The sequence below is a fragment of the Salmo salar genome, chromosome 20 (assembly GCF_965601325.2).
Source record: "Salmo salar chromosome 20, fSalSal1, whole genome shotgun sequence".
Taxonomy (NCBI): domain Eukaryota; kingdom Metazoa; phylum Chordata; class Actinopteri; order Salmoniformes; family Salmonidae; genus Salmo; species Salmo salar.
Window position 1 is genome coordinate 54,928,261 of NC_138310.1, and position 207,030 is coordinate 55,135,290.

At 44.2% G+C, this 207,030-nt stretch overlaps 9 protein-coding genes across 19 annotated transcripts; 3 read left to right on the forward strand and 6 right to left on the reverse strand.

The window, feature by feature from the left end:
- Positions 1-8,833: 8,833 nt before the first annotated feature.
- sirt2 (sirtuin 2 (silent mating type information regulation 2, homolog) 2 (S. cerevisiae)) lies at positions 8,834-13,493 on the forward strand. Of its 3 annotated transcripts, none has more exons than XM_045702938.2 (16): positions 8,834-9,014; positions 9,200-9,246; positions 9,578-9,629; positions 9,715-9,822; positions 10,140-10,181; positions 10,358-10,464; positions 10,591-10,647; positions 10,748-10,816; positions 10,914-11,043; positions 11,218-11,277; positions 11,431-11,486; positions 11,658-11,734; positions 11,902-11,953; positions 12,057-12,124; positions 12,233-12,299; positions 12,490-13,493. In XM_045702938.2, the coding sequence occupies exons 1-16, from the start codon at positions 8,999-9,001 to the stop codon at positions 12,676-12,678; spliced, it is 1,197 nt and encodes a 398-aa protein (XP_045558894.2). In that variant the 5' UTR covers positions 8,834-8,998; the 3' UTR covers positions 12,679-13,493.
- Positions 13,494-14,000: 507 nt separating this feature from the next.
- LOC106580845 (Ras and Rab interactor-like) lies at positions 14,001-26,736 on the forward strand. Of its 4 annotated transcripts, XM_014162323.2 has the most exons (12): positions 14,001-14,329; positions 14,630-14,682; positions 14,922-15,087; positions 18,172-18,280; positions 18,414-18,486; positions 18,632-18,723; positions 18,996-19,078; positions 22,205-22,436; positions 22,769-23,422; positions 23,621-23,938; positions 24,069-24,200; positions 25,480-26,736. In XM_014162323.2, exons 2-12 carry the CDS (start codon positions 14,636-14,638, stop codon positions 26,112-26,114), a joined length of 2,541 nt encoding a protein of 846 aa, XP_014017798.1. In that variant the 5' UTR covers positions 14,001-14,329; positions 14,630-14,635; the 3' UTR covers positions 26,115-26,736. The 4 variants fall into 4 exon arrangements, with proteins under 4 accessions (XP_014017798.1, XP_045559586.1, XP_082822662.1 ...); XM_045703630.2 differs by lacking the exon at positions 14,922-15,087; XM_082966536.1 differs by lacking the exons at positions 14,630-14,682; positions 14,922-15,087.
- Positions 26,737-29,787: 3,051 nt separating this feature from the next.
- On the reverse strand, positions 29,788-39,533 carry LOC106580846 (homeobox protein meis3). The gene is made up of 13 exons (XM_014162327.3): positions 38,927-39,533; positions 38,428-38,526; positions 34,965-35,104; positions 34,580-34,754; positions 34,365-34,415; positions 34,161-34,211; positions 33,818-33,967; positions 33,465-33,573; positions 33,039-33,184; positions 32,212-32,288; positions 31,807-31,865; positions 31,541-31,627; positions 29,788-31,275 (listed from the first exon to the last, which is right to left on the reverse strand). Exons 2-13 carry the CDS (start codon positions 38,437-38,439, stop codon positions 31,091-31,093), a joined length of 1,242 nt encoding a protein of 413 aa, XP_014017802.1. The 5' UTR covers positions 38,440-38,526; positions 38,927-39,533; the 3' UTR covers positions 29,788-31,090.
- A 17,990-nt stretch (positions 39,534-57,523) lies between these two features.
- On the reverse strand, positions 57,524-67,557 carry tssp (Thymus-specific serine protease). Its single transcript, NM_001146597.1, is given in 6 exon segments — positions 57,524-58,120; positions 63,668-63,689; positions 64,969-65,040; positions 65,261-65,360; positions 66,251-66,426; positions 67,456-67,557. Coding segments are annotated over 6 exon segments (447 nt in total). The 5' UTR covers positions 67,517-67,557; the 3' UTR covers positions 57,524-58,104.
- A 305-nt stretch (positions 67,558-67,862) lies between these two features.
- On the reverse strand, positions 67,863-73,778 carry LOC106580851 (enoyl CoA hydratase 1, peroxisomal). Its single transcript, XM_014162335.3, has 10 exons — positions 73,465-73,778; positions 72,770-72,938; positions 72,024-72,112; positions 71,752-71,876; positions 71,593-71,641; positions 71,368-71,432; positions 69,357-69,427; positions 69,132-69,203; positions 68,899-69,049; positions 67,863-68,645 (listed from the first exon to the last, which is right to left on the reverse strand). Exons 1-10 carry the CDS (start codon positions 73,496-73,498, stop codon positions 68,541-68,543), a joined length of 930 nt encoding a protein of 309 aa, XP_014017810.2. The 5' UTR covers positions 73,499-73,778; the 3' UTR covers positions 67,863-68,540.
- A 172-nt stretch (positions 73,779-73,950) lies between these two features.
- On the reverse strand, positions 73,951-82,386 carry LOC106580849 (heterogeneous nuclear ribonucleoprotein L). 3 transcript variants are annotated; one of them, XM_014162330.3, is made up of 14 exons: positions 82,231-82,386; positions 80,781-80,899; positions 80,149-80,386; positions 79,969-80,054; positions 79,531-79,627; positions 79,353-79,425; positions 76,470-76,505; positions 75,944-76,015; positions 75,382-75,653; positions 75,168-75,289; positions 74,821-75,022; positions 74,663-74,720; positions 74,466-74,573; positions 73,951-74,355 (listed from the first exon to the last, which is right to left on the reverse strand). In XM_014162330.3, exons 1-14 carry the CDS (start codon positions 82,375-82,377, stop codon positions 74,297-74,299), a joined length of 1,689 nt encoding a protein of 562 aa, XP_014017805.3. In that variant the 5' UTR covers positions 82,378-82,386; the 3' UTR covers positions 73,951-74,296. The 3 variants fall into 3 exon arrangements, with proteins under 3 accessions (XP_014017805.3, XP_014017806.3, XP_014017807.3); XM_014162331.3 differs by lacking the exon at positions 76,470-76,505; XM_014162332.3 differs by lacking the exons at positions 75,944-76,015; positions 76,470-76,505.
- LOC106580850 (uncharacterized) lies at positions 81,212-106,671 on the forward strand. Of its 2 annotated transcripts, XR_014381889.1 has the most exons (8): positions 81,212-81,320; positions 101,534-103,772; positions 103,895-104,088; positions 104,280-104,595; positions 104,716-104,960; positions 105,204-105,942; positions 106,031-106,170; positions 106,276-106,671. XR_014381889.1 is itself a non-coding variant. In XM_014162334.3 (6 exons), exons 1-4 carry the CDS (start codon positions 103,653-103,655, stop codon positions 105,381-105,383), a joined length of 810 nt encoding a protein of 269 aa, XP_014017809.2. In that variant the 5' UTR covers positions 102,832-103,652; the 3' UTR covers positions 105,384-105,942; positions 106,031-106,170; positions 106,276-106,671. The 2 variants fall into 2 exon arrangements, 1 of the variants encoding a protein (XP_014017809.2); XM_014162334.3 differs by lacking the exons at positions 81,212-81,320; positions 104,716-104,960 and having other exon boundaries at positions 102,832-103,772.
- On the reverse strand, positions 83,118-88,134 carry LOC106580853 (uncharacterized). Of its 3 annotated transcripts, XR_006760973.1 has the most exons (9): positions 87,921-88,134; positions 87,144-87,375; positions 86,756-86,938; positions 86,220-86,300; positions 86,084-86,125; positions 85,829-85,873; positions 85,643-85,735; positions 84,458-85,129; positions 83,118-83,567 (listed from the first exon to the last, which is right to left on the reverse strand). XR_006760973.1 is itself a non-coding variant. In XM_045703634.1 (8 exons), the coding sequence occupies exons 2-8, from the start codon at positions 87,365-87,367 to the stop codon at positions 83,516-83,518; spliced, it is 717 nt and encodes a 238-aa protein (XP_045559590.1). In that variant the 5' UTR covers positions 87,368-87,375; positions 87,921-88,134; the 3' UTR covers positions 83,118-83,515. The 3 variants fall into 3 exon arrangements, 2 of the variants coding, with proteins under 2 accessions (XP_045559590.1, XP_014017813.1); XM_045703634.1 differs by lacking the exon at positions 84,458-85,129 and having other exon boundaries at positions 86,084-86,122; XM_014162338.2 differs by lacking the exon at positions 84,458-85,129.
- On the reverse strand, positions 99,158-195,530 carry LOC106580848 (sodium/calcium exchanger 2). The gene is given in 13 exon segments (XM_082966537.1): positions 99,158-101,903; positions 107,096-107,374; positions 110,968-111,067; positions 113,574-113,698; positions 117,307-117,339; positions 117,342-117,409; positions 119,267-119,643; positions 123,119-123,574; positions 123,990-124,331; positions 124,549-124,776; positions 125,098-125,235; positions 129,720-130,204; positions 195,326-195,530. Coding segments are annotated over 12 exon segments (2,913 nt in total). The 5' UTR covers positions 130,110-130,204; positions 195,326-195,530; the 3' UTR covers positions 99,158-101,526.
- Positions 195,531-207,030: the final 11,500 nt, after the last annotated feature.

Below are 207,030 nucleotides of genomic sequence, written 5' to 3' on the forward strand. Positions count from 1 at the left end.
TACGGAGTTAGTGTCGCTGCAACTCTAACCTTTCTCTCGTTACAGTTCAAAGTTACTCAGCCACACACACTCAGCTCTCAGAAGAATTCAGATGGTAGATGTTTAAGTAGTGTGTGTGCGTGCGGATCTGCAGTTTCATTCCCTTTCACAAATGAAACCATGAAGTGTTCTTATGGAGACTTCAAATCTAGTGGTTTTACAGTATTTTGCGATTTTCGTCAACACAGCTAGGCCATTTTGAGTGGCAGACAGCTGTGGAGATAATGAAGTAATTTAATTGAATTAAACGGTAGACTGGCTCAGCATCTTGCAGTCATTAGCATGCCTCACTGTGGTAATTACAGCTGTCAGCTCTAATCGCGATAGTAGCGTGGTTTAGCAAGACACCAAGCCGAGGTAATGCCGCCATTATACAGAACCTGGGGACTGAGCACTCCATATGAGATACCGCCACATCTTATTTGTATGGAATTGACACACTTAATTGCACGAGGCAACGGTAGGACTAGGTTTGTGTACGTGTGTGCATGCGTGTCTGTGCGTGTATGTGCGTGTGAGTGAAAACTATGGCCAATTTTCATGTCTTTAACTGAATTTCAATTCACTCTTTGAATTGACTGAATTAAATACGAAATAAACTCCAACTCTGCTATAGACAACAAAACCAACTGGATCAGAGGGGGTTCCAACTGGATCAGAGAGGGTTCCAACTGGATAAGAGGGGGTTCCAACTGGATAAGAGGGGGTTCCAACTGGATAAGAGGGGGTTCCAACTGGATCAGAGGGGGTTCCAACTGGATCAGAGGGGGTTCCAACTGGATCAGAAGGGGTTCCAACTGGATCAGAAGGGGTTCCAACTGGATAAGAGGGGGTTCCAAATGGATCAGAGGGGGTTCCAACTGGATCAGAGGGGTTCCAACTGGATCAGAGGGGGTTCCAACTGGATCAGAGGGGATTCCAACTGGATAAGAGGGGGTTCCAACTGGATAAGAGGGGGTTCCAACTGGATAAGAGGGGGTTCCAACTGGATCAGAGGGGATTCCAACTGGATAAGAGGGGGTTCCAACTGGATAAGAGGGGGTTCCAACTGGATAAGAGGGGGTTCTAACTAGATAAGAGGGGGTTCTAACTGGATCAGAGGGGGTTCCAACTGGATAAGAGGGGGTACCAACTGGATCAGATGGGATTCCAACTGGATAAGAGGGGGTTCCAACTGGGTAAGAGGGGGTTCCAATTGGATAAAAGGGGGTTCTAGCTGGATAAGAGGGGGTTCCAACTGGATAAGAGGGGGTTCCAACTGGATAAGAGGGGGTTCCAACTGGATCAGAGGGGGTTCCAACTGGATAAGAGGGGGTTCCAACTGGATCAGAGGGGGTTCCAACTGAATTAGAGGGAGTTCTAACAGCAGATATGCTGGGAGGGACTTTGGAGATGTAGCCAACCAGATAATTGCTAATTAGTTTGGGCCTTTAAAAGGTGAAGCTAACCTCGGCATCGTCATCACCTGCGGGTTTTACGCTAACTATTATTCAACCAAAATGGCCTAAAATTAGCAGTAAAAGTGGCAATGGACACACATTGAAAATACGGTCTAAACCAATGAAAGAAAAAAACATTAACAGTCGGCACAGGATCAAAATCTGAAGAGCTTCTCCTGGTATCCTTGCCAACACATGTTGCAGTGACTATCCACACACATCAACATCATGTGCTATTTACGCATCAACAGCATCAATAACATCCAACACACTGAGAAACAACCAGACGTATTGTTTGTGTGTGTGAGTGTGAGTGTATGTACTGTATCACGTACAGTGTGCATTCTATCCCCCTACGTGGCCAGTCGGTACTCTCTGTCCTCCAATGGAAGGAGGTAACTGCATGCACATGACTGAACTACTATTGTGGCGCGCATGCTGTCAATCTTTCAAGCTGTGATTTAGATTTACAGCCTCCCTGTGACCTTATGGGAGGTTTAAAACAACACACCTCACAGGCCGCCATTATGAAGCCATAGACTTCCTTCCCAGGCAGGCAGGGGCACAATCCACCACTCATACCCATTCTTCTCCCCCTGTCCTGGGGCTGGAGAGAGAGGCACAACAGGCCACAGCCTTTTCCAGCCCACTTTACACTAATTGGATCAGTGGATGCTTTTGAGACCTTTGAGTAGGCATTCAGAGAATGCCATTCTCATGTTTCCAATACTGATTTCTGTGACATTTGTTCTACAAACTCAATAAAACACTGTATGACACAATTTCTCGTTGGACATTTGGTGCATAATTTTCTTGGACAATGAAGAAATAACAAGTATGCACTTGAGGTGTGAGTAAATAACACATTAACAACTGTCATCTTTGCAATCCCGCAGTCCAATTTTTAAAAAGGAAAGTATAAAAAACATACAAATGCATACATAGACAAATGCACAGAATAAACACTAAATAAAATACATTGAAGACATGCTCCAGTACTTTGGAGGGGGGTTGTACCCTATGAGGTCAGGACTACTTCTGGTTTTCTGTTCTACCTGATAATGAAATGCACACACCTTGGTGTCCCAGCTCTATATCAATCGCATATTAGGGGAATGGGAAAAAAAGCTGTGAAACTGGTTTCAAGGTCCAGATTTGAATTTGCACCTTCTCTCTATAGTCTGTAGACATGTCCAGACATTCAAAGAGACGAGGCTTCTCCCCGAAGTCTATACTCTCTATACCACCTCTTCCTGGGCCATCTGCTACAGTAGTTCCATTCCAACAACCCACCCATTTATTCATCAATTCACTGATTAGAAATCCATTCACACGTTATCCTCCATGATGGGCTTTAGATCACATGCAACTGACACTGCCTTGTCTCTCAATGAATTTGATGCTTTTCTAACAGTCTTCTGGGTAACACTTTACTTTATGGGGGGGGGGGGGTACACATTACACATTCATGAAACCAGTCATAACACCTTTATGAGTGTTGCTGTATCATTCATGACAACCTTCACAACTCATTATTCAACAACATTCATAAGGGGTTTTGAATATGAAGGTTGTTGTGGATGATACTACAACATTCATGAAGGGGTCGTGGTTTCATAAAGGTTTTATGAATGCCTTAAGTATCCCCACCATAGTGAACTATTACCGCTATCCCTCCACCTCCCATCTCTCTCCCTCTATAATCAACATTGGGACTGGAGTAAATCACCAGCGAGGCTGATCTTATTTGCTAGTTGCCAGTGACAACAGGGGAGAGCCGTCTGTTGGTCGCTGCCCCAGTGGACCCTGGGAGAAGAGAGGAGGAGAGGCGAAGGGGATGTTACTTTTCCTTTCATGTATTGAGCCGTACCCTCAAATGTCAGATGTTTTTTGCTCCTATGCTGGCAATGTATGTGGAAATGGGGAGGATGGGAGATGGAGAGAAGCCATTGGGAGAATGGGATTGTGGAATAAATGGATTGGAATGAGACAGGGGAGATGTTGCCTCTCTTTTACATTCTTACTTAGGCTATTATATCACTCTCTTTCAGTTACTGTAACTCTCAAATTCTTCATGTTGCCTGTATTCCCCAGTCATACTTTCTAAAATCATTCACTCAACACACCACCTACAGTCCTGCACCACCAAATGATTCACCGACCCACCAACTTCCAGATCCTAAAATGAATCTAGAAGGACTGACCTTCTCTCAGACTGTTAATGACAGCTTACCTTACTGTCATTCTTCAAGTTATTTTGGCTGTGGTCTAGGTAGGAGACATTGAGAGGAAAGGGCAGAGACTAAACAGATTCACACAATGTCTAGTGCTATTGCCAAAGAGAATGATTCAACAACAACAATATCTGTGAGGATGGAGTATCAGGCCTCATTTATTATGGAAAGGCCTAAATCACGACATACCTTGGTGTCAAATTACAGTAGCTTCTTGAATGCAAAGGTTGTACAACGTATAATTTGGTGAAATCACCTGTTGCACTTTTTGTGAGACTTTTTGTGAGACTTTCTTCGCACTTAGCACGTAGCTATGACCCCCAGTTAAATTGTCTTCTCACCTCTGCCTGCTCAAATGTTGTTTTATAGTGTCACAGACAAATTAGGGGTGGACCTCTAAAAAGGTCCTACCTGTCACATTTTTCAAGATGATCAATAAAATAGATGTGATGTCTAATCATATACTTTTGGGGATCGAGTGATATGATTGGTCCTCCACACTAGAGCAGGGTGGGCCGTTGAGAGCTGAAAAGTAACTAGCTAATCAAATCAACAATGATTTTTTTTTGGAGTGCAAAAGTCTACACATACGTGAGGCCCTACAGGAACAGGAACAGGAACTGATCTATGAAGTCAAAATACAAATAATGCAAAATCACACACGGATGAGAGTGGAGGTGCAAACTAAAGCACTCCTCTCACCACTCTTGGGTTTATGGTTACAGCATATCAGCATGCCTAGTAGGTTTCCTCTCCTTTGTATTGTGCATTTGTCTCTCTTCTTTCTCACTGTCCATGTTCTTTGCATCTGTCTGTCAGTTGATGCGGCGAAGCTGTAGTCAGGTGACCCTCTTGGCCGCCACATCGCGTTACGCGAGCTCTATCCCTGTGGCTCTGCCCTCACTACAAGCCAGGCTCCTCCTCTTCCTGAGCTAGCATTTCCATGACATCAAAACTCTCCTCAGCTGGAGCTTCTGGTTCAAGAACCGAGGTCTACGTCAGAAGAATTGGTGTGTGTAACAGGAAAACACACAGATTATTGTAGCTACATGAATTTCTATCAGCACGCCACGGTCTAAGATTAATGTGTATGTTATCTTCCGGTCCCAAATCATTCCCTATCCCTCCCCCTTGCCCATTACACTTCAATGCACGATCTGTAAGGCGTTGGATGAGCAAAATGGTGGACGCTCCAACACTGCTTTTTCTATCCAGACCCTTTAGATCTGCATGCAATGAAGGGTTAGGGCTAAGGCGAATGTGTAGGGAGAGAAGTGGAACTGGCTGTCCCAACTTCATAAACATTGCTCTCAGCCCAACCCCTGTCTCTTTCCCCTCACAGTTTCTATGGTTACACCCAGCAGAACTATTTTACAACGTTGCAGCTGCTTATTACATCCTTAGCCTCAAGGGAGGATTCAGGTAACTGTTATGCCATTTTGGGCTGCCTATAACTGCCTGTGCATGCCCCCTTTTTGACCTGTTGGTGAGTATTAGTGTGCTTTGTGTTTTTTTGTGGTGCATTTGGGTGTTTTTTTGTTGTTCTTCTATTTGCTGATCACTGTGTCGTTCACTTGTTGTTAGTGATGCCTATTCTGTTGACCCTCCAGGTTTGCAGGACAGTCAGAGTGGTTCCGATCAGACAGAAGAGGGAAGTTCAACTGGGATTTCATGAACTGCCGGGACACCGCCACAGAGGAAGTGGATGTCAGCAACTCACTCATTAACTACACAGGCCTGGAAAACCTGGGTACATACCACTTTATTCATGTCTAGGGGAGAATTACCCTTTCTAAATATTCATGGATAACTTTGCATTTTGGTTCATATGTATGTTTATTTATGTACTCTATGCCAGTGGTTTTCAAACTGTTTTCCCACAGGTTTTCTTTTTTTTAACCAATAAATAACAGTTGGAAGTATTAATGGTATTATACAAAATTTTACATTACTTTTCACAATGAAAATTGTTTCTAAAAATTATAATAGGCCTTTAATCTGTTACATTCACTGATAAAATGTACTCTAAATTTGACCGGCAGGATTTTATGTTAAAAAGTTATACGACTCTGTGGATGGTGGTCCTCGAGCTTTCGGCAGTGATTTGGTGATCCCCGGAATGGAAAAGGTTGTATGGTTACTGCTCTGTGCTGTAAAACGTAACTCATTTTTTCTCTTCTATCTCTCTCTCTCGCTCTCGCTCTCGCTCTCTCTCTCTCTCTCGTCTCTCCTCTCTCTCGCTCTCTCTCTCTCTCTCTCTCTCTCTCTCTCTCTCTCTCTCTCTCTCTCTCTCTCTCTCTCTCTCTCTCAGTGAAACAGCTGGGGCTGCTTACTCTCTGTGAGTGGCTGTGCTGTGGTGGATGACTGGTTCCTGTCCCGCCTCCATATCTCCCAGGACACCCTGGAGGAGCTGGACATTTCCAACTGTCCCCGAATCTCTGTGGGGGGCCTGGCTGCACTGCAGAAGCTGAGGTATACTCACCCACACTGTTGGGAATGACCAAGATGGACACTTTTTATCTCTTTGCTTCGTCCTTAAAATGTATTGGAGGAAAAAAATCCAATGTCCCTCTCTTTGGACCTTCTCCTCCCATGTGTTTTGAGAAGAAGGTGAGGACAGAGGACACAAGGAATCGAGGGAAGATTCATTGAGAAAGAGACAGAATCACTCAAATGTCCATGCATCTCCTCATGGCAGTTGCCTAAGATATATTAGCATATGTATATATATAGGGGTCAATGGACTCCTTAACTTCATTAATTGATACACAAGAGGAAGAGAAGGAAGGTTTGTATCAGGGGTCTGCGACAGCTGGATGTGTCTTCCCTCCCCAGGCTCCAGAACCCTGGGCTGGTCGCCATCCTTCTGGAGGAGATGCTTCCTCACTGCCATGTTACTGCTGTTGGGTACGACCACAGCCTGACCTACAGCCCCACACAGACAGACTCCCTGACACGGATAGAGGCCTAGACACAGATAAAGTCAGGACCTCAAAGACTGACTAGAGAAGTGGAGAGGCACAATTAAAGTCAGGCATGGTGACAAATGCAAATACAAGCAGTCTGATCGTATTCACTCTCTTTCTGTCTCTTTAACTAACACTCACACAGACAAACAGGCTGGGAGGGATGCCAATTTAGTTTGTGATGTTGAGCCTCACTGATTAAAAAATCAAAATTTACAGACAAGTGTTTTACTTACTTGTTGAGCATCATTATCCTCCTTAAGCTATCAAAATTACCTGGAATGCTTTTCCAACAGTCTTGAAGGAGTTCCCACATATGCTGAGCACTTGTTGGCTGCTTTTCCTTCACTCTGTGGTCCAACTCATCCCAAACCATCTCAATTGGGTTGAGGTCAGGTGATTGTGGAGGCCAGGTCATCTGATGTAGCACTCCATCACTCCTTGGTAAAATAGCCCTTACACAGCCTGGAGGTGTGTTGGGTCATTGTCCTGTTGAAAAACAAGTGATAGTCCCAAAAAGCACAAACCAGATGGGATGGCGTATCGCTGCAGAATGCTGTGGTAGCCATGCTGATTAAGTGTGCCTTGAATTCTAAATAAATCACTGACAGTGTCACCAGCAAAGCACCATCACACCTGAAAGCTTCACGGTGGGAACCACACATGCAGAGATCATCCGTTCACCTACTCTGCGTCTCACAAAGACACGGCTGTTGGAACCAAAAATCTCAAATTTGGACTCATCAGACCAAAGGACAGATTTCCACCGGTCTAATGTACATTGCTCATGTTTCTTGGTCCAAGCAAGTCTCTTCTTATTGGTGTCCTTTAGTAGTGGTTTCTTTGCAGCAATTTGACCATGAAGGCCTGATTCACGCATTCTCCTCTGAACAGTTGATGTTGAGATGTGTCTGTTACTTGAACTCTGTGAAGCATTTGGGATGCAATTTCTGAGGCTGGTAACTCTAATGAACTTATCCTCTGCAGCAGAGGTAACTCTGGGTCTTCCATTCCTGGGGCGGTGCTCATTAGACACAGTTGTATCATAGCATTGATCGTTTTTGCGACTGCACTTGAAGAAACTTTCAACGTTTTAGAAATGTTCTGTATTGACTGAACTGAATGTCTTAAAGTATTGATGGACTGTTGTTTCTCTTTGCTTATTTGAGCTGTTCTTGGCATAATATGGACTTGGTCTTTTATCAAATAGGGCTATCTTGTGTAAACCAACCCTCCCTTGTCACAACACAACTGATTGGCTCAAACTCATTAAGAAGGAAATAAATTACACAAATTAACTTTTAACAAGGCACACCTTAATTGAAATGCATTCCAGGTGACTGCCTCATGAAGCTAGTTGAGAGAATGCCAAGAGTGTGCAAAGCTGTCATCAAGGTAAAGGGTGGCTACTTTGAAGAGTCTCAAATATAAAATATTTGACTATTTTTTGATTACTACATGATTCTAGATGTGTTATTTAATAGTGTTGATATCTTCACTATTATTCTACAATGTAGAACATAGTAAAAATAAAGAAAACCCCTGGAATGAGTAGGTGTGGTACTGTATATATGATGATGGTATGGATTATTATTATACATTGTATTGGTGGCACAATTAAATATTTATTTGTAAAGTATTACTTCGTGTTGTACATCTGGATCATTACAGACATTTATGAAGCAGACACAGAAAACCAAATGGACAGATGTTATGGTTAGCGTTTTAAAACGTGTGTGAATCTTATTAACTATAAGTGAGGGGTGGCAAATCCCATAATCCTTTGAGACTGAAGAGTGGAGAGGAGACCTTAAAGGTGCGGTTGAATAATAGGAATAACCATTCAAGAGGTAAACGGAGAGATTAACATATTTTGTAGATTAAGGTAATTATGTATTAACTACATAATATACTGTTGCAATCATACTGTAACAATAAATTGCTGTCATGCTTAAACTACTTCTGCTGGTACATATAACCATATTGAGTCATCTCAGTGATATTGTTTTCTTATCTTTGCTAAATTATGACAATGTAACCAACCGATCGTGCTTTACTTGCACCGATACAAAACAGCTCGGCTAATATATAAATCCAACTGCGATCTGCAAAAGTAGGGCAACGCTTGCGCATGTGCTTGTTTCTTGTTGGAATAGTTCTTATGCGGAAGTTAGCGACACGGACTTAATTCGCGACGGACAACAACAATCATATCGCAACTGTACGAATCAACTTGCATATTTAGCAAGTTAAGTTAAACATACGGGAGCAACACACACAATAGCATACACATCTGTGTGGGATTAGTCTAGACGGATAAATGTCTGATGTACCAGGTATACCTTTTTTCGTCTTGGACTGGCCTTTAAGTGCAATTTAAGTGCAGCCAGCCAGCTAGCTAATTTAGCTAGCTACATTGCTAGCTAGCTGCCTAGGTAAAGCTAGCTAACTAAAGCGTTCAGCGTTGTGGTTAGCTACTTGTAAATAGTAACATGACATGAATTTGTTTCGTATTTTCCAGAAGCTTCTAACAGAGAAGAGGTCGAGGACAACACCCCTGAACCAGAGGTAAGACATACTACATCTGTGGTTAGGAATTGTCAGTGTGTGTGCATGCCTTGCCCTATGGATGGATACCTGGCTGGCTAACGTTAGCCAATAACTAGCTAGTAGTTAGTTGTCACGACTAGTTTGTCAGGCACACGGTTAGTAGAGAACCTGTCATGACTTGGCACCAATCGTAGACTGTATTCTGCATCCATTGACACGTTGACACACTGACACTGTATTGGCATGCAATACAATGTACAGCTTCTTATGATGTGCATAAAACCAAGCATGTTCTTGATCAAACTAATGTTTCCATGTTTACACTGAATTTCCTCTTGATTTCTGCTAGGAGCAGTCAGACGATAGCAGTGACGACGGCGAGGCATCAGGGGACACAGAGAGTAGGTGTCAAAAACCTCAAGGTGTTGCTGTCAACACCAAAGTCTCATATTTTCATCAGAATAATTATTTGTTTATTTCCTACAGTGGATTTCCTGCGCAATCTCTTCTCTAAAACCTTGGGCATATCTGGAGAGAAGGTTTTGGATGAGCTGACTCTTGAGGGGGTGGCCAGTTACATACAGAGTGGCAAATGTGAGTATATTATTAATCTCTAACCCAGTGTGTACACATTTCATGTAGGGGTTGATGACTATGTAGCCCAGCAAACAGTGCATCTGACAGCATCTAGGCCTAGTATAAATGTGCCAATAGTCAACACAAGAAAATAGACTGTATTATGAATAACATCATCTGTCTAGCCTGAGGCCATATCATTTGCTTGCTGAACAACATACCAATATTTACGTATGTTACTACAACTACCTGACTATGTGACACTGCTTCATTGGTTAACAAATGGTACAATCCAGGAAGTTAAAGGATTCTCTCTGCTCCTCTATCCTCCACAGGCAGAAACATAATCTGTATGGTGGGTGCAGGGATCTCTACATGTGAGTAACTCCCCCTCTTGCATAACTGTGGGCTGAACATAACATAATTAGTCTAGACCTGTTTTGTTGGACCAATAAGACACTTAGCCTAAATACAAATAGGTTTCCCTCTAAATTGTATGTATAATGTATCCACCACTTTTGTGATGATGACACTGTCCCTCTGTCCCCCTCAGCGGCTGGGATCCCTGACTTCCGCTCCCCAGACACGGGGCTCTATGCTAACCTGCAGAAGTACAACTTGCCATACCCTGAGGCTATCTTCCAGATAGACTACTTTAAGGTCTGAAACTTTCTGTCAGATTCTTTTGGCTTAAGAAAGTAATTAGCTTGCTACACTAACGATCTGCACAGATTATTTTGTTCTTTGCTGCTATCACCACTCAAGATTTACCTCTTTCTATATCAGAAACACCCTGAGCCCTTCTTTGCCCTGGCCAGGGAGCTGTACCCAGGACAATTTAAGGTAGGATCTAGCTTGTTTTCTTAACTTAATTTCCTGAATTGTGCAGTAGGTGCCTGTTTATTTTTAGGTATCTCTAACAGCAGTGTTGTTGTATGTTAAGCCCACAGTATGTCACTACTTCATTAAGTTGCTGAAGGACAAAGGGCTACTCAAACGCTGCTACTCACAGGTTCGGTATTCTTTCATATCCTTTGTTCTGTGTCTGAGTTAGTCACCTACAGCCTGTATTGAAGTGTTATTGGGGTCGTCCATTTCTGCCTGTGCAGAATATTGACACCCTGGAACGTGTAGCAGGACTGGAGGGAGAGGACCTGATTGAAGCCCACGGCACCTTCTACACCTCACACTGTGTCAGCTTTATGTGCCGCAAAGAGTACGACTTGGACTGGATGAAAGGTTAGTGTATGTGGTACGGTAATATCTAACTGGGGGTGGTTTAACAAAACGCTGTTATACCACCTAGGCAGACACTCATTTACATGGATATGCTAATTAAGATGTCATTTAAAAGGAGTGTTGGTGCTATTAAAATAATTGTTGAATTCTAATCTTGTTTACCTCTACCTGCAGAGAAAATCTTCTCGGATGACATCCCCAAATGTGACAAGTGCAGTAGTCTGGTTAAACCAGGTGAGTGACTGCCTTGTCATTTCCTTTCACTTCTTATCCCTCCTTACTTGAATATGCTCTCTCCCTTTTCAGTTCCTTATAGTTCAAAGTTCATACCTGTTTATTACACTTTCTTTGTAAAATACTTGATTTCTCCTTGTTCTCCATTTTCAGATATTGTTTTCTTTGGTGAGAATCTACCGAAGAGGTTCTTCACCTCAATGGCCATGGTGAGTGTGGTCTGGGTGTTGACTTGATAGACTACTTAGAGTTTGTGCCTCTGTCTTTTCCATGAATGTGCAGATTTGTGTGTTGTACACCCATAATGAAGTAATGAACCATAATGAAAGGCACAGTACTGGTTCCTGTTACTGTCATCTCCTGTTTCTTTTGTCCTCCAGGACTTTCCTCGCTGTGATCTGCTGATTATAATGGGGACCTCCCTGCAGGTTCAGCCCTTTGCTGCTCTGGTTGGCAGGTGAGTCTTTCTGTCTGACTCTTCACAGAATCATGATTATAATGTTATCTGATAGACTAATATATTGGTATAGTGTTGCGTTTCAACATGTGTCCTCTTCAACCATGTACTCAAGCATCAACAAGCTCATAAATGGTGTGTGATGGAATATATCTTTGTGTTTGCAGGGTTTCAAACAGCTGCCCCAGACTGCTCATTAACCTGGAGAAAGCAGGCGGTGTAAGTCCTCTGTCCTGTCCCTCTGGATTTGCATTAGACTTTCCTTCCTCTATCCACCTCTGTATTTTAGCGTGTATATCTTTCTGTCTGCATCTCCCTGTAGGCAGATCCTCTATTAGGGATGATAGGCATTGGCGGAGGGATGGACTTTGACTCAGCGAAAGCATACAGGTGAGAAGCTATCACTTTCACTTGAACTACAGTGATAATGATGATGGTGGAGATGGTGTTGGAAGTTTTGCTGATGAATATTAATTGGTTATGATTTGTCTCTCTCAGGGACGTGGCTCATATCAGTACATGTGATGATGGATGCTTGGCACTTGCTGACCTACTGGGCTGGAAGGTAAATATACTGTACATGCTTAGTAAATACCCATATTCTATGGACCCATTCGTGATAAGAGAGAGACAGAGATTGTTGAATTCGATGAAAGTTCTTCAAATCTTAAAGTAGGCTTTTTTTTCTCTCTCTTTTTCGCTCACCATTCTCACACTCCCACTCTCCCTCCCTCCATTATCTCTCTTTCTCCAAGGCGGAGCTGGAAGAGATGGTGAAACGGGAGCATGAGAAGATTAACAGCAAAGCCGAGGAGGAACAGACAGATCGAGCCGGAGCTGCGGGGGCGGGTCGGAGGCGGGTCGGGGGCGGGCAGGGAAGGCGGAGTCAGGGAAGGCGGAGTCAGGGAAGGCGGAGTCAGGGAAGGCGGGCGGGAGGCGGGTAGAATAATGAATGAGAGACCGGCCGGCTCCAACCCATCACTTGGCTTCAGTCTGGAAGCAGAGTTCCATACATTAACCAGGACTGTGCTCAACTGTCTGTTTTGGATTTTCTCCCTTTAGTTTGCACTTTACTAACTTCTCTCTCCTCTCCAACCTCTGTTTGACATAAACCCACCTCCTGACTCGTACTGTGTGTATTGGTCTGTCTTTTGACAGTTCCAACAGATGGAGTTTATAGCAATACACACTAAAATGAGCATACTTTTCCTTCTGAGGGAGAGAACTACAGGCACTGAGGTGTCAGCATGCCAACTAGCTTTGTTGAGTCAAGTAGTTTATGATTTTAGACTGAAATGACAAAGTATAGAGGGCATGACAGGGTAACAAAGATCATGAATAGCTGATTCATCCACTGATGCAGTGACACAACTACTGTAAATAAAATGGGGGAAAAAGTATAATATAGCATTTTATGACTTACTATTTATAATCAATTATAATTATGGATTTGTTTTTCATGACATTGCTTTCTGTGCTTCTTGTTTCTATCAATTGTTTAAATATAATTATTTTTAACAATATGTTTTAATCTATTAAGCGTACCTGTGACATTTAGTTTCTCTACTTCCTGTAGCTGTTGGTGTAGGACGGTTTCTATTTCAGCACAAATGATGCAGCAGGAAGTTACCACAGTGGTGTGAGATGATGTCGCAGTACATCTCTGGTGTTGACCAAATGCAACTCGATACTTTCTAAAAGATTGCGTGTGACACAACAAGTAAAAACACAAAATAAAGTGGCAAAGTCTCCTGCTGAATTTGGTATTTTTCATATACATACAGTACATTTAAGCATTGAGGTCAAACACAGCTGGTGCAACTGATGTTGATTGGTACAATTGATGTTGTCTGTGACAGGGTGCATGGGTTGTTTATTTCTATGTTAGTTAGAAATAAACAATATATTAGTTGAACAGAAAATACTGTTGCACACTTACACTTAGAATCCCATCTTTTATTCACCATCTCACACCATTTCACACCACACTCACACCACTCCCCTGACTCAGCTTTTAAATGGCAGTGTCTGTGAATCCATTTTGTCTGTGTTTTCACTTATATAAAGTGCAACACAGATTTGTCTGTGAGTAAAAGAGAGAGATCAGTATTATTCTGGTCTTGAGAAAAAAGGCCAAGCAGACTCATTTCTTTCTATGTTAAATGTGTTAGCAAGGTTAACCACATGGGGGGGGGGGGGGGGGGGGGGGGGGGGGGGGGGGGGGAGATGGAGGAGGAGAGAATGAGAAAACAAAAATAAGTTGAGAACTTGTGAGCAAGTGAAAGTGCTACATCAAATTTCAAGGTGTGTAGTCAAGTGTGGTAGAGGCAGGTAAAGCATCGACACAATATATACTTCGGACGGAACAGCGAAATACTATGTTGCTAAGGTACGAAGTCTGCATTAGGTAATTTTTTTACCCTGTCATTTTTCACCAGTAAGATAAATTGTTGAGCAACGTCGTTAGAATGTGAAAGGACAATCTGTTGGCACAAAGTTACAACATGAAGAGATCTGTGGACTTTCTGTCAGGCTGAAGGGAAGCCACATAAAGTCACAGCTACTTTGAAAACAGCCATATAGGGCCTATTAACAGTAAGTAACCCTTTTTAATTACAAAATAATGTATTTTGGGTGAATTAACAGTAAGTAACCCTTTTTAATTACAAAATAATGTATTTTGGGTGAACTATCCCTTTAAATGTGTGTTGAAGAAGGATGTAATCACTCTTCTATTCCAGAATAACTTTTTCAAATGTACATTTTTTTCGAATGTTCTTTAAAAAAAAGATTTAATGTTGATATATTGGATTTAATCTTAATCTATTTGCGGTTGGCATACACTAAGCATTTTGTACATTTTGCACAACTATGTTTCTGTGGTATCCTCTTTAGTCTGGGATGATGAGGGGATTGGAAGATCAGGATAAGAAGGATGACTCTCACAGGTGAGGATCTTTTCTCCACCCCATGGATCGTAATTAGGGACCTACTCGTGGTGTAGATCTCAGTTTTATAAAAGCTCTGTGGCGGTTTCCAGGACACTGATTAAACATCGTCCTGGATTAAAAGGCATTTGAAATCTTACTTGCTTTTTAGTCCAGGACTAGCCTGGTAAACCGCCCCTGTATGCTGTAACAGCATATTATGGAGCCTGTAATTACCCCTGTTGTGCCATTATCTCTAGAGGTGTGAGTGGCACAGTGAGGACAGAGAATCAGGTTACTGATGGAGTTTCAAGGAGGTCCCTGACTCTGCTGGACAGGTTGCGACTGTGTCAGGACGCCTGGGCCCCTGGGGGCCCCTGGGATAGAGACGGTGCCCATGCTGCCCTCTGGGGCCGGCCTGCTGGGGTGAGTTCCCCCCACTACCCTCAACCATGAGGTCAGATAGTAGATAGTGGCATGGACCTACACAGTGTGTGTCCGTCCCAAATGGCACCCTATACCATATATAGTGCACTACTTTTGACCAGGGCCCATATGGCTCTGGACAAAAGTAGGGCACTATGTAGGGAATAGGCTGCCATTTGGGACGGACACACACTGTGTAGATCCATGCCACTATCTACTATCTGACCTCATTGTTGACCTCTCTGTATTCAAGCCCTTAGGCCTAGTCTCCAGGTCACCTTGGTACATTCGGTTAGCATGTGGACAGGCTGCGATATTACAGATGAAATGGAAGCAGGCACTTACAGCATGTCGAGTTGCACTTGTAGTTCTCCTTACTTTGCATAAAAGCAAATGAATGCAGAAGTGTTGCATGTGTGAGAGAGTAAGAGAGGAGAGATACAGATGGACTGAAAGAAAGAGGGGCAGACTGAGTAGTGGCGTAGAAGTTGATCGATGCAGAACATATTTTTTGGTTTGCTAAAGAACCCCAGCTATCTTAAGGACCCTTTCTTAACAAGAGCAGCCTCTGAGACAAGTGAGTACGGTGAGACAATGGTGATCCAGTATCTGGATACAGCATCCTATTACACTGTAAAAACGACTGTATGTCAGGGTTTAGGTTGAATTGGTGGGATAAGAAAAGCACTTTAACAACGTTTTGTTCCCCAACACATTATCCATGTGGATAGGTAGTAGCACTGTAAGAAAGAGCAACACTTACATGTTATTCTTGACTTTTTCTAAATGTTGTGTTACAGCCTGAATTTAAAATGGATTAAATTGAGATTGTTTGTCACTGGCCGACACACAATACCCCATAGTGTCATAGTGGAATTATGTTTTTTGACATTTTTACATAAGCGCTGAAATGTCTTGAGTCGATATGTATTCAACCCCTTTGATATGGCAAGCCTAAATAAGTTCAGGAGTAAACATTTTCCTAATAAGTTGCATGAACTCACTGTGTGTGCAATAATAGTGTTTAACATGATTTTTGAATGACTACCTCATCTCTGTACCCCACACACACAATTATATGTAATTTCAAACATAGATTCAACCCCAAAGACCAGTGAGGTGCCCTCGCAAAGAAGGGCACCTATTGGTAGATGGGTAAAAAATAAAAAAGCAGACACGGAATATCCCTTTGAGAATAGTGAAGTTATTAATTACACTTGGATCAATACACCTACCGTAGTCACTACAAAGATACAGGTGTACTTCCTAACTCACTTGCCGTAGAGGAAGGAAATGGCTCAGGGATTTCACCATGAGGCCAATGGTGACTTTAAAACAGTTACAGAGTTTAATGGCTGTGATAGGAGAAAACTGAGGATGGATCAACAACATTGCAGTTACTCCACAATACTAACCTAAATGACAGTGAAAAGTATTCAAAAACATGCATCCTGTTTGCTACAAAGCACTAAAGTAATACTTCAAAACATGTGACAAAGCAATTCACTTTGTCCTGAATAAAAAGTGTTATGTTTGGGGCAAATCCAACACAACATATTACTGAGTAGCACTCTCCATATTTCCAAGCATAGTGATGGCTGCATCATGTTATGGGTATGCTTGTAATTGTTAAAGTCTGAGGAGTTTCAGGATAAAAAAATACATGGAATGGAGCTAAGCACAGGCAAAATACTAAAGGGAAACCTGGTTCAGTCTACTTTCCATCAGACACTGGGAGATGAATTCACCTTTCAGCAGGACAATAACCTAAAACACAAGGCCAAATCTATACTGGAGTTGCTTACAAAGAAGACATGAATTGTTCCTGAGTGGCCGTGTTACAGTTTTGATTGAAGTCTATTAGAAAATCTACGGCAAGGCTTGAAAATTGTTGTCTAGCAATAATCAACAACCAATTTGACAGAGCTTGAAGAATTTTGAAAATAATGAAAATGTTGCACAATTCCAGTGTGGAAAGCGCTTAGAGGCTTACCCAGAAAGACTCACAGTTGTAATTGCTGCCAAAAGTGCTTCTACAAAGTATTGACTCAGGGGTGTGAATACTTATGTAAGTTTAATACTTCAATATTTCATTTTCAATAAATGTGCAAAAATATTTTTTAACATGTTTTCACTTTGTCATTATAGGGTATTGTGTGTAGATGGGTGAGAATATATTTAAGCAATAAGGCACGAGGGGTGTGGTATATGGCCAATATACCACGGCTAAGGGATGTTCTTATGCACGACGCATTGCGGAGTGCCTGGGTACAGCCCTTAGCCGTGGTATATTGGCCATATACCACGACCCCCCGAGGTGCCTTATTGCTATTATAAACTGGTTACCAACATAATTAGAGCTGTAAAAATAAGTGCTTTGTCATACCCGTGGTATACAATCTGATATACCATGGCTGTCAGCCAATCAGCATTCAGGGCTCGAACCACCCAGTTTATGAATATATATAGTCCATGTTGAATTCAGGCTGTAACACAACAGTGTCGAATAAGTCAAGGGTATGAATACTTTGTGAAGGCACTATCTAGTCATTGCAAATGATGAAGTGAACAAAGTTAATTTCTCTTCCGCAGGTTTAGTTGACGATATGCATCGATATTTAGAGAACTTGATATTAAATATAGCTTGCCTTGCATCAAACTGCTGATACCTATAGTTTGTTTTTGACTTGACTCAAAGTGAACATACCAATGTGTCTCTCGCTATCACAGTCAGTCATCTATTCCTGAACACACTGTTCATCAAACCCACTTCCTGCAGTGTGTCTGTAGGCCTATTGCGTGTGTGTGCGCATGCTCACTTATTTCGCAGTGAGTTTTTGGTGCGTACATGTATTTGAATATGTGTGTGTTATTTGTGCTTGCACATTCTCTGCCACTTAGTTAGCGTTGGTGTGAGGTTAGCCTGGCTTGCTCACTTCTCTAGGCCTTGAATGACTGTTCTACAGAAAAATGTGTAAATCCATCTGGTCCTTTTCTGTGAAGCTGCTCTGCACAGTCAATGTTTCCTAACGCCCAGACACAGCGTAACGAGGCTTCTCGTCACCTATCTCTCTCCTTTCACAGAGCTTCCTGGTGTTGAGGGACTCTGCCTCCCAGCCCATCCTGCTGTGTGTGGCCACTGGAGGAGAGAGTGGACATGTCAGAGACAACCCCATACAACGCACTGGTGCAGGTAGGCAAGACAGACACGCATGCATTTTTTATTGGCCAGAACCTCAACATTCATATGCTTCCCTGTTTAAAAAAAAAGTTTATCTCAAATTTGTTGTACGCCTTATAATAAACTCTCTGTTCTTCTCTCTCAGCTTATCAGCTATCTCAGTCATTTTTAGGCTTCTCTGATCTGGCCCAGTTAGTGGTCTTCTACTCTATGAGCAGGTGAGTTACAACACCCTACGGTATATACTGTATACTAACTACAGTATATATCAGTTATGCATCTGATATATTTCATTAATCTCTCTCTCTCTCTCTCTCTGTCTCTCTCTCTCTGTCTCTCTCTCTCTGTCTCTGTCTCTCCCAGGGACGTGTTGCCAGTGTGTCTGTTCATCCCGCCGTGGCTCTACAGTCTAACAGATCAGCCACAGTCCAACAGTCTGTCCCAGCTGGGTCCCAGTAAGTCTGAATTCACCCTCTCCATCTCTCCTCTTCCTCACCCACGCTCTCTTCCACTTATCATCTTCCTTTCACTCCTTCTGCACAACTATCTCCTTGTCGTCCATCCTAGTCGCTTCATATCAAACGTCTTGTCCTCTATGCGCTCCTCTTTTTACTCTCCTTCCCTGTACCTCCTCTTACTCCTCTTGACGACTACCATCTCCTCTTCTCTCCTTCTAATGTTTGATCTATTTTCCTTCCTCTCTTTTTGTGTATCTGTTTGTATACAGAATCCTGGCTGTGTCCCACCTCTGACCTCCAGCCTGATCACATGACTCAGAGGGCTCCTGGTACTGCCATGTGCACCATACAGGTAATCAGTTATATTCATAGCTTCATAACTTGTCTATAAACGTTGGGACCTATTCACTGTCTTGTATTCCGCTTTAACATGACATGTAGTTAGAGATCCACTCTGGCGGATGTGTTGCCATGGTTTGACATGTAGTTAGAGATCCACTCTGGCGGATGTGTTGCCATGGTTTGACATGTAGTTAGAGATCCACTCTGGCGGATGTGTTGCCATGGTTTGACATGTAGTTAGAGATCCACTCTGGCGGATGTGTTGGCATGGTTTGACATGTAGTTAGAGATCCACTCTGGCAGATGTGTTGCCATGGTTTGACATGTAGTTAGAGATCCACTCTGGCGGATGTGTTGGCATGGTTTGACATGTAGTTAGAGATCCACTCTGGCGGATGTGTTGCCATGGTTTGACATGTAGTTAGAGATCCACTCTGGCGGATGTGTTGCCATGGTTTGACATGTAGTTAGAGATCCACTCTGGCGGATGTGTTGGCATGGTTTGACATGTAGTTAGAGATCCACTCTGGCGGATGTGTTGGCATGGTTTGACATGTAGTTAGAGATCCACTCTGGCAGATGTGTTGGCATGGTTTGACATGTAGTTAGAGATCCACTCTGGCGGATGTGTTGCCATGGTTTGACATGTAGTTAGAGATCCACTCTGGCGGATGTGTTGGCATGGTTTGACATGTAGTTAGAGATCCACTCTGGCAGATGTGTTGCCATGGTTTGACATGTAGTTAGAGATCCACTCTGGCGGATGTGTTGGCATGGTTTGACATGTAGTTAGAGATCCACTCTGGCGGATGTGTTGGCATGGTTTGACATGTAGTTAGAGATCCACTCTGGCGGATGTGTTGGCATGGTTTGACATGTAGTTAGAGATCCACTCTGGCGGATGTGTTGCCATGGTTTGACATGTAGTTAGAGATCCACTCTGGCGGATGTGTTGCCATGGTTTGACATGTAGTTAGAGATCCACTCTGGCGGATGTGTTGCCATGGTTTGACATGTAGTTAGAGATCCACTCTGGCGGATGTGTTGGCATGGTTTGACATGTAGTTAGAGATCCACTCTGGCGGATGTGTTGGCATGGTTTGACATGTGGTTCACACAGAAAAGCAGGTGTCTGCTTTGGGTTCTCCTAGTGCTTTGTAATGTTACCCAGTCAATTGTCACATCTCAGCATCACAGATGAGATGCAGTGTACCTCAGTTCAGACTGACGTCACAGGTCCTTTTGCTCTTCACTCAAAGAGTTGTATCTTACATTTGAATACTGTATGTCCTTTTTCAAATCTATATAGGTTTTAAAGGCCCAGGGGAGTCAAAATTACGTTTTTATTGTGTTTTGATGTCATATTGTACAGCTGAAGTAGCTAACACTGTAATTATACCAGTAGCCAGGTTTCCTTCCAATTTGTGAATTTTCTAGAATCTGCATGAAGAAAATATGCACATTTTCCCACCAGTGCTGTGTTTCCACCAAACGGACTTGTTGTGGATAGAAATCAGTGCGTGATGACATAGTGCACACAAAATGTACATTTTCGCTTAAGTTTTCAATTACAGAATAAAAATGTCAAGTTCAATGTGCTTCCATCGCATTTTCAACTCTACTGATAGTTTTGTCACAAAAAGTGCTGCGTTAAATAGCAAATGTGACTACTCTGGTCTTGGCATGTGCGCTCTAGCCAACAGCTCTCAGATACTGTGAGGATAGGCTACTTTACATGATGAGATTATTATGAATAAGAGCAAGAATAATTGTGTTTGTCAAATGGCAGTCAAGTATCGATCATCATGTCACCAGAATAAGACCCTCGATATTTATTGGAAAGGAGCATTAACATCACCGTGCACTTTCATCACTCTGTGAAGTTCATCACAACTTATTTTAATTTTTTTTTGTACCCCCTTTTTCTCCCCAATTTCGTGATATCCAATTGCGATCAAATTACTATCTTGTCTCATCGCTGCAACTTCCCAACGGGCTCGGAAGAGGCGAAGGTCGAGTCATGTGTCCTCCGAAACATGACACGCCTAACCGCTCTTCTTAACCCCCACCCGCTTAATCCGGAAGCCAGCTGCACCAATGTGTCGAGGAAACACAGCTCAACTGATGACCGGAGTCAGCCTGCAGGTGCCAGGCCCGCCACAAGGAGTCGCTAGAAGGCCATGAGCCAAGTAAAGCCCCCCCCCCCCCCCCCCCCCGGCCAAACCAATCCTGGGTCTGTAGCGATGCCTCAAGCACTGTGATAGTGGCTTAGACCACTGCTCGGGAGGCTCATCATATTGTATTTAATCTGTAGCTTAACAAACTGCATGGTTTCCCCAATCATAGTAGGAGGACCACATACCATATCATCGCGTGATTTTACTTCAATATTATGGTTATTATATCAATATTTGCACATAAAGGCGTTTTCACCGCAATTTCTCTAATAATTAATTTTACAGACACAAAAAGATCCCACCATGTCGAACAAACAAATTAGCTGTCTGCATTTTAAAAATTATACCAAAACTTCCTGTTTCCATCAAAGCTGACTTTTTTTTTTTATACGGTATGACTTTACTCACATAAACACTGTGGAAGGAAACGTGGTTAGTGTTATTTCCTGATAGTTGCTGGCTCCCATATACAGGATGCATGGGTGGAGTTTTGCATGGGTGCATGGGTAAAGTTTTGGCTTGCCTGGTGACCACACCAGGCAGAATAAGGTGTAATACACCAATGACAAAGGGAGTACCAAACCTCTCTGTCAATAACCTCTCTCTCATTAGGCCCCTCCTCCGCTTTGGTGCCCTTCCCTATCTACTCAGACCTCTCCCAGACAGGCCTAGCAAATTTCTTGATTGAGAAATATATTTTTGCTAAAAAAAACTTTTTTGTTTCTTTTTGACCATTTTAATGCAAAACTAATATACTAAGGTATTTATTTGTTCCCCAGAAATGATTTGATATTGATGATAAAAACGGCCTTTAATACTGAAACCATAAACCATTGTATTGTATCAAATTCAAATCATTCTCCAATGATAATTTTTAATTTTCAGAAAGATCCTCATGTGGTTCATGCCTTTTAAATACACAGTCAAGCTCCCTCTCAACTGTGTCTTCTGTTCAATAGCTGACAGCAGCCAATGGTGCTCTGTGCATCATCAACCCACTCTATCTCCATGAGCATGGCGATGACTGGCTGACCCATCAACCAACCAGCCCACAGCGAGTTAATCGGCCAGCGAATCATAGGCGTGAGAGACGACTGAGTACAACAAGACCTTGGTCAGGGGCGGGCCTTCTTACTAAGAGAGCTATCTCAATGGAGCAGGAGTCCTACAGCTCCAGTCCTGATAATCCAGGTAAAGGGATTTTGTTGTTAAAGGCCCAGTGTGGTAAAAAATATGATTTACCTATGATTTATATTTATTTCCACACTATGAAGTTGGAATAAAAAATTGTGAAAATGATGTAAGAGCTGAAATGATTTGATATTGAGATTTAAAAAAAACTGCTGCATTGTACCTTGTTTTATTATCCTTGTCCATCATGTCTGTGGGAAAATGTCACCGCATTAATCATCCTTCTCACTGTAGGAGCTAATGAGACATCATAGAGCTCACTAGCCATTATGCCAAAACCAAAGTCAACCAACGACTAACTGATATGTTTGGTCTTGTCCCCTTATCTCCAGGGTCACCTGTAGTCCAGGCTACCCCGTCTCCCCCCACCCCAACAGGAGGGGTGGTTCTGAGGAGGCCCAGTAGGGATGCTTCCATTGAGTCACTCGACAGAACATGGAGCCAGGACCGCACTGCCACCTCTAGGCCCCCCTCAGACCCCAAGCCCCTGTTCAGCCCTGCCCCTCAGTCCCCTCACAGGGTGTCCTGGGTTGAGGACAGGGTATGGCTCTCCAAACCGCCACCCCCCTCCCTCCTCCGCCCCCCCTCCCTGGAGATGGACTCGCTGTCAATCAGCAGCATGGAGGAGGAGCCGGAGTCGGTCAACAGCCCCTCCCACTCCCCCCACCCCTCGCATCGTTTGGCGGACAAGGTGAAACACCGCCTCTCGGCTGTGGGCCTGGCCATTGGTGGGCTGGGGTGTCCACAGAAGAGGCTGACCAAGCGGGTGCAGGAGCTCAGCAAGCGGAAGGGCGGTTTGTTTGCCGAGGCAGTGACGGGATTCGTTGAGATGACCCTGGGGGCTGGGTTTATCCCTGGAATGACAGGTGCGGACCTGCTTCAGGAGGTGCGTACGGCTCTCACTGCCCTGAGAGAGACACTGCTGGACTGTCCTGAGATACACATCCTCATAGACAGTATGGCCGACACACCCGACGGGGAGCTGGGTGAGTCCATCCATTAACAAATTAGTGTTCGAAAACAGAATATCACTACTATTATATTAAAAAACAGTTCAGCTTTCGTTCAGGATGCACTACAAAGCCAAAACGGACAAATACTCTACTACATAATTTTCCAGAATTGGTTTCTAACACCTCAGTCTCTCCTTATCCTCCATTCTCTCTGTCTGCTATCTACATTAGATGCCATACTGGAGCTCTCCCTACACAAGGTGGCCCTAAAGCCTGTGAGCGCCCACCTGTACACCTGCCTCCAGAGCTGTTGGGACCATGACGGTAGCCTGCGGAAGCTGAGGGAGAACCAGCGGCTCCTGGAGGGCCGGGGGGTGGAGGAGCTGGAAGGGACGCCTGGGGCGGGGGTCCCTGACCCTGTCACCCTGGAGAAGATCCAGCAGAGGTGGTCAGCCATGCACCAGTCCTACTCCCCCAGCAGGAAGGTCCATATCCTGCTCAAGGTCTGCAAGACCATCTACCACAGCATGACAGCCAATGCCAACCCAGGTGGGTGGTGCAGGGTAGACCTGCTAAGCCTCAGTATGTGTATGAATAGAGTTGATTAGGGTATTTCTCTCTATTAAGGATAATGTTTGGAGTTCTTTGACCTTTGACTCCCTCCTCCCCTCTGTCTCAGGTGTGGTGTATGGGGCTGATGACTTCCTGCCCTGTCTGACCTGGGTGCTTCTGCGTAGTGATGTGGTCACTCTGCAGCTGGACACTAACTACATGATGGAGCTACTGGACCCCACACTGCTGCAGGGAGAGGGTACGAATTATACAGACATATCATGCAGACCCACAGAAACATGTACAGTACCAGTCAAAAGTTTAGACAAACCTACTCATTCAAGGGTTTTTTATCTTTACTAATTTCTACATTCTACATTTTACTATTTTTCTAATAATAATAGTGAAGACATCAAAACTTTGAAATAACATATATGGAATCATGTAGTAACCGAAAAAGTGTTAAACAAATTAAAATTTATTTTAGATTTTAAATTCTTCAAAGTAGCCACCAGCAAAGCAACATCACACCTCCCCTCACGGTGGAAACCACACATGCGGAAATCATCTGTTCACCTACTCTGCGTCTCACAAAGACACAGCGGTTGGAACCAAAAATCGCAAATTTGGACTCATCAGACCAAAGGACAGATTTCTACTGGTCTAATGTCCATTGCTCGTGTTTCTTGGCCCAAGCAAGTTTCTTCTTCTTGTTGGTGTCCTTTAGTAGTGGTTTCTTTGCAGCAATTCGACCATGAAGGCCTGATTCAAGCAGTCTCCTCTGAACAGTTGATGTTGAGATGTCTCTTTTACTTTAACTCTGTTAAGCATTTATTTGGGCTGCAATATCTGAGGTTGGTAACTCTAATGAACGTATCCTCTGCAGCAGAGGTAACTCTGGGTCTTCCTTTCCTGTGGCAGTCCTTGTGAGAGCCAGTTTCATCAAAGCTCTTGATAGTTTTTGCAACTACACTTGAAGAAACTTTCAAAGTTCTTGAAATTTTCCGCATTGCCTGACCTTTATGTCTTAAAGTAATGATGGACTGTCATTTCTCTTTGCTTATTTGGTCTTTTACCAAATAGGGCTATCTTCTGTATACCACCCCTACCTTGTCACAAGACAACTGATTGGCTCAAACGCATTAAGAAAAGAAATTCCTCAAATTAACTTTTAACAAGCCACACCTGTTAATTGAAATGCATTCCAGGTGACTACCTCATGAAGCTTGTTGAGAGAATGCCAAGACAGTACAAAGCTGTCATCAAGTAAAGGATGGCTACTTTTGAAGAATTTCAAATGTAAAATATATTTTGATTTGTTTAACACTTTTTTGGTTACTACATGATTCCACATGTGTTATTTCATTGTTTTGATGTCTTCACTAGTAAAAATAAAGAAAAACCCTTGAATGAGTAGGTGTGTCCAAACTTTTGACTGGTACTGTATGTGTACATGGACACATACACCTTATAGTAACCCCCTTTCTGTCTCTGTTTCTCTCTTTCTCTATCTTTACCTTTGTCTCTCTATTCTGCAGGAGGTTACTACTTGACGTCCCTGTACGCCTCTCTCTTCTACATCAGCAGCTTCCGCCCTCGTCTCGCCACGCGCCAGCTCAGCACCGAGGCCCAGCAATCGCTGAGCCAATGGCATCGCAGGCGCACCCTGCACTGCAACCAGTCACGACGCAGCATGAATCGGAGGACCCTCCGGAGACCTGGGCACAGTGAGATGGGCAGGGAAAAGTCCAGTTATGCAGAGACGGAAACTGGCACAGGAAGTATAACTGACGCCCCGCCGGCGCCCTCTAGTGTTGTGGCCAAGGCACTGCACATAATCTCAGAGGTGGTGGTAGCGGTGAGGGAGGAAGAGGGCAGCAGAGCGGAGGGCCAAGGATCCCCAGCTGCACAACTCCAGGCCTCGCCTCTGAAGGAGAAACAGATTACAGTAGAAGAGTTGGACGGACATCCAGCAGGTAGTGAGGTGGACTGGGAGGGAGGGGTCAGACCATGGAGGTGTGTTGTAGAGGGTTTAGAGAGTAAGGAAGGGCAGGCTAGTCTCCACAGGGTCCATGAGGAACTCTGTGCCAGGTCAGTGAAGCTAGATGACCAGACAGACACACAGATAAGTCAGCGGAGGTCAGAGTGGACTGGGCTGCCAGTGGGAGACTGATACCAGAATGATGACCCAGAGGAGCCAGTCTGTCTAGAACCCTGGGCTTTGCCGCAAGCACAGCTGGCAATCATATTGTAATGTAAACTGGTTATGCAAAACATTTTATTTTACAATTCCTGGTTTCAGTTGCATTGAAATACACCCAATAAGACATGAAGATAACTAGGCTGAATTTGGGTAATTTGAAATATTATAATGTGCTTTAAATTGTTTGTAGAAGATATTTCCCATGAGTGTTGCAAATTGTGACGTTTGTAATATTTTCATTGTCATTCCTTAGAGAAATTACTCTCAGTGGGGCCAATTAAATGGTCAATTTGGGGCAAATGATGGAGGCCATCAACAGGCTGGCTCCATGGTTAGAACACAGTAGATGTGTTTTACATGTTGACCACTGGGTTGCAGTACCACACCTTTTTTGTCTGGTTCGTCTTGGTTGCAGTCGTCAAACGTGATAACAGTGGAGCTCATAAAAAGCGCATAAGGATGTTGAGAAATGTGTTGAGATGGCTGAAATAACATCTATAACGAAATGACTGTTGATCAGACAGTGATTGTATTATGTTGTGTGTAATATGTACTCTGATTTTAACTTGTCATTATATTATTTTAATCTACATTATTTGACCATGCATTAGAATGCTGTATGTCGGAAAAACTGCAAAGACAGCATTATAGACATCTGCACATTAGAATACTTTGACGCTAAAGAGTGAACAGTGCAGCAGACTGGTCCTTATTTATACAAGCACATGTATTACAGACACATGGTACCACTGCCATAGGCAAAGACACACAAACAAGCGCGAACACACCGACCTACTGTAATATATACATACTCATATGCAAATGAACGCACGCACACGTGCCCTCCCATACATTCATACATATATCAAATTTGCCTAATGAGACATCTGGCATTCTGCCTGCATTTCGATCTTTTAACCAGGTCTAAGAAACATCTGGGCTCTTCATCAGCCCAGTCAAACCTGATGAGAGCGAGACTGATGGAGGAACAGTGGCGAGTCTTAGCATCTACTGCACACACCTCTTACATATATGATCACGTGATATATTATGCATACATGGGACTATATTACACATTCAGTCCAGCCATAAATTAGATATATTGCGGTGGCGAGCGCACAGATGGCAGACGCCTGAGGCATTTAAAGCCAGGATTCGCTAGCTAGCTGCAGCTAAACATAGGAGCCGTCCTGCTGCAGAGTGAGAGAAAGAGAGAGAAAAAGATGGTCACACAAAGATACCCACTCACATACGCAAAGCGCATGCACATCCAAGCACAAGGCAACACCAGGACAATATACAGACACACACATACTGAAAAACATGAATATTCACACTAACTGTATATCACATTCACCTGCTCATCACGCTAAATGTATACCAGTGTCAGTGTGCCTGGTGTTTTACCCTCCCCCTTGATTGACAGACATCTAACGAGCAGCTGCTCTAATGGGCCAGGCAGCCTCTCCTAATAGTGATAAATAGATGAGAGGCATTTGTGAATCAGGACCAAACACTTTTCAATCAATTATTCACAACATTACTCCAATTTATGCATCATCAGGCTGCTACACATCCCGGTTGTTCCCAGGCTGGAAACAGTGTTTGAACTCGGTGGTAAATGACAGTAGGCGCTACAAACTCTGGTTTCCTCTCTCCGGCTGACAGATAAAATGGTTCCTTTTTTTTCATCGCGTCCTGCATAAGTTTTAATGAAGGCTTATGAAAGTGAGTGGAGCGTCATCGTACGTTCCTGACCTGTCTGCTCTGACTATGGTCGTTCCATATGGGACAGCACGTCACCGAGCTGCTCAGTCTGTCACTGTCTCTCTGGCCTCCACTCTTATTTTGTTTTTCCCTTTGTCCTATTCTGCTCTTTCATTCGTTGTCACAAACCGCTTCCCCTTGTTGAGGCATTGTAGTTGGACACTTTTCCTCTAGCTTTCTCTCACTCTCTCTTTCTCCTCCCTGTGCGCTGCTCTCTCCCCCTTGTCTGAACTCTGACAGGTGTGTAATTGAATGATCAATGATCAACCAGAGGCCTTCCTCCTCCACACACAAACACACGTGCGCGCACACACATTCAGCATTTTGCATTCCGCTTAAAAACAAACCACATACACACAGACATCTGAACTTCTATTTTCTTACCAAGAGTTTATTTGTTCGTCTTTTCGTGCACCTTTTCATTCATTCAGAGCTGATGGCTATATCATTCATACATATAGAGTATGCATAGGTTTTTTTTCTCAAAACACAATCCTCAAAGCATTTATGTAACACAAATAATCTGTAACACACGTCTGCCAAAATCATGCTGTGATTCACTATATTTGTAAAATGTTGTCACAAATATTGAAGACATCTGGTTTAGGTTAGGTTTCAGTTATATTGACAAAGCTGTATGCCCCAAAAATGTGTTATAATATTTCCTCCTGCTCTAGCCTTCAAGTTCCTCCAGTTTAAAGTTATTTCATTATTAAGATAGACTTCGTTGTCATAATGACTTCACACTATACATTTCCCTCACTGAGCTCTGTGGCTGTACACACTGTTCTCTCTCCCTTCTCTTTCCCAGTATTGGCACATTTATGCAATGCAATTTCCACTAGCTAATGGATTTTGTGTTTGTGTGAGGCTACGGACTCTAGCTATCAAAAGCAATCATAAAGTGAAAACAGTATGAATAGCATCTCACTGCTGCTGTCTGTCTGTTGGCTCTGAGATCTCCTTCAGACTATCATACAGTCAATTATTTTCTTTATGGGACCATAGTGTTTAAATAATAATACATTTTATTTTAAGTGCTTTTCAAGCTCCAAAGTCACTTTACATAGTCAAGATAATAAGAAAGATGAACACATTCATAAATGAACTCGTGCATATGGTCAGGAAGCTCGGTGTAAACAATAGACCTGCAGTGCAAGAGATTATGAACCAACTGTGTGTCCACGGGTTGGGGACAAAATGTACAGCTGGGACATGACTAGCATGTCTGGAGGGTAGAGTGACAAGATGGACAAGGCGAATGAGTGTGTGGACAGGAAAATAAGTGATGGGACTTAGGGTCAGCCGTAAGGGTCAGAAAGCCAGGCCATTTCCTGTTGACCCTTGTATGAACTCTGACCCCTGCTGTAGGCTGCATCTATCACATGACAGGGGTGAGGTGGGGATTGAATGGATGGCCGGGTGGAGGAGGAGGGTTTAGGCCAGGCCAAATGCATTTGAATTGTGTTTGACATTTAATGAGTAATCACTTTGGCTTGGATTTGAACCTTGTTGCACATGGCCCTGCAGATGGGAGGAGGTATGAAGTCAATGAGGAAGGAATGTGGAAAGACAGAGTGAAAATGAGGAGTAAAAAACAAACAAAGAGCTAAACTAAAGGAGAGGGGGAGAGAGGTCCGGGAGGATGCTAGGCTAGTAGAGAAACAAGAAGATAAGGGGATACAATGCTGCTGCAAACATCAGTTGAACATGAGCCAAATAGCATATAGTGACAACATGTGATTGTACCTGGAAGAAAATAGGAATATTTTCAAGATTACCAAATACCGATTTGTGTATTTCACTACTGTGTATACCTTTCACATCTAACTGCAAATAATTAGAGGGAAAACTCAAAGAATAAGTCATTCACACATTTTTACAAAAGAAAGCTTTTAATACTATAAGTATAATCATAACTGTAACATCATTATCATCAATTATCATCATTAACATTTGGAAATAAATTATTTGATCAGACCCATAAGGGACTGAGGAAGATGCAGCATGTGTAAAGTCCTTTGGCTGTCCTCCTTAAACCCAATGGCAGACAACATGGACCATGAAATGGTTTGACAGGATCGCGCGCGCGTGTGTGTGTGTGTGTGTGTGTGTGTGTGTGTGTGTGTGTGTGTGTGTGTGTGTGTGTGTGTGTGTGTGTGTGTGTGTGTGTGTGTGTGTGTGTGTGTGTGTGTGTGTGTGTGTGTGTGTGTGTGTGTGTGTGTGTGTGTGTGTGTGTGTGTGTGTGTGTTCACTGTTTGGCCTATGATGTGGATCCCACAGTAAACCCTACTATTCATGTCTGACAGGATCTTAAGGAGGTAAGTGATCAACTCATTCCAACGTATTTAAACAAACCAAGGTACTGAGAGAGACAAATTGAGCTCATTCATATTGTATTAAGAGTCATGCAGAGTGACGCCCTGGAAGATCGCTGTTCACAGGACTTTTGTGAGGTCGCGTCTGTCTGACACACATATAAATACAAAAATAGATCTAAAAAAACTCAAATGAAATGAAATAAGGTGGAGAGGGGTCAGAGTGCATCACTGGCGTCCTGTCCAATCACAACACTTCAAGCCTGGGCTGTGTGAGGTCATAAGGCTGGGAGGAGGGGCGTTGAAGGTTATAGAGGTTAAGGTGACACGGGCAGATTGGGAGCTGTGTGTCCGACCTGTGTCCTTCTGTCTTTCCGCTTGGTTGGCCAGTAGGCCAGGTGGGAGAGAGAGGCAAGTTGGCTGATCAGTGGTCCGTGTGGGGTGTTCCTCTATGCTCCTAGAGGGGGCGCTATCCTGGGAGTCAGACAGCTCACTGTCACCATAGAGTATGTAGAGAGGGAAGGAGCTGAGGACGCTCGCCTCTTCCACTCTGAAGTGGGTTTGGCTCACACTCAAGGGCTCAGTATGGTGTGTGTCTGTCTACGTCTGTGAGATGGAATGTTATTGATGTATGTTATTGATGGTATAAGAGGGGCCAGCGGTGGTATGTTAAGGGCAGTGTATGAATGTTGCAGACAGTGGGTTGAGTGGGTTGAGTGACTATGTGGAGGTCAGGGAATGTAAACATTTGGACTGCGCCATGCTGTCGTAGTTAGCGTGTGGCGGGTGTGTGAGCCCCCATCTCCCCCAGGATGGCCCCTCTCTCCTCTCTCCTCTCTCCTTCACACCCTTCCTTCTCAGTTAGTGGGCGTGTATGTCCAGGCCCTGGCCTATGAGGGGATCGGCGGGGTGGGGTGGCGGGTGCAGCAGCATGGCGGGGTGGGGGCCAGGGTAGGGGTGCAGGGACGGGCCGGTGTGGGGGTAGCCAGACTGGGACAGCAGGGCACCGGGGTACTCTGCTGGAAGAGACGGCATCCCCTGAAGACCTGCGGGGGGGGGGAAGAGAGAGAGAGAGAGAGAGAGAGAGAGAGAGAGAGAGAGAGAGAGAGAGAGAGAGAGAGAGGAATTGGTATTAGTCGGTACAACAGTATACCACCGAATGTGTGCACCAAACGATTGGTAAAAACACTAGGGTCATGTACAGTTCACCATAGCGAAACCTTTTAAAACGGAAAAACTGAAAGGAGTCCGTTTTATTCTCTTTGTTGCCTAAATGAACATGGCCCAGTCTTCCTTATCTCTGTCTCTTACCTGCTGCCCTGAGAGCCAGGTGGGCTTGGCCGTCCAGTCCGTAGCCCCCTAGTGCTGCTCCCTCTGGGCTGTAAGGACCGCTTTGACCTGGTCAACCAAACACACACCCACATCATTCACCTAGCCTGAATGTCCATATAGATCAGATATACACATATTCACTCAAAATACACACCTATAGCATTAATACAACCTAGGAATGTATAGCTACATCAGTAACAATACATTAGAGCGGGAATACGGTGGTAATAACATGGTTTTATTACCTGAGCGATTTGACTGGTCAATCATGGGCTGTACTATTCTCCGTCTTGCATTGATAAACCTGGAGAGGAAAGAGGGGATACGAAAAAGCGGGAGAATAGGAGCAGAGAACACAAAGAGAAGGAGGATGGAATAGAAGGAGAGTCGGGAGAGGGTGAGAACACCAGTTACTGGAGAAAAAGACTAACGTGTGGAATATTAACCTTTCACTTTTCAACCACTTAAACCCTTTCATGGTTCACCGTCGAGCCACATTACAACAGAGGGCGTATGGATCTCTGGGTGATAATGGATTGATCTGTATTGATGGGGTCAGTGAAGGTCACGCTAAGGACCGGGCGACGAGGGACACAGTACAGTAGTAACACACCAGCTGATCATTGGTTATTGATCAGGGGGGTACTGACCAGTTGTTGACCTGCAGGATGGTCAGTCCTGTGTCCTGTGCCAGCTGCTTCTTCTGCTCCTCCGAGGGGTATGGGTGCTGCGAAGGGACATTCAGAACAACGGTATTATGGGTTTGCAAAACTGGTTGAGATTCAGCAAGAGCATGTTTAGCCTTTGCTTTTGGCATACATTATCGTTCCATAAAATCATCAAATGTATCATATTGGCTCACACATACAACACACACAAATGACTCCACAACTATCTATGTAGAATGAAAAACCCAAAGCATGTATGAAATAAATCAGCTAGATCTACAACCATTAGATGAATACTAATGGCTGCCATTACATCTAAATTCAAGTCAAATTCTATGAACTGACGTGACCCTTAAATTGCAGCAGCACCTTTCCCCTGCCTCTCTCTCTCTCTCTCTCTCTCTCTCTCTCTCTCTCTCTCTCTCTCTCTCTCTCTCTCTCGCTCTCGCTCTCGCTCTCTCTCTCTCTCTCTCTCTCTCTCTCTCTCCCCTCTAGAACAGTCATAATTAGTGAGAATGACTTTAGAGTTTTTAAGTATAACTGCTAATTATCAGAACTACTACATTTCACCATCAATTGTTCTCTCTCTGTTCAGAACTATTCAACATTTAACGTCTTATTCACACATTATCTCTCTGTCATTAAATTATATTTTCAACTTCATTTTTTTGCATTACCCTGTACGATGTCCCCTTCCTCCTTTCATCCGCTCCCTCTTTCCTCTCCTCTCGGCTCCCCTCCTCTGCTTTTCTCTGCTTCTATCTGTCATTCTTCTCTCAGTATTTTTTCTACTGTCTCTCTTTTCTCACCGATAAATGCTGGAAGAGCCATGCCCTCATGATGTTGGTTGCCAGTTTGGGGAAAATTCCCCTCTTCTTGTTGTTCCTTCTGTCTCGGTCCGTCTCGTCCTCCTCTCCCGTACTGGGGGAGGCCACGCCCCCATCCAAACCATCCCCTGCCAGAGGACAATAGAGATATGGCATTAGCACAGTACGTGTGTGTGTGTGTGTGTGTGTGTGTGTGTGTGTGTGTGTGTGTGTGTGTGTGTGTGTGTGTGTGTGTGTGTGTGTGTGTGTGTGTGTGTGTGTGTGTGTGTGTGTGTGTGTGTGTGTGTCAACATGTCCAATTGATGTCAGGTTTATGTGTGTATGTCGATTATGTTGTCAGCATAAGTGATTGGAAAGATGAGCGTGTGTTTGTGCAGGTGTGTGTATAAGTTAGTGTGTTAGAGGTACCCGTATCGCTGCAGTTGTCTGTGCTGTGTGAAGGCAGGCCACATGACATGCCAGGGGTCCCTAGTGGAGTGGACACACAGTCATCTGGGTCCCGCAACCACGACTGATTCTACAGAGAGCGAGGGAAGGAAAGAGATAGAAACATATTGAGATTAACAGGAAAAGATGTGAGAATGTAGCAAAAGAAATGAATATTTATTCCCTCTTTAGTGACAAGTATTTTGCCCAATAGGGCTTCATCAATGTCCTTTTCAGAGACATATTGAGAGAGATATACTGAGAAATCTGAGACTTTTGAGCTCATTTGTCATGTTCTCCTTGGTCTAGCCAATCGTCATTCAGGTGTCACCTACCTGCTCCGACAGACTGGTGTAGGAGCCAGTGAAATCCTCCACGTCGGACTTGGACCCGCCCTCCCTGTCATCCAAAATCAGGTCTGTGGGCATCTTGCCCTTCAGGCAGGTAATGTAGCGATTGCAGAAGTTATCACACAGGTCATGAACCTGGAGAATAGAACACGAAGAAGAGGGAGAAGAGATGCTGTCAGGAAATAGCATAGTACTGTAATGGTTTAGGTGTATGATGGCTGATGATATGTGGTTTGCCTGCTTTCAGCAGTCACTAGTGTGAATCATAAAGGGTAAGAGGAGACAGAGACAGAGAGAGAATAGATTTTAGATGAGTGAAGAAGCACACCTTTTCCAGCTCCAACAGGTGGAAACGTAGTACCTGGATGGCCTGGATCATCTGAGGAGAACAACAGATTGGTAGCTATGAACACAATGTGTTTGAGTTATTCTTAAATCGATCTCTAAGTTACTGTGTGTGTCCATACATGTAGGCTATAAGCATTTGGTTCTTTTGCTGTTACAGTATATACATTTGTATTTATTTTCATACCAGGTTGTCCAGTTCAGGATTTGTTGAAAAAATGGGCTTCTCTGAGCGAATCTGCAACACACAAGGAACGGCGTCCACGGTAATTTGGATAATGGTTGGAGCTCGGAGTTTAAGATTTTCCCTGTACCCTGTAATTACACCTGCAACCCTGTACATGTGACTATTAAACCTCTCATCTAAAAGTCAATCATGAATCACTGCCGGCTGTAACTCACCTGTTTGGCGAAGGCTGCGATGTCATCGTTGAAGGAGTCTGAGGAGCATACATCACTGTGATTGGTCAGGCCTTGGAGGTGGGGTGGCACTGAGAGGGCTGTGACATCCCGCGGGGAGCAGGTGGCCAGCTCGCACTTCTCAAACACCAGGGCCAGAAGTGGAAACAGGGGATGACTGTGCACACAGAACACACACAGTGTTATTAACACATTATGCACACACACACACACACACACACACCTCACACACATGCATGTACACAATACATACACACACATCCAGGAAAATGCATATAGGCACACTGATAGTAACTATACATGCATACTGTTAGAATGAAATGAAACAAACACACACTCTGCACTGAAATAGTTCTTTTCTGCTCACCCATAGATCTGGTCCCTGTGGTGTTTGAGGGAATCTGGGACAGTGTGGCCATAGTGAGGGGGGGGCAGTGACCTCATGGCCTCTCCATACCCCCCCACAGGCATGCCCTCTGACCCTGAGTAGTGCACCAGGTCTTCATACTGAGGAACAGGGGGGAGAGATAACATATTAAGCGTGTGTGTTGGGGTGTATTTCAATTATCTGTATTGTGTTGTTTTGGTTTTACACCTAGGAGTTGTGGAGAGAAGTGGAGAAAGCTTGTGTGGCTGCGCATGTGTGTGTGTGTGTGTGTGGTGTGTGTGTGTCTGTGTGTGAGTAAGAGCAAGAACGAAAGAGAGAGAGAGAGAGAGAGAGAGAGAGAGAGAGAGAGAGAGAGAGAGAGAGAGAGAGAGAGAAATTAAGAGATGAGGCCCCCTGTGAATATGGAAGCAGATCACTTCGAAGCTGTATCTAATTTTCTCTCCTCCTTCATAAACACTGACTAGAGGCTCCTTGCTGAGCAGTTTTTCAGAGAGAAAAGCTACATCCACCCTGGGACAATTGACATGAGATAAACAAACACACAGAGAGTCATACATAAACATGAGCCTATGCTCTCTATCTCGCTGTCAGTCTCATATCGCTCTCAACATTACAGAGCTGATGTGTGTTCAACTGGAGCTGACTTCAGTCTCCAAGGCTTTTCAGCAAAAGCCAGTGGTTTTCTCCTGGATTAAAGCATGGCCAATCATAGTCCCATATGGCTGCGTGATCACAGCGTGCACCTGCTCTGCGGTTTTGTCGTGCCACCTTTTGTTTTATGAATACTCGCTATTAACACAATCACCACTATCAGATTCCGCGCCGTTGTGTACTCAGGAGCTCTCTGATTACAGGTCGACTGTAGCGGCTGTGCGTCATCTGATCAAAGCACCAAAATCAAGAAGACGAATTATTCAAATGTTCCAAAAAGGCATAAGGCTGAGAGAAGGGCTTCATATGTGAGAAATACTTACAGTGTTAATACGATTATAATTTACTGCAATCCTCATCGTAATCAGGATAGTTCAAAGAGAGAGCTTAGTTCGCTATAAATATATAGGCATAGGCTATATCGTTCATTTTTTTTCAGCAATTAAGTTGAACATATGTTTTACTACATAGGCTATGACATATATTACAAATATTAATGCTAACAATTATCCACCGACCAGTGGATGGATGACATAGCAGCATGCGCTTCCTTCATATTTTGTTATTGCAGTTGTTTTAAGTAATAAAACCGTTAGAATAAACTATACAAATACTTTTTTGAACTTGCAATGTCTAATATATTCAATACATACAAATCACTTTCCACCAGATTGCCTGTTGGCAAAAACAAAGTTTGCAAACATTCGACTATAGGCCTATATTTCCAAATCCATTCCACAGTTTCATTATTCAGACAAATACAATGTATTTCATTCGAGTAGCCTATGTTCAAAATAAAAAGCAACAATGGGAACGTAAATTAAAAATTCGTATGCTATGTTGTCCCAACACCCTGTTTATTCCAATCAAAAGTGATAGAGTTCGTGTCAATAGTTTGCCATTTAGCATACATGTAGGCCTAATACTCGTAAATCGTTAGGTGAAAACAGAATGGTCTGCAGGTTTCCAAACGGATGCCTTTTCTTTCCGTTATTGAAGGTCGCCTAATAGCCATATGCTCAAATGACAGACTAGTGTGACCAATTGTAAACAGTGGGATACACTGTATATTTTACAGTGCATGGGACAACATATATCATTTATCAAATTCACTTCCCATTTCTGCAAATAACCGGAATTAGGCTAATAATGGATAATTGACTGACACACTTTCTTGACCTTGTTTCAGTGAACTGAAGTAGCCTATAGCCTATAAGCTATGTCTGAATTGTAATCAAATTGGACAAAGAAAGTACCTGTTTTGTTGACTTGAATTTGCGTAAAGTACTACATGCATAACAGGATTACACTAATATAACGAACAGCAAATGTAAAATGTAAATAAAAAGCGACTGCGTAATTGTCATGTGTAGGCCTAATTACAGTAAACCGAAAAATCCTATCCGGAAAAGTTACTTGGATTTGCACGACCCGAAGCCGTTGACACTCGGCTATATGACAACATTTCTTAATTCCCTCACTCAACTGCAAGCCGAACGTGTTATTAAAACACAGATAACAAATATCCTAAATTTCATCTGACCTATTATCCTTTTTTTAATTGTAATTACATACAGAAAAGAGCAACAGTTCACTGTATGGGAGTTTGACAAGTTATTCAAAATATATGGTACCCTATGTCTGCAACCTTTGATTTTCAGCAGGTTATTGCTGTGTGGGTGTGTTACGTGTGTGTGTTGTGTGTGATACAATGTCAGGAATAGCCTACTATGGCAATTATCTTTAGGAATGGAAAAGAGTGGCCACTGACTGCATAGTGCACATAGCAACGAGATCTGCGAGCCGTGGACTCACTGTAGCAAAAGAGTTGACCTACTTAGCGACTTGGTCTGCCTCTCCGTCTCTCTTTTTCCTCGACCTACTCACTTCACCTCATACTTTATATGGACATATCATGTCTTTCCACTTTCACAACCACTTTTATTGGTCCTATAATCGACTGTTAATTGCTGCAGGAAACACACATTTTCACTTTTAAATAACCTATATTTCAAATATTTCACTATACATATTGAAATCCAGAAAACGTTGATGGCTATCAAGCGAGACGTTGTACACCCTATATAAAAGCTATATGTTTATAGTCCTAAAGCCCTTGCAAAACAATGAGAATAGTATCATTCTGACACTTGTTCATTTATACGTGACACTATATTGAAATATAAAGAAAAATTAACAGCAAATTTATAAGCAAGATAATATATGTGAAATGTATAGGCCCCTATGTAGCCTATATGAAACGTATAGGCCCCTATGTAGCCTATATGAAATCTATAGGTCCCTATGTAGCCTATATGAAATGTATAGGCCCCTATGTAGCCTAGATGAAATGTATAGGCCCCTATGTAGCCTATATGAAATGTATAGGATATTTCCACATGTCAAACTAGGCTGCTTGACATTATATCGACACGACCCTAATGATTTAGGTCAGGTCAGTGTTAAAGAATATTCAGAGCATGCACAATTATGTCAATAAGGCTATTCCTTCTGATAGCTTGATGTGAACTCCTTGACACATTGCTGCTGCCTTCATTGGCCCTGTATAGCTGGGAGCTTTGGCCTACGCGAGGGAGGACAGGGAGGGAGGCGAGACAGGCAGCGAGGGGCGCTACATCAAAACGTAAGGACAGAGCAAAGAGGCAAAATGCTACATAATAACCAAACTAGCAAGATTATTATCTGGAGAGAAGGATACGCACTACCGTGATACAACAAATGATGAGTGAGTGTAAAGTATGCAGTAGAATAGAGTAAACAGCCATCATACCCTCTTATCCATGCGACACGGAAGCCAATCCTACTCTGGGAAGGATGAGACCAGACCGGCTGTCCAGCGCAGGCGTTCTGCCTCCTGTATACAGATTATCTGATGAAAATAATACGCTCTTTAATATACTAATAGAGGTGAAATTATAACAGTTGTTGAATCAAACATTTAATCTCATCATTATTAAGAAGGGGTCTGGTTATAAAAAACAAGAGCTGACCCAGAGTGTACCATGATTAGGCTATAGCAATAGCCGAGGCTACTATGGGCTACAATAGACTTCATATAATTCCGAAGTGAATCGAATCGTTACTTTTATTGCAATCAAGCAGCTTTATGATCCAAACTTAGAGGTGCACGACCATAAAAGCGATGTGTATTGAACAGCTATCACCAATAAGAACATATAAACCATTAGGCTATGTTACATACAGGCATCAAAGATTACAGAAATACAGTACACTATTTTAGAAAAATATGATTTCATAAAATATCCCACCGAAACCTAGATTTGACGTGTAGGTTATGGTCACTCTCAGGCGGTGCTCGTGGTATCCTGCATAGGCTTCCGTTTCGAGAGCGCGCTGGTGGGTCCGCACGTTATGTCTTTGGGTCCGGCTCGCAGGCGAGATGCTTGGTGAGGAGAAATTGCGTCCTTTTTGGTCGTTCTCGCTGTCCATGGGCTGTCGCGACAGGCTAGAAGATTTCACAGCGACATGGGCGATGTTGCTTTAAACATTGAGAGAGGCTGAGACGGTGAGGGGAGAGATGGTGGTTGGGAGTTGTTTGGGGGGTCAAAACACGACGGGGTCTCTAACCCCCACCTTCTCATCACACACAGTCGCGCATTACAAACGCAGGATCCCCTCGTTTTATTCTAATGGCACGCTCTACACTCACATAGCATGCATTAGCACAGTTTATTCGCTCCCTTTCACCGTTGCTGAGCCATGACAAGTTAATATCTGATAACTCCAAGATTTGAGGTCGAACACAGCATTTTCTTAATATTATCTCGTCGTCTTTATATTCCATACTCTGCAGGATAGTGCGCGCATTTATTAATGGACGCCATTCAATCGTTATTGCTACTGAAAATAATGTCAGTATTGTTTCCAACACTCGCGTCAAGCATCTGCGGTATCCCAACTCTCAGTAACTGCATTTGTTGTTTTGAGTAGCATGTCAAATTAAGTACAATTCACAGAAAATGCTGATGATTCTTTCTGATAGGCTATATTACCATGTTGGTTATTGGCCGCACAATTCTGATACATTTCTGTATAGCCAGGTTCATTTAACAACCCTGGAACAAACCCCCACAGTGCATTTTGGTATCGTAAAAGTAATTATAGAATAGGCTATTAAATGTCCTATAGTTTTTACGCATGATAACATGATTTTATGATGACAAATCAGGTCATAAATAGTTTTCAATAGGATAGGCCTATGGCAATACATTTATTGGCTGATGATGACTATAGTAGTGGGTTTTTGTTTTTGTTGACTTAATGTAATTGATATATCTTCTCCATTACAGTGCCATAATGTCCCCACTTTGCTTGAAACAGCAGGCCATTTTATTGTTTCTGAAGATATGTAAATACCAGGCTAGCCTTCTAAAAATAGTGTTTTCTCGTTTTAACTGGAGGGGAAACTTTCACAGCTCCGTGGACCCCGTCTTGTGTTGTAAATTACTCTAAAGTAATATAATAATTATTTAAAACGGTTCTCTTTCCCCTCTCCCGCGGCGAGGGACCAACAGGCGGCCAAACTTCAATCGGCAGCGCGGTTGCTGGCACATGGGCCGGGGCAAGGCTTCACCGCGGGCGGCTTAGGGCATGACCTAGGGTGCAGCGAGCGCCGTAACATCAACCAACCTGCTGCCTTTTAACACCGCGGGAGGTTAATTCACAATAGCGATGATCATAGCCTTTAGACCCCACAAACATCGAAGCCATAGCATCAATGAAAAATGTGAACGGACAGGAAAAGTAACTAACTACACGGCTTAATAGGATATTTCTAATTGACTGACAGGGATACATCCATTTCAAGTTCTATTCTATTGTTTTATGTTTGTCATCATGGGTTAAAATAATGTATACATTTAATAGGCAACATTTTATAAATATAATCGATGCATGTATGGTGCATGTTTCAATATTGTGTGTAGGGCTTCATGAAGAGATTACTTGTGCATAGTAGCCTACTGCAGCAAATTCGGAGGTAGACTGGGACTTGTGCCCTATGCCCTTATCTTTGTCAGTCCAACATCCAAGCCGTTATTGTGCAAGATCCAAACATATTGATGAGGTTGCTGGTGTTGTAGGGATGCAACACTAGACTATTCCCTTGTGGAAGCACACCCTTGTGCTTCAATGAAGTCCATGTCATCCCATTTCTGACACCAATGCAGTGACTTTAGAGGTAAAGCCTCACGACTTAAAGGGGGAATCTGCAGTTGAAACAACAACAAAGCGGACACCCTATGTATTTTGGGTTCTGTTGGAGTACGACAGTTGAACTCAGGACATGAGGCATTTCTAACATATATTCTTCAAGAATAAATGGGTAGCCTATATATCATTCATTTAAAAGTAAAAAAAATGGATGCAGATTGCCCCTTTATAGCCTCAGCCTAGCATCTCTTTAGCACTGGCAGTTTGAAGTGACTCCCGTCACTAGCCGGCTACCACTCGGTTACTCAACCCTGCACCTTAGAGGTTGCTGCCCTGTGTACCTAGACATGGAATCACTGGCCACTTTAATTATGGAACACTAGTGACTTTAATAATGTTTAAGTACTGCTTTACTCATCTCATATGTATATACTGTATTCTATTCTACTGTATTTTAGTCAATGCCACTCCGACATTGCTCATCCTAATATTTATATATTCTTTAAATTAATTTTTTTTTACTTTTAGATTTGTGTGTATCGTTAGATATTACTGCACTTTTGGAGCTAGGAACACAAGCATTTCGCTACACCCGCAATAACATCTGCTAAGTATGTGTATGTAACCAATATAATTTGATTTGAAATCCATTTTTGTTGTTGTTGCAAATTCTGATTCAAATCTGTTGTTTTTCCTGCAGTCTGAACAGCCAAAAAGCACATGGAATTGGATATTTCAAATCTGATTCCTGGCCATGTGACTTCCTGACCATGAACAGTCAAATCTGATTTATTTGCCCTCAAGTGGTTTTTAGACTTTACAATGGCATATTTTGTTGCTTGCTAGCTACTCTGTTGACAGTTTGACAAGAGCATGTGGCAACTAACTAGCTTGTTAATGGTTTACAAACAAATTCGTTAATGTGCTAGAAAGTTAAACAGCTATCTAGCTAGCTAGTTGACTGCTGTGGCTAGCTAGCTAGTTGACTGCTGTGGCTAGCCAAAAATAACTCACTTTGAAAGTTGGATCGTCTTATCCTTTGAGGCTTTAAAAAAGTGTTCTTACACTGTGATTTTGAACATGCCGAGCAACTGGGAAACATCCATGGCAGGCACTGTTGTCACCTTAGCTTGCTACATAACTTCTAAGTGAGCACCACCACCAATCAGCCCACACCACCCCTCTTCAAAGGGTGTGACACTCTAGACCCAAACTGCTACAGACCTATATCTATCCTACCCTGTCTTTCTAAGGTCTTCGAAAGGCAAGTTAACAAACAGATTACCGACCATTTCGAATCCTACCTTACCTTCTCCGCTATGCAATCTGGTTTCAGAGCTGGTCATGGGTGCACCTCAGCCACGCTCAAGGTCCTAAACGATATCATAACCGCCATCGATAAGAGACATTACTGTGCAGCCGTATTCATCAACCTGGCCAAGGCTTTCGACTCTGTCAATCACCACATTCTTATTGACAGACTCAACAGCCTTGGTTTCTCAAATGATTGCCTCGCCTGGTTTACCAACTACTTCAATGATAGAGTTCAGTGTGTCAAATCGGAGGGCCTGTTGTCTGGACCTCTGGCAGTCTCTATGGGTGTGCCACAGGGTTCAATTCTCGGGCCGACTCTCTTCTCTGTATACATCAATGATGTTGGTCTTGCTGCTGGTGATTCTCTGATCCACCTCTACGCAGACGACACCATTCTGTATACTTCTGGCCCCTCTTTGGACACTGTGTTAACTAACCTCCAGATGAGCTTCAATGCCATACAACTCTCCTTCCATGGCCTCCAACTTCTCCTAAACGCAAGTAAAACTAAATGCATGCTATTCAATCGATCACTGCCCGCACTTGCTCGCCCATCCAGCATCACTACTCTGGACGGCTCTGACTTAGAATACGTGGACAACTACAAATACCTGGGTGTCTGGTTAGACTGTAAACTCTCCTTCCAGACTCACATTAAGCATCTCCAATCCAAAATTAAATCTAGAATCGGCTTCCTATATCGCAACAAAGCATCCTTCACTCATGCTGCCAAACATACCCTCGTAAAACTGACCATCCTACCGATCCTCGACTTCGGTGATGTCATCTATAAAATAGCCTCCAACACTCTACTCAACAAACTGGATGCAGTCTATCACAGTGCCATCCGTTTTGTCACCAAAGCCCCATACACTACCCACCATTGTGACCTGTACGCTCTCGTTGGTTGGCCCTCACTTCATACTCGTCGCCAAACCCACTGGCTACAGGTTATCTACAAGTCTCTGCTAGGTAAAGCCCCGCCTTATCTCAGCTCACTGGTCACCATAGCAGCACCCACTCGTAGCACCCGCTCCAGCAGGTATATCTCACTGGTCACCCCCAAAGCCAATTCCTCCTTTGGTCGTCTTTCCTTCCAGTTCTCTGCTGCCAATGACTGGAACAAACTGCAAAAATCTCTGAAGATGGAGACTCATATCTCCCTCACTCGCTTTAAGCACCAGCTGTCAGAGCAGCTCACAGATCACTGCACCTGTACATAGCACATCTGTAAACAGCCCATCTATCTACCTACCTCATCCCCATACTGTATTTATTTATTTATCTTGCTCCTTTGCACCCCAGTATCTCTACTTGCACATTCATCATCTGCACATCTACCATTCTAGTGTTTAATTGCTATATTGTAATTACTTCGTCACCATGGCCTATTTATTGCCTTAACTTACCTCATTTGCACTCACTGTATAAAGACTTCTTGTTTTCTTTTGTTCTACTGTATGTTTTGTTTATTCCATGTGTAACTCTGTGTTGTTGTATGTGTCGAATTGCTATGCTTTATCTTGGCCAGGTCGCAGTTGTAAATGAGAACTTGTTCTCAACTAGCCTACCTGGTTAAATAAAGGTGAAATAAAATAAAAATAAACCACTGCACACACACCCGTCGTTACTATGACAACTCGTGTAGCCATGTCAGTAAATGACTGCTGTCTGAACCACACACAAATCTGATTTGGTCACTTGTAACTTGCTGTTTGGACAGTCAGTATTACAAAATGGATTTGAAAAACAAAACTGATTTGAGCATTAAGGCCTGCAGTGTGAACAAGGCTTAAGTCCAACCCACCTATGCAAATAGGGGTCGGAATCTTTTGACAAGGATGCTGGTGTACTTAGGACGTCACACTATATATGATATTTTCAGTGTAGGGAGAGGATGTCAGAAGAAGTAGTTCTGAGTAGCCTATATGGCAAGGCTGCTGCAGTTGTTGGTCAGGACCTGTCAGGGTTGGAGCAGCTGCTGCTGTGCATGTGTGTGTGGGGGGGTCAATGTCAAGGTGCTCGTGATTTAAAGCTAGGCCTTACTGCAGACATTGCCCAAGGCTAAAGAGCAGAGAGAGGCTGAGCAGGAAACAACAGCAGGAGATGATGAAAAAGGTGTGTGTGAGTATGGGCTTGGGTGTGTATGTGTACCTGTTTGCATATCCATGTTCATCTGTGTGTCTATTTTTGTGTTTTCTGGATAGAACTAAGTCATTTGAGAATTGTTTCTTAACCAAATATCACAATTTCCTGCTAGACTGATTAAAATTTGCCAATACATTACATTGATTAAATGGTTTTTTATTGACATTGTGCAAACCCTCCGCCCCTACTGGACTTGTACATCACATCAGCCAGCCCATTGGGAGATGTCCTGGTCTACTGTGGTGTATTCACTAGGAACCAAATGGAAGCAAACGGGCCGAAACGGGGAGGGACTAACCTAAATTTGTCCAATAAGAAACGCTTGTTTCTATTGCAAAACCTTTTCCATAACAAAAAGTTTACTGCGATGTGCACTAAGAATACACTCCTGCTGTATCCAGAGGCAGAAACAATCAGCATTTCCTCATTAACACTAGGCCTATCTCTAGCTGGACTCTCTCCCTCTACATCCATGGCAGTACAAAACCTCAGCGGTCCATATTGTCATGATTTCTACTGCGTGGCCTTCACGTAGATAGCACAGGTACCCATGTACAGTGCATTCGGAAAGTATTCAGACCCCTTGACTTTTTCCACATTTTGTTAGGTTACAGCCTTATTCTAAAATGGATTAAATCCCCCGGATTAGAACAAAAGATACACTTCATATAACACTATTTCACGCGTTAAATAAGCTTTTAATTTGATATGTCAAATAACACAATTCTATTATAGAATGTTGTGTGTGCTGAATTTGTACATGCAAGCCAAGTGCCACCACTACTATCTGTAGCACTGTCAAAGCTGTACAAAAAAAGTTAGCAAACAAGCACACACTGGCCATGAACAATGTGTTTACAAAACCGCATTGGTGAAAATAGACCAAATTGTTAGAGTGAGGCACATAGGCTACTAACAGCTTACTACACAACATACACTTAATATTACTTTCGTAGCTACTGTAGACATATCTCTCTCGCATCCTACATAATTTATGAAGCAGCAGAAGACATTTTTGGACTCACGTTGTTGTGATGTGCTTGAACAGGAAAGTGGCGCGGTGGTCCTTCGTGGGCAAATTTTGTCATCAAATGGAAAGATGCCAGATTTACAATTCCAAGTTGAATGACTGTTCAAAATGTATTTTCCCAGTTTGAGCTGTTTATTCTCGACTTCCCAGTTGGAATGCTTGCAGTTAGCCACTGTCACCGATTCCTTACGAACCACTCATTGTTGAATTTGCGATCTCCTGTCACGCCCTGATCTTAGAGAGATGTTTTATTTCCTCTAGTTTGGTTAGGTCAGGGTGTGATGTGGAGAAGGCAATCTAGTTTTTGTATTTCTTTGTGTTTGGCCGAGTATGGTTCCTAATCAGAGGCAGCTGTCTATCGTTGTCTCTGATTGGGAATCATACTTAGGCAGCCCTTTTTCCCTTCTTCAGTTGTGGGATCTTGTTTTTGTACAGCTCAGTGTAAGCCTGCAGAACATGGCGTTCGTTTTCCGTTTTGTTGTTTTGTTTAGTGTTCTGAGTTATAATAAAATGTATCATGAGCACTTACCACGCTGCACCTTGGTCTCCTCTCTACAACGAGCGTCACATCTCCAAATTGTTGTGTAATGTTTATGTTCAATGGCCGATGAGCACCGATACGTTTTATCTATATTTTCTCTTCATTATTATGTGAAAGTAAGATGTTGACATGATCAGTCCAATCAAAGCTACTGTACATACAGTTGAAGTCGGAAGTTTGCATACACTTAGGTCATTAAAACTCATTTTTCAACAACTCCACAAATGTCTTGTTAACAAACTATAGTTTTGGCAAGTCGGTTAGGACATCTACTTTGTACATGACACAAGTAATTATTCCAACAATTGTTTACAGACAGATTATTTCACTTTGTTGTATCACAATTCCAGTGGGTCAGAAGTTTACATACACTAAGTTGACTGTGCCTTTAAACAGCTTGGAAAGTTCCAGAAAATTATGTCATGGCTTTAGAAGATTCTGATAGGCTAATTGACATCATTTGAGTCAATTGGAGGTGTACCTGTGGATGTATATCAAGGCCTACTTTCAAACTCAGTGCCTCTTTGCTTGACATCATGGGAAAATCAAAAGAAATCTGCCAAGACCTCAAAAAAACTATTGTAGACCTCCACAAGTTTGGTTCATCCTTGGGAGCAATTTCCAAATGCCTGAAGGTACCACGTTCATCTGTACAAACAATAGTACGCAAGTATAAACACCATGGGACCACGCAGCCGTCATACCGCTCAGGAAAGAGATGCGTTCTGTCTCCTAGAGTTGAACGTACTTTGGTGCGAAAAGTGAAAATCAATCCCAGAACAACAGCAAAGGACCTTGTGAAGATACTGGAGGAAACAGGTACAAAAGTATCTATAGCCACAGTAAAATGAGTCCTATATCGACATAACCTGAAAGGCCGCTGAGCAAGGAAGAAGCCACTGCTCCAAAACCGCCATAAAAAAGCCAGACTACGGGTTCGCACATGGGGACAAAGATTGTACTTTTAGGAGAAATGTCCTCTGGTCTGATGAAACAAAAATGTATCTGTTTGGCCATAATGACCATCGTTATGTTTGGAGGAAAAAGGGGGAGGCTTGCAAGCTGAAGAACACCATCCCAACCGTGAAGCACGGGGGTGGCAGCATCATGTTGTGGGGGTGCTTTGCTGCAGGAGGGACTGGTGCACTTCACAAAATGGATGGCATCATAAGGCAGGACAAATTGTGGATATATTGAAGCAACATCTCAAGACATCAGTCAGGAAGTTAAAGCTTGGTGGCAAATGGGTCTTCCAAATGGACAATGACCCCAAGCATACCGTTGAAGTCGGAAGTTTACATACACCTTAGCCAAATACATTTAAACTCAGTTTTTCACAATTCCTGACATTTAATCCTAGTAAAAATTCCCTGTCTTAGGTCAGTTAGGATCACCACTTTATTTTAAGAATGTGAAATGTCAGAATAATAGTAGAGAGTATGATTTATTTCTGCTTTTATTTCTTTCATCCCATTCCCATTGGGTCAGAAGTTTACATACACTTAGTATTTGGTAGCATTGCCTTTAAATTGTTTGACATTGGGTCAAACGTTTTGTGTAGCCTTCAACAAGTTTCCCACAATAAGATGGGTGAATTTTGTCCCATTCCTCCTGACAGAGCTGGTGTAAGTGAGTCAGTTTTACCTTGACTTTGTTGTCCTTAAGCCATTTTGCCACAACTTTGGAAGTACAGTTGAAGTCGGAAGTTTACATACACTTAGGTTGGAGTCATTAAAACTCGTTTTTCAACCACTCCACAAATGTCTTGTTAAGAAATTATAGTTTTGGCAAGTCGGTTAGTACATCTACTTTGTGCATGACACAAGTAATTTTTCCAACAATTGTTTACAGACAGATTATTTCATTATGTGGATATATTGAAGATTATGTGGATATATTGAAGCAACATCTCAAGACATCAGTCAGGAAGTTAAAGCTTGGTCGCAAATAGGTCTTCCAAATGGACAATGACCCCAAGCATACTTCAAAAGTTGTGGCAAAATGGCTTAAGGACATCAAAGTCAATGTATTGGAGTGGCCATCACAAAGCCCTGACCTCAATCCTATAGAAAATTTGTGGGCAGAACTGAAAAAGCGTGTGCGAGCAAGGAGGCCTACAAACCTGACTCAGTTACACCAGCTCTGTCAGGAGGAATGGGCCAAAATTTACCCAAAATATTGTGGGAAGCTTGTGGAAGGCTACCCAAAACGTTTGACCCAAGTTAAACAATTTAAAGGCAATGCTACCAAATACTAATTGAGTGTATGTAAACTTCTGACCCACTGGGAATGTGATGAAATAAATAAAAACTGAAATAAATCATTCTCTCTACTATTATTCTGACATTTCACATTCTTAAAATAAAGTGGTGATCCTAACTGACCTAAGACAGGGAATTTTTACTAGGATTAAATGTCAGGAATTGTGAAAAACGGAGTTTAAACGTATTTGTCTAAGGTGTATGTCAACTTCTGACTTCAACTGTATATATTTGTTTTTACATTGTTTGCAAACTGATATGTGACACGTATTAATGCCAAAATAACATGCCAAACAGGCAAGCCCCCCCCCCCCAATTTTTTTATATATATATTTCTTTTTTTTATTACTATAATTTTTTTGCTAAAAATGTGGGTCTCAAAACAGGTGGGATCTAGAAGAAATTATTGTTGAGAGTTGCAATATTGAAATTTGGTTGTGCATCAGCAGTTTTAAGTAAGTTAGTCTAGCCAGCTATCTAAACTTGTAATAATCATGGTTGAATTATCGACGGAGGGGCCCCTATTGCTTTTGTTAGTCACTCTCACTCAGATATCATATTAAAAACTAAAAAGATTTCTCTCCACCCTATGGCAAAATGTGTAGAATTGCAGGACCTAAAACTTCAACATTTTCTGTCAGCTGTCAAGATGGGTGGCACTAAAGTGTTTGCTTAGGGCCCCCAAAACACTAGGGCCAACTGACTGCATGTGTGGGTATGGATGAGGATACGCAGACCTGCGTATGTGGCCCCTCATGATGAGAATCAGATTTTTTGGGGTCCCCCAGGCCCATCAACGTTGCCCATCTCTGACATAGACTGTGTCTCATGTCCAGCATGTTAATGGTAAAACGGTGGGCCGTTGACATAGTTGCTTGTGGAAGAGGATGGAGCCCCTGGGATAAACACTACTGGTTGCCCTTGGTTTGGTAACCTTGGCCAACCAGGCTAGTTGACACGGAATATGGTTACCCACGGTCCAGCGGGAACATCAGAGTGAGGTGACCTGCCAGTCAAGGAGCGGCACTTTCCAAAGGGGAGAAGAGGTGGGAGAGAGAGGGATAAAAGCACGGAGGGGAGGGGCAGAGTGCTTTTTTATGAGCTTGTGCCTCTCCAGTTTCTGGATTGTCTGGCCACATGGACATAAATTCTCTCTCTCTCTCTCTCTCTGTCTCTCTTTCTCTCTCTCTCTCTCTCTCTCTCTTTCTCTTAATTCAATTCAATTTCAATTTAAGGGCATATGTTTACATTGCCAAAAAAGTGAAATAGATAATAAAGAAAAGCAAAATAAACAATAAAAAATGTACAGTAAATATTACACTCACAAAAGTTCCAAAAGAATAAAGACATTTAAAATGTCATATTATGTCTATATACAGTGTTGTAATGATGTGCAAATAGTTAAAGTTCAAAAGGGAAAATTAACATAAATATGGGTTGTATTTACAATGGCGTTTGTTCTTCATTGGTTGACCTTTTCTTGTGGCAACAGGTCACAAATCTTGCTGCTGTGATTGCACACTGGTATTTCAACCAATATATATGGGAGTTTATCAAAATTTGATTTGTATTCAAATTCTTTATGGGTCTGTGTAATCTGAGGGAAATATGTGTCTCTAATATGGTCATACATTTGGCAGCAGGTTAGGAAGTGAAGCTCAGTTTCCACCTCATTTTGTGGGCAGTGTGCACATAGCCTGTTTTCTCTTGGGAGCCAGGTCTACCTTTGGCATCCTTTCTCAATAGCAAGGCTATGCTCACTGAGTCTGTACATAATCAAAGCTTTCCTTAATTTTGGGTCAGTCACAGTGGTCAGGTATTCTGCCACAGTGTACTTTTTGTTTAGGCCAAATAGCATTCTAGTTTGATTGGATTTTTGGAAATTCTTTCCAATGTGTCAAGTAATATATTTTTTGTTTTCTCATGTCCTGGGGCTCTGTGAGGTCTGTTTGTGTTTGTGAACAGAGCCCAAGGACCAGCTTGCTTAGAGGGCTCTTCTCCGGGTTAATTTCTCTGTAGGTGATGGCTTTGTTATGGAAAGTTTGGGAATCGCTTCCTTTTAGGTGGTTGTAGAATTTAACAGCTTTTTTCTGGATTTTGATTATTAGCGGGTATCGGCCTAATTCTGCTCTGCATGCATTATTTGGTGTTTTATGTTGTACACTGAGGATATTTTAGCAGAATTCTGCTTGCAGAGTCTCAATTTGGTGTTTGTCCCATTTTGTGAATTCCTGGTTGGTGAGCGGACCCCAGAACTCACAACCATAAAGGGCAATGGGTTCTATAAATGATTCAAGCATTTTTAGCCAGATCCTAATTGGTATATAAAATGTTATGTTCCTTTTGATGGCATAGAATTCCCTTCTTGCCTTGTCTTGCAGATCGTTCACAGTTTTGTAGAAGTTACCTGTGGCGCTGATGTTTAGGCCGAGGTATGTATAGTTTTTTGTGTGCTCTAGGGAAACGGTGACTAGATGGAATTTGTATTCGTGGTCCTGGCAACTGGACCTTTTTTGGAACACCATTATTTTTGTCTTACTGAGATTTACTGTCAGGGCCCAGGTCTGGTAGAATCTGTGCAGAAGATCTAGGTGCTGCTGTAAGCCCTCCTTGGTTGGTGACAGAAGCACCAGATCATCAGCAAACAGTAGACATTTGACTTCAGATTCTAGTAGGGTGAGGCTGGGTGCTGCAGACTGTTCTAGTGCCCTTATCAATTTGTTGATATATATGTTGAAGAGGGTGGGGCTTAAGCTGCATCCTTGGCTCACCCCCCGGCCCTGTGGAAAGAAATGTGTTTTTTGCCCATTTTAACCGCACAGTTGTTTGTGTACATGGATTTCATAATGTCGAATGTTTTCCCCCCCAACACCACTTTCTATCAATTTGTATAGCAGACCCTCATGCCAAATTGAGTCAAAAGCTTTTTTGAAATCAACGAAGCATGAGAAGACTTTGCCTCTGTTTTGGGTGTGCATGGTGAATACGTGCTCTGTCGTACGGTAATTTGGTAAAAAAAACAATTTGACATTTGCTCAGTACATTGTTTTCGCTGAAGAAATGTTTGAGTCTGCTGTTAATGATAATGCAGAGGATTTTCCCAAGGTTGCTGTTGACATATAGCCCCCCGGTTCTTATTGGGGTCAAATTTGTCTACACTTTTGTGGATTGGGGTGATCAGTCCTTGGTTCCAAATATTGGGGAATATCCCAGAGCTGAGGATGATGTTAGTGGTCTGTATATTTTATCATTTCATTTAGGATACCATCAACCTCACAGGCCTTTTTGTCCTGTAGTTCATTCAATGTAATTGGAGAATCCAGTGGGTTCTGGTAGCCTTTAATATTTGATTCTAAGATTTGTATTGGATCATGTTTATGTTTTTGCTGTTGGATCTTTGTTATAGAGCCAAAAAGATCGGAGAAGTGGTTTATCCATACATCTACCAAGGCACAAGGTGAGACCCAGGTGCAGACACAGGAGGCAGATGGTTGGAGTCTTAGCATGTTTAATAATCCAAAGGGGTAGACAAGAGAATGGTCGTGGACAGGCAAAAAGGTCAAAACCAGATCAGAGTCCAGGAGGTACAGAGTGGCAGACAGACTCGTAGTCAAGGCAGGCAGAATGGTCAGGCAGGCGGGTACAGAGTCCAGAAACAGGCAAGGGTCAAAACCAAGAGGACTAGAAAAAGGAGAATAGCAAAAAGGCGTACAGGAAAAACACACTGGTTGACTTGACTAAACATACAAGACGAACTGGCACAGAGAGACAGGAAACACAGGGATAAATACACTGGGGAATATAAGTGACACCTGGAGGGGGTGGAGACAATCACATGAACAGGTGAAACAGATCAGGGCGTGACATCTACATTTGTTTAGAATTTTCCCAGAAGTGGTTAGATTCTATGGATTCTTCAGTTACATTGAGCTGATTTCTGACGTGCTGTTCCTTATTTTTCCGTAGTGTATTTCTGTATTCTTTTAGTGATTCATCATAGTGAAGGCGTAGGCTCAGGTTTTCTGGGTCTCTATGTTTTTGGTTGGATAGGTTTCTCAATTTCTTTCTTAGGTTTTTGCATTCTTCATCAAACCATTTGTCATTGTTGTTAATTTTCTTAGGTTGTCTGCTTAACATTTTTATGTTTGTTAGGGAAGCTGAGAAGTCAAATATACTGTTTAGGTTTTCTACTGCCAAGTTTACCAGTTCACTATTAAAGTGAAACCTTATGTCCATGAAATATGTCTAGGGATGGAAGGGATTGAATTTGTTGTTGCCTAAGTTTTTGGGGGAGATTTCCACACTATTTTGCTTCTATCTATAGCATTTCTTAATATTCTTCAGTTCCTTTGGCTTTGATGCCTCATGATTGAGCATAGTTCTGTTTAAGTAGTGAGATTTTGCTGTGATTTGATAGATCACAGCAAAAGATACTCTGGGTTGAGGTCAGTGATAAAGTAGTCTACAGTATTACTGCCAAGAGATGAGCTGTAGGTGTACCTACCATAGGAGTCCCCTCGAAGCCTACCGTTGACTATGTACATACCCAGCTACAGTCAGAGCTGCAGGAGTTGTGTTGCAGGAGTTAAGTTTTTGTTGGTTATGTTGTCTAGGAGGGCATATGGGGGAGGGAATGCTGTCACCTCCAGGCAGGTGTTTGTCCCCCTGTGTGCTGAGGGTGTCGGGTTCTTGTCCAGTTCTGGCATTTAGGTCATCACAGGCTAGTACATGTTTCCTGATCCTGGAAATTGTTCATCTCCACCTCTAGGATGAAGCTGTCATTATTAAAGTATGGGGATTATATTGGGGGGGATATAGGTAGCACACATGAGGACATCTCTCTCTCTCTCTCTCTCTCTCTCTCTCTCTCTCTCTCTCTCTCTCCTCTCTCCTCCCTTTCTCGCTCTCTTTTTTCTCTCTATCATCCTACCAGCCCATTTTCATCACCATAAAAATATTGTCTGTGAACTTATTCTCTCTCTGCCTGTCTGCATTTCTGTCTCCACCTGCTTAGACACTGTACTTCATTCACTACACTTAAACACTCTCTCTCCCACTCAAGCCCTACACTCCTCCTCTCCATCCCTCCACCATTTCATGTTTCCCTTCTTTTGGTGAAGTCATCACTGCCTTTCGCCAGCCATTCTCTCATTTTCTCCCCTTGTTTCTCTCCCTAGTTCCCTCTCTCCCTCTCCCTCCCTCCTTCACTCTCCTTATAGATGGAGATTAAGTCTGGGCTGGAGCCCCATCCGTTTCCCTGACTGTTTGTTATTAAGGAGATGGATGGAGGCTTGCAGTGCCAGCTCGACGCAGCCGCAATTACAGCAGGTCCAGTGATAGATGGAGAAAGAGCGAGGAGGGAGATGGAGAGAGGGGCATCTATCATGCCCTTTAATCTACCTGTCACTGCTGGGGAAGGAGGCTGGGCCTTGGGTGAGGTGGGAGGAGGTGGAGTGAGGATGGAAGAGATGAGAACTGGCCAATACAGCGCCTTGACTATTGGTTAAAGGTTTCATATCCTTATTTTGCTCTGTCCTTCCCCCAAACAATTACACGAAAAGACGCCTTCCAGTACTACAGTAATTAAATGTCCTCATTAACTAATTGATTGTCTTGAGGTTATTGAATTTCGTATTGAATTCTGGATGTTTGTGTGCCAGTGTGTGTCTGGCTGCTTAACAGTGTTGCATTAGATACTGTATGCTGTTATGTTGTTATGTGGATGTGTGCTGTTGATGGGTCATAACTTCCTCTATTTACAGGTCAGGAGACGAAGCCTCTAGAATTTCATTTGTTTGGTTTGAAGGGAAACGTTTTTGCACTGAGATAATTTAATGCACCTTGGTAGTACTGAGCATCTACATGTTTCAAATACCCAGTACACACATGTGCAAACACACACAATTAAGTGCATGCACCAAGAAACACATGCACACACGTACACACTCACATCACACCATCAAACATTGTGCTATGGCCCATGGCCTGCACACACCAACACACACCTGTTGGTGGTATCAAAGAAGCGACCACCTTAAGAGAAGCGCATGGTTTGACTCGTTTTTCTCCTCAATGTTAGAGAAATATTATGAAAGCTAATCCGAGCCTCTCCTCTCACTCCCCTCCTTATTCTCATCTGTCCAGGAGAGTGAGGTATGGGATGGAGGGATTCATTCTCTTCCGTTGGCCATGGGAATGATAGATGGACAGATGTGGGTAGATAGATCATACTGTTCACAGTTGGGCTTAGCCGAGAGTTACAGGCGTGACCGTGGGTTCCATTGATAGTGGGACACCTCTCTCCTTCCTCTCAGTGTGCACAATGATTTGAAAGAAAATAGCTGGTATAGGAAATATGGTGAAAACTTCCTCTAACCCATGCCTCAACCAATCCAATGCCTTTAGATTTGTGGGAAGTAGTGAACGAGTGTACACTTCAGGAGATATTATCGGGACACACCCATTGTGTAGTTCTACGGCCCAGCAGAGAGGAGACTGGAGGTTCAGTAACAACACTGAGAGTCAAGAGAACAGGAAAAAAACAAGAGTACTGAAAGTGGAGTCATTTAGAGAGTGCTCTCCCCATTGGCCCTCCTGTGCATTAGGGAGCCCATAGGCCAAGAAGGGTGTGCTTTTGTGTGTGTGTACGTGCCTGTGTGTGAGTGTGGGGGGGGGGGGGGGGGGGGGTGTACGTGTGTGCATGTCTATCTGTCTGTGTTTGTTCGAGAATGTTTTCAGAACTGTCAGCATGGAAACAGACCATGGTTTGTTTACCACTAACAACAGACGAGCTGAACATGGAATCATTTATCAGTTCTTCCTCAAGTGGTAGATTCATTTTTCAGGTAGAACGTGTCAACACCAACACTAGAGAATGCAAACTAGCAACTAGTAAAACATCCCTTTACAGCTACATACATGGATGTTCCTTTATGCAAGCTTGCAACAATGTACGTGAGTTAATGTGTGTGCTGTGTCCCTTTGTGTCCAAATGTGCGCATGCATGCATGTGCATGTGTGCGCTTATAGGTGGTTGAGCGTGCACTTCTCTCTGCACATCTTGAATCAACTGTAAGTGCAGATGTGCTGTGACCTGACTAAGATCAGATAAAGTGCGTCCCCCCCCCCCCCCCCCAGCTCTATTTGTCATGGGCCAGCTGTCGGGCTGCTGTGATTGGTTGTTGTGGGAGACAGATAGCCGATAGGCTCTGATTAACAGTAGTGACTCTGGAACTTACTCATTGATCAAGGGAACAGGCGCGGGGAGGGAGAAGACGGGAGGGAATGAGAGAGAGAAAAAGCATTCCCTGTCGCTCTGTCAGTGCTTGCTGATACCGTGATTGCGTCTGTGTGTGTGCGTGTGCGTGTGTGTGTGTGTGTATAATAAATACATAACGTAACATTGGTGATAAAAGAGCTTGGAAAAAACCTGCCGGCATTGTAGATATGGGGAATATTGGTCAGAAGGCCTAAAAGCACAGTGACTCTGTACTGGTACCCCCTGTATTTAGCCTCATTATTGTTATTTTACTGCTGCTCTTTAATTATTTACTTTTATTTATTTTTTTTGTAGGTATTTTTCTTAAAACTGCATTGTTAGTTAAGGGCTTGGATGAAAGCATTTCACTGTAAGGTCTACACCTTTTGTATTTGGCACATATGACAAATAACATTTGATTTGATCATATCTGGTGTAGGCCTATACTAGTATAGATGTATAGAATGTGATATAGTAATGCTATTAAGTGCGAGAATCTCAGAAGGTTGGTCTCTCACACTCTCTCAATTCAATAGGCTTTATTGACATGAGGAAAATATGTTTACATTGCCAAAGCAAATGGAATAGACAAACAAAAGGGAAATAAACAAGGGAAACATTACACTCACAAAAGTTTTAAAGAATATAGACATTTAAAATATTATATTCTCTATGTACAGTGTTGTAACAATGTGCAAGTAGATGAAGTATGAAAGGAAAAATAAAGATATAAATATAGGTTGTATTTACATTGGGCTCCTCTGGTTGCCCTTTTGTCATGGCAACGGGCCACAAATCGTGCTGCTGTGATTGCACACTGCGGTATTTCGCCTAACAGATATGGGAGTGCATCAATGTTTGATTTGTTTTCAAATTCTTTGTGTGATCTGTGGGAAATATGTGTCTCTAATGTGGTCACTCTCTCCATGTTGGAGAATGTGTGCTTTTCATTGAAATAGGAATATATGCACGTCAAGGAGAAAAGCATACTGAGCCACCTTGCTAGTCCTCGTGTGTACTCACTCCCAGAACGGGAACTAGTAAAGGTCTTATCATACACCACATCCTGGGTATAATTCAAACATCCACCAAAGACAAGAAGGAAGATGTTGGGGTGTGAGTGAATCTAAGCCACACTGTATGTGTATCTAAGCATTGAGGGGCTCCATGCGGGTGGGTACTGTGGGAAATGGACTGCTGTGTAACTGCTAAAGACGGTCTGTGTGTGCTTGAATGTGAATATGTGTGCATGTAAGTACAGTACATCTGAGAGTGTATGTGTTATTATGTGTGTGTGTCCTAGTATAAACTGTAGTGTATTATCACTAACAGGAGTTGTGTGCATGAGTGCGTGATTGAGCTCTCTCTGTAGGGTGGTCAGTGGTGGGAGGTCGTGACCTGGTCGAATCCGGGGGAGTGGAGATCATCAATCAGCGAGGGGCAGGCCTGAGCAGCAGGACCATCACCACGCCTCCAACCCGACGGGGTAACAGATGGCCTTGGGACAACTGGCTCTTGCTCACCTCTCTCGTAACACGCACACACACAGTATATGCACCAACTCAACGATGCACACAAAAAATAACTCATACACACACACACACACTATTTTGCATGCACGCATGACAGGATCTACACACAAACAGATCAGATACCCACACACTCAAAGTGCAAAGATAATTAAACATACACAAAGAAACACATGGTGCTAAATACCGCATTTGGCTGGCACATATATTGTTTATGTTAATGTATTCATGAAGACCACACAAACATGCATGTAAACAAACTCGAACACACAATAGTCTTCAGAGTTTTATAAACTGGAAATGTGCCATTGACTGGGTATATGTGTATAGCATTAGCGCCCCCTGCTGAGATTAAAGATTTAAACAGTTAAAAAAGGTGATATTTTAGTCAAGAACTATCTTTGAGTATTTAGTCATTTTAATATAATTTGCATCGTCGTCACAGTTTTTGCTCTGTACTGAAACTCGACTGCTGACATGCACATTCTTCTGGGATTGTAGTAAAAGTGGGCTAATGAACAAAATACTCAAAATTGTTTGGGGGTAAAATATCTCAAAATGAATTTCAGTCAACAACAATATACCACAATCCACAGAAAACAGACACCAGATTATCAGCAAACTTTTATTTATGATATTTTTCCAACTCGCAGGATTAAATCAAATGAACTCAAAGATCCACAATCTCCAAAGCAATCCAGCACACATTCAGATAATGTATTGTCTGAGATAACTTCACTGAATCCAGGAAAATGCATGTGTGAACAGGCTGTAAACCTTAGAACACTCCGTAATGTTAAAGTCGTCTTATGCTGAGACTCTCTGGTTAGCTATACGCTACTAGTACGTAGTTAGGAAACTTAAATACTGTGTACAGCATTATAAGTGGTTCCCTAAATTACTAAAACTGTCTATTAAAATATAAATCTATAACTTATATACTGGAGTAAATTCAAGCACGCTATTAAAACGTTCAAAAAACACTATGAAAACATTAGAAAAAAAACACTAGAAAAACGTTAGAAAAAACACTATAAAACAAAAAACACTATAAAACGTTAGAAAACCACAAACGTAATAACTAAAAGAACGTTGGAAAAACAATAAGGAAAACACTAGGGAAAAACACTAGGGAAAAACACTAGGGAAAAACACTAAAAGAATGTTAGAAAAAACAAACAGAAGAACACCACCTTAGAGGACCTGACCCATGGAGAGAAACATGAAGAGGGGGGCTCAGTCCACAGCACCATGTGATTCACTGCCCAAAGTTTGATTGGCTGAGTGATGGTCAGGACAGACAGATGATCAGGTGACCTGTCGTTGGGTCCATCAGCCCATAAGCTTCCAGGCAGCTTCCTTCAGCCACTTGGCAACTTTTCTCTCAATGGCCTGACAACCAGAGAGAAAAAAGACAGATCAGGATGAGGGGAAGAGAAGTTTAAAAATAATATTCACTAATGACATAACAGATAGACAATGGGGCAGTTTCCTGGACACATTTTTAGTTTAGTCTTGGACTAACAAGCTACTGCCCATTGACCATGCTTTTTTGTTTCTGGGAAACCGGCCCAACGTGTTCAACTGAGACATACAGTTCTGAAGCACACATTACTCATCATGTGCCACCAAAGCTCACAGTCAGCGTCTCTCTCAGTTACATCAACGTAGTGCTGTCTAGCCTGCCGTGCGCCGTACCTTGCGGGCCTGCTTCAGGGCGGGGCGGTCTGCAGCGCCGCCGGGGTTCATGTCGGCACAGTGGGAGGTGCCCTTGATGAGGATGGCCATGTCTTTGTCCTCCTTATCCAAGTTCTCTTCCAGAACGCTGAGCTCGTGCCAGGGGTCAATGTCACCTGACAGTGGTCACAGGTCACAGACCAGAGGGACAGGTCATATACTGACTGTCACACAGAGGAGGTTGGTGGGAGGAGTTATAGGAGGATGGGCTCATTGTTCCATTAATTCTATTCCAGCCATTACAGAGTCAACCATGTGGTTTCCATATGTTTGATACCAGTCCATTGATTCCATTCCAGCCATTAGTTTGAGCCCGTCCTCCTCCCACCAACCACCTCTCCTGTCACACAATCACTCACATAGACACAGCACATTGATTCACTGCCAGTGGGTTTAAATTACACTATGATGTAATGAGAGGTAATGGTTTAAACCTACATCTATCTATTTACATCTATCTATTTAGATCTATCCGGTGGTTGGGCCAGTAACCGAAAGGTCGCATGGTTCAGATCCCCAAGCCGTTCTGCCTTCGAACAACAACTGCTCCCCGGGCGCCAATAACGTCAATGAAGGCAGCCCCCCCCAGCACCTCTCTGATTCAGAGGGGTTGGGTTAAATGCGGAAGACACATTTCGGCTGAATGCATTCAGTTGTGCAGCTGACTAGGCATCGCCAATCTACTGTATCTATCTGTGAAGTCTCTGCTCACCGTTGACATAGAGCACCCTGTCAGTGTCGGGGTGGTCTCCTCCATAGTACTTGTTAGTGAAGGCGATATGTCCCGGCAGACTGTGCTGGGGGACGTTGAACACCTCAGGACACAGGTCAGTCTGAGCCTGCAGGGTCAACATGCGGGAGAAGGGACAGCTGGCGTCCTCACATGTCTGGACTGTCACAACAAAACAATGAGGTAAGCCATAGAAATACAATGAATTTCTATTGAATTATGATCTGTAGTTCTATTTCTGTAATGTAAGATACAGCTGAGTGGCTATGGGCATACACTAATACAGATGCTATAATGAGTGATACTGTACCAAAGAGTGGGAGCTTTGCACAGCTAGTGTTAATGCATTTGGCTTATGAATGTGCTGCTTAGGGGGAAGTGAACTCTGGAGTCTGGACTGTTGTTTGGTTTTTTTTACCCTCCAGTGCTGTGAGCACTCAACTCCCTGATTGAAACAAATACCTTGCTTCTACGTGGGGACGTAAGCTTGGTAAATGTACAGTGGGGCCCGAAATTATTGACACCCTTGATAAAGATGAGCAATAATGACTGTATAAAATAAATTATTCAAATAACTGAGCTACATTATATGCTCAAAAAAATGGAAAATTATATATTTTTATACTAATGCTATTGCTCAGAGAATAATGTTTAAAAAGTCATTTTTTTCTCAAAGGTAGGGGTCAAAAATATTCACACCCCTAAAGATTCTTATAAATTAAATAGTCAAAAGGTTAGTATTTGGTCCCATATTCCTACATTTCTACAGTAATCTGGATGCTACCATGATTACGGATAATCCTGAATGAATCCTGAATAATGATGATTGAGAAAGTTAGAGGGTCAAAGATCATACCCCCAAGACATGCTAACCTGCCCTGTTATTGGGAATGGTGAGAGGTTAGCATGTCTTGGGGGTATGATCTTTGACCCTCTGAAACATTCTTACTCATTATTCACGATTCATTCAGAATTATCCGTAACCATGGTAGCATCCACATTACTGCAGAAGTGTTTCGAAACATTCTTACTATCTATTCTTATTTATAATAAAGTGACTCCAAAATGACAATACATTATTTACCATTCATTTCTATTGGGCACAAAATAATCTGAAACACAACCAAAACTGACTGCAAATGCATCCAACATGTTTTTAGTCACAAGCTTGATGTAGTCATTGCATGCTAGGAATATGCAACCAACTACTAAACTTTTGACTACTTTTTTTATAGGAATCTTTAGGGGTGTAAATAATGTTTACTCCTACCTGTTATAGAGAAGAAAAAAATATTACTTCTTGAACAAAATCTCTTTGTTGTTCTAGTATAAAATTGTTTTAGTATAAAATAATATATTTTCCCAATTTTTTTGCATACAATATAATGTAGCTCAGTATTTGAATTATTTATTTTATACAGTCATTATTGCTCATCTTTATCAAGGGGGTGAATCATTTCGTACCCCAATGTATCTCCTCTAGGAGTGACAGCGTTGTGTGGTGGAGCGGTACTCACAGAAGCCGAACTCGGTGCAGGTCTGGTAGTACCATTGTCTCTCTCCATTGTAGGCAGAGTCCAGATTGGTGTCACTCAGGTCCTTGATGGTCTGCTTGTGGGACGCATCCAGACAGGGCTCCTCGCCTGTGGCCCGGTAGATCTAATACAAACACAGTAACAGTGTTCCCTGACTGTTGTACAATCACGCTCCACACTGCCATTTCCCACCGGGACAAAAGAAACACCTATGTGAGAATGCTGTTCATTGACTACAGCGTTCAACACCATAGTCCCACGAAGCTCATCACTAAGCTAAGGACTCTGGGACTAAACACCTCCCACTGCAACTGGATCCTGAACTTTCTGATGGGCCGCCCCCAGGTGGTAAGGGTAGGTACCAACACATCAGCCACGCTGATCCACAACACCGGGGCCCCTCAGGGGTGTGTGCTTAGTCCCCTACTGTACTCCTTGTTCACCCACGACTGCATGGCCAAACACGACTCCAACACCATCATTAAGGTTGCTGACGACACAACAGTGGTAGGCCTGATCACCGACAACGATGAGACAGCCTATAGGGAGAAGGTCAGAGACCTGGCAGTGTGGTGCCAGGACAACAACCACTTGCAATTTGCAAAAACAATCAGATTCCGACCGAAATTTGGCTGAGACGCAAAGAAAATTCAAAGAGAGGGGGTACAAAAACAGTTAGATTAATACTGCCATTGAGAAAATTCAAAACAAACCGAGACATGATCTTTTTCAAGGACAGTCTCGCGAAAAGAAGCATTCTTGCGTTCTAACCCGCTATTCAAAGTGCTCTGAACAAATTAAGGGAATCGTTCACAAACATTGGCACATTCTAAAATCTGATGATAGTCTCGGTAATGTGTTTTCAGACCCTCCCTTGATCGTGTTCTCGCGGGTCAGAAATCTCAGAGATGAACTGGTAAACTCTGATTTACCACCCCAATATATCCCTGCACGTCTATTTGCGCCCCTACTGGACGGAAAGTACAAGTGTAATGGCTGTGCTCAAAGCAATGGTACTTATAAATGTAGATCCTTCAAACACCCCCAAACAGGGAAACAGATCCCAATCAGAGGTGTTATCACGTGATCCACTAAGGCAGTTATTTATCTTAGAACTTGTCCTTGTGGTAAAAAATGATGTGGGTAAAATAAAGCGCAAATTAAAAGTACGAATCTCAGAGCATCGTAGCACCATTAGGTGCAAAAACTTGACTTACCCAGTTGCGGCCCACTTTTTGGAAGCAAACCACTCGATTTCCTCCCTACGTTATATCGGCATCGAACTTGTCACCCTCCCTAGGAGAGGGGGTGACCTCGACAATGTATTGTTAAATCGAGAGGCTGCCTGGATCTTTAATTTAAAGACCCTTGCTCCCTTCGGTCTCAACGTAGACTTTGATCTGAAGCCCTTCTTGTGATTATTGTGATTTTGCTATTGTAAATGTTTGTAGGCCTATGCAGCCAAATTGTATCTATGATCATATGCTATCCATGTTTTTGGTTTGTTATTTAGATATCTGAAGATTAACCAATGATATCAGGAAACACCCGGCCATGATTACAGACACCTGTGTGTGTCCTTTGACACTATATAAACTAGTGACCCCTCAGTGTTTGTCATTATACCCTGATGAAGACAGCTTGTCTGTCGAAACGTTGGTTATTCAATTATTGTATCTGAGCTCCTAGAGTGTGCGGCTCTCCTTTAATTTTTCAAGTGTTCTACTCCGCTAGCCAGCACCTCGCCTAAATAGGTGTGCGTTTCTTTCGCCTCTAGAACAACAACCACTACCTTAATGTGAGCAAGACAAAGGAGATGATCGTGGACTACAGGAAAAGGAAGGCCGAACAGGCCCCCATTAACATCGATGGGGCTGTAGTGGAGCAGGTCGAGAGTTTCAAGTTCTTTGGTGTCCATATCAACAACAAACTATCATGGTGCAAACACACCAAGACAGTTGTGAAGAGGGCACGACAACAGCTTTTCCCCCTCAGGAGACTGAAAAGATTTGGCATGGGTCCCCAGATCCTCAAAAGGTTCTACAGCTGCACCATCGAGAGCATCCTAACCGGTTGCATCCCTGCCTCGTATGGCAACTGCTCGACATCCGACCGTAGGGCTCTACAGAGGGTAGTGCGTACGGCCAATACATCACTAGGGCAAAGATTCCTGCCATCGAGGACCTGTACACTAGGTGGTGTCAGAGGAAAGCCCAAAAAACTGTAAAAGACTCCCGTCACCCAAGTCATATACTGTTCTGTCTGCTACCGCACGGCAAGCGGTACCGGAGCGCCACGTCTAGGTCCAAAAGGCTCCTTAACAGCTTCTACCCCCAAGCTATAAGACAAAAATCCACACGCAAACTGACTCAGTACCGGTACCCCTTGTATATAGCTTCGTTATTGTTATGTAATTTTATTGTGTTTACTTTTTTACTTAGTAAATATTTTCTTAACTCTATTTCTTTAACTGTATTGTTGGTGAGGGGCTTGTAAGTAAGCATTTCACGAGAAGGTCTACTACACCTGTTGTATTCGGCGCATGTGACTAATACAATTTGAATAGATCAGTCAAGGCGATGCACAACTGTAGATCAATACAGCCCTCTGCTGGTTAATCAATGAATTGTGTGCGTGTGTGTGTGTACACACACACACACACAATACACCTCATACCTGCACCAGCTTGATCAGCCGGTCGTATGCCTCAGTCTCCGAATCGTAGGTCTCTGTCTCATTGGTCATTATTTTACACATCTCCTCAATAGTAAGGATGCCCCCCTCCTCGTTGTACTCCACGGTTCCCATGACGATGTCGGCCAGGCTCTGCATGAGCTCGATCTGGTCCTCCAGATCCTCAGGGATCTCACAGCACCCAAAGTCCTTCCCCACCTCAGTGGCATTCCCTGCAAACAGGGCGGCCTCCACGGCAGCAAAGGCCTCCCAGATGTCCCCCACACACTGGAGGAGAGAGAGAGAGAGAGGGAGAGAGAGAGAGAGAGAGAGGGAGAGAGAGACAGTGACAGAGAGAGTCAAATCCCACAGTAGGAGACTCATACAGTCGGACACTCCAACACATGATGTCAAGCACCCACATCTACTGTAAATGTTGTCAAACCTTATCTGAACCTCCAACGTCCTCGTCCGCAAGGCTCAGACCCACCACCTGGAAGAGAGCAACACCAGGCTATGTTTTCACCGTGGTCTGTACAGCTGAACATCACATCTACCATGCTATTAACACTATAAATAGTGCCACAGTTACTAGTTTGTCTACTACTACTGCAACTACCACCACTACTACAACTACTACTACTAAAATGAATACTAATGATGAGATCTTTACTTTGTTGAAGGTGGAGAAGTCCAGTTTGGCTTTGACAGGAGCAGAGGAGGCCACAGCACCGTAGACCAGGTGAGGGAACTGGAAGAACAGGAACAGAGGACATTATTTTGTATTATTACCATGGAATACAGTAGACCAGCAACACTGCTGTCCAGTCCTAAGTATAAATATAGACAGTGTTGTTTTCTCTCTACTGTACCTTTCCCCTGAGCCAGGCAGACAAGGCCCCAGCATAGGAACCTCCAAAGCTGATCCAGGTATTCTTGTCAGAGAGGTCAAAGCGATCGCTGATGTATTGATGGAATTCAGCGATGTCCGCAAGACTGGAAACCAAGAGATGGCAGAGAAAATGCAATTCAATCTCTGCCCAATTCAAGCCCACTCAAAAGCTCTCTGCCTACGTCAAGTAGCAACCCACTGGGCACAGACATCAGTTCAACATCTAGTTTTTGATTTACATTTGGTTGAGTTGTCAACTGATGTGAATTCAACTTTAAATCAACCAAAAATGTCACCTTGCCGTTGGATTTAGGTTCAAAGTTGGGTTAATTAAAATACGAAATACCCACACGATGACTTTTTGCAAATCCAATCAGTTTTCCACATTGATTCAACGTCATCACATTGACTCCCTCCTCCCACCAGTACTCACGCCTGCTGGCTGGACAGATCTCCCAGGTTCTCAGTCTCCAGGCCATCTTTGTTGATGCTCTCGCCATAGAAACGATGCTCCAGGGCCACAAGCAGGGCCCCGTGCTCCTCAGCCATGTCCACATGGTGGCCTACAGATGCACACAAAGCAGGAGCGGAGAGGAAAAATAAGGGGAGGTTAAGAGTTGGTTGAGGTATCAACAACACAAAAACCAAAGAACAGGCATTGACTTGTAACTAAATACAAGTATCAAATTCATAACACCTATGTAAGCCTAACTTATCGTGTCAATGCATTTCCATTTTCTTTTCATATTACTTAAGAGCGTGACAGGGGAGCTTTGTGTGTACCTGCCAGCACATTGAACTCAGAGATGGGGCCCTCCCCTCCGATGAACAGGAACACTGGGCCATGAGGACGCTCCCAATAGGCTTCATTCACGAAAAACCTCTGAGAGAGAGAGAGAGAGAGAGAGGGTGAGAGGAAGCAAGATAAGGGGGGGGGCTGCAAATAACCTGTACACAGTGAGGTCCAAAAGTGTTTGGACAGCGACCCATGTGTTGTTGTTTTGGTTCTTTTTTTCCAGCACTTTGGAATGATAGAATGACTGAGGTTAAAGTGCACTGTCAGTGGTATATGCATTTGAGTGTAATTACAACACATTTTGTACATAGTTCCCCCATTTTAGGGAACCAAAACTATTTGGACAAATTCACTTACATGTGTATTAAAGTAGTCAAAAGTTTAGTATTTGGTCCAATATTCCTAGCACACAATGACCAGATCAAGCTTGTGACTCTAAAAACGTGTTGGATGCATTTTCAGATATTTTGTTGTCATTCACGATTCATTCAGGATTATCAGTAATCATGGTAGCATCCACAAAAATGTGAAAGTGTTCAGAAACATTCATTTCTAAACATTTACAATAAAAGTGACTCCAAAATGACACAATACATTATTTACCATTAATTTCTATTTGGCACAAAATTCTCTGAAACACAACCAAATCAAACTGCAAATGCACCCAGCAAGTTTGTAGTCGCAAGCTGACATCATTGCGCGCTAGGAATATGGCACCAAATACTAAACGTTTGAATACTCCAATACACATAAATGAATTTGTCCTAATACTTTTGGTTCCCTAAAATGGGAGGACTACGTACAAAAAGTGCGGTCATCCTATATGGATGAAAATACCCTCACATTAAAGCTGACAGTCTGCACGTTGACCTCATAGTCATTGTATCATTTAAAATACAAAGTGCTGAGTACAGAGCCAAAACAACCAAAAATACATTTGGACCTCACTGTAGGTGCACGTATCCGTGGTGGGTCACCTGAGGAAATGTTTCATCGTTTTGACTGTCGAAGTGGTCCAGGGGTTGGTGAATTTTCCCGTCTCTCACTTCGCCCATGGGCTTATGCCCGTTGACTGCGCTCATCAGCACATTCTTCTTCGCTTTCTCATACTGGATTTTACGCACGTGCTCCTTGATCTTTCTCAGAACTCGTCCTATGAAATGTCAAATGTGATATGAAATCCAATACACTGTGCACAGCAAGAATGACAGGAACACAGGACGGGCAAATATAGAGATAATACGAGAAGCTCAATCGTGTGTAGTTGCGCGTAAAGTCACATATGGACCTACATTACGCACGTATTTGTTGGTCAAACCACGAGAGCCTCCTTAGACTTGAACATCTGAATGTGCGCATATGCAACTCCTTAACAATTTCTACAGTTATCTCTCACATTTCGTTCTACAAAAAGGACTATCTAAACGTGTCACATACCTTTTTTGGATTGGATACAATTTTGTATTTATTCCTGATGGTCTCAGCACATGGCGTTTGCTGATAAGTTTATAACCCTCTGCCACAACCTTATCGGTCTAATTCATACCCGACAGCCAAGCCCATGTTTATTTTGTTTTTCATGGGTTTTATTATAATTCAATAAATACTTAGTGTTAAGAAACCATGTATTAGTTAGGAACAAAATAAACTATTGCTATAGAAGGCGCTCAATTTTTAAGCAGCCAATTTCACATAACTATCTAAATATAGCTTCTAGATTAGCCAATTTCGTTTCTCTGAATACCACAATGGATTCACCTCAATAATTAAAACTATAGGCCTATGCATTAAAATTATATATGATCAAAGTGTATACTATATCAGCCCACACAGATACATGGATGTACTTTCATGCTAGGTATAAAACCTCATATTGGAGCTTAGAGACCCCAACTGATCTATAGGACAATATTAAAATGATCTACTTTTGTTTCATTACAAGCATCATGAAGCCTCTAACACATTAAATTAACTTGGCGAAAAACAGTTTTTGAACGCAATTGTTTACCACTTTTTTACCATGCGTTTTCTTCCTTCAGAAATGACCTTAGTGAATATTTGGTCAAATTAGTATCGTTTCCTAGGAACAAGGGTGGCTCAACCTACCCAACTCTGCCCTACCTCATTTTATCATTTGAGTATTTTTTTAAAATGATCAGTTCATTATGGATCGTTAACGTACCAGAATAGACGAAGTTCACAAGGAGAAGGAGGATGATACAACGGATGGGAGACAGAAGCATCTTCAGGCCTCCAACTACGACCTCTTTACTGATATAGGTCTACACTATGGTCAGACAACCTTGCCGTCTCAATGCGAGGAGAACGCCTGCTTTTAAGGCGTGACCGACGTTTTTAGTCCACCCCGGGCTCCCCTGATGCCCACTGTGCGTATTTATAGTAAACAAGTCGCCAGTTGAGCGTAATCAAGAAGCAGCAAGTGAGTCTGGGCAATAGGCATATCTCCTCCAACGGTGGCAGTGGTCCAAACTAGAACGACACTATTGGCTTGGTGAAAGATACATACACTTCACATTTAGGTATTGAATTGTATGCACAAAGTCTAAAACTTAGCACAAACACTTAACATGTTGAAACAGAGCCCTTTTATATATAAAAAAAAAAACGTTTTTATGATGCAATCATTTTTATAGATTTACAAAAGTGTGAGGCTGGTTGGTAGAGGACCCAACCCGAATCCTGCATGTGGAGCTAGCAAGAGAGAGGCCACTAACTCTTTACAGTTTACAGACAGCTCTGCTTTGGGTGATTCTGACAGACAAGGCACCAACACACAAACATATGCATCTGCTGGAGTCAGGAGGTGAAATAAGTACGTTTTCATATTAGCTTAAATGGATAGTTGATCATTTTGGCATTTATCAACCTACCCAGAGACGGATGAACTCGTGGATACTATTTGCATGTCTCTGCGTCCAGTATGAAGGAAGTTACGAGGTAGTTTGTGAGCCAACATTAACTAGCTTAGTGCAAAGACTGGAAGTCTTCGGGTACAGCTAGCATGCTAGAGCGCAAACACTGGAAGTGTTCGGGTACAGCACTAATGTTAATGTAATCTATCGCTAATGCCCAAAACTACCTCGAACTTCCTTAATACTGGACGCAGATACATACAAATTGTATCCACTAGTTCATCTGACTCAGGGTAAGTAGATAATCCCTTTAATTTAACTTTCTACACCGCCCCTCCATCCATTCCCCTCGGCTAAGAAAAGCTGCACTTCAGCCTCTTTCTGCTCCTCAGCTTCAGAGCTTGGAGAAAGTTATTGTTTTTGGACTCTTCTTCTCCATGGAGGCCGCAGCTGACTTCATGACATCCTCTGTCTGCAGCATGCTCATGTTCCACGTTGCCTGAAGACAGGAGAGAGACAGACTGAACTCTCAGCCTCATTGTGTAATTCATTCTAACTTTTTTAGTATTTTACATTTCAGATTTTGGACTTCCAATGACATCTACTTTTTAAAAATCCCACCCACCTCATCGGAACACTACACTTGTTTAAGAGACATGGTTATCTATACTGGGTTGTGTTCTTGATAGTCTATGTTGTTGCCACGGTGATGTGTGTGGTGTTGTGAGCATCCTTGTAGTATTGAGCCTCACCATGTAGTTCAGGCCCTCTGCCACACTGTGGTCTCTGGAGTAGATCAGGTTGACCTTGGTTCCCTGGACAGCCACAGGGCTGCGGCCTGCTATCTCCCCGGCCATCTCCAGAGCTCCAGCCAACATCGCCTCCTTGTCCGGAAATACACGGCTACACAGGAAAAGAGTGTATGAGTACCCAAAACCAACACACATACGCAACAAATACACGCACGCACACGTTGTTTTCATACCTGACTAATCCACTTTCCTTGGCCTCATCGGCGTACATCTTCCTCGCTGTCAGAGCCAACTCATTCACCAGGCTGGAAAGGAAAGAAGATGATACATATGATAAGGTATCTCTCTTCAGAACAATACAGGGAAGAACTCAGTGTTCCTTGGTTTATGAATGCAAGCTGAGGGACTACCACGCAACATTATGGTGTAATGAACGCATATCAAATGCTTGCTCTTACCTCCGGCTCCCAATGACTTTAGGTAGGCGCTGCAGAGTTCCAACGTCAGCTGCTAGGCCAATATCTACTTCCTGTAAGAAAGGCAGACCTTTCACATCACTCAGAGATACAAAGCAGGATTAACAAGTACATTTTCCTTATCATTCTGCCTTTTCTTTACTATGAGAGTCCCCCTGGTGGTTGCTACAGAAAACACATGAATGAAAACATACCAGTACGGCCTTTGTAGACTGCACGATTTTAGCGGTCTTATGCCAGGATTTTGCCGTCCCAGACAAAATGTCCATGTCGTGGGCAAATTCTTAGGTCGTAAATGATCGTTGGACGTCTTGGCTCGTTGAGCGTAACAGGGTCTAGGTCTGCTGATTCAGTACCACTATGTCTTGGCTCGTTGAGCGTAACAGGATCTAGGTCTGCTGATTCAGTACCACTACGTCTTGGCTCGTTGAGCGTAACAGGATCTAGGTCTGCTGATTCAGTACCACTACGTCTTGGCTCGTTGAGCATAGCTGGCTTTAGGTCTGCTGATTCAGTACCACTACGTCTTGGCTCGTTGAGCGTAACAGGATCTAGGTCTGCTGATTCAGTACCACTACGTCTTGGCTCGTTGAGCGTAACAGGATCTAGGTCTGCTGATTCAGTACCACTACGTCTTGGCTCGTTGAGCGTAACAGGATCTAGGTCTGCTGATTCAGTACCACTACGTCTTGGCTCGTTGAGCGTAACAGGATCTAGGTCTGCTGATTCAGTACCACTACGTCTTGGCTCGTTGAGCGTAACAGGATCTAGGTCTGCTGATTCAGTACCACTACGTCTTGGCTCGTTGAGCATAGCTGGGTTTAGGTCTGCTGATTCAGTACCACTACGTCTTGGCTCGTTGAGCGTAACAGGATCTAGGTCTGCTGATTCAGTACCACTACGTCTTGGCTCGTTGAGCGTAACAGGATCTAGGTCTGCTGATTCAGTACCACTACGTCTTGGCTCGTTGAGCGTAACAGGATCTAGGTCTGCTGATTCAGTACCACTACGTCTTGGCTCGTTGAGCATAGCTGGGTTTAGGTCTGCTGATTCAGTACCACTACGTCTTGGCTCGTTGAGCGTAACAGGATCTAGGTCTGCTGATTCAGTACCACTACGTCTTGGCTCGTTGAGCATAGCTGGGTTTAGGTCTGCTGATTCAGTACCACTACGTCTTGGCTCGTTGAGCGTAACAGGGTTTAGGTCTGCTGATTCAGTACCACTACGTCTTGGCTCGTTGAGCATAGCTGGGTTTAGGTCAGCCGATTAAGTACCACTACGTGCGGTCGTAGTCTTCGACAAAATTCTGGCAGTGTCCACATTTTTGGGCCTTTATCGTGTAGTGTGGCTGATGTTACGAGCCGATCCTGGTGACTGACCCATAGGAACACAGCCGGCACTGAGTATGCACACAATAATACAATAGTGAATAGTCAGATTAATATAATAGTTTGCTTTAAACGTTTTCATGCAGTGCAAGAACAGCGATTTCCCTAATAACCTTGTTTACATGACGTCTGAAATCATGCTACCTGATTGGATTTTGATAAATGCTCAAAATGTCCAATCAAAATAAGTGCTTTACCACAGTAACCATGTTATTTTGGGGAAGATTATTTGATTGTGAGTTCGACATATGAAGTTTGTATGTGAAAACTATTTCTAAGATGAATACTTTTAGTTTTTCAAAACTCACTTCACTCGGGCATAAGCATAGTGAGGTTTGCGCTGCTGGCGCATGCACAGATGAAATACACTGCTGCAGTTGATGTATCCTACGTCGACTGACGGAGCCTCGCAAACCAATCGCAGAATGTGATGACAGAACTGAAGCGAATTGTACAATCTGGTCAGGTTGATCGCAGTGTGACGTGATAATCGTAAGAAGGCTGAATCTGACCTAAAGTCTGCAAAGACCTTTAGATGTCCCCTGGACCTTGGTCCTCATGGAGACGGTCATTGTGGCTGAGGAGATGTATTTAAGCCCACTTACCTTCACCTGAAACCAGGCATCTTGAGTGCAGAGACGGATATCACAGGCTGTGATCAGATCCACTCCTAACAGGACACGTACATGTTATAACATGACAAGCCATTACAGCTGTATTACAGAACACCTTCACGGGAGAAGAAACAGTCACATTTTGTAAATAATATATGAAAGCTTTGCAAGACTTCACAGTCACAAGCAAATCAGTAATATACCACCAAAACTCACCTCCTCCAACACAAGCTCCCTGCACTGCCACAACCACTGGCTTTGGACACTACAAGTAGAAAGGAGGTGGTGGGAAAGAGAATGCATTTTCCTACTTGTTCACAATCAACCCCTAACATATTGTGCAGGAGTAAGTATTTCACAAGTTCATATACAGACCCTTTCAATGATGCTGAAGGTTTCCTGGTACTTGGCGATGATGCGTCGCATGTTCCAGGAAGTCCTGGCCATGTCGTCCCCTTCAGGCTGCAAGACTTCACTGGCCATGTCCATCAAGTCAATGCCTACACACAGTCAAAATCCGACAGAGGTTACAGTATACCGGTCTTATTACTGCTATATTTGGTATATTGTTGGCACAGCCTATTGATAAGCAGCACTCAGTTCAACCTGAGACAATTGTAAGCATTTGGGAAACATAATTCTCATACCAGCTGTGAAGACTTCTCCTGCACCGGAGACGACAACCACCCGGCAATCCGGGTCCTCAGCTATCTGTGTAAAGCACTCCACCATTTCTCTGAAAGAGGATGGATGAATGGTGGAAGATTTTTTTTTCAAAGAAATATAGGATGCACATGAATTCATAAGGGAACACAGTGCTGTAGTGCTGAGTTACACAAAAGTACAATTACAAAGGCCGGAAAGTTTCAGCTGTGTTCAAGTAGTGGTGTTTGGGCCAGTGGTGTAAAGTACTTAAGTAAAAATACTTTAACGTACAACTTAGGTAGTTTTTTGGGGTCTGTTCTTTGCTATTTATATTTTTGACTACTTTTATTTCACTACATTCCTTAAGAAAATGGTTTTACTCCATACATTTTCCTTGACACCCAAAAGTACTTGTTTCATTTTGAAAGCTTAGCAGGACAGGAAAATGGTCCAATTAATACACTTAACAGAACATCCCTGGTCATCCCTACTACCTCTGATCTGGTGTACTCACTAAACACACATTCTTAGTTTGTAAATTATGTCTGAGTGTTGGAGTGAGCCCCTGGCTATCCATAAATAAATAAAAAACATGAAAATGATTGTCTGGTTGGCAATGATTTATACTTAAATATGAAACCAACATTTTACCAGGTGACTTTTACTTGAGTCATTTTCTATTAAGGTACTTTTACTCGAGTAAGATAATTGGGTTATTTTTCTACCACTGGTTTGGGCCAGGTGTTACCTCCAGAAGGCTTTGTTCATGGCATTGCGTTTCTCTGGCCGGTGCAGCTCTATGTGAGTGACAGCAGTGGCAGGTTGACTGACAGACAGGGTGGTAAAAGGAGGAGTGGGGCCTCCCGGAGAGGATATGGCCCTTACAGCACTGAGACCTGGAAGCCATAAACTCCTGTCTGATGATCGGCACCCAAATGAGAGGAAGAGGGGGGTGATTGAATAACAATGATTTACAACAAAGCCAAATTCATATTGAATGAGAGCAACACATTTCCGCTGATTGTCAGTTGCACGGTTTAGACCTACGACCTACCTACTAAACCACCTTGCTATCTAGTCCTATACGTTATAGTTACATAGTCACCTTTCACCTAGTTAGCCAAGATGCTAACCAAGCACGGTTTAAATTAGCTGGAAGTAAATATTAGCTAGCAAACGTTACTTAGCCAGCTAGCTAAGCGTTGACATTATGTAAAAAATAAGTTAGCTAGCTATAGGCTCTGGTCCGAGTCTCGAATTATTCTATGGCGTTAGCCAATTACGTTTGCTACTTCCTAACCTAAGTTTGCTAGTACTGTAGCTTGCTAAGTAGCTAACGTTAGTTGAACGGACGAGACCTACAAAATATACATTTAGCTAACGTTAGCTACGTTTTAGAGCTGACAAAGCACTGCATCATAAAACTCACAACAATGTACTTACTTTTCGTGAGAGCTGATCTGATAATGAATGTCATAGCCCTTCGACTAAATCAAACTCGAGAGCAAGAAACAAATAAAAGGCGCAGTCGGTCTACTTGCCGCAACTAACTGGCTCTCAAGTAAAAATTAAGTAGTGTTGTTCAACACTTATAGCTACAAGTACAAAAAGGTATAGATAGCAGATAAGGGTATTTACTATTACTGTGAGCAAAGAGCGCATGCTGTAAACACGATAATCTCAAGAGTCGTTCCACTAAACTAGCTGGCATGCTGGTTTTGTACAATTTCTGAGCTACGGCATTAGGAATCGTCCAAATGCGGCATTCAAAAGGGCAGGATAGGGTCGCGTTTCTAGCCCATCTTATAACGGAACAAATACGACTAATAATTATTTAATCTTATAGTTGTGTTTGTAATATCTCACCGAATAACCAAGTTGTTAATTGGCATTAAGAGGTTTATTTATTGAGGGCTGTAACAAAAGATGCACTACTTGAAATTGAGTTTTATTTCTTACAACTAAAGAAACTCTCCTTCCTCTAAATACAGACAAATGGTAAGCAGCAATAAAAAAAAAAGGGAGAGTAATAAAAGATGTGAAACAATACAAAAGCTTTTCCTTGTTCATCCATCAGGCATAAAAACAATTCAAATTATCTGTGATTTACCAGTTCTCACACACCTTGCTTTTATGAGCTCAATATCAAAGAATTAGGACAAATCGATATGACTGCGGACAAACTCACTAACGGCCTAAAACACAAGGTCAAAATAGGGGTGAAGACTGTAGGGATGACAGTTTGTGGAACATTATCCATGATCCTGGAGGCCATTTAGGTTGCATGCTGAGCGGTAGAAAAGCACAGCTTGAGGGTGTATGGGTACGGGCCAGCTGAAGAGAAAGACAGAAAGGATTAGAAAACTAAAAACACCCATCACCACACCATTTGAATAAAACAGTGATCTTTTTTTAATACATAGGGTTGGATCTCAAACACTTACTTGCGTTCTTCATCTGGTAGTGGTTTATCATGGACAAGGCCTCCATGGCGTCGTTGATGGACTCCCACTCCAACAGCCCTGATGAGCTGCGCTCACCTGGACCTGCACCTGATAAGACAGTCCAATTCAGTTTAGCACCACTGTTATGCATACCAAAGAGTATGTAGTTTCAAAAGGAAGCTCAAGTGTACACTTACTCTTTCCTGTGAAAAGTTTGATGTTTGCAGGGGCTTTGACACCAACATCTTCACAGATCTGAAAAGAAAACAATCAATTGATTACTTTTGTAGGCATGTTGGTCTTTATTTCACTGCTCCATACATGAAGTGGTTCCCCGGTGTGCTTTGGGACTCACCTGAGTGAAAATCTCGACGGATGAGTCTGGCTGGGCGTTGAAGAAGTGCAGGACATTGCTGGGGTGCTGAATGCGGTTCTTGGCAGCCTGCTCTGGGGAGGTGAAGCGGTTGTTGCGGGAGCCGTGGAAGTCCTTGAAGCTGGTGCTGCCGTCCTCCAGCTCATAAGACTGGCCAGGCATGATGGCCTGCTGTTTGGACACACTGCAAAGGGAAAAGAGCATTAAACTTAACTTATAACAAGCCACACAGAACAGTCACTAATTATGGCAAGGCAGCGAATAAGAATAAGCTCCAACTTTAAATGACAAGGCACTGAATGAACAGGCGTTTCAGATAAACATCTTACCAGACGCTGAGCTTCTGTCCAAACAGGAAGTTGTTGTTGAGGTGAGTGATGGCCCGGTCCACAGCGTAACAGTCTCCCATCTCCACCATGGCTGCTCCTGGCTTACTTTTCATAAACTTGACCTGAGGTAAGGGACCAGATGCATGGGGTCACTCAATACCAGCAGCCTCTTATTGAAATAACTGCAATGGCTTGCCCTCTTTCCCTCACTTACCCGCTCCACATTGCCGTAGAGACAGAAAACATTAAACACTTTGTCAGCGTTCATCTTGGCAGGCTCCAGACCGTAGACCATGACTACAGGGGAGTCTGCGTGGGCACTGTACTCGCCGGGGGGTGGAGGGGGAGGGCCGTAGCCAGGTCCCCCGCCGTAGCTGTGTGCCCCACCTCGTCCCCTCATGGGAGGACCCATGCGACGGCCCTCGCTGTAATGTGGGGGTGGTGGGGGGCCATAGCCGCTCTCATCGTATCCATGGTAACCACCCGCTAGGAACACAAGGGACCACAATATCATACAGGGGACATGGCTCGATGGGAACAAAGGATAGATTTTCCAAAGAAAGTGGTTAACCTCACCACGTGTAAAAACATCTGGTTTTGATAAAAGGGTGGCACATTCCATTACCAGGTGAGCTAAGAAAATTGACTACACCGCACCACTTCGCTGCCACTGTGGGGTACCCATTTTTAACCCACCATCTGCTCCTCGCAGGTGAATTTAGTGTGAGGAGAGCACTACATGGGCCAGCACGTGTGTGTGGGCCTAAGAGCCTTACCGTACTCTGGAGGGTGGTCTCCCAGCAGAGCCGGCGCCCTCACACGCTTGTTGGGGTTGGCACTCCCATCTTCTGAGAGGTGATAAAGGCAGGAGGCAGGAAAAAAAAGGGAAGAGAGAAGAGCGATAGATAAATTGGCAAGAAACAGGAGACATGACAATGCAGCAGCGGATGTTGAATTAGAATTAAGGATAGCACACAAGAAAAACACATCTAGAGAAAGCACACTAAGCGTAATAACTACTGAATATTAATAACACCAACAAGACAAAAAAATAAAAAATAAAAAAATAAAACTACATAGTACTGTATATCTACAGGTTCAGTCATGGTATTCAGATGACAAAGGTGAAAAATGTATCTTGAATTCTCAGTTTAAACAAACTGTCATTACAACAGCTAAGAATGAATTAAACGCTAACAATCCTGGAAGCTAGATACATCCTCCATTTTAAATCTGTTAGCATATGGTAGAAGGGAGAATGAGGTGGGTGAGAATGAAGCCAACATAAGTTTGCAAACACACCTCCAGCATTGCTCCCATTGCCATCAGCTTCTGCATCTGTACAGGTACACATCTCATACACATTAAATTCAGGCCAGATTAAACACACTCACCTACACATGGATAGTTGAGAGATTAAGAAAAACATCACTGGCACATTGTAGAATGTTGAAACAGTCAAATGTGTCTAATGTAAACTATTTGAATACATTCACAGTCCATTATCTTCCTATTTTAACTAGGTTATACAAATAAGAAAGCGTCACATTTCAATTCTGTCTACAAGTCTCGAAAAATGAAAAGAATACATATAGCCTCCTAGTGGAGAGCCACCCAAACACCAGCTTTATTCAGACAAGTCTTCAACGGAGGACAAAATGCCCACAGGGAATGCACTACAAGGCCACCTTTGAAATATGGTGGCACTGAGAACAGGGGGAGTGGAACACCATATAAATACAGAAAAAGAAAGAAAAAAAAACTTTGAGGACAATATCACAATATCTTTTTGAAGACATCCCGAGTGTAAGAAATGGGAATGTGTGTTGTGTAACAAACTGGGGATCAGTTTACTTACAGCATGGATATATTGAAGGACAAAGATTGAGGCTGGAGACATTTGCTGTTATTTGGCAGTGGGTCCATTACTGCTCTCCGTTTTCATTTAAATCCTTTTCATCTTTTACTCCACTCCCCTTTGGAAGAACATTTCCACCTTTGGTTGGATTTCTGGCCTTTTTGTGGCAATTTCCATTGTGGTTGGTGGTCCACTCTCCAAGTGCCTTATCGAACACACTCCTTGCCAATGGCAGGCCGCAAAGCAGCCATTTGGAACATATCAGACCTGGGTCCTCATTAGGCGCAAATTGCCAGACCTGCGTCACATGGAAGGTGTTACACAGGTACTAAAAAGGTCAAATTTCCACAAGAGAGCTGCATTCAGAAAAAGATGGAGAAACTAAACAGGGATGCATGTTGCAAAAACAGTATAGGGAGGAAAGGAGGGGGGGGGGGGAAAGAGGCAAAACAGAACACCCGACTCCATGAGGTATGCATATATGAGGAGAAAAATATTGTCTGTCTGAATGTGCGTATGCTTGTTCATGTTTGTAGTGTCTTCATCAGTTGTCTGTTGTATTCCTTCCCATGTGACTGGCTACAGCCTGACAGTGACGGTGGGAATCATCTATGGAGTCAGTGCAGCAACAGGAGCGGAGGGTTTTGAGTAGTGTTTGATGTGTTAAACACCAGGAGCAGGGCACAAGAGAGCAAAACCACCTGCACCACCAAAGGCAGGCAGGTACAGAGAACAGGACTGTGTAGTCTTGAGCAACTGGTTTGGATCAGTATGGTTCATCTGTTTTGTGTTTGTGTGAGCATGCTCGTCACTACGGGTCTCGATGTTGTCTTTATAAGGTGGGTCTCCTGTGGATGTGTATCAGTCAAAAAGCTTCCATGTCAACAGTAAGGTGATGACTTGCAGGTGAGATCTGGGTGATGGCATGTTTCAATGTGTCAGGCATGTCTTGCTGGGGTCTCAAAATTGGGAGGGTGTGGAAAGCACAGCTTAGTGCCAATGTACCAGCAACCAAAACTCCCCATGGAAAATGTGTCATGCCATAGAAAAGGTATAGGGGATGTCTTCGTGACTTTGGAGCTATGTTGTTGCGGCACGAAGGAGATGGATTGGGGAGGGGGGGAAAATGTCAGTTTATCAAAGCATGTCTGCTGCCATGGTCTTGCAGTCTATCCATCCCCAATGTCCTAAGTGTTCCTTCTGTTTGGTACAGAAAGTGGATGTGTCCTTATTGAAGTAGGAGCGGTGGAAGTTGAGGTGGTGTTGAGAGTAGTGTTGACGGCAGGAGTAGTGTTGGGAGTAGTGTTGATGACGGCAACAATGTGTCTCCGATGCATATATGGAAATGTGTTGCTCCAACATGTTCCGACGAGAAGCTAGAGTGGCTGTTTATGTTCAATGCTTAAAGTAGCCTGTATAGATGTACAGATCTATACATTGACGAGTGCACTGGGAATGAAAGGAGCAATTGGCTGTTGGTAGAGCAAGCTTCACAAGAGACTCAAGTGGGTAAACAGGAAGGCATTTTTGCTCAGACTGTCTAGTCTTACAGCTTGATGTATCCATGGGCAGTGCATCAGATTGGTTGCCATTGCAAAAACAATAGAGCACTCAATATATTTTTACACAGGCATAACATCACCGTCTATCAGACATTGCCGAGAGGCCATCAAGCAGGTATTCAGACAAGTAAGAACTTAATGGATCAGTGGCGAGATTTATGAGCAACATCCTAGAACACTTCCTTATCTCACATTTAATGAGTAACAAATGACTGTCGTCAAGTAGTTTTACTACGAGTCAGTCGTCGCCAAACTAGAAAAGCTGCAGGACCTTGATTTGGTACCCGTAGTGACTATGCATCTTTAGATCTGATAGCACTGGGTTGAGGTTAAGGAGTTTACTCAGGGGTGTTCCAAGCAAGGGCGGAATCCTGTTTTATATTAGGTGTGCAACTAAAAGCCTTGAGCAATAACTGTAGTCTCTAGTGAAGAATACCTGGCCATTCAGCTGCTCCTTGCATCCCTAGCGTGTCTGGCTGTGTGACGTGCAGTACATCACCAGAAGACCACACCAGCACTTCAGTCATAATGCCACTGAAATGGAGCCCCATGCCAGAGTTAACTGTAATTTGCTAAACCAATATAACAGCTGGAGAGAAGGATACCAACCCAGCCCTGTGAACATTGATCTGGTTAAAGGAGCATTTCCTGTGCTCAGTGGCATTACCCCTGAAGGTCTACCATCCAACCCCCCTTCCATCCCCCACAGTGGCAGTAAGGGTGCTGGTATTGTCAGCGAGGACCACAGATGGCTGTGTGCGTTACCTTGACCACTCAGGTTGGGGTTGGTGTAGTCCCAAGTGTCCTGGTCATTCTTGAACACATTGAGACGAGTTGGCTGTGGGAGAATATACAAATTCATTCCAAAGCAAAGCATTTTTTCAAGTCCATATCATGGAACACTAGAAGCTGTTCGGGGCTATGGATGTGCATGTTCCTCTACCTTGGCATATTCGATCTTGAGTGTGCAGCAGCCAGAGTAGATGTCTGCCCCATTGAGGGAGGCCTTCGCCCTCTGTGCACTCTGCACTGAATCAAACGTGTTGAGAGTCAAGGAAAGGTCATGCAGACTAGTTCTGAGAACAGTACGTCGCACAGACACCATAACACGTTCCGGTAATTCCGGAGCTTATTGCACAAGCCCTTGTTTACAAGTCTCTTTGTGCTAGTAAAAATAAATCTGGTTAATCACTCATCACATACAACATGTGCTACAAACAAATGACATGATCCAGACTGCTGGTTGCCCGATTTGGTATGCAGACAGTATGTCAACTTAAAATTCCAGAAGTCTTAGTTTCACTAAGGATTACCTGCGGGCATGCAACTGATTCACAAAAAATACATAATTTTGAAAAATTAATTTCGCAGCAAAGGATATTCCACCATGGCCTGAACACCATTCTTCCGAAAGATGACAATCCTCTGGACAGGGCCGCAGTTATTGCAGACAGTGTAGAGCACATCCTGTAGACATAAGTAATTCAAATGATCAGAAATAATATTGAAGTACACAGCACAACAGAATGAACAGGTTGGGTAAAGGTGGCCAGCACTTTACCGTGGTAACGGGGTAGATTGGGTTCATGATGGTGAGAAGTAGCACATTGTTGACACTCCTAGAATCGTCCGGGTCGCCTGGCCGGGAGATCTTCTGGCTGGTGGAGTAGTTGACAAAGGCTGGGTGCCCGGAAATGTAGATCTGGTTGTCGTTCGCATACGTCACAGCAGTGCAAGACCCATTCAAATCCTCATACTCAACCAGGGCCTGCCGCTTCTTGGGCATAACAACCACATAGCTGTAAACAAAAAGGTTATATTAATAAAGGATGCATACCAAAGTCAAGAGGACAAAGTTTATTTGCTTTGACCCTCTGGATTGCTTCTGGGTGAGCAGGCTTGTTTCAGCTCGGATTCTAGCTACTCATCCAGAACTTGAGTTGAATCAATTGTGTTATAGATGTGTTAGAACAGCTCTGCAGAGGTAAAGACAGCCATTACTGGTTTAACAGTAATCAACTATAAAATGGTTGCATTGTGTTTGTGTGGAGCAAAATTGGACCATGAAATGTGTGCATTGTAAGCGAAGTAGTCAGGATACCAGTCTGCCTCTGCTTGAGCCATTTCTCGGTTTTTCGTGAGACAAAAACACATTTTTAAAGCAGACAGTCAATTAATGTGCAAATTCATCACCTAATAGCTCCAAACTCCTGCAGGGCCTCCACAAGGTCAGCTTCTGTAATGCCATCCACCAAGCCCCTCACATGCACAACTGGAGAGGGAAGGGTCTTATGTGGGTCATCATAGCCTTCCTGCAAAAAATAATGGGTAAACTTAATTCAAGCAATAAACTCATGTTTCCTGGTCAGCTCATAGAATGAGGCTAGCTGAATAAACTCAACTACATGGTAAAATAAGTTTATGAACTCCACCAATGGAGTTGAGCAGATACCAGGCTTTTTGTAATTCAGCACAGACTACATCAATTCGTCCAAGGTCAATACTTCGAAAAATGTAAATTAAAAACGCGTACCTTGTGTCCTCTGCAGTTAAGTGCCTTTGTTTGCTGAAATCCACTCCCAATAAACGTTAATCAAATACAACCACCGACTGTTTGCGCATGTGCCAATTGAATCGCAACGAAAACGGTGGTTGTATTTGATGTTTAATTAAAATGTATGGATTTCGGCAAACAAAAGCATGCAACCACAGAGGACAAACAAAAGGTACACGGTAAGCGTTTCAATTTAAGTGGTTTGAAGTATTGACCTTGGGCGAATCGACGTAGCCTGCTTTCTACTAAACTCCATTGCTGGAGTTAATCAAACTTCCTTCACCATGGAGTTGAGTTTAGTCTGGCTGGAAATATCAAATATCATGAAATAGGGGTAACTAGTCAGCAAAACATTCATGAGGAAATGTATTTTGTTAGCCGTAATATTACGAGAACGTTGTCTCAGAAGGTTATACATATTCGAGAAGTAGCAAATTCATTCGCTCGCAAGCTAGCTAACGTTAGTAACCGGCTAAATCAATGAACCCGTCAATTAATCTAGTTAGGTTTATTTAAAGTGATTATGGCCGATAAGCCGGTGTTTTGTTGGATATATTGGCACGGGTGTTAGGCCCGAGACGAAGTTAACACCAACTCGTGTTCGTTGGTTTGAGCCTGGCAAATTGAAACCACTAGGCTAGAACAAAGCAATAACGTTACGCTACCACTAGCTAGCTACCATAAAATATGGCGTGGCCTAGATTGCACACTCCCATTCATTTACAAGAAAAAAAAGGCTAACTAGCTAACGTTAGCTAGACAATGGTTGGAAAAAAAATATGAACAGAACAAGAGCCTGTTAACTAACTGGCTATATAGCGATATGTTTACTGGACATTTAAGCTAAACATAAAATAGACCAAAAGTTATTCTACAAGAAAAATACTTGTGGTTTTGTTTAACATCGTGGAACACGGGCGAGCAAGCTAGCACGAGCTAGTTAGCTAACGTTACTGGGCGCAATCAATTTTTGCAACGCCGCGTCATGAGTCTGAAATTGTTATTTACAACTAAAGGGTACATTTAAATGCATTCGTTTAAATTCATTGTCTTGTTATAACGCAGACGAAATCAGCATTAATTATTTACCGTTGCCATTCCGTCGTTGGTTTTTAGTCTTTTCGTTGCCCTGCCGCCTTCGTAATAACGGCCTGCCATAGCCATGTTGTCCCAGTTAAAAAGGTTGGTAGCGGTGACGGTGTGAAATGGACGGGAAAGTCCTGAAAAGTCACACATATGGGCCCGCCTCGAAGAGTCCGCTGCGGTTTCCAATTGGTCTAAAAGGCACGTCAATAATGTAATCATCAACTGACGACCAGTTAAAATGCACAAAACAAGTCTTTCTGAATATCTTCTAGTCAGAGATCAACCCACTACTACTGTATTGATCACTTATCTGTAAACAAGATGAACCATTTTATTTCTACAGTCAATACAATTTAAATTCAGGTGAGTGATCTAGGTAGTTACAGCTTTTTGAGAATGGGTTGTAATTAGTAAGGTTGAAAAGAGCCAAGATGACATGCACCAGTAGCACAGCAGTCTAAGGCACTGCATCTCAGTGCAAGAGGCGTCACTACAGTTCTTGGTTCGAATCCAGGCTGTATCACATCAGGCCATGATTGGGAGTCCCATAGTGCGGCGCACAATTGGCCCAGCATCATCTGGGGTAGGCAGTCATTGTAAATAAGAATTTGTTCTTAATTGACTTGCCTGGTTAAATAAAGGTTAAATAAATACAACGGACATCTTGACAATGGGTTATAAGTAAATAACCATGAATGAAGGAGTTGGCCACATGTCAACAAATCTTCCAAAAGTAATAAGGTGGGGCATAAGTTTGAAAATATAAGCTAATTAACTGCAAACCATTGTAGATGGGAAGCATATCATGTAATTTCCCTCTTCACTATTAAACATCTCCATGTAAGACACATTCTGTAGATGTTCTCAATATTTAAAACAAAAACACTGAATTAACGTGTCAAGATTTATTCCAAAATCTGCTACTGTCATAAGCCAGGGAAAGCAAAACTTCAAGTACAGCTCTTGAACACAATGCCACACTGAATATAGTATAGGAAATAAGAACAAATACAAAGTTCTGGTTCACAAATCCCACTTCTGAAATTAGATATTTGAACTGTTTTGCTAAAAAAAAAAAAAATTGGACATACGGGAGAGACATTTTAGGAATGTGACATCATGTAAGGCATGCAGGGTTAGATATAAAGCTAATCCTGTAGAGTAATTACACAGCATCAGAAAAGGAAGGGGTAGATTCTAATCAATGCAGGGAACAAAGACAAAACAAATAGCTGCAAGGCTAAAGCCAGTTGGTTGGAGGGGGATGGGGACGAGTTTAGTCTTCAAATCAATCTTCGCCTGGGGTGGGGCTCTTTTTCTGTCTTGGAGATCTGGAACGACTGAAACAGACAGAGAGGGGTGTAAGTACAGGGCAGACACAGCTTGTCCACTCAATAACTAGCCCGGCACCCATCTTGTCCCAGCATGTCCTCTCAATAACTAGCCCGGCACCCATCTCAGAACCAATCACAGCTCCAACACTGCTGGATGAACTCTGTCCCACTACAACCAGTTTGCCTTGGTTAAGACACTTTCATACTTTATAAATACAACACATTACAGCTTCATTGTATATCACCAACTTCCACGAATGATAAAACATGTAGGGAGAACCCTAATTAATTTTGTATAATTAAACCAACAAGTGAAATGTAAAGTTCCAGAGGTCAAGTAAATGGAGGAGCTGGGTGTTGAGAGACTGCAATGTTTTAAAGGGGGTTTGAGGTGCTAAAATCATCCCTTGCATTTTTACACAATGAGACAAAAGACCAGAACTTTACCAATGGCACCCAAAACCCTAAACAAACACTGACCAAATAAATGACAAGACTTTCCTTTTGCAAGCCCAAGTCTTTAGAATCCTACCTTGATATGGTAAACTATGCGCAGACAGTTACTTAAAACCCAAGGGAACAGCGCAAACATTCAAATAGGTTGACCTAATATACAGTATCAGGACAAGCCACCATCAAGGTAAGTAAATCAGCTACATGCTCCTTAGAAAATAAAATAAAAAAACACTATCACTACACCCAGGATAATATGTAATGTATTCCAAATACTTAACACTCATACACCCACCCAGACAGAAACACACACACATACACCTGTGGATTCTGACAGTGCATGCTCTGTATAGTTGAATGTTAGTGTACAGTATGTTAGGGAGTATCAGACTATACGTCTGCGTTCTGATCATGAATGACATTGACTCTTGGGTTTTCGTTACCTTTGGAGACAGTGGCAGAAACAACATGTACAGAGAAGCGACGGATGCTAGAACTTGAAGACACACTCGGAGGGTCTTGAAGTCTGATCTCTCGTCAGCTCTCCTTTCTCACCCTCTCAGAAGCTAAGCAAGAGGCCGGGCTCTGTAGGGAGGGGGCCTTAACTGGTCGACTGAACTCGGCTCAGCGTTCAGGTCTGTGGTGCGTGGGTTCTGGGAGGGAGTGGGGTGGGTGGAACAACTGTGTGTGCGCGCGTAGGATGGATGTGTCTCGTCAAAACGTGCGTCGGACGACCTCTTTAACCAGCGTGGTGTAGGCTGATTTCTGGTCAGCCCTTGTTACCCTCCGGGAGGACGTTAACACCGCAAGGGATGACCCTGGTAAGTGCTTGTGCAGTCAGTCGACTCCCCACACTCTCTTTAAAAAAAGGCCTGCTTCGATTGGTCACCGGAGTCTGATCACGACAGATTTCTCTTTTGGGTTTTTGAGGTTCTCTCACCCTCTGAAGCTAATCAAATTGAGGCTGGATCTGAGGGAGAAGAGAAAAGAGAAGAGCCCCGCTCCCCCAGCCGTCACCCAAACAGCCCCTCTGTCTCGGAGTATAGGCTCATCAGCTCTGTGTGCGACTCTCTGAAGCTAATCAAGGTCTGGCCAGGTCATTCTAGGAGAGGGACCTCCAAGAGAAAAGAACATTAAAATCAGGTATTTGTAAAAGATAAAGAGGGGGGGGTTTGGGGGTGGGGCAGTGTTCCTCACTCTAGCTTGGGGTGCGTTAGAGTCCCTGACTATTTATTTTCGCTCCCCCTCCCTGGCCCCATCTCCTGCAGCAGCCATCTCTCTGATGAGTTGTCGCTCTGTGCATTCTGGAAGGTCGACTCAGCAGACTTCGGGTGGAGGCTGGTCTGAGGTTGAGGGGGCAGCTACCCACGACTTACCTGATCACACCTAGCCCTGTCTAACAGATGGCAGTATACTTAAGCTGAGTGAATGTGTGGACTGTCATCTTTGAAAAATGTGATTTTATGATTAAAAGAGGTGGGGGGAGAAGGGGGGCTTCCAGCACATTTGCAAAACAATATTCCAAATTAAGTATAATTAGCAGTATTGTACAATATGGGCTAAGTCATGGCATTTACACAGTGCAGTAACAGCTTTGAAGGTATGGGTTGACGAGGAAGAAAGCTTACCTATTCCTCTTATGGCTGGGAGAGCGGGATCTGGAGCGAGAGCGAGACGCCGAGCGACCTCTGGCCCGGGACCCTGACCGAGAACGGGAACGACTGCAACACAAAAAAACATGGGGGCATGGGATCATGAGACAGGTCTGCTTTCAAAGGAAAGTATTGTGCAACTGTTATTCCAAAATGGCTTACCTCCTAACAGAGGTCCTGGACTTTGACCGCACAGGGGAACCAGACCTATTATGGAAGGGTGAAGTGTTTTAAGAAAATGACATGTTTTGAAGCCAATAGATAAATTAAAACAATCATATGAATACATTTGCAGGAACAACAGGGGTGATCAAATAGGTTTGCCCAGAATGCAAATGGAAACTATACTTCCTATGAAACCAATAAAAAGAAAAAATGCAACATCATCATCATGCAGAATTACCCATAGACTCTTACCTCCTCCTACGTTTGGGATAAGATGGGGAGCGGTGCCTGCTGCTGTGTTGTAGAAGAGAGACCAGTATCAGCACAGGGAGAGGTTTGAATGACAGTAGAAAAGCAGGGGGTAGGAAGAGAAACCCTGTTGACTTACCGGTCATTGCTGCGGGAGCGGGATCGATAGCGGCTGCCACGTGACCTTGAGATGGAACGAGACCGGGAGCGAGAGCGTGATCTGGAATACAAGAAACAGTCTGTGATGTCTCTAATACAGGGTTTTTCTGTGAAAGGTTGGTCGCGAGTTATGAGAATACATCTATAACCACACACTATTTCTACTTCATTTGGATTGGAGGATGATTTGGGTCACGGGAGGACAGTCAATTTCTCATTTGGGTCTCGAGCTGAAAAGGTTTAAGAACCCCTGCTCTAATATGTAACCACAGTAGTGAAACAAAGAGGACGGCATTGCCCCTCAGCAGTAGAGACGAATCCAACCAGGTCAGCAAATTTTGTCAGTGTGTCATAGTTTTTCTCGACATAATACAGTGATATTTTTCTCACACCAAGTGATACTTTGAAGTAAATAGAACAATGTTGCATAAGGGGAAAACTACATCACCTGCCTTATGCAGAATTATGACTGCTACTGGCAGTATATCAGAAGCAGACATTGGGCAAGTAGAATACCTGCTCCGACGACCTCCTCCCCTCTTGCTGAAACGGTAGCAGTCATAGGCATAGTGGCCCCTGTCCCCACACTGGTAGCAGCGGTCTTGAGGGTCAAAGTGGCGGCGGCTGGGGCGGCCATGTTTGGTCTTCCGTGACATGCCAGTGGACAGCTCCACACGGATCCGAGAGCCGCACAGCACCCTGAGGTAGGGAGAGATGGCAGAGTTTTGTGATAGCAGGGTAAGAAAGAAAATATTGTGTAATACTGGGCAAAGTCTGCAAGAGTAATGCCTGAATCACAATTCATATCCCAAAACTGAAAACACCACTTCAACCAAAATATATATAAACTGATGTGACAACATTATGGGCTGTGAAATGTGCAGATAAATATAAAGTTACTCACTTTCCATCCATGCCTTTAACTGCGTCCTCTGCGTCACGGGCATCCTCATACTCCACAAAGGCGAAACCTGGGGGGTTCCTGGCCACCCAAACCGTGCGTAAAGGGCCATAGTAACTGAACGCCCGCTCTAGCTCACCCTTGGCAGCACCGTTGCCTAAGTCGCCAACATAGACCTTGCAATCGGTGTTACGAGAAGAGCTGCGAGAAGACGAGTGGTATGACATCTCCCCACCTGGAGGAAAGAGGGAGACACCGTGAACCAGTTAACTAGCTAAAGTTGGTTTAAAAGTAAACATAGGAAAATTGAGCTGTGCTTGAGAGTATGAAGCTAGCTACTAATATAAATAACCTAGCTAGCTAACGTTAGCTATAAATACAAGCAAGAAAACTAGCTAGCCAGGGGTGTATTCATTACGGAATCCGTTTAAGAACCAAACGGAAGCTAACCGCAAAACGAGAGTTTATATTGGACAAATTCAGGTAGGTCCCGCCCCGTTTCGTTCAATTTGCTTCCGTTTACGAAACGTTTTGCAACCGAATCGGCGTAATGGAATACGCACCAGTTCTGCACTCGCTGTTTTAGTTAAATATTGGTAGACGACAATAGCCCGTTTCTCACTATCTCACTGACAATGTTTATTCCTTATTATACTGCGTTACTAACAATTTTATCGCTAGTGCCATACTCAAATTAACCAGAGACAATATAGCTCGCTAGATAGAAACAACGTTATCAAACTAGCTAGATCAAGTAAACAATGGCGTCCTTCCGATTACCTTTATCCCCAAACAGTTCGGCGATTGATTTATCAGTCTCTGCTCAATTTACAGAAATAAAACATGGGCGAAACGTATTCAATCTTAAAGTATTTCTTATTTTGATTACTTATTTAACTGGATTTCAAATTCTTCGCTAGGCAACAAACCTATTCGCCGTTCTGTCAGACTACCCGTGCAAGAATGCACTTGCGCAGTAACGCGCCTCGCTACAGTGAGGTCATGTGTTTTCTTCACATTGGTTATGATGGTTATTATCGGCCTTGGCAAACTGACCATCCTCTTGCCCCCAATCTGCCATACAGGTTTGAGGGAAGTCTTGATTTTAGACCTACAATTTTCCATATATTGAATTATTTGAGATTGAGATATACTGAAAAAAAAATGTAAAAGCAACATGTAAAGTGTTTCAAGAGCTGTAATAAAAGATCCCAGAAATGTTCCATATGCATACAAAGCTTATTTGTCTCAAATTTTGAGCACAATTTTGTTTACATCCTGTTAGTGAGCATTTCTAGTTAACAAGAGAATCCATCTACCTGACAGGTGTGGCATATCAAGAAGCTTATTAAACAGCATGATCAAATCAAAGTTTATTTGTCACATGCGCCGAATACAACAAGTGTAGACCTTACAGTGAAATGCTTACTTACAGACTCTAACCAATAGTGCGAAAAACAGGTGTGTGTGTGTGTGTGTGTGTGTGTGTGTGTGTGTGTGTGTGTGTGTGTGTGTGTGTGTGTGTAAGTAAAGAAATAAAACAACAGTAAAAATATATTTGAAAATAAGAGTAGCAAGGCTATATACAGACACCGGGTTAGTCAGGCTTATTGAGGTAGTATGTACATGTAGGTATGGTTAAAGTGACTATGCATATATGATGAACAGAGAGTAGCAGTAGCGTAAAAAGGGGTGTCCCTCTACCCGCCAACAATGCAGATAGCCCGGTTAGCCAATGTGCGGGAGTGCTGGTTAGTCGGGCCAATTGAGGTAGTATGTACATGAATGTAGAGTTAAAGTGACTATGCATATAAGATAAACAGAGAGTAGCAGCAGCGTAAAAGAGGGGTTGGGGGGGACACACAATGCAAATAGTCCGGGTAGCCATTTGGTTACCTGTTCAGGAGTCTTATGGCTTGGGGGTAAAAACTGTTGAGAAGCCTTTTTGTCCTAGACTTGGCACTCCGGTACCGCTTGCCATGCGGTAGTAGAGAGAACAGTCTATGACTGGGGTGGCTGGGGTCTTTGACAATTTTTAGGGCCTTCCTCTGGCATCGCCTGGTGTAGATGTCCTGGATGGCAGGCAGTTTTGCCCCAGTGATGTACTGGGCCGTACGCACTACCCTCTGAAGTGCCTTGCGGTCAGAGGCTGAGCAATTGCCGTAACAGGCAATGATGCAACCGGTCAGGATGCTCTCGATGTTGCAGCTGTAGAACCTTTTGAGGATCTCAGGACCCATGCCAAATCTTTTTAGTTTCCTGAGGCTTTGTCGTGCCCTCTTCACGACTGTATTGGTGTGTTTGGACCATTCTAGTTTGTTGTTGATGTGGACACCAAGGAATTTGAAGCTCTCAACCTGCTCCACTACAGCCCATCGATGAGAATGGGGACGTGCTCGGTGCTCCTTTTCCTGTAGTCCACAATAATCTCCTTAGTCTTGGTTACGTTGAGGGATAGGTTGTTATTCTGGCACCACCCGGCCAGGTCTCTGACCTCCTCCCTATAGGCTCTCTCGTCGTTGTCGGTGATCAGGCCTACCACTATTGTGTCGTCAGCAAACTTAATGATGGTGTTGGAGTCATGCCTGGCCATGCAGTCGTGGGTGAACAGGGAGTACAGGAGAGGACTGAGCACGCACCCCTGGGGAGCTCCAGTGTTGAGGATCAGCATGTGTTGCTACCTACCCTCACCACCTGGGGGAGGCCCGTCAGGAAGTCCAGGATCCAGTTGCAGAGGGAGGTGTTTAGCCCCAGGTTCCTTAGCTTAGTGATGAGCTTTGAGAGTACTATGGTGTTGACCGCTGAGCTGTAGTCAATGAATAGCATTCTCACATAGGTGTTCCTTTTGTCCAGGTGGGAAAGGGCAGTGTGGAGTGCAATAGAGATTGCATCATCTGTGGATCTGTTTGGGCGGTATGCAAATTGTAGTGGGTCTAGGGTTTCTGGGATAATGGTGTTGATGTGAGCCATTACCAGCCTTTCAAAGCACTTCATGGCTACGGACGTGAGTGCAACGGGTCTGTAGTCATTTAGGCAGGTTGCCTTTGTGTTCTTGGAAACAGGGACTATGGTGGTCTGCTTGAAGCATGTTGGTATTACAGACTCAATCAGGGACATGTTGAAAAAGTCAGTGAAGACACCTGCCAGTTGGTCAGCACATGCCCGGAGCACACGTCCTGGTAATCCGTCTGGCCCCGCAGCCTTGTGTATGTTGACCTGTTTAAAGGTCTTACTCACGTCGGCTACAGAGAGCGTGATCACACAGTCGTCCAGAACAGCTGATGCTCTCATGCATGCCTCAGTGTTGCTTGCCTCGAAGCGAGCATAGAAGTGATTTAGCTCGTCTGGTAGGCTCGTGTCACTGGGTAGCTCACGGCTGTGCTTCCATCTGTAATAGTTTGCAAGCCCTGCCACATCCGATGAGCGTCGGAGCCGGTGTAGTATGATTCAATCTTAGCCCTGTATTGACGCTTTACCTGTTTGATGGTTTGTCGCAGGGCATAGCGGGATTTCTTGTAGGCTTCCAGGTTAGAGTCCCGCACCTTGAAAGCGGCAGCTCTACCCTTTAGCTCAGTGCGAATGTTGCCTGTAATCCATGGCTTCTGGTTGGGGTATGTACGTACAGTCACTGTGGGGACGACGTCCTCAATGCACTTATTGATAAAGCCAGTGACTGATGTGGTGTATTCCTCAATGTCATCGGAAGAATCCCAGAACATGTTCCAGTCTGTGATAGCAAAACAGTCCTGTAGTTTAGCATCTGCTTCATCTGACAATTTTTTTATAGACCGAGTCACTGGTGCTTCCTGCTTTCATTTTCGCTTGGAATCAGGAGGATAGAGTTGTGGTCGGATTTACCAAATGGAGGGCGAGGGAGAGCTTTGTACGCGTCTCTGTGTGTCGAGTACAGATGATCTAGAATTTTTTTCCCTCTGGTTGCACATTTAACATGTTGATAGAGATTTGGTAGAGCTGATTTAAGTTTCCCTGCATTAAAGTCTCCGGCCACTTGGATTGCCGCCTCTGGGTGAGTGGTTTCCTGTTTGCTTATTTCCTTATACAGCTGACTGAGTGCGGTCTTAGTGCCAGCATCTGTCTGTGGTGGTAAATAAACAGCCATGAAAGTATAGCTGAGAACTCTCTAGGCAAGTAGTGTGGCCTGCAATTTATCACAATATACTCTACTTCGGGCAAGCAAAATCTAGAGAGTTCCTTAGATTTTGTGCACCAGCTGTTGTTTACAAATATGCACAGACAGCCCCCCCTCGTCTTACCGGACTGTGCTGTTCTATCCTGCCGGTGCAGCGTGTATCCCGCTAGCTGAATATCCATGTCGTCATTCAGCCACGATGCCGTGAAACATAGGATATTACAGTTTTTGATGTCCCGTGGGTAGGATATTCGTGATCGTACCTCGTCTAGTTTATTGCCCAATGATTGCACGTTGGCGAGTAATATTGACGATAACAGCAGCTTTCCTTGATGCCTTCTGCGAGTCCGGACAAGGCATCCGGCTCGTCGTCCTCTGCGTCGCTTCCTTTTGCGAATAATTGGGATGTCTGCCCTGTGGGGTGTTTGGAGAATGTCGTGTGAATCCTGCTTGTTGTTGTTGTTGTTGAAAAAATCTTTGTCTAATCCGAGGTGAGTGATCGCTGTCCTGATATCCAGAAGCTCTTTTCTGCCGTAAAATACAGTTGCAGAAACATTATGTACAAAAAATTTACAAATATAGCGAAAAAAACCACATAATAGCACAATTGGTTAGGAGACCGTAAAACGGCGGCCATCTCCTCCGGCATCTCCACCTTGAGCTGGTGACAGTAAAAGACCACTCTAAAAATGTGGAGTTTTGTCACACAACACAATGCCACAGACATCTCAGACATCTCTTACTTGACCTCTGGAACTTTCACTTGTTGGTTTAATTATGCAAAATGAATTGGGGTTCTCCCTACATGTTATATCATTCGTGGAAGTTGGCGATATCCAATGGAGCGTGCAATTGGAATGCTGACGGCAGGAATGTCCACCAGAGGTGTTCCTAGAGAATTTGATGAAACTGGGTTTGCACAATGGAAGACTTTCTGCATCAACTGTCAGAAACCATCTCAGGGAAGCTCATCTTTTAATTTAACCTTTATTTAACTAGGCAAGACAAGTTAAGAATAAATTCTTATTTACAATGATGGCCTACCCTGGCCAAACCCAGACGACGCTGGGCCAATTGTGCGCCGCCCTATGGGACTCCCAATCACGGCCAATTGTGATACAGCCTGGAATCAAACCAGGGTCTGTAGTGACACCTCTAGCACTGAGATGCAGTGCCTTAGACTGCTCTGCCACTCGGGAGCCCTAATCTGTGCTCGTCGTTCTCACTAGGGTCTTGACCTGACAGCAGTTCGTCATCGTAACCGACTTCAGTGTGTAAATGCTCACCTTCGAAGGCCAATGGCACACTAGAGAAGTGTGCTTTTCATGGGATGAATCCCAGTTTCAACTGTACCAGCAGATGGCAGACAGCGTGTATGGTGTCTTGTGGGCGAGTGGTTTGCTGATGTCAATGTTGTGAACAGAGTGCCCCATGGTGGCGGTGGGGTTATGGTATGGACAGGCATAAGCTATAGACAACAAACACAATTGCATTTTATTGATGGCAATTGAAATGCAGAGATGCTGTGACGAGATCCTGAGGCCCACTATTACCTCAGGTTTCAGCATGATAATGCACTGCCCTATGTTGCAAGGATCTGTACAAATTCCTGGAAGCTGAAAATGTCCCAGTTCTTCCATGGTCTGCATACTCACATACTCATATCACCCTTTGAGAATGTTTTGGATGCTCTGGATCGACGTGTTCGACCACATGTTCCAGTTCCCGCCAATACCCAGCAACTGAGCACAGCCATTGAAGAGGAGTGGGACAACATTCCAAAGGCCACAATCAACAGTTTAATCAACTCTTTGCGAAGGAGATGGGTCGCGCTACATGAGGCAAATAGGTCAAACCAGATACTGACTGGTTATCTGATCCACGCCCCTACCTTTTTTAAAAAGGTAGCTGTGACCAACAGATGCGTATCTGTATTCCCAGTCATATGAAATCCATAAATTAGGGCTTAATGAATTGTTTTCAATTGACTGATTTCCTTATTTGAACTGTAACTCAGTAAAATCTTAGAAATTGTTGCATGTTGCATTCATATTTTTGTTCAGTGTATAAGGAGAGAAAGTCTTGAATGGCAGCCTACTCAATGACTTGTAATTTAAGTTGTCAATGTCTGTCACTTGTGTTCAAGTTCTAATATAAAAAAGGGTTACACCGACACAGTAAGCGTTGAAAATAAATAAACTATATTCAACATGGTCAACTTGAGTTGATTACATATTTGTTTTTTCTGAACACATTACACCTCATGCCATAGTTTTCCTTTGTTTTTACCTACATAAAAAAATGCAATATAATTTTCAAATAATTTATTACAGTATTGAATGAATGTAAATATCACATATCTTCTTTAGGTCAGTCACTATTCCATACAAATGTCAGTCAGAGAGAAAGGTTCACAGATCAAACTGCACAAAGGACACATTAAAGAGCAAGACCTGGGGTGGATCACCCCAATACAGAAAGTTGAGGGGCACGAACAGACAAAGAAATATCATACTCCAACAAACTGACAACCAAATGATCAGAGACGTTCAGACATAGACAGGAAAAGTCAGGCTTTCTTTTCACTGCTTTTGTAGCTGGTGAATAAATCAGTAGACTGTAGACACGTAATCAAAAAATAACAATTCACCTGCTGCTTGACCAAGTCGAACATTGCTCAGTTTGTTGCAAGCGTGAGCAGACCACGCAAGCAGCCACACAGGACAAGAAGAGCAACTGTTTTGGGACAACTCGATCCATATGTAAACCTAGACGTCCATAAGAGACCATGCTAACACACAAGGGGTTCATGCATTTGCAGATAGGATGACATTTACTGCACACACATAAAACATCGGAGTGATATCTCGTCTACAGCAATGGCAAAAGCCAGACAGTTAACTAGAAGTCATTAAAAAACTGAACATTGTAGCCAGTTCTATTCAGGAAAAGGCATATCATAACCAACCCAATGAATGTAAATGGCATTCTATATATCACAACGCTGAACAAACTGACAAGATACTTGCACTGTCCATTACTATTTTTATGTAAACATGCTAATCTCACTTGATAGTCTTCAGGCTAATTAAATAAAAAGTTTGGACACACCTACTCATTCAAGGGTTTTTCTTTATTTTTACTATTTTATACATAATAGAATAATCGTGAAGACATCAAAACTACAATTATAACACATATAGAATCATGTAGTAACTAAAAAAAGTGTTAAATAAATCCAAATATATTTTTACATTTGAGATTCTTCAAAGTAGCCACCCTTTGCCTTGATAACAGCTTTGCACACTCATGGCATTCTCTCAACCAGCTTCACCTGGAATGCTTTTCCAACAGTCTTGAAGGAGTTCCTACATATGCTGGGCACTTGTTGGCTGCTTTTCCTTCACTCTGCGGTCCAACTCATCCCAAACCATCTCAATTGGGTTGAGGTTGGATGACTGTGGAGGCCAGGTCATCTGATGCAACACTCCCTCACTCCTTGGTCAAATAGCCCTTACACAGCCTGGAGGTGTGTTGGGTCATTGTCCTGTTGAAAACAAATGATAGTCCCACTAAGCGCAAACCAGATGGGATGGCGTATAGCTGCAGAATGCTTTGGTAGCCATGCTGGTTAAGTGTGCCTTGAATTCTAAATAAATCACTGACAGTGTCACCAGCAAATCACCATCACACCTCCTCCTCCATGCTTCACAGTGGGAACCACAAATATGGAGATCATCCGTTCACCTACTCTGTGTCTCAAAAAGACACGGTGGTTGAAACCAAAAATCTCAAATTTGGACTCATCAGACCAAAAGACAAATTTCCACTGGTCTAATGTCCATTGCTCATGTTTCTTGGCCCAAGCAAGTCTCTTCTTCTTATTGGTGTCCTGTAGTAATGGTTTCTTTGCAGCAATTCGACCATAAAGGCCTGATTCACGCAGTCTCCTCTGAACAGTTGATGTTGAGTTGTGTCTGTTACTTGAACTCTGTGAAGCATTTATTTGGGCTGCCATTTCTGAGGCTGGTAACTCTAATGAACTTATCCTCTGCAGCAGAGATAACTCTGGGTCTTCCATTCCTGTGGCGGTCCTCATGAGAGCCAGTTTCATCATAGCGCTTGATGGTTTTTGCGACTGTACTTGAAGAAACTTTTAAAGTTCTTGACATATTCAGAATTGACTGGCCTTCATGTCTTAAAGTAATGATGGTCTGTCATTTCTCTTTGCTTATTTGAGCTGTACTTGCCATAATATGGACTTGGTCTTTTAACAAATAGGGCTATCTTCTGTATACCACCCTTACCCTGTCACAACACAACTGATTGTCTCAAACTCCACAAATTAACAAGGCACACCTATTAATGGAAATGCATTCCAAGTGACTACCTCATGAAGCTGGTTGAGAAAATGCCAAGAGTGTGCAAAGCTGTCATCAAGACAAAGGGTGGCTACTTTGAAGAATCTCAAATATAAAATATTTTCTGATTTGTTTAACACTTTTTTGGTTACTACATGATTCCATATGTGTTATTTCATAGTTTTGAGGTCTTCACTATTAATCTACAAATGTAGAAAATAGTAAAAATAAAGAAAAACCCTTGAATGAGTAGGTGTGTCCAAACTTTTGACTGGTACTGTATGTTGGTGGGTAGAGGGCACAACAAACACTGGAGAAAAGTAGTGTTTTACTCCCACTGAGTGAGCTGAGTTGACTGCTCATCAAGATGAACGCAAAGAAGATTCAGGTTTATATTTTTGCACATTGCAACTACTCTCTTTGAAACATTGTAACGGTTCAAATGGTTTACTTCAAGGAGATGTTGAACAATAAAATATCATTAATAAATATAAATAATTTAAATAATCTGGGCAACATAAATGTGCATGTAGAGTACAAAAACATAAGACACAGTGATTTAGGAGGAGAGAAATGATACATCAGCTAGTGGTACATCAAATGAACAGTTCAAGGGGAAATTTGGCTTCAAATTGGACAATTACAGGAATATCTAAATGTCTCTTTATTACCTGCCTAAACCATCGTGGCTACATCTATGGTGCTTCCACCATTACCAATATCATTTGAAAATCGAAAAATGTCACTTCTGGATTTTTTTGTTGAAGAGATTAAAAGTTGCTTTTCAAAACTTGACTAACACTGTCAAGTGGGTAAACGCTGAGGGCCAAGGTAACTGAAATCTTTGTTGATATTATGTATGTTATACAAGCAACAATAACCATATTTATACATAACTATTCTTAAGTGTGCATTCCAATTTCATTAAGTTGCTATTTGAATCAGTACATCTGTAGTTGAGGGGGTCAGTTTGTTTACTCACTTTATTTCCAAAATGTCATTACTCTTTAATCCACTTTTTGCATTTGTAATATTTAAATGTTAATCATTCTCACTGGTTGTACTCACTGACAACGCTACAGTTCAACTAGAGTTCAACTATCCTGAACTCTAAAATAATTGGGGAAAACTCTCATACGATATAACATCTGTCTCTGGTATTGTGCAGCATATTGACAGAGCCTCACTGCTGTGTTCTATTCTCTCCATATCCACCTCAGAACACCTGGCAATACTGAGATAAGCACACCTCCATTTTGTGTCAGCCTTGTTGTCTTCTGTTATTATACATGTTTTCTTAGCGACTCAGTAAGTCAGGCGATTGAGCCACATGTAAGGACCATGGACAGTCTTCTAACAGTTCACTGCCCCTCCCCATCTCCCACTATCTTACTTATTGCACTTTCATCTCATTGAGAATGGGTCAGGAGTAACAAAATATTATAAAGTAGAGTCAAATCCAGAGTAAACACAGTATACCTAAGTGGATCTTTCAAGAAGATGTTATTTCAGTTTATATGTAATCATACACTACATGACCTAAAGTATGTGGACACCTACTCATCGAAGGTCTCATTCCAAAATCATGGGTATTAATATGGAGTTGGTCCCCCCTTTGCTGCTATAACAGCCTCAACTCTTCTGGGAAGGCTTTCTACTAGATGTTGGAACATTGCTGCGGAGACCTGATTCCATTTAGCCACAAGAGCATTAGTGTGGTCGGGTACTGATGTTGGGCGATTAGGCCTGGTTTGCCGTTGGTGTTCCAATTCATCCCAAAGGTGGTCGATGGGGTTGAGGTTAGGGCTCTGCGCAGGCCAGTCAAGTTCTTCCACACTGATCTCGACAAAGCATTTCTGTATGGACCTCGCTTTGTGCACGGGGGCATTGTCATGCTGAAACAGGAAAGGGCCTTCCCCAAACTGTTGCCACAAAATTTGAAGCACAGAATCGTCTAGAATGCCATTCTATGCTGTAGTACTAAGATTTCCCTTCACTGGAACTAAGAGGCCTAGCCCGAAACCATGAAAAACATCCCCAGACCATTATTCCTTTTACACCAAACGTTTCAGTTGGCACTATGCATTCCAGCAGGTAGCTTTCTCATGGCATCCACCAAACCAGATGGTGAAGCGTGATTCATCACTCCGGAGAACGTGTTTCCACTGCTCCAATGGCGGCGAGCTTTACACCACTCCAGCCGACGCTTGGCATTGAGCATGGTGAACTTAGGCTTGTGTGCGGCTGCTCAACCATGGAAACCCATTTCATGAAGCTCCAGACAAACAGTTCTTGCGCTGACATTTCTTCCAGAGGCAGTTTGGAACTCGGTAGTGAGCTTTGCAACTGAGGACAGAAGATTTTTATGAGCTTCAGCACTCGGCGGTCCTGTTCTGTGAGCTTGTGTGGCCTACCACTTTCCGGCTGAGCCATTGTTGCGCCTAGATGTTTCCACTTCACAATAACACCACTTACAGTTGACCGGGGCAGCTCTAGCAGGCCAGACATTTTTACGAGCTGACTTGTTGGAAAGGTGGCATCTTATCTTACGTTGAAAGTCACTGAGCTCTTCAGTAAGTCCATTCTACTACCAATGTTTGTCTATGAAGATTGCATGGCGGTGTGCTCGGTTTTATACACCTGTCAGCAACGGGTGTGGCTGAAATAGCCGAATCCACTAATTTGAAGGGTTGTCCACATACTTTTGTATATATAGTGTATATTACCTCTGCCACTTTTCTTAGCTAAGTAGTAGAGATCTGATCTGCCACTGGTTCCACATATTGCACACAAATCAATTTTGTTTCGGGGTCCCGCTCCAAGCATACACATACTCAACAAAGTGCAAGACAAGTCAAATTAAACAAAAGATTAAATACTAGACTTTAAGGCATTAAATGGGTATGACGCAGAATTACTGTAGTGACGATCTGTAGTTACCGCATAACAGTCTGTCCCTGATGAGAACATGATGAGAACCCATGGGTTGAAATGTAATCTCTCCCAGTTTCACTGTTACGCAAACGGAGAGGTTTGGATTTCAAAAGGTAAGAAACCAGAATAACCAGAATAGGAGCATTTGGAACTAACACTGTTGGACAAGTTGGAGTACAGTAAGCCTCACTCCAAAATAAGATAACTTATATGCCATGGTCTTAGGTACTGATGGTGGCCCAGTGTTGCTGTATTTTGGGCCAATTAGCTGGGGTTGGGTTAGGATGTTTCCAGAACAGCCTTTACTGTTAACAGGTGAGAAGCAGAAGCAGTCTGCATGCTCTTCACAGGTCTGGCTGCAGTCTGGATGTCTTGCTCTATGTGAACCATTCTCCCATGGAATACACAAACACTGTATTCTCATGTCACCACCCATGCATCATTATCATTATTTTTGTCCATGCCGGTGCCGTGCTGTCACTATTATTCTGTCATGCATCTCTACCCACTATTCCACAGCAAAGACTTACAGCCCTCCACACCTAAAAGTTGCTCCGTTATAGCATCACAAGTATCACAAACGAGCAACGTTTTATTCCCCTTCACAAATATTGATAGATTTCGATTGAATGAACAACAATATTAACATCTCGGTACAGAACACTTTTGGTCCTGAAGTCTTACACAGGTGGCCAATATCCTCACATTTGATATATTTTGGATCAAACAAACGCTACCCTCAACCTCACCACCCCTCTCTGCTTTTACCTTTACATCCACCAAAGTACAATGAATAGTTACTGTCCACTGAGCAAGCGTGGCGCCAAAGGGATACAGTATGTTTGTATATGTAAAGTTGACTTTATACCTGTATTCAGGTAAAGGATTGTTTTTGAAAAGTATACGTTAGATAGCGATACACTCTCTTGTAGTATCATATTTCTAGGAGATGAATGTGTCGTGCTGTGCTTCAGTGGATAGTAACTCACCCTTGGACAGTAACATCAAATAATATTTACACCATCAATGTGCCTGCATTGCTAAATCATCGTTTCACTCTCATGGCGGTTGAGAAAAGTCATAAAAATGTACAATGTCTCAAACATGATGGTGATGGAGGACTCTACTGTCTGCTGGAGTGGAATGTAGATCTATGATCTCCACTGTAATATCTGAAGTCCAGTGAGACACAACAGTAAGAGCCTCAAGAGCTGGATGTGAGACTTTCGTTATCCAGAGTCGTGCCTCCAGAAACGCTGTCTTCCCTTCATTCAGAAGTCCACAGATGAGGAAAATGTATATTTAATCCCTCTGGATCGCTCTGTTTAACTTCAATGGATGGGATTGTAGTTATGAGAAAGAATGATGTCTCGTCGAGGAGCCATAACTTACACAAGCTATCTCCAAAAGTCATTTTCCTGTCAAGTTGGAGAGTGGTGACTAGTTTCTGAACCCCATGCATTATATCTGTTCCCATTGGCCACCCCATTCTACCATATCTGTAGAGAAGTCCCTCTCATAAATACATCTACTCTCCTATAGTATATAAGCATGTATTTACACCAACACAGCATTGAGACATTGTTTCAATGTCATGCGGAATTCCCACCTCTCTATAGAAAATTATAACTGCAACTTGGGGCTTTCAGTTTTGTTGTTGTTTTACTCAGTATCTCCCGTTGCTAAATGTAAACATTTTACTCATTGATCAACCATTTTCATAGTGCTCCGTCATAGCGACTGAAGATGGACTCATTCCACTACTACGCAGTTGTGTAAAGTAACAAAGTAAAAATACTTTGACTTTAAACTTACCCCAAAAACGAGTTCTGTGTTCTCTACCTTACTATTTATATTTTTGACAACTTTGACGTGTACTCAACAACATTACTAAAGAAAATATGTTATTTTTTACTTCCATACCTTTTCCCTGACACCCAAAAGTACTTGTTACATTTAGAATGCTCAGGCAGGACAGCAATATGGTCCAATTCACGCACCTATCAATATAACACGTTGTCATCCCTACTGCCTCTGATCTGGCTGACTCACAAAACACAAATACTGCGTTTGTAAATTATGTGTACGTTTTGGAGTGTGCCCCTGGCTGTCCATAAAAAATACATTTGTCTGGTTTGTTTAATGTACGGAATTTGATGTATAGCATTTACTTTTACTTTTTACTTTTACTCAAGTCTGACTATTAAGTATTTTTTGCACCACTGTACTTTCAGTCGAGTGGACTGAGTCTGGTTTGCCTCTGCTGCACCAGTGATAGAGCTATGGCCATCCCTACAAAACCCATGGCACTCTACCCTGCTTCAGTTAAAGCAGTCTAGCTGGACCCAAAACGATGTTACGCAGCCAGCTGGAATGAATAGAATGCCACTGCAACACTTAGTTTCTACACACCTGTCACTTTCTCTCTCCCTCTTTTCCGACATGCTGGTTTACATTCTGAATATGCTTCCTTCTTTGAAATCTCTCCTGTCTTACTTCCTTCATCACTTCCTTGACCAATACTTTATTTTCTCTCCTTCTCTTCCTCATTTGTCCAGTGAGTGTGTATAACATTTGAGCCTGCAATAGGAGGTTGATGTTAACTGGGTGTCATCCAGGCTCCAGGCCACACACAACCTGTGTGGTGCCCTTGTTACAGTACTGTATGTGTGTGTGTTTGTCTTGGTGAGAGACCACATTTGCATTTGTTTGCGCATGCATGTAGTTATATGTACAGTTGTTTCAGTATGTGTGTGTATGTGTTTTGTATGTAATTGTGTGTGTATGTCTATAGATCCCTTAGGTATTAGTGATCAAGTGACAATGACCAGGTCCCAACCTTTGGCCTGGGCCTTGTCCTGTTGTAGATGTGTGTATTATAATAACTATAATGTATATCAGTGTTTTGACTAGTAGCCCTGTCTCTGCTCTCATGTGTCCTCTAAAAGCCCTCTATGTGGCAGTAGGCCTCCAGGCTGGAGAAGAGGATGTAGAGGAACCAGAGGCCCAGGAAGAGGAGGCAGGTGATGATGCGTGCTGTCCGCGGCCCGCCCAGCTCCCCCCCGATAGAGGGCCGCCGGCGGAACAGTAGCACGCCCATGCAGATGAAGGCGAAGCTGGTGAAGAGGGTGACGGAGAAGGCCAGGGAGCCCGGGTCCACGTGGAACTCCTTGCCCTGCACCTTCCAGTAGACAGCCGCCACCGACCACGCCACCCCGATGCCCAGGAATACGTTGACCGCGTTGCTGCCCGTCACGTTGCCCACCGACGCGTCAGCGTGCTGGTCCTGCATAGCCGCCACCTTGCTGGCAAACGTGTCTGAAGAGGGAGGGAGGAGGGGGGGAAGGTAGGGAGAGAAGAAAGACAAGTGAAGAAGTGAGAGAGAGAAGTACCTGTCATCACGGCTTTCATCATCTTAGTCATACTGTTGTCATAAGTCAACCACAACAGGTAACCAAACATATTTCGTTGTAGTCACACCATACACACAAGGATTTCACTAACTGGCCAAGCTGCAAAGCAGGAAGTTCTGCAATTTCCCAAACCGTAATGCTATTACTGGCAACTTTATACCTAACCCCTCATAAAATGAGGACTGGTTATGGTATTTAAATGACATTAAGATATACACTGAACAAAAACAGAAACGCAACATGTAAAGTGTTGGTCACATGTTTCATGAGCTGTAATAAAAGATCCCTGAAATGTTCCATATGCACAAAAAGCTTATTTCTCTCAAATTGTGTGCACACATTCGTTTATATCCTTTTAATGAGAATTTCTCCTTTGCCAAGATAATCCACCCACCTGACAGTTGTGGCATATCAAGAAGCTGATTAAACAGCATGATCATTACACAGGTGCACCTTGTGCTGGGGACAATAAAAGGCCACTCTAAAATGTGCAGTTTTGTCACAACCCAATGTCACAGATGATCCATGTTTTTAGGGAGCGCCCAATTGGCATGCTGACTGCAGGAATGTCCACCACAGCTGTTGCCAGAGAATTTAATGTCAATGTCTCTACCATAAGCCGTCTCCAACATCGTTTTAGAGAATTTGGCAGTGTGTCCAACCGGCCTCACCACCGCAGACCCAGGGCTCTACAGTGCGATTATTTCACTCGCATTTGCCCCTAAAAATAGATATGTGCGAACCGGAAAAAATATTCACGAGCACAGTGTGCGATTAAAGATTACAACCTACCGTAATCTATTTTTCCCCCGCTGATAATTGTTTAAAAACTAAAAGTCCCACATTCCACAAACGGCATGCGCCAACCACAGTAGTTTTCTGTGATGACGCAGTCCAGTCAGAGAGAGAAAGGTGAACAACACTGGAAAATAGTATCGGTATAGGCTATAAGTTAGCGTGCAGACATCGCTAAAGATGAAGCCCATTCAATTTTATTTTAAGCGAAAAAAAGAGACGAGAAGAAAGAGGAATCCGGCGAGGGGGATTCGCCGCAAGGTTCAACTAATGAAGCCTCTTCACAAGGTTTACCTGAGGCGGCTAACGTTGACATGGCGGCTAACGTTAGGGATGCTACCGTGACCCCCACTGTCACTTCAACGTCCACTGTAGCCGGTGGAGGGAGAACATATAGATTCAATGCGAATTGGCTCAAAATGTTCCCATGGCTAGAGTTCGAAAACAATGTCATGTTCTGCAAATATTGTAGAGGGCAGAAACAGGCGGGCTCGTCTTTCGTGTCAGGAAACCCGCACCTGAAAAGAGAGAGCGTAACAAAACATTACATCTCGCGCCGGCATATCCAGTGCAGAGATCTGTACCTGTTGAGAGAAACCGTCAGGCACGGTGTCGTGCTGCCCTCTGAGGAACAAAATAAACAAAATAAAGATAAACATCGCATACTTCATTGCGAAATAAGAAGAACCTTTAGTCAAATTTGTGCCGCTTATCAGACTCCACCACAAAAACGGAGTTGACATTAATCCTACATACAATGATGTAAAATGTGCGGAGATGATCGGTCAAATTGCTGACATAATGAAAGAGAGTCTGTCAGCGGAGCTGAAAGCCGCGAAGTATCTTGCCGTTCTAATAGATGGAGACACTGATATATCCAACACCGAATGCGAGATTGTCTACGTACGCTTGTTGGAGGATGGGAAGCCAGTCAATCTCCTGGTCGGACAACAGACACTTGAGCACTCTCATGCCAATGGTATGTTGTTCCTCTTTATAGGCTTTATTCTTGTGTAAAGTTGAATCATTATTCATAATGGAGATAATTTCGTTTGTCAGAAATACTTTTGTATAATTGTTTTCTTTGCGTTGTCAATCGAGGTGTTTTGGATGCCACCAAGGCCACATTTCGTGCTGTTTTTCCCAGAGGAGGATGGAGGGTCATGGTTGAAGAAGTGCATCTCCTTCGGGGCAGATGGTGCCTCAGTGAACATGGGCCACCGTGGGGGAGTGATTGCCCACCTGCAGAGAGAGGCAGGGGGGCATATGATCCCAATCCACTGTATGCCACATAGGTATGTAACTAATAAATTCTCTATGATTTACTTTTATTTGCTAGCTAGAGAATGTTAAACAATACTGTGTGTGTGCGTGCGCTAAGTGCTGGAATGGTAAATACCACAGAATTATTGTTTTCTGTTGGCACAAGAGACAGGGGGGAAGGAGACGGTGAATTGTTTGGAAGATTCTGTTCTGACTTTCACAGACTAGAGCTGGCAATACTGACCATTCAGGAGAAAGAGCCAAAGGTGTCTGTCGTGTACGATCTTCTGAATCTGATATGGAAGACGTATCACTTCAGCGGAAAATCCATACGAGAGCTCTATGTTCTCGGGCAACCGTCTAGCGTCAAAGGAACTCGCTGGATCCCCCATGTCCACATAGCCCTCAAAGTGTTCCTACGGCATGGACAAGACAAGGACCTTGCCACTGACGAAGGCCAGTACTCTGTTGTTCTGCAGCACATGGAGCGCCTGGCCGTAGCATCAACAACAGCGGAAGTTCAAGGGCGGGCAAAGAAGGTCAGTTTTACACAGGAAATGTAATACCACACTAGTTTTAAAAAATAGGTTCAAGACTCAAATGAACTTTCAGAATCAAGTAATTGACAGGTGACAGTTTATTTACTCACTACTTAACAGATAAAGCGGGAAATGGAGAATGCACTCGTGTATTCTGCCATTTTCTTTCAGACATGTTTGAGGAGCTGTCCTCACTTAGCCTCACCCTGCAGAGGAATGACCTGATCCTCCCCCAAGCCACGTCAGAGTTGAGGAAGACAGTGACCAGACTGGAAGCATTAAAGCTTAGGGCAAAGGCAGGAGGCATGCTGGAGAAGATCCATACCATGCTTGCTCAGCAGCGGGGTGATGAGAGGAGATTCCAGGTGTGTTAGGATGAGAGCTTGTTAGGATGTAAGAGAAATTGATGATTAAAATCGATGATTAAGACAGATTCTCAGTGTGAGAATCAATGTATTCGTTGCCCAATAGAACAATTTGAGATAAGGAGGGAAATGCAGTGGAGAAGTCTTAATTTTTTTTATGGGAGACAGACAAATGGCCAGACATTTCATTGTGTGTGTGTGTGTGTGTGTGTGTGTGTGTGTGTGTGTGTATTTCTGTTAAAGAGAATAACACTGAAGGGGAATCTGAAAGGCTTCACGGACCTCGCCAATCCCCAGCTGAAGCAGCACATGGAGGCGGCCATCAACATGGATGATCTCAAAGCCAGGTTTGGTGGTTTGCTGAAGGATGAGGGTGTCCAGACCTCAGTGGAGTCTTTCAGAGTGCTAAACCCTGACACATGACCAGAAGACCAGGTCAGCCTTCTCACCTTTGGCGATGATGGTGTGGCAGACCTGATGAGGCATTTCAAGAAGCCTCGTGAGGCAAGAATTTATTTATTTATTTTTCACCCCTTTTTTCTCCCAAATTTCGTGGTATCCAATTGGTAGTAGTTACAGTCATGTCTCATCGCTGCAACTCCCGTACGGACTCGGGAGAGGCGAAGGTCGAGAGCCGTGCGTCCACCGAAACACAACCCAACCAAGCCCTACTGCTTCTTGACACAATGCCCATCCAACCCAGAAGCCAGCCGCATCAATGTGTCTGAGGAAACACCGTACACCTGGCGACCGTGTCAGCGTGCACTGCGCCCGGCCCGCCACAGGAGTCACTAGTGGGCGATGAGACAAGGATATCCAAGCCGGCCAAACCCTCCCTAACCCGGGCGACGCTTGGCCAATTGTGCACCGCCCCATGGGCCTCCCGGTCGCGGCCGGCTGCGACAGAGCCTGGACTCAAACCCAGAATCTCTAGTGGCACAGCTAGCACTGTGATGCAGTGCCTTGCGCCACCCGGGAGGCGGTAAGAATTTATTTGACACTGCATTGCCGTATGAGACAATGTTATGTTTGCATATTTGCAAACTCACTTGCTCTGTTCAATCCTGCAGATTGGGGTGCAACATGGCTGCAATCCAGGATGAGTGGCAGGGGCTGAAAATCCTGGTCAGCCACAATTTCAAGGAAAAGTCCTACAGTGGCCTGTGGGAGACCATGTTGACAAAGGACCCCTTACAGGCACAATTACAAGGTAGACTAACAGTCCTGAGTGGTTATGTATGGTATCCTATGGTTGGGTTTGATAAGTTAATGGTAAGAGTTTAAATGAAATTGAAAGATATAATCTTTTCCCTAGAACATACTGGAGTTGGTGCAGCTTATGCTGGTGCTGCCCATTTCAGCCGCCCAGTGTGAGCGAGGCTTCTCTGCGCAGAACCGGATTAAGAATTCGACAAGAAGCTGCCTTGGGGTCTCCACCACCGAAGACCTGATGAGGATCAGCCTGGAGGGGCCTCCTGTCGAGGAGTTGGATCCCACTCCTACCGTGGACCGTTGGCTGACCTCTAAGCGTGCCAGACAGCCAACATGCAAAAGCAGCTGGACAACTGATATCCTTTGCGTCTAGTAGGCATGGGTCAATGTGTGATTTTGGTGGTATGTGCTGTTCCACAGATGTGTACCTTAGTACACGCACACAGGCAATATAAATATGTATGTAATAAATTGTTTGTTAATAAACTGTTACATTTTTCACTGTGCTCCTAAATTTCGTTGTGTGCTCCTACATTTTTTCATTTAGGAGTGCATGTACTCCTTGGGGAAAATAGTTAGCGTAGAGCCCTGCGCAGACCACATGTATGGTGTCGTGTGGGGGAGCGGTTTGCTGACGTCAACATTGTGAACAGAGTGCCCCATGGTGGGGTTATGGTATGGGCAGGCATAAGCTACGGACAATGAACACAATTGCATTTTATCGATGGCAATTTGAATCCACAAAAATACAGTGAGGCCCATGTTTTTTAAAGGTATCTGTATTCCCAGTCATGTGAAATCTATAGGTAAGGGCCTAATAAATGTATTTCAACTGACTGATTTCCTCATATGAACTGTAACTCAGTAAAATCAATGAAATTGTTGCATGTTGCGTTTATATTTTTGTTCAGTTTCTCTCTCACCAGGAATGGAAGTACCCAGAGCCACAAACACCACGGCAGTGACAGTGTCCCTGAGACCCACGGTGCAGCCGAAGTGGGAGGCTAGGTCCCCGATGATAGCAGTCAGGATGCCGATAACCGAGATGGACACGAAGAAGCAGGCCCAGCCATTCCAGTACTCAGTGGGCGGAACGAAGGCGAACAGAACCTTCCAGAACACCGTCAGGAAGTGCATGACGTAGTCGTAGCAGGATGGCAGACGCTCCTCACGCCCCTCTTCATCATCGTCATCACCATCACCTGGGAGGGGGACACAGTAAAACATAAGAGCCACATATACAAACACACGCATGCACTCATGCACGGGCACATACCAGTGGTGGTCGGTGCCATTTAAGATGAGGGAGGACAATACATTTTGTATGAGCATGGCCTTATTATCTATTACAGAATACTGGATGACTCTCATATTCCATTCACCCAGCTCAATGTAACGTTGATAGATTTAGGCTACTACATGATACTCGAATATGAATGAAAGTTTACAGCGTAGGTGTACAGGTCGTGAGAAAAATCAAAGTGACAGACAGTGACACATTCAATACCACCTTGCACACTCTTGCCTGCATCTAGCTGATCTAGGGTGTACTCAGTAGTCCATCAGCTGCAAACAACAGTTTACATTGGACAAATGTAGGTATGTTTATCCCCGTTTCATTCTGTTTGCTTATGTTTAAGATTTTTTAGTTTATTTATTTATTTTCAGAATCGGAGGAATGAATACACACAATCACACTCAAACACAGTTCACTTTCATAGCAGCCACATTCAAACAGTATGATCACTGCTCGTTGTATATTCCTCACATCTTCGCACACCTTTTCGCTTCACTTGTGGACTTCAGTGCACAACACATCAGCTGTCTGTGACCGGGAGAAAAAAACCTTCTACAATCATGCAGTACAGTGTACAGTCAGCAAGCAGTTACACCAGCGGGTCCCGGTGGCAATAAAATAATAAAACCAAAAGCTTACTTTGACTTGGAAGAGTTCCAGAGTTGGATAGCCATAGCCAGCTAGCTAACATAGCATCCCTATTTGTTTGAGCCAGATGTTTGAGTAGGCAAAACTAGCTTTCTGCATTTGCAAGTGAAGTAAGTAAAAGTGAGAAAGAAAATTGAACTAAATATCTTCTCTCTCTCGCTTCTCCTTTATTTTTGAAGAAATTAATTTGTCCAAAACGGTTGAACTATGGTCTTTCTCTTTGAGTCAACTACTCACCACATTTTATGCAGTGCTAGCTAGCTGTAGCTTATGCTTTCAGTACTAGATTCATTCTCTGATCCTTTGATTGGGTGGACAACATGTCAGTTCAGGCTGCAAAAGCTCTGATACGTCCTCATGCGGCAAAAGCTCTCAACGTCCTCTGGAAGTTGTCATTTTTACTGTGTAACTAGGTGTCCTCTGGCTACACCATGGTGCTACCATACAGAGTGCTGTTGAGGTTAATGTAGACCTTCACTGCAAAACTGTATTTTAATCAATTATTTGTTGACATGTGAGTATATTTATAGTATAGTTTAATCTAAAAGGATAACTTTTTTAATGTTTCACAATTTGTATTTTTATGAAATTCACTGAGGAGGATGGTCCTCCCATTCCTCCTCTGAGGAGCCTTCACTGGCACGCGCGCGCACACACACACACACACACCACGCTCCGTGTACTACTTTGTGTACTGTTGGATTACGGTGAGACATGTTTGTCTGCAATGAATATAACTGTCCACCGGGGAGAGCTTTTACACCAGACACAGTCAGACATCTCTCCCATCACCTCAACACCATGGAAGACAGCTTTGCTTTCTAGTCATTACATTTTATAATAGATATTACCATCATAAATATCACAGAAACCTTGTCATTTGAAGTCTGAGGGTTTGCAATTATCACCTTTCAAACAAGTTATTTCCTGTTATAATGAGGTTCCGAAATGAAGGGACCGTGTCCTCACTTGTTACCTCTTGACATGTCACACTTAAAGAGCAAGCTAACACTCACTTCCTAATTGCAAAGCGTGGAAAGCTTTTTGTATGAAAAATAAAGGACTCCAAATATTTGATGTAATTACGGCTCTGTACAAAAGCCCTCAGACCACTACTCAAAGCATGAGCGAGTAATTACATTCATAAAGCAGCTGTAAAGTCCTTCATTATGGCTCTAGTCAGTGTGTGTGTATAATACACTGTTCAAAAAAATAAAGGGAACACTTAAACAACACAATGTAACTCCAAGTCAATCATACTTCTGTGAAATCAAACTGTCCACTTAGGAAGCAACACTGATTCACAATAAATTTCACATGCTGTTGTGCAAATGGAATAGACAACAGGTGGAAATTATAGGCAATAAGCAAGACACCCCCAATAAAGGAGTGGTTCTGCAGGTGGAGACCACAGACCACTTCTCAGTTCCTATGCTTCCTGGCTGATGTTTTGGTCACTTTTGAATGCTGGCGGTGCTTTCACTCTAGTGGTAGCATGAGACGGAGTCTACAACCCACACAATTGGCTCAGGTAGTGCAGCTCATCCAGGATGGCACATCAATGCGAGCTGTGGCAAGAAGGTTTGCTTTGTCTGTCAGCGTAGTGTCCAGAGCATGGAGGCGCTACCAGGAGACAGGCCAGTACATCAGGAGACGTGGAGGAGGCCGTAGGAGGGCAACAACCCAGCAGCAGGACCGCTACCTCCGCCTTTGTGCAAGGAGGAGCACTGCCAGATCCCTGCAAAATGACCTCCAGCAGGCCACAAATGTGCATGTGTCTGCTCAAACGGTCAGAAACAGACTCCATGAGGGTGGTATGAGGGCCCGACGTCCACAGGTGGGGGTTGTGCTTACAGCCCAACACTGTGCAGGACGTTTGGCATTTGCCAGAGAACACCAAGATTGGCAAATTCGCCACTGGTGCCCTGTGCTCTTCACAGATGAAAGCAGGTTCACACTGAGCACATGTGACAGAGTCTGGAGATGCCGTGGAGAACGTTCTGCTGCCTGCAACATCCTCCAGCATGACCGGTTTGGCGGTGGGTCAGTCATGGTGTGGGGTGGCATTTCTTTGGGGGGCCGCACAGCCCTCCATGTGCTCGCCAGAGGTAGCCTGACTGCCATTAGGTACCGAGATGAGATCCTCAGACCCCTTGTGAGACCATATGCTGGTGCGGTTGGCCCTGGGTTCCTCTTAATGCAAGACAATGCTAGACCTCATGTGGCTGGAGTGTGTCAGCAGTTCCTGCAAGAGAAAGGCATTGATGCTATGGACTGGCCCGCCCGTTCCCCAGACCTGAATCCAATTGAGCACATCTGGGACATCATGTCTCGCTCCATCCACCAACGCCACGTTGCACCACAGACTGTCCAGGAGTTGGCGGATGCTTTAGTCCAGGTCTGGGAGGAGATCCCTCAGGAGACCATCCGCCACCTCATCAGGAGCATGTCCAGGCGTTGTAGGGAGGTCATACAGGCACGTGGAGGCCACACACACTACTGAGCCTCATTTTGACTTGTTTTAAGGACATTACATCAAAGTTGGATCAGCCTGTAGTGTGGTTTTCCACTTTAATTTTGAGTGTGACTCCAAATCCAGACCTCCATGGGTTGATAAATTGGATTTCCATTGATTATTTTTGTGTGATTTTGTTGTCAGCACATTCAACTATGTAAAGAAAAAAGTATTTAATAAGATTATTTCATTCATTCAGATCTAGGATGTGTTATTTTAGTGTTCCTTTTATTTTTTTGAGCAGTGTACAATGTCAACAGTGAGACTCACCTTATTCATCTTTCTCGCACTCAATAGAAATCACGCACACACACGCACGAACACCAAAAGCTGACCTGCGCTGACAGTCACAGCTTCCACAAACTGCTCCCTCCAGGAGTGAGTGCCAATCACAAGGGCCAAGTTGGTCTTCTTAATGAGCTTGTCAACGGTGCTCTGCCAATCACAAACAAAGAGGGCATAGTCAACATCCTATTATAGAGAAGAAGGCAAACTTATGTACATGACCGGAACTCTAATGAAGAAGTTAGAGACAGTGGCATTGTTACCATGAGAAGTGCAGTATTATCTGGTATTTTATTAGAATTCCCATTCTTTCTGGGGTCCATTTCTGAAGTAATGTGAATTCACAATAGCACTATTTTGGTTTCACCGCAACCACACACACGTAAACACACACATTCTGGCACATCAGTTTATAAGGACACTCCCCCCAAGCACAGCAAACCACATGCTGAGTCCTGGGATCCACTCAGACACTAAAGGAAAGTATCATATCCAGCACTCAAGTACAACTGCACCAAACTAACTTCCTCCTACTCAAACAAACCAATAAAACCGTCCTATGAAACACCCTAGCCAAACTCAACTGGATAGGAGGTTTCATTGGCTAGAAAGGTCTCACCACTGTGTGTAAACTTCTGCAAGACTGGGGACTATAGGCGATGGACTTCAGCCTTTAGTAAACTGGGACATACTGTTCTTTTCAATAATGAGTATGGTTACATGCACACAATAATATGATTATTGTGGATAGTCAGATTAATATAATCGTTTGTTTAAAACATTTACATGCTTTGCAAGAAGAACGATTGTCTGAATAATCCTGTTTCAGGCTACTTGATGTCAGGCTACCTGATGTGGTAAACAAATGCAGAAAATTGGCAGTAAAAATAAGCGCTGTACCACAGAAGGCAGGTTATTTTTGATTCTGAGTTCGGACATAAAGTCATGTGAAAACTAATTCTAAGATGCATACTTTCAGTTTTTAGGAACTCACTTCACTCGCGCTGTCACGGATGTTGAAAGGAGAAGAGGACCAAAGTGCAGCGTGTGTGTGTGGTTCCACATTTTATTTATACTGTGAAACTATGCAATACATAAATACACAATGGAAAAACCAACAAACCGTGAAGCAGAGATGAACACATACACAACTCAAAATTAATCACCCACAAAACCCAGGTGGAAAAACCCCTACTTAAGTATGATCTCCAATTAGAAACAACGAGGACCAGCTGCCTCTAATTGGAGATCATTCCAAACAAAACCCCAACATAGAAATACAAAACTAGAACCTAAACATAGAAATAGAAAACATAGGAAAAAAACCCTGTCACGCCCTGACCTGCTCTACCATAGAAAATAACATCTTTCTATGGTCAGGACGTGACACGCGCATAAGAGGGACGCTCGCGCTACCGGTGCTGGCACATGCGTAGATTAAATACACCGCTGGAAAAATGATTAAGTTTACATGTCCTAATAATTGGAAAGATTGCTCAGTGTTTTATTACTTCGATTTGACCTTGTGCTGATTAAGATAAGCAGAGTAAAGCGTTTACATGACTATTGCCTTTGTCGGCCTACTGCCATAATCAGTGTTTAATATTGAATTATTAGCGCACATGTAAACCACTGGATGCTGTTGGGAGGAGCTATAGGAGGACGGGCTCATTGTAATGGCTGGAATGGAATGATTGGAACAGAGTCAAACATGTGGTTTACATCTATTTGACACGTTCTATTTAATCCATTCCAGCCAATACAATGAGTCTGTCCTCCTATAGCTCCTCCCACCAGCCTCCACTGATGTGAATGTTGTCTCTGACTGCCACCGTATAGGAGCTGCCTGGGCATACAGTATGTGATGCTCAGTGGTAGTAGTGTTTCCTAAATGTGGAAACTTCATCACCTGTGTAAACATTTCTCACTAGTCTTTTTTGTGTTTTTTTTGCGTGCACTGTCCACCCATCCATAGAGCAAACAATGCTATTAAATTATGTGACATTGATCTAGGATTTCGTAAAATCAAGTGCCAGTCATTGAAAGTACTTGAGAGTTCAATTACCTGTTGTGTTTGTTTTGTGCTGCTACAAATCATGAGTGACAAGCGCAATCTTATTATAAATAATAAATTAATCTTAATCAAGTCAAGAAGAGGCACATGGACTGATTGGATTAAATCCCTGGCCATGGTGATATAGGACTTCAATGAGCTAGCTGTCATCCGTCACAACCATTGGTTCACTTAAATAGCAACCCTTCTGAGCACAGTGGAGGGTCGTTCCACCTCAGAAAATGCAACGCAAGTCAATGTTACCTATATTAGCATGTTCATGCTTCATGCCCAAATCATCATGCCCAAATCATGTTATTTGGATACGAATTGTGAAAATGCTAATATAGGTACCATTGACTTACATAGAATTTTTGGAACTGGAACGACCCTCCACTCTGCTCAGTGTCTGTCCTCAGAAGGGTTGGAGTTAAATCACTGTGTGGCTCTGGGGCTGTATGTGATCTTGGATCAGTTTTGCCTAGTAGATAACAATGAATAAGATGATATGGACATGATGGAACTGATCCTAGATCATTGATACGTATACTGAGCTCTGATGTGGCCAATAGAGTGAAGCAGGGGAGAAGAGGGGTAACATACCTTGAACTCATAAGACTCCTCAATGACCACTTCCAGCCGGCTGTGCTCCCCCAAGATAGGCTTTCCCATCTCTGCAATGCGCCTCGCCTCCCCCTCCTCTGCACTCATCTGGCCATCAGGATCCTCTAAGAGATACAAGGAAAGAGGAGGGATGAGATACATAGATCAGTGAAGGAAAGAGGAGAGTGGAGAGAGGGGGGTGAGGGAAGAGAGAGAGCGAAAGTGTAACTCAAACATGCCAACATGCCTCACAAATAGATAAGGCCAGAGTCCTATCAATAATTGAGTCAGCGTAATTTCTTCATACAGTATATCACTCATATGTATTATCCCATGTTTGTGGAGATGTGTGTGAGTGGGGGAGGGAGACAGTCAGAGAGAAGGAGAGATGAGAGGTTGGTGGTGAATGTGTGGGTGTGATGGGAAGCAAGAGGGGGAAAGAGAAGAGCTAAGGACAGACTAGTGGGGTAGATTCATGAGAAGAGGAAAGTAGGACTGGGTGACATAGCAGCAAAAAGATAGCCAGACATTTTGTTAGAGAAAGAAACAGACAGAAGGTGAGTGTAAATTAAGGTAGATTTATGCTGACTTGAAGTGGGCAGAGACCAATGTTCCGATAGTGTGATTTAGTGGCTCAAATATTGAGCTGGGCCATCATTAAGCCCCATCTAAAATAACACCTCAAACGCACTATAAACAGCTGGGCTAAACCCATTTTCCCTGCTTCCATTCAGCATCATATTCCCTGTCTACATATAGCGTATAATTACTCATCCCCTCATTGGAGGGACGACAAAGACGGTGAGTCGCGAAGACGCACGGAAAGCTTTTCTTGTGTGTCGTCGGCGCCGCGTGGCGAGTGGGCAGATATTATTCCTCTTTTAGTTCCTCTCCTCTGCCTTCAAAGCACAAGCTGTAATTATGAAAGGAGTAGAGAGCTGCCAGGCACCACATGGCAACTGTCCCACTGTATTCCCCCAACGCTCCAGCTCCTTCACCGTGTTGCTCTTACAGGGTTACACCAGGGATCCTAATAAATACTAAATACTAATACACTATAATGATGATGAAGTATACTGCTGGTCTGCGGTTACTGTAGGTACATTACTGCATCATCAGCTCAGGGCCCATATTCACAAAGCATCTCAGAGTAGGAATGCTGATCTGGGATCAGATCCCCCCCCCCATCTCTGTCCATCTCTTATGATCTAGAAGGCAAAACCGATTCTAGATCAACACTCCTACTCTGAGACGCTTTATGAGTATGTACCCTGATTGGGTAGGGCTCTTCAACACGTCGAAGATCTGCATTCGAATAAAGTATGGCATGGGACACTGTTAGCTTACTGTAGAAGGACAATACTCTAATATTTATCCAAGAGAGGCCAGTTGTGCGAGATATACCTATATAATATTTATCCAGGGATGGATACAAATCGATGTAAGAGTGATGCATTTTATGGAGCAAGCAGGTCCTTATCTTGGATTTATGCTGCAAATAGACTTCCATCAATAAATGATGTCACAATAGCCAAGGCCACACTGAGGGCTAATCCCTAAGTGGCTAACTGCGCCAGAGGTGTGATCAAAATAAGGGTCCTCAACTCTTAAGGTTCCTTGGAGAACTTTTGCCCGATAAAGAACCTTTGAGTTAGGTGTGGGGTTCTTGACGTGGCATCTACGGTTCTTCAGAATTCTAAAAGGTGGCCTTTCATAGCACACAGCAAATTGGCCAGTGTTAACTAGTGTTGATTACAGTTAAATGAACAGAACACCAGTGTTGGTGTTAATACCAGAGTTGAACCAAAACCACATCCTTTACTATCATATTTCCCAGCATGCTCTATTGCAGGTTGATTTTTAGAATAGTTTGTTTCAATATCTATGTTTTTGCATGTACATTGATTGATTCATTTAAAGGTAGACTCAGCGATATAACGTAGATGCAGAAAGTAAACAGCATAGTGGGTCAATTTCCGCAACAACTAAAAGCATTGAAGCGCAAGGCTCAACTTCTCCTCTGTTTTGGTCTTGTGGCTCCCACGCTGTAAGAGCGTGAAGTGAACCCGTGCACACGCGCAGATACTGTATGTGACTGTGAGAGAGGGAAGTCTTGAATCTCGCTCATCTAAATATCTGCTTTGCTGCTTGTGGCAACGTCATTTAGCTCAGTCTACCTTTAATCTTATGCTACTCAAATATAAACTATTCCAATCTGTTACTTGGATTTATTGCACCCGATACGGAAATGGTTGTTTCAGTTTAGATGTTTAAGGTAGTCTCATATCTTAGTCTTCGCAACCCTGACAGTCATTCTGAATGCAGGTTGTGGGTGAATAAAATTCTAAATGTTGGATATCCCCACTCTGGCTGGATTCCAATTGGAATTACACATCACTTTGCAAGCCAGCATAATGTGATTTGCAGGGAGGATTAGGGTAAAACTAGGCCCTCAGAAGAAGGCTTTATGAAATATTATATGACAACGTATTCACGTAGGATCTTACTTGGTCAAGGCAACAGGACTGAAAATGAATGAATTCAACAACCATGTCTCTGTCACTAGCAAACACAGTCATGTGTGATACTGGTAACACTAACATTCACTCAAAAGGCACTCTGGGAAATATGCAAATAATATGCAGTGCTATTCAATTCTGGTCCTGGAGGGCCGAAACATTTCTGGATTTTGATTTTTGTATGGTTCTTCAAAGAGCCATCCCATGTATGGTTCTTCAGATACCCGTAAATTGATGTTGTTATATAGTGTACCAACTCATGTGAAATGTTTGTTGTTTTTATGGATGATTCTGAACCAAAACCAATTCCCCCACATGGGCCTTTAGGGATAATAAAATGTTCTATGTGGGCTGTTTCTAGGCTGGTTGTGTGAGGCAAGTTGTTGATGGTCTTACCTTGGTTTAAGCAGAAGGGCTGGAAGACAGAAGGAAAAACATAACAGTCAGTACAGCAGTCCAAACATAACAGTCAGTACAGCAGTCCAAACAGAAGAACAGAATAGTCAGTACAGCAGTCCAAACTCCAGACAAGGTCAAAGTGCAGTACGACATGCTATCACACCTTCCCTGACCTTGTGAGATTTCACCAACTAAGAGCTCTGATGTCATGACAGCCATTGTGGACTCTCCTCTAAGTGCCTCGGTTCAGTAAAGACATGTTTTTATCTCTCTCTCTCTCTCCTCTCTCTCCTCTCTCTCCTCTCTCTCTCTCTCTCTCTCTCTCTCTCTCTCTCTCTCTCTCTCTCTCTCTCTCTCTCTCTCCTCTCTCTCTCTCTCTCTCTCTCTCTCTCTCTCTCTCTCTCTCTCTCTCTCTCTCTCTTCTCTCTCTCTCTCTCTCTCTCTCCTCTCTCTCTCTCTCTCTCTCTCTCTCTCTCTCTCTCTCTCTCTCTCTCTCTCTCTCTCTCTCTCTCTCTCTCTCTCTCTCTCTCTCTCTCTCTCTCTCTCTCTCTCTCTCTCTCTCTCTCTCTCTCTCTCTCTCTCTCTCTCTCTCTGTCTCTCTGTGTGTGTGTCTCTGTCTATAAGAGCCAGAGATAGAGAGAGAGAAAGGCCGTATCAGCTGTTATCACATCTGTTGTATTACAGGAGACTCAGATAGCCTGAGACAGGTCAACATGGCTGGCATGGTTCACTGAGGTTCAGCTGATATTGGGAAACTGGAAAAGGAGACACTCACAGACATGCAAAAGATCACACACACTACAAGTACACCACACCTGAGATTCCCCTCTTCAGCCAGCGCGGTTCTCTAGTATGATGAAGAAGTTCTCCTTTTTCTCATACTCCTCATCGTCAATGATCCTCACCTGCAGGGTCTGACTCGCGCACACACACGCACGCACACACACACACACACACACAGGTCAGTATCAGAGGTCAGTAACCAACAAATGGATTATACTGTCTTCCTTAACTTTATTCAACAGTTAAAGAGATCAGTGGAAAGATGTAGTCCCAGGGGTTAGTCAGGCATTTTGTTTTACACACACACAGATGACGACACACCACCCCCCCCCCCCCCCCCTTAATGTAGAGCCACAAGGCTCTCTTTCCACCATGGGTCACTCCCAGATATCAATGAGCTAACCGTACTCCATGTACAGCTATTGAGCAAAAGGCAGGGAGGGGAGCGGCACAATGCCAGACAAAGATGTCTTCCTCCCCAGACATATTAACAGACACAGCTTGTACTTAAATCACTACAGAGGACCCACGTCAATATCACTCCACGGCTGAATCATTCACATGCAGACATGCACACCAGCCAGTGAGGGGACACCCAGGGGTCTGCAACACAGAGGGGCGTCACCCCTGCTGTATATCATCCCCTATTACTGTGACCCAACCCTCAGCCACTGCTCCAACCCTCAGCCACTGGTCCAACCCTCATCTAGCTCCTTCCATCCTGTGATTCTACCTACTGTACTACCTAATGTACTACCTACTGTAAGTCCTTTATTGTACCTACTACTGAGCAACCTTAGCCTCAGCGTCTCTTGGGGGTCCCACTGGCACTAACCCATAGGGTCCACTGCACCCCCCCAGGCTGATGCGGAGTGGCTGGTGAAAAGAGGAAATAGGGGGGTTTTGGGGAGGAGGAGTTGGAAGATGTGTTTCTCTTTGTTATTATGCACATTAGTCCTGATAATGTCTTCCAGGACATTGTGCCTGAAAATGTCACCACAGCAACAGTCTCCCTGTTGGCGACGCAAACATAAACAAGCGATGAGAGAGAAACAAAGAAACAAAGAGAGAAGAGAGAAAGAGGGAGAAGAAAGAGATACAGATGTAGGAACTTAATTTGAGCCAAATTTGTTACAGGAGGAAAACAATCTTGCAGCAACAGGAAATGTAAATTATTATGTGAATTATAATTAACGGACATTTTTGTAGGGGTTGATAAATATTTTGGGGGGTAAAAATCAAGCCTGAAATTTCAAAGTGGAAATTACAAACTTCAGAAGCCTTGTTCTCATGTAACAGGGTGATCATATTGAGATCCTACATCTGTAGATACAGGAAGATAAGAGGCTGAGGGAGAGAGAGACGAGAGAGAGAGAGAGAGAGCGAGACGAGAGAGAGAAAGAGAAAGCGAAAGAGAAAGAAAAGAGAATGAGAGACAATAGTGAAAGTGGAAGGGAAGAACAGATACAGCGAGATTAGAGCGAAATTAGAGATGAATGAGAAATAAACAAGATGTTTAAATTACCATTACTGTGCAGATTTGTGTCGAGAGAGAAAGAGAACCAGAAAGAGATAAGACAGACATGAATACAGATAGCATGGTAATATAGCATGGTGTAGCCTACTTTAAGGCAGCAACACATAGCAGTGTGAATACAGTATTGGTTATGAGTTGAGCACAAACACTCAAGCCATTGATGGAGTTAAAGCTCCCACCAGGTTGGCCTTGATGAATAATGGAGAACAGTGTCTGGCATGGAGGAGGGAGAGGGGAGGGGGAGGGAGCGAGAATGAAGGAGTAGGGGAGAGTAGGAAAAGATGGAGGGGAGGAGAGGGGAGTGGGAAAAGAGGAAGATAGATGAAAAAAGGAGAGTGGATGAAATGGAAGCAACCAATAAACAAATAGAGTAGATGTGTACAGGTAGGGAGTCTGTATGTCTATCTATGTATCTGCCTTTCTGTGCGTCCGTCCGTCCGTCCATCACTACTCACGTTGTCTGGTCGTTGGAGAACTCCAGCTCTCCCCGGGTGTCCTCGTAGTCCTCGCCGCCCCCCTTCGCAGTGCCCGCCTCCGTGTGATAGGGCAGGATCACCGTGCCGCGGGCGCCCGAGTTCCTCACCACTGAGATCTCCATGGTGCCAACGCTCTCGCTGACGCGCACCAGCCGATCACGGAATGTGAAGATGCCAGCATGGTCGTCGTCCAGGATGGTCACCGTGGCGACCAGTGGCTCCACTAGGCGGCCCTTGGGTCCCGCGCCTGGCTCATCACTTTCGAACATCCCCTCGGCGTCACCAATGCGCAGGTTGAGCAGCCGCACGAAAAAGTGCTCGTCCTCCTCGAAGATGTCATCATCGATGATGCCGACCTGGGAAAGGTGTAGGATGGAGGGAGGAGGGGTGGAGGAGAGATGAAGATAGAAAGTGGCAGCTGTTATAGACCATAAACGCTTGAGAGACACGCATCAAACCAACCACACTGATGGTCATAGACATGGGACACTAGGGGATTGATTGTTGTAGTCACTCATTCATAACTAATGGTTGAGTAGCAATTGAGTTGTTTCCTAACTCTCTCTCTCTACACATTCCTTGTTTTCTCCCTTTCCTCAACACTCCTCCTGCTATCCAGAAATACACTCTCTTTGTCCTCTGTCTAAGCGTGAACATGAAATGACACGAAAACTAAGACGCGTTCAAAGAGAAAAACATCATCTCCAAGGAAAAAATACTTCAAAGCTCACTTCCTCCTTTTTTCACCGTCTCTCCCCTCTCCCACTCAGATGAAGTCCTATTCACTGTCAGTCAGGATGATAAGGCAGAATTTAATGTGCACTAGTTTCCGGAAGACTCTCCAGCTCTACCGGTTCCTCTAAGACAGTGGTTCCCAATCTTTTTATAGTCCCGTACCCCTTCAAACATTCAACCCCTCTAGCACCAGGGTCAGCGCACTCTCAAATGTTGTTTTTTTGCCATCATCGTAAGCCTGCCACACACACACTGTACGATATATTTATTAAACATAAGAATGAGTGTGAATTTTTGTCACAACCCGGTTCGTGGGAAGTGACAAAGAGCTCTTATAGGACCAGGGCACAAATAATAATAATCAATCATTTTGCTCTTTATTTAACCATCTTACATGTAAAACCTTAATTGTTCATCGAAAACTGAATAACTCACCACAGGTTAATGAGAAGGGTGAGCTTGAAAGGATGCACATAACTCTTCAATGTTGGGTTGTATTGGAGAGAGTCTCAGTCTTAAATCATTTTCCACACAGTCTGTGCCTGTACTTAGTTTTCATGCTAGTGAGGGCCGAGAATCCACTCTCACAAAGGTATGTGGTTGCAAAGGGCATCAGTGTCTGAACAGCGCAATTTGCCAAGGCAGGATACTCTGAGCGCAGCCCAATCCAGAAATCTGGCAGTGGCTTCTGATTAAATTACATTTTCACAGAACCGCTTTTTGCAATTTCAATGAGGCTCTTGTTCAGATATCGGTAAATGGACTGGAGGCAGGGCATGAAAGGGATAATCGAATCCAGTTGTTTGTGTCATCCGTTTCTGGAAAGTACCTGCGTAATTGTGCACCCAACTCAATTTTTTTACGTTTTTTGAAAGTTTTCACCTTTATTTAACCAGGTAGGCTAGTTGAGAACAAATTCTCACTTGCAACTGCGACCTGGCCAAGAGAATCAGATCAATCAGGTGCTTCGCTATATCACATTTGACATTGTCCATAAGCTTGAGTTCATTTGCACACCAAAAAAATCATACAATGATGGAAAGACCTGTGTGTTGTCCTTGTTAATGCAGACAGAAAGGAGCTCCAACTTCTTAATCATAGCCTGAATTTAGTTGTAGAGAGTCCCTGTAATCCTAGATTCAGATCATTCAGGTGAGAAAAAACATCACCCAGATAGGCCAGTCGTGTGATAAACTCGTCATTGTGTGAGAAACTCATCATCATGCAAGTGGTCAGACAAGTGAAAATGATGGTCAGTAAAGAAAACTTTAAGCTCGTCTCTCAATTCAAAAAACATATCAATACTTTGCCCCTTGATAACCAGCGCACTTCTATATGTTGTAAAAGTGTTACATGGGGTCTGCCCATATCATTGCATAGTGCAGAAAATACAAGAAAGTTCAGGGGCCTTGCTTTAACAAAGTTAACCATTTTCACTGTAGTGTCCAAAACATCTTTCAAGCTGTCAGCCATTCCCTTGGCAGCAAGAGCCTCTCGGTGGATGCTGCAGTGTTACCCAAGTGTCGTCGGGAGCATCTGCTTGCACACGCGTTACCACTCCACTATGTCTCCATGTCATGGCTTTTGCACCCATCAGTACAGATAAGAACACATCTTGACCACCAAAGTCCATTTGATGTCACAAAGCTGTCCAGTGCTTTAAAAATATCCTCTCCTGTTGTCCTGGTTTCCAGTGGTTTGCAGAAGAGGATGTCATCCTTAATTGACCCCCCATAAACGTAACGGACATATACCAGGAGCTGTGCCAGGCCCGCCACATCTGTTGACTCATCCAGCTGTAATGCATATAATTCACTGTCTTGTATGGAAAGCAGGTATTGTTTCAAAACATCTCCTGCCATGTCACTGATGCATCATGAAACAGTGTTGTTTGATGAAGACATTGTCTGTATAGTTTTTTGGTCCTTTTCCCCCAGCATTGTCCCAGTCATATCCATGGCAGCAGGAAGAATTAAGTCCTCCACAATAGTATGGGGCTTGCCTATCCTAGCCCCTTGGTAGCTCACCATATAAGAAGCTTCTAGCCCCTTCTTATTAATGGTATCTGTTGCTTTTATACATGTCTTACTACTCGAAAGTCGTCTTAATTCTCGCTCAAAAAACTCCCATGGCTTATTTTTCAAATTGGCATGTTTTGTTTCTAAATGTCTGTGCAAGAGTGAAGGTTTCATCGAGCTGTGAGATAGTACTTTTGCACATATAACACACTGTGGCTGAGGAAAGGCACTACTCCCAATATAAGTGAACCCCAAATCAATGTAGTTCTCATCATATTTACGGCTCTTCAATGGTCCAACGTCTGTTGTTCGGTGCTTTCCCGGGTAAGGGGGCAGTAGCTCTTTGGCTGCATCAGATTCACAACTGTCAGTGTCCATGCTAGCTGGACTAACAACAATTGTAGAATTACTGATGCTAGCATTGGATGTGCTCGTGGACACAGAACAACTTGTGTCGTTGACAGGTGCAGTACTACAAGTAGAGCCGGTATGTGTCTCTATGGACGCGCGCCTTACTTTTTTTAACCATTTATCATTTTTCGAGCAAACGGAATGAGCAGCAGCTACGTTTGGCTACATACGGACCGTTAGTCGAATTCCCGCGAGAAAGTAACGGTTAATGTGATTGGATGTTAATTATTTTACTAGGCTACCTGTATTTGACATTGTGTTGTTATTTCGCTGAACACTAGATGGTTTAATTTTATTTTTGGCAGTGAAACGAGGCTACTCAGGCGAGAAAAAAACCTCACCCAAATGTATAGCCCCGTTGGAAAATATAAATGGACTGTTTGAAAATGTGAAGAAAAAAGAAAAAAAAAGAAACATTTTTAAAATATATGAGACAGTTGATCCGGGACAGAGAGGACTCTGGCAGGCGCTAATTCAGAGGGTAGTTCGTTTCTGCTGCTGTTTTCTACTCCTTCCATTACGTGACGTCTTGATCTGCCCCCGACAAGCAGGTCTAACGACCTAGCTGGGGATCTGCTAGGCAGCACAGTTGTGCAACGATTATTGCTACAATTGATTATAACTGTACTTTACTGTTTCCTTTTCTCCCCTTCCACTGACCCCTCACCTTGATCTCCTTGCGGGTCTCTCCGGGTTTGAACACCAGCGTTCCCTCACTGTACTCGTAGTCGGAACCGGCATTGGCCGAGCCATCCTCGGTCCGGTAGTCCACGTAGAAGGTGCTCCCCCCCAGGCCCCCTTGACACACCACAGCCAGCCTCAGTACGCCGCAGTTCTCCATACACTGGCTGTGGGTGCTCTCAAACGCCAGTCGGCTGCACTCGGCCAGGTCGTCGTCCTCGCAGACCACTTCCTCGTCCACCGCGGCGGTGCGGCGGGTGTGGTCGGCGGCGTGCCTCTTGAGCACGTTGCCGGCGCCGGTCATCATGCGCGTAGCCTGGATGCGGTAGAAGGCGCGGCTCTTCTGCTGATGGAGGAGGGCGTAGTAGTTGGCTAGATCTACCAGCTGATCCAGCTCCTTGTCCGGAAACTTCTGTTTCAGCTGCTTCAGGATGCGAATCACCTGGGGGGCAGAGGAACAGGGGGTGAAAAAAGAGGGACACAGACACACACACACACACAACCTCGACACAGAGAGAAAGTTTGTAACTCTTGTAGGTTCAGCACGTTAGTAGCTCTTAATAGTCTCCTTTGCTTGAGTGTGTTTGTATGTGTGGTTGAGGTGAGTACCTACAGTAAGTGTTCATGAACTGCCTGAGTGTATCCTCTTCATCTCTTTTTACTCTCTCTAACCCTACTGTGCCTTTATATATTCCTGAGAGGGCCTATGTGGGTGTACATGAATGGGATGAATGTATCCTCTATCTCTCTCTCTCTTTCTCTCTCTCTCTCTCTCGCTATCCATACTGTACCTGTATCCCTCTTTCTCTCCCCCTGACATTCTTGAATCGCTCTAACAGCAGGTCTCTCTCTCTCACCTCCTTGCGGCTCTCGTCCAGCTCCTTGGTATTCTCTACAGTCACCATGGTGCTGTTGGAGTTGGGCAGGTAGGCAACGGTGCCCGTCGCATTGTTGGCACCATCCTGGTAGTTCTCACTGGGCATCATTCCCACCCCCCCTCCGCTTGGAGGGAACTTTCCGTCCATAATCATCTCGAAGCCTTTCGGGGTTGTGTCCCCCTCCGTCTCCACGACGATGCCGTGCTTGTCGGCGCGGTAACGCTTGGCCATGTACTTGTAGAAGAGCAGGCGTCGGTCGGCGATCCAGGCCAGGATCACACACACTGGGAAGTAGAGCAGGGTGACCAGGGCCTCCCACACCTGCACACACACACACACACACACACACACACACACACACACACACACACACACACACACACACACACACACACACACACACACACACACACACACACACACACACACACAGGACCATTACAAGACATACATCCAAACTGGAAGGGGGTTGATTGTTTGGTTACACACATACAGTATCTATACACTTTTGCTAACACACACACACACAAAAGTGTACCTCCACTACTCCGGGTGAGATGACAGAGAGGATGAGGAAGAGCCAGATATAGGCGAAGATACTCCAGAAGGCTGTGATGAAGAACACACGCAGGTGTTTGATCTTCCTGGTCTCTCCTTCAGGGATGACCCACACACAGATGGCAATGATCACAAACATGTTGAAGGCGGCGCTGCCCACGATGGTGCCAGGGCCCAGCTCACCCGCCTCAAACCCATGCCCACACACCTAACACCGGGAGACAGAGGAGAGAAAGACTTTTGAAGAACTTTTCCTTTTGGAGAACTTTTCCTTTTGGAGAACTTTTCCTTTTGGAGAACTTTTGTGCAGTTTAAATCAAAAAAGCCATGTCATAAAATGGCCAAATGTTATGTTGGTAAGATTTGTCAATAACTTTAAAGTAGATATCCATTTATTTTTGTCATTTTCAGCTTCATTGCAGTACTAGTATACACTGCAATACTGATATGTTGTCGCTGGGGGGAGTGTTTTTGATGTGACACCCACTTATGAGTTGTGCTCGGGGAGTCTTTATGACACGACACCCACCTCTATGACAGACAGCAGGATCTCTGGGGCGGAGGAGCCTAGAGCCATCAGAGTCAAGTTGGACACAGTCTCGTTCCAGATACGTACAGTGGCCACAGATGTCTCACCGCTTGGCATGGTGATGGTCACCTCCTTCTCCTACAGGACAGAGAGAGAGGGGTCACTGCATACATACACACACGCTCACACACAGGTCATCACTCTATTCTACCCATACCATTCCAGTATCTCACCACCAGACCACCAGACTCATACATATCTTAATCTCATCTAGCCAGTTACTGTAAAAAACAACTGCTCATAGGCCTGAGATGGTAGTGGGAGTAGTAGTGGGAAGCTACAGATTTCTTTCTTCTCCACATATTAGCATGACGGATGGTATTTTACAGTATCCTACCATCAGGGAGGACACGACCCTGACTCCCTGACAGAAGGGAAGGGGACCATCTGTTATTCTAATCTAGTGAATGGAGGAGTGATAGGTGGCGGGCTATGGAGACTCAAGTTTTATTAGTCGTATGAATGGGATACACATTGTATACAACGTCTGTCACGTCCTGACCATATAGTGCTCTTATTTTCTATGGTAGAGTAGGTCAGGGCGTGACTGGGGGGTTTATCTAGTTTATTTTTTCTATGTTGTGTTCTAGTTTCTTTTTTCTATGTTGGGGTTGTTATATGATTCCCAATTAGAGGCAGCTTGTCATCGTTGTCTCTAATTGGTGATCATATTTAAGTAGTTGTTTTTCCCACCTGTGTTTGTGGGAGATTATTTTGAGTTAATACATGTTGCACCTCTTTCGTCACGGTTTGTGTTTTGTTTATAGTTTATTGTTTGTTTGGCTAAGTTCCACAATATAATAAAGATGTGGAACGATACTCACGCTGCGCCTTGGTCCGTTTCTACACACAAGCGTGACAACGTCCTACGAAATGCTTACTTGCAGGTTCCTTTACATTTACAGTGACCTTGACATGTAGGGTTAGTTAATTTTACTGAAGTGGGCTAAATCAGGGTCACACAGAGTGTTTCTTGGTAGTCTTAAACAAATCTACTTTCAAACAAAAGTATCCACCTCACACACATGGTTATGGGCTTAAAAAAGAAGACATCTGTACCATGTCAGAGAGTGGAATGTATTCAATTTTGAGATTGCATCCCAGTATTACCCCTTATATCATCACAGAAGAATGAAATATAACAAAACCATTTGATATAGAAACCTGATGTTTATTAATGATGAAATTATGAAAAATATGAATAACATTCCACCCATGAGGCCACTAACTCATTTGACTGACGGAAATGGCTACGCCATCCCTCCATCCCCATCCCTCCATCCCCATATCCCCAGCCCGCCATCCCTCCATCCCCATCCCTCCATCCCCATATCCCCAGCCCGCCATCCCTCCATCCCCATCCCTCCATCCCCATATCCCCAACCCGCCATCCCCATCCCTCCATCCCCATATCCCCATTCTGCCATCCCTCCATCCCCATCCCTCCATCCCCATATCCCCAGCCCGCCATCCCTCCATCCCCATCCCTCCATAACCCCATCCCTCCTTCTCATCCCCATCCCTCCATATCCCTCCATCCCCATATCCCCATCCCTCCATCTCCATCCCTCCATCCCCATATCCCCATCCCTCCATCCCCATCCCTCCATCTCCATCCCTCCATCCCCATATCCCCATCCCTCCATCCCCATATCCCCATCCCCATATCCCCATCCCTCCATCTCCATCCCTCCATCTGCATTCCCATATCCCTCCATCTCCATCCCTCCATCCCCATATCCCCATCCCTCCATCCCCATATCCCCATCCCTCCATCTCCATCCCTCCATCTGCATTCCCATATCCCTCCATCCCCATATCCCTCCATCCGCATCCCTCCATCCACATCCCTCCATATCCGCATCTCTCCATTCCTATCCCCATATCCCTCCATCCCCATATCCCTCCATCCCCATATCCCTCCATCTCCATATCCCCCCATCCGCATCCCCCCATCCGCATCCCTCCATCCGCATCCCTCCATCCGCATCCCTCTATCCCCATCCCTCCATATCCATCCCTCCATCCCCATATCCCCATCCCTCCATATCATCCCTCCATATCCATCCCTCCATCCGCAACCCTCCATCCGCATCCCTCCATCCCCGCATCCCTCCATCCATATCCATTCCTCCATCCCCGCATCCCTCCATCCATATCCATCCCTCCATCCCTCCATTCGCATCCCTCCATCCGCATCCCTCCATCCCCACATCCCTCCATCCGCATCCCTCCATCCCCATCCCCCTCCATCCCCATCTCTCCATATCCATCCCTCCATCCCTCCATCCCCATATCCCTCCATCCCCATATCCCCATCCCTCCATCCCCATCCCTCCATCTCCATCCCCATATCCCCATCCCTCCATCCCCATCCCTCCATCCCCATCCCTCCCTACATATCCACATCCCTCCATCTGCATTCCCATATCCCTCCATATCCCTCCATCCCCATATCCCTCCATCTGCATCCCTCCATCCGCTCCCTCCATCCCCACATCCCTCCATCCGCATCCCTCCATCCGCATCCCTCCATCCCCATCCCCATCCCCCTCCATCCCCATATCCATCTCTCCATATCCATCCCTCCATCCCCATATCCCTCCATCCCTCCATCCCCATATCCCTCCATCCCCATATCCCTCCATCCGCATCCCCCCATCCGCATCCCCCCATCCGCATCCCTCCATCCGCATCCCCATATCCCTCCATCCATCCCCCCTCACAGAGAGCCAGCATAAAATCCAGACACTCTCATAGTGTGCTTAGGCTTGCATTACCTCAGGACATACAGTGGAACAGCCCCCCTGTTACAATACAATACACTCCAATTAGGCCACTGGTTTGGTCTAAGTCCTTCATAATGGATGAACTTCTGGAAATCACTCTCCTGATAGATGCTCGTATTGTAAACTTACAAAAAAAATGGGGTGTAATTTGCTCAGTCAGATAAAATTTGAAAAAGGGATTATGAACAAAGATGTTGAAAGCATGGTTGGCTATAAAGAGGACAATATTACAAACAGATAACTAGTAAATTCACAATGGTGTTCGATGGCCCAACAAACTGAAATGGATTAATAACTCATGAAACAATTATTAACTGCCCAGGTTAATTGATTATTTAATCGATTCCAAGGCTAGACTCTATTTCAGTTTCTTGTCAGCAGAGAAATCCAATTCATAACAATGTCAAATAGTCTGGACCAATTATCTAAAGCTTTAAATCAGATGGAATCAATAATTCACTAAGTCTCATATTATTTTCCAATTGTTTCGTTCTGAACAGAACCACTATTTTTTTGGTCTCGTTCCACTGTTGCTGGGTTGCAGCAAAACTTTGAAAAGTACCTGTTTATATCATTCTTTTCTGTTCTTTTTTTAACTAGCATTGAAAATCCATTCTTCTTTAATAAAAAATCTCTCCCATCATCTTTTTTTCTAACATTTTAGTTTTTTAGTTTTAACAATACAAAACATACACATACAAACGACATCACACAAACATCAACTACATCACACCTGCCCAGACGAACATGCTCACAACCCCATCAACAGCGCCCGCATCATTCTCCGCCACATGGCCTCAAATTGCACCATTTTGTTTCTCACCGTGGCCCGCACGCTCTCTCCCAATCTTCTGAATCACGCTGAAATGTCAGTAGGTTACAGTAGCCTATGCTTCGGAGGGGGAGGGGCAGGTAGCTTACACACGCACATACACTGGCAAAGATTTTCAGCTGGCAGGCAGGCAGACACTGGAAGAAGTTTCTGAGTGACAGAGTGAGGGCTTTGCATAGGCCCTTTGTTGCATTTTTTTGTGGGACTAGAAAAACATGCCCGGTATGTAAAAGAATGCTATTAACCGGTTCCCATGCTTTTAAAATAATGGTTCTGTTCTGGAACCGTATCTATCACTGTCGTTCCTGGTTCTGTTCCTTAAAAAATGTTGTTATTTTCCAGTTTTGTTCCCTGAACTGGTTCCAACCCAAGGTTAGAATCTATTTAGTTTCTTGAGTCAACACTATCTCTTGTCAGCAGAGAAATCTAATTCATAACAATGTTAGAATCTGAACCAATTACCCAAACTTTAAATCAGATTTAACCAATAATTTAACACACTAAGTCTGCATATCAGGATGTGTTTCAATGAACATACTGTAAATACTGGAATTCCATATGGGCCCAAAGTCAGTCACTACAAGAAATGTGAAAACCCAAACATAGAAATAACACGTTCATTTGAGCTGTCTGTGGTAACACCGAAAAGCAAGGCGGCATTTCTGGAGAAAGAAACTGATGTCTATCACCCCTGCAGAGGCGAGTTTTACAATGACTTTATCATAGAATGTTCAACCTGTTTCGATGTTCACTGTGTTTGAGTGACAGTTAATGTAGTCTAGGGAGAGAGGAGAGCCAACAACTGGGTCTAAGAGTGGGAGAGCTCTCTGTAAAAATACAATCTCTTCATTCTATTTCTATGTCATTTCCATCATGTGGTGAATGACAACTCTACATAAACACAGTCTATCATATGGGTCAATCTATCACACAGTACCAACCTGTGAGGTTATGACCTCGATAGAGGCCATGAAGCGGTCTGCGATGATGGACACTCCCAGGAACATGTACATGAGACAAGTGAAGTAGACCACGGCCCTAGCCACCTGGTCGCCCAGCCCGGGGCTCAGGGGCTTCCACACGGGCAGCAGGGTGCCCGGCCTGCACACCACCGGCTGCGAACACTTTGAACTGCCGCCCAGCCCCGTGCTGCTGTTGCTCCAGAACTCCGGAGACATGGAGGGATAGGACATGGTAGAGATGGAGCGGTTCTCTTCCTCTCCTACTCCTCCTCCTCGTAGAGACTCCAGGGTGCAGGGTGAAGGAAGGGGGAGGAGGAGGAAGAGGAGGAAGGGGACAGAGGCAGAAAGAGAGGTGGGGAGGAGTGCCATGGTGGAGAATGCCGGGGGAAGAGAGGGATGAGGCGGACGAAGAGAGAGACGAGGAGAAGATGCCAACGTGGCAGGGAGGGGTAGGACTAGCTCACCTAGGAGGAGAGAGAGATAGAAGAGTAAAGAGAAGACAGAGAAAAGAGAGAGAGAGAACAATACTTGGTTAGATGTTGGGTGTAGCCAGCAGCTAACATACACCAGCCTTTCATGGACCTGTAAATAAATAAACCATCTACCTCAAAATCATTTTTTTTTACTAAATTAAAACTGAATCATGAGGTATTACTGCAGTTGACATAGAATAAATCTTTTTTTTTACTAAATTAAAACTGAATCATGAGGTATTACTGCAGTTGACATAGAATAAATCATTTTTTCAACCATCGTCCTTGTTTCCAGTTGCTGTTGAAGGTTTCCAACTGCAATATGAGAACAAAAATGTCAACATGCACATGAATAGTAAATGTTAACGTCATGCCCCTGAATCATGAATTATAAACTTTTCACGGCTATTCAAGTCGGAGGTTCCCAGATTGGCCTATGTGCTCTCTGCTTTCTATTGACAGGAGAGACAGACAGACAGAGAGAGAGACAGAGAGAGACAGAGAGAGACAGAGAGAGAGATAGTTAATGGCGGATTCTGTGACGACAGTGCTGTCATTAAAGAGGGAGAATGTTGGCCCTGGAGAGAGAGAAGGCTGGGGTTTGGATGGGAGAGATAGTTCATGGTGGATTCTGTGACACTGTTACAACAGGCTTCGTGACATTGCACCAGGCTCTCCACAAAGACCTGTTCCCTCGGTCGAGAACACAATGACCCTGAGAGCCAGAACACTGAGCAGCAAGACACTCAGAAACTCTCTAACACACTCTCTCTCGCTGTTAAAGTGGGTCAGGGTCTATGGCTGACTGGCAGTGTGTTTTTGAAGCAGGATGTACAGAAAGTTAGTTTCTTTGCTTGCTTGTTTGTTCTACTAGGTTAAATCCCAAATTGCATCCTATGTACTATATAGTGCACTACTTTTGATCCGGGCCCATAGGGAATAAGGTGCCATTTCATTTGGGATGAATGGGGCTAGTGAGTAGAATTGTTGAACAGATACATACAACTTTAGGCCTGTACATACACTCAAATGTCCAGTATATGAGGATATGTGTGTGTATACAGTCGCTGTTATTCAACCCTTCTTTCACCAGGTGTCATTTACAGCCCAATGTATCTGTATGTATTGTATTGTGTGTAGTTTCTGTGAGCAGTGTGTGAGCACCATATGTAAGGGAGAATGTGTAGAGCAGAGAGCCAGTTTAGTCGATTACAGTCACAATGTGAGACCTGCTGAAGATAGCCTGGGGTGAAGACACCTGGTCACACACACGCACGCACACACATACACTCAAATCCGCAAACACGCACTCTCTCTCTCTCTCTTCATATCTCTCTCTCTCTCTCTTTATCTTTCTCTGTCACGTTGCCTGTCCAGCTTTAACATTATAGAGCAGCCCTTGAAAGCTTATCCATTCCAATACACTTGTCTATATACAGTATTATTTGACATACAGTATTTATGCACCAGACAACAATAAGTAGGATTTATCTGACAGAAAATAATTGTATTACATGCTTGTACTGCTATAGACACATCCATCAAACATACATATGCCAGTGTATGTCTGAATAGTCATGAGTATCCCTCTGAATTATATTGAGAGGCTGCCCACAAAACCATCATCTAATGCATTTGCAGGAGGAATACCTCAGGTTATACGCAATGCATTGTTGCTACTGCAGGTCATACTCAGTCTGGGATTCTATGTAATTGGTCTTAACGGACAACAGTAGAAGATATTTCTGTACACATACACACACTTGAACTCACACATGCACACACACACTCGCTCACTCACACATTATTTTGTCAGACACACACACACACACACACACACACACACACACACACACACACACACACACACACACACACACACACACACACACACGCCAGTGTTCTGTCTCCTCTGGCTGACAGTCCAGTCTGACTCTGTGTTTGCTTATAGATGAATGTCTAATGATGCAGAGCTGATGGAGCCCATTTCCGTACTGCACTCTACCAGACTGCACCTCCAGCACCACACTACCATACCTGAATATCAAGCAGGAGAATAAGAGAGGGACACTGGGGGAAGAAGGGGAGGATGGCTGCTTACACTGGGTCTGCGCTTGTTCAGAGAGCAGCACTCTCTGGATGGGTCTTAAATGGCACCCTATTTCATGTCAAGTCCACTGCTTTTGACCAGGGCCCATAGGGCTCTGGTGAAAAGAAAAGCACTATATAGGGAATATGCTGCCATTAAGGATGCAATTTCTATTTCAGAGTAGAGTGTTTGTGTTGTGTTCCTCTGTGACCTGTTAATCAGAGCCACTCCGAGGCTGGGGGATGACATGGAGGGATGCTGCAGGACAAAAAAGAGGGAAAAGGAATCTGAAGAGATGTTTAAATGAGAGATGCGATGAGAGGACGGTTGAGGTGTCCATGAGAGGAGGGTTGCTGATACTAAGTATAATGGACAGGGAGAAGGGGGAATTGAATGTAGAGAGAGTGAAAAAGAAAGAGAGAGAGAGGGAGAGAGAGAAGGGCAGAGCGAGAGAGGACCAGAAAGAGGACGAGAGAGGAAGAGAGTGAGAAAACCATAGAGAGAGAGATGAGAGAGGGAAAGAGAAAAAAGAAAGAGTGGGGTAGTCCTGCTATGATGAGTGCGTCAATAGATATTCTCAGCATGGCCAGAGTGTTTCCATGACGACCTGGTGAAGGTTTGGGAGGGTGATGTATCACAGATGGAACAGGAGAGAGAAGAAGAAAGGAAGGAGAGAGAGAAGAAGAGAGGAAGTAGAGAGAGGGAAGAAGAGGAAGGAGAGAGAGAAGAGAGGAAGGAGAGAGAAAAGAAGAGAGGAAGGAGAGAGAAGAGAGGAAGGAGAGAGAGAAGAGAGGAAGAAACAAAGAGCCTAGGAGGACTCTTCATCACAAGCATACTGCCTTTCATGGACGACTAGTGTCCTCTGGGGCTGGGTATTGTGGGGAAGGGCTCTTCAAGCAGCCCGATTGGCTAGGCTGGGTCTGGGGGCGGGACTTGGGGCATGTATAGCTGCCTCATCAAAACTGCTGAACCGCACACACGCTCAAAAGCAGATGTAAACACACAATCCTGCACGTACACAAACACACACACACAGTCAAGAAGAATCAGCTTGAACCAGTATATCCTGTGACATTTATGTGACCTGTGACATTTATGTGACATGAAGCTCTTTGTGGTTACAGATGTGCAGGCAGTGACCTGCATACACACACACTCACCACGAAGCACAGAGGACAGTGAACATTGACAATGAACATTGAATCCAGAGACACATGAGAAGAAGTAAATTGGGACGGAGACTTGATTGAATTAGAGTTAATATGGAAAATTGCTGTTTAATTATAATTGAAGATTTATGAAGGATTAGGATAAGTCATTGACGCAGCGTCGTCCGGGTTTGGCCGGGGTGTAACGGCCATCGTATGGAGTAGACCAAGGCGCAGCGGGTTGAGTGCTCATATTTAACTTCTATTTGAGACACGTAACAAAACAAGAACGAACGACAAACAGTCTTGCAGGCTACACACAGCAATGCAAAAACAACTTCCCACCAACGACAGGTGAAAAAGGGCTACCTAAGTATGACTCCCAATCAGCAACAACGATGTACAGCTGTTCCTGATTGAGAGCCATACCAGGCCAACACAAAGAAATACACAACATAGAACAAAACCCCAAAACCCCGACAATACAAAACAAACACACCCCTGCCACGCCCTGATCAAACTACAATTACAAATAACCTCTTATACTGGTCAGGACGTGACACGGGGTAGGCCGTCATTGTAAATAAGAATTTGTTCTTAATTGACTTGCCTAGTTATATAAAGGTCAAATAAAAAAAAAGTAATAAAATAAATTGGTCTGGTCTGGGGTGGCCCCCTAACCGGAGCGCTAAGAAAGGGAAGTCCATTTTTGGGCATAGAGACTGAAAGAGGCACCACTCTGGTTACGCTTGCATGCATCAGGCAGAAGTTTGCGCTTGTGCACATCCACGGACCCACGGACACAGAGTTAGAGTATGTGCCCAGCCTTGGGTCAATGGTACCCGACTGTAGTCAGGTGATAGCTAGTGTCAAGTAGGCAAAAAAGTTGATTAAGGAGTAAAAGGCCTATAGCATGTGTATGGACGGAGGGGGAGGATGTCCTGTGGTTAGATGGGGTGCAGAGATAGATGCTACAAGAATGTTTAATATTGCTTAATTTAAGGTTGGGTAAGAATATGCACGTTATGGAAGGAATGGATGAAATGTATTAAACTGTGGTAAAGCTGACCTAACCTGAACCAACCCTTTCCTGATAGCTACTTTGAGGAAAAGTGTACTTACTATGCCTATGATATGTGGTTGTCCCTCCTAGCTACAGTATCTTGAGATGAATGTACTAACTGTAAGTATCTCTGGATAAGAGCGTCTGCTAAATGACTAGAATGTACAAATGTAAGTGAAGCTGTAAGGTATATAAGGAGTTTAGATCTTTCTGTCCCTTACGCTCATTCATGCCTTGGTCATTGATGCATTGCTGTGGCTTTATATTTTGAGTTTATTATTATTGTTATTATTACTCATTATTAATATTCTACTTTGTTTTACTGTTAAGTTTTAGGTCAAGTCTAGAAGTAATCTTTAAGGTTACCTTACTGATAGATCTAAGTAGTGGATTAGAGTTCTCTATCACCATTGAAAAACTGTTTGTATTGTAAGAGAGGTAAGACCCCATTTTTTTGTTATTAAAAGCCGTGCTTCTCATAAAATTTGAATAGACCAAAAATTGTGCATTGGTAGCCTAACAAGGTGTAGATAAGGGCGCTGGACATATCTTGATTTATCAGCTTATCATACAGCTTGTGTGATTTGTGATAATAATTGGGACTATTCTACCTGTTTACCTTACTATTTTACAACCCTGTGTCATCAATGAGAGATTTTTAAGTGATTGTGCAAATTATTGGTTGAAGTTTGAATGGAATTAGTCAATGCCTTAGCCAGGCAGATTATTTTGTAATATTCTAAGGTGGAGGCCCTTACCAGATAACTGAGTAGGTGGAGAGGTGAGGGAGTCAGGATATTAGACTTGAGGATTGCCCGCCACACTGTAAAAGAAAAGCCCTTGTATACTTTGTTGAGTTCCTACCCGAGATAACCTGTAAGGTTGAGCATCCATTATCATACCAGCACGTGGGGGGGTTGGGGATGGGGGGGGGGGGGGGGGGGGGGGGGGTGTAGCTTTGTCAACACACAAGTTTCCACTTCCAAACTTTGCATCAAACACTTGCTCAGGGAGATCTGTACTGCTTAGACCATGCTGTTCAGGCCACTTTAGTCAGTGTGACAGATGTGAAAGCGCAAACAGATTGGAGGATCGATGTAATTCTGTGAATCCCTCTTCAATCTCTAGTAATACGGCCAAGCCACTGACATACACTACCATACAAAAGTTTGGGGTCACTTAGAATTGTCCATGTTTTTGAAAGAAAAGCACATTTCTTGCCCATTAAAACAACATCAAAATGATCAGAAATACAGTGTAGACATTGTTAATGTTGTAAATGACTATTGTAGCTGGAAACGGCTGATTTTTAATGGAATATTGTCACGAATTCCGCCGAAGTCAGTTCCTCTCCTTGTTCGGGCGGCGTTCGGTGGGCGGCGTTCGGTGGTCGACGTCACCGGTCTTCTAGCCATCGCCGATCCACCTTTAATTTTCCATTTGTTTTGTCTTGTTTTCCCACACACCTGGTTTACATTTCCCTCATTACTTGTTGTGTATTTAACCCTCTGTTCCCCCCATGTCTGTGTGTGAAATGGTTTATTGTTTCGTGTATGCGGACGTCAGACTGGTTGCGCTGGGTTATGTCAACCCGTATTGTGTTTAGTGTTCAGCCTTGGCATCAAAGTCAGACCGAGGCCCCTGCGGTGGACGACTGGTTCCGGTGCACGGAGGAGACATGGGACGCCGCCCATGTTCACCTTCAGCGCACCATGCTGCGCAAGAAAGCCAGCGCAGACCGACACCGCAGTGAGGCCCCGGTGTTCGCAACGGGGGACTGGGTCTGGCTCTCGACCCCAAACCAGCCCCTCCGCCTGCCCTGCCAGAAGCTGGGTCTGCGGTTTAAAGTCCTGAGGAGACTGAACGAGGTGAGTTACAGGTTACAGCTTGCCCCCGATTACCGTATTAACCCCTCGTTCCATGTGTCTCTCCTCAGGCAGGTGGTGGCTGTCCCGCTTCAGGAGTCTGAGGTGCGGGAGGTTCCTCCACCCCCTCTGGACATCGAGGGGGCCCCGGCGTACTCCGTTTGCTCCATACTGGATTCGAGGCGCTGGGCGAGGGGCCTTCAGTACCTGGGAGGGGTACGGTCTGGAGGAGAGATGCTGGGTTCCGGTGGAGGACGTGTTGGACCCTTCAACTTCAATGCTGCGGGAGTTCCACCGTCTGTGTCCGGATCGCCCTGCACCTCGCCCTCCGGGTCGTCCCCGAGGCCAGTGTCGGCGCGCTGCTGGAGCCGCGTGTCAAGGGGGGGTACTGTCACGACTCCCGCCGAAGTCGGTTCCTCTCCTTGTTCGGGCGGCGTTCGCGGTTGACGTCACTGGTCTTCTAGCCATCGCCGATCCACCTTTCATTTTCCATTTGTTTTGTCTTGTTTTCCCACACACCTGGTTTACATTTCCCTCATTACTTGTCGTGTATTTAACCCTCTGTTCCCCCCATGTCTGTGTGTGAAATTGTTTATTGTTTCGTGTATGTGCACATTAGACAGGTTGTGCTGGGTTATATCAACCCGTATTGTGTTTAATGTTCTTTGTGCCGTGTGTTTTGTTCGCCTAAATAAAAGGCTCCGTTTGCTACCCAAATTCTGCTCTCCTGCGCCTCACTCCCTTACAGCCAGTTACCCATACCTAACAAATATCTACATAGGTGTACAGAGGCCCATTATCAGCAACCATCACTCCTGTGTTCCAATGGCACGTTGTCTTAGCTAATCCAAGTTAATCATTTTAAAAGGCTAATTGATCATTAGAAAACCCTTTTGCAATTATGTTAGCACAGCTGAAAACTGTTGTTCTGATTAAAGAAGCAATAAAACTGGCCTTCTTTAGACTAGTTGAGTATCTGGAGCATCAGTATTTGTGGGTTCGATTACAAGCTCAAAATGGCCAGAAACAAATAACTTTCTTCTGAAACTCGTCAGTCTATTCTTGTTCTGAGAAATTAAGGCTATTCCATGCGAGAAATTGCCAAGAAACTGAAGATCTCGTACAACGCTGTGTACTACTCCCTTCACAGAACAGTGCAAACTGGCTCTAACCAGAATAGAAAGAGGAGTGGGAGGCCCCAGTGCACAACTGAGCATGAGCACAAGTACATCAGAATGTCTAGTTTGAGAAACAGACAAGTCCTCAACTGGCAGCTTCATTAAATAGTACCAGTCTCAACGTCAACAGTGAAGAGGCGACTCTGGGATGGTGGCCTTCTAGACAGAGTTGCAAAGAAAAAGCCATCTCTCACACTGGCCAATAAAAATAAAAGATTAAGATGGGCAACAGAACAGAGACACTGGAGAGAGGAACTCTGCCTAGAAGGCCTGCATCCCGGAGTCGCCTCTTCACTGTTGACGTTGAGACTGGTGTTTTGTGGGTACTATTTAGTGACCCCAAACTTTTGAATGGTAGTGTATTATCTAAGTGCATTTCAGAGATAGTCAGAATATGAATGTCATCTGTTTGTTGGATATATTTAGAAAATACTTAAAAAAATATAATTTCATTTTTCGCCTCCTGAACGGGCTCGGGAGGCGAAGGTCGAGTCATGCATCCTCCGAAACATGACCCACCAAACTACGCTTCTTAACACCTGCCCGCTTAACCCGGAAGCCAGCCCTATGGGCCTCCCGATCACGGCCGGTTGTGATACAGCCCGAGATCGAACCCGGGTCTGTAGTGACGCCTCTAGCACTGTGATACAGTGCCTTAGACTGCTGCGCCACTCGGGAGGCCCTAGAAAAGCTATTTTCAATGATCAAGTAACTGTGAAGTAAATTCAGACCATGCATAATTATCCCACTCATCTGACACACAGCACCCGGGAAATACTATGCATCCCAAATAGCAACCTATTCCCTATGTAGTACTGTCTTAGGGAGGAGCCTTGATGATAGTTGTGGATTCAGTAGTCAGACAAGCCAATACGGTGCTGTACATCAATGCTGTTATACATCATTTTATGTCTAGCTATGTCATGCTCGAAGCAATAATATTAGCTCATTTTCAAGATCTACCGGAATATGGATGTTGAGGCCATGCGGTCAGGAGTCACCTAATGTAAAATTGTAATTCTATTCTCGTTAGCATGGTTCTAACAATGTATGTTGCATGCATGTATCTTGCATGTTGGCGACTATTGGCAGACCATCTTGCCTCCTAAGAAAAGGACATTCTAAATGGAAAAATCGATGCTAGATATCAATACAACATACAGTGAATGAGAGGCTCTCACTGAGGAAACCATTACCACTATGCTACCCACCAGAAACACCTTGCTCGGCTTCCTTTCAAAGGAAAAGTACTTGGAGGAGAAAAAAAAGCTAATGTCAAAGAGCATACCACTGACTACATCTGGGGTGTTGGGTTGAGGAGGTTTCTGAAGCACACAGAGATCCCTGTGGAGTTCTCCTCCCATTGAACAAGCATCTAAAAAGCACCCTAAGTGGAGATGACCGCCAGACAGCCTTCCAAAGAGGCAGCCTCGTCCCAGGGGACTTCTCTAATCTATTTCTGTTGCCATTTTGTCTCCGCCTCCCTGAGCTGGTTTAGACTCTACCCACCCAGAAACCCCCTCTCTGTTGACAGCTCTGTCTATGCCAGGTGCCCTTCAAATGCCCTTACCAAACCCTCATGCCATCCCTCACCCGCTTTTTGCAGGGCATCTACTTTTCTAACGCACCATTTGTTCTCTCGGGAAAACCCCCCACAAAAGCCGATTCAAGAGGTTGATTGATGAGAAGTAGATTCCTTAATCAAACCAGATCAGAACTGCAAAGCACTCAGTTGGATAAGTGTCTGAGTCCTTTAGCTCATTTTCCTAATTGCCATTGGTCTGCTTTCGCAAAGGCTTGAAATGCCATCATCAATAAAAGCTGATTGCTCAGCACAATCAAAGGGTAAAGTCAAAGCTGATCTCAATTCTTTATTAATGCTGAATTTCTACTGTTATATCTGTCTGCCAGAGACTATGCAGTACTCATGACACGGCCTGCTTTCACTATCTTTGAAGAATCCACTGTCCCTATATCACCTTTATGTGTGACAGGGGAGGCTGGTGGGAGGCACTATAGGAGGATGGGCTCATCGTAATGGCTGGAATGGAATCAATGGACTGGTACCAAACACATGGAAACAACATGTTTGACTCTGTTCCATTGATTCCATTCCAGCCATGAGCCCTTCCTCCAATAGCTCCTCCCACCAGCATCCTCTGATGTGTCAGTCCATAACAAAATGTCACATGTGAGTGGGCAACACAGAGGCATCTGGGTAAGCAGCGGGCGGGAGGTGGAGGCGGTGAGCGTAATGGCGAGGGAACAGTGTCCGATGTGGATAATGGCATCCCTCCCTCCCCGGGTCGTGACCCACAGTGAGGAGAGGGAAATGGCCCGAGATGGGTAACGGACGCACCTGTCTCCTCCAATTAACACACACCTGTCTGAACACACTCCTCACCCTGCCAAGTCAGAATAGGTGGAGGGAGGGAGATGGATGGGCTGGGAGAGAGGGAGAAGGGAGGGTGAGAGGGTAGAGATGGAGAGAGAGAGGGGGAAGGTGGAGTGGGGGAGGAGAGAGAGCGGAAGAGGGAGGCAAAGCGAGAGAGGGAAGCCTGGGAGGAAGGAGGGTACATTGGAGATAGACAAAGGTCAATAGAAATGGAGAGACAGAGAAAGGTACAGAGAGAGACAACAGCCAGGAATAAGAAGGAGCTGGATAAACATATCAGATGAGAGAAAGTGGTAGCGAGGTAGCAAGAGATAAACGCCACCTTCTACTGTTTCTACTGTTCTGCAGTTCTATGGTTCTACACTCTTAGGAAAAAGGGTTCCAAAATAATTATTCAGCTGTCCCCATAGGAGAACCCTTTTTGGTTCCATGTAGAACCCTCTTGGTTTCCATGTAGAACCTTCTGTGGAAAGGGTTCTACCTGGAACCAAAAGGGTTCTCCCTGGAACCAAAAAGGGTTCTTCAAAGGGTTATCCCATTGGGGACAGTGAAGAACCCTTTTAGGTTCTAACGGCACCTTTTTTTCTTAGAGTGTAGTGTACAGACTAGCTAGACTAATTTAACATCAGAAAGAACTCATCAGTGTTCTCCTCATCTCGTCAAGGCCCTGTCACAACCATAAACACACCACTCATCTCAGCACAGGAGTGGGGGGAATCAGCTGTCACTCTCAACCAATTCATCTTCATCACGTCAACCCCATTACTGATGACATTAAATGGTTAATCATTGTCCACGACAGATTGGGTCTATTTGTCACCAGTGCACATGAATATTAATAATGTGAACTAAATGCCAAACCACGCCCCAATTACAGTTCATATGGAGAAAACTCCCTTAATAGTCATGCCATTACTGTGATTGAGCCAACAGCACAACAGCATCAATCTCACCTCAAGAACTGTACAGTGTAGCATCCTTGGAATTTCAACACACACACATCTTTCTCAGAGTCAACCTGACATTGTATCCCCTCACCAAGGATGCAAATGATTGTTTGGAAACTGCGTGACCACATTGTAATTGAGTGTCTGTGTGGGGGGAGGTGTGTGTGTGTTCTGTGTGCATTGCCGAGAGAGAGAGAGAGAGAGAGAGAGAGAGCGAGACAAAGAGAATAGACAAAGAGAAGAGACAGGGAGAGAAAGAGAAGAGACAAAGAGAAGAAACAGAGGGAGAGAAACTTGGGGTAGCCCAGGGAATGTTGTGTTTTTCAACTGGTGTTGCGTCTCTTAAAACACACACAGTCTAACACACTCACACACTTTCTAACACATTCACAAAAGCAAGCAGACAGAAAACACACACACCCAAACACCTACACTACACACCCACGCAACAGCAAACAGCAGGGCCAGGCTGAACATGGCAATTACTGTGTGAGGAGGCACAGCGCGTTCATCCTCTCATATTTGTCAAACAAACAGGACTGATTGGTTCGTTCCAAATGCAAACACTCAAAGATCTATTTTGCCCTCAGAACCCTGCCTGACGGAGGAGAGCTGTGTGACGGCACACAGCGGGTCTGAGCACTGTCTGAGATCCATCCTCCAGACAGGAAGTACTTTACGGATGATGGCAGGTCCATTACCCAGGGGCTGGAGGTTAATGTCATGGTAACATCACTTTCTGATCTTGGTCCCTGAGGTACATGATGTCACAGACACTGAAGAGAGAAGGGGGTTGTCAAAATGGAGTGAGGAGAGTAGTTTAAAAAAAAAGACTATACAGTAAACACCAGATAAATTATAATCAGATTGGGAAGAAAAGGTTGGTGGGTTAGTCTGGCTAACACCTAACTCAAAGTCCTCCTAACTTCAGTCTGGAAAGGCTATTTTGATGTTGTCAGCACGATGCGTCGATAATGAAAGGGGCATTCTTTTTCACTGATTGTTTTTCCTCCGTTTTTTTTCCAATTTTCACCCAAATCCACGTGGACAACCACACACAGCCCCCGAGCGCTGCCCCCTTACAAAACAACTGTTGGATTTTCAAATTCAAACAACGTGAGGTCTCAGCCACCAATGAAAAAAAAACATTTTTTAGAGAACCAATCAACGCTCAGCCAGAAATAACTGTGTGAATACTGCATTTACAATGGCCTCCTGTCCAGACCAGTGTGTAACAGCTCTCCCTGTGCTGGGAGCCAGGCTAGGAGTGGGTAGGGACAGTATGGGTTAAGTACTGCGCCACATGAGAACTTAATAGAGGTCTTGCTGACCAGGACCCATATGGCTCTGGTCAAATGTAGTGCACTATATAGGGCAGGGGTATTCAACTATTACCCTATGAGGTCCGGAGCCTGCTGGTTTTCTGTTCTACCTGATAATTAATACGCACACCTGGTATCCCAGGTCTAAAGCAGTCCCTGATTAAAGGGGAACAATGAAAAACTGCAGTGGAAATGGCTTCGTGGTCCAGAGTTGAGTTTGAGGGCTGTATGGGGTATTGAAGGTGTGTTATTGCATTAGGCTCTACTTAAGTGAGAAGCAGATGTTTGGAGGATATATTGGCACGGGTGTTGTTCGTCCCAAGACAAAGTCGAACTCATTAAAAAGGTTATTTAGATTAATTTATTCATACTATTTCATCCTTCCACAAGATATAGTCCCAACATAAATCTAGGGTTGCTACCCAAGACGGTTCAGTTGCCAGAGACACGACCCAGCCATTCAGTCTTTTTGTTCTGTATCTAAAAGGTTCCATTGCCATACTGGCTGGCAATGTTCTTATCCCTTGCTTGCTAGCTAGCCAACTACAGCTAACTTACAGTCACGTCAAAAAGTGCAGTCAGAATAACAACAAAGTAGCTTCATTTGCATTTAAGCTGTTTTCTAGTGACATTTATTAGGATACATTGCGTTCGAAAAGTTTTCAGAGCCCTTCCCATTTTCCACATTTTATTATTCTTAAATGGATTAAAAAAAATATTCAGCAATCTACACACAACAGCCCATAATGACAAAGTGAAAACAGGGTTTAATACATTTTTGCACATTTATTAGAAAAACTGAAATACCTTATTTGCATACGTAATCAAATCAAACTATTTGTCACATGCGCCGAATACAACAAGTGTAGACCTTCCCGTGAAATGCTTACTTACAAGCCCTTAACCAACAGTGCAGCTCAAGAAGAGTTAAGAAAATATTTACCAAATAAACTAAAGTAAAAAATAATAAAAAGTAACATAACAATAACGAGGCTATATTCAGGAGGTACCGGTACCGAGTCAGTGTGCGGGGGTACAGGTTTGAGGTCATTTGTACATATAGGTAGGGGTGAAGTGAATATGCATAGATAATAAACAGTGATAAGCAGTAGCGTACAAAACAAATGGAAGGGGGGTGGGGGGGTCAATGTAACAGTAACCGGTGGCCATTTGATTAATCAGACCCTTTGCTATGAGACTCAGTGCTCAGGTGCATCCTGTTTCCATTGAGTATCCTTGAAATGTTTCTACAAGTTGATTGGAGTCCACCTGCGGAAAATTCAATTGATTGGACATTATTTGGAAAGGCACACACCTGTCTATATAAGGTCCTACAGTTGACAGTGCATGTCAGAGAAAAAACCAAGCCATGAGGTCGAAGGAATTGTCCGTAGAGCTCCAAGACAGGATTGTGTCGAGGCACAGATCTGGGGAAGGGTACCAAAACATTTCTGCAGCATTGAAGGTCCCCAAGAACACAGTGTCCTCCATCATTCTTAAATGGAAGAAGTTTGGAACCACCAAGACTCTTTCTAGAGCTGGCCCCCCGGCCAAACTGAGCAATCGGGGGAGATGGGCCTTGGTCAGGGAGGTGACCAAGAACTCTGACAGAGCTTCAGAGTCCCTCTGTAGAGATGGGAGAACTTTCCAAAAGGACAACCATCTCTGCAGCACACCACCAATCAGGCCATTGTGGTAGAGTGGCCATACAGAAGTACAGAGAGAAACTTGATGAAAACCTGCTCCAGAGTGCTCTGGACCTCAGACTGAGGCGATGGTTCACCTTCCAACAGGACAACGGCCCTAAGCACACAGCCAAGGCAACGCAGGACTCTCTGAATGTCCTTGAGTGGCCCAGCCAGAGACCGGACTTGAACCCGATCTAACATCTCTGGAGAGACCTGAAAATAGCTGTGAAGCGACACTCCCCATCCAACCTGACAGAGCTTGAGAGGATCTGCAGAGAGGAATGGGAGAAACTCCCCAAATACAGGTGTGGCAAGCTTGTAGCATCATACCCAAGAAGACTCGAGGCTGTAATCGCTGCCAAAGGTGCTTCAACAAAGTACTGAGTAAAGGGTCTGAATAGTTAGGTAAATGTGATTCCATTTTTATTTATTTTTTATAAATGTGCAAACATTTCTAAAAACCAGTTTTTGCTTTGTCATTACGGGGCATTGTGTGTAGATTGATGAGGAAAAAATAAGGCTGAAACGTAATGAAATGTGTCAAGGGGTCTGAATACTTTCCAAATGCACAAAAATCCATAACAATGAGCTAATAATGTACAATTTTGCCTGGCATAGAAAATGTGCTCTCTCGTCAGGACACTGTTGTTCAGAGGAGCTAGCCAACAACACAGATAACACAATCAGTTCAAACTGAAGCTGTACAGACTGCAAACTTGCTGCACTTCGTTTCGTTTTACCTGTTTTCTATTGATTGTTCTTTGTGTGTATACATAAAACTGCTGATTCATGATTTCGACTGGCTGAGAAAAGCTGCCTGCCTGTCTGTCTCATCCCAACTCCCGACATGCTCATTACTATGGGACAGCTGGAGATTGAATTTGAATATTGAAACATTGTTGCAAATGTCAGAGACAGACAGCAAGGTTTATACAAATCCCCACTGTTGAAACTAAAATGTTAGTCTTAAAGAAATGTGAGATAATGTCTAGATCCTTTTTATAGTGGAGATCAAGTTTATAAATTGCCTGGCTGGGCTGATGAAACAGTGGATTGCACAGTCAGATGGAACAGAGTAAATAGGCATTTAGCCGGCTGGAATGCACTTTTAACCAATCAGCATTCAGGATCAGACCCACCCGTTGTATAAAGCATATTATAAACTGGGTGGTTCGAGCCCTGAATGCTGATGGCTGACAGCCGTGGTATATCAGACCATATACCACAGGTATGACAAAACATTTATTTTTACTGCTCTAATTACGTTGGTAACCAGTTTATAATAGCAATAAGGCACCTCGGGGGTTTGTGGTATATGGCCAATATACCACGGCTAAGGGCTATATCCAGGCACTCCGCGTTGCGTCGTGCTTAAGAACAGCCCTTAGCCGTGGTATATTGGCCATATATCACACCCCCTCGTGCTTTATTGCTTAAATAGCCTATAGGCTACAGTTGTATTGAACTGCATTGAGTATTTGTAGTTCGTTTTGAATTGCATTGTCATATTGTGAATGGTGAATAACATGTCAAATACTACTACCTTTGGGCAATACAGAATTATATTGTATTGAACGGTAATGTGTACAGTAGATGAGGAATTTCACTAACTCAGTCTCTCTCTCAGGATGATGTCAACCCTACAGTGGTTTAGTGGACCCCATAGTCCAGTGAAAGACAAGGTCAAGCTCCGGGAAAACTCGTCCCACACACACACACACACACACACACACACACACACACACACACACACACACACACACACACACACACACACACACACACACACACACACACACACCAGAGTAGAAGAGCAATGGGCTAGTCTAGTCTGTGTGTGCGGTAGTATTCTCTCAGTCACATGCCCTAGAGTGGAGTGTGGATCCTACTGTTTCTATCTGTTCCTCATTAGACCTAATCAGTGGAACCCAGATCACATAAAGTAAGATCAGGTTGAATGAAGTCACATGATAAATCACAACGGAACTCCCTTGGCACTGGGGGACAATAATTGTATTTATTGGAGCTTGCATCTGAAAAGGTGCTGAACACTGGGATCCAGAACTCCCCAGGCGTATTTCATCAAGCAAAAGGCTTTGTGGGAACTTCAATGAGAACAGTTATGGAGCGTTGAGATTTAGGATGAACTAAGTAATCAGAGTGAATATTCTGTTACCAAACGTGTCTGAAGATGTCTGCAGCGAAATATCACTCTCAGATCTGGAAGTCTATACCGAGGCTGACCTGATGTCTGCGCCTGAGGAGCTAAGCAGCCAATATTTCCAGAATAAATACATTTGCTTTTGAAAGCTTCACTTTATTGTCAGAAATAGCAAGTTTCTGCAAAATAATAGCTGAACTCGTCAACTTTCCTGACTGAGTGAGGTGTGTGTGTGTGTGTGTGTGTGTGTGTGTGTGTGTGTGTGTGTGTGTGTGTGTGTGTGTGTGTGTGTGTGTGTGTGTGTGTGTGTGTGTGTGTATGTGTATGTGTGTGTGCGTGTGTGTGTGTGTGTTTGTTTGTTCACTGTCAATGCTAATAAGGTGCAGGCAGGCTGTGTGCTGTTCTCTGCTGTTACAGAGTGGTGCCTGGCGCCGGTTATTGTGTTGGATTCTATAGAGGCCAGATGTGCTCTGTTCTGTCACAGCAGGTGATAAATAAAGGTTGTGCTTTCCTCCTCCATCTCCCACCCCCTCGCATTCTGTCAGATAAGCCTGAAACACATCTCTTGTAGGGAAATGTTTTTATGCAGATTTTAGAATATTTGCATGAAAACATGTCACCAATTGGATGGAAACCTAGCTATTTAGTTTGCTGATATGACAATGTTCACAGTTACAAAAGCAAGTATAAAGGTCTTGCTGAAAATGTGTGTCCCAGTTTCTGAATTCCCTTGTTAGAATACTGGAGTGTGACCAGCTAGTGGTTGATTAGACAGCCTAGAAAGTGTCAGTTACCAGAGCTACAACCCAGCATAGAGATGATGAGAGACTCATAGTGATGAAGCCCAACCCGATTGGCCAAGAAGAGGAATTGATTTGGCTCAGCCGCCAATCACACAAGTGTGGTAACTCAAAGGAGCAACATGATTGATTGATTGGTCCGGTCCCATCTATATACCCACAGGAAGGTGTCACGTCCTGACCCTTGTAAGAGGTCATTTTCCATAGTAGAGTGGTCAGGGCGTGACAGGTGGTTGTGTTGGGTGGTTTTGGGTTTTCTGTTTATACGTGGGGTTTTTCTAGATTTCTACTTCTATGTTTTGTTTTCTATGCTTTGGCCGGGTATGATTTCCAATCAGAGGCAGGTGTCTATCATTGTCTCTGATTGGAAGCCATACTTAGGCAGCCTGTTTTTCCTTTGGGTTTTGTGGGTAGTTGTTTTCCGTTTTGTCAGTGTACCTTACGGAACTGTTGTCTGTCGTTTTATTGTTTTGGTTCGAGCATCTTCATTAAAAGTTTAAAAATGAGCACTATACACGCTGCGCCTTGGTCTACTCATTTCGACGCCTGTGACAGAAGGATTAAGCTTTATTAAACCTCAATAACCTCCTCAAGTAATGCTGCCTGCTCCCCAAGCTCTCACACATTCAAACAAGCCCAGCAAGAGACACCCACAGAAGCTTTCTGCAGATCTAAGATGGCTTCTTCTCCACTGGTATGGTGGAAAAACAAACCACCCCGTATCACACTGGCTGGTCTGCTCCTGGAAAGAACAGCTCAGTGGCTGGGTCTTTAAGGGGACAATCGTTTGTTATTATGTCATTTAGGGCTTAGGTGGAATGAATAATTAGAGCTCACACACACACACACACACACTGCACACACACCAAACTTTGCAAACACATGCAGAAACCACACACACATACACACATAAGATAATGCCCTGCTGTCACCATTACATCTTCTCAGCAGTTGCTCTGAGTAGCTGACCGAAAATAAGAGTTTTGGACTTCATTTATGAATAATAATTTACATTGTGTCTCTCTCAGTCAGATTAAATATCAGCATACTGCAGGCTAGGATTCTTCTAAGCATTTAATTACAAATTTAAGCACCCTACATTTGAGTAATATAATAATACTAATATTAGTTTCTTTGTTCCCCTCTGTTCTGAGAAAAGCCAGACCAGACCAATCAAATTAGATTATGATTAGCTATGATTGGATTTGCCCCTCTGTTGGAGTGGGACCCTATTTCCTCCATCTTGTGTTTATAGTGGAAGCCCCAGCCAGCCGGCAGATGGGCGTCGGGGAATATGGTGCTGAGGCTGAGACTGGCTCCATCCTCCACATGTTGCCTGGCCTACTGCAGTGGTGATTACACTCTCTCCTGGGTTCAACACTGAGGATGAGACTGGCTCCTTCCTCCACATGTTGCCTGGCCTACTGCAGTGGTGGTTACACTCTCTCCTGGGTTCAACACTGAGGATGAGACTGGCTCCATCCTCCACATGTTGCCTGGCCTACTGCAGTGGTGGTTACACTCTCTCCTGGGTTCAACACTGAGGATGAGACTGGCTCCTTCCTCCACATGTTGCCTGGCCTACTGCAGTGGTGGTTACACTCTCTCCTGGGTTCTATACAACACTGAGGATGCGTCCTAAATGGCACCATATTCCCTACATAGCGCACTACTTTTGACCAGCCCTATGGACCTTAGTGAACTAAACAAGGAATATGGTTCCATTTGGGACGCATGCTGAATGTAATAGGACTAGACAGGTGCATCTATCTCAGCTACTATTATTTTATGTGTGTATTTCTCTCTTACGATATTCCACTCTCTCCAGTGGTGTAAAGTACTTAAGTAAAAATACTTTAAAGTTCTACTTAAGTCGTTTTGGGGGGTATCTGTATTATTTAGATTTCTGACAACTTTACTTTTGCTTCACTACATTCCTAAAGAAAATGTTCTACTTTTTACTCCATACATTTTCCCTGACACCCAAAAGTTACATTTTGAATGCTTAGCAGGACAGGAAATGGTCCAATTCGCACACTTATCAAGAGAACATCCCATGTCATCTCTACTGCCTCTGATCTGACAGACTCACTAAACCAAATGTTTTCTTTTTAAATTATGTCTGAGTGTTGGAGTGTGACCCTGGCTATCCATAAATTAAAAAAAACAAGAAAATTGTGCCGTCTGGTTTGTTTAATATAAGGAATTTTAAATTATTAATACTTAGACATTTACTCAAGTAGTATTTTTCTGGGTGACTTTCACTTGAGTTATTTCTATTAAGGTATCTTTACTTTTACTCAAGTATGAGAATTTAGTTATTTTTCCTCTCTCTCGCTCAAATCGTGTCGCAACTGCCTCGCGCTTCTTAACTGCCTCCATAAATACATATATCTATGTCAAATCTCCCTGATGAGATTCAGTCAAAAACACATACACAGCCCTCGGAGCCGACAAGACCAAATTGCTAGACGCCACAGCCCCCTTTCTCATCAGCCTGCTCCGCCTTCCTCCAACAACATTTCATTACACTCTACATCAATGACACTGGATGGAAATGAACGTTGGTAAGGGAGCTGCAGGGGAGGGATAGGATAAAGGGAAGAGAGGGGTGAGCCTGGTGTAAGCCAAAGGGGGAAGGTAATTGACTTGTGTTGCAATTTTCCAATGAATGTGCATGGCATCTGCCCACTGTCAATGGCAAAGGTGATGTAAATAGAATTCAGGGAAAACACACACATTCTGTCTAGCACAGACATGATTTGGAAAGGCACACCTGTCTATACAAGGTCCCATACACACACACACACACACACACACACACACACACACACACACACACACACACCCCCACACACACACACACACACACACACACACACACACACACACACACACACACACACACACACACACACACACACACACACACACACACACACTCATACTTACTTACACATACAGACACACGGTGCACAGACGTACGGTAATGACTTCTTCACAGCACCGATTCATCACAGCTTTGTGAGGTAGCTAAGGGATATAAACTCAGCAAAAAAAGAAACGTCCTCTCACTGTCAAATACGTTTATTTTCAGCAAATTTAACATGTGCAAATATTTGTATGAACATAACAAGATTCAACAACTGAGACATAAACTGAACAAGTTCCACAGACATGTGACAAACAGAAATATAATAATGTGTCCCTGAACAAAGGGGGGGCTAAAGTAACTATCAGTATCTGGTGTGGCCACCAGCTGCATTAAATACTGCAGTGCATCTCCTCCTCATGGACTGCACCAGATGTGCCAGGTCTTGCTGTGAGATGTTACCCCACTCTTCCACCAAGGCACCTGCAAGTTCCCAGACATTTCTGGGGGGGAAGGCCCTAGTCCTCACCCTCCGATCCAACAGGTCACAGACGTGCTCAATGGGATTGAGATCCGGGCTCTTCGCTGGCCATGGCAGAACACTGACATTCCTGTCTTGCAGGAAATCACTCACAGAATGAGCAGTATGGCTGGTGGCATTGTCATGCTGGAGGGTCATGTCAGGATGAGCCTGCAGGAAGGGTACCACATGAGGGAGGAGGATGTCTTCCCTGTAACGCACAGTGTTGAGATTGCCTGCAATGACAACAAGCTCAGTCCGATGATGCTATGACACACCGCCCCAGACCATGACGGACCCTCCACCTCCAAATCGATCCCGCTCCAGAGTACAGGCCTCGGTGTAACGCTCATTCCTTCAACGATAAATGTGAATCCGACCATTATCCCTGGTGAGACAAAACCACGACTCGTCAGTGAATAACACTTTTTGCCAGTCCTGTCTGGTCCAGCGACGGTGGGTTTGTGACCATAGGCGACGTTGTTGTCGGTGATTTCTGGTGAGGACCTGCCTTACAACAGGCCTACAAGCCCTCAGTTCAGCCTCTCTGAGCCTTTTACAGACAGTCTGAGCACTGATGGAGGGATTGTGCATTCCTGGTGTAACTCGGGGAGTTGTTGTTGCCATCCTGTACCTGTCCCGCAGGTGTGATGTTCAGATGTACCGATCCTGTGCAGGTGTTGTTACACGTGGTCTGCCACTGCGAGGACGATCAGCTGTCTGTCCTGTCTCCCTGTAGCGCTGTCTTAGGTGTCTCACAGTACAGATATTGCAATTTATTGCCCTGGCCACATCTGCAGTCCTCATGCCTCCTTGCAGCATGCCTAAGGCACATTCACACAGATGAGCAGGGACCCTGGGCATCTTTCTTTTGGTGTTTTTCAGAGTCAGTAGAAAGGCTTCTTTAGTGTCCTAAGTTTTCATAACTGTGGCCTTAATTGCCTACCATCTGTAAGCTGTTAGTGTCTTAACGACCGTTCCACAGGTGCATGTTCATTAATTGTTTATGGTTCATTGAACAAGCATGGGAAACAGTGTTTAACCCCTTTACAATGAAGATCTGTGAAGTTATCTGGATTTTTACAAATTATCTTTGAAAGACAGGGTCCTGAAAAAGGGACATTCTTTTTTTGCTGAGTTTAGCTAATGAGAAAGTGCACCTTTACCCAGCATGCTTCACAGCAGCCTTACTTCCACCTCTCGGCCCTGTGCCTGTTTGAAGTGTCACCTTCTTTCAGCACCCGTCTGATTAAAACTGAGGAAAAGTTAAATCATTAAATTCATATGATTTCTAAAGCAATTTGTCTAGTTCAGTCCTTGAACTGTTGTTGTCTGTTGATGTTCTGTATTATGCCATGTTTTGTGTGGACCCCAGGAAGAGTAGCTGCTGCTTCAGCAACATATGACGGAGATCCTAATAAAATACTAATTCTAAAAGCTAGACCCATATTTCTAACCTCATCTATCCATCTTGTAAAGGTAGGTGTTCGTAGCAACAACAATCCTATACAGTGCTATACAAACACACACAATGTACGGGTCTTTTTCCTTCTCCTGTCTCCTCCACCCTCCGAGACAAGCACAGCTAATGGCTCTATTTCCTCCCACCAAGGAAAAACCCATCAGAATCAAAGACAGCGATCCAGCTCATGTAGACTACAAGGAGAGACACACGCAGCCAGGAAGACACAAATGAATAGTAACTGATTCAACCCCACATGTACTTACTATGCTAATCCGCCCCAGCTTTACTAACATTACAGTAACACAGGAACATCTCTACAGTATACATGTGTTAGCATGCCAGTGTTTGTGCCCATGGGTGGTGATGGTTTTGTGCACGAGTGCATTTACTGTTTGAATATGATTATTTTTGCGCACAATAGTTTGTTTACTTTACGCATATGATTATGTGTGTACTTGTGCATAAAGTATGTGGGAACATGTGTTCTGAAATAACAAGCTAAGAGTCGTCCTAGATTCACACACACGCCTAAGAACAGCCCTTGGTATATTGTCCATATACCACACCCCCCTCGGGCCTCTTTGCTTAATTGTAGTATTGTACATGTTATATTGTAAATGTGTAATAATAGAGTCATAATGTAATAAAGTCTTGATGTATAGTTTTACTGATGATGCAGGCTGTTGTTACATTTTTTCATGATGTAATTGTTTTAATCCTGTTTGTTTACCAGGAAGAGCCTTGGCAGCAGCTAATGGGGATCCTAATAAATACAAAGAATCATCCAGAGACGTGTCACAGAAACATCAGGCTGGCCCACACACACACACACACACACACACACACAAACAACTTACTGTCTCTTGATACTGCATGGGCTAAATGAGTGTGAATAGTAAATATAAGTGCAGTGTGTGTGTGTGTGTGTGTGTGTGTGTGTGTGTGTGTGTGTGTGTGTGTGTGTGTGTGTGTGTGTGTGTGTGTGTGTGTGTGCGTGTCTGTGTGTGGCTGTCAATAGCTATCTGTCTGAAAAATGACCTATTTCTTTTCTCCTGACCTCCCAGTCAATCTTTTATTTGTCTGAATTCATGGGTTTAACACACCAGCCAAGCTTATGGGAGATCACGATGGTCCCCTTTTGAAAAAACAGCCGGACCCCCGAGGGGCCACCAGCTACCAGGGACCTACAGCTTTCGACAGCTATCCATCCACACACGTCTACAACAAATCTACTGTTAAGATAGCTTGACATGACATTAATGAATGAGTCCACTGAAAGCTAATCAAAGGCTATAGGTTGAGCTTAGAGTTCCATTAACCACCTGAGTGCTCCACCTCGATGGGTCTGCCTCCGTCCTCCTGACCCCTCACTGGTTCCATTAACCACCTGAGTGCTCCACCTCGATGGGTCTGCCTCCGTCCTCCTGACCCCTCACTGGTTCCATTAACCACCTGAGTGCTCCACCTCGATGGGTCTGCCTCCGTCCTCCTGACCCCTCACTGGTTCCATTAACCACCTGAGTGCTCCACCTCGATGGGTCTGCCTCCGTCCTCCTGACCCCTCACTGGTTCCATTAACCACCTGAGTGCTCCACCTCGATGGGTCTGCCTCCGTCCTCCTGACCCCTCACTGGTTCCATTAACCACCTGAGTGCTCCACCTCGATGGGTCTGCCTCCGTCCTCCTGACCCCTCACTGGTTCCATTAACCACCTGAGTGCTCCACCTCGATGGGTCTGCCTCCGTCCTCCTGACCCCTCACTGGTTCCATTAACCACCTGAGTGCTCCACCTCGATGGGTCTGCCTCCTTTTATTTTAAAAAACTAATAAAAATACACCTTACGGAACAGCGGGGACTGTGAAGCAAAACAAACATAGGCACAGACGCACACACACGATAACATACGCACTATACACACGTACACATGGATTTTGTACTGTAGATATGTGGTAGTGGTGGAGTAGGGGTCTGAGGGCACACAAAGTGTTGTGAAATCTGTAAATGTATTGTAATGTTTTTAAAATTGTATAACAGCCTTCATTTTGCTGGACCCCAGGAAGAGTAGCTGCAGCCTTGGCAGCAGCTAATGGGGATCCATAATAAATACAAATACACACACATATAGTACAGAGCCTCAAATGCTGTTAATATAGAAGAAACATGAGGTGAACAGAAGAGATATGCTATGTGTCGAAACCAGAGGAGGCTGGTGAGGGGAGGAGGGCTCATAATAATGAATAGAATAGAGTTATTGGAATGGTATCAAACACATGGTAACCAGGTGTTTGATGGGTTTGAGACCATTCCATTTATTCCGTTCCAGCCATTACTATGAGCCCTTCCTTCCCATTTAAAGTGCCACCAGCCACCACTGGTAGAAATCAGTGGGAAAAACTCTACATGTTGCTGTTTGCTGAGAACAAAATGTTTGAAGGGCTCAGATAAACCTGGTCCCTGATAATCAAATTAAGAACCTTGCTTTTCCCGTCTTTAACTCACTCAATCACTGAGCTAAAGGTCTCAGCCAATACTCACACACCTTTATCACAAAAACATGAATCAATTGGTAGAGCACAAACCCCAAACCAAATACTCCCACTCTCGCAAACAAACAAATTATAGTCTACCTGTTTAAACGAGACAAACACATATCCTTGGATAAATTAATGAAATTGCCCGTTCCAATCAGTCTGGAGGGCAGTTACTAAGAAACCAAGGTATTTTCTGTTTAGTGTTATGGAAGTTACGAAAGTCCCCAACTGCATTAAAAGCAAATCCATTAAAAGCATATTTCAATAGGTGATCCTATATAATGTGAAAAATAGCATCATCGAAGTGTCTGTGGAAATGTCACACCTGGGATGAAAAATGTAATAGTTGTAGTAAAAAATAAATACATGTATTCCATTGTCACACTGTCCTGGTTGAACCGTGTCTGGAAAGTATTTTAAAGAACTTGATTTCTTTTGAGCAGGTTGCTCCCTTCATTTTATCACACGTTTAGCTCTTGTTCCTCAGGAAAAGGGTAAATTATAATTCATAGATTTTTCTCCTAAAATGTCCATATAAACTGTTCCTGGAAACAGACAAACTAATAGCAAGAAAAGTCCTGCTCAGTTAAGAAAAGCACAGCCAGATGTGTGCATGTCAATCAGGGCCAGCCCTAGCCACTAAGCGACATAAGAGACCGCTTAGGGCCCCGCGGCCGCAAGGGGGCCCCGACCTCAGCTGTGGCCTCAACTTACTGTTGAGAGTTAGAATAGTCGAATACACAAGGTGCAATTTCAAAAATTGGTTGTGACTCAGTCACAGAGTCACTCAATTAGCCATGTCATCTAACATTTTTTAGATTGGTAAATTAGTCTAGCCAGCTAGTAGTAATCATGGTCGAATTAACGGGCATGTGCTCAGGGGCCCAGACTTCCAGAGGGGGCACCCATTGATTTCGTTAGTCACTCCCACTCAGTCATCGCAAAATGTGTAGAATTGCAAGAAATTAGTTATAAAATTGAAAAATCTTCTCTTCGCCCCATGGCAAAATGTGTAGAATTGCAGCAAACTTGCTTTAAAACTGCAACATTCTCTACTTCCCATGCCAGAATGTGTAGAACTGCAGGAAATATACTCTAAAGTCTCTCTGCCATCAAGAGTGTTTTGCCCTCAAGGTGGGGGGCCCCAAAAATTATTTTCACTAAGGTCCCCCAAAAGGCTAGGGCTGGCTCTGATGTCAATCTAGTTTTGAGCCATTGGTCATCTGATAGGGTAGCCTTAGGGCCACAGAGAAGTATCACTTCTTTACTATAACCATCCTTGGTAAAAACATGTGGCTGTGAGACACTTCACTACACCATGAGTGGCTGAGAAACTTCATTAAAGCCTTTTCATTCAAATATATAAAGAAGCTCAAGAAGTCCACAGAGTGAAACAATATTAAAACACATTAAATGAGAATGAATAGAGCCCGAGAAGCTTTGAAATGTATTTGCACTATACGGATGGATCATGTTTAAAATGACATGCTGAACCCTCAACCCCGACAACAATGTTTGCGACGATAATGAAGCCTCCCTACCTCTGAGGAAGCACAGTTCCCGCTCAGCCCAGTCAAAACTGTTCGCTGCTCTGGCACCCCAATGGTGGAACAAGCTCCCTCACGACGCCAGGACAGCGGAGTCAATCACCACCTTCCGGAGACACCTGAAACCCCACCTCTTTAAGGAATACCTGGGATAGGATAAAGTAATCCTTCTAACCCCCCCCCCCCCCCCCCCCCCTTAAAAGATTTAGATGCACTATTGTAAAGTGGTTGTTTCACTGGATATCATAAGGTGAATCCACCAATTTGTAAGTCGCTCTGGATAAGAGCGTCTGCTAAATGACTTAAATGTAATGTAAATGACAACGTTAACGTGGTTGACATCACAAGTTAAGGCGTTCAGCCTCCTCCTCAGAGAAGACAGTGGAGGCCTACATACATGTGTATTAATAACCCCCAACTGGACACACACTGGTTGAATCAACGTTGTTTCCACGTCAAATTACATGGAACCAATGTGGAATAGATGTTGAATTGACGCCTGTGCCTTAAGTATAAACCTTCCGGAACACAGTCCTCTGGGTCATTAAGAGGTCATGAAGGCAGGGTTAATTATTGGGTAACATAATGAAACAGAGCAACAGCATCTGCTTGATTTAGCCTCCCTCTGCTCCCGATGTGGAGCCTTGTCAGCGATTCATTAGATATGGTTCCAAAAGCTTCCCCGTCGGCTGTTGTACACAGATTTGGTCATCTCTGATATTTCTGTATCTGTCTATAAAATATAGAGCTCTGCTCTAAGCAGTTGTTCAGCTCCACTGGATTGACCAATCCACCGATTCCATAACGATGTCAGACCCCTTTTATTGCATAATAAATAAACTGGGGGCCTCGTTGTTGCTGGGGAGATTCCAAGCCGCTGTAATTTCCTATTTCCAATTCTGTTTCCTTTACTCATTCTCTTTCTCTTGCCCACTCAACCAACCCCTGTCTTCTCCTCTCTCTCTGGCTCGCTCACTCCTTTCATCAACCTCTTTGTTTCTTGTTTTCCTCTCCTTTCAGACCCTCTTTCTATACCAACATTAATATCATGTCTTCTCTCTCTTCAGACAACAATCTCTCTCTCTCCCTCATCATTGCTGTCCCCATTTTTGTCAACTTCTCATTTGTTGTGTACTTGTCCACCCCCTCCCTTTATCTTTCTCTCCTCCACCCTTTCCATCTATTACTCCTTCTTCCTATAGCTTCCATTCGGTAATTTCCACTCACTCTATCACAGAACATCTGTACTCTCCCTCCCCCCTCTGCTCTCTCACCTCCCCTCTCTCTGCTCTCTCACCTCCCCCTCTCTGCTCTCTCACCTCCCCCCTCTCTGCTCTCTCACCTCCCCCCTCCCCCCTCTCTGCTCTCTCACCTCCCCTCTCTCTGCTCTCTCTATCTCTCTGTATTAAAGTGGGATGAAGTAGGGTGTGCGTGGAGAGAATGCCAGTTGAGGCAGATCAATGAAGCCCAAAGCAGTGAGAGCTGTGTTTCTCCCCACTCCTCGTCTCCCTCTCTCTCTTTCCATACTGGGGCCAGGAAGCCACAGGCAGGGCGCAGCTACACACAGTCCTCCCCCACGACCGACACGACAGACAGACAGACAGACAGACAGACAGACAGACAGACAGACAGACAGACAGACAGACAGACAGACAGACAGACAGACAGACAGACAGACAGACAGACAGACAGACAGACAGACAGACAGACAGACAGACAGACAGACAGACAGACAGACAGACAGACAGACAGACAGACAGACAGACAGACAGACAGACAGACAGACAGACAGACAGACAGACAGACAGACAGACAGACAGACAGACAGACAGACAGACAGACAGACAGACAGACAGACAGACAGACAGACAGACAGACAGACAGACAGACAGACAGACAGACAGACAGACAGACAGACAGACAGACAGACAGACAGACAGACAGACAGACAGACAGACAGACAGACAGACAGACAGACAGACAGACAGACAGACAGACAGACAGACAGACAGACAGACAGACAGACAGACAGACAGACAGACAGACAGACAGACAGACAGACAGACAGACAGACAGACAGACAGACAGACAGACAGACAGACAGACAGACAGACAGACAGACAGACAGACAGACAGACAGACAGACAGACAGACAGACAGACAGACAGACAGACAGACAGACAGACAGACAGACAGACAGACAGACAGACAGACAGACAGACAGACAGACAGACAGACAGACAGACAGACAGACAGACAGACAGACAGACAGACAGACAGACAGACAGACAGACAGACAGACAGACAGACAGACAGACAGACAGACAGACAGACAGACAGACAGACAGACAGACAGACAGACAGACAGACAGACAGACAGACAGACAGACAGACAGACAGACAGACAGACAGACAGACAGACAGACAGACAGACAGACAGACAGACAGACAGACAGACAGACAGACAGACAGACAGACAGACAGACAGACAGACAGACAGACAGACAGACAGACAGACAGACAGACAGACAGACAGACAGACAGACAGACAGACAGACAGACAGACAGACAGACAGACAGACAGACAGACAGACAGACAGACAGACAGACAGACAGACAGACAGACAGACAGACAGACAGACAGACAGACAGACAGACAGACAGACAGACAGACAGACAGACAGACAGACAGACAGACAGACAGACAGACAGACAGACAGACAGAGCTGTACATAATAAGAAATAGATGTATTTTCCGAGGTTGACAGAGACAGACGGAGCCCACCTCTCTCTCCACTGATGGAGGGGTGAAGGGATAGATAGAGAGATGGAACCCTCAATAATTGAACAAGGGATTCTCTGAGAATGGAAACATCCCGACACTATCTGGTGATGCCTCAGTATGGGGCTGATGAATAGTAATCATTTTCAGTTCAAGACAGATTGTCACTGAAAAACAATCCCCCCCAGTTAAAAATATTATCATGACAAGATATGAACCGCCATCTCATAAAATGTGATAATTGCTGAGGAAAGGAAGATAGAGAGAGAGAGAGCGAGAGCGAGAGCGAGAGAGAGAGAGAGAGAGAGAGAGAGAGAGGGGAGGTGAAAACAACAATAACCACCCTGGACATCCAACACCAGCCAAGACAGCAAACCACATGGTCAATTTATTGATCATGGTCACATGATTACATCCTCAGCTCTAAGCACAAGAGCCCATTGGTTGACAACCTAAAACACTCCCTGAAAAGGAGTTTAGCACACAAACACTGAGTCTCTTAACTAAGTCCCTTCACAATCACCTCAACACATCATCCACTGTCCATTCTGTTTGGACTCGGCAGTGAAAATTAGTTAGCATGACCTACACAGGCTTCTCAATGGTCATCATCCAGACCCAGTGGTCAGTGGTCAGTTCATATCCCTCCCCCCAGACAGACTAGAGTGCCTCCATTCAGTGATGAACAACTATTCACAGTGTCTGGTCCGTCACTGTAACAACACCCCTTAGGTGAACTCAACCATACATCACTCTGGCAGGTTGGATTATTAGCAACCCTGTTAGCTTCCCCTCTCTCTCCGCGCGTGTCACCTCTCACTACCCATCTGGGAGTAAAACAATGATGTGCACTCTCTGAGACTGTCACAACCCACTGATAGTAAAAGAGAATCTGGTAACAGATGTTGTTCACTGGCAATCATTCAAGATGGACTGAAATGGTGACAACTTTCTCCGGGAGCGAAATGGTGAGGCTAAGCAGGCTTCACTTTTGCCACCTACCAGATGCCAGGTACATTGTCTCAGTCACTCTCACCTCTTGTCACGTCCTGGCCAGTATAAAGGTTAATTAGTATTGTAGTTTGGTCAGGACGTGGCAGAGGGTATTTGTTTTATGTGGTTCAGGGTGGTGTGTTTTGTAAAAAGGGTGTTTGATTTAGTAATTCCGGGTTTTGGTTTATGTTTAGGTATTTCTATGTGGAGTCTAGTGAGTGTATGTCTATGTTTGATTAATTGGGGTTGGGACTCTCAGTTGAAGGCAGGTGTTGTCTATCTGCCTTTGATTGAGAGTCCCATATATTAGGGTGTGTTTGTGTGTGATTGGTGGGTGATTGTTCTGTGTTGAGCCTATGCTTTGCAGACTGTCAGTTTATCGTTCGTTTTCTTGTTTGTTGTTTTTGTATTCGTTTTGATTTAATTAAATGTTCAAAATGAACAACTGCACACCTGCTGCGTATTGGTCTACCTTTTCCGACGATGATTTCGTTATATCGTCAGAAGACGAAGAAATTCCTGACAGAATCACCCACCACTCAAGGACCAAGCAGCAGAGGAAGGAGCAGAGGGAATTCGAGTTGGACTGGCGGGAGAAGTGGACCTGGGAGGAAGTTCTGGACGGGGCCGGACCTTGGCACCAGGCTGGGGAGTATCGCCGCCCGCAGTGGGAAATTGAGGCAGCCAAGGCAGAGAGGCGTAGGTACGAGGCCATGGACGCGCTGAGGGAGAAGCACGAGAGGCACCCCCAATAAATCTTTTGGGGGGGGCACACGGGTAGTTTGGCTAGGCGTAAGAAGAGCCGGAAGCCAGCTACCCGTGGTTATATGGAGGAGCGTATGGGGTGGAGAGCGCTATGTTTCGCTGAGGAGCGCACTCTCTCACCCATACGCACGCACAGTCCGGTGCGCGTTATTCCAGCCCCTCGCAGGTGCCGTGCTAGAGCGGGCATCCAGCCTGGTAGGAGGATGCCTGCGCAGCGCATCTGGTCGCCGGTACGCCTCTGAGGACCAGGCTACCCAACTCCCGCTCTACGCACGGCTACCATCAGGCCCCTGCACAGCCCAGTCTGCCCTGTACGAGCACCCCGCTCGTACAGGGCTACTAGTTCCATCCAGCCAAGGCGGGTTGTGCAGGAGGTAAGATCTAGACCGACTGTGCGCCTCCATAGCCCTGGGTTTCCAGCTCCTGTCTCTCGTGCGGACCCGGAAGTGCGTCAACCCAGTCCGACTCGTCCTGTTCCCGCTCCCCGCACTAGCCTGGAGATGCGTGTTCATAATCTGGTAAGCCCAGTACCAGCACCACGCACCAGGCTACAAGTGCGTCAACCCAGCCCCGCCAGTCAACAGTCGTCAGAGCTGCCCGCCAGTCAACAGTCGTCAGAGCTGCCCGCCAGTCAACAGTCGTCAGAGCTGCCCGCCAGTCAACAGTGGCCAGACTGCCCTGAACTGCCGGAGTGGCCAGACTGCCCTGAACTGCCGGAGTGGCCAGACCGCCCTGAACTGCCGGAGTGGCCAGACCGCCCTGAACTGCCGGAGTGGCCAGACCGCCCTGAACTGCCGGAGTGGCCAGACCGCCCTGAACTGCCGGAGTGGCCAGACCGCCCTGAACTGCCGGAGTGGCCAGACCGCCCTGAACTGCCGGAGTGGCCAGACCGCCCTGAACTGCCGGAGTGGCCAGACCGCCCTGAACTGCCGGAGTGGCCAGACCGCCCTGAACTGCCGGAGTGGCCAGACCGCCCTGAACTGCCGGAGTGGCCAGACCGCCCTGAACTGCCGGAGTGGCCAGACCGCCCTGAACTGCCGGAGTGGCCAGACCGCCCTGAACTGCCGGAGTGGCCAGACCGCCCTGAACTGCCGGAGTGGCCAGACCGCCCTGAACTGCCGGAGTGGCCAGACCGCCCTGAACTGCCGGAGTGGCCAGACCGCCCTGAACTGCCGGAGTGGCCAGACCGCCCAGACTGCCCAGACTGTCCCGAGTTGCCAGACTGCCCAGAGTTGCCAGACTGCCCAGACTGTCCCGAACTGCCAGACTGCCCAGACTGTCCCGAACTGCCAGACTGCCCAGACTGTCCCGAACTGCCAGACTGGCCAGACTGTCCCGAACTGCCAGACTGCCCAGACTGTCCCGAACTGCCAGACTGGCCCGACTGCCCCCCGGCGATGCCAGACTGGCCCGACTGCCCCCCGGCGATGCCAGACTGGCCCGACTGCCCCTCGGCGATGCCAGAGTGGCCCGACAGCCTGGAACGGCCGGAACCAGAGCCACCTCCAGATATAGGTGGGTTGGGGAGGGGGGGTGTAGCACAGTGCCGTTGTTGACGGCAGCCACCCTCCCTTCCCTCCCTTTAGTAGGGGGGATTTTTGGTTTTGTTGTTTGGGGTTGTTTTTTTTTTTTTTTTTTTTTTTAAGGTGCTTCCGGGGTTAGCACCTTTAAGGGGGGGGTACTGTCACGTCCTGGCCAGTATAAAGGTTAATTAGTATTGTAGTTTGGTCAGGACGTGGCAGAGGGTATTTGTTTTATGTGGTTCAGGGTGGTGTGTTTTGTAAAAAGGGTGTTTGATTTAGTAATTCCGGGTTTTGGTTTATGTTTAGGTATTTCTATGTGGAGTCTAGTGAGTGTATGTCTATGTTTGATTAATTGGGGTTGGGACTCTCAGTTGAAGGCAGGTGTTGTCTATCTGCCTTTGATTGAGAGTCCCATATATTAGGGTGTGTTTGTGTGTGATTTGTAGGTGATTGTTCTGTGTTGAGCCTATGCTTTGCAGACTGTCAGTTTATCGTTCGTTTTCTTGTTTGTTGTTTTGTATTCATTTTGATTTAATTAAATGTTCAAAATGAACAACTGCACACCTGCTGCGTATTGGTCTACCTTTTCCGACGATGATTTCGTTATATCGTTAGAAGACGAAGAAATTCCTGACACCTCTGAAGATGTTGACTGAGAAAGCAGTTGAAGCATAATGTTCTGGTTATCGCAGGGACACGGGAAGAACGCCTTGTGTTTCCATTAGAGGTCGACCGATTAATCGGAATGGCCGATTAATTAGGGCCGATTTCAAGTTTTCATAACAATCGGAAATCGGTCATTTTGGATGCCGATTTGGCCGATTTTTTTATTTTTTATTATTATTATTATTATTATTATTTTTTTTTTTACACCTTTATTTAACTAGGCAAGTCAGTTAAGAACACATTCTTATTTTCAATGATGGCCTAGGAATGGTGGGTTAACTGCCTTGTTCAGGGGCAGAACAACAGATTTTTACCTTGTCAGCTCCTTACGGTTAACTAGTCCAACACTCTAACCACCTGCTTTACATTGCACTCCATGAGGAGCACGCCTGTTACGTGAATGCAGTAAGAAGCCAAGGTAAGTTGCTAGCTAGCATTAAACTTATCTTATAAAAAACAATCAATCAATCATAATCACTAGTTAACTACACATGGTTGATGATATTACTAGTTAATCTAGCCTGTCCTGCATTGCATATAATCGCTTAGGTACACGTTGCTCCAACGTGTACCTAACCATAAACATCAATGCCTTTCTTAAAATCAATACACAGAAGTATATATTTGTAAACCTGCATATTTAGCTAAAATAAATCCAGGTTAGCAGGCAATATTAACCAGATGAAATTGTGTCACTTCTCTTGCGTTCATTGCACGCAGACTCAGGGTATATGCAACAGTTTGGGCCGCCTGGCTCGTTGCGAACTAATCTGCCAGAATTTTACGTAATTATGACATAACATTGAAGGTTGTGCAATGTAACAGGAATATTTAGACTTAGGGATGCCACCCGTTAGATAAAATACGGAACGGTTCCGTATTTCACTGAAAGGAATAACGTTTTGTTTTCGAGATGGTAGTTTCCGGATTCGACCATATTAATGACCTAAGGCTCGTATTTCTGTGGGTTTATTATATTATAATTAAGTCTATGATTTGATAGAGCAGTCTGACTGAGCGGTGGTAGGCAGCAGCAGGCTCGTAAGCATTCATTCAAACAGCACTTTCATGCGTTTCGCCAGCAGCTCTTCGCTGTGCTTCAAGCATTGCACTGTTTATGACTTCAAGCCTATCAACTCCCAAGATTAAGCTGGTGTAACCGATGTGAAATGGCTAGTTAGTTAGCGGGGTGCACGCTAATAGCGTTTCAAACGTCACTCGCTCTGAGACTTGGCGTAGTTGTTCCCCTTGCTCTGCATGGGTAACGCTGCTTCGAGGGTGGCTGTTGTCGATGTGTTCCTGGTTCGAGCCCAGGTAGGAGCGAGGAGAGGGACGGAAGCTATACTGTTACACTGGCAATACTAAAGTGCCTATAAGAACATCCAATAGTCAAAGGTATATGAAATACAAATCGTATAGAGAGAAATAGTCCTATAATTCCTATAATAATGACAACCTAAAACTTCTTACCTGGTAATATTGAAGACTCATGTTAAAAGGAACTACCAGCTTTCGTATGTTCTCATGTTCTGAGCAAGGAACTTAAACGTTAGCTTCTTACATGGCACATATTGCACTTTTACTTTCTTCTCCAACACTTTGTTTTTGCATTATTTAAACCAAATTGAACATGTTTCATTATTTATTTGAGGCTAAATTGATGTATTATATTAAGTTAAAATAAGTGTTCATTCAGTATTGTTGTAATTGTCATTGTTACAAATAAATAAATAAAATGTAAAAAAAAAAAAAAAAAAAAATTTAAAAAAAAATCGGCCAATTAATCGGTAGCGGCTTTTTTTGGTCCTCCAATAATTGGTATCGGTATCGGCGTTGAAAAATCATAATCGGTCGACCTCTAGTCTCCATAGCAGATCTGCCATCACAATGCTAATTGAACACTCCTCCCGGGAAAATCACATTCGGTCCCCCAATGGAGACGGTTGTGGCTGATTATATAAAAATACAAACAAAATGTATTTCGGCCACCTTCATGGTTGTGAGAGACTGCGAGATTCATTAAAATGGAGAGGAGGGCGGGAGGGGTGGAGGGGGGTCTGGATCCGTTAGAGAGTAATGAAACTGAACAGGGAAAATGCAAAAAGTTAATTTAGAGCTTTGCCAACTGAGCACATATTAGCATTCTAATTTCATCAGCAATATTTCAGTGAGCAACCCCTCCACCTAGGACCCACCGGGGTCACATTGCATCTGCCAGCTAACTAGACCATGATCAGAGGTCGTTTCCCCCCTGACCACTGAGACAAGACTGAGTGATCCCATCATCCCTATTGAAAGGTATGGTAGGTTTTCTATATCCACATTGCATTTACTGTAGGTCTCTCCATCTTTAGGTCTCTTCATCTAGTCTTTTCAGGCCAGGAATTCGTATAAACAAGGAAAGGAATCTACAAGCTATTAGGAAAGATAAAGTATCTGATTGTGATTGTAGACTACAGGGGATGAGGTAAAGAAAGGGCATTTAAGAGTACTGTCACACAGTCACACAGCAGTGGATGGCTCCTTAAGAGGATGAGTCCCTCCCTGTCATGTTAATGGAGTGTGTATAGGAGAATGGAGAGGAGGCAAGGGGAAGGTTGAGTGAGAAGAGATGAGCAAAGAGAGAAGAGGGAAGTCATGGGGATGCGGAGCGGAACCTAACTGACAGGATTAAGTGCTCAACAAACAGGGGCGGGCCACGCTGGGTTAACCCCTGACAGCCAGAGAGCCAGAGCTCCCCTCGATAACCCAGGCTAAGGCATGATGGATCAGGGCCTGCTGTCAGCCGTAATGACTCCTGTTCTGATAGAGGCTCAGCCAGAGATCAACAGCCGTGGTGGCTGCTCTTCACTGCTTCCCATCACAGCGACGTGACGTGTAACACTGGGCATAAAGTAGAAAGTCAACCACCACTCATATGTGGCAGTACATTGTTTTATGAGGACGTCGTGGCAGTATATTTCTTTTACGAGGACATCGTGGCAGTATATTGTTTTACGAGGACATCGTGCCAGTATATTGTTTTTACGAGGACGTCGTGGCAGTATATTGTTTTTACGAGGACGTCGTGGCAGTATATTGTTTAACGAGGACATCGTGCCAGTATATTGTTTTTACGAGGACGTCGTGGCAGTATATTGTTTTACGAGGACATCGTGGCAGTATATTGTTTTACGAGGACATCGTGCCAGTATATTGTTTTACGAGGACATCGTGCCAGTATATTGTTTTACGAGGACATCGTGGCAGTATATTGTTTTACGAGGACATCGTGGCAGTATATTGTATTACGAGGACGTCGTGGCAGTATATTGTTTTACGAGGACATCGTGGCAGTATATTGTTTTTACGAGGACATCGTGGCAGTATATTGTTTTTACGAGGACATCGTGGCAGTATATTGTTTTACGAGGACATCGTGGCAATATATTGTATTACGAGGACGTCGTGGCAGTATATTGTATTACGAGGACGTCGTGGCAGTATATTGTTTTACGAGGACGTCGTGGCAGTATATTGTTTTTACGAGGACATCGTGGCAGTATATTGTTTTACGAGGACATCGTGGCAGTATATTGTTTTCACAAGAACGTCGTGGCAGTATATTGTATTACGAGGACGTCGTGGCAGTATATTGTTTTTACGAGGACGTCGTGGCAGTATATTGTTTTTACGAGGACGTCGTGGCAGTATATTGTTTTTACGAGGACGTCGTGGCAGTATATTGTTTTTACGAGGACGTCGTGGCAGTATATTGTTTTTACGAGGACGTCGTGGCAGTATATTGTTTTACGAGGACGTCGTGGCAGTATATTGTTTTACGAGGACGTCGTGGCAGTATATTGTTTTTACGAGGACATCGTGGCAGTATATTGTTTTTACGAGGACGTCGTGGCAGTATATTGTTTTACGAGGACATCTTGGCAGTATATTGTATTACGAGGACGTCTCATTTAGTCGTGGAGAGACAATCTGATCTGATGTGCAGGGGAAAATCCATGCTCCAGTACATCAATATGGAGAAGATGTGAAGGACATGTAGCCGGAGTCGGTCACTGCTAATGTGATCAACTGGAGGGGATATGACATAACAGTCGGGCGTAATGTGATCAAATGGATCAGAATGGAACATGTGAACAGATTACACTGTGATTAACTGGGGAGGAACTGGCATCAGTGTCGGTGTAGATTGGAGCCAGCCTCTCAGTATCTCACCTAGAAGAACCTGATTCCACGCTGAGCCCAGGCCTGGGCCCTTATTCAAAAAGCATAGGAGGGCTGATATAGGATCAGGTCCCATCTGTCCATAATACTACTATTCATCATGAGTTTAAAGGCTAAACTGATCCTAGATCAGCACTCAGATGCTTTATGAATACGGGAAGGGGACAGTGAATGACTTTGGGTTGACTGTTTGGGTGGGTGGGTAGTAATAAGAGTGTATTGGAGCACCTGGGATGTGTCCCAAATGGCACCCTATTCTCCATTTAGTGCACTACCTTTGACCAGGGCTCATAGGGCCCAGAGGGCTCTGGTCAGAAGTAATGTACTCTATAGGGAATAGGGTGCCATTTTGGGATGCATCTATGATGCAATTCATCTCAACTCCTCCTGCAGGTCCCCAGGGCTCAGGGCTCAGGTCCAACACCATGGCATGGGAAGGAACAGATTCTGTGATTCTGTGGCTCGCTTCCTTCTGCCACACACACACATACAATCGCGGGCGCACAAAACACATGCGTGCATACAGACACGGTAACACACACGTGCATATACGCTCCCTCTCCTCTCCCTTCCCCTCCCTCCTAACCAGCCCTCTCGTATCTGCTCTCCAGGCTCCCATGTCTCCCATTGTTTTTCAAATCATTGCAATCATGATGCGTGCGCCAGTAAACCATTGCACAATGAGATTACATCACGTGTGAATGCATTTGATGGCACAATAAACCATTTAGGGACATAAAGATTTAGCATAATCTATTATATATAAGCCAGGACAAGCTACAAAACCCTTTCTCGATATCATAACTGTACAGGCACCTCTGACGCTATATCTAAGGCTGGGGAGAGACTGGTGGAGATACGGGAAGCTGGAGGAGGAAGGGAGGGCTGGGGGAGGAGGGCCTACCAGGCTTGTGGTGACAAGAAAAAAAAAAGCAGGGGGAACGAAAAAGACTGTAGATCAGTGAAGCCTCTCTCTTTCATACTACTATTATGGTTATGAATGTATGGTACTCCTTTGCCTGACTGGTCCGTTGGGACAAAACTCTTAAAAGGAAAGGAGAAAAAACCCTGACATACAGTACTGATATACAGTACTGCAAGTCTCACAGCGCAGCTTCTTAAGGACTATCTGAGCAAAGTGCCCAGAGGCCTCTCCCTAGGGTCTGTGACTGAATCCCAAATGGCACCCTATTCCCAGGGCTCTAGTCAAAAGTAGTGCACTATGTAGGGGATAGGCTGCCCTTTGGGATGCAGCCTGTATTCTGCCCTCTGGTTAGTGAGAAGCAGCTAAACAGAAGAGAAGAGCCATCTAGCCTGCACGGCGAGGGGATCTCTCAGTACCCTGCGCTTATCAAAGATCCCACTACTGGGGCCTCCCGAGGGGCACAGTGGTCTAAGGCACTGCATCACAGTGCTAGCTGTGCCACTAGAGATTCTGGGTTCGAGTCCAGGCTCTGTCGCAGCCGGCCGCGACCGGGAGACCCATGGGGCGGCGCACAATTGGCCCAGCGTCGTCCAGGTTAGGTCGGCAGGGATGTCCTTGTCCCATCGCACACTAGCGACTCGTGTGGCGAGCCGGGCGCAGTGCACGCTGACACAGTTGCCAGGTGCACAGTGTTTCCTCCGACACGGTGGTGCAGCTGGCTTCCGGGTTAAGTGGGCATTGTGTCACGAAGTAGTGCAGCTTGGTTGGGTTGTGTTTCGGAGGACGCACGGCTCTCAACCTTAGCCTTCCCCGAGTCCGTACGGGAGTTGCAGCGATGACTAACTACCATTTGGATACCACGAAACTGGGGAGAAAACAGGGTAGTTCCCACTACTGCCACCAACATCTCACCTAATCACACACCATCACCTGTCGTCCCTCAGATACACTATGCAGAGCCTTTGGCCAACCATGACCTGCTGCCTACAGTGTTGCTTACCCCATGCACCTTATGAATACGCAGTGTCAAGTGTATGTGTGTTTAATGTGCGCAGTTGTGTTTTACACCTCTGGTGCTGACAGCAAAGTGAGACTTAACACCCTTCGGGGGTGTTTACACGACCTTGTCAACATGCACCAACGCATCCAAAATTGCACTGAAAAGGGGCTCTAGTCTACAGACTACATTACAGTCCAGTCTACAGACTACACTACAGTGCAGTCTACAGACTACACTACAGTACTGTGTACAGACTACACTACAGTACTGCAGGTCTGAGTGATGGAGGGGAGGCTGGGGAGTTTCACACTGGAAGGATGGGGGCTATTCAAGACAGCAGTGACTGCACAACCTGAGGAACACTTGTAACTGTGGGAGGCCTCATTGAACATGCAGAATAACTAGAAAAGAGATAGGCAAAAAGGGCAAATGAAGGGGAAAATGACTGGCCGTGCAGAGAGCTTTATCCACTTAGGACGGAGATACAGCCAGAGAAGAGAAGAGAGGGGGAGAGATACAGCCAGAGAAGAGAAGAGAGGGGGAGAGATACAGCCAGAGAAGAGAAGAGAGGGGGGAGAGATACAGCCAGAGAAGAGCTGAAAGGGGGGAGAGATACAGCCAGAGAAGAGAAGAGAGGGGGGAGAGATACAGCCAGAGAAGAGAAGAGAGGGGGAGAGATACAGCCAGAGAAGAGAAGAGAAGAGAGGGGGAGAGATAAAGCCAGAGAAGAGAGAGAGAGAGGGGGAGAGATAAAGCCAGAGAAGAGAGGGGGAGATACAGCCAGAGAAGAGAAGAGAGGGGGAGAGATACAGCCAGAGAAGAGAAGAGAGGGGGGAGAGATACAGCCAGAGAAGAGAAGAGAGGGGTGAGAGATACAGCCAGAGAAGAGAAGAGAGGGGGGAGAGATACAGCCAGAGAAGAGCTGAGAGGGGGGAGAGATACAGCCAGAGAAGAGAAGAGAGGGGGGAGAGATACAGCCAGAGAAGAGAAGAGAGGGGGAGAGATACAGCCAGAGAAGAGAAGAGAAGAGAGGGGGAGAGATAAAGCCAGAGAAGAGAGGGGGAGATACAGCCAGAGAAGAGAAGAGAGGGGGAGAGATACAGCCAGAGAAGAGAAGAGAGGGGGGAGATACAGCCAGAGAAGAGAAGAGAGGGGGAGAGATACAGCCAGAGAAGAGAAGAGAGGGGGAGAGATACAGCCAGAGAAGAGAAGAGAGGGGGGAGATACAGCCAGAGAAGAGAGAGGGAGAGATACAGCCAGAGAAGAGAAGAGAGGGGGAGAGATACAGCCAGAGAAGAGAAGAGAGAGGGAGAGATACAGCCAGAGAAGAGAGGGGAGAGATACAGCCAGAGAAGAGAAGAGAGGGGAGATACAGCCAGAGAAGAGAAGAGAGGGGGGAGATACAGCCAGAGAAGAGAAGAGAGGGGGAGAGATACAGCCAGAGAAGAGAAGAGAGGGGGAGAGATACAGCCAGAGAAGAGAAGAGAGGGGGGAGAGATACAGCCAGAGAAGAGAAGAGAGGGGGAGAGATACAGCCAGAGAAGAGAAGAGAGGGGGAGAGATACAGCCAGAGAAGAGAAGAGAGGGGGAGATACAGCCAGAGAAGAGAAGAGAGGGGGAGAGATACAGCCAGAGAAGAGAAGAGAGGGGGGAGATACAGCCAGAGAAGAGAAGAGAGGGGGGAGATACAGCCAGAGAAGAGAGGGGGGAGATACAGCCAGAGAAGAGAAGAGAGGGGGAGAGATACAGCCGGGGGAGAGATACAGCCAGAGAAGATAAGAGGGGGAGAGATACAGCCAGAGAAGGGAAGAGAGGGGGAGATACAGCCAGAGAAGAGAAGAGAGGGGGGAGATACAGCCAGAGAAGAGAAGAGAGGGGGAGAGATACAGCCAGAGAAGAGAGGGGAGATATACAGCCAGAGAAGAGCTGAGAGGGGGGAGATACAGCCAGAGAAGAGAAGAGAGGGGGAGAGATACAGCCAGAGAAGAGAAGAGAGGGGGGAGAGATACAGCCAGAGAAGAGAAGAGAGGGGGAGAGATACAGCCAGAGAAGAGAAGAGAGGGGGAGAGATACAGCCAGAGAAGAGAAGAGAGGGGGAGAGATACAGCCAGAGAAGAGAAGAGAGGGGGAGAGATACAGTCAGAGAAGAGAAGAGAGGGGGAGATACAGCCAGAGAAGAGAAGAGAGGGGGGAGATACAGCCAGAGAAGAGCTGAGAGGGGGAGAGATACAGCCAGAGAAGAGCTGAGAGGGGGAGAGATACAGCCAGAGAAGAGAAGAGAGGGGGAGAGATACAGCCAGAGAAGAGAAGAGAGGGGGGAGATACAGCCAGAGAAGAGAAGAGAGGGGGGAGAGATACAGCCAGAGAAGAGAAGAGAGGGGGAGATACAGCCAGAGAAGAGAATCGCCAGAGGGGGAGAGATACAGCCAGAGAAGAGAAGAGAGGGGGGAGATACAGCCAGAGAAGAGAAGAGAGGGGGGAGATACAGCCAGAGAAGAGAAGAGAGGGGGAGAGATACAGCCAGAGAAGAGAAGAGAGGGGGGAGATACAGCCAGAGAAGAGAAGAGAGGGGGGAGATACAGCCAGAGAAGAGAAGAGAGGGGGAGAGATACAGCCAGAGAAGAGAAGAGAGGGGGGAGAGATACAGCCAGAGAAGAGAAGAGAGGGGGAGAGATACAGCCAGAGAAGAGCTGAGAGGGGGGAGATACAGCCAGAGAAGAGAAGAGAGGGGGAGAGATACAGCCAGAGAAGGGAAGAGAGGGGGAGAGATACAGCCAGAGAAGGGAAGAGAGGGGGAGAGATACAGCCAGAGAAGAGAAGAGAGGGGGAGATAGAGAAGAGAAGAGAAGAGAGGGGGAGAGATACAGCCAGAGGGAATGAATGCAATAGAGAAGAGAAGCCTTAACATTCAGGAGGATGGCAAAGAAAGAACCAAGACAATTTATATAGAAGAAAAAAATATTAAGAAAACACAGAAAGAAATAACTTTGAGAGCGGAGAGAGAGAGAGAGAGAGAGAGAGAGAGAGAGAGAGAGAGAGAGAGAGAGATTGAACAGAGCATCTCCTAGACAGAGTGGAGATGATTGTGTATCACCCTGGTGAAGTGGGACTAAAGAGGCCTTGTCTTCATCATCCCCACAGTTGAGATCGTATTAGGCAGTGTTCAGTGAACAGCCTCCATGCAGCAGCGGCTCATTCATGTGCATACACACTCACACACACTCACATATACAATGCCTCGCGCACACATACCGGAAGTGCCCTGCCAAGGCGGCGTCTACCCGTCTGCCCGATACAGTTACCCAGGGAAATGGCAGAATCATCAACAGACTACATCCTCATTACAAAGGCCTATCTCGCCTCACCCCCGCTCGCTGCCACCTGTCAGCCAATCAGGGGCCCGTGTCGCCTTCCCAGTTAGGACCTAGCGGCTGGTGCCCGGAGGCCCTCCTCACCCTCGCCAGACAGCGCTGCAACAAAAACCACATATGTCTCCAGGTATAACTAGGTATATGTATGCAGGGTCTGGGCCTCATATTGGAGAGAGAGAGACAGAAGCTGAGTGGGCGGTGAGAGCAGGTTTCATGGCCAGACCTATAATCATATAGAGGAGGAAGGTCGTACCTGAGGAGGAGGGCAGTAAGTGACACAAATAAGTGTGTGTTTGTGTGTACCACAGGAGGTTGGTGGCACCTTAATTGGGGAGGACGGACTCGTGGTAATGGCTGGAACGGAATTGGTGGAATGGTACCAAATACATCAGAAACATGGTTTCCATGGTTTCCAGATGTTTGATGCCATTCCATTCGCTCCGTTCCAGCCATTATTATTGGCTGTCCTCCCTTCAGCAGCCTCCTGTGGTATGTATGCATGTAATGTATGTGTGGTGTGTGGTGTGGTGTATATGCGTGGTATGTGTGTGTGTATATGCATGGTGTGTGTGTGTATATGCGTGGTGTGTGTATACGCGTGATGTATGTGCGTGTGTGTGTGTGTGTGTGTGTGTGTGTGTGTGTGTGTGTATGTAAGTAAAGCCTGAGATATGAACGATCAAACTAAAGGAACAACAGAGCCCCATAACTGGTTTTAATGTGTTGTGCTCAGTGGTGAACCATTCAACGAGTACTGGAGAATAGAATGCCATGCTTACACAGCAGATTTAAACCTCAGCACTGGAGATGAGCTAAGCTGGGTTTAAGAGATCTGTTTCCCCAAGACCTGTTTGCCAAAATCAACTAGCAAATAGCTATGGGCATCCATAAGGGGGATAGGAATCAAGAGGAAACTAGGGTGCAGTATACAGCTGCCTGTATCCCACCAAACAAATACCCTATGGTCCACATGAACACCGTTTATCCCTGTCAGGCTCTCACTGAGTCTCAAGGACACACAGAGCCTTCAGAAAGTATTCACACCCCTTGACTTTTTCAACATTTTGTTGTGTTACAGCCGAAATGTCAAATGTTTTAAATTTAGAGGTTTTGGTCACTGACCTACACATAATACCCCATAATATCAAAGTGGAAGGATGTTCAGACATTTTTACAAATTAATTACAAATGAAAAGCTGAAAAATCTTGAGTCCATAGGTATTCGATACCTTTGTTATGGCAAGCCTAAATATGTTCAGGAGTAAAAATGTGCTTAACAAGTCAAATAAGTTGCATGGACTCACTCTGTGTGCAATAATAGTGTTTAACATAATTTTGAATGACTACCTCTTCTCTGTACCCCTCACATTACAATTCAAATCCCTCAGTCTAGCAACGAATTTCAAACACAGATTCAACCACAAAGACCAGGGAGGTTTGTCAAGGTCTGGCAAAGGGTGCCTATTGGTAGATGGGTAAAAATACAAAAACAGGTAGATGTTGAATACCCCATTGAGCATGGTGAATTTATTAATTACACTTTGGATGGTGTATCTGTCACGTCCTGACCATAGTAAGTTGTTATTTTCTATGGTAGAGTAGGTCAGGGCGTGACAGGGGGTGTTTGTCTGTTTTTGTATTTCTATGTTCAGTTTCTAGTTTTGTATTTCTATGTTGGTGTTGTTTGGGTTGATCTCCAATTGGAGGCAGCTGATCCTCGTTACCTCTAATTGGAGGTCATATTTAAGTTGATGTTTGTCCCACCTGTTTTTGTGGGTGATTATCTTTTGAGTAGTGTGTTTTCCTCGCTGCGTCACGGTTTGTTGTTTTTTGTGTTTCAAGTATTGAGTGTATTGCATTTAGTTTCACGGAATAAAGAAACATGTGGATGTCATAATCTTCGTCGTCTGAAGAGGAGAAATCATCGGACCAATATGCAGCGGGTATATTGCTCATCTTCGATTTTATTGAAGGTAACACACTTAAACAAAATAACGACGATAACAGTCCCATAAGGTGCTCAGACTAAACAGGAAACAACCACCCACAAACACAAGTGAAAACAAACACACTTAAATATGGCCTCCAATTAGAGACAACGACCTCTAATTGGAGGTCATTGAAAAAACACAACATGAAATAGAAACCAAGAAAAACCACATAGAAATAGAAAACATAGAACATAAACCCCGAAACACACTAAACAAACACCCCCTGCCACGCCCTGACCAAACTACAATAACAAATAACCCCTTTTACTGGTCAGGACGTGACAGTGGAACTACGAACACGCTGCATTTTGGTCCGATCCTTCAGACAGCCGTGACAGTATCAACACACTCTGTCACTACAAAGGAGAGGAAACCGCTTAGGGATTTCACCATGAGGCCAATGGTGATTTTAAAACAGTTAGAATTTGTTTAATGGCTGTGATGCGAGAAAACTGAGGATGGATCAATAACATTGTAGTTACTCCACTATACTAACCTAATTGACAGTGTGAAAATAAGGAAGCCTGTACAAAATATTCCAAAACATGGATCCTGTTTGCACTAAAAAGTATTACTGCAAAAAATGTGACAAAGCTACTGAGCACAACACATTATGTTTGGGTAAAATCCAATCCAATACATTACTGAGTACCAGTCTCCATATTTTCCAGCATAGTGGTGGCTGCATCATGTTATGGGTATGCTTGTAACCGTTAAGGACTGGGGAGTTTTTCAAGATGAAAAAAATATATAATGCAGTTAAGCACAGGCAAAATCTTAGAGGAAAACCTAGTTCAGTATTCTTTCCCCCAGACAGTGGGAGATGAATACACCTTTCAGTCTGAAGGCACTGTAATGCCATTAAGCAGGGCTTCTATCCAAACGGACTTGCATACATTTCCGCCACAGCAGGAATCGAACCCACAACCCTGACAGTGCCGTGCTCTAGCAACTGAACCGCAAAGGACTAATAAATAAAGTAATCAACTGATATGTACACAATAAGATAGAACTATTACAGAATGGATTTGAATGTGCCATGTCAAGTATGACTGTATTTACTATACTTAAAGTGGATAGTGTCCTGGACGTGCAACAGTATATAAATAGTATATAATAGAACAGCAGCATTGAGTCTGTTGTTGACTCTCCCCTTGTTGTATCTCCCCTCTCTCTGCTTACAACACCCACTCAACCTGCACCAGTCACCACCACCTCTAAAGGCCACAACGTAGAGCAAATAACGGTTGAACGAGTAGCACAGCTTCTTGTTTCCACGGCCGCGGGAAGATGTTTTGGGGTGGGGGATACTCCGCTAATGAGTATTTTTGTCCTCTCAAACAGGAGTAATGAAAGGCACCCCTACTTCCTGCAGCTATGCCTGTGGCAATCTGGTTAAAAATACACTCTGATGGGAATGGTTTCATTCCCTTCAAAGAGCGTGCTTCTATTGATTATTGAGCTGTGGTCGACAGAGGAAGATGGAGGTGAGAGAAGGAGTGGAGGAGGTTTTGTAATGGAATCTCCATGCTTCCCTCATCAGTCCCTTTTGTTTTTAAATCCCGCTCTTCTATTCTACTTCTCTCCATCTCTTTCTCGTGCTACATTTTATTAATAAAGAAACAAAGAGAGAGAAAGACAGCTCTAAATGCCTTGGAAGATAATCCATTAGCAGAAGGTTGCAGCTCTCACACTGTCTCTTTTTTGTACTTTTTTACCACTTTTTCTCCCCAATTTCGTGGTATCCAATTGGTAGATAGTCATGTCGCATCGCTGCAACTCCCGTATGGACTCGGGAGAGGCAAATGTTGAGAGCCATGCGTCCTCCGAAACACGACCCTGCCAAGCTGCACTGCTACTTGTCACACTGTTCTCTTAAACCGGAAGCCAGCTGCACCAATGTGTCGGAGGAAACACAGTACAGCTGACAACCGAAGTCAGTATGCAAGTACCGGGTCCACAACAAGACATCCCGGCCAACTCTCACACTCTTCTGAGAGAGAGGAGAGGGAGAAAGAGAAAGGAGTACAGTGATCTCAGAGAGAGGGGGACGACTGACACACAAATGAATTCTCTCAGTACTGCGTCTCTATAGTGCATATCTCTATAGTGCATGTCTCTATAGTGCGTATCTCTATAGTGCATATCTCTATAGTGCGTATCTCTATAGTGGGTGTCTCTATAGTGCATGTCTCTATAGTGCATGTCTCTATAGTGCATATCTCTATAGTGTGTGTCTCTATAGTGCATGTCTCTATAGTGCATATCTCTATAGTGCATGTTTACATTTACAGTTTAGTCATTTAGCAGACGCTCTTAACCAGAGCGACTTACAGTAGTGAATGCATACATTTCATACATTATTTTTGTATTTTTCTCCGTACTGGTCCCCCTTGGGAATCGAACCCACAACCCTGGCGTTGCAAACACCATGCCCTACCAACTGAGCCACACGGGGACAATGTCTCTATAGTGCATATCTCTATAGTGCATGTCTCTATAGTGCATATCTCTATAGTGCGTGTCTCTATAGTGCATATCTCTATAGTGCATATCTCTATAGTGCATGTCTCTATAGTGCATGTCTCTATAGTGCATGTCTCTATAGTGCATGTCTCTATAGTGCATGTCTCTATAGTGTGTGCATGTGTGAAATTAGAGCCAGGAGCGCTCTGTCCGTTACGGCTGTTAACACATCCCTGGCACAATAGTGAATTATGGGACCTCAGCTTGCCCTGTTGAGTGTCTATATTCCAACAGCACAGAAAGAACATCTGACTGAGTCAGGAGATGTGTGTGTGTGTGTGTGTGTGCATATGGCTTTTGTTTTGCCACTACTGAATGTTTAGAAGTCACCACAGAAGTCTATGCGAGAGAGATGGTTTGTGTGTGTTCGAAAGTCTGTGTATCTGTGCTGGTTTGTGTGTGTGTGTGTTTTGGTATGGAAGTCCCATCCCTCTGCCATCTTTGTTTACAGCTCCTCTCCTCTTCTCCAAAGCTTGTTGTTATGCCGTTGGGGACGTCGCTACACAGGAGGCAAGACAAATCTGATCAGGCCGCAGCCAGCGGACAATAGACCCGTGCCAATGGAATAACGCTAAAAGAGCACAATACCATCAAACAAAGTGACACTCACAGAACACCAATGTGAGCGATAAAGCCAGCCTTCATCCACCTCTTCTCTGTGCTCCACTTTTATTGATTTCTCCGCTTTTCTCTCTCTTGCCTATTCCCCAGGTACAGCCATGTTCGCCTGGCAACTAAGTGCATTTAAATAGAAATTAGCTGTGTGAATGGTTGACTGGCCCACTCCCATTCACTCCCAGTTGACTCAACAGACTGACAATTAAAGACGTATCGAGACACTCTGTAGTGAACACTGATTGTTATGACTCTACCAGCCATTGTTCATGTCACACTGGGACTTATCAGGTCCATTGAATCCGGGGGGGGGGGGGGCATCATGGAAATATTACCTGTCAGTCTCTATCAGTCTCTATGATCATGGAGGTGGCGAGTACAGTCCTTTGAGGTTGGTTGCATAGGGGGTAGTTGGTTGGTTGCATAAGGGGTAGTTGGTTGGTTGCATAGGGGGTAGTTGGTTGGTTGCATAGGGGGTAGTTGGTTGGTTGCATAAGGGGTAGTTGGTTGGTTGCATAGGGGGTAGTTGGTTGGTTGCATAGGGGGTAGTTGGTTGGTTGCATAGGGGGTAGTTGGTTGGTTGCATAGGGGGTAGTTGGTTGGTTGCATAGGGGGTAGTTGGTTGGTTGCATAGGGGGTAGTTGGTTGGTTGCATAGGGGGTAGTTGGTTGGTTGCATAGGGGGTAGTTGGTTGGTTGCATAGGGGGTAGTTGGTTGGTTGCATAGGGGGTAGTTGGTTGGTTGCATAGGGGGTAGTTGGTTGGTTGCATAGGGGGTAGTTGGTTGGTTGCATAGGGGGTAGTTGGTTGGTTGCATAGGGGGTCGTTGGTTGGTTGCATAGGGGGTAGTTGGTTGGTTGCATAGGGGGTAGTTGGTTGGTTGCATAGGGGGTAGTTGGTTGGTTGCATAGGGGGTAGTTGGTTGGTTGCATAGGGGGTCGTTTAGGGTTTAATTGGTTCAGACGTAGGCTGGCACACAATGCAAATTGCTGCAATTAACAGTGCATCATTTATTTCTCTGCATGCAGAATGGCAGTTAGTTTAGGATGATTCCTCCTGCCAGTTTGTCCTCGATGCTTGACTGTCATGAGCTATAATCATCCATCCCTGCCATCCCAGTGACATACAAGAGGACTTTGAATAATGTGAGAGAGAATGTGTCCAACTCTGTGAAAAGAACAACGCTAGGAGAAATGATTGCTGCGGTACATTTTCAGTGGCAACGTAGCGTTTACATTAGTGGTGAAACCGAGAATCCAGAGTGAAAGTTGGGGAAAAAAATAACACTCATTGACAACCTAACTGAAGTAGAGATCCACCACGTTTATTTCTGCTAGTTATTTCAGTCAGAGAGAGAGAACGGCTCTGGTGACACTCCATGCTTTCTATGATGTTTGGATTCCAAACACAAGAGTGGTGTGTGTGTGGTGTGTATGTGGTGTGGTGTGTGGAGTGTTGTGTGTGGTGTGTGTGTGGTGTTTGCGTGTGGAAGAGATTCATAGCCAATGCTCTTAATTAATTACCCTGTTATCGGCCCTTCATCATTTCTACACTGCATTATTTAATGTCAGTCCATGATGCAATCAGTAATGTGTCTCACTAACAAAGCTTTAATGTGATTCTATACAGCACCTGTCATTGTGAGGCTATGAGAGTTGAAGATGATGATCTGAATGAAGATGAGGTTCATACCCTGAACCAGTGTGACAGAACAATGTGGACTGTATTAGGCCATGATTGGAATATAGGAACACATGTTGGTATTAACAACCAATTAAGTGACAGATTGGATCAGGCGTCCCCAGTGCTGAGGGGAGCAGGACGGGTTGAAGACTAGCTAGCTGGCATCCTGCTGGAAGACCCTGGAAGCATCCCAAATGGCACCCTATTATCTATAATAGTTCACTTCTTTTGATTAAGGTCCATAGGGCTCTGATCAAAAGTAGTGTACTATATAGGGAATAGGGTGCCAATTGGAACAGGCCATCTCTCTACATGATCAATAATTAAATGATCGTTAGACTGCACAGGCAGTCCTTCCTAATTCACACATTACAGCGCCAGTTTAGCCTGCTGTTTGCTTAACAACATTTCATAGCGTGGGTTGGGAGGTTCTTTATCCCTTCCTGGCACCGTTACTATTTTGGAGGCAAGATCTGACAGTACAGGCCTAAGATGAAAGCCCTAAAATGAAAGACTTGTCAGAGAGCGGTAATAGGTTGGACGCGTAAGTCTTGCATTTAATAGACCCGGGGGAGAGGGGGAGGGAGAGGGAGAAGGAGAGAAAGAGCATCAGAGGGGGGAACTAAAGGGAGGAAGATTGTGTGTGTGCATTTTCATTATAGAAGAGTGAAGAACAGCCCCACGTGAACACACCGATGCAAGACCCACCTTTCGCATATCGGCTAGAAATGGAGTGAGGAAGGATATGGACTACAGTAAGATGATGCAATATGAACAGTATCTTATCTTCAACCTATATCGGAACAAACAGATGTTCTCTCTTATTCTGTTCTGTTTAACTTCCTAATGACAGGAATAGCATGCCTGCTCTGCAGCAGCTCAATAACGAGTAACAGGCTAATTAAGTGGGTAATTTATTACATTTTGAAACCTGCAGTATCTGATTTCTGTAAGCTGAGCTGAGCACGGCTCTTTCACTGAGAGGCAGCCCATCCAGTGAAAGGCAATAGCCTCTCTGGGCGGTTGAGATTACCGCCGTTTACCGCTGCGCGTACAGGTCCTTCTATAAAATAATCCTGATTTTGACCAATTACCCATATTCATTATGTCAGCTGGAGGCGTCATTCACAGGGCCACAGCCTGCAGTGTGTTGCATGGCCGAGCAGTGAGGGGTCCGGTCCTGCAGATGGTTCAGTATAGATAATTCAGGGATTAGCCTAGCTAGGCAGCAGCCTTAGCCATAGTCAGCACAAAAACAGAAGGACAGAATGAATGGGTGAGTGGGCACCCCATTCCAGGTTATCTACGACAGTTTTAGTGTACTTAGGTTGAATCAAGGAAAAATAGAGGATGGAGAAGGAGCAATGATCTCCTCCTGGTGCTGCTAGCAAGGGGTACTGGATAGTGGCGTGTATTCATGGATGCCTAACGAAGCCAGGCTTCCCCCCAAATATACAATAATGTATCTTTCGTCTCTGTGTTTCATACCTTTCCTTAAATTCACAATAGGGTGTGAACGTATCTCACCGGACAAAGCATCCGCGTGAACGTCCCTCTGTCTCAGTATGTGTAGCGTATCTATCTGATGCTGTCTGGTCAGAATGAGTATGACATTGTTGCCGCCCGTAGCATTGAATGTAAGGGAAGACAACGAGCATTTGGCCTCCCTTGCTAAATTTGTTTTATAAAATAATAGCCAATCAGTGCTGAGTGCGCTCATATGTAAATGGTCCTGGCGCACCAAAAAAAATGTCAAGGGAAGCCAGTTTGGATTTGCTAGCTAACTTGCTAGCTAATTAAAACCTAAATTATCCATCGATGGAGATAGAGAATTAAGTACAACCACAAATTCCTGTACTTGTCAATGATTATAATGGCGAATCTGATCCTACCATAAATTCATACATTGTGCCCCTCTGGCCTTATAGGATGGAAGTTCAACATGTAGCTAGATGTAGTATGCTAATGTTAACTAGCTGGCCTGGTGTATTGTTGCCCATGAATGGAAGTCAGGCTAGCAGCAAGTATTTTAGCCAAGTAGCTTAGGACAACAAAAACTAAAAGTGTATACTGTATGACATTTTAGGCAATATCAAAGACAGGAGGATAGCCATGTTTTTCTAATTACGCAGACAGACAGACAGACAGACAGACAGACAGACAGACAGACAGACAGACAGACAGACAGACAGACAGACAGACAGACAGACAGACAGACAGACAGACAGACAGACAGACAGACAGACAGACAGACAGACAGACAGACAGACAGACAGACAGACAGACAGACAGACAGACAGACAGACAGACAGACAGACAGACAGACAGACAGACAGACAGACAGACAGACAGACAGAGAAATCAGTCTCATGGACAGCCACATTATATTTAGTTTACTTTGATTGGACTAAATAGTTTTTGGTATCTTTTAGTTGTGTCTGTATTAGACAAAGCAGAAGTGAGATTATTTGTATTTATTATGGACCTCCATTAGTTCCTGCCAAGGCAGCAGCTACTCTTCCTGGAGTCCAGCAACATTAAGGCAGTTATATAATTTAAAATATTACATGATGTTAAATTTCATAACACTTTTCACAATGCATTAAGTGTGTTCCCTCAGGCCACTACTCTACTATCACATATCTACAATACAAAATCCGTGTGTATGTGTGTGTAGACTGCGTGTCTTATTATGTGTATGTGTAAGCATGTGTCTCTGCGTCTCTTCACAGTCCCCGCTGTTCCATAAGGTGTATTAAATCTGATCCTACTGCTTGCATCAGTTACCTGATGTGGAATAGAGTTCCATGTAGTCATGGCTCTACGTAGTACTGTGCGCCTCCCATAATCTGTTCTGCACTTGGGGATTGTGAAGAGACCTTTGGTGGCATGTCTTGTGGGGTATGCATGGGTGTTCGAGTTGTGTGCTAGTAGTATAAACAGACACCTTGGTGCATTCAGCATGTCAATACTTACAAAACAAGTAGTGATGGAGTCAGTCTCTCCTCCACTTTGATCCATGAGAGATTGACATGCATATTATCAATGTTAGCTCTCCTTGTACATTTAAGGGCCAGCCGTGCTTCTCTGTTCTGAGCCAATTGTAATTTTCCGAGATCCCTCTTTGTGGCACCTGACCACACGACTGAACAGATGCCAGGTGTGACAGAACTAGGACCTGTAGGACCTGCCTTGTTGATAGTGCTGTTAAGAAGGTAGAAACTAGGACCTGTAGGACCTGCCTTGTTAATAGTGCTGTTAAGAAGGTAGAAACTAGGACCTGTAGGACCTGCCTTGTTGATAGTGTTGTTAAGAAGGTAGAAACTAGGACCTGTAGGACCTGCCTTGTTGATAGTGTTGTTAAGAAGGTAGAAACTAGGACCTGTAGGACCTGCCTTGTTAATAGTGCTGTTAAGAAGGTAGAAACTAGGACCTGTAGGACCTGCCTTGTTAATAGTGCTGTTAAGAAGGTAGAAACTAGGACCTGTAGGACCTGCCTTGTTGATAGTGTTGTTAAGAAGGTAGAAACTAGGACCTGTAGGACCTGCCTTGTTAATAGTGCTGTTAAGAAGGTAGAAACTAGGACCTGTAGGACCTGCCTTGTTGATAGTGCTGTTAAGAAGGTAGAAACTAGGACCTGTAGGACCTGCCTTGTTAATAGTGCTGTTAAGAAGGTAGAAACTAGGACCTGTAGGACCTGCCTTGTTGATAGAGCAGCGCTTTATTATGGACAGACTTCTCTTCATCTTAGCCACTTGTATCAATATGTTTTGACAATGACAGTTTACAATCCAGGGTTAAGCCAAACAGTTTAGTCACCTCAACTTGCTCAATTTCCACATTATTTAGTTGAGGTTTAGGGTTTAGTGAATGATTTGTCCCGCTATTATCCTCAGTAATTTTCCATCCAAGTTGTCAGACCCCGGTAGCTTGTCATCGTTGATAGGCAACAATCTTTTTACCTCTTCCACACTCATTTTATGGAATAAAAAATTACAGTGCTTGTCTTTCATAATTTGAACAGTTATACTTGGATGTGAAGTGTCAGTGTTTGTTGCTGGAATGTCATGCCTAAATTTGCTAATCTTGCCAGTGAAAAAAATCACTAAAACAATTGGCAATATCAGTGGGTGTTGTGATGAATGAGCCATCCAATTCAATGAATGATGGAGCTGAGTTTGCCTTTTTACCCAACATTTCATTTAAGGTGCTCCAAAGCTTTTTACTATCATTCTTCATATCATTTATCATCTTTGTGCATAGTATAGTTTCTTATTTTTATTTAGTTTAGTTATACATTTCTCAATTCGCAGTAAGTTTGCCAATCGATTGTACAGCCAGACTTATTTGCCATTCCTTTTGCCTCAACCCCACAATTTTTCTATTCCTCATCAAACCAAAAGGATTTAACAGTTTTACAGTCATTTCCTTAATGGGTGCATGCTTATTAGTAACTGAAATAAGCAATTTCATAAATGTGTCAAATGCAGTGTCTGGTTGCTCCTCATTACACATCACAGACCAACAAATATTCTTTACATCAACAACATAACAATCACTACAAAACTTCACGTGTGACCTCTTGTAGACTGTATTAGGCGCAGCCTTTGGAACTTTGGTTTTCTTAGATATGGCTACTAAACTCAGCAAAAAAAGAAACGTCCCTTTTTCAAGACCCTGTCTTTCAAAGATAATTCTTAAAAATCCAAATCCAAACTTCACAGATCTTCATTGTAAAGGGTTTAAACACTGTTTCCCATGCTTGTGCAACAAATCATAAACAATTAATGAACATGCACCTGTGGAACGGTCGTTATGACACTAACTGCTTACAGACGGTAGGTAATTAACGTCACAGTTATGAAAACTTAGGACACTAAAGAGGCCTAAAGAGGCCTGACAAACACCAAAAGAAAGATGCCCAGGGTCCCTGCTCATCTGCGTGAATGTGCCTTAGGCATGCTGCAAGGAAGCATGAGGACTGCAGATGTGGCCAGGGCAATAAATTGCAATGTCCGTACTGTGAGGCGCCTAAGATAGCGCTACAGGGAGACAGGACGGACAGGTGATCGTCCTCGCAGTGGCAGACCACGTGTAACAACATCTGCACAGGATCGGTACATCCGAACATCACACCTGCGGGACAGGTACAGGATGGCAACAACACCTGCCCGAGTTACACCAGGAACGCACAATCCCTCCATCAGTGCTCAGACTGTCCGCAATGGGCTGAGGGAGGCTGAACTGAGGGCTTGTAGGGCAGAAAGTGCAGTTCACTGACAAGTCGCAGTTTTGTCTCACCAGGGGTGATGGTCGGATTCGCGCTTGTCGTCGAAGGAATGAGTGTTACACTAAGGCCTGTACTTTGGAGCGGGATCGATTTGGAGGTGGAGTCATGGTCTGGGGCAGTGTGTCACAGCATCATCGGACTGAACTTGTTGTCATTGCAGGCAATCTCAACGCTGTGCGTTACAGGGAATACATCCTCCTCCCTCATGTGGTACCCTTCCTGCAGGCTCATCCTGACATGACCCTCCAGTGTGACAATGCCACCAGCCATACTGCTCATTCTGTGCGTGCATTCCTTCCAGAAATATCTGGGAACTTGCACGTGCCTTGGTGGAAGAGTGGGGGAACATCTCACAGCAAGAACTGGCAATACTGGTGCAGTCCATGAGGAGGAGATGCAGTGCCACACCAGATACTGACTGTTACTTTTGATTTTGACCCCACCTTTGTTCAGGGACACATTATTCAATTTCTGTTAGTCTGTGGAACTGAGTTTATGTCTCAGTTGTTGAATCTTGTTATGTTCATACAAATATTTACACGTTAAGTTTGCTGAAAATAAATGCAGTTGACAGTGAGAGGACGTTTCTTTTTTTTCATGAGTTTATATTGTGATAACTACATCTGATGGATTTGGCAAATTTCTGCAGCAATAATAATGACGTGATCAATACATGTTGATGATTTCATTCCTGTGCTGATTGTAACTACCCTGGTAGGTTGACGGATAACCTGAACCAGTTTGCAGGCATTGGTTACAGTTTGAAGCTTTTTCTTGATTGGGCAGCTCGATGAAAGCCAGTAAATATTTAAAACACCCAGACAATACACCTCTGTTGATATAACATACATTATCAAGCATTTCACACATGTTTTCCCGATACTGACTGTTAGCAGTTGGTGGTCTATAGCAGCTTCCCACAAGAATGGGCTTTAGATGCGACAGAGGAACCTGTAGCCATATTACTTCAACGGTATATAACATGAGATCCTCTCTAAGCTTTACAGGAATGTGGTGCTGAATTTAAACTGCAAAACACCACCATTTGGCATTTCTGTATTTTCTGTAGATGTTATAACCCTGTATGGCTACCACTGTATCATCAAAGGTATTATCTAAGTGCGTTTCAGAGATAGTCAGAATATAAATGTCATCTGTTGCTAGCAAGTTATTGATTTCATGAACCTTGTTTCTTAAGCTACAGATGTTAACATAGGCTATTTTACGAACTTTTCTGGGATGCTTGATTGTTTTCATTGCTTTACTGGGAAGATTAGCAGAAGTAGACATGCTCATGTTATTTATGTTAGTGCAGGGTGAGCTGTACACAGCAGACATCCTACTAGGGCACTCCGCCTCAGTGCTAACAGTATAACTCTGGTTCATAGGGACATGATTACAGTATACAATAGCTGTAGGATCAGCAGAGGCATTTAAGGTAGTTAGAAGGACATAAATTAGGTTACTTACATTGTGTCTACCAACATCCCTGGGATAATGTACATTTGCTGAATCATTATGAGAGCTCAACGACACAATAGTAGGGATTAACTGAGCTGGGCTTGGGTCATTGATGGGTCAAGTTATTGTCTCAACGCAACCTTATAATGCTGTGAAAGGATCCAGAACCCAAATTATTCAGGTGGATCCCATACTCCTTCTAAAAACGTGTTTTGATTCCAAAAGGTATCGGAATTGTCATGATGTTCTGTGACATGGAGTCCCATAGGGCGGCACACAATTGCCCCAGCGTCGTTCGGGTTTGGCCAGGGGGGCTTTACTTGGCTCATCGTGCTCTAGCGACTCCTTGTGGCCGGCCGGGTGCCTGCAGGCTGACCTCGGTTGTCAGGTGAACGGTGTTTCCACCGATACATTGGTGCGGCTGGCTTCCAGGTTAAGCAGGCGGGTGTTAAGAAGCGTAGTTTGGCTGGTCAAGTTTCGGAGGACACATGACTCAACCTTCGCCTACTGTGCCTGTTGGGCAGTTGCAGCGATGAGACAAGATCAAAATTGGGGAGAAAAAGGGGGTAAAAGACAAAAAGTAATTGTCATGATGTTGAAATGTTGAAGTTGAAATGGTGCTGGAATAGTGAAGGCAACTCCTGTTTTAATAGTCCGAAGAGGTCAGAAACATTACCTTGCTTGACCGTGCTGTAGGTCATGTAACTGTTTATTACATGCAATGTATTTTGTGGACTTCACCGGAGAGATGTTGCTCTCCGGTTTTGTAATCGAACAAATGTGTTGTTGAATTTATTCTGCAACTGCGTCTTCTTATTGTCTCAGCCTTCGGCCTATATCTCACAGTGTCAAGGCATATGAACTAACAGGTTATAGAGCAAACAACACAATTATCACAACATATAGGTTGTAATATGGCTTTTTTCTGGATTGGCTTCCCCAGTGATTTTACCCACATACCACTACTGGTAGTGGAGAAGTGGCATAACAATCCAGCGCTCAGAGTACTACACACACGCATTCACACACACACCCTCTTTCTCTCGCTCTCTTTTTTCCCAATCTCATGCTGACCCCGCACAAAGAGAGGTTAATTAAATCTTTCCATTTAATTGATTTCAGTCTCCTTTCGTTTGTTCGGTGTAATAAAACCTACTACTGTCTGAAATCATCTGGCGGGGCCGAAATAGAGCAATAAATCCCACTGCAGTAGCAGTAAAAAGGGTTGACCCTTCATATTCAGCAGGAATACACTGTACACTCAGCACACTGTATATTCAACTGCACATACAAATAAAGGAATTTAAATAGAAATCAAATATATCAATTTATCGGCAGATGAATGAAAAAAATCGATAATTCATTCACTCACTCAGTCATTTATTTATGTATTCATTCATTTATCATGAATTCTGCAATGTGGCTCACATGCCTGACAAAGTCCATACGGTACAAGTCTCCAGGGCATGAGACTAACGACATGACTAATCATAAAGCCTGGAGTAAAACGACCCAATTACCAGCAAGACCTGAGGAGGAAGACATCTCATGGGGACTTGATTTGTAACACTTCACCAAATCTCCTCATTCTGCTATAGCCACACAAACAGAAAGGCAACAACAATGAAGAAGAATCAGTCAGCTGTAGAAGAGTATAGCAGTATAACATACTAAGCAAATGGCACCATATTCCATATATAGTGCACTACTGTTGACCGGAGCGCCTTGGTACCATTTGGGAGTCAACCTGACTCTGTAGCACCTGGAGTGAGAGGTGAATAGGTTCATTGAGGTCCAGACAGTGAGCATTACTTCAGCTAAGGCCAGTACATAAAGCTCTTTGGTTCTCCCAAGTTCAGTTCAGTAACTCTTTACTGTCCCTGGGAGACAATTAAGAGTGCATCATAAGACGCACAAGATAAGCAGCTCAACCAACACACAGCGGCTTATAGTTCCAACACGGTTCTTTAGTCAGCACGCATGCGTGTTATTCAAAGCACTATCATCATTATCAGAATCATTCAAACATGCAATTGCACTTATTGGAGGTTATTTGTAAGGTCTAAATGGGGACTCATTGTTAATATTAATGATCACGGCCGCGGGCTACTGTACTTTTTCACAGCTCAGCACTTAACATGGAAACCCTACATTTATACAAATACAGTCTAGCTAACCAAGTAGAAAATGACCTCTTAGTTATACCATTATAATGTCCCCTCCTGCGTTCCTCTGTATTTGATGCCTTTGCTGTGGCCCGGCACAGCCCGGCTCTCCTCCTGTCACCACGGCCTCTTGTTCTACTGCTCCGAGGCACTCAGCTGCCGAACCCACCCTGTGTGTGTGTGACTGGGAGAGTTTGAGTGTGTGTGTCACTCCGTGTCCGGCTGCACCACTCCCACACTAATCCCAGAGACCTCAGCGTGACAGCAAGGGAGGATTGGATGAACAAGTGAGAAAGAGAGAATGAGAAAATCGGGAAAAGACTGGGTCTGAGAGATTGCACAAGCACACTGATACAGACAACAGCACGTGCCGTTTTCATTATCTCACACACACACACACACACACACACACACACACACACACGCGCACACACACACATCCACGCACACACACACTGTTCTCTTCCCTTGTTGTTCCTAATGACCATTCATACGATATACCTGGAGGGTGAGAGCTGTGCTCGAGCAACAGACAAAGTGAAAACAACAGAGAAACAGTGCTGCTGATCCCTGCCCCTGGTGAGTCACGACCGCCTCCACCTATGTGCCTACACTCCTGTTACCTCTCAGAGAAAATGAATTTTCAGGAAGACAGGCTGACAGGACATGCTCTCTGTCTTTCTCTCTCTCTTTCTTTCCTCTCCCTCTCTCCTTCACTCTCTCCGTCTCTCCCGCAGCAGACAGTATGCCTCAGTGAGAACCATGGTTGTCAGGACTCATCCTGCCAGAGGGGTCTAACCTCTATGTTTCATGACACTCACTGTGATGGAACTCTACTGAGCTGACAGACACACAGCTTAGCCAGGTACTGTAGCTGTACTGAATAGGTACTGTAGCTGTACTGAATAGGTACTGTAGCTGTACTGAATAGGTACTGTAGCTGTACTGAATAGGTACTGTAGCTGTACTGAATAGGTACTGTAGCTGTACTGAATAGGTACTGTAGCTGTACTGAAGGGGGCATTGGTTTTGATCTAACTTAGCGTTAGGGGTAACACATTGGCTAAGGGGTAACACATTGGATAAGGGGTAACACATTGGCTAAGGGGTAACACATTGGATAAGGGGTAACACATTGGATAAGGGGTAACACATTGGCTAAGGGGTAACACATTGGATAAGGGGTAACACATTGGATAAGTGGTAACACATTGGCTAAGGGGTAACACATTGGCTAAGGGGTAACACATTGGCTAAGGGGTAACACATTGGCTAAGGGGTAACACATTGGCTAAGGGGTAACACATTGGATAAGGGGTAACACATTGGCTAAGGGGTAACACATTGGCTAAGGGGTAACACATTGGCTAAGGGGTAACACATTGGCTAAGGGGTAACACATTGGATAAGGGGTAACACATTGACTAAGGGGTAACACATTGACTAAGGGGTAACACATTGGCTAAGGGGTAACACATTGGATAAGGGGTAACACATTGGCTAAGGGGTAACACATTGGCTAAGGGGTAACACATTGGCTAAGGGGTAACACATTGGCTAAGGGGTAACACATTGGATAAGGGGTAACACATTGGAAAAGGGGTAACACATTGGCTAAGGGGTAACACATTGGCTAAGGGGTAACACATTGGATAAGGGGTAACACATTGGTTAAGGGGTAACACATTGGTTAAGGGGTAACACATTGGCTAAGGGGTAACACATTGGATAAGGGGTAACACATTGGCTAAGGGGTAACACATTGGATAAGGGGTAACACATTGGATAAGGGGTAACACATTGGATAAGGGGTAACACATTGGCTAAGGGGTAACACATTGGATAAGGGGTAACACATTGGCTAAGGGGTAACACATTGGCTAAGGGGTAACACATTGGCTAAGGGGTAACACATTGGCTAAGGGGTAACACATTGGCTAAGGGGTAACACATTGGATAAGGGGTAACACATTGGATAAGGGGTAACACATTGGATAAGGGGTAACACATTGGATAAGGGGTAACACATTGGATAAGGGGTAACACATTGGCTAAGGGGTAACACATTGGCTAAGGGGTAACACATTGGATAACACACTGACCATAGAGCATGTGAGGAGGAGGAAACAGTAGTGACTGTCACCCCAGAACATCCTCACCACCTATAATGTCAGGAGCAGTGAGAGTGGGGGCGGAGGTGTCTGGTGTTATGTGGTGACCACTGACCAAGCCTGTTCCTCTAATAGAGCTGAAATATGGCTGGAGTGAAGGCCACTCCTGTTCTCCTCTCCTCCCTCACCTCTTCCCTCGTTCCCCATCCACTTCTCCCCATCTCCCTTTCCCTCAGCTAACTCTGCACTCATTCGTCCTTTCTCCATCACTGAGTAGGTTCTCACTAGGTAGCTAACTGGATGACAGAGCTAACTGCCATGCTAACTGCCATGCTAACTGACTGAGGCAGCCAGAGCAACAAACTGTTAAACAGGAAAACCACCCTGGCAGAGCGATAACAGCCTAGACCGACACAAAGCTACAGGCTACGTGGTGAGAGAAAACAAAACACTCGCTCACGTTTAGAAAAAGGTATATCGGCCGAAATGCTGAATAATAGTCCCTGTGAATTTGTGCCAACTGACCAACAGTAACGGTGAGAGCTGCACCACCCTGCCTAGCCCTGGGCTGACCAACAGTAACGGTGAGAGCTGCACCACCCTGCCTAGCCCTGGGCTGACCAACAGTAACGGTGAGAGCTGCACCACCCTGCCTAGCCCTGGGCTGACCAACAGTAACGGTGAGAGCTGCACCACCCTGCCTAGCCCTGGGCTGACCAACAGTAACGGTGAGAGCTGCACCACCCTGCCTAGCCCTGGGCTCACCAATTGTCCACCGACGGCCCTTTGCTCTCAAAAACAAACCTCGCTAACACAGCCAACGCACGCAGGCAGGGGATTCATTCTCTATCATCCACACAGAAGGGATCCCGAGGGCTGGCTGCAGGCTGACGGATAAGCACACAGCTCTGACATATGCAAACGCAATTTGCACGAATGCACATGAAAGCTGGTTAGATGTAAATCAACATGTTACGTAACAACTCTTCGAATTAGACCGGGACTTCACACAAGAGAGTTAAGAGTTAAAGAGACACGCAACGTGAAATCTCAACGCATGAGATCAGCTTCTTATATCCGGAAAAGATAAGTTGAGAGAGAGTCAAAAAGCCACATGCAGAAAATCTCTCAGCGGATGATGGGAGAGTAAATTCAGCTGCATCTAGAACACTAAGCTGTGTTCTTTAGCGCCCAACACACAGCAGCCTGTTTGTGTTTTGCCTCTGCCAGTTCAAGGGTCATTGTGTGGATTGGAACGGAGTATGTTGGTGCTTCAGCAGCCCTAAATCTTGACAGACAGACAGACAGACAGACAGACAGACAGACAGACAGACAGACAGACAGACAGACAGACAGACAGACAGACAGACAGACAGACAGACAGACAGACAGACAGACAGACAGACAGACAGACAGACAGACAGACAGACAGACAGACAGACAGACAGACAGAGACGTGACTGTGGAGGGTGTGCGATACGCACAGCAGAGACCGGAGACCCTGCCTCGATGACAGCAGAACCCGACCAATAGCGGGACAGCTGGTACCACAGCGCCTGGATATCAGCCATTGGGAGTGTGTGGGCGAGAGCAGTTGGGAACTTGACGTGTGTCCCGACTCCTTGGCCACTGTTTTCCCATGTGTGTGACGAGCCATCGCAGCGGGACTTGTGTTTCCCATGTGAGATATTCTACATGTATCTGTTAGGAGGAAGGATGTTAGGGTCACGATGGTGTCAAAACCAGGACCATGGATCCCTCCAATACCAAGTTCCTCCAATCCCATAGGTACAGCATTGATACAGTGGACATAAAGACTATGATAAACACCTGTCACCAAGAGATGGGTCAGAACCACCTGGCACACAAAACCCAAAAGGACAACCGGAAAGAACATGACCCTGTCCATCACATCCACTGAAAGAGAGGGTCAAAACGAAAGTGTACAAGGCAACATACCCTACCCAGAGAGGGAATCCCTGATTCTGGATCTGTACAGTAACACCCCAGAGTCATTCCAAGGGGTCCAATGAGAAGATCAGCCCAGTAACTCGGCAACCAGGGCAGAACAAGAGAGGCTACCTTCCAGATGGCACCCTATTCCCTTTATGTAGGTCCTGGTCAAAAGTAGTGCACTATACAGGAAACAGGGCACCATTTGGGACGCACAGGAGAGCAGGGCAAATGCCCTCAACCCTGAAGAAACACACATTTCACATTATAATCCTCATAAATATTAATGGAAGCCATGTCAGAGAGGAAGGATAAGGTTACTGTGTAAATCCCCAGCCTGATCGAGGGAGCGGGGTAGAAAAAGTGACAATGAAATGGTGAGCGGGCGAGGTTTCTGCTCACAATGGGAAAGCTTGTTTCTGTTTGCTTTTACGGCAGATGATTCATTATTTGATTGAAGTTCCATGATGAGGGGAGCCACACCACATACACACTGAGACCCACCCAACAGACGGACCAGACGACACGCTCCTCAGCACCCCAGCTGGGCATGAGGAACAGCAGAGACGTGCAGTACACTGGACAGACACACACACTGTGCATTCATAGACTGTACTATGTACAGTAAGGCCAACACACACAGCATAGGAGCACATACAGGACATGCACACATACACCCCCACCCAAACTGCAGCGTGGGAGTGATAGTGTTGGAGAAGGGAGCTCCCTCATTCACCCTCAGACCGCCCCCCCCATTGTCCAAGCACTGCAGCAGCTCCCGCTCTCCCTCTTTTCTAGAACACCCCGCTCACGTCTCACTGCTCAGCCTCGCACTGCACGGACGCACTGCACACTACACATTGTGTCCTGTCTCCCCCCACCCACACCCTATCCTGCAGGGGTCTGCATCAACACCATGTTAGCCTCCACCCTCGCACTAAAACTCTCGACTCCACAACTCCAAAGACCAAGCGCAAATTTAGCTTCAAAACAATCAAGGACCTAATTTCTGTAATTAACAAACGGTGACAATTGCTCTTTGGGTGGCATTAGACAGATTGAACAGCCTGTTCCCCCCTCAGGGAGCAATCAGGACTGTATTTCCTAACTGAATGAGATGTTTTCTGGGGAATTAGAATCTCCAACAGAAGAGAGAGGTGGATATGCAGACTGAAACAGCATAACCTCTGAGATAGAGACAGATTTCAATTGTGTTTCCTCTAACAACAGTCTAGTCTGCAGTCTGTACAAATGTGCAAACAATAGCCTATCCCCGTATGAAAATAGCCCACAATAGACCAACTGTGAGATGAGCACTTGGATACACTGAAGAGAAAATGATCTGTTTTGGGATACCGAACTGTAATGAATAAAGGAGGAATGAAACATATAGCCTACATGTAGTCAACGTGCACAAACTGCCATCCAAGGAGCAATAAATACTGGTTCTCCTCCATTCGTTTCGGGGTTGGGGAGTGGAGGGATAAAATCCAAACTGCAGAAAAATGCCACACCAAGGAAAGCCCCACGCCAGCCTGCCCCACGCCAGCCTGCCCCACGCCAGCCTGCCCCACTACAGCCTGCCCCTCGCCAGCCTGCCCCTCGCCAGCCTGCCCCACGCCAGCCTGCCCCACTACAGCCTGCCCCACGCCAACCTGCCCCACGCCAGCCTGCCCCACTACAGCCTGCCCCTCGCCAGCCTGCCCCACGCCAGCCTGCCCCACTACAGCCTGCCCCACTACAGCCTGCCCCTCGCCAGCCTGCCCCACGCCAGCCTGCCCCACTACAGCCTGCCCCACGTCAGCCTGCCCCACGTCAGCCTGCCCCACGTCATCCTGCCCCACGCCAGCCTGCCCCACGCCAGCCTGCCCCACACCAGCCTGCCCCACGTCAGCCTGCCCCACTACAGCCTGCCCCACTACAGCCTGCCCCACTACAGCCTGCCCCACTACAGCCTGCCCCACTACAGCCTGCCCCTCGCCAGCCTGCCCCACGCCAGCCTGCCCCACGCCAGCCTGCCCCAATACAGCCTGCCCCACGTCAGCCTGCCCCACGCCAGCCTGCCCCACTACAGCCTGCCCCACGCCAGCCTGCCCCACTACAGCCTGCCCCCCTACAGCCTGCCCCACGCCAGCCTACCCCACGCCAGCTGGGTGAATCCCCACTTCCCATCTCTATGATGCAAGCACAATGAATAGATGATCAATTTTAAAGGGGGGCCAATTGAGCCTTGACTTGCACTTGCTTAATGATGATGCTGTTGATTCCGCATACGAGTATAACGGTATATGTTTATTATTAGAAAAGCCCGTTATGCAATGTCTCTTTATTTTAGGCTATAGATGATGGATTGGCTGCAGGATGATGTTTTGGGGTTGGGGAGCTTTCAATGGGGGTGGGGGGTTGACAAGTATTTTTTTCTCCACTTATACAGGAGTAATAAAGGCCTAGTTCAGTCATTTTATTCATTTTAAATTATTAATTTCGATTTATCAGGTGCTGCAGCACCTTCAGCACCCTATTTCCCACGGTTATGGATCAAGGTGAACTCACAGGTGAACTACTGTAAAGGTCTCTAGGATTTCCAATTGACAGGCTAGGCCAGGGGTGGGCAGCTCCAGTCCTCGGGGCCTGATTGGTGTCACTCTTTTTCTCCATCCCTAGCAAACACAGCTGATTAATCAAATGTCATTCTAAACTGACGATCATAATTAGGTGATTATTGGAGTCAGGTGTGTTAGCTGGGGCAAAACTGTGACACTAATCAGGCCCCAGAGGACTGGAATTTCCCACCCCTGGTCTAGGCTATATGTTGAGCTTTTTGCTATATCATAAAGAAACCCTTTATGTCAACTAATAAGCTATTCGGGCACTGTTGAGTAGGCCTATGCAATTGACAAAGGACATTTGCCTTAAAAGGAATTGAATGGAGCTTTTATCTGAGGACAAATAAAGGTATTGGTTCTACACACTGTGCACACAGTGTTGAGTAGCCTGAAGCACGCTTCCATGTCTGCAACATCTTTTGTATTTCAATCACGCAGTAGAACACTTCAGGGAAATTATGCAACATGGTAACTTCTATTGATAATATATGTGAGCGTGCATTTTATCAACACCGCCTTTTACAATAAACGAAAATGGAGCGGCAAGCTTAAATATCGGTTATGCTCAAAATCTGGAAATCAATATAATTTGCTTGATTGTACATCATACTTCTGATTACTACTTAGCATGTTCAATTATTATTAAATCAGTGGATCAAATGCGAATATTAGATTACCACATGGTACATTGTTGTAACATATTTATCCATTGGGAATAGCCTACCCATAACCCAAACAAACATCGAGTAAGTCAGTGCAGAGCAGATAGAAGATTGTTAAAGTGTAAAAAGATATGAATTAGTCAATATTTAAACACATCTGGCATGTCCTCAACATTCAAAACCGATCACTTTTCTAAACACATTCTTACCTTATATCCAAGTTTTTAGCGTCGCTCAATACAGGTGTGGTCGTAATGCAAATATTGCTGCTGTTAACATGAAAAACTGCTCCCGTTAATTTTGCTGTTGTAGCCGCGGATCGATTCGCACTCTGACACACACTCACAAACAGTAGGCTACACACGCTCAGTCAGTCTCTCTCACAAACAGTAGGCTACACACGCTCAGTCAGTCTCTCTCACAATCACATTGGAAGTGCGCGTTCAGGGAAGGGGGGGAGTTACGTTCAGGAGCGCGCATGGCACAGGGTTACGACCATGTGTCATACACTCGAGAAATGATTTATAAGCTAACCTACTTTCTTTGTAAATAACAGTAGTGTTTCATGTTGTCTATAATATGTACCCGTTCCTGAGCTGACATTATTTGATGGGAGGAAAGCTAAGGTTACCATCCTATTGATGGAACCATGTCAGTGTCTGTGATCGCCTCAAAAAGGAAATATGTATTTCAAAGTCTTAAACAGGGTCCTTTACTTTTTTTACTGTTCACTAACTCCCTTGTTCCTGCTGATGTTTGTAGAAGAAGCACATTTTCAGTGGATGGTACTCAATAATAGGCTTCCCAGCGGGGTTTGGTTCCCCATGATATTTGTGGAATTCTACTCCACTTCAAATAGGTAACGTTGAGAGAATCAGAAACAACTGAATGAGACGGTAGACTAGTGCCTCTTCACTCGGGTCTTTGAGAGAGGACACTTTCAGGAACAATAAAAAATGAATATAAAGACGTAAGAATGACAGAGTGAAGAGAGTGGTGGCGAGACCAGAGAAAAAGAGAGAGAAACAGAAAGACAAACAGGGATGTGCAAGTAGGAAGAAGGAGAGAGAGAAAGAGTGCCTCTGCAGCTTCTCAAGTGTTTGGTTTTAGCTCACCTCAACTAGGACACAGTGGCATCCTCCCCCATTCTTTCTTAGTGGCACACCAATAGGCCAGGACAGAAGCTGGCAACACAGGACAGTAACCGCTGGTCATATGTCTGATCTCCAGATAGGATGTCACTCATCTTCTGCACCATGCACACCCCTACCTTTAGCTGTATCATCCCGGTGTGAGGCGTATTGGAGGTATTTTGTAATATATAATCAACAACAAGACATATTTCCACCGGCTATTACTGCTATACATGTATGTACCAGTGAGTTGTGACGACAGAGCTGTGTATTTCTCCTACGGGCATGACGTTAGTACCTTCAAGCATGTCGATGATTCTGTAGGATCATGCCGAGATGAGAAATGATCTATAAATAACCCATGCTAATCATGAAATGATCTATAAATAACCCATGCTAATCATGAAATGATCTATAAATAACCCATGCTAATCATGAAATGATCTATAAATAACCCATGCTAATCATGAAATGATCTATAAATAACCCATGCTAATCATGAAATGATCTATAAATAACCCATGCTAATCATGAAATGATCTACACTGTGGAGAGAATCTTGCGTGTATCAACAATGCAAATTTGGCAATAAAATACAGTGTGCAGGAGCCTTTGATGTTACTTTAATGTGTTATTGTCTGTAATCCTCCTTGCTGATCATATATTTATATTATTCTATTTGTACTGTGTTTTGGTTATAGGCTATTTATGAATGTGAATTTGATGGATGCCATACAGGACCTTGCACTGTGCATAAGCAATAATCAAATATTGATATTGTAGAGAACTGCGGAGCAGGGAAGTGAACCGGGGTTGCTGGTGTAAAGGCAAACACCCTACTCATCACACCAGTAAGATTAACCCACTTGGTGAGAATTATGATGTGACTCAAACAGCAAGGATTGCTACAACATGTTCACAAAAGGGTAGATGAAACATGCATTAAAATTGGGTGGTTGCCAAATGGCGCCCTATTTTGTAGATAGTGTACTACTTTTGACCAAGGCTACTTTTGACCAGGGCACCCAAATAGTAAGTGACACATGATTCGTGCCCTGTCCAGGATTCCGTCCTGTCCCAAAAGAGTCCTTGTGCACTGTCACCACTTGCAGTGGTGGAAAAAGTACCACATTGTCATACTTGAGTAAAGGTAAAGATACCTTATTAGAAAATTACTCAAGTAAAAGTGAAAGTCATGCAGTAAAATACTACTTAAGTAAAAGTCTAAAAGTAATTGGTTTTAAATATACTGAAGTACCAAAGTAAATGTAATTGATAAAATATACTTAAGTATAAAAAGTAAAAGTATAATTAATTTAAAATTCCATATATTATGCAAACCAGATTGCACAACTCAGTGACTCAGCCAGATCTGATGCAGTAGGGATGACCAAGGATGTTCTCTTGATAAGTGCGTGAATTGGACCATTTTCCTGTCCTGCTAAGCATTCAAAATGTAACAAGTACTTTTGGGTGACAGGGAAAATGTATGGAGTAAAAAGTATATTATTTGCTTTAGGAAAATGGTGAAGTAAAAGTTTTCTAAAATATAAATAGCAGATTAAAGTACAGATACCCAAGAAAACGACTTAAGTAGTATTGTTTTTTTGTTTTTTTACTTAGGTACTTTACACCACTGACCACTTCCTGGTCTTTCACTCACTGAGCAATTGCTACAGTAACGATTTGCATGGTTTGAGACAGACCGGGAAGACCATGAGTGACATTTAATTCCAGTCAAACATCATGACAATACAAAGCCTCATCTCTTCCTTTTTTCTGCTATCTCTCAATCACCCCAGATGGAGGGGGTGTGAGAGAGAGTGACAGACGAACAAATAGGAAGCTACAAACTTGTCATTTCCTCTCTCTGAGCAGTAGACACAGATTATTAGACTGATTGTCAGATTATTAGACTGATTGTTAGATTATTAGACTGATTGTCGGATTATTAGACCGATTGTTAAAATATTAGACTGATCGTCAGATTATTAGAATCATTGTCAGATTATTAGACTGATTGTCAGATTATTAGATTTATTGTTAAAATATTAGAGTGATTGTCAGATTATTAGAGTGATTGTCAGATTATTAGACTGATTGTCAGATTATTAGACTGATTGTCAGATTATTAGACTGATTGTTAAAATATTAGACTGATTGTCAGATTATTAGACTGATTGTCAGATTATTAGACTGATTGTTAAAATATTAGACTGATTGTCAGATTATTAGACTGATTGTCAGATTATTAGACTGATTGTTAAAATATTAGACTGATTGTCAGATTATTAGACTGATTATCAGATTATTAGACTGATTGTCAGATTATTAGACTGATTGTCAGATTATTAGACTGATTGTCAGATTATTATACATTTTGCTCAGCAGGGTGCTGCCGGGGCAGCCGGTAGCCTAGTGGTTAGAGCGTTGGGCCAATAACCGAGCTGACAAGATAAAAATAAAATCTGTCTTGTAAATAACAATTTGTTCTTAACTGACTTGCCTAGTTAAATAAAGGGGGTTTAGGGTTAAGGTTAGAATTAGTGTTAGGGTTAGAATTAGGTTCAGGGTTAGGAGTTAGGGTTAAGGTTAGGTTCTGGGGTTAAGGTTAGGGTTAATGTTAATGTTAGGGTTAGGTTTAGGGTAAGGGTTAATAAAAAATAGGATTTTGAATGGGACTGAATTGTGTGTCCCCACAAGGATAGTTATACAAGACTGTGTGTGTGTGTGTGTGTGTGTGTGTAAGCTATTCCTGTGGAACCAGAACAGCTGAGATAATCAAAAATTCTGCAGTGTAACTCAACCAAGACGGTGCTGTGCCAGAAATCCATCCACTCTCAGACAGGGACCAGTCGGATAGGGAGGTGACGGAGATGGAAGCAGTTCAGGGCAGGACAATGCTGCCAATGTCAATGCTGCCAATGCTGAGTCTTCCACAGAGATGTACAGATGTAGGGTCTTAATTTGAACCAGTTTGCTACAACAGGAAAAGAATCCGGCAGCAATAGGAAAAAGTATTATGTGGATGATCTTTTTTTGTTGTTGAGGTTGATACATTTTTCGTTAGGGCAAATAAAGTCAGACATTTTAAAGTGGAAATTATACATTTTAGAATACTTTTTAAACCTTGAATACACTACAAATGTACATTTCCTGCTGTGCAGGAATATTCTCAGCAACAAAAGAGAAGAGTGATCAAATTAAGGTTAAAACCCTGGATCGGAGACCAAATGGATAGCTGTAGATAGACGCTCTCCAGTAGGAGGTGCTGCCACTCTCTGATGTTGTTTCAAAGGTACAAATTCAACATATTTTATACTAGGTTTGTCTAGGTTAAAAATTGGTTACCATGATGGCATAATCCTGTGGTTGAAATTTCACCCTCAAAACAACAGTTGAGGACTTTTTGCAAATCCAATGTATTTTCCACAAAGATTCCACATCACAATACGTTGACAAATTACGTTGAAACAACATTGTTTTAACCAGTTTGTGCCCAGTGGGGACTGTGGTAGTGGAATTGCTTTTTATACCTGAGCCCAGGAAGCCCAAGAGTTCAAACGACAGACTGCATGCCATGCTTGTCGCCTCCTCAAATGCAACAGAGGACAGCTTTTTTAATAATCCATCTGCCAATGTCTGGTACCCATAATGGAGGTACCAGGCAGGCAGACAGGACAGGAAGCGGTTTGGGCCAGCCAATCCCTGTGTGTCACACTAATCTAAATTAAATCTGCACCGACCGCTGGGAGGCAATTTCTGCTCTCTACAAAGAAAAACAAATTAGAGTTAAATCAATGCCCTTGGAGGTACGAGGACTGAACCCAACCCATCTGTTATCAAGTCTTAGCTGAATGGTCACTGGCTGGGTGGGGGGGGGGCCTATTGGAAATCATTAAGAAGACACCTTGCTTTCAACTGAGACACAGTATAAATAAAACCCTAAGGTCTCCGTTTTAACTAAAGGAAACCCCTTCACAATGGATGGAGAGAATGCAGGAGGGGAAGGATGCAACACTGGGTGAGAGAGAAATAGAGAGAAGGGATTCTGGAATAGGGAGAAGAGGAGAGATAAGGGAATGGAATGGATGGCAGTGCCCTGGGGTCATCAGTGTAAGAGTGGTGCCTTCAGTGTCACATCTGCTCCTGCTACGCCCTCTGGTGTTCATCCGGTGTCTTCCTGACCTGCAGTTACTGCCCCTGTACACTCTCTCTCTCTCCCTCTCCATCTCTGTGCGATTGTGTGGTTGGAGACAGGTGTGCGGGAGTCAGAGCAGATCCCTACCAGCTGCAACTCGTTCCATAATCAAGACCTCTACAATTACTCAGTCCTGCCACTTCCACTCTACCAGAACATAATCTCTGCTCAGTCAGTTCATGATTCTAGCCATTTATGATTATTCAAGATCCTGTTAATCTGCTGTGCCTGTTTCCCTGCCTGACACCATTTATCCTCTCATTGTAGTTACTGCTCTGTCTCTGGCTCCTGTCTCTTGTTCCACATCTCACCACCCAACTACCTTGCTCTGGATTTTACTCACAACCACTACCCTGGATTCCCCTCAGGACTTGTTTACCCTGTTCTACTAAGCCAACTCCAACCTCAGTCTCCACATCTGTTTTTTCTGCAACTCATCCGAGCTTCCCCGGATCTGCACTCCATATCTCCCTGTGTAACAATAAATATTTTGGTTAATTCATCCCTGTTTCCTCATCTGAGTCTGCTCTTGGGTTCCCCTGTGTCGCTCCGCATAATATTTAGTGTGTATGAAATTAGAATGAATATACTGTTAAAACTATATTAGCACTAAACTGCTCATGCCCTGAGGAGTGTCAGTGTGGAAGCTGTCCAAAAGGAGTGAGAGAAAAAAAGAGAATAGATGATAAACAGGAGAAAAGGAGACTAGAGTTACCCAACAACAGAGAAAAGTGAGGAGAGAAGTGAAAGATATGAGCCATATACACTGACTTGTGAGCTTGTCTCCTGTCAAAACAACTTGTTTGCCAAAAGAGCATCTGAGAAAAATGATGAAAAACAGAACAATATTTAGATGTCATACTGTCATGCAGTATGACACATGGCACAATTGGCAAGACACCAGAGAGAGATGCTGCAGGCAGCTCAAGACACCAGAGAGAGATGCTGCAGGCAGCTCAAGACACCAGAGAGAGATGCTGCAGGCAGCTCAAGCACACTCAACTTTAACCAGAGACTCCAAACCAATTAGCATGTGATTAGTTGGAAAGTAAATGAATTAAATTACAGGTCTGCTCTCTTAATTTGATAACTCAGTAAAATGCCAATTGTAATGTATTCAAGGTTTGAAAAGGCTTCTAAAGTTTGTCATTTCCACTTTAAAATATCAGACTTGATTTATCCTAACAAAAAAATGTATCAATCCCTACAGAAATGTCCATTAATTAGAATCCACACAATAACTTACATTTCCTGTTGCTGAAAGATTATTTTCCTTACGTTAGAAAATTGTCAAATGAAGGTATATCTGTACACAAACATTAATCCTCCTCATTCAGAAAAGAGCTCTGGGCCTGAATACATGAAGCTTCTCAGAGTAGGAATAACCTGATCCATATCAGCACTACTACTCTGAGACACTTTGTGAAAACAGGCCCTGGAGAATGAAAAAAACCTGTCTTTTATTTAATAAATATAGCCAAATCTATGTGGTGCCATATCTAAAGTTGAATGGTCCAGACAAGTCAACCCCACAGTGGAATTTAATAGAATCTCCTCTTTTTCCATCTCATTAAGTTAGTGAGATGGCATTAAACAGTAACAGCAGAATGGGAAAAACAGATGTCAATATCCAAAGTATATGGTATTGCGAAAGGAGCTATGGATTGCATGAATTATACACTGCTCAAAAAAATAAAGGGAACACTTAAACAACACAATGTAACTCCAAGTCAATCACACTTCTGTGAAATCAAACTGTCCACTTAGGAAGCAACACTGATTGACAATACATTTCACATGCTGTTGTGCAAATGGAATAGACAACAGGTGGAAATTATAGGCAATTAGCAAGACACCCCCAATAAAGGAGTGGTTCTGCAGGTGGGGACCACAGACCACTTCTCAGTTCCTATGCTTCCTGGCTGATGTTTTGGTCACTTTTGAATGCTGGCGGTGCTTTCACTCTAGTGGTAGCATGAGACGGACTCTACAACCCACACAAGTGGCTCAGGTAGTGCAGCTCATCCAGGATGGCACATCAATGCGAGCTGTGGCAAGAAGGTTTGCTGTGTCTGTCAACGTAGTGTCCAGAGCATGGAGGCGCTACCAGGAGACAGGCCAATACATCAGGAGACGTGGAGGAGGCCGTAGGAGGGCAACAACCCAGCAGCAGGACCGCTACCTCCGCCTTTGTGCAAGGAGGAGCAGGAGAAGCACTGCCAGAGCCCTGCAAAATGACCTCCAGCAGGCCACAAATGTGCATGTGTCTGCTCAAATGGTCAGAAACAGACTCCATGAGGGTGGTATGAGGGCCCGACATCCACAGGTGGGGGTTGTGCTTACAGCCCAACACTGTGCAGGACGTTTGGCATTTGCCAGAGAACACCAAGAGTGGCAAATTCGCCACTGGCGCCCTGTGCTCTTCACAGATGAAAGCAGGTTCACACTGAGCACGTGACAGACGTGACAGAGTCTGGAGACGCCGTGGAGAACGTTCTGCTGCCTGCAACATCCTCCAGCATGACCGGTTTGGCAGTGGGTCAGTCATGGTGTGGGGTGGCATTTCTTTGGGGGGCCGCACAGCCCTCCATGTGCTCGCCAGAGGTAGCCTGACTGCCATTAGGTACCGAGATGAGATCCTCAGACCCCTTGTGAGACCATATGCTGGTGCGGTTGGCCCTGGGTTCCTCCTAATACAAGACAATGCTAGACCTCATGTGGCTGGAGTGTGTCAGCAGTTCCTGCAAGAGGAAGGCATTGATGCTATGGACTGGCCCGCCCGTTCCCCAGACCTGAATCCAATTGAGCACATCTGGGACATCATGTCTCGCTCCATCCACCAACGCCATATTGCACCACAGACTGTCCAGGAGTTGGCGGATGCTTTAGTCCAGGTCTGGGAGGAGATCCCTCAGGAGACCATCCGCCACCTCATCAGGAGCATGCCCAGGCGTTGTAGGGAAGTCATACAGGCACGTGGAGGCCACACACACTACTGAGCCTCATTTTGACTTGTTTTAAGGACATTACATCAAAGTTGGATCAGCCTGTAGTGTGGTTTTCCACTTTAATTATGAGTGTGACTCCAAATCCAGACCTCCATGGGTTGATAAATTGGATTTCCATTGATTATTTTTGTGTGATTTTGTTGTCAGCACATTCAACTATGTAAAGAAAAAAGTATTTAATAAGATTATTTCTTTCATTCAGATCTAGGATGTGTTGTTTAAGTGTTCCCTTTATTTTTTTGAACAGTATAGATTCATCATAGCATGCAAATGTCTGAGTTTCTCAAGGGGTTGGGGTAGTGGGAAGGGGGAGTGAGAAATGTCACCAATTTGGAGATTGCTGGGATATTTATCACCCTGTATGACCTCATGGTCACGCTCCAGCCATTGTTACTGTTGGTTCTTTGATACAGGACCCCAGTGGAGAGATCAAACACAATATCACACGACATATTCAAATGTAGCATTCGGGTAACCTTACATATCCAACCAACCATTCACACATGCACGCAAACACACAACGCAACCACTAATTGCATGTATGCATGCATTGAGGTGCTATTCTGCCTCTGGGCTGGAAGCATATCTGGCAAAATAGCCCCCTCTCCTGGTAAAACTTGAGATATTACCTGAAATACTGTCTCTTACAGACTTTTGATTGCACAACAAGAGTAACCAGACAATAGTAAGATCATTGGCTAATAGTTTGCAATTCTTCGCTATTCTTGAACATGGCAATTGCACCAACATAGGTGTGCACAAAATTATGTTGCAGATATGTTTATGTAATGCGTCAAATCATACGGGATAAAACATTTTTTTTAACCTTTATTTAACTAGGCAAGTCAGTTAAGAACAAATGATTATTATCTACCCTGGCCAAACCCTAACACGGACAACGCTGCGCCGCCCAATGGGAAATCAGATCATTTTCATTGGCACAACTGGTTTGTACGTTGTCAAGCGAGCAGTCACAAGTGTTTTTGATCATAGGACCACTACCAGTTCAAGAAGCCTAGTAAAGGGACAGGGACAGTGGAGGAAGCGAAGCTGTTAGGAGTGTAGCGGACCCTTGTCTAACGGTCAAGACATTGGTATCTCACGTGGGAGATCATGCCCGTGACAGCAGCACAGTGACTGACGCAAATTAGATTTGCACCATATAAGTGCCTCTCTCGTTCTCACCAGGCTCTTTTCTGTCACAGGCCACTTGTCCTAACCTCTGGGAGAGATAAGTAGTCAGCCATGTGAGTGAAAAACAATGTCATGCCTGAATCAGCCTACTGGCCTTTTTCAGTCAGTTCATATGCAATTTGGCCTATGTGATGCCCTGGGCAAAGACCCAAAGGATCATGGGAAATCACTGCTTTCTTCTTCTTTGGATTTTTATGGCGGTTGGCATAAAACTTTAAATCAAATAAAATGTTATTGGTCACATACACGTGTTTAGCAGATGTTATTGTGGGTGTAGCAAAATGCTTGTGTTTCTAGCTCCAACAGTGCAGCAATATCTAACAAGTAATATCTAACAATTTCACAATATATACCCAATACCCACACATCTAAGTAAAGGAATGGAATTAGGAAGATATACATATATGGATGAGCAATGTCAGAGTGGCATAGACTAAGATACAGTAGATTAGTATAGAATACAGTATATACATATGAGATGAGTAATGCAAGAAATATAAACATTAAAGTGACATTATTAAAGTGACTAGTGTTCCATTTATTCAAGTGGCCAATGATTTAAAGCCTGTGTATATAGGCAGCAGCCTCTCTGTGCTAGTGAAGGCTGACCTCGCCTTCTGGATGATAGCAGGGTGAACAGGTAGTGGCTCAGGTGGTTGTTGTCCTTGATGATCTTTTTGGCCTTCCTGTGACATTGGGTACTGTAGGTGTCCTGGAGGGCGGGTAGTTTGCCCCCAGTGATGCGTTGTGTAGACTGCACCACCCTCTGGAGAGCCCTGCGGTTGTGGGCAGTGCAGTTGCTGTACCAGGCGGTGATACAGCCCGACAGGATGCTCTTAATTGTGCATCTGTAAAAGTTTGTAAGGGTTTTAGGTGACAAGCCACATTTCTTCAGGCTCCTGAGGTTGAGGTGCATTAAGGTGCATTACCGCCACCAACTGGACTGGAGTGTGGACCAGAGACAAGGTCTAAATCGTACCCAATATTCTCGTCTCCCTAAATAAACAAAATACATAATTAAATACTACATCCCCTGAAGATTTCTCCAGCAGTTCACTTAATCTTGGCTCTTCAACCTGATTACCACTCGAATCTAATAACAATCGCTACCTTTCATTCCCATATTTCTGGCACTGAAATAGAACGTGTTCCACTGTCTCCATCTCCTCCTGACAATGATCACACCTCCCAGTCTGATGTTTTCCCATCAAGTTCAATGTACTGTTGAGCCTTTGTGTGTCCCAGCCTCAGCCTTGTGACTCACGTTCCTCCCTTCTGTCTCGACCTGAGGACCTCCCTGCACCCACCTTTTCCTAAATCTTATACAGCGGTCTTCCCTTTCCCTCCCTGTTCCACAACTCTTGCCATTTGTTTTTAACCACTGTTTTTATCAACTCCTTGGTTTCTGCTTTACTGATTGACAATTCCATCTCAACACTAGGATGTTTAAGAGCCTGCTTGATTATAAAATCCACCTCCTCATTCCCCTCCACTCACACATGAGCTGGTACCCAGAGGAACATCACAAATAAGCCCATCTGTTTCACCCTATACTCTGCTCAGAGACACAAATTAATTTAAGCTCATCAGTGCTGCACAGTAGTCAGAGCAGATGACTACCCATACTCACCTCCACCCACTCTGCAGCCAAGAGTATGACCTTCAACTGCATTGTGTAAACTGATTATTATAATTTGTTTAACTCAGGAACACTAAAAGCTGCACCTGTCCCCCTGTTTTAGGGTCCTTAGATCCATCTGTGAATATATTCAAGAAAGCATAGTATTGTGTTCTTAAATGTTCACTTACAACTGAATCTACTCTTTCCTCAACAGCTCTTACCCTCTCAAGGAACCCTCCCTCATTGGCTGAGGGAGCAACCAAGGTGGGATAGCAGGAAGAACCACAGAGAGGCTAAACTCCTTCCCAAACAACACCATCTCTCTTGCCATCTCATTGCCTATCCACCCAAAACTTGCATTCAGATTTTGTTCATGTTTCCAGCACTTTAGAAGTACCTTTTTTGTAAGATGTGTAACCTTATGTCCTTGTAGATTTACCTAATATGTCATGGTTAGCTGTTGTCTTCTTAACTTTAACGGCATCTCTCTCAACTCTACCTGAATTGCTGCCACCGGGGAGGTACTGAGTGCTCCACAACATATTCGTTGGGCTTGGGACTGGATTACATCTAGCTTTTTAAAAGATGGCGGAGCTGCTAATCCATATGCTACACTTCCATAATCCAGTGATGACTTTAACTGCGCTATATATAGTATTTTCAACGCCATTCTATCTGCCCCCCACTCCAATCCTAACAGCCAACGCATCACATTCAATATTTTATTTACTTTGACAACTAGTCTGTTAATATTCTC

What these genes read in the sequence shown, in the direction of transcription:
- LOC106580846 (XM_014162327.3), bottom strand. An exon ending in ACCTGTTGGAGCTGGAAAAG is followed by an intron (nt 33,968 to 34,160) that starts GTGTGCTTCTTC and finishes TCTATTCTCCAG; the next exon opens with GTTCATGACCTGTGTGATAA. An exon ending in GGCTCTTCCAGCATTTATCG is followed by an intron (nt 32,289 to 33,038) that starts GTGAGAAAAGAG and finishes GTCCCTTCGCAG; the next exon opens with CACCCATACCCCTCGGAGGA.
- LOC106580850 (XM_014162334.3), top strand. Translation starts at nt 103,653, where the DNA reads ATGGAGACACTGATATATCCAACACCGAATGCGAGATTGTCTACGTAC. An exon ending in ATCCACTGTATGCCACATAG is followed by an intron (nt 104,089 to 104,279) that starts GTATGTAACTAA and finishes TGACTTTCACAG; the next exon opens with ACTAGAGCTGGCAATACTGA. An exon ending in TTCAAGGGCGGGCAAAGAAG is followed by an intron (nt 104,596 to 105,203) that starts GTCAGTTTTACA and finishes TTTCTGTTAAAG; the next exon opens with AGAATAACACTGAAGGGGAA.
- LOC106580853 (XM_014162338.2), bottom strand. Translation starts at nt 87,367, where the DNA reads ATGTCATACCACTCGTCTTCTCGCAGCTCTTCTCGTAACACCGATTGC. An exon ending in GTTAAAGGCATGGATGGAAA is followed by an intron (nt 86,939 to 87,143) that starts GTGAGTAACTTT and finishes TCCCTACCTCAG; the next exon opens with GGTGCTGTGCGGCTCTCGGA. An exon ending in CCCAGCCATAAGAGGAATAG is followed by an intron (nt 83,568 to 85,642) that starts GTAAGCTTTCTT and finishes TGTCTGTTTCAG; the next exon opens with TCGTTCCAGATCTCCAAGAC.
- LOC106580851 (XM_014162335.3), bottom strand. Translation starts at nt 73,498, where the DNA reads ATGACATTCATTATCAGATCAGCTCTCACGAAAA. An exon ending in CAGATCAGCTCTCACGAAAA is followed by an intron (nt 72,939 to 73,464) that starts GTAAGTACATTG and finishes GCCGATCATCAG; the next exon opens with ACAGGAGTTTATGGCTTCCA. An exon ending in ATGAACAAAGCCTTCTGGAG is followed by an intron (nt 72,113 to 72,769) that starts GTAACACCTGGC and finishes ATCCTCTTTCAG; the next exon opens with AGAAATGGTGGAGTGCTTTA.
- LOC106580845 (XM_014162323.2), top strand. Translation starts at nt 14,636, where the DNA reads ATGATGAGGGGATTGGAAGATCAGGATAAGAAGGATGACTCTCACAG. An exon ending in AAGAAGGATGACTCTCACAG is followed by an intron (nt 14,683 to 14,921) that starts GTGAGGATCTTT and finishes CATTATCTCTAG; the next exon opens with AGGTGTGAGTGGCACAGTGA. An exon ending in TCTGGGGCCGGCCTGCTGGG is followed by an intron (nt 15,088 to 18,171) that starts GTGAGTTCCCCC and finishes CTCCTTTCACAG; the next exon opens with AGCTTCCTGGTGTTGAGGGA.
- LOC106580849 (XM_014162330.3), bottom strand. Translation starts at nt 82,377, where the DNA reads ATGTGTGACTTTTCAGGACTTTCCCGTCCATTTCACACCGTCACCGCT. An exon ending in TCAAGATCGAATATGCCAAG is followed by an intron (nt 79,426 to 79,530) that starts GTAGAGGAACAT and finishes ATTCTCCCACAG; the next exon opens with CCAACTCGTCTCAATGTGTT. An exon ending in CCCCAACCTGAGTGGTCAAG is followed by an intron (nt 76,506 to 79,352) that starts GTAACGCACACA and finishes GTACCTGTACAG; the next exon opens with ATGCAGAAGCTGATGGCAAT.
- sirt2 (XM_045702938.2), top strand. An exon ending in GGCATCAGGGGACACAGAGA is followed by an intron (nt 9,630 to 9,714) that starts GTAGGTGTCAAA and finishes TATTTCCTACAG; the next exon opens with TGGATTTCCTGCGCAATCTC. An exon ending in GGGTGCAGGGATCTCTACAT is followed by an intron (nt 10,182 to 10,357) that starts GTGAGTAACTCC and finishes TGTCCCCCTCAG; the next exon opens with CGGCTGGGATCCCTGACTTC.